At 37.1% G+C, this 288,358-nt stretch overlaps 1 protein-coding gene and 1 non-coding gene across 10 annotated transcripts; one reads left to right on the top strand and one right to left on the bottom strand.

Annotated features, from left to right (window-relative positions):
- Positions 1-6,979: 6,979 nt before the first annotated feature.
- LOC124236530 (small nucleolar RNA SNORA51) lies at positions 6,980-7,136 on the bottom strand. Its single transcript, XR_006887765.1, has one exon. It is a non-coding gene; the product is annotated as a small nucleolar RNA SNORA51 (small nucleolar RNA).
- An 80,847-nt stretch (positions 7,137-87,983) lies between these two features.
- ZNF280D (zinc finger protein 280D) lies at positions 87,984-204,966 on the top strand. Of its 9 annotated transcripts, none has more exons than XM_046653187.1 (22): positions 87,985-88,130; positions 108,629-108,674; positions 108,793-108,852; positions 113,243-113,389; positions 115,964-116,029; positions 116,127-116,266; positions 123,803-123,920; positions 127,883-128,053; positions 128,204-128,313; positions 135,622-135,845; positions 138,956-139,113; positions 139,900-140,000; positions 141,077-141,223; positions 147,607-147,741; positions 149,577-149,884; positions 150,343-150,483; positions 157,265-157,327; positions 165,957-166,075; positions 166,225-166,261; positions 180,580-180,625; positions 200,417-200,472; positions 202,862-204,965. In XM_046653187.1, the coding sequence occupies exons 3-22, from the start codon at positions 108,825-108,827 to the stop codon at positions 203,484-203,486; spliced, it is 2,940 nt and encodes a 979-aa protein (XP_046509143.1). In that variant the 5' UTR covers positions 87,985-88,130; positions 108,629-108,674; positions 108,793-108,824; the 3' UTR covers positions 203,487-204,965. The 9 variants fall into 9 exon arrangements, with proteins under 9 accessions (XP_046509145.1, XP_046509143.1, XP_046509141.1 ...); XM_046653185.1 differs by having other exon boundaries at positions 108,786-108,852; XM_046653188.1 differs by lacking the exon at positions 87,985-88,130 and adding an exon at positions 107,622-108,188.
- Positions 204,967-288,358: the final 83,392 nt, after the last annotated feature.

Raw genomic sequence — 288,358 nt, 5'->3', positions numbered from 1 at the left:
CATTTTAGAAAAATTCTTAGGTGGGGGAGGAGGAGATCAGGACCATCTGTGTTGGGATCCAAAGCTGAATAATGAGGCATAAAGGCCCTTTCCCCTGCTATCTGCCAAGCTCTGGCCAGCCCTCCAACTGGAACTTACCACAGACTTTAGGATGAACCAGCTTTCAAGATAGTCCAAGGAGCACACCCTCTTGGGAACAATAGCCTTGGAAAAGTCACTCCTTAAGAAGGGAAAGAGGCAGCAGCAAATAAAAATTAGGCCTTCATGGATAAGGCTTTCTAAAAGTTCTTCCAAACGGTTTTGTTTGCCACCCCACTGTTTCCAGGGCAACCACCTAAGCCAGGACCGAAGTAGAAGAAGACATGAGGCTAGAATGGGACCACCCACTGCAATTCTCATTTTATCCTGATGGCAAGAACCTTTATATTGACACAAAGTGTTTGTCAGGCCTCTTGCTGTGAATCACTGGAATAACAGTTTGCCCTGATGGAAGCGTGTCACAGGCTCTGCTCCCACATCCCCCACACTGAGGTGTTTTTAAATGGAACCAAACATCCCAGGGGAATTTCTCTGCACTACGAGCATTGCTTTGTTGCACATTTTTAGACTACACACTGTAAATTAGAGATAAAATACATTATGCTAATTTCCTCCTGCACATCTTGTAGTTATTTTTAGGAAAAGTGTCTTTGAAATTCAGCTTCTCAGGTAAATGTTTAAAATGAAGAGAAAATTAAAACCAAGGCAGAAGGATGCTCAGGACTGAGACACATCACAGTCTGGCACTTTGTAATGAGCATACCTTGTGTCCAGCACGGATTTTAGCTGCAGATAGTGGAAGCAGCACTGTACTGGGCATCATTAGACTTGGCTGTGCATTTTGGTTCTGCAACTTTTTGGATATGTGACTTTGGAGGAATTAATTTCATTTCCCTAAGTCTTAGTTTCCTCATCTTTGAAATAAGAAATGTTCAGTGAGGTCCCTAAGGTGCCTTCCTGAGGTCCTCACACTCTATGACCCTCTGTGCAACACTGAGTAAGACGGCCTCAAATCACATTGAGCAGGTTATATTGACTATCTTTAGAATGAATAAACTCAACCTGTGAGCATTAAACAATTCAGTGGCACTAAAACACTTCAACCTGCATTCTTTATGATCTCTTACTATGCTGGACTTGTTGATTTTTTCACTTGCTGTCCCGGGTATGTCCCATTTGCACCTCAGGTCTGTTCTCCATCATTCTTCACCCTGGGAGGTTGTCCAGTAAGGACTACAACACAGGTTCTTGTCCTCTGACTTCCAGGTGGGTTCAGCGAATGGGCACGAGATTGAAAGGAGGGCAGAGCGTGAGGCTGCCCCCTCCCTGCTCCCTGCCTGTGAGGTTGCTGTGAGCTAGCTATGTCCCTCAATCAAAGGTCACAGCTCCTGGCAGTCACGCTCTGCACAGCAGTCTCCAGGTTTCCATAATGGCTCTCTCTTAGTCAGTTCAGACTGCTATTACAAAGTACCACAGACTGGATGGCTTATAACAACAGAAATTTATTTCTCACCATTGTGGAGGCTGGAAGTCTGAGATCAAGGAGCTGGCAGCTTTGGTGTCTGATTAGAGCCTGCGTCTTGGTTGCAGACTGCCAACTTCTGGCCATGTCCTCATGTGGTGGAAAGAGGGCTAGAAGTCTCTCTGAGGTTTCCTTTCTAAGTGCACTAATCTTGTTCTTGAGGGCTCCACCCTCATGACCTAATTACCTCCCAGAGGCTCCCACTTCCTAATATTGTCACATTGGGGGTTTGAATTTCAACATACGAAATTTGGGGGGACACAAACATCCTGTCAATAACAGTCTCTCTCTTCTTGGTGCTTCAAGTCTAGGAGTACGGCACAATCTCTGTAGTTCTCTATGCCTGTGCAGATCTTTGAAAATTAGTCTTTATGCAAATCTCCCCAAATTATCCAGTGTGAAGGAACCGTCTATTGCTTGCTTGTACCCTGACTGATACACTCAGCTTCTTGAGATGCAAGTGTGGCAAGATTGGAAAGGCCCTGGTGCTTATTACTGAAATATATCAATTTTCTTTGAATACATACTTTTCTTTTCTTAATTATGACTCTGAGAAAAGATGATAATCTCTATGTAGTGCTGCTTGATTACACAGTACTTGACCTCTGTACATACTTGTATTACACAGATTCCAGGAACAGATAATAGAATCCAGTCTAGCAGTTTAAGCACAAAAGGACTGGATGCAAGGAATCAGATGCTCCCAGTAGGGCTGGAGGAGTGGGCTCTAGGCTGGGCCTCCAGGAAAGACTTCTAGAACACACCACAGAGCTGACCTGCCCAGAGAACCGTCGCTGCAACAATCATAAATCTGGGAATCAAGAAGCCACTGTGTCACCTGCCAGCTCCAGGATCACACTGCCTTGCCACAATTCAAGAATCAGAAAGTTGTAGCCTCAATTGTGGTACCTGATTTGTACCATCAAACTGAAGGCCTTGGTGATGTCTTCCTCTCTACTTGATTCAGTTCTAAGTTCGATTCTCACAAAGTACATCTAATTGGTGGAGCCAAAATCGTATTCCTAGCTGCAAATGAGTCTGGGAAATGTCGATTTTAGCTTTCCAGCCTCTGTAGTATGGGAAAACACACTAGAAGGACATTGGGATGAATTCTGAGCAGGCCAATCTACTCTATCTGTCACAAAATTATTTCTGAAAGCATGTTTCAAATGTCATACTAAAAAAACTTGAACTTTGGTACTGGCCTCATGGCCCAGTCATTAAGTTTGGTGTGTTCCACTTCTGCGGCCTGGGTTTGGTTCCCAGGCATGGACCTACACCACTGGTCAGTGGCCAAGCTGTGGTGGCAACCCACATACAAAATAGAGGAAGATTGGCACAGGTGTTGGCTCAGGGCCAATCTTTCTCAGCAGAAAACAAACAAACATGAGCTTTGGAGATTAAAAAAAGAGGGAGACCAGAATTCAAATCTCTGCTCTAGGATTTACTAGCTGCGTGACCTTGGGCAGGATGCACTTAATGTTAGTAAGCCTCTTTTTCGTCTGTACAACAGGAATAATAATGCCTACCTCATGGACTTGTCATTCATTTATCCATTTATATAACAGAGCTTTACTGATTGTCATACTGGTTTGGAAGTGACAGAAATCTGATTGGTTAAGCTGAAAAGAAATTTATTAAAGGATATTTCATAGGTCACAGAATTGCCAGGAGGAGTAGAGAGCTGGGCTCAACGTTGGACTTCCAGGACACCACCTGGAACAGGCATCAGAACTTGCCTGAGGACGCTGCTACTGCCTCCACCACCCACCCCTAGTGCTTATTGCTGCTTTTTCCATTCCACTGATGCAGCTGCTACTGCAGCACTGTAACCACAAACTCAACAGTGCCACCTCTGAAGGCCAAGTGGCAGTAGTGTCACTCTCACTGGCAAAAATGGATTTCATGTGGCATTTCTTCCTCACATTTGTCTCTTCTCAAAGGAAGTCACCCAAGGGTGTCTGGTGGGACCTGGGTCATATGCTTGTGCCCAGCTGCAGACAGGGCCAGGGAAACACAATTGCTGACTTTTATCTTGGGGAGGAAGGAAACTCTCTAGCCAAAGGGAAAGGATTCACAGAGTGCTGGGCTCCAGACGAATGTCCACTACACTGCCTCCAAATGGCTAAGCCAAAGGGATATTTATTGGCTCTTTTTCTCATGTGCTTTCCTCTATCCAAATGCCATTCTCCCCAAATAGTGGCATGCTGGTCCCTGAGAGCTACAAATTTACATTCTATCAGCCAAGCCATCCCTGTGTAAAGAGTATGTCTCTTTCCCAATGGTTCCATCAAAAATCTGTGGCTGACTTTATTGATCTGACTTGGAAAGATAAACTTTCTTAAATCATTCGTTGAGCCAGGGAGATGGAATAAATTAACACACCAGGTCTGGGTTACCTGCCAACTGAGCTGGAGAAGTATAGGTTCAGCCTTTCTAGAACTGTTTGGCTCAAGCGTGAGGGAAGAAAGCTTTTGTAAAGGAAAACTGGGATGCCGGCCGTGCATAAACAATAGTTTTCCACTGTAATCTTCCTGATGGTTTGATATCCACACACACTCTCTTGCATACAATGTCATAGGTGATCCTACCCACAATATTGCAACTCTTCCATGAATACTCTAGAACTCCCTCCTTCCCCAGGCTCTAAGGCCAAATACTGAATCCAGCTCTAGGGTCCTCAGCAACATGGATTTGACAGTTAAATTTAGGTGTCAACTTGACAGGGCTGAGGTATGCCCAGGTAGCTGGTAAAATATTATTTCTGAGTGTGGCTGTGAGAGTGTTTCTGGAAGATATTAGCATTTGAATCGGAAGACCGAGTAAAGAAAATATGCCTTACTGGTGCAGGTGGGCACCATCCAATCCACTGAGGGCCTGAATAAAGCAAAAAGGCAGAGGAAGGGCAAATTTTTTCTCTCTGCTTGAGCCGGGACATCCATCTCCTCTGGTCCTTGGACATCAGTGCTCCTGGTTCTCGGGTCTTTGGACTTGGATTGGGACCTTGCCATTGTCTCCTCTGGTTCTCAGGCCTTTGCGTACAGACTAGAACTACACCACTGGCTTTCGTGGGCCTCCAGCATGTAGATGGAAGATCATGGAACATCTTAGCCTCCGTAAGAGGCTAAGCCAATCCCTCATAATAAATCATCTTCTATGTATCTATATTTATCCTGTTGGTTCTGTTTCTCTGTAGAATCCTGACTAACACAGTGCATTACTCTCAGGTTGGTTGAGCATATTTCCTTGTGTATTGTCAACCTATGACTAAATGATAAATTTAACCTAATCTACAATGCACAAGGAGATCAGATACGTAAATTAAAAAAGAATTCCATGTGGAAAAGGGAAGAGAAAGAAACAACTTAGAATGGTCACTGTCCAACAGCATTTCTCACATCCTGTTTCTCAGGAATAAAAAGTGTTCCCTGACACAGTGATGGAGTAAATTCCTTGGTCAGCAAAAGTTGCTGACTCTGGCTTTCTCCTCTGGTAGTAGAGCCAACGTTCAGTATCTTCTGTGGTCACATCTGAGAAGGACAATGGTGAGGACTCACTTGTGGGGACTAAACTAATTCTGAAGCCTATTTTCTATTGAGAAGAGATCAGGGCCTAGAGACCTTAGGTTGGTCAATGTTTTTCTAGGAATATTATTTACTCGGAAACCTAGTAGGCTTTCCATCTATATCCAACACTAGGATGTCCTCTCATAACAACAGGCCTTAGAGCTCTGCCTTTCTCTCCAGGCCTCAGCCATAAACCTTCCATTTTGTGCATTTCCTGGGGGCAATGACAAGCAATAGCTTGAGTTTGGACAGATAAAACCAATCTGGCTCCCTCATTCCATGTACTTCAGTGGTTGGGCTCTAAAGTGGGGCTTAGTGAAGCCTTTATCAGACAGGGAAAACCCAGAACGAGGAGCTTAGTAAGGCTTTCCCAGGGTCCCTTGTTATCTCTTCTTAAGTTTCCAGTATCCTGGATTTTACTTCCATTACCTTTATCTTGGGGGAGAGAATTCAGCTTTGCCAAATGAGCAAAACTCAATATTACCTAGCTGCTAACTCTCTTTGATCACAGGCCAAAGGCAGAAGGGCTTCCCTTAGCAGTTTCTGTTCTCTCTCTACTTTCTGATGAGCCAGTTGTCTCTTACTTATAGTAACTTATGTCAGGCTGGAAAAAAATATCCAACCTGATCTAACCAGATGATGTTTTTCTACCGGCTTTCCTAAATGTCCAGCCTGGATAGATACATTGCCTGAGTCTCCAAATACAACATGTTTATGAAGGCAGTCATCTTCCCCGGCAGAGAAGGGGAAACCTACCCTGACTCCTGCCTCGCTGTGACCCTTCCAACTTCACATGGTCATTCCAAGTGTCAGTTGTAACAGGTACTTCCAGCAATCAATTTCTATTTCAGTCTACTTCTGTTTCCACAAAGGAAACTCGCTATCTTAAGCAAAAACAAAGAATGTGCTCAAGGATGTGGAGTAGCACAAAGAATTAAAAGAAAAGTTAAGCATCAGCCTGTGAAAAGGACAGGAATCAAAACAACCCTACATATCCAGGTAGCAGGAACTAACGTTAGTCTCTTTCGTGGCACTGTTGTCGGGATAAGTGATCACTGCCATTTTCTATCCCTTTACGACTGTACTCAAGATTTAATTTTTGGGATCCAGAGTCTGAATAACATTCTTGAATCATCCGTCTACTCACCTCTCATTTGGGTAGGGCAGGGCATTTTGGATGATGGCCTCACCAAGAATGGCCAGGGAATTGTTTCAAGGTGTTCTTACTAGAAAAAGATGGAGTGAATGCCAGGCAGGCAAAACCCGAAGATGTTCACCATTTGCTCACCATGTGCTGAGCTTGTGCTACTCTCTCTGGATCCAAAGATAAGTAATGATGTTGGCCAACATTTATTAATCATTCACTAGGAGCCTGGAACTTCCTATGCATTATTTCAGATAGGCTTTACAATAAGTACTGTAAAGCGGTTACTCTTTTTTTTTTCTTTTTAAAGATTGGCACCTGAGCTAACATCTGTTGCCAATCTTCTTTTTTGGTTTTCCTTTTTCTTCTCCCCAAAGTATCCCAGTACGTAGTTGTATATTCTAGTTGTAGGTCCTTCTGGTTGTGTTATGTGGGATACTGCCTCAGCGTGGCCCAATGAGTGGTGCCATGTCCGCTCCCAGAATCCAAACAGGTGAAACCCTGGGCCACGGAAGCAGAGTGCGTGAACTTATAAAGGGGTTACTCTTATGTCTTAGGTCAGTGTTATGGGTTTAACAGTGTTTAACAATTCATATGTTGAAGTCCTCACCCCCAGGGCCTCAGAATGTGACCTTATTTGGAAATAGGGTTATGGCAGATATAATTAGTTAGGATGAGGTCATCAGAGTGGGCCCCTAATCCAATATGACTGGTGTCCCTATAAAAAGGAGAAATTTGGGGGCTGGCCCCGTGGCCACGTGATTAAGTTCACCTGGGCTGAGGCATGTATGGGATGGGTTTATTCTGCCTCCTCTTTCTATACAGTAAATGTAAGAACACAGCCTGTGGTAAGCAGCAGGAGGCCGATCATGTCTATTTTAAAAGGACTTCTAAGACTCTTAAAGATGTTGTCCCTCAGGACCTTAACAGGAAGACCAAGGTAAGAGAAGAGCTTATCTCAAAGAGACCTTTGGATATAGATTTTGTTTAATGGAATGGGTTATAAATTGACTCATGAAAAATCCATGAAGGTTTTAAAAGAATTGTATCAACTTGGACTGAAAGATATAGAGATAATACAAAATGAAAAGAGGTCTTTGGACTCCCAAATTTCCATGTGGAGAACCAGGCTGAGAGAATTCCCCAGCTGCAAATGTAGGTTATTTCCTATGGGAAATGAAGGAGGTCATAAATAGAGAGGGTAGAGCCAAGACCCATGGCAAATCAGTTCCTAGACAGTAGGACTGATCCTCTAGTCAAAGAACTGGCAGCACATGTCCAGCTGGCTTGCAGCATTGCCATGGACAAGTGATTTCTGTGTGTTTCCATTTTTCTCCTTTTTGAATGGCAGTATCTACGGCAGTTATTTTGTGCCTGTTCCATCACTGTATGTTGGGAATGTGTGGCAGAAATATTTTGTCTCTTTAGTTCATAGGTTTATAGATCAAAAGAAACTATTCCCAGGGAGCTGTACACGAGAGGACACATCCAGGGAGATTTGTCCCAGACCTAATCTAAATGACAATATTTTCCCTTCCCCTCTAGGCACCCACATTATGCCTGACATGTGGAAGGTGCTTAGAAAATATTGGTAAATGATTATACGAGTAAAAGAATATGTTGTCCATCATACTGGAAAATTAGGCATTCTGGCTAGTAAAAACAATTACGGACTGGCATAGGGATAGATATACAGAATTGAGAGTCCAGAAATAAACCCATACATTCATGGGCAATTGATTTCAACAAGAGTGGCAAAACAATTCAATGGGGGTAAGAATAGTCTCTCCAAAAAATGGTGCTGAGAGAACTGGATATCCATGTGTGAAAGAATGAAGTTGTACCCCTACCTCATACCATATACAAAAATTAACTCAAAATGGACCAAAGAGTAAAATGTAAGAGTTAAAACTATGAAACTCTTAGAAGAAAACAAAACATGGGTATAAATCTTTGTGACCTTGGATCAGATAATAGTTTCTTAGATATGATATCAAAAGCAGAAGTAACCAAGGAAAAATAGAAAAATTGGACTTCATTAAAATTAAAAATTTTTATGCTTCCTGGGACGCTACCAATAAAGTGAAAAGACAACTCAAAGAATGGGAGAAAATATTTGCCACAACTGGCCGTCCTCTGCAGCACCTCCTCTGCTGTACATTCTAAATTCCCCTAATGCTTAACTATTTCTTCTACTTGTTTCAGTGGCTAACCTGATGGTATGAACCAAACTCACATTCCTGAGGGATCTGAGTCACACCTTTGGCTTTGATTACTAGTCCAAGAAGGTGACAAGATGTAAAATATGTGAGTAATATACTAAGGCCTTTTAAGGGCTTATATCATGAGATAAGGCAAGGGTCGGCAATTTACGACCTACAGGACAAACTCAGCCTACCACATATTTTTGCAGATGAAGTTTTATTGGAAACAGCCACAGTCATTCATTTACGTATTTTCTTTGACTATTTTCATGCAGTCACAGCAGAGTTGAGTGGTTGACAGAGAGACCTTATTGCTTACAGAGACCAAAATATACACTATCTGAATCTTTATAGAAAAAATTTTCTGACCCCTGCTCTAAGGCAATCCTTGTCAATAGGAAGTGGGATTTTAAAGGAGTGAAACTCTCAGAGGGATATCATCCCAAATGCTCCCTTTACCTTGCCCCTTGGTCTCTTCTCATTCATTCTACACTTTGAGAGACCTCTCAGTCTTTTCGAAGGATCCAAGATCTGCTGGGAATATAATTGTGGTGGAGTCTGATAGATCTCCTCCAGTATCCGTCTTTTTCAGTAAGAGAACCCTTGAATTTTAGCTAGGCATATGGCTGCCAAGAATAAAGATTGCATTTCCCAGCTTCCCTTGCAGCTATGCATGACCATATGACTAAGTTATTTTCTATGAGGTGTCAGTTCTTGAGAATATCCCTAAAGTAAGGATTAGATCCTTTGGATTGTACTTTCTCCTTCTTGCTGGTAGGAATACAGGTGCAATGATGAGCTATCCAGCAGCCACCTTTGACCATGCCTATGTGGTCATACCCTAGTGTTGATAAAGAAGAAAGCTAGAAGGAACCTGGATCCCTGCCAAATAGAGATTTTATATGAGAAATTAACATCTTGAGTGTTAAAGCCACTGGGAAATTGGGCTTTCTGTCTCATGCTATGCCACCTAATTCTCACATAGACAGTAGAATTATGGCTTTCTGAGAGCAGGGACCTTGTTTGCCTCAGTCATGGCTATTTCTCCACCATCTAGAACGATGCCTGGTGCATTGCAGATAAAGGAATGTATGAATAAAATGTTATGATAATGAAGAATGAAGAACCAAAACAAATGACTGAGACCAGCACTTCCCAAATCTAGAGAATTTTTTAAAATTATGGTTAAATATACATAGCATAAAGATTATGATATTAACTATTTTTAAGTGTACAATTCAGTGGCATTAAGTACATTCACATTTTTGGATAACCATCACCACCATCTGTCTCCAAAACTTTTCTTATCTTCCAAAACTAAAACTCTATACCCATTAAACAATACCGCCCTATTCCCCTACTCCTCAGCACATGGCAACCACCATTCTGCTTTCTCTCTATACTGATTTGACTATTCTACGTACCTCATATACTAAATGGAATTATACAATATTTGTCCTTTTGTGATTAACTTACTTTGCTTATAATGTCCTCGGGTTCATCCATGCTGTAGCATGTGTCAGCATGCCATTTCTTTTTAAGGGTGAATAATATTCCATTGCATGTATGTACCACCTTTTGTTTATCCGTTCATTGTCAATGGGCACTTGGGTTGCTTCCACCTTTCAGCTATTGTGAGTAATGCTGCTATGAATAATGGATGTACAGAGAATGTTTTAAAAATTTTCAGATTCCTTAGATTCTCTGATTTACTGAGTCAAAATCTTAGAAGTGGGAGAAGAGGAGTGAGGAAAAGATTGGAAGATATATTTTAAAATGTTGTCTAGGTGATTTCAGACACAGACAATATAGTCCTGGGATTGACAGTGAGATCCTCTGATCCTACCCAATAAGTGTACTCTCTGGAATACAAAAAACTCAGAATAGTAAGGTTGTGGGGTGTGAGTTTAGTGTGTTCTTAAAAACCAAGGAGAACTTGCATTAGGCAGAAATGAGAATGGAAGGCATTTTAGGTTGAAGAAAAAAATAAATCTAGAGACATAAGCATTATGATTTTACTTGTCTAGGTGTCCTTCATCATGGCATCATACCTCATTCAAAGTCCAAATTGACTCATACTGTCTTTTCATTTAACTATTACTAAAAACAACAAAGTATTGTTCCACTAAGTATATAATACATTTTGTTATATTTATGAAACTCTCATCAGAGCAACAATGTTGTCAGTTTCACATTCTCAGACACATTTGTTGTCTCTCTGGTGTGAAGATGGACACCAGGAAAGAAAAATTGATGCAGAAATATGACCTCTTAAAACTGAAATTCATCCAAAATTGTTTCTTGACCACGATGAAGGACTGTGTAATTTGTAGTATAACAAATCATTCCAAACTCTTTTTCCAATAGCTGAGAGAAAATCTGTGTGTTGAGATTGGATCCAACATTGAAATGGAATTGCAAACATTTATCAGTTTCTTTGTTGCTGCTCTAAACTAGAGGAGGAATTTTGCCAGAAATCCTGCTTTTTCCCAAATCATTCCATCTACTTCTAAATCAATGGTTGTATTCTGCCCCCTTTGGTTGAGTTATATTAAAAACAAATATAATCCTTCAACCTTTTACCCTACAAGGGTGTTAACTCAACTATTTCATTTATTTTCCAGATAAAATATTATGTGTTTCTGATATACCTGTTTTTAAAATTTCTCATTTTTATAAATTGCGTGGATATGACCAGGAAAATTCCTCCCACCATGGCTTTAAAATAAATTTTACTAATCTATTTTCATTTTGTAAGTGAACCAGTGATATTCACTGTGACTTTCTGCTTCTTTTCAAATGCAATTCAAGTTGTTATTTGATAAAGTGCGATGTTAATTGAAACTTATTATGCTAAGAGAATGTCTTCCTTTCATTGACTTAATTCATTAAATAACAAAAAAACTATACAGCACTTAATATGTGTCAGGAACTGCAATTAGTGAGCAAAAAGAGACAGTTTCTCACATGTAGCTTACAGTTAAATGAGAGAGACAGACTTTTATGCAAGAATCTCACAAATAGATGTAAAATTTCTATACTTACAGGGAACAAAGCTGAGTTGTACTTTGAGAGTGAATAACAAGGATCTGGTCTATTTGAGGGCCTCTGGAAGGCATTCGAACTGAGAGGTAAACGGTAAGTAGGATAAGAAGCATAACATTGGGTGGGTGGGAGGCCAAGAGCGTTTCAGGAAGAGGGAATGGCATGAACAGAGGCTAAAGGTAGGTCTCTCTGGCTTGAACCCAGGGAGCAAATGCAAATGTGCTTCAAGTTGTATTAAGGACTTTGCCTTTATTGCATGCGCAATGATGCATTAGCTTGGATGGATATTAGCTAAGAATCTTTCAGTTGCAACTGATGGAAAACCCAATACAACCCGTCTTAAGTCAAAAAAACCCAAGAGTCATTGGTTTATGTAATGGTGAATTTCAGAGTTATGACCCCACCCAGTATGATTTTATGCAAAGGAGGACAATCTCTTTGTGTCCCAGCTCTGGCTGTCTGGGGTCCCTTGACTCGCTCTCATCTTTGTGCTAGCTTAATCTTCAGGCTGTGTCCCATCATGGTCACAAGAACTAGTCAATGTCCCTGATTGGATTTGCTTAAATCACACTCCACCTTGAACCAATTCCTTTGGCCAGGGGAATGCAGTACTTTAAGTTGTTTAGATATGGGTTAAGCGCCCTTCCCTCAAACAATCTCTGTGGCTGGAGGAGAGGATGCCAGCTAGGGCATCCATAACTCTGGAGCTGGAGGTGGGAGTAATCTCAGACCACTTGGGGGAGGGATGGTTTCCTAAAAGAAATTTAGGGTGTTATTACCATAAGGAGGGTGGAAATTCTCTGGACAGAAATCATCAGATGTCCAGTATACTTTTGAAGAGTTTTAAGCAGGATGAGAATAGAGGAAGTAACATAAACAGATCCTCATTCACAAAAAGAAAAAAAAAAACACGATGGCTTTCAGAGTAGAAAATGGAAGAGCAATTAGTAGGTGAGAATAGTAGTCCAGGATGATGACAGCTTGGACAGAGGAAGTAGCAGCAGAATTGGGACTGAGTAGAGAGATTCAAGAGACATTTAGGAGATAAAATGAATACAATTTGGTAATTAATTAGATATGGAGGAAGTGAAGGCAAAGGAGTTATTAAAGATAATCCCCAGGTTTCTGGATTAACGGTTGTATGTTATACAGATAAGGGATATTAAAAGCAGACCAGCTTTGGGAGATACAGTCTCAGTTTCAGATTAATTTTAGTTCCTTTTGAGACATCTAAGTGGAACTGGCAATATCAGAAGACACTTATATTGTTTTGATTTACTAAGATACATTTATTAAAGGCTTTGGGACAAATCACCTTTCACACTTGGCTAAATTTCCCTAAACTCTTTCCTATTAGGAAAAAAATATCTTTCCACTCCATCTAACCCCTACAAAGAATTATTAACATTCCTCTCATAATCTTCCCTTTATGCATTTCATAAGAATCTTCTTTTCTCTTGAAATCCCCTTCCACTGGCTACACCCTTGTCTCTATTAAAGAATCCTCTGGTGCACAATGGCCCCTGCTGCAGGCTCCCAGATCTACCAAACCGTGCAATGGGGGACACAGAATCATGGCCTTCTATTGATACTCTATCACGCTTTAAGGACCGAGGTGCTAGTGGAGTGTTTGTGGGGGTTGTGTTAAAATGTATTCCCGTCAGGGTAGGATAAGTATTCCAACACATATATACATAGCATTTTATTTGGTTCCAAGAATAAAAACCCATCTCAAAATAACTAAACAGGTAAAAGGAATTTTATTGACTTTCACAAAAGAGAAATACAAGGTGAAGCTGGCTTGTAGGACTGTGGCGACTCAGAAAACATTGCTAGATCTTCCTCCCCCTGCTCATCTCTCTCTCTCTCTCTCTCTCTCTCTGGGCTGCATTTCCCTATGTGTTTCTCTTAACCACCTCTACTGAAGATGGGGTTTCCTTCTTGTGGACTGGTGGCAATGGGATGTGAGGGGTAGGCACAAACAAATTCAAGCTTACATTACCACAGCTTGGAAAACTCAGGAGATGAAAAGAGTTTCTCTTTCCATGGTCCATTTATAAAATCCAAGGGTAGAAGTTTTATCTGACTTAGGTCTTATGCAACTCGCCTAGATTACAGGGGATAATGATTGACAAGTTGTAGCATATATAACTTCTTAGAGGCAGGGACAGAACCTCATGAATGGAGGAACAAGTAGTTGACTAAAGGAAGTGTGTATGTATGTGGGGAAGGGGGGACTGTTATCAGAAGAGAGCAGAAAAGGATGCGCAGCATACAAAAACAATAATCGGTCCTTCCAGTTACAAGGTATTTGTTCAAGTGTTTGCTCTATGGGGAAAAAAAAGAGAAATAATTTTTGTTGCTTTTCATCGCTAAGACTTCAACAGTAGTTTTGAACCTAGGTAAATCCATATATACCTTTTAAATACTTCTCTCCTTTGTTCATTAGACAAATGTTAACTGAGTGTCTGCTTTATACAAGACCTTGTTTTAGCCACAATACAGGAAGCAAAATATAAATCAAAGTCAATGTCTCCCATGTTGTAGTTTAGGGTCAAGAGATTGAAACTAAACTGAGATTCTCAATATAAACTCAGGTAAGTAGGGGTGGAGGTGCTAAGGTTCATTATTCTTAGGGCACACAGAAAACTACAGAGTGAAAGAATCTCATGGAAATCCAAGAGGAGCTGTAATAGGGCACAGTCTAATCCAGATTAGAACTGGAGGGTGGTTTTGCACCCAAAGAGTGATGCCTCTGGGCAGTGATTTTTTTTTTTTCAATTATTTTATTGAAGTCCTAATAGTTTATAACATTGTGGAATTTCAGATGTACATTTTTATTTATCAGTTTCTGTATAGATTGCATCGTGCTCACCAACCAATAGTCCAATATTCATCTGTCACCATATATATATGCATCCCTTTACCCCTTTTGCCTACCCCTAAACCCCCTGCCCCTCTGGTAACCACTAATCTATTCTCCTTATCCATGTGTTTGTTTATCTTCCACATGTGAGTGAAGTCATGTGGTGTTTGTTTTTCTCTGTCTGGCTGGTTTCGCTTAACATAATACCCTCAAGGTCCATCCATATTGTTGCAAATGGGACGATTTTGTCTTTCCTTATTGCTGAGTAGTATTCCACTGTGTGTGTACATATATACATATATATATATACACCACACATCTTCTTTATCCACTCATTGGTTGATAGACATTTGGTTTGCTTTCATCTCTTGGCTATTGTGAATAATGCTGCAATGAACATAGGGGTGCATGAGTCTCTTTGAATTGCTGATTTCAAGTTCTTTGGATAAATACCCAGTAGTGGGATTGCTCGATTGTATGGTATTTATATTTTTAATTTTTTGAGAAATCTCCATACTGTTGTCTATAGTGGTTACACCAGTTTGCATTCCCACCAGCAGTGTGTGGGGGTTCCCTTTTCTCCACATCCTCTCCAACATTTGTTATTTTTTGTCTTGTTAATTATAGTCATTCTGACAGGTGTGAGGTGATGTCTCATTAAAGTTTTGATTTGCATTTCCCTAATAATTAGTGATGTTGAACATCTTTTCATGTGCCTGTTGGCCACCTGTATATCTTCTTCGGAAAAATGTCTGTTTATATCCTCTCTATGCTCCACCATTTATGTGGTTCACATAGTGCTTACATATCTCTTTCTCTCTATCCAACTAAAAACAGTTTTTTTAAAAGAATATACTTCCAATTTAAACACCTGAGAAAGCACATATGTTTGGCTCTATTAATAACTGTTGTGACATTTGAGCAGTTTTGTAGGTTGGGTTCGCACAGAAGCTGACTTGGAGGCAAGGATTTGAGAGCTGGTTGTTAACTTGGGAGGTGGTTCCTGGAAGCAGTTTTAGGGGAGCAGAGATCTGAGAACAGGAAGCCAGTGAAGGATTCATTATTGAGCAAGTTTCTGCTGTGGACGACTGGATTTCAGTCCCAAGGCGGAATTCTAAGAGACAGTGTAGAATATTCCTCAGAATTATCCCAGTCGAGAGGCAGAGAAGTTGGGTTTCCAACTCCTATCTGTCATTGGCTGAGGGCTGATTGCACAGGCATTAACTTCCATGTACCTCCAGCCTTCCCCATTCCCCTTAGGTAGAAAGTGGCAGGTGCTTATAGCAGAATGCTGTCAGCATAACGTGACCAGGGAGTGTGGAGGGGATCTAGGCAGGGAACCAACAGCATCTGTTATAGGCAGAACCTTATTCTGGTCAAATCATAGGTTGATAGCCTTTGGGTAAGTGTCTAATCAGCTTTGGCTCCTATAAGGATTGTAATGATGTGATATTAAACAGAGTTTAACAGACTACATTTTCAGGAGGGCTGTGGGCATGGCAAGAACTGGTGATTAACATGTCTAGTACAAGGAAATTAGGAATATGAAGATACTTACAGTGGCAGATCATTTATCTAGAAGTCTACATATCATAGCATCCAACAACAGAACCATTAAAAAGAATGATATAGATTAACCAGTTGTAACAATAATGTAACAACTTTGTTGTTGTTAGTGCCATAGAATTGATTCTGACTCCTAGTGACCCTTGTACAGCAGAGAGGAACTCTGCCCAGTCTTTTTTGCACCATCCTCTCTCCTTCCAGTGCTCTATCAGACAATGCTCCTCTGCTATTCATAGGATTTTCATGGCCAATTTTTTCAGAAGTGTGTGGCCACGTCCTTCTTCCTAGTCTGTCTAGTCTGGAAGTTCTGCTGAAACCTGTCCACCATGGCTGACCCTACTGGTATTTCAATCAGGTTCAGCATCACAGCAACACACAACCACCACAGTATGACAACCCACAGGTAGGCAGTGTGGTTCCCTGACCCGGAAATGAATCCAGGCCCCGGCGAGGAGAGCACCAAATTTTAACCACTAGATCACCAGAGCTGGCTAATATAACAACTGTGTCCCTGGTAATGCGCGTGCTGTGATGATACTTAGTTATTTGTAGTTTTAGGCGCACAAAAACTATCTTTGAAGCTTTGTATTGCAGTTACACAAATACATTTTATATAGCCCCTAATCGATATAATACAGAGAAAAAAAATCAAGGAACTGCACTCATTATTTCCCTCCTTCAAGATTTAGCCCAAAAGTCTGTATAGGCAGCTAGTGGCAGGGTGGTGAGCAGTGGTTGTGGTGGCCTGGTGTAGTGTTGGAACATGAGCAGCATGAGGAGAGGTCCAAGTGGGGAGGTGGAAGTGGCAGCGTGGAACAAGGTGTCAGAGCATGAGAGGAATGAGAAGAGTATTCACAAGGAGGGGTAGCAGCAACAATGGGAAAGTAGTTGCATACAGGATTATTTACAAATATGTAAATATATTGAGGGTACTGGTTGTCCAGATTCTTATCTATTTGTTTATTTATTTACTTATTTTTTGAGGAAGATTAACCCTGAGCTAACATCTGCTGCCAATCCACCTCTTTTTGCTGAGGAAGACTGGCCCTGAGCTAACATCCATGCCCATCTTCCTCTACTTTATACGTGGGATGCCTACCACAGCATGGTTTGACCAGTGGTGCCATATCCACACCTGGGATCCGAACTGGCAAACCCTGGGCCACCGAAGCAGAATGTACCAACTTAACCACTGCGCCACCGGGCCAGCCTCCCAGATTCTTGTTATTGGAGAGGATAAGTACAAATGAGAAAACTAGGATGAACCCTGTGTTTTTGGATTGGCAATATTGGTGAACTCATGGATTTTAATAGGTGGATAGAAAAATAGAGCAGTAAATGTATGTATACATACGTATGTAAATAATACATTCCTAGCTCTGTCCACTATGAAAGCCTGGAAACAGCAATGTCCCAGTAGAAATGAGTACATTTAGCATCCAGATCTTAGTTTCTAAATTTCATTCTTCATTAAAAGGAACAAGGCAGAGCGGAGGCAAGGAATGTGCAGAATGAGCCTGGAACATCTTGTTGTGTCAGAAAGTAAGGAAGTATTCAAAGAATGATGAGGATATTAAAAGAACAGAAAAGCCAGCTTCCAGAGACTCCCACTGGCCAAATCTGGGACAATTTGATTGTCAAAATAAGTAACAATAATATGAATTATAAAATTGAATAAAATAGGAATTCATGAATCCATATTGATATAAACAAATAAAAAAATGTAGAGAAGAAAAAAGATTTTCCTTACAACTAGCAAATGTAGAAGGAATGATGGATTTTTAGATAATTACCATTTGACAACCATAGTCATAATTAACTGAGGGGAAAAAACCAGCGAATGTTAAACCTAGTGGGTAAAATTTAATGAAGAATGAGATGACAAATCTCTAAAAAAAAAACACAACAACTTATTAATTAGAAAGTTAAATAGTATAATTTTACAGAAGAGGAGTTTGGCCTTACCTTAATCAAATGTAACTAAAGACTCATGGAGGGAGGTTTCCTAAAACAAAGGAGTCCCTCCAAAAGCAGTCATTTCTTCACCTCCAAGGATCAAAATTGTAGCCATCGCTGTTCACTGCCTTCCGCATTCTCCCTCACTATCTCCTCCTCAAATGACGCTCTTCACTAAGTACCCTATTAAGAATAAAAACGAGATCTTCCACTCTGAATCTTTAAAAGACCTCTTTTAGTTTCATAGCTGCTTTCTTTTCATAAAAATTTCAAAATAGTTTAAGTGAAAATTTTGATTAATTCTTTTTTCTTGTTTAAGTTGCGGCTATGTGATTTACCATAAGAATTGTGACCAAAATTCATGAGGTTTTGACAGGGTTTTCAAAGTAAGAAAGTTGTTTGTAAAAGTCTTGCATAAATTGATCACACTCTGTTTTGATCACATTTCCTCCCTATAGTACATTTAAAATGGCCACCAATTAGTTCTTCCCATCAAGAGGTAGAGTTTATTTTCTCACACTTTGAATCCAGGCCAGCCCTGTGACTTTGACCAGTAGAATATGGTGAAGCAACATTATGTGACTTCCTGGCTGAGGCCTCATGTGAGAAATTCTGAGCTAGCTTACTACAGAGGCCATGTGGAGGCAAACCAAGACACCCAGCCAAGAGCCTCAGTCAACTGCCAGACATTTGAGTGAGAACATTTAGGACCATTCTGCCCCCAGCCAACTTGTCAATGGGCTACAAACACATGAGTCAACCCATCCAACCATGGAGAGCAGAGACAAGTCATCCCTATGGAGATCCCTGCCCAAAATACCAACTCATAGAATTATGGCCTGTGGGCCAAAGTTGGCTCACTGCTTCTTTTTGTAAATAAAGTTTTATTGGAACATAGCCACATCCATTGGTTTACATATTGTCTATGGCTGCTTTTGAGGTAAAACATCAGAGTTGAGTAGTTGTGACAGAGATTGTATGGCCTACAAAGTTTAAAAAATATCTGCTGTTTGGCCCTTTACATAAAAAGTTTGCCAAGCTTTGTTTTAAGCCGTTAAATTTTGAGGTGGTTTGTTATGCAGTAGTAAATAACTCAAATACTCCCTTGATAGCAGAAAAACAGTCAAATCTTTGCTTGAACTATATTAATTTCTGTAATTTCTTGTACACATATTTGAGACCTGTGAAGGCATTTAACTTTATCTAGACCAACATCTGTTTTTATATGAATAACAATATCATTTTTCTAAATAGAATATGTTAATAACGCTGGGCACAAAATCCACTTTCTTGATGCAAAGCACTTTTTGAATTTAATAACCAGATAAAATCCAATATGGCTCTTTTTCCACCCTCAGAAAAGGTTTCATTTAAAAATTGTCAGTTGGAAACTAGACTTTTACTGGTGAACACAATGTAATGTATACAGAAGTTAAATTATAATGATGCATACCTGAAATCTGTATAACATTATAAACCAATCCTACCTCCATAAAAACTAAAAATTATTCATGCTAAAGTGATTTTAACTTGATGTTGGAAACGAGTCTAGTAGTGTATGAAAGTCTTTCCAAGTGTAATAGTTCACCCCAGAAAGCAACCTCTAAGTATTGCTGCTACATTTTCACACCTTTGCCTGATAGTTTGCCCTTATCTTTTTTTAAAGAAAAGTAGAATGTTAGCCTGTCTTCAACCTTCAAAGAGATGAGCCATATTTTCTGACTTGTACAAGGTATTTTAAAAAACTAATTTTAGGGATTGGCAGATCTGCTGTGTAATACTGGCTTGTTGAAAAGTATGTGAATAGATTTCCACATGAGCTTGGGAAATATGAATAAATATAATGTGTAAAACACTGTCAAACTCAGATATTTATCTGTGTACTGCGGAAGTTTACTATTCTTTTATGCCTTAATACATGGACAAGCAGTTAATGCTGATTAAATGCTACTATTTCTGCAACAAGCTATAAAACAAAATAAGTGAGGGAAGCAGGAAAAATAGAATGTATTTTTCCATGTAGCTATGAAGAGGTATGAAATGGACAGCAGGGCATGAGCGTACATAGTCAATTCTCCAGGGTCAGTTTTGAAGCATATACATACAACTATGAAAGAAAATGCTGGTTGTAGAAACAAAATGAAACTGGGAACCTAAATTGCCATCAGTATGAGTTATTATGTTTCTGAACACCTAACTCTAGGTTAGCAATCAGACCCAAAGGACTTTACCTCAACATATTTTAGATTGTCCATTCAAATTTTAAGAAAAACTTCTACAAATCCTAACTTGATCTCTGCCTTTCCTGCATGCTCATTATTTATGATGTATGTCCAATATTGTAAACTTATATTTAACTACATATTATACTTTTATGGTCCAGAATTGCACCAGAATTCAATTGTCCAGAATTGCAGGATTTTAGGACTGAAAGAGACCTTACAAATTATCCAGTCCATTTGTTTCGTTCTGCAGAAAAGGAAATTGTTTCTCTTCGTGTGTCATATATATATATATGCATATATATGTGTGTGTGTCATATATATATAAACAATATATAAATATATATAATATATAAATATATATATAAAACATATATGTATATTTTATCTCCAAAGGACCAACTTATATAATACCATTTTGCAGATATCTAACAAACTACCAGATTCTAAACACTTTTGAGTGGAGTGGAAATAAATATACATCAATATCAGCCAGGTTAATTTACTACTTTTAATAATTTAATGAAGTTGAGACTATTCTGGTTGTTTATAAATTACAAGAACTTGGGTAAGACTCTTGAAAGTCCAGCATTAAAATTCAAAAAGATTTAAAAATGAGAATAAAGATTGAATTTGTCGGTAGCCTTATGCTATGGGCTGAATTGTGTACCCTCATTGAAGTCCTAACCCCCAACACCTCCGAATATGATGGTGTTTGGAGAGAGGGTCTTTAACAATGTAATTAAATTAAAATGAGGTCATTATAGTGCGCCTTAATCCAATATGACTGGTGTCCTTATAAAAAGAGGAGACACAGCGGGAGGACATTGGTAGAAGATTGGCCATCCACAAACCAAGGAGAGATGCCTCGGAGGAAAACAACCTTGTCAACACCTCGATCTCGGACTTCTAGCCTCCAGAATTGTGAGAAAATAAATTTCTGTTGTTTAAGCCCCCTTGTCTGTGGTACCTAGTTACGGCAGCCCCAGCAAACTAATACACCTTATAAAAATGTGTTACCCAGGCTGAAGATAATAATACAGGTGTTGTCTGAATAAATGACATAATTGTCATTATTATGGTGAACCTTTAATAGTTCTGTTGATGCGACATAAGATTATGTAACCTGAATACAATTCAGACATCCTGTGGCAGCTTCTTGAGCCCAAAGTTCCATCCAAAGACGCACATTGCAGACACCCAAAAATAATTGTAAAAAATGTTTAAATTTTACTTAAGTCTTTTAGAACACACACAAAGTGACAGGATATTAATAACACATGACAACATTTCCTTTAAAACCTCTTTCCTCATTCGGAAAGACTCCCTTGCCACAACACAGCAGCTCATCCAGTTTCTCTTTTCTCTCTTTTGTAAACTTCCCAAAGTCTTTCTTAGCCAGTGTGTATTGGCTTTTGCCTATCTTAGTGTCTCATCTTCAGCATCTTCCTCTTTTCTTGTGCAACTCTCTAACTTGTCCAGTAGAGGAATCAAATCTTTTCCTCTTACCTACACCACCCATCTCTTAAAAACGCTAAGGAACTGTTTCCCAAGGAAGAACTTTCCTTAGCTGAAGGAAGGAGGGGAGAGGCTGTGAACACTCAGACATCAATTTTTTCCCTTAAATGTGCATTAAATGTGTTGGCAGCTGTTTCACATTGTTGTTGATGTTAAGTTTACAGTAAACTAAAATGTTTTGGTGTTTGTTAAGTGAAATCATACTGATCCTGTACTCAGGATTTTTTTTTTTTTTTTTTACGTTACATGCAAAGCTTTTCATTTCTTCCTGGTAAGTTTTGTCTTCTGGCCAGTGTTCCAAAATTCCAGGATCTTTTTGAATCTTTTTTTCTCTCATCTGACACATTACACATTATTTCTGGTTTTAGGAATTTGATAGCCTGAGACCACCCTCTGAGAATGAGTCAGCAGTATAGTGTGGCTGTTTTTGTAAAGCTAACTGTGACAGTGAAATATATTAACAGGTCTATGACATCCAAGAGCTAGGAAAGTATCCCTCTGCTAAACTTAGAATTGGTCACACCCTTAAAGCATCCCGCCAAGTCAGAGCACTGGCATTTTAACGCACATGCGAAATGGCAGGGAAGATTTGAACGTAGAGGAACAAAAATGAACCAAAAATGAAACGAAATGTGGTTAAAGTAGTTGGGATTATTGAAACCAGAGAAGAAAAACTTTTACATATTTATGAAGAGGCTCCATAGACAAAAGGTTCACCTATTTTTCTTTAGTTTCTCAGGGAGTTCAGGACAAAGGATGTGGCCTTCGGAAAATGGGAAACAACGTAAAGGTCTAATTATATAGGACTGTTTACGCAAAATATGATGTCTCCACATAATAAAAACCATCAGGAAAGACTGATACAACATAGTGAATATTTTTTTATCATCTTGGGTTAAGGAAGGCTTTTCTAAGAACCACATAAAATCCAAGCCATAAAGTAAAAAATATATATAAATCAAAATTTTCCATTAGGAAAAAGTAAAACTAGAAAGAAAGTAAAAGAAAAAAGTCAAATAGAGTAAGTAATGGGCAAAGGCCTAATTTCTTTAATGTACAGAAAAATAAAAAATTCAATAATAAAAAGGTTAATCACTCAATAGAAAAATGTATGATGAATTCAAAGTTTAAAATAAATGAAAATGGTTAGTAAAAATAGTAAAAGTTGTTCAACCTCACTAATAATTGAAGAAATGTGTTTTATAACTGTAACTAGATATATATTTTTAAAATCCTGTCAAAATGGCAAAGTTGAAAAAGTTTGACAGTACCCAGAATTTTCAAGAATATAAGTAAGCAGGCATTCTTTTTTTTTTTTTATTTCATACCTCATATCAACTCTTTATTTGTAATTCTTTTATGAACAGACATGAACATTTTCATAGTCCATATTCTACAATTTTGTATAAAAGCAGTATAAACAGTATTTACTACATTCTGTTATTATAGGTTAAGTTATCCTTGAAATATTAATATGCTACTTTCATTGATATAGCATCAGAAATGTAATATTTGATTTGGCTTAAGAATTTGAATTTCTTCTCCATCTCCTCCTCTTTTCTCTTCTCCTCATCCTTCTTTTTTTTTTTTTATTGAGTTATTGATAGGTTACAATCTTGTGAAATTTCAATTGTACATTAATGTTTGTCAGTCATGTTATAGGTGCACCACTTCACCCTTTGTGCCCACCCCCCACCCCACCTTTCCCCTGGTATCCACTAAACTGTTCTTGGTCCATAGTTTTAAATTCCTCATATGAGTGGAGTCATACACAGATTATCTTTCTCTTGCTGGCTTATTTCACTTAACATAATTCTCTCAAGGTCCATCCATGTTATTAAGCAGGCATTCTTACACACCACTGGTGGCAGTATGAATTGGTACAACCTTCTTGAGGAGTAATTTAGCAATATTGATAAAAAGTTAAAATATGAACACCCTTTGATCCAACCCTTCCACTTCTGGAAACTTATTGTACAGATATTTTTCACAAGTACAGACAGATATAGACACAATTGCAATATTGTTTAGGAAAAAAAAAATACCCAAATGGCCATTGATTAGAAACTATTTAAGTAAATTATGGCTCACAAATAATATGAAATTCTAGGCATCCATTTTGTATTCCTACACACAGACAAGGGAAGATGTCTTAGATATATTGTTAGATGAAAAACAAATTTTAGAAAACATATATAGTATGATCTCACTTGTGAAAAAAAGAAGTGTCTATATATGTGTGTGTGTGTGTGTGTGTAAGGCTATGTAGTAGGCTGGTAGTTAGGCCTGTATCCCCTAAATTAGAGAGTGGAGGATTGTCCTCTAACAAAATTGCTTAGTCTAAGAGAAAGTCCTTGAAGTTAGATTTTGGGGTCCTATTCCTTCTACAGCAGAGAACTCATCAGTCAGCTTCACTCAGGCACAGAGCTTCTAATCAAGTCAGTTTTTTAGTGATTCTTTAAATATGAACAGACAAAATTACCAAACATTTGAGGAAAGCTTCCAACAAAGAGATCAAAACAGCAAACAAACAGAGAGACTAGAAAAAAAATGGAAACAATACCTGGAGAAGAAAAAATTTTTTTTTAAATCATTAATAGCTTCAGCTTCCCAAACACACAAAAGAATTCTCTTTTATAAAAAAGAAATCAAAAAAAAAAAAAAGAGAGAGAGAGAAAGAAAGAAAGAAAAGAAGAGAAACTTTAATGGATAATAAACAGGCATGGAAAAATTCACTAGAAGAGTTAGAAGAGAAAGCTGAGGAAATCTCCTGGAAAATGAGACAAATAGACAAGAGATGGAAACGGGCAAAGAAAAGACAAGAAGATAAGATTATTAATCCAAAAGAGCCATTATCTGAATAGTAGAAGTTCCTAAAAGAAAAACAAAAACAAAAGCAAAATGGAGGATGGAAATGATTGCAGAAAAGCAAAATTTCCCCAGAACTTTCCAAACAGAAAGACCATAAAGAGCATGAGTGACCAGCCCACTGAATGAAAAAAGACCCATACCAAAGCAATGCCACTGTGGAATTTCAAATCTCCAGGCATAGAGAATCTTAAAGAGGAAAAAACCGCACAAACAAACCAGATCATATACAAAGTTTTAAGAATCAGAATGGCAGATGTGTCAATAGCAATCGCAGAAGGTGAAAAACAATGGAGCAAGGCCTTCAAATTTCTGAGAGAATTATTTGCAACGTAGAATTCTATACCTAGCCAAAATACCAATCAAGTGAAGGTAATTTATAATAAAGACATTTTCAGTCATTCATGAGCACAAAAAATTTACTTTCTATACAGAGTTTTTCAGGAAGTTACTCAAGTATGTGTTACATCAATGTGGCAGGAAAGCAAGAAAAAAGTATTGGTGTTCAGGAAACAAGAGACCCAAGACAGGAAAGAGGGAAAGGACTTTCCAGGATGGAAACAATCTAGTGCAAGGTGAAAACTTCCAGTTCAGATAGGAGGAGGACTATGGAGAACTCTGAAAGGGATGCTGTCAAAAAAAAAAGGAACTGATGTATTTGGCTGTAATTGATTCAGGTTTTATAGTTCTGTTGGAAGGTTTGGGATCAGTTCCATAAAAACTAAGCAGGTAGGAAAAGAAAAACACAAGGCAACTACTAATTCTAAGAAAAATAAAAGTACTAGAAATGAAAGGTAGCATAGTGTGTTAAATGACTAACTGTGAACAATGTTCCAGTGTTGATTGTTGACACGTTTTGCAGCTTGTTTTTTAAAAAATTGTGGTAAAATACACATAAGCTAAAAATTACCGTTTTAACCATTTTTAAGCGTACAATTCAGCAGCATTAAGTACATTCACATTGTTGATATCATTTTAATGTAAACAATAAATGATGATTTAGTGAAAATTGTTATGTATCTCCAAGAAGAGGGAAAACATGTGCGTACATTGAGAGAAGGGTTCTTGAGTTCTAAGTCCTTATCTTCTATTGTAGGAGATATTTTCAGTGTCTAAAATTTAAAACCCAGAAATAGTCATAAAGGTATGTTATTTACAAATACATAAATATATTCCAGAAGAAACAATTAAGACAGTTGCAGGTGTCTGACCCTGAGGGATGAAAATTGAGGTCAGGGAGGGATGGTGCAGGGGGCTGCTGCTATTTTTCATTATATGTCTTGTAATACTATTTGATTTTCTTTCTTTTCTTGTTTTTTGAGGAAGAGTAGCCCTGAGCTAACATCTACTGCCAATCGTCTTCTTTTTGCTGAGAAGGACTGGCCCTGAGCTAACATCCATGCCCATCTTCCTCTACTTTATATATGGGATGCCTCCCACAGCATAGCTTGCCAAGCGGTGCCATGTCCGCACCCAGAATCCGCACCGGTGAACCCCGGGCCACCAAAGTGGGACATGCGCACTTAAACGCTGTGCCACTGGGCCAGCCCTATTTGATTTTAAAACTATTTTTATATATAGATGCATTATTAAATCATATTATAATTAAATTTTAAAAATGACTGGAAAAGCCTGGTGGTGTAGTGGCCGCACGCTCCACTTTGGCAGCCCAGGGTTCACAGGTTTGGATCCCAGGTGTGGAGCTACACACCACTTGTCAAGCCACCCTGTGGCGGTGACCCACATATAAAAAAGAGGAAGATTGGCAAAAGATGTTAGCTTAGGGCCAATCTTCCTCACCAAAAAAAAAAAAAGAAAGAAAGAAAGAAAAAAGAAAAGAAAGAAAAAAATGTACACAATCTATATGCATTAAAGAAAGACAAAAGAAAGAGTATACACTGTAGGGGAGGAAGACTTTTCCTCTATCCAATGTGGGTTCGTCTGGCTGGAGAACGAATTAAATTCACATGAGACAGAATAGCAAGAGAAAATCAAACAAAGCTTTATGAGGAACCATGGCCCGGGGCCTTTCTTCCCGAAGGAAGAAAGGGCACCGAAGATGTGGGGTGCACAGAGTGGTTATATACCCCCAAAGAAGATATTTCACATATGATTGAAATGTCCCTCCCACAATAGTCACAAGATTGCCCTGTCGGCACAGCGCTTGATGGACACAGCAGGTAGTGATCTGCTATCTCGGAGGGCGTAGCAGGAGGCAAGTCTATTGTCTCAAGCTGAGTGGTCACAGGTGAGCGCAGCAATCAGTTCCTAGCCTAAGGAAAGATGCTTAATCCTTAAGGAGATGCCAATGTTGGGAGGGGGAGGGAAGTCAGTTACAGGAGGTTACCAGACAAGCACAATAAAATGCAGATTTAAGTCCTTGCCTTTGGCATTGATTAAGAGTTTCTAGAGAGAGAAGGTCATCTCCCCTTCCTGGTATAGAGAGGGAGATATCTTTACAGATGGAGAGTTCCTTTACAATGTAAATGTCTTCTAACAAAGGATAAGTACATTCTACTTTTCAGTTGTTTTCCTGTCTGCAAAGTAACTAGCCTCAAATAATCATGCCAAAGAGACATATGTTGGGGTGGCCAATTCCAGACCCCTACAACACCAAAGTGTTAATAGTGGGTGTTTTGGGATGGTGGTATTATGTCTGAGTCCTGTTTCTTTTTTGGTTGATCTGTATTTTTCATGTTTTTTACAGTAAGCAGGTATTACTTTTGAGATGAGAAGTAGAATTGTTACCCCCCAAGGAGGGTTATCTGTCCACCACAAGACGTGCCAATGGCCGAGAGCCAAGGTGGTAGGAGAGAAAGTGTTTTATTACAGCTTGCTAGCAAGGGAGCAGCTGGCTGACTAATCTCCAAAAAAGCCATTTTATAGAACAAAGACTACAGGCCAGTCTATAGGGGGCTGGTCTCTGGGTGGGAGGCATCTGGTTTTTAGGTGGGGCAGACATCTGGTTGTAGTTCCTCATAATCTTTTGTTTTACTGGATATGCATCAGAGACTGGAGCAAGGCCCTATACCTAGATCCTTCAGTTGTCATTGATGATGGCTATCAGCTAGACTCTCTGCCCTGGGATCATCACATTCCTAAGGAACTCAAAAGCCTGGAGGGTGCATACCCGGCTAGGTTAGTTAATCAGAGGTCATTCAAAGTTATTACAATATGCTTTCTTTTCTGCAATATGGCTTCCCTTACGTCAACCTTGTGTTGACTGGTATCAGAATCATCAAAGCATTATTATTTATATCAACAGTATAGGATATAGGTTTAATTTGGTAGTAGGAGGGTCAGTCAGATACTAGAAAGCACTTAACTCTAAAGATAACTGAACACTTCCCTGATCTTTCCTTATGCAAGAGAGGATGAGAGTGCCCAGGAACGCAGGGAGCAAGAGGGAGAAGGGGAGAAGGCTAAAGGAGATTTTTGTAAGCAAATGTTGAAAGCACCCAGGATGAGAGGGAGAGGAGTCACAATGACGAGAGGGAGTGATGGAAACTTGAAAAATGTAAAAACGAAATTAAGTCTCAGAAACCAGGGAGCTTAGAAATGCCTATGCCTGGCTTTCAGTCAAGGGTGTGGAATTTTGCTGAAAACTCATTAAGAGGAAGAATTGGAGTCACTGGACCACACACCAGTGTAAATTCAAGACAAAAAGAAGAAAGGAAGAGGGGGACAAAAGAAACATTATTGGTGGTGACTTTTATCATTAATAAGCCAGAGGGTGCAAAGGGTTCTTTTGCATCCTATGCCAAACAACCAGTATTTCCTGCTGGAACTCTGCCCTTGGCTACATTTCTGAGACTTGGGAGGTTTCTGATCAATTGACTGGCCAAAATGGGATGGGAATAAGGAGCTCTCTTTTCCTACTGCTGTGACTATTACCAGGCAAATGTTCCTGATAGCCCATCGTGGAACTCTGAATATATTTTCCCATGAAAAAATTGCACAAATAAACTTTCAGATCTTCCCTCGGCTCCGTTCTGCTTGCATTTCCAGCCTCTTCTATCAGCCCTGTCGTAAATTCCATCATTCAGCCGCGTTGACTATTTGGCACCCCCTAAAAATGCTATAGTAGAGACCGTTAGTTGCCCACACCAAAAATATTCTCCTCTTTCTTCCTTTTTAACAGAACTTTGATTTTCTTGGGGCAATTTTGTGCCCAGCTTTGAAAGGATAAAATAAATAAATAAAGGAAAATCTTTACGTATTTTCCAGCTTCCTTTAAAATATAGGCCCAAAGAATCTCAGAGACCTAGGACCTGACATCCTCGAGTCACTAAAGCAAAGCCAGCAACTGCCTGCCTTTAGATTTCCTGGTATGTGGGAAAAATAAATCCCACTGTTATTTTTATTTTCAGTTAGATGCAGCCAAATGCAATCCCTCCCTTCTTTATATTTTTATGCACTGTTTCCGTTCTGGTGTGTTCCGCCTCCACCTGTGTGACAGATGAACGACAACACTCCAAGACTCATATAGAGAGATTGCTTCCTTGTGAAGCTTTCCATTACCTCTGCAAACTCAGCTAGTTACGCATTCTTCTGTGCTCCCATAGCACTTTGTGTAAACTTCTCCTAGCACTTACAATAAACTTTTTTCATTACCTGTGTATTGATATATCACTGATACTTGTCTTTGAACTTCTCCAGAGCAGAACTGAGTTGTGTCTACTTTTGCATCTCCTTGCACAGTCACAGACCCACGTAGGGACTCAATAAATATTGGTTAAATGAATGTTACGTAAATTCAGACTGTCTGGAGAACCCAAAGTACCTGTTAATTTCCTGATTGAAAATTTATTCTCCCTAATGCAAATGTGATGTAATTTTTTCTTCTGTGTCGCAGACTTTAGCATCATCTAAAACACTGAAATGAACTCTGGAGTGTTCACTAACCCTAGCTGTATTAACAGATAGTCATAGAAATAAACACCTTTAAAATCTGAATAAGATAGAAAAGGAAGTAAACAAACATTCACTGAGCATTTGTTATGTGCAAGGCATTGTGTTCTGAGGCTTATCTCATTTACCAAAGTAATTCTAAAAGATAGGTGTTAATTCCACTTAGAAAAAGAAACTGAGCGTACAGATATTAAGTAATATGCCCAAGGTCACAGCTAGTAAGAGACACAGCGAGAGAATGCCTTCAGACTGCAAGTCCAGTGATTTTTCCAGTTTATCAAGCTGCCACTCATGTAAGAGTGAGGGTGTAAACTTTAAAAGGCGGTCTAGTGTTGCCTATAATCGTCCCCATTCCAATTTAACCAAGACGTTGAAGTCAAATTCATCTACCTGAAACCATTCTAATTCTGACACTCATCCGGATGGAAACATTAATGGTTCCCCACAGCCTAGTATGAAAAGTCCGTAATCTGCGCTTCTCTCTAGCTTTTTCACCCGGGAAACTGTGTCGCAGCTAGGCTCTATCCTTTTGTTAACACTATTCTAGAACCCTGAACAGATCTTCCTACAGCATCAACATAACAAATCTTATCTGCTGTCAGAGACATTGCTCAAATTTTTTTTACCCTCAAGTCTTTCCTGACTTTGCACGGTTGGAGTGGATCTTCCTTTTTCTCTCTACTCCCGCTATACCTCACTGACATCACTCTTTTTGGCATTTAATTTTACTTTGTGAACTGTTTATTTTGTCGCTCTAATATTAGATTGTAAGCTCCTAGAAGGTAGGACCATGAATTTTCATTTTTTTTAAAGATTTTATTTTTTTTCCTTTTTCTCCCCAAAGCCCCCCAGTACATAGTTGTATATTCTTAGTTGTGGGTCCTTCTAGTTGTGGCATGTGGGATACCACCTCAGCATGGCCTGATGAGCGGCGCCATGTCCGAGCCCAGGATTCGAACCGGCGAAACCCCGGGCCGCCAGAGCAGACTGCATGAACTTAACCACTCAGCCACAGGGATGGCCCCATGAATTTTCATTTTTGAACCCTTCTCAGTATCTAATATGGACATGGTAGCAGATGCTCAATAAGTAAGTGAATGATAAAAAGTCTAAATAACTGCATCTTGCTCCTCACTCCTTTTTGTTCTTTGCTTTTCCTTCACGTGGTGCCTTAATTTCAAACACAAGTGAAAGTAGGCTCACAACTTCAGCGTTATACTTTCAAAATTTTAAATAAGTTGATTTCATCCCCCTATATTTCTCCTCATCCTCATCAAGTTATATATTATGATAAAAGTGTATTGAATAAAATCATGCATTCCAAATGTTTCAACAGCCAAAAACATTAAGAATACGTTTATTGTCCTGAAATAGAAGGCTTAAGACTTGCTCATCACTTTTCCCACTATCAGAAATGTAGTGCCTTCTCAAATGCTCGGCCCCATACACTTTCTTTAAGTTCATAATGGCCACTTGACATCCTGTGGGCAATGAAAGATGTAGAATGACTGCTACAAAGAAAAAGCTTCATCCACCTCTTCAGGCAGGAATGTACTGGAGAGAGTGACTGATGCAAATCCAGGTCATTCCAGAAATTTTTTTGAAAAAAGCAAAGCTGAACAGGTTGGGGACCAAACGTTGAGGAATAAGGCAAGACTCAAGAGAGCGAGCTGGAAACAGAGCTTGAGTCCCTTACTGCTGTGAACTCCAAGAACGAGAGAGAGAGGTGAGTAACGCCAGAAACTGAGCAAAAAGGAGCCAGGTACACAGTCAACTGCCCCACTGAAAAATTTAGCAAAGTTTACTACCAAAATACCACAGAATGCCACCACTTTGGCACAGAGCAGTCACGACAATTTCTCAGCCTCAGTGGTCTGTGGGGCTAGAGCTGAGGATGGGGGCACTAAACTATAAATCAGTTTCTCAACCACAGTGCATGTTGTAATTATGAGAGGAGATTTTAAAAAATAACAGTGGCTGGGGAGGGGAGGGGATGGAGAGTTATTGCTTAATGGGTACAAAGTTTCAGTTTGGGATGATGAAAAATTGTAGAGATGGATAGTGGTGGTGGTTGCACAAGAATATGAATGTACTTAATGTCCCTGAACTCTATACTTAAAAATGGTAAATTTGGGGGCAGGCCCTATGGCATAGTGGTTAAGTTTGGTGAGCTCCACTTTGGCAAACCAGGTTCGCGGGTTAGGATCCCAAGCGCCGACCTACATCACTCATCAGCCATGCTGGGGCTGCGACCCACATATGCAATAGAGGAAGATTGGCAACAGATGTTAGCTCAGGGCTAATCTTCCTCAAGCAAAAAGAAAAAGAGGAAGATTGGCAACAGATGTTAGCTCAGGGTGAATCTTCCCCAGCAAAAAGAAAAAAAAAAAAGGAAACTTTTATTTATGTATATTTTACTACAATAGAAAAAAAATGGTTAAAGAAAGTGAAATGAGAGTAGTTAAATTCACAGAGATAGAACTTAGAGTGGCGGTTGCCTGAGGCTGCAGGGAGGGGGAACGGAGAGTTAGTTAATGGGTGTAGAATTTCAGTTTGCAAAATGAAAAAGTTCTGGAGATTGGTTGCAGAACAATGTAAACGTGTTTTACACTATTGAACTGTACACTTCAAAATGGCCAAGAAGATAAATTTTATGTTATGTATATTACACCACAATTAAAAAAGGAAAAGTGAGACTCAAAAAGTTAAACTCTTTTGAGGTAGCTTAACTACATCCCAGAACAAAGCCCAAGAATATTTTTTTAAAAAAATTCATAGGGAGCATATCTCCCCACTCCTTAAATGTGGGCTGTACATAGTGACTTCCTTTCAAAGAGGACAGTGTGGAAAGGAGGGAGGGAGGGGTGACAACTCTACGGTGGGGAAATCTGAGAAACCCTGCTTCAGCCAGGTGATCGAGGAAAACGTCAACAGGGATAAAGTCACGTTGAGAGTATGCATCTCAGATATGATGTCATAAAAGTGTCACTTTGTCTTTGTGGTCTTCCTCCCCAAGACACTTAACCTCAGCCTAATCATGAGAAAAGAGCATTGGCCAAATCCCAGTTGAGGGACATGCTACAAAATACCTGACTAGTTCTTCTTAAAACTGCCAAGGTCATCAAAAACAAGGAAAGTGTGAGAAACCGTCAGAGCCAAGAGAAGCCTGAGGATACACAACAACTAAATGTAATGAAAATTAAGGATTCTAGAGCTTAAACAAGTCAGCAAAGATGTGTTATTCACCACTGTGATCAAGGAATTTAGGAAAAAATAAAAGACCTGTTCCTTCCTGATCCCCAGGGCCAATGTGAGCCCCGTTTTCTCCATCCTTCCCGTTTCTACAACTTGTAATGACACCAGTCCTACCTCTTCATTAGACCAGTCAAATACGCCTCTTAGATCCAGAGGGAAATCTTGCCCAAACCCAAACATCATCATATGTCAGGAGGAATCAGTCATCTTCCTCTATCAATCTCCCACCCCACCCTGCTCCTCTCTTAGTATTCTTATTTGAGTATATTCTTATGGTCTCCCAAGACAGGAAACTTAAGGTTATCTTTGAATTCTGACATGCTTACATCCTTGCTAACTCAGAATCCTTAATGATTCCCTTTGAAACTACAGCCTAATCAGGGCACCCTATAAAAATACCTACAGCAGGGGCCGGCCTGTGGCGCAGCGGTTAAGTTCACACGTTCCGCTTCTCAGCAGCCCGGGGTTCGCTGGTTGGGATCCCGGGTGTGGACATGGCACTGCTTGGCAAAAGCCATGCTGCAGTAGGCGTCCCACGTATAAAGTAGAGGATGATGGGCATGGATATTACCTCAGGGCTGATCTTCCTCAGCAAAAAAGAGGAGGATTGGCAGCAGTTAGCTCAGGGCTGATCTTCCTCAAAAAAAAAAAAAAAAGCCTACAGTACTGCTCCAGGGGCTCAGGAACTCTCCTGACTATTTCCTCCTACTGAAGGCTCCTACTGAGCCTTCTTGTTCTGGCCTGAGGTATCCCAGTATGTGTCTTGTTGCCATGCGCTTAGATTTTGCATTGGCCGACTAGTACCTTCAGAATGATCTATCAGTCAGATGGACTGCCTGGCGTTCTATTTCATTTTTACCTATGACTGTGTCGTTGAATAGCTGTGGGATCCTAAATACGAGCTCCAATTCTCCCTACACTGACTCGCAACCCTCGTGTGATCATGCTCTGCTCACTCTATTCTTTATACCCTCTGCCCAATCTTTTATGTTTTCTTAGAGGCAGCAGCGTGTAGTAATAAATTGAATACTGGACTTGGATTCAGAAGACGAAATTTTAACTCTCAGTTCTACTCTTTCCTAATCAAGGAAGCCTTGGAAATTCACTTAAGCTCTTTGAACTTTAGTTTTCTCACCTGTTATGCACGTGATGCTAATGCCTGCGAATTCATGGATGGTTGTGAGGATCAAACGAGATAAGTCTGTTAAAGAGCATTGTAAATTATTTTTGCCCTGGAAGGTGTTTTTCTGGCTTGAAGAGCTAGATAGACTATGGCAGAGGTACAGAGGAGAAGATGCTGGAGCTGGCTGATCTCTTTGTGCACTAGATCCCATCTGGCTTTGTCTACACGAGCACTTTGTTCCTAGAATTATCCTCTGTGTCTCCTACATTGGTTCCTCCTTTTCTGTGGGATAATTCTGATCAACATACACCTATGTTGTAATAGCTCACATCTACGTGACATCACAATAAGAACAACAAACCTAGACCTCAGGTTCCTTCCCAGGTGTAATTTTTCTGCTCCTCTTTATAATGTTTGTCTCCTCTTACTCTTTATTTAACCTACTCTGTATTAGTTTGTTGGGGAGGAAGACATTTCCTCTACCCTCTCTGGGTTCTTCTGGCCAGAGAACAAATTAAATTCACATGAGACAGGATAACAGGAGAAAATTAAACAAAGATTTATGACATGTGTACCTGGGAGAGGCTCAGGCAACCTGAGCAACTCACCAAAATGGCTGAAGCCCCCACCTTAAATATCATCTTCAGCTAAAGACAAAGGAGGATGTTGGGCGTAGGGGGAGTCAGTTACAGGAGGTTACCAGACAAACACAATAAACAGGAATAAGATTATTATGCAGATTTAAGTTCTTGCCTTCTGCATTGATAATAGTTTCTAGAGATAAGGTCATCCCCCCTTCTTCCTGGTACAGAGAGGGAGACACCTTTACAGATGGAGATTTCCTTTACAATGTAAATGTTTCCCAACAAAGGGCAAGCAAACTCCACTCCTCAGAGTTGCTTTTATTAAAAGTAACCAGCCCCAAACAATCCTCATGCCAAAGAGACATATCTTGGGGTGGCCAATTCCAGGCCCCCACAAGTTTGAGTACTCAAGAAGTAGATACCCAGATGAGATTAGATGTTCAAATGAGTAAGAGATTTACTGGGAAAATGCCTGTGAAAGAGAAAGGGAGGGAGCAGGAGAGGCTGGGGAGAGCCTTTGGACCATTATGTACGTCCACTGCTGTGAAAGGAGAAGGAGAAGGAAGGAGGATTGGAGAAGAAGAATCTTGGACTGCAGCACAATTCTAAGAAAGTTGTGGAGAGGCTGATGGGGAGTCCTTAAGTCAAAGTTGCCTCTCACAGGAATGGACAACTTTGCCTCCCACAGGAATGGGCTGGCACTGATACCTCACCAGGTTCAATTACTGACTGGGAGCAGCCTGGAGAAAGCTTGGTCTCAGCACAAATCCAGTGGTGGATGTACAGGGGCTGCATCTGGGGCTGTCAGTCAACCATGCTTCCTACAGCAGGAGATCTGAGTAACACATTTCCATAGCTGCCACACACTCCAATCAGGCTTTTGAACTTACTCCTCCTCTGAAACTGCTTCTGTGGAGATCTCTTGTTGAGATCACTACTTACATCCTGCCAAACCCATTGGCAGTCCTCATATTCATTCTTCATATTGTTCAACTTTTTAGCAGCCTTTGACACAGCTGATTATCCTTCCTAAAATACTTTCCTCACTTGACTTCAGAAAGCTGCAAGCTCCTAGTTTTCCTCCTATTTTCACTGATAGACTAGTCTTTATTGATTCCTTCCTTGTTCAAATGCCCTAGGACTCACTTCTCAGCATCTTCTCTAGCTACACTCACTCCTTTGGTTATCCTTCCAGTCCTGTGGTTTTAAATGCCATCTACATGGCGATGTCTCCTAAATTTATAGCTCTGGTCGTAACCTCTCCTTGAGCTCCAGAAGTGGAGATTCATCTATACACTAGACAAGTAGTTGAAACTCTCTTGATTAGCTAACAGGTATACCAAACTTAAAATGTGCAAAACATGACTTTTGATTTTGCCGTGAGGATAATTATCTATCATGGGCAAGAGCATAACGATTGAGACCAGATAGAAGGCTACTGCAGTAATCCAGGTGACATAAAGGGGAGAGGCAATGCTGGCTTGAATGAGTGGTGTAGGGAGTTTGCAGCTGTGATTAGGCTACAGACCTTGGGATAGGGAATTATTCTGGATTATCAGGGTGGGCCCGATCTAATCATGAGTCCTTAAAATTGGAGAACCTTTCCCAGCTATGGTCAGAGATAGAGATGTGATATTACCGGCTTTGAAGACACCAAGGAATGAAGGCACTCTCTGGAAACTGGAAAATGCAAGGAAACAGTTTCTTTCTTGCCTAGGGCCTCCGGAAAGGAACAAAGCCCTGCCAACACCTTGGTTTTAGCTCCTTGAGACCCATGTCAGACTTCTGAACCACAGAACTGTAAGAATATAAACTTGTGTTGTTTTAAGCCACTAAATTGTGGTCATTTGTCATAGCAGCAACAGTAAACTAGTACAGTATGTGTGTATATACTAGTCCTTGTCTTAAAAGCAGGTATGGACATTTAATGAAGTTAAGAATTGTGATTATTTCTGCATATGGATATATATAGTTGCCTCATTCTTCTCAGCTTGTCCCTTCAGTCTGGGGCTCCTCTTCCCCTTGGGGTTCTCCCCACTCCTTTGTTTTTTTTTTTTTAAATTTGAAGAGTTTATTTGAGGAAAAATCAGTTGGGATCAGAGAGCACCAAACTAGGAGTAGTTTGAAGTGTTGCACTGTCAGGAGCTCAGGGAGAAACTTTTTAGAGAAAAGGTGGAAGCAAAATAAGGAAATTATTGATTGGCTATAGTGGAAAGCCTAGTTGGCTGTTTGTGATTGGTTGTCCTCAGCATTTTGATTTTGTAACCTTGAGACATTTTGTAACTTTAATTTGCTTATGTAGGCTACCATGTCGTCAAAGCCACCTCAGTCTAATGGCTTCTTGTTTAATTAATTTAACAATTTCTCCTTTTGGTCATCCTCTCATACATGAAAGATTGACCAAAAATTTGATATTGGCACCACTATCAGTCACCATCAGAGTTAGGTTGCTCTTGTCTCTTTGTGAAACTCATAGGTTATGATGTCAGATCTGTGGAAGAGTAGTTTTTGCTGTTCATCTCACTGTTCATCTTGCTACTGTTTCTCCAAGTGGAGTGAGGCCATCTGATGTCCTGCTGATGGCTGTGAATATGCATTTAAGACCTTCGAGAGAACATAGCACACCAGGGAGACCATAACTATTAAGAAGATAATACCAAGGGACTGAAATATACTTCTTAGCCAGGGCCCCCATGATACCAGTTGGTGTCAAATAAATCAAAGGATGTACCTGAAGTGGTACCAATCTGTTTTAGCCAAGCGGCTTGCTTGTTAATTTCTTGTATTTGCTACCATACCAGAAGTATTGATCCAAGTACAGCAGGAGGTATTTGCAATGGCGCAGACTCCTCCTTGTTCAGCCAGTTAGTAATCTAAAGCAAGTGTATTATCTAAAAACCACCTTAGCAAGAAAATATAGGGACTTTTGTTGTGCAGCTATGGCTTTAGAGTAGATTCAGCAATAGTTGACAGAGTTAAAGAGCATTGTCTTCCCTTGCATTAACAGAGAGAAGAAGCAAGTAGCGAAAAGGCAAAAGGAATAAAGCTTTCATCTTGGAGATGAAGATCTTGATCCGTGATCTTGGGAGAGCTGTCCACTACAAGGTGCCATCCTGTTTTGAGGAAAAGCACGTATGTAATTATCTGAATTGGAAGCAGAATTGGCAGCTTTCTTCATGGAACACCATTTTTACTTGAAAGAATAACTGAAAAACAGACAAACTATGATTAGTCAAACTTGCATCTTCAGTGAACATTTTCTCAAAAATGAATGAAGTGAGCCTGTCATTCCAAAGAAAACAACTGAAAGTATTTGTTGCCAATATAAAATTTGAGCTTTCAATCAAAAAGTAGAAGTTTGGACGACTTTTATCTACCACAATGAACTTGACATCTTCCTAATACTTAAAGATTTTTTTCTGATGAGATTTGTGATTATGGTAACTGATGTGATTTTTTAATATTGTATAATGAGATATGTCAACATTTGGAAAATCTACATAACTCAGAGAACTAATATTCTCCAAATGATCAATGCATGATGTTTAAAATCATTCATGAGTTAGAGATCCATTCAGAGTTCAAGATAAATGAATGGACTCTAATGTAACAATATGAATGTTTCTTTATATGGTTTCAGATTCCAGATTGTAACTAACGTTTAAGAAACTATTAATTGTCAAGTTTTGGCATAGTTTCAAAAAAGAACATCCATGATGATCTGAAAGGCTATTAAAAATACTTCTTTTTCCAGCTTTGAAAAAAAAACAGGTATGGATATTAAATGAAATTAAGAATTGTGATTATTTCTGAATATGGATATTCTAATTTCTGAACTCAGACCAAATTTATGTTTAAAATGACACACGTCCTTCTAGTCCCTTAGAGGGGTCAGGAAGGTGATGAGCCTTCCCAAGTGTGCATCCAGTGATGAGAGGAACACCACTCACTCTGTCCCACCCCCACTGAGGAAGTTTTTAAGGTCAATAATGGACAATAAAGTTTTATTTTATCATAAACAAAATGCAGATATGTGCGTGGAGGGACAAAGGCATTAAATCAAGGTGGAAAACAATATGACTCAAAGAACAGACAGCTACATTTTGGAACATAAGCACACGTAAAACAATTTGATCCCTAGATGGCTATAGTCAAGTGGAATAGAGGGTGTTTAACAGGGTACAATGTAGATTCCATTGCTTCTTTACAGTGTTTAATCCTTTATCAATTAAATTTGACCTGGAAGTGGCTCTTTTGGCCAGAAGCTAAGATGAGAGGGAAAAGTGCTAAACAGAGAAGCAGACGGATTTTACAGAGCAGACACTTGCCACATAGAGGCAAAGAAATGTTTCCATTTACAAAGTTCCAAGGAGCATTTTAAAGAAAGGATACTGGAGAGAGTTGAGAGGGACTTACTGTGAAAATCCCCAAGGGAGCCTGAAATTCCTCTGGCAGCAGGCAAGGAAGGGGGGATACTAATGTTATAACCATTGTTAAGCATGGTAGGCCAAAGTTCACTGTGCAATATCTGCATGTTTGCATGGAGGGAGAGCGAATAATATATGTAAATTCCATGCTTAGAGTCCCCTTGTTTAAAAATCTGGCTTGCTTGATTTTTGTCTTCCTAATCTACTTAGGCAGAGACCTTTCCTTTTGTTTTAATATCAAATAGGCTTTTGCATGGACATGTCTAATGGGACTTTGCCATTGGTGGGGGTTTAACAGGGCATCAGGAGATTGTAAGTAAATTTCATTAGAAGGCTACAATCTCTACCTCATGAAAGATTATATTTTTTAAAATATAGGGGGTCAGGATATTCCTCCAGTTTGCTAGAACCATAATGTAGAAATATCCTGCAGGGGCAACCTGTAGGTTTCTGATAGCCCTCTATAGTTCACTTCCAGTCATGAGTAAGCCACATAAACTCAGAACCCAGGATGGCTTGGACAATTGAAGCTTTCCACCTTCAAGCAAACAGTTGAAAAAGTACTGCTAAATATAATTATTGTTTGGACATTGAATTTGATAGAAAATATAAAGGCATAATAATCAGTTTTGACCAGTTTCTGTTTTTTTAGAGTCCTGAATTTCTGTCTCATTGTTATAGAAGAACTAAAACATGGCTTATCCCAAAGAAGAGAACTACTCCTAATTTGGCAGATGCTAAAACAAGTAGTAGGAAACGTCCTTAAGTTCAATGCAATTAAAAAAACAGATTTAGTTAGAGCTTAGTGAAGATTTCTGTTTCAAGCATGAATTTTTGAGTGTTTCCATGTGAACAAGCATGAGAATTATTTGAAATCTTAAAGGCCTTGCTACAAGGAAGCACTATTCTGACTCAGGCTATCATGCAAATATAAATAGGATAAGACTCAGAAGGAGGTGATAAATGATCCAAACTGGGTTGGTAAAAGAAGAGACAGATCAGGACGTTTCCCTTAGCTACTCCTAGCTAAGAAGATTCACAAATTCCCCAGAGAACATATTAGACGTAAACAACAGAAGCATACATTGCTTTCTTCTTTATTTATTTATTATAGCTAATGAATTCATATTTCAAAATTCCAAAAGTGCAAGAGTATATAATAATGTTTTCTTTAACTCATATCCAACTACGTAGTTCCCCTCCTCAGAGGCGACTAATATTACCAAAATCTTATATATCCTTCAATGCATATATGAGCAAATGTACATATAGTTTTTACACAAATGATAGCATTCTATGTACTCTGAAGCTTGTTTTTTTCACTAAACTATATCTCGGAACTAATTCCATATCAGTTATAACTTTACTCATCTTTCTTAAGCAGCATATTATTTCATTGAATAGATGCATCATAACTTTTTGATCAGTTCCGAGCTGATGGACATTAAGTTGTTTCCAGTCTTTTGCCAAATAATACGGTAATGACTCATACATACATCATTTTGTACATATGTAAGTAATCTATAGGATAAATTCCTACAGGTAGAATTACTGATTCTAAGCATATATGTGTTGGCCATTTTGATAAATGTTGCTAAGTTACCCTACATAGAAGTTGTACTAATTTGTGTTCCTATCAGCAATATATGAAAATGCCTTTAACACTGTTAACTTGAAAAACCTCAGAATGAGTTTATTCAGGAATAGCCAAAAGAATTGAAATCTGGGATGTCCATGCTATGGCAAACTATAGGCAAATCCAACATATAAAGAAGGAGAACTGCCTTCAGAGAGAAAAAGAGGGAGTGTGGAGGGGCTGTTCTAAATGAAAGCCCTTTGGGGGGAAGTAACAGTTCATGGTGGCAACAGGCTTCTCATTGGCTGAGCTGTTGTCTGGTGAGGAGAGAAATCTTCCTTCAGTAGTAAAGTAGTTTTACTTCCTGTCCAAATGCAAGCCTCCATCTCTTCCTGTTTTGTGTGATTGGCAATGTGTATTAGGGCATGAGAGCTCCTCCTACAGGCCTCCCCACTCCAATTTAGTTAAGGTTTCTTTAATTACTTTTCACAACATGCTCTCACTAATGCAGAGTGTTGCCAAGCTTTGTGATCTTTCCAATTTGATGGGTTAACTATGATATTTCAGCTGAATTTTAATTTGCCTTTCTCATTATTATTATTATTATTGTGCTGAGGAAGATTCTCCCTGAGCTAACATCTGTGCCAATCTTCTTCTATTTTGTATGTGGGTCACTACCACAGCATGGCCACTGATGAGTGGTGTGGGCCCACGCCCAGGAACCAAACCTGGGCCACTGAAGTGAAACACACCAAACTTAACCACCAGGCCATGGGGCCAGCTCCCTGTCTTTCTCATTATTAATCAGAGTAAACATCTTTTCATATATGTTTTACAGCCATTTATATTTCTTTTTAAGTAAACTGTTCATATTTTTGCCCATTTATCTTTGGGGTTATTGCTTTATAGTGGGGTTTTTTTAATTGTTGTTTTCTTTAAGTTTATTTTTTATTTTTATTCAACTCTGTTTACTTTAGGCCAAAATGAATCTGGAGTTGCTGTCCATAATGAGAGAATATATTTAGTTGGTGGATGTTCAATTTGGACAAACGAGCCTCTGGCTTATATCCAGGAGAGTGGTTGAAGTTCCATTTGAAGTTTGTCCAAATGGTTCAGTGAGGTTACCTTTTGCAATGTTGCTACTTAACGAGGAGATCTAAATATGTAAGATGTAAGTAAGCCCAAGGAAAGGGACTTGAGCTCCCTTTGTGCAGCTAGTTCAACCACTAGACTTCACCCTGTATCCTAAAAAGATGCCTAGTAAATGATTGAGCCCTACTGAAAATAAAGATGGGGACGAGCTTTGAAAATATATGTAACATATACCGGAAATGGGGAAAGTGGGATGCTTTCTCTTTCTTACAAACCAAAAAATCTAGAAATCTTTGGTAGTAGTACCTTCACACCCCCAAAACTTTACAAAGGTCTTTTTTCCACTCTATTTCCTTATTTTCTATATTGCAGAATCATTTCCATAAATGCCACCTACAAAGGTATTCTTCCTTCCTGGCAGAAGTAAGAAGTAGTCATTTACAGTTGGTCTGACGGGGGCAGCCTCTGCCCCAAAGCACAGCCCTGGCGTATCAGCATCTGAGCAGCCCAGGCTGGGCAGGTTGCCAGTTGGGCCTTTTAGAACAGCAATAGTTTTTGTTGATACCCATATTCAAGGTATTATTTTTATTTTATTTATTTATTTTACAGTTCTTACTATAGCTGTCTTTCTATTTTACATATTCTCTGATAACATATTGACACGTATTAGCCCTGACCTTGCTCCTGCTCTCCAGCAAAATATATCCATATAACTACTCATATTATTTAACCTCATCTTTGTAGGAAGATTTTTAACAACTGTTTCAATGTCTTTAATAGTTGCAGGACTATTCAAGCTTTTAATTTTCTTCAGTCATATCTCATAAGGTGTATATGTTTTTTCAAGAAACTTTTCCATGTTGTATAAGTTTTCAAAATTGTTAGCATATAGTTGTTGTGTTTACAGTTTTTTTATTTTAATTTTTTTTTTAAAGACTGGCACCTGAGCTAACATCTGTTGCCAATCTTATTTTTCTTTTCTTTTTTTCTTCTTCTCTCCAAAGCCCCTGAGTACATAATTGTATATTCTAGTTGGAGGTCTTTCTGGCTGTACTATGTGGGACTCCTCCTCAGCATGGCCTGACAAGCGGTGCCAGGTCCGTGCCCAGGATCTGAATCGGGGAAATCCTGGGCTGCCTAAGTGGACTGCGCAAACTTAACCATTTGGCCATGGGGCCAGCCCCTACAGTGTTTTTAAAGAAATAAGATTCTTTAGATATACAAAATTTGGCACTTTGTGATATGAATTGCAAATATTTTTGCAGTATTTCCACAGAGTTCATGAATATTAAAAATTTTTTTGTCTTTATATTTGAATAGCAATTTGGGTAATATAAGTTTCTTGTGTCACATTTTCTTTCCGTGAGGATTTTAGAGGCATTTCTCCAGTCTTCTAGAATTGGGTATTGTTCTGGAGAAGTCTGATGTCATCCTATTTTGTTTTTACCCTTCATAGATGACTCATTGTTTTTGCCTGATTGTCCGAAAGATTCTTTCTTTATCTTTGAAGTTAAGCAATTGTATTAGGATATGTCTGTATTGACCATTATATGTCAATTTTTCCTGATACTTGAAATGCCCTTTCACAGCGAACATTTTCTTCAATCATATTTCAAGTATTTCTTCTGATCCATTATATAGAGATTTTGGATAAGTGTATATTGGATCTCCTTTGCCTGTCTTCCCTACTTATCATTTTATCTCTAATCATTTCAAATTCTATGTTTTCATGCATTTTGCTTGATTTCCTCATGTCTAACCTCTATGTTCCTTTTTGCATTCTCATCGGTATCTAGACTTTCCGGTGCTCCTTCCAATTTTTGCTCTGTTTCGCTTTTTTAAGGCACTATTTCCGCTAGCGATCTGCCAGATCCTGTTTCCTTTCTTTTGTTGTCTATCTTCCTGAGTCTTGTATCTCTGCCTTCTGCTCTTTGTTAATTTTTAAAAAAATTATTGTGGTAAAATATATAAAACATAAAATGTTACCACGTTAACCACTTTTAAGTGTACGGTTCTGTGGCATTATATACATTCATATTGTTGTGCAACCATCACCAACCTCCAACTCCAGGACTTTTTCATCTTCCCCAGCTGAAACTCTGTACCAATTAAATACTAACTCCTCATTCCTAACCCTCAGCCCTTGGCAACCACCGTTCTACTTTCTGCCTTTACGAATTTGACTACTCCAGGGACCTCACAAGTGAAATTATACAATATTTGTCCTTTGTGACGGGCTTATTTTTCTTAGCGCAATGTCTTCAAGGTTCATCCATGTTGTAACATGTGTCAGAATCTCTTCCTTTTTATTTTTTTAAGACTTTCTTTTTTTTTAGAGCAACTTTAGGCTCACAGCAAAGTTAACAGGAAGGTACAGAGATTTTCCATATAACCCTTGCCTCCATACATGCATAGCCTCTCTGATCATCAGCATCCATGGTACATTTGTTACAGTTGATGAATCTACTTTGATACATCATAATTACCAGTTTACATTTGGTTTCACTCTTGATGTTGTATATTCTATGAGTTTGGACAAATGTGTAATGACATATATCCATTATTATGGTATCATACAGAGTGTTTTCACTGCCCTAAAAATTCTCTGTGCTCTGCTTATTCATCATCTCCCTGCTCCAACCCTTGGCAACAACAGATATTTTTACTCTCCCCATAGTTTTGCCTTTTCCAAAATGCCATGTTCTTTGAATCATGCATTATGTAGCCTTTTCAGACTGGCTTCTTTCACTTAGCAATAAGCATTTAAGTTTCCTCCATGTCTTTTCTTTTTTTTCTTTTTTTTTTTTTCAGACTGGCACCTGTGCTAACATCTGTTGCCAATCTTTTTTTTTTTTCTTTCTCTCCCCAAAGCTTCCCGGTACACAGTTGTGTATTCTAGTTGTGAGTACCTCCGGTTGTGCTATATGGGATGCTGCCTCAACATGGCCTGATGAGTGGTGCCATGTCTGTACCCAGGATCTGAACTGGCAAAACCCTGGGCCACTGAAGCTCAGTGTGCAAACTTAACCACTTGGCCATGGGGCCAGCCCTGCTCCATGTCTTTTCATGGCTTGATAGCTCATTTCTTTTTAGTGCTGAATAATATCCCATTGTCTGGATGTTCCACAGTTTACTTATCCATTCACCTACTGAAAGACATCGTGGTTGCTTCCAAGTTTTGGCAATTATGAATAAAGCTACTTAAACATCCACATGCATTTTTTTGTATGGATATAAGTTTTCAACTTGTTTGGGTAAATACCAAGGAATGTGATTGCTGGATCATATTGTAAGAGTATGTTTAGTTTTATAAGAAATTACCAAGCTGTCTTCCAAAGTGGCTGTACCATTTTGCACTCCCACTAGCAATGAATGAGAGTTCCTGTTGCTCTGCAACATCCTCACCAGCATTTGGTGTTGTCAGTGTTCTGGATTTTGACCACCCTAACAGTTGTGTATTGACATCTCATTGTTGTTTTAGTCTGCATTTCCCTAATGACATATGATGTCGAGCATCTTTTAATATGCTTATTTGCCATCTGTATGTCGTCTTTGGTGATGTGTCTCTTAAGGTCTTTGGCACATTTTTTAATCAGGATGTTTGTTTTCTTATTGTTGAGTTTTAAGAGTCCTTTGTATAATTTGGATAATAGTCCTTTGTCAGATATGTCTTTTGCAAGTATTTTCTTCCAGTCTGTGGCTGATCTTCTCATTTCTTGACACTGTTTTTCACAGAGCAGTTTTTGTTTTTAATGAAGTTCAGCCTATCAATTATTTATTTCATAGATTGTGCCTATGGGGTTGTATCTAAAAAGTCATCATCATACCCAAGGTCATCTAGGTTTTCTCCGATGTTATCTTCTAGTTTTACATACATTTCATAGTTTTTCATTTTACATCTAGGTATATGATCCATTTTCAGTTACTTCTTGTTTATTTCTGTATCTAGATTCATGTTTTTGCATGAGGATGTCCAGCACCATTTGTTGAAAAGACTATTTGTGCTCCATTGTATTGCCTGTGCTTTTTTGTGAAAGATAAGTTGACTGTATTTATGTGAATTTGCTTCTGGGCTCCTATTCTGTTCCATTGATCTATTTGTCTATTCTTTTGTCAATACCACACTGTCTTGATTATAGTAGCTTTACAGTAAGTCTTAAAGTCTGGTAGTGTCAGTCCTCTCACTTTGTTTTCTTCATTAATATTGTACTGGTTATTTGGAGTCTTCTGTTTCTCCATATAAACTTTAGGATAAGTTTATTGATATCAAAAAAATAACTTGCTCGAATTTTTATTGGGATTGCATTGAATCTATCTATCAAGTTGGGAAAAGCTAACATCTTGACAATATTGAGACTTCCTCAGTATTGAACGTGGGCTTTTTCTTCATTTATTTAGCTTTTACTTGATTTTGTTCATCAGATTTTTGTAGTTTTCCTCATATAGATCTTGTATGTATTTTGTTAGACTTATACCTAAGTATTTCATTTTTGTGGGTGCTAATATAAATGGTATTGTGTTTTTAGTTTCAAATTCCATGTATTCAATGCTGGTATATATGAAAGCAATTGACTTTTGTATATTAATCTTTTATTCTGCAACCTTGCTATAATCATTCATTAGTTCCAGGAGTGTTTTTGTCAATTCTTTTGGATTTTCTACATAGACAAGTGTGTCACCTGCAAAGGCAGTTTTATTTCTTCCTTCCTAATCTGTATATCTTTTATTTCCTTTTCTTGTCTTATTGCATCAACTAGGACTTCCAGTGCTGCAAAGGGGTGATGAGAGGGGATATCCTTGCTTTGTTCCTGATCTTAGTGGGAAAACTTCTAGTTTCTCACCATTAAATATGATGTTATTTGTAGGTTTTTGGTAGATATTCTTTATCAATTTGAGGAAGTTTCCTTCTATTCCTATTTTAATGAGAGTTTTTATCACGAATGGGTGTTGGATTTTGTCAAGTGCTTTTTCTGCATCTATTGATATGATCATGTGATTTTTCCTTTTTAGCCTATTGATATGATGGATTACATTAATTGCCTTTCAAAAGCTGAGACTGCCTTTTATACCTGGGATAAATCCCACTTATTTATGGTATATAATTCTTTTTATACATTGTTGGATTTGCTAGTATTGGATTTTCTAATTTGCTAATAATTTGTTGGGGATTTTTGCATCCATGTTCATAAGATCTATTGGTCTATAGTTTACTTTTCTTGTAATGTCTGTGTCAGACTTTCATATTAGGGTAATGCTGACCTCACAGAATGAGTTTGGAAGTATTCCCTCTGCTTTTATCCTTTGAAAGAGATTGTAGAGAATTGCTATAATTTCTTCCCTAAATGTTTGGTAGAATTCACCAGTGAACCCATCTGGCCCTGGTTCTTTCTTTTTTGGAAGGTTATTAATTATTGATTCAATTTCTTTAATACATCTAGGACTATTCAATCATCTATTTCTTCTTGTGTGAGTTTTTGCAGATTGTATCTTTCAAGGAATTGGCTCATTTCATTTTGGTTATCAGATTTGTGAGCATTGAATTGTTCATGGTATTCCTTTATTCTTCTCAATGTCTGTGGGATCTGTAGTGATGGCCCTTCTTTTATTTCTGATATTAATTTGTGTCTTCTCTCTTTTTTTCTTAGCCTGGCTAGGGTCTTATCAATCTTATTGATTTTTTTCAGAGAACCACCTTTTGGTTTCATTGATTTTCTCTCCTTTCATTTTAAAATCTTTTAAGTACATTGTATGTATATATGGGCTCTTGTTTTATTGACGAATTGCTTCATTAACTGTTTAAATCCATGGCAAAACATTTGGTCAAAATTTTCAACTGTCATGGAAATACTGCTTTGGTCATATGCTCTATTCACATGCATTTGTTTTCTTGTTCTTTTTCTCCTCTTTTATTGTAATATTTTCGTATAGATCCTGGATGGTTTCTTTTTGATTTCTCATGTTGTATGAGTGGCATTTTCTTTGACCAGCTATTTGGAAATGGTTTATGTGTTGGAGATACTAAAACTGTGTCCACAGCCAGCAGCACTCTCCCTAGAGCTCTCAGTTAAGTGCAAGAGTCCGTTTAACTGTTACCTCTCCCTGGCCAACAGAGATAGGCAGCTGTAAGACTCACACCATTCAGACTCTTTTTCCAATCCTCTGCCTCACCAACAGACTGTTTCTTAAAGTATGTCTTGTCATAAGAGTCCTTGTTCAGCCGTGGCATCCCTGCTTCTAAGAATGAAACTTGTGCATAGATGTTTCTATCACTACCCCCACATCCTGCCCCTGCTAGGACACACAAGTACTTCAGCTGTGTATCTTGGGCATGCCCCTCATCTTGGGGTAGTGCCAGCTTTCTCAGGGATCTGCATTCACTGGCATCCCCTTCTGCTTCCTCCCACATCCTGTTTGATCTTCACTGCTTTTGGCAGCCCTTATATCTATTTGTGGCTTAGGATTTCATATGTATCCTAGCTTGCATTTCTGTTTCTCATTCTTCTTTTGGGTGATTTCCTAGAGAAGAGGGAGGAAATGTGAATTTTACTCCACTATTTTCAAACTGGAAATCAGTATGTAATTCTTCTTCCATAACTTTGGATAAGTCATTCTCAAATAAATGTTTTATTATTTTCATAAACCTCCAAGTTAAGATAACTCTTTCAGGTCAAATTATGGATATTTGAGCCAAGGAAAGCCAGCTGACAACTGCAGTCAAGAGCATTTTGATGAGAAGGCAGAACAGGAAGCAGCGCCACTCACAAAAAGAGGCCTAAACTGCTCCTTTCTTTGTTGTGTATGTTACATGGAACATCTTCACGCTTCTGATTCTATGATCGGAACCATCAATGCCTTTTCTATCACCCGATCTTTCCCAGAAGTTTCAAATTTGAAGGAAAACAGCTGTTCCTGGCTAATTTTGGATCTGTGGTCCAAGAACTCCCCTTCCTTCAGTTAAACATACTTCTTGTGTAGTATTGCAAGTCAATTTTTTATGTCTATGTGTCTATAGCAGAGCCTGCTTTACTGTGTAAAAAATAGTGTGGATTCAGAAAGGTCCTGAAATACACCTCTGTTCTATGTGCATATGTGAAATTTCATCAGTAACAATTTATTCCTTTGTGTTACTAAGACCTCTTTTAAAGTGCTTATATTTCTTTGAAAATAAGTAAGTTGTCATTAACATCTTTGTGTAAATCATTTTTTTAAAAAATATTGTTTCTAGAGGAAGGAACACTGAGAAAGGAAACAGAGGAAATGGAAATTAAGGAACACCCAAGATAAACACTGAACACCAAGAGAAACGTTACCCACTTAACAATTTGATCTAGCTGGACTTGTGTAAAAAGAATGCAAGTCAAATTGTTACTTACATTTTATTAATAGTTAAAATTATATAAACATACCTGTAGGCAAACCAAACCAAAAGTTTAGTATGTGAGCACTTCCTGGTGAGAAGGCAAAAATTTTTTAAATGCCTGCATTCCTTCCTTATTTTACGGAATTTCTAAGCTGTGCGTTCCACACTAAATCCAGTTGATTTTATTGTTCTTTCGAGAGCATACCTCTGCTCTATGTAAGCTTAGCTACTGTTCTTTTTATATCCTGTGAAGCAATCCTGACCGCACCAGCTACTTTAAGGGTGATTAGAAAAGAGCACCACCTTAGGATTTTGCAGTATCAACAGCAGTTATGTTATATGAAGAGTGATGTTAGGATTTAATTTAAGCTTTGCTGTACCAGCCTGGCATGGATAGCTGTTGCTCAAAGTTAGAATTATCCAGTCATTTCATTTTTAGAAATATGTTTTTAAAAATAAGTTGACAGGGAAATGTGGACATTCAATATGATCTAAGTCTAGCAGAATTCTAGTGTAAAAAATACATTTTGTCAGTTGGAAACTATCTCCTGACAGAAATGCTGGATTGAATGACACTCTCATAAGGGCATAATATAATCATCTATACATTACATACAAATTTACCATCATTTCCAAAGCCACGAAGAACACATTGTTATTCCTTCTCGAAAGTACTCTTAATCCCTTGGCTTATACAACTGGGGTTATACTGCCAAGACAGTCCTTTCAATTTCTTGTCCCATAAACAGAAGCACTTAGGCACAAATACCTGCAATAAGAAGATATTTTGAAAGGCATTTCATTAATAGTTATGGCTTTGGAAATGGTTAGTTAATAGGAATCATGCCTATACTGAATATTGTGTTCTGAGAACCCATTTATTCAGGGAATCATGCACCTAATTGAGAACTTTTCCAGGATTCAATAATTTTTTTCTTCTTGCTTGTCTTTCAGTCATTTCACATATTAGTAGTAAGATGAAGAAAAAGAGAAGTGATAATAGCCAAAAAGTGGAAACAGCCCAAATGTCCATTAAATGATGGGGTGGATAAACAAAATGTGGTATAGCCACACAATGGAATGTCATTTATCAATAAAAAGAAATGAGTATGGACACACGCTACAACTTATATGAACCTTGAAAGCATTATGCTAAGTGAAAGAAGCCAGTCCCAAGTGAACACATATGTATGCTTCCATTTATATAAAATGTCAGAATAGGCAAATCCATAGAGACAGAAGGTAGATTAATGTTTACCTAAGGCTAAGCAGTGGGGAGCAGAATGGGAGTTACTGCTAAAGGATACAAGGTTTCTTTTGGGGGTAATCAAAATGTTCTGGGGGCTGGCCTGGTGGCTCAGTTGTTAAGTGCGCCCGTTCCTCTTCAGCAGCCCGGGGTTCGCTGGTTCGGATCCCGGGTGCGGATATGGCACTGCTTGGCAAGCCATGCTGTGGTAGGTGTCCCACATATAAAGTAGAGGAAGATGGGCATGGATGTTAGCTCAAGGCCAGTCTTCCTCAGCAAAAAGAGGAGGATTGGTGGCAGATGCTAGCTCAGGGCTAATCTTCCTAAAAAAAAAAAAGTTCTGATTGTAGTGTTGGCTGCACAACTCTGAATACACCAAAAATCATTGAATTGTATACGTTAAATGGGTGACTTGTATGGTATTGTATCTCAACAAAACCATTAAAAAATGAAAAAGGAAAATGAGAAGATTTTATCAGTCAAATTTTTGAGATAAATTTTTCTTGTTTCAAAATGCCAAAATGTGGTGGTATTTTGATATAGAATATCAATGGAAAATTAATGATAAAATAGGAATTGTTATAAGTTCTAAAAATGTCTTATCCAGCAAAAATTTTTTGCTATTTTGACACTTGGTTTAGTATTTCCCACTGTGTTAGTCAGGATTTTCCAGAGAAACAGGATATATATATATATATGTCTGTGTTCTGTGTAACCTGCTGTATGTAAGCTCAGCTACTGTTCTTTTTATATCCTGTGAAGCAATACTGGCCATACCAGCTGGTTTAAGGGTAATTAAAAAAGAGCACCTCCTTGGGATTTTGCAGTATCAACAGCACTTACGTTATACAAAGAGTGATGTTAGGATTAGATTTATATATATATATGGAGAGGGAGAGAGATTTATCTTAAGGATTTATCTCACGTGCTTGTGGCAAATTTGTGTGGCTGGCAAATTTGAAATCTGCAGGGCAAGCAAGTAGGCTGGAGATGCCTGGGGACAAGTTGATGTTGCTGCTGAAGTCTGAAAGCAATCTGGAGGCAGAATTCTCTCTTCCTTGGGGGAGCTCAGTCTTTTCCTCTTAAGTCCTTCAACTGAGTGGAAGAGGCCCACCCACATTATGAAAGGTAATCTATTTCTACTCAAAGTCTACTGATTTAAATTTTAATCTCGTCTAAAAAATACCTTCAAAGTGACATCTAGACTGATGTTTGACCAAATATCTGGGTTCTATGTCCTAACCATGTTGGCACATAAAATCAACCATTACACCTACTTATGCAGGAAAGTAACTACTTTGAATTTTTTCATTTCATTTTGGTAATAAACAGAAAGAGCAGGCCAACTCTTGAGCAGAGAGAATCCAATAATCCTACAAGCATCATGTTTGATATTTTGGAACTTAATTTCTTTGCAGAAGAAAAATTAATGCATGCTTATTATAAGAAATTTGGAAAAAATGTCAGAAAATAGAATAAATAAAATGAAACCACTCTGTCTTCATCACTTTGAGTTATCTTTTTCAATTAGACTTTGTCTAGAATGGCTTCATCAATTGGAGAATTAAGATTTTTATATAAGAAATATTTTAAAATCAAATTTACAAAGTGTTTTAAGAAAACCTATTTTATTGTGACTCGAGTAAATATAAATTGTCTACAGTACACACTGCCACTTTTTAGTACAATCCAGTAAGTCAATAGAAACAAAGCAGTGGTGTTCATGAGGTAGGAGCTTCCTATGAGTCCATGGTCCTTACATTTGCAACTGCTGCTCTTACATTTAATACAGATACCGGCAATGTGTTGCCTTTCTTCCCAAAACTTTTGCACCCTACTCAATTACCCACAGATATTTTCTCCACAAACTTAAAGTTGGCAATGAATTTCTGCAATGAAAATATTTTATCTTAATTATGAATCAAACTACAGCCTACATTTGGTCTGGGGACCACATGTATGGAAGATCAACTGTTATTAACTGAGAGTGTACTAAGTTACAGATAGTCAATCTACTCTACAGTGTTACCGTCATGGGAGAAGTGGAAGGGTAGAGAAGAAAAATGAATATGAACAAATGTTATGCACCATGTTCTAAGACTAATCACATGATTTAATACAACAATCCTGCAAGGTAGGTAATGCCTTCCCTAATTTTGATAGATGAGCAAACTGAAGCTCAGAAAGGTTAACAACATTGTCCTAGGACACACAGATAATAAATAGAGATGTCTTTCCCCTTTCGAGAGATTGCCTTTACCCTTGCTAGTCTCAAATCAAAGGAAAATAGAAGTTTTCTGAGCCTCAGCCCTTATAACTGGTGATCTCTTTCCACTTTCCTAGGATCTCCCCAGCATGCTTTAACTCCTGTGTTTCAGCCTACCTAAAAATGCTCTGGTTTCCCAACAGACACAGAAAAACCTGAGTTGTACTTTCCTTCACCTCCTGAAGCTGTCGTGGCAATGGTCCAGGGGCCAGGTCTGTTTTTTTCCTCAACGCACAGTCTTTGTGAAGTTCACTGGAATTTTTGAAATTAGCAGTAATGTCTGAATTTGGCTCTATTTCTAGTCCAAGGTTTTTGATCAGGTATGATGAGGTGTACATAGATTCTTATAATTCCGACAAGTCCCCACAAGTTGCGAAAGCTGGAATGGAACTTTATGGCGGACTGGATGAAGACTCCAACGAATAAAGGCCTAGATTTTTGTTTTGAGACTGTCATTTCTACCTTGAAATATGCCCTGATTCCAATATTTCTCAACAGTCCACCACCTCCCCCTGTATCAGGCTCAGCCAGGAAAACAGAAATCATTTAAAACAGAAGGGATTTAATGCAGGGAACTGGTTACACAGGTGATGTAAGATGTGAGAAGCCAAAAGGGATGGTGAGGCAACCCAGGGATTAACAACCTAGGAAGGTGCAGCTATATCTAGCCTGGGAGGACAAAAGAAGCTGGCTCCATGGTGATGCTATATGGCAGGAGCTGGAGCCATTCCAGCCCTGCCAGAGATGCTGCCTGAGGCAGAGATTGAGAGAGGGAAAGAGACAGAGGCAGAGACACAGAGAAAGACAGAAAGACAGAAATGACCTGCTTCCCCTATTCCTGCCCTCCCCTTTCCAAACGATGCCTAAAGCCAGACAGAAGCCAGCTGACGGGCAGCATGGAAAATGCAGAAAGCAGGGACCAGGCAGCAGAGGAAGGGAAGGAAGCGGAATGGGTCTGCGAGCAAACAGGCCCAGCAGGCACTTTCCCTAATTCAAGCCACTGTCATGTCTTGATCTTATTACAATATTCTCCTAAGCTATTACAGTAGTCTCGTAAGTCCTCCCCCTGCTTCCACTCTAACTTCTTCTGCTATTAGGGTAAGACTAGGCTGCTATTAACAAAGAGACCCACCAATACTGTGGCTTATTGCTTAAAGAAAAGCATTTCTTTCTCTCACAGGTTGACGGGGAGCTCTGCTCTTGCAGTGATTCGGAGGATTCCTTCTAAGTCACTTCGTCTCCATTTCCTTGGGTATTATCATAATTTGCATAGTCAACCCTTAGTCACTGCTACGTCTGGGTTCTGGCTTTCAGGAAGGTGAAAGATTGGACATTCAGGGCAAGGATTTCTTCTTTATCCAGCGATTTAGTAATTTCACATATCATTTTTTTTTGAGATTTTATTTTTCCTTTTTCTCCCCAAAGCCCCCCCGGTACATAGTTGTGTATATTTTAGTTGTGGGTCCTTCTAATTGTGGTACGTGGGATGCCACCTCAGCATGGCCTGATGAGCAATGCCATGTCCATGCCAAGGATTCGAATCAGTGAAACCCTGGGCCACCGAAGCAGAGCTCGAGAACTTAACCACTTGGCCATGGGGCCAGCCCTCACATATTTTACTCACATTCCATTGGCATATACTTAGCTACATATGCACAACTGAGGAATGTAGCCTTTAGCTGAGCAACTAATTGTACCCAAGAATAAGCAGAGATTGAATTTGGAGGGTACAACCATACCCGCTATAATCTATACTCCAGTCAGCAGACAGGATGTTCTGTTTAAACACAACTCAGATCACATCTCTCCTTTGCTCACAACTCTTCAAAGGTTTCCCCATTGCCCTTATACTTAAATCCAAATCCCTTGTCATAGAGTACAAGACTCTTCAAGTTCTGATGCCTGCCTACCTCTTTGACCTCATCCCTGCCACCAGCGCTAGGATCCTCGATTTGTTGCATTTGCCAATTTCTGACATATAAATACTCCCACTAGTGGCTGATACCAAGCTATCAATGGAATGTCACTGAATACAAAGTTGGGAAGAGATGCACAATTTCAGCTCTTGTGAGCTAGTATAAGCTGGCTTCAGCAGACAATTGCCTACCATTTTCTCAATTACTCAAATTTCCCCAGCCATATTAGTTTCTTTCCTCTTCCTCTAACACAGTGGTTCTCAAATTATGGTCCCCAGACCAGCAGCATTCGCGTCACTTGGGAACTTGCTAGAAATGCAGATTCTTAGGCCCTATTCTAGGCTTACTGAATCAGACACTGTGTGTGGAGCCAGCAATCTGTTTTAAAAAGCTCTCCTGTTGATTTCAATGCATGCTCAAGTTGGAGTGCCACTGCTCTAATACACTAAGCTTTGTTCCAATTCGGGACCTTTATTTATGCATCCTTTTCCTCCAGACTTTTATGTTATCTAAGTCTCTGAAGAGGCCTTCCCACCTGCCGACCCCACTCTATTCCCCTTACTAGAATGTAAGCTGATAGCAGGGAATTTGTCCTGTTCACTTCTGCATCTCCAGCACCAAAAACAGTGCCTGGCACATGCTAGGCAAAAGGAAATATATGTCAGATGAATTAACATACAATTAATGTTAAAGTTAGTTTTATATTCTAACCAGTGCACTGAGAAATACAAAAAGAAATGCAAGGAAGAGAAAAGAAAACTAGGGTCAGACCTTTAGAGACCATCTATCCTCTCTCTCATCCCTTTAGCGTGAAATTCAGCACACACATATAGTAGTTCAGGTGTAAGTTATCTAAAAATAGTTGAGAGTAAAAATCACCCAACATTTCTATTTATCAGTTGTTTCCGGTCCTTTTTGGGGGGAAAGGGGAACAGTCTTATTGAGATATAATTTACGCAGCACGCAATTCACCCACTTGAAGTCTACAATTCGGTAGTCTGTAGTGTATTCACAGAGATGTGCATCCATCAACATAATCAATTTTAGAATATTTTCATCACCTCCAAAAGAAGTCCTATATCCTACAGCAGTCACTTCTCCCCATTTTTTCTCAACCCTCCCAGCTCTAGGCAATTACTCTACTTTCTGTTTCTGAGTTTACCTATTCTAGACATTCCATATAAATGGAGTCATAAAATACGTGGTCCTTTGTGACTGGCTTCTTTCACTTAGTGTATTTTCTATGTTCATCTATGTTGTAGCATGTATTGGCACTTCATTTCTTTTTATTGCCAAATTATATTCCATTGTACGGATATACCACATTTTATTTATCCATGCCATCAGTTGATAGACATTTGGGTTTTCTTCCACTTTTTAGCTACAATGAAGAATGCTGCTGTGAACATTCATGTACAAGTGTTTGTGCGGACATACGGGGTTTTTTTGATGGGGTATGTATTCAGTAGTGGAATCAATGGACCATATGGCCAAATGTTAACTCTATGTTTAAACTTTTGAAGAATGACCAGATTGTTTTCCAAAGAAGCTACACTATTTTGTATTCCCACCAGCAGTATGTAAGGGTTCCAATGTATCCACAGCCTTGCTAACACTTATTATTACCTGTATCTTTAATTATAGCGATTCTAGCAGTTATAAAGTAGTATCTTGTTGTCATTTGGATTTGCATTTCTCTGATAACTAATGATATTGAGCACCTTTTCGTGTGCTTCTTGGCCATTTAAATATCTTCTTTGGAGAAATGGCTATTCAGATCCTTTGCCAATTTATAAGTTGGGTATTTGGCTTTTTATTATTGAATGTAATAGTTCTTTATAAATTTTAGATAGAAGTCCCTTGTCAGAAATATTCTTCGCAAATTTTTCTCTCATTCTGTGGGTTGTCTTTTTGCTTTCTTGGTGGTATCCTTTGAAGCACAGAAGTACTTAATATTGATGAAATCCGCTTTGCTTTTTCTCTTTGTTGCTTGTACTTTTGGTGTCACATCTAAGAAACCATTGCTAAATCTAAGGTCATGCAGGTTTACGCCTATGTGTTCCACTAAGGGCTTTACAGTTTAGCTTTGATTCATTTGAGTTGATCTTTGATCCACTTAGGTCTTTGATATAGACTGAGTTAAATTTTGCGTATGGTATAAGTTAGAGGCCCAACTTCATTCTTTGGCATGCGGATATCCAGTTGTCCCAGCATAATATTTTGAAAAGACTATTCCTTCTCCATTAAATTGTCTTGGTACACTTGTTGAAAATCAATTGACTGTAAATGTGAGGGTTTATCTCTGAACTCTCAATTCTATTCCATTGATCTATATGTTTATGCTTCTGCCAATGTTTCTGGTCCTCTTAATCAATGTCCGTTTGGTCATATATTAGGGTCTGTTTCACTGCACAAATATATACTGTATTTTAAAGCAATTTTATCTGCATATTTTTCATTCTAGAAGTAACAAAATGTTGTCAGTTTCACTATCTTAGGGGAGAGGAAGACTGCAAATTATAAAAGGCAATATCCACTACTTCGAATGAGTGGAAATTCTTCTGAATACCAAAAGAAGGAATTGGATGGTTCTAACCAGAAGAACAATAATATTAAAATTATGATTGCCTCATTGGATCTCAAATATGGTAGCTATCTCCTTCTTAGAAAACAGAGAGAGAGACAGGAAGTTATAGGCACAATGTAACTAAAATATTTGGAGACATGATATTTGGCATTGTTAGTGAAAGGTTTTAATATCTTGATGAAAATTTAATTCATTAGTTCTCCTGCCTTTCTGACGAAATAAATTATTCTTCCTGGGAAATTGTGGTGCCACATTTTGCCAATACTGCTCCACTCACTACCACCCCACTATTCTCATGTGAGGTCCTAGAGTGGCTCCAATATAAACACTTTATGTTAATGAAAACAATTGCTTTCTCTTTTGTCCAGAAAGAAAGGGATTAATTCTTCCCATTGTGAAAATGGAACTACTCAAGAAGTCTCATTAGGTGCAGCCTTGGACACCATCCTAAAGTAATTTTTTCTCAACAAAATCAAACATATTAGATATGATGTCGTCAATATTTTCCTTCTGGACAGAGAGAACTTCAGTTGGTTGTACCCTAGAATCCGAATGGAGCTTGCCTCATTTGAGGGGACATTATGTTTCAAGAGTTTTAATTCAACAGTACACAGGAGACATTTTTTTCCAAGTACATTTTCAGTTTTCAAACCCATGTGTTATTTACAGAAAATAGAATTCATGTGTTTTTAATTCATTTACACTTTACTCATTAAAAAATTCCCGTTAAACCACTTGGTATTCAAGGACGTTTCAGCTTTCTGAATGAGTTTCCAAAAGCCTTCTTAAAGCTATGAAATGGCGTTAAATAAATATGTACATGAGTTTCCAAACCATGTTCATAGTTTTTTCTTTAGAATTTTGAGCCTTTAATGAGTAAAATGTGCTTTTCTACTATCCAGATAGAGATTAATGTGCGAAAAATTATCCTTTGTCAATGTAAGAAAACCTAAATTTACAAATAAGAACTTTTAAATATCTGGACAATCAATAAGTAGTTTAATGATTCACATGTATGTTACAAATAAATGTCCAATAAACATCAGGAATTAAGGAGGAGGAAAGTGAATGAACAATTACTGAGCACTTCTTGGGTGCTTCTTGCACTTCTTGGGCTTATTACTTTGTATACATAGAAATTAATCCTTAGGAGATGGATATTTTTATCACATTTTCACAGATGAGAAAACTGAGGCTCAAATTAGCTAAAGTAATCTTCCTAAAGCCACGTAGCTAGTAAGACAGAGCCGGGGTTCAAACAAAGGCCTGTGTGATTTCTAAGTCCCTGTTATTTCTGCTCTCCATGAATCCCACAGGATCTGAAGTTAAGAGATATGGTTTCAAATTATTGTATTTTTACCATCTGCTAGTACTATGAACGTGAATAAACTTTAGCTTCCTTTGACTATAGAATGGGAACAATAATACCCACTTTATAAAGCTGCTGTTGGAGGAAATGAGATAATGTTCATATGGACACACCTAGGCTGAGTTGAGTTGGTTCTCTTGCCTCCAGTCTTGCCCCACTTCAATAAACTCCTCAAACAGCACAGCTTAACACTTTGAAGTTGCAGATTTCATGTCTATTCCATCTTCTAAAATAGTCCCTATTCCCCAAGACCTGATACTATAATTAAAAGTTCATACTGATTTTGTTCTAAATTAACATATTCAGTTCCATCAAAACTTTAATTTCAGTCAGATTAATTTACTCCCCCACCCATAAACAAACATGTACACTATACTTTTTAAAATTGCAGTAAATACACATAATATAAAATTTACCATTTTAACTATTTTTAAGTTTACAATTCAGTGGCATTAAGCAATTCATGTTGAGCAACCATCAGCACTATCCCACACTATTTTTTTCCAAGCAGCATTTTACCATACCCCATGTTGAAAGTCTTCCCACTTCTATTTATCCAACCCTTAGTCCTCTTCTAAGATTGGACTCAAATCTCATCATCTGTGAAATCTTTCCCTTACTGTGTTTACCTGACCTGTACCAAAGGTTGAAAGGCTGTTTCACATAGTGGTTAAGGGTACAGACTCTGGATCAGATTGTTGGTGTTCAAATTCTATCTGTGTTACTCCATAACCATATGACCTTGGACAACTGAATCAAACTCTTAATATTCTAGGTATATGTCCAAATGATTTCAAAACTTGTCCACGCAACAGCCTGAACATGAATGTTTATTGCAGCTTTAATTATAGTTGCCAAAAACTAGAAGCAACCAAATTTCCTTTGATAGGTGAATGTTTGAACAAGCAATCTGCTGTACATTCAGACAATGGAATATTTTTCAGCCATAAAAAGAAATGAGCGGAGCCAGCCTGGTGGAGTAGTGGTGAGTTCACGTTCTCCGCTTCAGTGGCCCAGGGTTCACAGGTTTGGATCCCGGGTGTGGACCCATACACTGCTCATCAAGACACGCTGTGGCAGTGTCTCACATACAAAATAGAGGAAGATTGAAACAGATGTTAGTTCAGGGCTAATCTTGCTCAAGCGAAAAAGAGGAAGATTAGCAACTGATGTTAGCTCAGGGCCAATCTTCTTCACACACACACAAAGAAAAGAGCTATCAAACCATGAAAAGACCTCATGGAACCTCAAAAGCATATTGCTAAGCAAAACAAGCCAGTCTGAAAAGCTACACACTCTAACCATATGATTGATTCCAACTACATGGCATTCCAGAGAAGGGAAAACCATAGAGGCAATAAAAAGATCAGTGGTTGCCAAGGATTTAGGGGGAGGGAGGGATGAACAGGTGGAGCACAAGCAAATCTGGGGGCAGTGAAATTATTCAGTATGATATTGCAATGACGGATGCATAACATTATGCATTTATGAAAAATCCTAGAGCTGTACAACACAGAATGAACCCTAATGACAACACAGAATGAACCCTAATGTACTGCAGACAATTGCAACAAATGTACCACATTAGTGCAAGGTAATAATAGGGGAAACTGGGGCGGAGTCATGGGGCGAAGGGGTATATGGGAACTCTGTAACTCCTGCCCAATTGTTCTGAAAACCTAAAACTGTTCTAAAAAATAAAATCTATTAATTTAAAAGACAAACTAAAATATTAGAAATCAATAGCAAAAAGATATCTGGGAAACCTTCAAATATTTGGAAATTAAGTATCACATTTTTAAACAGCCTATGTGTCAAAGAAGAAATCAAGAGGGATTTGAACTGAGGGAAAATATTTTGAACTGAATGAAAATGAAAACACAACAAATCAAATTTGCTAGACAGAGTTAAATCTATACTTTGAAATTTATAGCACTCAATGTCTCTTTCAGGAAATAAAAAAGGTCTCAATTCAATGACCTCATCTTTCACCACAAGAAACTGGAAAAAGAAGAGAAAGTCAAATAAGTAAACAAAATAATACAGACCAGAGCAGAAATCAATGAAATAGAAAACAGAAAAATAATAGAAGAAATCCATGAAAAGTTGGTTCTTTAGAAAAATAAAAGAAGAATTAATAAACCTGTAGCCAGACTGATTAGAAAAAGAAAAAAAAGAGAGGAAACACAAATTTACAATAGCCGGAATGAGAGCGGAGACATCAATACAGATTCTTCAGATGTTAAAAAGATAAAAAGAATACTATGAACAACTTTATGCCAATAAATCTGACAACTTAGATGAAATAGACAGATTCTTTGAAAAGCAGAGACTACCAAGCTCTTCCAAGAAGAAACAGATAACCTAAATATATGTATATCTATTAAAGAAACTGAATCTGTAGTTAAAAACTTCCCCACAAAGAAAACTCCAGTCCCAGATGGCTTCCCTGATAAATTCTACCAAACATTTAAGGAAGAAAATAGTACGAATTCTACAGAAACTCTTTCAAAAAACTGAAGAGGGGAGGATACTTCTCAACTTTGTGAGGCCAGCACTCTTCTGATACCGAAACCAGACACAGACATTAGAAGAAAAGAAAACGTCTCTTCCTTTTAAAGTTATATATTCTATTTCTATTCTCAATCCTCCTGCTGAAGAAGTCTAAAAATATTGGGGAAATTATTAATTTTTTGTTTTAAAAGCCCTGTAGAGCTGCCAAGGTAGTAAGGAAATTATAGGCCAAAATCTGGAAAAAAAAAAAAAACACATTAGAATTGAGAGAAATAAGCAGCGGACTGATGCCCTGAGACTCATTTACTCTGAGGGCACTTGTTGATCTGGGCAGATTTGGGCTTTGGTTTTAGTACTCTTATGCAGAGAGGAATCAGAAGTCAACACCCAGGGCCTGTCCAGGGTGGCAAGCCTAACAGATGACTCCTTCCCCCCTGAAGCTGCGTCACTCTCAGAGTAAAAGAAACCCTGAAATACACCTACCCTCTCATACACCCAGGGAACCAAAGGGAATTTTGCCTTGGCACTGAGAAGAACAGATGTAAAAAGAAAAGAAGAAAAACTCATCCCTGAGAGGTTGTGGCTGTGGGCTCACCCTCCTCAAGAATTACAGACCTGGATTTGGATGGTCCAGGGAACGTGAAGCCATGAACTCGGATCATTTGGTCCTGAACTGTTAGAAGAAAATCCTGTCAGAAAGAAGGAACATTCGTCCTAGACCTCAAAGAATTCTTTCACATAATATTTTAGAGACAACAGGCAGTGCACAGTAAAACACACACATGCATGGCCACACACACGGAAAAGATCCCATGAGAAAAAAATATAGAACAAAATATAGCAGATATTGGAATTATCAAAGATTATTTTTAAAACCTGGCTCACTATACTTAAAGAAATAAAAAACTAATTTACAATATCAGAATACTCTAAAAAGTGACTGATCAGATTTGAAAAACAACCAATAATATTGTATAGAAATGAATACAATATATGAAATCTTAAAATGAGTGGCTAAATATAACAGCAAATTAGAAGATATTTTAGAAGAAATTATGCAGAATGCAGCAGAGATAGACAAAAAAGATAGGAAATACAGAAGAAAAGTTAAGAGACATGGAGAAGACAAGGAGAGCTAATATTCATTTAATCAGACTTCCAAGAGGAGAGGAAGAAGAGAATGGAACAGAGGTAATACTTGAAGAAATAATGACCGAGGATGTCCCAGAACTGATGAAAAACCTCACTTCAAATGACTTGGCAGTCTCACTATAGCTCTCAAATAGTTGCAACACAAGCTGTTCCATTTTTAAAATACTGCTTCCTTTGTGCTACGAAAATTAGAACCTTCACTCACGTGTTGCTTACCAGATGTGTCATTTAAAATGCTACCTTCATACTTGATAAATTGCAATTCTAGCCATCTTGGGCCAATTTTATATTCAAAAAGCAGGCAAGTTTTGGGTGGGCTATTCCATAAGAAATTAACAGTACTTACATCTTGATGCTCTATGAATATTTTAGTATAAAAAATTTTAATGGCAAAGCATGATGGTGGTATTTAACATTTTCCAGACCAAAATTATTGCTGCCATGCTTCATGGTGTGAAACTCTAGAACATCCATTACCCATTTGTCTGTAGTTTAAAGGGCACACAAATTATTTTCTGAAGACAATCTCATCCTTATTTGTAGTATGTTATTTCTTTGGCACAACTCCAAGTACTAGGTGGAGTGACTTTCTATACAGGCAGCTTTTTTGCATGTTTTAATATTTACCAGAAAATGTCAAGGCTACCCCCCAGCTTTGCTGATTATTAAAACATAAGTCTCTGTACTTAATTAGTGACAATGAATGGCTGTATTCTAGGTATTTCTCAGGGGGGATAGTCTCAAATTCAGAGCTGTTCATTATTTTTTTAAAGCTCAGATGAAAGAAACACCAGGGAGGACTACCTAAAGGATTTGTAATTCATCCAATTCTCTGGATACACTGAAATCTACTCCCAGATTAAGGCATACCATACATAGAATCTTGCCTATGGTGACCCAATGGAGAAATGATTTCTGGTTTGAATTCAAGCATAGTTTTACTTTCCTAAGAGATTGGTTTGCTTTTTGTGTTAGGACAATATAAAATTTTTCTAACCTTCCTTCCTTTTTGATTTGTCTTCTTATTTTTAATTTATTTGATTTTGCCATATTATTCATATCTTTATATACTTTCTTTTTGAAACAAAGTATTGCATAGATATATTTTAAAACACTAATTATCTACATATTTATGCACCCAACATCAGAGCACCTAAATTTATACAGGAAATATTACAGAACTAAAAGGAGAAATAAACAGCAATAGAATAATAGTTGAGGACTTTAATACTCCACTCTCAACAATGGAAAGATTAAGACAGAGAATTGATAAGGAAACAGTGATTTGAATAACACTATAGACCAAATGGACCTAACAGACCTACACTGAACATTCCATCCAACAGCATCAGAATACACATTCTTCTCAAGTGCACACAGATCATTCTCTAGGATACGTCACATATTAGGCCACAAAACAAAACTTAGCAGATTTAAGAAGAATGAAATTATACCAAGTATCTTTTCTGACCACAATGTATGAAACTAGAAATCAATAACAGGAGGAAAGCTGGAAAATTCACAAACAAATGGAAATTAAACAACCTGAACAACCAATGGGTCAGAGAAGAAACCAAAAGGGAAATAAAAAAATATCTTGAGACAAACAAAAAATGGAAACAACATACCAAAACTTATGGGATGCAGCAAAAGCAGTTCTAAGAGGGAAGAAGTTTACAGTGGTTAGTGCATACATCAGGAAAAAAGAAAGATATCAAATAAATACCCTAACTTTACACCTCAAGGAGCTAAAAAAAAGAACAGACTAAGCCCAAAGTTAGCAGAAGGAAGGAAGTAAAAACCATTAGAGCAGAAATAAATGAAATAGACAATAGGGAAAAAATCAGCAAAACTAAGAGCTAGTTCTTTGAAAAGACAAACAAAACTGATAAACTGTTAGGTAGACTAACTAAGAAAAAAGAGAGAGGACTCAAAATTAAAGTTATGAATGGGGGCCTGCCCAGTGGTGCAGAGGTTAAGTTCACACATTCCACTGTGGTGGCCCAAGGTTTGCTGGTTCAGATCCTGGGGGCAGACCTACTCACTGCTTGACAAACCATGCTGTGGCAGGTGTCCCACATATAAAGTAGAGGAAGATGGGCATGGATGTTAGCTCAGGGCCAGTCTTCCTCAGCAAAAAAGAGGAGGATTGGTAGCAGACGTTAGCTCAGGGCTAATCTTCCTCAAAAAAAAAAATTAAATAAATAAAGTTATGAATGAAAGAGGAGACATTACAACAAATACCACAAAACAAAGGATCATAAGAGACTACTAAGAACAATTATATGCCAACAAATTAGACAAACTGGAAGAAATGGACAAATTCTTAGAAACATACAGCCTACCAAGACAGAATCATGAAGAAATAGAAAATTTGAACAGATCAATAAAAAGTAAGGAGACTGAATCAAAAACTTTCCAAAAAAGGAAAGCCCAGGATCAGATGATGATTTCACTGATGAATTTTACCAAACATTTAAGGAAGAATCCTCAATTTATCCCAAAAAAAGTAAAGAGGTAGGAACACTCTCAGACTCTTATTATGAAGCCAGCATTACCCTGATACCAAAGCCAGATAAGGACAAGAAAATAAAACTACAGGACAATATCCCTGATGAATATAGGCACAAAAATTCTCAAGAAAATACTAGCAAACTGAATTCAATAGTATATTAAAGGGATTATACACCATGATCAAGTGGGATTTATCTCTGAGATGCAGATTTCAACATACGAAAATCAAAAAATGTGATATACCACATAAATAAAGTGAATAAAAATCATGTGATCATCTCAATAGATGCAGTAAAAGCATTTGACAAAATTCAACATCCACTTATGATAAAAACTCTCAACAAGTTGAGTATAAAAGGAATGTACCTCAACATAGTAAAAGACATATATGATAAGCCTACAACTCACATCATACTCGTGATGAAAGATTGAAAGCTTTTCCTCTAACAGTAGAAATAAGGCAAGGCTGCCAATCTTACCACTCCTATTCAATATAGTACTAGTAGTCCTAGCCAGAGCAATCAGGCAAGAAAAAGAAATAAAAGGCATCCTAATTGGAAAGAAAGAAGTAAAATTATTTCTGTGTGCACATGATGTGATTTTATGTATAGAAAATCCTAAAGACTTTGTGAAAAAACTGTTAGACCTAATCAATGAATTCAGTAAAGTTGCAGGATACAAAAATCAACACACAAAAATCAGTAGCATTTCTATACACTGACAATGAATTATCTGAAAAAAGAAATGAAGAAAATAATCACATTTGCAAAGCATCAAAATAATAAAATACTGAGAAACAAATTTAACCAAGAATGTGAAAGATCTGTAAACTGAAAACTAGAAGACGTTGAAGAAAGAAACTGAAGAAGACACAAATAAATGAAAATACATCCTGTGTTCATAAATTAGAAGAATTAATGTTGTTCAAACACCCATACTACCCAAAGTCATCTATAGATTCAATGCAATTCCTATCAATATTTCAGTGGCATTTTTCACAGAAGTCAAAAAAACTCCTAAAATTTATTTGGAACTACAAAAGATTCTGAATAGCAAAAGCAATCCTGAGCAAGAAGAACAAAGCTAGAAGCATCATGCCTCCTGATTTCAATCTATATTACAAAGCTATAGCAATCTAAACAGTATATCGGCATAAGAACAGACACATAGACCAATGGAACAGAATTGAGAACCCAAAAATAAACCCCATAAACTGTTTGACAAGAGAACCAAGAATACTCAATAGAGTAAAGATAATCTCTTCAATACATGGCATTGGGAAAATGGGATATTCACATGCAAAAGAATGAAACTTGCCCATGCTATCTTACACCACTCACAAAAATTAACTCAAAATAGACTAAAGACTTAAACACAAGACCCGAAACCATAAAACTCCTAGAAGAAAACATAGAGCGAAAGCTCTTGGACATTGGTCTTGGCAATGATTCTTTGGATATGGCACCTAAAGCATAAGAGCAAAAGCAGAAACAAACAAGTGGAATTGCATAAAACTAAAAAGTTTCTGCACAGCAAAATAAATGACCAACAAAACAAAAGGGCCACATGGGAATAGGAGAAAATATTTGCAAACCATCTATCTGATAAGGGATTAACATCAAAAATAAATAAAGAACTTGGGGCTGGCCCCGTGGCCGAGTGGTTAAGTTCGCGCACTCCCCTGCAGGCCGCCCAGTGTTTCGTTGGTTCGAATCATGGGCGCGGACATGGCACTGCTCATCAAACCACGCTGAGGCGGCGTCCCACATGCCACACCTAGAAGGACCCACAACGAAGAATATACAACTATGTACCGAGGGGCTTTGGGGAGAAAAAGGAGAAAAATAAAATCTTTAAAAAAAAAATAAAGAACTCATACAACTCAATAGCAAAAACAAAACAAAACAAATAATCCAATTAGAAAATGGGAAAAGGACCTGAATAGATATTTTTCCAAAGAAGATATTCAAATGACCAACAGGTACATGAGAAGGTGCGCAACATCACTAATCATCAGGAAAATGCAAATCAAAACCATAATGAGATATCACCTCACACCTTTTAGAATGGCTATCATCAAAAATACATGAGATAACAAGTGTTGGCAAGGATGTGGAGAAAAGGGAACCATCGTGCACTCTTGACGGAAATGCAAATTGGTGCATTCCAATTTGCCACAATTCCACAGCCACTATGGAAAACAGTATGGAGATCCCTCAAAAAATTAAAAATAGAACTATCATATAATCCAGCAATTCTACTTCTGGGTGTATATTTCAAGGAAATGAGATCATTGTCTCAAAGAGATATGTGCACCCCTGTGTTGATTGCAGCATTATTTACAATAGCCAAGATATGGAAACAACCTAAGAGTTCATTGTCGGATGAATGGATAAAGAAAATGTGGTATATATACACAATGGAATAATATTCAACTATGAAAAAAAGGAAATCCTGCCATTTTTGACAACATGGATGAAACTTGAAGGCACTGTGCTAAATGAAATGTCAGACAGAGAAAGGCAAATACTATATGATCTCACTTATATGTGAAATCTAGAAAAAAAACCAAGCTCATAGAAACAGAGAACAGATTGGTGGTTGCCAGAGACTGGAGGTGTGGAGTGGGAAAAATGGCTGAAGGTGGTCAAGCGTTACAAACTTCCAGATATATGATAAATAAGTTCTGGGGATGTAATGTACAGTAAGGTACATGGTGACTATAATTAACAAATCTGTATTGTATATTTGAAAGCTGTTAAGAGAATAAATCTTAAAAGTTCTTATCACCAAAAAAAAAGTAACTGTGAGGTAATAGATGTTAACTAAACTTCTTGTGGTAATCATTTTACAATATATGCATCTATCAAATCATTACGTTGTACATCTTAAACTTACACAATTTTATAGGTCAATTATATTTCAATAAACTGGAAAAAAACACTGATTATCATTTTGTGAGCTCTTTGTCATTTATGTTTCATTATGATGCATAACTGTGATTTTGTATATCGTTAAATGTTTTGGATAAAATGTGTGTTTTTTTAAAGATTGTCACCTGAGCTAACATCTGTTGCCAATTTTCTTCTTTTTCTTCACCCCAAAGCCCCCCAGCACATAGTTGTGTGTTCTAGTTGTAGCTCCTTCTGGTTGTGCAATGTGGGACACCACCTCAGCATGGCCTGATGAGTGGTTCCATGTTCACTCCCTGGATCCAAACCGGTGAAACCCTGGGTCACCTAAGTGAAGTGCACAATCTTAACCACTCCACCATGGGGCCGGCCCCAAAATGTGTTTTATTTTTATTTCATGAGTAAATGCTGTTCATGTGAACTCAGTCAACATGTTTATGGATTACATTACATAGTTCCACCTGCTTATCACTTATAAATATTATTACTTCTAATAATTAAAGAAATATATCTGTCTATTTATGATCCAGTACCCTACCAATGCTTTATGGTTTAAACTTAGTCATGGAGTCAAAACCTATGCACAGCTGTGAATTTTGTTTTTTGACATGGCAATTTCGGTGCAGTTGTACAGACTCATCAAAATGGTCATGGTCACGACAACATATAAACTCAACTTTTTTTGTTTACATTTAATTCCTTATACTCACTTCATCTCTGAGCCTCTTCGCTTTCCTGATCTTTACTCCAACTGAGGACATCAGTAATTGTATGGAGGCTTAAGAATGGGCCAGGAACAATCATTGTGCATATTTTGTCAAAATAAACAAAAGGTATGAGTTTCTATTTTAGTCTGTACCAAAATGTCCCCTACTCAAAATGATTGCATGAAATTTTATGTAGTCAGGAAACTATTAATATAACAAAGGTCAAATTCATTTAATGAATTTTTATTATGTCTCAGCTATGAGTTAGGTATTCGGTGCACGGGAGCGACAGTGAGATACTACAAAGTAAGCCTAAATTTGAAAACAAAGAAATTACTTTAATACTTGAAAATGAAACTACTAGAATCCATATATAATGGAAGGAACCAACTACCTATAGAAGTAGTAGAAGAGTTTGTGTGTAAATCAGTAACTAAGGAGTTTGGGAAAGAAAGTTGAAATGAAATTCATTGAACATATTTATTATGAGCTGGTCCTATGTCTTTATCTCATGGAGGAGCACCCAAAACTCCAAGTGAGATAAAAAGAAAATAGTCTTGGGAAAAGACGGCTGTATTGCCATGCAATAATCCAACTCAGTTTAATCTAATCAATTTTATCATATTTTGACTTAAGAAGAAATCTTTTTTTTTTCAGGAAGATTAGCCCTGAGCTAACTTCTGCCACCAATCCTCCTGTTTTTGCTAAGGAAGACCGGCCCTGAGCTAACATCCGTGCCCATCTTCCTCTACTTAATATGTGGGACGCCTACCACAGAATGGCTTGTCAAGTGGTGCCATGTCCGCACCTGGGATCCGAACCGGCGAACCACAGGCCGCTGAAGCAGAACATGTACACTTAACGGCTGCGCCACTGGGCCAGCCCCAAGAAGAAATCTTTTAATAAAGAAATGTTCTGCAAGACTTCTATAGTGGTACAATACATGACAAAAAAATGCAGTTTTTCAGAATGCTTGCCATTCATTTGTTTGTTTATTCATTCATCAAACATTCTTTGAGATTTGGTATAGGTTCTTGATAAGCACTGAAAATGTAAAGACAATAAGATTCAGTCTCCACCCTCAATAAGCTTACAGTCTAGTAGAGAGCAACAGACAAGTAAAATCAATAATTATAATATAGGCTGATTATTACTGTAAGTACTAATGACAATTACATACTGTATTAGCCAGCTATAGATGCACCATTGCATAAGAATACAGTAACTTAGAATGGAAGAAAATATTTACAAATCATATGTCTGAAAAGGGGTTAATATCCAAAGTGTATAAAGAACTCATATAATTCAATAGGAAAAAAATCCAAACAATCCAGTTAAAAAATGGTCAGAGGATCTGAATAGACGTTTTTCCAAAGAAGACATACAGAAGGCCAACAGGTACATAGAAAGATGCTCAACATCACTAACCATCAGGGAAATGCAAATCAAAACCACAATGGGATATCACCTTACACTTGTCAGAATGGCTATTGTAAAAAAGACAAGAAATAACAAGTATTGGCGAGGATGTGGAGAAAAGGGAACCATTGTGCACTGTTGGTGGGAATGTAAATTTGTGCAGCCACTATGGAAAACATTATGGAGGCTCCTCAAAAAATTAAAAATAGAATTGCCATCTGACCCAGCAATTCCACTTCTGGGTATGCATCTGAAGAAAATGAACACATTAACTTGAAAAGATATCTGCACTCTCATGTTCATTACAGCATTATTTACAACAGCCTCTAGATATAGAAACAACCTAAGTGTTCATTAACAGATGAATGGATAAAGAAGATGTTGTATATATATACACAATGGAATATTTATTCAGCCATAAAAAAGAATGAAATCTTGCCATTTGTGACAACAGAGATGGACCTTGAGGGCATTATGCTAAGAGAAATAAGTCAGTCAGAGAAACACAAATACCATATGATCCCACTTAAATGTGGAATCTAAAAACAAACAAACAAACAAAAAAAACCAAGCTCATACATACAGAGAACAAATTGGTGGTCGCTAGAGCTGGGGGCTGAGAGGTGGGCAAAATGGGTGAAGCAAGCCAAAAGGCTGAAAAGGAACAAACTCCCAGTTACATAAAATAAATAAGTCAAGGAGATGTCATGGACAGCATGGCAATTAACTATTAATACTACTGTATTGCATATTTGAAAGTTGGTAAGAGTAAATTTTAAAAGTTCTCATCACAAGAAAAAAGTTGTAACTGTGTACGGTGATGGATGTTAACTAGACTTACTGTGGTGATCATTTGATAATATATACAAATATCGAATTATTATTTTGTACACCTGAAACTAATATAATGTCATATGTCAATTATTCGTCAAAAAAAATTTTTAAAAGAATACAGTGACTTCAAATAGCAAGCTTATTCTCTTGTTCATAGGTCTGTGGGATGGCTAGGTAAGACTTCAGGCTCCAGGCTCTGAACACAACAATGAAGACTGGGTCCAGAGTGACTGCCATGCGTCCCCTGTCTTTGGACCAGTGGCTGCTTGAGGTACGTGGTCTGCTCCTTGTGTCTCACGCTGGGGCCCAGGCTGAATAATAACCAGCCACCTGGGGCATGTTCTTCTCATCACTGGAGCACAGGAGGGAAAGCTCAAACACACAGCTTATTTCAAACCTCTGTTTGAATTACAAATGCTGACATCTCATTGGCCAAAGCAAAACATATGATCAAGCCCAACACCAAAAGAGCAGGAAAGTATACTTGGAGTATAGAGGAGGAAATAGTTGCTGAATGATAATCCAAACTCACACATTTGAAGTGCAACGGGAGAAAGTGGGGAGGGGATTATAGAAGTCAAAATTCTCGGTTGTAAGCAATAGAAACAGACTCTGGTTTATTTAAGCAGAAAAGGAATTTATTAACGAGCTATCACTTAGTGCATAAAATCTCTTGCAAGGCTTAAAAACCAGTCTCAGAGATCATGCAGCCAGGAACGACTTCCAAAATCATACAAAACTAGAGGACGTTGTTGTTATTGGCAGTAGCACAGCCACTCCAGCTCAAACTGCCCACACTACTGTTGCTACTGTGGCTGGCACTACTGCCTCTAGAAACCGGTTTTAGGTGCCTTCTCTACTGCTACACATTGTCAGAGTTCTGCAAAAAACAAAGAAAACCCCATGTTTATTCATGCAATTAGCCTCCAACTCATAGCCTGGGGTAGAACTGTCTGATTGATAGATCCCAGATCATGAGCACATTCCCTAACTACAAGTGAGCTGTGAAAGCAAGTAGCTGGCATTTTCAGTTTCCGTAGAGGTGGAAGCCTCTGTCCCATAAGAACAGAGAATATCTCAAACACAGGTAGGGGACTCAGATGCTGTGTGGCAAAAAACGAAAGATAAATTTCAATTACAAGGCTGCAGATGAGGGCAGAGATATCAGGGAAGGCTTCTCAGAGTATCTAAGTTTCAAGTCGAAACTTAAAGAATAAACAGGAGTTAGAAAGTTGAAGATGGGTAACATGAATAAGGAAAACATGGCACATTTGAGGATCTGCAAGTACTTCAGCATGGCTCAGCTACAACAGATGGGGATAGATGTGTATGATGCGGCAGCGGGAAAGAGCATCATGAGATTATGCTGGTGAGAGAAATCGGGTATAGGTCCTGAAAAGCTTTGCATGTCATATTAATTGCTCAGGTTGTGGTGTAGGAAATAGAAGCTACTTTAGGTATTTCAGATAGAACAGTATTTAATAGGGGAAATGCATTATTAGTGGAAAAGCTGGAGGAATAGAAGTCAAGCGGATACTCTGATTTCACAGCCGAGATTCAGGGAGTTGCTGCTGCCGCCATTGATGCTGCCTCAGTTGCGTCTCACACCCGTGTGGCTGGTGCTAAAACTCAGCTATTGCAATTGCCGCTAACAGTCACATCTTCATAACCTCGCTTGCCAGTAGTAGCTACAGTAACAGGAGATGGCTTCTACCTCATTTTCATCTTCCAAATTTGGTGCAAGTGCATCAAATTGGCAGAACCTACTACATCTAGAACTCTAGTGGCAAGGTTGTATGGGAAATATAGTTTTTAGCTTTCCATAATCTCCAAATAGAAGGAGAGTGGAATGGAGATTGAAGTAGCCAATCCATAATATCTGGCAAACCATGTTAGGAGCATGAGTTTCATCTCAAGGACTCTGTATAAACTTGTGTTTTTAAAGCACGGATTTACATATTTAGATTTGCTTTTTAAAAAGGTGTTTTTATGACACTGGAAGGAATTAACTGCAGGAATATACAAGAGAAGATTTTCTCATTTAAGTGAGATAGAGTAGAGGAATTAGAAATCAAGAGCAGAGGAGGGGTTGGAAAGAGGTAAAGAAGGTAGACCCTTCAGAACTTGGTACAGGATCGATTGGTTATGGTAGGCCTAGAGAAGGAGAAGTGAGGGTTCCTCCTAGGTTTGAGGGCTGGACAATCAGAGGTATGGCGATATGGTTCAACAAAATGGAACAGAGAAGGAAAAAGAGAGGGAATAGAAAGGGTTAAACTTTAGAAATGTTCACTTTTCAGGTCCTGTGGGACATCCAAATGGGATTGTCGAGAATGTGATAAGATACATGGCTCTGATGTTTTGGAGAGGGATATGCTTTGAAGATATAAATTTGGGAATCATGAGTATAGAGGTAAAAGTCAATGTCATAGAAAAATTCAGTAACAGTGTGTTTAACATTAGCTACTCAAACAAATAGCCCCCAAATCTCTGACTTAACATTTTTTTTTTTTTAAGATTTTATTTTTTCCTTTTTCTCCCCAAAGCCCCCCAGTACATAGTTGTGTATTCTTCGTTGTGGGTTCCTCTAGTTGTGGCATGTGGGACGCTGCCTCAGCGTGGTCTGACGAGCAGTGCCATGTCCACGCCCAGGATTCGAACCGACGAAACACTGGGCCGCCTGCAGCGGAGCGCGCGAACTTAACCACTCGGCCACGGGGCCAGCCCCCTCTGACTTAACATTTTAAGGTTTATTTCTCACTCACCTAATAGTCTAGTGTAGATTGATGTGTTTGGTGGGGGAGGTATTTCTGTTCCATCAATCATTCAGAAACCCAGGTTACTTCTACCCAGTACCTCCATTGTCTTCTAGGGCTTCAAAATATTCTGGTGGATCCTCTGCACCTGGCCAACCAAAGAACAAAAAGGTCTTGGAAGAATGTTAAGAGGTGTTAGAGGCCGGGCTAGAAATAATGTTAGAATACAGCCTCTCAAACTATCTGTAGCAAAGGACTGCTTTTGAAAAACTTCCCAATCTGTTACAGACTATTACTTTTATAAAAGACAATAAATATGTTGTGAATGTCAAATTTCTATAAAAGTTTCTAAACACTTTCATTTGCTGTACTTACCTTATTATGGATCAGAAACAAACAAGTCATGGAATAACACTGGTCTCTGAACCACACTTTCAGTAGCATTGGTATAAACTGCTTCTGATGACATTCTAGTAGCTTGAACTAGTCATATATGGCCGCTTGAATGTAAGAGGAATGGAGAATGTTCAAAGGAGGAAATGAAGTGATTGTCTCTGCCTCAATCCACCCTTCTGGCCCCAAATATCCGTTTTTCTCTTCCTCCCTCACAGTAACCTATCTCCAAGGGATATAACCCAAAGTCCCATCAAGTCGTTGCATGTAGCTTAAAATTCCCGATTGTGCACAGATCTCTCCACCAGATCTAGATGTGACTTCTCTTGGTCTGGTTATCTATGAACTAAAGCGACCAACAATCTAATCCTTCCACCAAACTTACGCCCAATATACAATGATAGACGTGAAGGAGGATAACTGCAAAATGCACTCTTGTTGGGAAAGAAGAAGAGACACAATAGTCACTGCTCCACAGCAATTCTAAAATCCTGGTTATGAGACATTTTGAAGGCCCTCTATCCCAGGAAATTTGAAGAAATTTCCTTGATTAGGTGATTAAGCTCTAATTGTTCTTTTGGGGAGATACTTTCTATATTAGTCAGGTTCTCCAGAGAAACAGAACCAATAGGTTTCATATATATACATATATAAAATCTCCATATATACATATCTATATATATAGCTGGAGAATCAGGAAAGCTGGTGGTATACTTCAGTCCAAGTCTGAAGGCTGAGAACCAGGGGAGCTGATAGTGTAAGTTCTTGTGCAAGTTCAAAGGCCCAAGAACCAGGAGTGCTCATATATGAGGGCAAGAGAAGGTGGACATCCTAGATCAAGCAGAGAGAGCAAATTCACCCTTTCTCTGCCTTTTTGGCTCTATTCAGGCCCTGAACAGATTGGATGATGCTCACCCACATTGGTGAAGATAATCTCTACTCAGTCTACTGATTCAAATGCTAATCTCAGGGCTGGCTGGTGGCGCAGCGGTTAAATTTGCATGATCTGCTTCGGTGGCCCGGGGTTCACAGGTTCTGATCCTGGGTGTAGATCTACGTACGGCTTGTCAAGCCATGTTGTGGCAGCTGTCCCACATATAGAGTAGAGGAAGATGGGCATGGATGTTAGCTCAGGGCCAATTGCCCTCAAAAAGAGGAGGATTGGAGGCAGATGTTAGCTCAGGGCTAATCTGCCTCAAAAATAAATAAATTAAATAAATAAATACAATAGCAACAATACATTTATTTTTTAAAAAGAATGCTAATCTCTCCTGGAAACACTCTCACAGACTCACCCAGAAATAATGTTTTACCAGCTATCTGGGCATCCCTTAGACCAGTCAAGTTGGCACATAAAATTAACTGTCGCATTCTCATTCTCCATTTCCTCTGGCTCTGCCCTTTGGGAAGTTTTCCTTGTCTATAATTGTCCATGGCCATATCTGAATGAGAGTTTGCTCTCCTTGAAGATTATGTATAGCTTTCATAATTGAAGAGGCTGCGGGTCAACCAAAGATGGTTTATAGCTTGAACAATTAAAAATGATTTTAGATTAGGTACATTGTTCCTTTGAAAACACACTTCCCTCAAAAATGTAGTAGGCTTCCAATCCATTCGTTTCCACTGTTGATCTTAAACAGACAGCCATTTACTTCTCCAGCAAAGAATTGCAATTCAGGGTATATGACCATGGCAAACCACATATAAGTCCTGAGCAGCAAGGGGAGAAGAAACTCTTTTATAGAGGTGAATAGGAAGTTGGAAGGGCTATTGTAAACAAAGATACCATTGAAGGAAGTGAGAGATTAAAGTATAGTGGCTATTCAATGGCTGAGTTGTGACAGTCTCTCATTGGCTGAACTTCTTGCTGGTCAAGAAGGGGAAGTCTTTCTTCCTTTTGGGCGCTGCTGTCAGTGTAGGGTATGAGAGCTCCTCCTTCTGGTCTCCTGACTTCATTTTAACGAAGTTTCTGTTTATTAATTTTCTCATTTTCCCCTTTTGATTGAGATCTTTCTCTGAAAGCACATCAGAGGAAAAGTGCACAGATTGGAAATCTATTAAGGTCACATTCAAGTAACAAGGAGGGGTAGGAGGGAGAACTCTCAGGCATTTATTAATCTAAAGTTCATATGTTATCAAGATCATAGGCATTAGAGATCATCTGAAGTGTTATGTCATCATCAGAGGTTTGGCAGACAAAAATCCAACAGAGCTGATCTGGACATCTTGGGAAAGCGGTCTCATCAGATGTTGCCTGCTTCAGTTCCAGGAAATCTTTACTTTTAACTCACCAGATGATGTGCAGGTCCAGTCAGCGTTTGGTGCTTTCTTTAGGTGTGTTATGTGAATCCAAGTGTCTATTCCCTGGAGTTTTGGGGCACAAGGTTAAGTTAACAGTACCTAATAAGAGCCTTTCCAGCGAGGTTGAAGAGAGTCCTTCTGGAGGCGTCTTTTCCAATAGACAAAGTCTTCAGTTTGCAAGGTATGAGGCTTAAGGTCTTCATTTCTGTAGAGCGCACTGTGAAAAGATTGCTCTACTAAAAACGTGGTTATTTTTAATAGAAGTAATTAGGCCTTTGCAATATTGGAGTACATCTCCTTGTATCAGCTGTGGGTCAAAAGAAGCAGGAGCCAAATACATCGGGCATGAGAGTTTATGAGTTCCAAAGGGTGTGGATCTGAGATTTAGAAGGATTAACAGCAATGCTTTTGCTCATGGTATTTGGAAGTTCTACAAATTTTGCCAATCGAGTCTTGATAATGCTGTTAGTGCATTCAACTAAACCAGAGGATTGAGGTGGTAAAGACAGGGAATGTGTTGTAAAGTCGACCAAATGGTGCAGACTTGTCAAAGTACCTGACCAGTAAAATGAGTTCCTTCATCACTATGAAGCTCGAGAAGAGTTCCCCAGATGGGGATAATCCTTTCCAAAAGGATTTTAGCTCCAGAAGAGGCAGTAGCCTGTCTGCAAGAGAATGCTTCAGTCCAGTTAGAAAATATACAAACCATGACTGAAACATATTTATATCCATGATATGACTGAAACATATTTATATCCATATGTTATCCATATATCATAGACATGATATTTATATCCAAACATATTTATATCCAGGAACCTGTATGAAATCCATATGCCAGACCTTGAAAGGTCCATTAGGCAGTTTAAAATATCTGGGAGAAATACAAATAGGCTCCCCTGGGTTGTATTTTGGACAAGTGGGACAAGTGAGGTAGGCACTTTTTGTGGCTTTTAAAAAATATTTTAATATTTTTCCACCAATATTGATTCATGAATATTGTCATTTTTCCAGTAGACCAATGATTTAATGCAGGTACAGTGGGGAGGAGTGGGAAATTTTAGAGTCTTTGGTAGGGCTGGGTTGTTATTTGGTCTGAACCAGAGTGTTCTCTTTTTATCAAACTAACAATTGTTGAATTTGGAATTTTACCTTTCCTTTTTTGAGACCAATTGTTGGGCTTCTGTAGCCGGTTTTTCTGTTTTCAATTGGGGAAATATCCCTTTGGACCATGACAGAGGTTTGGCTATTGTTCGTTCCTTTAAGGGCTGCATTTCCTTGTGGAAATGTCAGCAAAGTGATTTTCTTTAGCTTCCAGACGGTCAAGTTTAGAATGCCCCAGATCTTAATAATAACTAAATCCTCAGGTAAAAGTATAGCATCTGATAATCCTGGACATAGAGGTCATTTTTAATTTTATTTCCACTAGAGATAAGGGAGCCACATTGCTTTCACAACATTTGAAAATCACGAGCTACTCTGAAAGCATATTTACTATTAGTATGAATCTTGGCAGTTTTGCCCTTGGCTAAAGTACAAGCCCATGTAAGAGCATATAATTCAGCCTATTGGGCCCATGTAGCCATTGGTAAAGGTGCTCCCTCAATGATATGAAAAGGACTATCAATAGCATACCCAGCACAGTAGTTGCCATTGTCACCCTTTAAATAAGAACCATCAGTAAACCATGAGAAGTCATCATTACCCAAGGAGTTTCCTGAAGATCATCATGAGGAGTCAGGAGGTGATCCATCAGCATTTAGCTGTGGTGAGGGACTCCATCAGTAATGGCGGGGAGAAGAGTAGCAGGGTTAAGGTTATTACAACATAAAAGAGTTCTGTGAGGAGCAGTTGACAAAAGGACTTCATGACTGAAAAATGTTGAGTGTGGTGAGAACTCAGGATGGCTTCCACAGCATGAGATACAAAAGTGGTTAAAGGGCATCCCACAGTGATTTTCTCAGTGGCCTTAACCCAAAGGGCATTGGTGGTAATGGCTGTAAGGCAAGTGGGATACCCCCAGTTGCAGGCTATAATACCCTACAGGTTGATGGTGGTCCCTGATGGTGATACCCCAAAGGGATTCTTTCCATTTCTTACAAAAAGGAAAAAGAGAATCTGATAATTGGGATGTCCAGCGGCAAATGGGTTCATCAAACTCTCCTTTAAGGCTTTAAAGACTATGTCATCCTATTCTTCCCACAAAACTGAGTCAGGGTTGTTGTTCTTTAATAAAACATACAGAAGTTTGGTCATAAGAGAGAAATTTAGAATCCAATTTCAGCAATAACCAACTAGCCCCAAAAACCTCACAGTTAGCAATTTTGTGTTTTAGGAAACTTAGGACACCATGAAGCCTGTCTGGATCTAGGCGTATCTCTTGTTCTGATGTTAGATGCCCTAAATATCAAACCTGTGTTTGGGGAAACTGCAGCTTCTGCTTGGGGACTTTATGTCCCTTAAGGGTAAAAGCTTTAGCAAGTGGATGCTGTCTTCTTGTGAGGAGGCTTGGAAGGAGAGCAAAGAGGCAAATGGCCCAAAAACTTCAACAAAGTAGAGCTCCCAGGGAATTTTATATCATCTAGATCAGCCCTCAGGATTTGTGAGAAATAAGAAGGGCTCAGTAAAACCTTGAGGCATTACTGTCAGGTGAATTGTTTTCCTTCCCAAGTGAAGGCAAAAATGTGCTGGCTAGCTTCATCAATTAGAATGCTAAACAATGTGCTATATAAATCAATTACAGGAAAGAACGTGCTCCCAAGTGGGAATGGATGTTAGTAGCATATGAGGGTTAGAAACAACAGAGTGTTGAGGGATAATGATGTTGTTTACTGCTCAGAGGTCCTGGACGAACCACCCTTGGCCCTTGGGTTTTCTCAGGTGAAATAGGAATATTACAGGAACTTGTATAATGGATAATGAGGCCTCGAGGCTTGTAATTTTCTATTATGGGCTTTATACCTTGAAGGTCTTCTTTACTTATGGGATATTGATTGATTCTGGGGAGAGGTTATGAGGGATCTATTTGAATCTTAATATGAGGTGTGCTTTGAATTTTACCAATATCAGTTGAAGATTTTGCCCATAAGGAGGGTGGTAGCTGATTCAATGGGGACAAATGATCACTGATTCCAGAGTCAGCTCTGGTATCATCAGAGACAGAGCACATAAAAGATGTCAAAGGGTCATTTAATTCACTTGGTTGGCTGTTTTAATAGCTACTGTCAAATTCTAGAATTATCTCCCCCTTTTGGGAGAAAGAAATTCCAGCATGGTACTTTTCAAGTTTTGGCCTAAGAGATGGATGGGGGCTGAGGAACTAAGGATAAAAGGGTGTTTGTCTTTCAAAGGGCCTACAGAAAAGTGAATAGGTTCAGGGACAGGAATCTGTTGAGGTTTATTAGAAATCCCCATGACTTGAACTGTTTTAGTACTCTGAGGCAGAGGCTGCTTTATAGTAGCGAGGCTGAGCACCAAGAGCCTGGCTCCTGTGTCAGTTAGGACAGAAAGAGATTCGTCTCCAATCTGAAGAAATGTTTCTCCAAAATGATTAAGAGGGAGGATTGGGAAGAGCCCCTGTATTTCCTTAGAGCCCTATCATTGGGAATTTGGAGGACACTGGAAAGGCTGGTTAGAGGGCTGAAGGCATGTGAAGTGCTTAAATTTGCAATAATCTGTTTTCTAATGTTCTGGGTTTTTGCAATAATAACGGAAACTAAGAGGGTTTTGTATTCATTTAGGGGCCTTCATTTTCTGGAGTTGATGATTAAGAATTTTAGCAGTCTTTCTTTTAGGCAACTCATGCACAGTGTGAGAGAGTTGGTTTGCCAGATTAACTAAATCTGGAGTGGGCACAGTCTCCCATTCCATCCTGGTCCTTTTTACAAGAAAGGAAAGGTCCCAGAGTAGCCCATTAATAAACATACAGTTAAAAGCTACCTGGATGGAATCAACATCTGAAGAAAGACCAGAATTTTCTTTAAAAATCATCTGAAGTTGATTGTAATAGTCATGAAAGGTTCATCAGGTTTTTGTGCACAAGTCTGAATCTTGTTCCAGTCAACAGGCTTTGGGAGAGCCCTGTAATTGCCTGAAGAAGTTGTCTAGCAATTGCCTGAGGCTGATTTTACAGCAGGTCAGTGGGTTGGTGGCCAGGTTAAAATTCCAGAGACCTTTCAGGATTTTCCCAATCAGCAGTTTTCATCTGATGCTGGGCCTGGTCTTCACCAACAAGCATATGAACTAGCTGATATAAGTCGGAGAAACAAGGTTGATGAGTTTTAATGACTATATTAAATTCCTGAACAAATCTGTGAGGATCTTTGGTTACCTTGGGAAAAACTTTGACCATAGCTCATAGTTCAGCTTTAGTCCAGGGAGTATAAGAAATTGAGGAGTTAGCCTTTGGATCCTCAGAAGCCTTATTTAAAGGGACAAGTTCTGATAGATGCAGAGGAAGAGGGAGTGGGAAAAGATTCAGAGAAAAGAGGAAGTTTGGTGAGAGAGTTGGTACCGGGTAACTGAAGGTACAGAGGAGGTGCAGGGGTTTAGAAGGGAAGGAGGAAGATGGCGCCAGAGGTGGGACCTGAGCAGTAGGAACCAGAGAGGAGGAACCTGATGGCTTCAGAAGCTGTTTAATCTTTCTTTAATTGTTTGTTTGCCTCCATTAATCTTGAAATCTCATTTTGCAAAGAGGTAATTTTAGACTCCTGGTAACATTTGAAAGCCTGAAAATACCAATTGAAACAGGTGTTCTATTCCATTTTGGAAATTTCAGAGCCATAGTTGTCCAATTCAGTTTTAAGAAAAGTAAGTTTGGGGAATTCGAAAGTTCCCCACAATGGCCATTGGTGCTCTAAATTGCTTTTGGTTAAATTGGTCCATTTAGTTAGAAATGTTCATAAGGAAGGACTGTGGCTTTTAAACATAAAATTGACCAAGGTCCCTGTCAGGGGGGCACCCTCAAAATATTTAGATAACTGGGATTCTATTTCTTAGAGGTTTTTCTCTAGAGCAAAGGAATAATTCTCAAACAGCCTCCAGGCCAAATACCAGTCAGCTCCAATGGGAACAGTCCAATTTCAGTAAGGTAGACTAGAGGTTGAGTCAGCACAGTTCCAATGGAACAGCCTGCTCCCAAGGAGTGAGGCCGAAGGCATGGTTTCAACTGGAACAGCATGATCCCAAAGGAGTCAGGCCAAAGTGTCAATTTGGTTCCAAGTAGGAACAATCTGGTTTGAAGGCCTAGCACAGTTCTAGCAGAAACAACAACCTGATTTCAAAAGAATCAGGCTGAAGTGCCAATCAAGTACTCACAGATAAACAAGGCCTTAACCAGAAAAGGACAAAGCCTTATAGGTCTTGAATAAAGCCTGGAGAGCCTCAGATGCAAAGAAGGTGAAAGCTCAGATCCAGGAGAAAGACTTACCCTTCAAATCTAGGCTGAATGAGAAAAGCAGTGAGCTCAATGGGCTCTGTTGTAGGTACTGCATCTGTTTGCTCACCAGCATCCAAGTCACCCAAGGTCTTCTCTAGATCCCATATGGGCCACCTAAATGTTGACCTTAAACTGCCAGTTATGTCTCCAGCAAAAATGGGTTAATTTGGAATCGGCAAAGAATTGCAATTTGGAATCTGCAACCATGGCAAGCCATATTCAAGTCCTCCAGCAGCCAGGGAGTAGAAACTCCTTTATAGAGGGGAAGAGGAAGTTGGGAGGGCTATTATAAACAAAGAGGTCAGGTGTAGTGGTCTTTCATTGCTTGAGTTACGACAGTCTCCCTTTGGCTGAGCTTCTTGCCAGTCAAGAGAAAGAAGTCTTTCTTCTTCCTGTTGGCCTTTGTTATCCCATGGCATGTGAGAGCTCCCCATTTTGGCCTCCCGACTCCACTTTAATGAGGTTTGTGTTTATTAATTTTCACGCCAGTCAGTTCAATAGGCCATTAACAACACCCGAAGTTCTTTTTGAGACTGTTTTAGATTTAGTTTCCCAGAAGCGGATCCTGGAAAGAGGCTTTGTGAACCACAATTTATTAAGAACATTGTATGGGAGTAGGAGGAGCAGGACAAGGAAGAGGAAGCCAAGCGCATCACTCAGGATCAAGTGAGGAGACAGAAGCATACTAATTATTTTAACAGAAAGAATTTAAAATAAAGAATTGTTAGAGGCAAAAAGAGAGCACTAAATACTATGGAGGTAGCAACTACAGGAAGCAGCCACCACCTCTGGGCTGAGAGAACAAAGAGAAGAGGTTGGAATTACTAACACTGTCTTAGTCAGTTTGAGCTGCTATAACAAAAATACCATAAACTGGGTGGCTTAAACAACAAAACATTTATTTCTACAGTTCTGGATGTTGGGAAGTCCAAGATAAAGGTGCAGCAGATCTGGTGTCTGGTGAGGACCTGTTTCCTGGCCTGTAGACAGCTGCTTTCTTGTGACAAATAAAAATGGCAAGCAATAGGAAATATTGGAGAATATGAGGAAGCCATTTGGTATAAACCTAATTCGGCCTGACCTTGTCTTTCCAAAAGGGCCTGACCGTGGCTGTTGAGCATGCATTGTATATCTGCTTTAGATATACCCTACGGCAAGAACAAAGGCCCTTGAGATAAAGGTGCAACTTCTCTCCCCCTCCCAAGGTTGGCATTCCCTTAAGGATTAAGCATCTTTCCTTAGGCTAGGAACTGATTGCTGCCCTCACCTGTGACCACCCAGCTCGAGACAATAGGCTTGCCTCCTGCTATGCCCTCTGAGATAGCAGACCCACTACATGCTGTGTCCATCAAGCGCTGTGCCGACAGGGCAATCTTGTGACTATTGTGGGAGGGACATTTCAATCATACATGAAACGTCCTGTTTGGGGGTATATAACCACTCTGTATACCTCACTTCTTTGGAACCCTGTCTTCCTTTGGGAGGAAAGGCCCCGGGCGATTGGCCTCAGATTTCAGCTCAGAATAAACTCACCCAAATTTTCATTTATAGATTGGTTACGGATTATTTTCGTCAACACTTGTTTATCCCGACAGAGAGAGAAAGAAAGGTAGAGAGAGACCTTATGACTTAATTACCTCCCAAAGGCCCTATCTCCGAATACCATCATACTGGGAATAAGGGTTTAAACGTATGAATTTGGGGATGGGGCACATACATGCAGTCCATAACAAACCCTTAGAAGCTTGGAAGAATGGTCCCAAGGAGCTGAAACTCAGACCTCTGAGAAAGAGGCATTTTTTGGCTGGTGCTGGAGTCTCTGAGCTTGGAGCAGAGGTGCCATAGAGCTGGGACCCAGACCTCTGAGGAGGAGGTGATGGTGGGTGGTGTTGATGTCTCTGGGGGGTACAATAAGACTAGTTCTGCAAGTGTTGGGGAAACTGTAAACTGGATTCCACCTCTGCTACTGGAATGAATTGTTGCTGCTGGGACTGATAAAAAGTTGCTGGATTCATATTGACAGTAACATAAAGCGAATAGGAGTAAACAAGGAGTAAGGCCCTTTTTTCCCCCTCATCCAGCCTTGTAGTCTCCCTCTAGTCTCCCCTGTTGGCGGAATGTAACAGGCAGCAGCTGGCAAAGCACAAAATTGGTTTCCAGATTCCCAGCTCCCAGCATCACAAAGCTGACTTAAGAAGAGAGGCTTTGGAGCTGGGGTAATATCTTGATGCTCACACAAGCAAGGGTACAACTTTAGACAAAACCCTGCAGAGGCTAGCTTCAGCCTGATCCTGCAGGGGAATTCTGGATTGTAAATTCTGCCTCAAAGCTGTTCCCACCCAAGACAGGAGAGCCAGGGCATTCACACTCCTGCATTTATCAGTCCTTGGTTAAGAGCTGCCCTAAGGGCATTTACATGCCCAGGTACTTCCAGTCTCTGTGAAGACAGGCAAAATGGCTCCAATCGCCTAAGTGTAGTGCTCTGAAAAAGAGCTGCAGTTCCTGGCTGTTAGATGTAAAAGCACAGTGAAACTTGGGGCAACAGAAGCACCCAGAAAAGGTGAATAGAGATCCAAAAGTCATGACTGAAGCACCAACGAGATTCCCTCGGGAGACATACTTCTAAAAGCTGCCTTATTTCTCTACTTTCTTGACCAAATCTCTCTTTTTTCTCTTAATTTAATAGCTGCCACTTTGGGGAGATGCTGGTTAACAGGTAGGAGCTTTCAATTATAAGATGAGTAAGTTCTGTGGATCTAATGTACAGCATAATATTGTATTGTATACTTGAAATTTGCTAAGAGAGTAGATTTTAAGTTTTCTCACCACACACACACACAGTAACTATGTGAGGTGATGGATGTGTTAATTAACCTGAGTGTGGTAATCACTTTACAATGGACATGTATATCAAATCATCATGTTGTACACTTTAAGAACTCCATATACAATTTTATTTGTCAATTATACCTCAGTAAAGCTGGGGGAAAATGTAATAGCTGCTACTTTGAGGCTATCTGAAACAACAGGTGCTATTTGAAACAACATGTGTAATCTGATCCTTTCTTAAGGGCTGAGTCACTTTGCTCAAATCCTACTGGGGCTTCCTTGCTCAGAGCCTTTTAAAATCATATCTCTTTCTCTTCTGAGTTTAGCAGCATTGTGTTTTCCAAACCTAAAGACCCCCAGATGCTTGACTCTCTCTATTCCCTTTCATTTCTGTTTGTAAACTGGTTAATTCTGTTCTACGTTAATCTCTTTCTGGTAATACCTTGCTAATCACATAAAAAAATCAACAGCATCCACTATTAATATTGCTTTCTGAACTCGTCCCTTACACCTACAGATTATGTACTTGTACTGATCTGCCTTCTAAGGTACTGTAAGCAATAGTTCAGCTACTGTCTAATACGAATCTTCAGTTATCCAGCCTACTACATGTTTCCTTAATTCCCACATGGCTGCAATGCTAAACTAATGCCTCACATTTTAGCTTTTTGGTACAGGAGGCCACCATTCCTATTATTAATCAGGGTTAGTGATTGTAGCCATTGTAACAAACAACCATCAAATCTCCGTAATCCAATGAAGGTTTCTGTTTTGCTCTAATCAGCCCAATGAGGATCAGTGTGGTGGATACATGGTTCAATTAAGAGACCTAGGGTCCTTCCATCTAAAGTTGCTGCCATCCCTTAGTTCCTCAGAGTTTTCTGTATCTGGCTGACCGATGTGTGAAAAACAAAAAGGAACTATAAGTCACTGGAGGTTGTAAGGGTCAGGCTTAGATTGGGCGATCACTGCTTCTTCTACATTCCACTGGCCAGAAAGAGTCACATGGCCCGATGTAGAAGGGAGCTAGGAAAGGTGGGTTTCATGGGTATGCAAGAGGAAAACAAGATGGTGAATATTTATCATTGTCTCCATCATAGTTAGGATGCTTTCAGTTGCAGGTAACAAAAAGTCCTACTCAAACTGGCTTTGTCAGGTAGGAAAAATATTTCCTCTACCCTCTTAGAGTTAGCTTTTGAGGGCCTCCAAATTAAACTGACAAAAGACAGGTTAGCAAAAGAAAGGACAGATTTTAATCACATACTATGTAGGGGAGTTCACAAAGATATGTGACTCAAAGCGGTGGTTAGAATTTGGGGCTTTTAATATACCATTTGAATAGGGGAATGGGAAGGGGAGGGAAGGGACTTATGGGAAAACAAATGACTTTTAGGAAAGATAAATGGGTCCTTAGGAGAACAGATGGAAGATATAATTTTGTGACAATGTCTGTTTAGGTGTGGTCACAATTCTCATTGTCTCTAGTGATGAGTCAACCTTCCCTGGTTGCTCCCCGGGAGGAGATTTATGACAGCTGAGTTCTTTTGGGAGGCACTGTTTTTAGGCAGATAAGGGATTTCGGGAACTCAAATCCCTTCAGCTAAAAATAATTTTTATGCCACAGTGGCTTATTCTGGACCCCTTCAGCTTACACGAAAAAGAATTTATTGGCTCATATAACAGAGAAGTCTAGAGGTAGTATGGGGTTCAGGCTGGGTTTGATTTGGAGGTTTGTGATGGTCTCCAGGATTAACTTCCTTTCCCTAGGATTGATTCACCCAGCCCTTCCTCCTCCACATCTTAACTTCATTCTCAGTTGGCTCTCCTTAGTAGCATAAAAAAAAAAAAAAAAAAGAAGCCATATCATCCAGAGAAAGAAAGAACTTCTCTTTTGCTCTGCTCCTAATCAAACAAAAATGCTGGGCTTCACTCTGATTGGTTTCTGAAACAAAAACTGGCTCAGAGAGAGGTGAAGGTAATTCTGACAGTTTTAGGCTAGTTGGACCATTCTTGGAGTTGGAGGGGTGGTTATTCCACCAAAATTGCATGGGTGAAAGCAACAGAGTTGTGGCATGGAAGCTGGGAAATCACCTATATCCACTACAGTCAGGGAAGAGTGTGCAGCATGATCTCGCTCAAGGACAATGAGTACTGTGAGGATATGTAGACAGCATGTGCAGAATGGAAAGGGGCTGAAAATATAACAAGTCAAAGGAAGAGAAGCTCTTAAAAAATGATGGGCAGGTGTGGACAGCAAGTCAAAAGAACCAAGAGAGTCAAGTTCTAGAAGCCAAGGGAGGAGTTTCAAGGATGGAGTAGTCAAATCATCCAAATTACTTCCTGTGTGGTGATTTCACACTCACCAGGCATCCTTGAAAATTTGGCTTCCCATGTAAATATTCCTTTTGAGTGAAAACGTGTCAGAGTTTTCTGGTTTTCATGGCAATTATGTTTTTCATGAAAAAAGGGAATAAATTGGAATTTTGATATATACATCAGTCTCTAGAAAGTTTGGTTAGCATGAATGATCCCCCTGGATTTAAACGAGCTCTTGGGGCTTACAACATTAAGTTTCTGTCTCTGCAAACTGAGGACCAGACTCTAGAATACAGAGTGAAATCTTAAGTTTACTTTCTTTTTTTTAAAGTTATTTATATATTTATTTATTTATTTTGAGGAAGATTAGCCCTGAGCTAACATCTGCTGCCAATCCTCCTCTTTTTGCTGAGGAAGACTGGCCCTGAGCTAACATCTGTGCCCATCTTCCTCTACTTTATATGTGGGACACCTGCCACAGCATGGCTTGCCAAGCCTGGCAGAGGTTCACACCCAGGATCAGAACCAGTGAACCCCGGGTGCCAAAGCAGATGTGAGAACTTAACCCCTGGGCCACTGGGCCAGCCCCTTAAGTTTACTTTCATACTGTAACATGCTTTGCTAACCATTAGGAACTATATTTGAAACATAATGACTTAAGAATGCTCTAAGGTTTTTGAACTTCTGGCTTTCCCTGTTTGTTATTTTGATTATTCTATCTTTTCCTATAAAACTTATTTTCAGGGCCAGCAAGAAAGGAAAAGCTGGCTAGACTTTCCCTGGCCCAGTTGGGAGAAGAGTAGGTCACACTCATCTGTAGCCATGCCTGGTCTCTGGCAGTAATTCAAGTGGCCTTTGGGGAAGACTGATCTGGGAGTGGTAATTAATAAAGGAAGCAACTGTAATGATAGACACCAGAGAAAAGCTGGATGAGAAAGAAGAAACTAATTAAAATAGGAAGAATTAATACGACTCAGTGATTGAATAGTGTGTGCGTTAAGGGTCTAATGAGTCAAGATTTCAAATCTAAGTCATTTTTGAGAGCAGGACCAGTACTGCCATTCATCTCGTGAGGACAACTGGGAGAGAACACTTTCCTTACAGATCAGAAAACAACGTTTAGCAAGTATTTACGCAAGCAGTATCTTGGCAGGTGTTCTCGTAATGCGTTTAACGTTTTTTTTAGTTATAGGCATCCATATGTCAGAATTAGGAGTTAAAACAGACACAAGCAAAATCGTTTCTTGGAAACAAATTTGGCAAAATTAGCCAGTTATTAAAAGAATCTGACTCTACTACTACTTCTCGTCTGGTTTAAGTCTTCGCCCCTCTGGCACACTATTTCTTTTTAATGGCGCCTCTCTTCCCCGACCTTCATTACTTTCCAAGCCTGCGGAGAACACGCAGGGAGGCTCCGGAACTCCCTTCTCCACGCCTTCAGATTCGCCCCGATGTCGGGAACGCAGCCCTGCGAGCCGGCGGGCGCCCGGAGCCGAGCGGGTCCGCATGGAGCCCTCGGCCGCGGCCTGCGCGTGGCCGGGCGCCGCGGCCTTCGAAGGCCTGCCGCGCGGCGCACATGCCTGCGCCCGCCTCCCGCGTCGGCGAGAAGAAAGGGAGCCCGGACGCGCCGAGGCTGACCCGGAGCCTACCCATGAGGCAGCGCGCGCCTTCACGCCCGCTCCCCCTTCCCCGGCTCGGCTGCCTGCTCCGCAATGGGAGCCGCCGCCGCCGCCGCCGTGTAGCTTTCCGTGCTCCTCCTTTTCCTCCTCCTCTTTCTCCTCCTCCTCAGGGCCCCAGTCAGGCCGATCCGCTCCGCTCACGGTAAGCGCCCCCCGCCCCCGCCCGCCCCGCGCGGCAGCAGGCAGAGGCCCTCCCGCGCGGCCTGCGCCGCCTCACTCCGGGGGCGCTGGGTTGGGGGTGTCGAGGCCGGCGCGGGTCGCCGAGAGCGCCCAGGGCGCGGGGGAGGGGACCGGCTGCGCGGCGGCCGCCGGCCCGCCATCTTGCGTCGGCCCCGGCGGGGGAGGGATCCCGGCGCGACGCGGCCGCGGCTCGGGGCTGCAGGCCGGGGCCGGGCAGGCCGCCGCCGGCGCCGGCGTCTCCTCCTTCGCCGCCTCCACCTCACCTCCTGGGGACCGCGGGCCTGTTTGCCCCCGCGGGGTTTGGCTTTTCTCTGGAGGCGGCTCCCTTTGGCCTGCCGTACATTTTGTGCTGCTGTTTGGCGGGGCCCGACGCTCCTCACAGCGGCCCTCCCGGGTCTCTCCAGCTGTGGGCGAGGAGAGCCAGGGGGCTTCCGAGCCTTCAGGCATCGGGCACCCCAGGGCCCAGGTGACCAGTCACTGCACCCTCACACCCTGGCTCTTGGCGGAGGCACTGGCCCGCTCCGCCACGGCAGCCCCGTTATTGTCTCCGGGAGAAGGGCCCTGGGAGAAGCGTGGACTTGGAGCCGCGATTCTCTGAGCGAGCTTTCAGGTCTCCCTGGACAAGGCGGAAAGAATGATCTCACTCTGGGGTTTGATCCTGCTCTGGAGATGGAGGGACTTCCTCCCGACTTAGCTCCAGTGTGAACGCGTTTAGGGAGGAGAAACGTCAAAACGAACCCGCTTCTGCGAGCACGGGAGAGCTTCGTCCGAGGGGTTCTCTTTGTTTGCAAAGATCTGTCGGTTTTAGAAAAATTCTGTGAACTGAAAGTTCATTTATTTATTACTTCCAGGTTCGGACTGTGGCTTAAGCATTCGACGTCTTTCAGTGCCGTTAAACGTAAAATTGCAACCTAGGAGGAGAGCGTGAGAGGACAAAAGCCGCCCCTTAGCATTTGTGAGGTGTCCTGCGTCGGGGCATTGCTGCGCTAACGCCAGTGTCTCTAAGCAGAAACCTGGGCCTGCGAGGACGCCGGCTTGCTGGGGGCGTTGAGTTAGGGCGCTGTGCGCCTGGGGTTTTAAACCCTCGGTACAGATACCAGTGTAACTGGAGCTTGCGTTTGGATCTGTCATTGATACCGCCTGATTTGTACCTCATAACCCCGTCTGTAGTGGTCTGTGTGGATAGAACTGTTTTGAAGGGGAGATCAGAAGCTCAGGGAGAGGTCTTTAATGAGGTCGTGGCTAGGAAGTGATGGAGCCATTTCTAGAACCTTAGGTCTTCTGATTCCTCGTTCAGTGCTCAGTTCACTATATTGTTTAATTTTTTGTGAGAATGGAGTGAGGAGAAGAGGCAAGGAGGCTCACCTTGGAAATTTAAGGAATACTATTCAAAGGCTGCTTCTTTTACATTCTTTTTATTGTATTTTTAGCTGTGGGAGATTTGCCCTGAGCTAACAGCTGTTGCCAATCTTCCTCTTTTTGTATGTGAGCCGCCACCACAGCATGGCCACTGACAAGTGGCAGTGCTCTGCCCCTCAAACCGAACCCTGGCGCAGAGGGCACTGAACTTAACCACTAGGTCACCCGGGCTGGCCCTACATTTTTATTTTTAAGAGTTCGTTTCTTAACTTTTCAAGTTTTTATTTGTTTTCATGTTTTCCCCCCCAAAGTATTGAAAAATTGACAAATAGCACATTTGAACACTCATACCTGCTACCTATTTTTAATAGTTGTTACCATTTTGCCACATTTGCTTTACCTACCTATCTCATGCTCTTTTTGGTGAACATTTTCCAAGCTTGTAGGTAATATGACAGTTCACACCTATCTACTGTATGTGTGTCAGTATGTATGTTATAAGATTAAGGCCAATTTTCTGCGTACCATAATCACACTTAAGAATAATCCCTACAATCTAATATATGTCTGTAGTATGTATTCACATTTTCCCATTGTCCTCAAAATGTCCTTTTCAGTCGTTTATTTTGGACCCAGTATCTAATCATGCATTACATTTGTTTGTATTAGTTTTTAAAAAAATTTAGTATAGTTCCCTCTTTTTTTGTTGTTGATAACATTGACCTGTTAGAGAGACCAGGCCAGTAGTCTTAAAGAATAACCCACATTCTGTATTTTACTGACAGTTTCCTCCTCATGGGGTTTAAATTCAACCCTCTATCCCCTATATTTTCTGTAAACTTGAAGTTAGATCTAAAGGCTTGAGTAGATCAGGCTTGATATGTTTGGCAAGAATGCTTCATAAGTCATGCAGTGTAATTCATATTAGATAGCACCAGAAGACCATAAAGTAGGGTTATCCTATTAGTAATCCCAAATTTGATCTCTTGGATAAGGTGGTGACAGACTATTTTTCCATTGTAACTATTTCCCTTTGCAATTAACAGGTAATCTGTGGGGTGATATTTTGGCATTGGTATTTGGTGTGAATTTACCTGCAGTAGTCTGATAAAGACATAGCTGGGAGCAGTCATGTAGAAATGAGTGTTTGGGGGTGAAAGGGGAGGGGTAGCATTAACTCACCTAGTTTGGGGAACTTGGAATTGCTGCTACCAGTTGGCATCAGAGTCTGTGGTGGCTAGGGGAGAGAGGCAGAAAGTAGATGTCAGAAAGACTGCCTCCTTTGAAGGTTTGCTTAGGGCCCTTGTAGCAGTAATAAGCTGTGATAAATTGAAAAGTTTTGAGGTCATTTGTTACTGGAAGACAGCAAATCTCGGCATTCCTACTTCAACCCTCAACCCGTTCTTTCCAGTTAGGCTATCTAGTCCTCGTTAGGCTTCTTCACTCCAGTGTTTTACTCCTCAGCATTGGCTTTTTTAGAGGGGGGGAGGAGGGCAAAAGAAAGGAATAATGTTGTACCCTTCTGTTCCACACTTGTTTTCTTTATTCAAGACAACATTTAAAACTAAACCAAGATTTTTTTTTTCTATACGAGTTGGGCAGGGGATATACCTAAATGGAATAGCAATTTTTGTAGATAGAAAGTAGACTGTAGTTTTAGGTGCCAGGAAATTGTAGATTATTGATGACGTATTTTGTTATTTCAAAAGTAACTTTTGAAAGATGAGAAATATTTATGACATTCACTAATTAAATATATAATCCTGAATAGTTTATGTTTTGAGTCCTTCAGAGAACTCAAAAATATTTGATTATGTTATGTAATGCTATAATGCAATGTTACTGCAATAAAAAAAATTTTATTTTTCAGTCAGGTTGTTTTAAAGAAATAATGACTTGGTTTACTTGGTAACGTGTCAAAAATGTGTAATTTTTATTCATTTCTGCAAACCAATTTTTTAAAGAATTCTTTTAACTCTCAGAATACCAGGAAAAATAGTTATCACTATTTACCATCTAGACTGAAAGGAAGCATTTCATTTTATTTTATTGTATTTTAAATTATTTTATATAATTTTATATTATTATATAATTTATAATTTACAGGAGAATAAAGAGATAGTGTAACACAACTTATTAGAGCTTTTAATAAGATTAAACAGCATATCTCTTTGTATACACTCTTTGTATGCTCTTTGTATATACAGAAAAATGAAAAACAAAAAATATATCTCATGCATCTAATTACATACCACGCCTACAGTGAATATGCATCATGTTTGAATGCTCTTGGCAAACGTTCTTATTACAATTGTAGTACACTTTTTTTTTTTTTTAAAGTTTTTGTATCTACACGAAGAACAGCTTCCTTTATTCTTCCCACTGTGAGACCTGTGCAAAGGAATATTGTGGTTAGAGGGAAGATAAAATTCTCTTCCTAGTTCTTGCAAGTTCTTGTCCTGTTTGCATGAGGAATATTCTTGGTAACTTACGGTTTTGTAATTAAAGCTTTCCCCATACAATCAAAGTGTTTTCTGTGCTAATTGCAATCCTAGACCATCATCTTCAAGTCATTCTTTTGCACATGTAGGTACTGACTTCTTAATGAGTGTATCTACCCTTCCTTTAGTCTTTTCGTAATACATCTTTCTTGAGGTTAGTTTAGGTAGGGGTTTTTGAATTCACTGATGCTTGAGGATGCATTGAGCTGAGAAGAGTAACTAGTTTTTCTCAGGTCAGTAAGAGTCATCGAATCTTTGAAATCCGGATATGTGCAGTTGACTTCTCTTGCTTTCTATTTGTGAAAATTCACAGAAGTTCAACCCTTTTCTTCCTGATATTGCCAACTAAGGAAAATTTCTTACTGGACAATACTAAGTCAATTCTCAACTTATAAAAAATTTCTCACAAGTTGTGTTTCTGACAGTTTTTAAATTCTATTGTCAGTTCTTGTAATACACTTGGTTCTGCTCTCACCCCTTTTCTGAATCTATGTGTTTCTGCATCTTCCAAGCTTAGGATGTTTCTCTCTCACAAGTTGCCCATATTTTTATTCAATATTTTCCGAGTTGTGGAGGTATATGTATAGGTACCTGAAATGGACAACATTGTGTGAATGCGACTAACTGCTCATCAGCTGTCACACATGAACCTCAAACATATTCCTCTTGTAAAGACTGATTTGAGATTTCAAATACTTCCCTACTAGGTTGTACCTCATGTTTCCTTTTGGGTCTTCTTTTTGCATGTGCATCATCAAATGCAATACTTGAAGAATCTTTTGAAAATTTGATGGTTGATAATTTTCTTGAAGGGAGGAGAGCTGTCTTCTTTGCTTCATAATTGTAAGATATTTTTAGTTTTAGATTTGTGGACACCAATTAGAATAATTAATCCAGTGAGTTTAAAAAATTTCCACATCATCTCTTTCCTTCTGGTCACCGTTCTGTATGCTTGCATTCAACACTTGTCTGCTTATGAACTATATCAAGTTAAACTTTAGCACACAGACATGAAAGATGAAAGAATACTGTCACATGTCCTTTTAGCAAGAGAATGGTCTACATTCTTGTAAAAATATTGCATGATGAAATCCTTTCTGCCAAATGAGAATACCGTATTTCCTTTTAGTTTTTCGAAATATATTGTTCACTCATTCATTGTTGAGTTTGAGAAAATTTATCTAGAATATCTGATCTGAAGACTCAGTCTGAATTTCACTGTCATCCTTGGAGTCAGAAGTGCTTGCTCTCTGTCTTTGCATTCATCTGATAATTGTGAAATGTCTCTTCTGTCAGTTTTCTTCTGTTCCATTATGAGCAGAAAATAAAAAGTTCTGAGTTCTTAAGCTATTCAGTGAAAACTAAAAGCAGATGAAGAGGATCAGGATATGCCACCCTAAAATATGCCACTTTGACATAGGACTATTTTTAGCAAAAGGCAATTGAGAATCAACAGATAGAGGAAGAGTTTTCTACCCTGCCATTATCTGCCTGGAAGCAGGGCATACGTTTCCTTTGTGAAGGTATTTCCCCTCGTACCAGGAAGGGAAGAGTGACACCTGAGATGAAGAGTTGGCAGGGAGTTGAGTTTGCATAAACAGACCTAACTAAAATAACCTTTATCTTCTATTAGTTCTCCCATATATTTCCTAGTTACTTTCCCATGATATATTGTCTCTCAAAGCCCAAATCCCCTTTGTTAAAATGGTATATAAGCCCTTGAGTCTGTCCACTTCTTTGAGTTTTACTTCTTTTCTGTGAACTCCTGTGTATGTAAATATTAATAAAAATTGGGTGCTTTTTCTCCTGTTAATCTGTCATTTGTTAGTTTAATTCACAGGCCCCTAGCTACTGCAGCCTAAAAGGGTAGAAGTAAAGTTTTTCCTTCCTGACACAGACTACAAAGATGATGTCTTCAGTTGTTTATACCTTTTTGAAGTTTGATGTAATATTTTGTGTGAAACAATAAGAAAACTGAAGGAAAAATAAAAATGAAGGATAATGCATTAGTGATGATTTATTTTACTCTTGCAATATCCTTCTTGACAATTAAATCATTGTTCCGTTATCTTATTATTTTAGTTGTTTTTAAAGCACAGTTGGGAGTAGTTGATGAACAATGATGAAATAACACCTAGGATGATGAAATTAGCAAAATGTTTCAAGATGTGGGAAAAATAAATCACCAAGATCCCATAATGTATCTTAGATTTATAAAGAATTCTATAGACTCATGTAATTGTAAGATAGAATGAATTTTGTTCTATTTAAAAGTAATAAATACATTTTCCTGTTGTTACTTGAAGATCTCTAGGAAACAATGAATCATAAAACATCAGTCTTTACAACTGAAACTGCTCAAGCAGGAAAATCAAAAACTGACATTGGGGGCCAGCCCGGTGGCGCAGCGGTTAAGTTCGAACGTTCTGCTTCGGTGGCATGGGGTTTGCCAGTTCGGATCCTGGGTGCAGACATGGCACCGCTTGGCAAGCCATGCTGTGGTAGGCGTCCCACATATAGAGGAAGTTGGGCACGAATGTTAGCTCAGGGCCAGTCTTCCTCAGCAAAAAGAGGAGGATTGGCAGCAGATGTTAGCTCAGGGCTAATCTTCCTCAAAAAAAAAAAAAACCATTAAAATTGTTACTATGGACCCTGATAGTATACTGAAGGTTAGTGGTTAATCTGGTCAGTTAGATATAGAGCTCTACCCCTTTCTGACACACGCATTAAACCTGCCTGCCTCTCCTACTACAGAGAGGTTTTTCAACCTTTTGCACTACATCTCTAATGAATGCTTGTAGTAGTTAGAAAGTTATTCCTTCAGGTTTTTGTTCTAAAATAATTTTGTTACCATTTTTTTCCCTCTTCCTTCCAAACTTTACCTTCAGATATCCTCCATAGTTAAAAATGATTAACTGGAACCCTGGAGGATCAGGGTGCAATATTTAGGGTTGTTGGTGAACTGGATTAAATAAAAAATATTTTTTATTTCTATCATTTTTATTGCAAACATTTCTGCTTTTCTAGTTTACTACACCATGATGAATGCAGTGTGATTTTTGGAATGATGTACGTTTTGCTTCTTTGCGTTTTTAAACACCATGCCTTATACATAATTACTGCTCAGTAACTGCTTTTTCTTACTGTTGTACTCATCGCTTGATTATTTTCTAACAGTTTAAAATTATTACTTTAGGGGCCGGCTCCGTGGCCGAGTGGTTAAGTTCGCACGCTCTGCTGTGGTGGCCCAGGGTTGGGATCCTGGGCGCAGACATGGCACTGCTTGTCAGGCCAGTTGAGGTGGCGTCCCACATCCCACAACTAGAAGGATGTGCAACTAAGATATACAACTGTGTACGGGGGGGGGTTTGGGGAGATAAAGGAGAAAAAAAAATTATTACTTTACTCTGGATTATATACAAAATTTTTGGCCAGCTAATATGGCCAGTATAGTAATTTGGCCCTCTTTGTTAAACAAAGGCTTTGACTTGGTTTCTCTAGTGTAGTAGTTCTCTAAGAGTGGTCTGGGGACTTTAGACGCTTTCAAGTCTTCACAGGGTCCTCTCTTTACCACCTACCTATCTTATGAGTCTGGATTTTCCTCACTTCAACACCGCAATATAGTGCAACAGAGTGGATGAAGAAGCAGATAAGAGAGTCCTGTCTTTATTTAGACAGATATTAATGAAATTTGCAAAAATGTAAAACAATGCCACTCCTCTCAATTTTTTTTGGAAAGTATAGTTGTTTTTAATAAAGATATTTATATCAATATGCAGTGGGTTTATTGTAGTCATTGTTAAGCAAATTAATATATAGTAAATTTCTCAGGTTGAGGTTTGTGGACTGACAGGTGAAGATTCCATCCTTAGAAGTTAATCAACCACACTTTTTTTTGGCTGGGTTTGGGATTTCTTCAGCATGGCCACTGCCTGAATGCTTTTCAGTTGAGGGCTGTTAGCTAAAGCAAAGATCATTAGTCTATGAAATAATTTCCTTGCTTCTAGGCTCCATTCCTGTGTGTTCCTTATTTTGTGGGTAATTGTTACCTTTGGCACATTTGAGAAGCAAGACCTGGAGGGCCAGCCTAGGAGGGGTCTGGGAGTTTCAGGTATATCCAAATCCCTATCTCCTGCTTTGTTTACTCACTCATTTTGCTTTTCCTATTCAAGGTTTAAAGTTATCTGGCTTTCAACCATACAGGATTACTGGCTGCTGATAAAAAGGCCCTCATAAACAAAATACAACATGGAAATGACTTTATTAAGTTCCTTGGGGAAAAATAAGTAATAGATCTCCCAACTTTATTGAATAGAAAAAAGTAAATAAGAAAATTGGCCCTACTTTTTTGACAGTACATTGTTAGTGGTTTTGCTCATTTAAGAAGTTATAACACGAGATATCTTTTTAATCTTTCTTTTATTGTAGTGTTTCAGAGATTATAAGGTGTATTCACAGTTATCATATTTCATCCTGAAAGTAAATACTCCTTTGAGATGGGTGGTATTATCATCTATCCTTTACAGATGAGGAAACTGAGTCTCAGAAAAAGATCATCTCATTCATTGTAATACTGGGTACTGGGTGCTGTATATTCATTTTGTAAGATGTGATGCCTTGGTCTTCCCTCACTTCACCCTCAGCTTTTCTATCTCAAGGTTACTTTTCTCTTGGGCTGGACATCTCAGGACTAGCCTTGCAGCCTGGCAGCACCAACCATGGGTGGAAGTGCCAGCTCCTAGAGCATTTGGCCTATTCTGCGCACCTCACTGTACCCTGGAAGCTTCTAGCACTAGGATAACCCAGTTCTGCATGGGTTGGTGGAGAGTTACTGAAGAGTTTAGAATTGATAAGTGACACAATGAAAGCATTATTTTAGAAAATTGTTAATATGGTGGTTCTATTGAATGGACCAAAGCAGATAGATCTGGATGCTGAGAGATCGAGTACAAAGTGAATCTTATAAAGTAAATCTATTACTATAGGTATGAAGTTCTAAGGGCCTGAATAAGTACCTAGGGAGTGGAAAGGCAAGGGTGGTTGTGGGAGATATTTTGAAGGAAGACTCTATAGGACTGGGGAGTTGATTAGATATGATGAATAAAAGAGGGAGACATTGAAAAAAATTCCAAGGACTCAAGATCAGAAGGATAACAGTTTCATTGGTAGAAAAAGAGAAGTGCAAGGGTAGAACTAATTTTTATAAATTGGGGTAAGATTGACCTAACATAAAACTCACCATTTTAAGCATTTTAAAGTGTACACTTCAGTGACATTTAGTACATGCACGATGTTGTACAGCCAGCAATCTCATCCCAGAATATTTTCAGCTTCTCAAGAGGAAACCCATTACCCATTAAGCAGCCTCTCTCTATTCTCCCCTCCCCCCAGTTCTTGGCAACCACTAATCTGCTTTCTGTCTCTCTGGATTTGCCTATTCTGGACATTTCATGTAAATGGAATCATACAATATGTGACTGACTTCTTTGACTTAGCATAAATGTTTTCAAGATATATCTGTATTGTAGCACATATCATGACTTCATTTTTTTTTATTGCTGAATGATATTCCATTGTGTGAATATACCACATTTTGTTGATCCATTTATCACTTGATGAACATTGGCTTATTTCCACTTTTTGGCTATTATGAATAATACTATAGAGCTAATTCTTGAGGGGAAATTATGTTCAGTTAGGGAAATACTGAATTTGAGGTGCGTTTAGGTATCCAGATAGCAGTTTTCAGCAGTTAAGAGATGAAGGACTGGACTATAGTTGAGAAGTCAGGGTTGGACGTCAATATTTGATGATTTTATGGATTGCTACTGAGAACTGACAGCTAAGACTGCAATTTATTAGATCTATCTTTTAGGGAACAATTTGTGTAGGGCTGAGGTCTAAACTTTATGGAAAATCTGATTTTACATTATTTAAGGAGAGAATATGGGTGAAGAGTTAAAAGGGAGGAGGTGGGTAGATAATCAGTCAGTCGGTATGCAGAAAATTATTGAGGAGGATATTTCAAGAAATTGGGTTAATAGATGGAAGATAAGGAAAATGAAAGTAAAGGAAGGGTAGGTTGATCTGGCTATTGCGAGGGTTATTGGGATCTTCAGATGGATAGCTTCAGAATACTGTGCAGTAGAAAATGCAGTAGCTGCCCTACTGTGCTCAGCTCAGTTTTGACTGACAGAGTGGGTAGTAATAACTAGAGCAAATGATCAGGACCAGCGGGGAGTTTTACTTCGATGAGGAGGTGGTGCAAAGAGAGCTTCCAAATACCTTGTTGCGAAGAAGAAGTGTTCTTGTACATAGAAGCTTTTGATGACTGTTGGTTTAGACTGATTTGCAGATTTGAGCAGTCTACTGAAGCACAGCCTTTCTACTAACTAATGTTAAAAAATTTGGTGTTAAGAAAATTGTCAAAATTCTAAAAAGTTGGTTTATCATGATGATTGATATTTGAGATGTTTGCTCTGAATCAGTGTCTGTGATGTACATCTTGATATCGTTGGGAGTGCTGAGTTAAACTATCAAACAGATTTATTAATTAAAATGCAGTTTATGTTTAAAACTATCAACTATTACTTTTTCTCCAGGAATTTGCTTACTTTGAATAAACTCAAGATTTTCATCTTCAGTATTGAGCTTCAAACCAACTGCTTCGTTCATTATTATACTCGAATGTTTCTAGAGAATATTTGAATATAGTAGATTGATTGCCAAAATATTTTATTCATAATTCCAAAATGAAGTTTCATAATTCAACATTCTCAATTAGGACAATTTTTTTTTTTTTACTGAAATAATAACAAATCTGCCTTGCCTTTCACTCTAGACAAAAATTAACATACCTCTACTAGATGAATATGTTTACAATATTAGGGTTGGGAGGATGGGGATCTTGAAAGTGACCATTTTCAATTACATAATGCTTGAATTTTTTCATAATTTTCATTGATGATCTTTCACATCTCAAGTTTACCTCATTTTCTGATTTTTTTTTTTTTTTGAGGAAGATTAGCTCTGAGCTAACTGCTGCCAATCCTCCTCTTTTTGCTGAGGAAGACTGGCCCTGAGCTAACATCCGTGCCCATGTCCCTCTACTTTATATGTGGGATGCCTACCACAGCATGGCTTGCCAAGCGGTGCCATGTCCGAACCTGGGATCCAAACCGGTGAACCCTGGGCCCCTGAGAATAACGTGCAAACTTAACCACTGTGCCACCTGGCCGGCCCCTGCTTTTCTGATATTTTAACTGCTAATTGTTTTGTACTTATGTTTAGATGAAATCGGCCTCTCTGTAATTTTGGTCTTGTTCCTGGTAAGGACAAATAGCATGGGACTGAAATCTCTGGCCTTTGAAGTACCTTGGTTTGAATCCTTCCTTTACCGCTTAGTTGTAGTACTTTGGGCAAGGTACTTAACCTCTAGAATTCAGTTGCCGCAGCTGTAAAGTGGGGATAATAATAGTGTCTATCTCATAGAGTTTTTTGAGGATTAGATGAAATAATGTATGCATTTAATTAATGTTAGCTAATGGTAATGATAATTATTATAGATAATATAATTTATAATTATAATATCTTACAGTAGTATGTAATGAATTAGGTAGTTATTTTGAAGCTCAACACCAGGAATTAAATTCTCTAGGTTACTCAAAACAAGTAAATATTACTACTATTGTTATTGTTGTTAGCACTTGAGCCAGAAAGAACAAGTCACCCACTTTCCTTCTTTCTCATGGCAAATTTTAAAATATCTGTAACAGCTTTCACTTCTACCATTCCTGCCCCACCATCTCATGTTTCCTAGGTTAATTATCTTTAGTTCTTTGACCTAGACAAAGCTCTGATTCTGATTCCTTGTGGTGGATGTCTATTTTTGCTACCCAACATCTGTTCACCCTTACCTTGGTAACAGATGTCTTGATTTTCCTTTGGGGAACCATCCCCTCCTCCAGTCTTTATTTTGTGTTCTTTTTGGTTGGGTCTCTACTTCTGGTACCAGGGGGAGCATATGATCTGGGACTAAACCTGTCACAATCCCTTAACAGTAGGGATTGGCTTAGGGAAGGGCATATGACTTCAGTCAAACCAATTAACTCCAGTCAGAACTGGTGCTCTTATCATTGTCCTGGACTTCAATCTTGGAAGGTGTTAAGTTGGAGCTGCTACAGTCATTCACAATGGGAGACCCCTTCTGAGGATAGAATCAACATAGAGGAAGTGAAGCTCAGGAATGGAGAGAGAAAAATCGAGTTCACGTATCATTGTTTAAATTGTGCCTGTAGCTATTTCTGTAAGTGAGCCAATACATTCTCTTTTGCATAAGCCAGTTTGAGTTGGGTTTTCTGTTACTCATAGTTGAAACAGTCGTAGCCAATACACAGTATTCCAAGTGGGGATTGATTAGGACAGAATAGAATAAAACCGCCATCTCTTTGATTTTATACTCAAATTCTGTTATTTTGACGCTGTATCACAAATCTGATCCTATCAGTTCTTGCTTAAAATCTCCTTAGTGGCTTTCCACTGCTCTTAGGATAAGGAGAAAATTCTTTAGCATGTTCTACAACGTGCTGCATTGTTTGACTCCTATCTTACTTCCTACAATATACCCCCTTGCTTCTTTTCCAGTCACACTGGTTTCTTTTCAGTTTCTTGTATTTGCTGTGCCATAGATCTTTTGCGCATGCTGTTTCTTCTGCCTGGAATGCTCTCTTCTCTCTCCTGTTTGCCTAGTTAACTTCAACTCATTCTTCAAATAACAACGTAATCATTGCTTTCTTAGGGAAGCCAGTTTTCATTGTTAACTAGACCTAATTTTCCTTTCTCTGAATTTAAATTCCATACCCATAGGCTTCATAGCACTTAACCATTGTCAGTTTACATCTCTTTTATGAGTGTTTGTCCCTGTCTAGACTATAAGCTTCATGAGTGCAAGACCTGTGTCTTAATTTTTGATCATCATTGTATTCCTGCCTGGCAATATCTGGCACATAGTACATGTTTAATAAATATACTTTTTCAATGAATGACCTTCTGACTTGCTAGATCTGTGGTAACCAAAACTGATAAGTAGTACATCTTCAATTTATATTTTTGTAAATTTTGTTTTTTGAGCAAATACAAAACTTATTTTGTGCTAGAGTCTACTGTTCATTCTAGCTTGTGAAGTTCTTTTGAAAGCCTCATTTGTTATTTAATGTGCATTATACTATTTACTCATCTATAAATTTAATCTGCACATAGTATGGTCTTTATCCAAATCCTTGTTATGGATATGGCCCTTTATACGGTAAGACATATAAGGCATTGGGATGCATTTGTTATCCCTGAACCATTACCCTATCTGTGTCTTTAATCACTCTTATCTATTGCATCACATACCAAACTGATGAGTGGGATTGGGGGTAGGGGAGGGGAGGGAATAAGCATTCATACTCTTTACTCACACACTTCTGTATATTTGAAGCATGTTCAGTGAACATTTTTACTTAAAAAAACTAATGAAAACATCTTTTCTTTAAGGATTAATGTATATGTCTTTTCCATGGTGGGGCATTTCCATATCCCCCAGCTAGATCTGATTGTTTTTTCCCCAACCCCTGACCTACAGATTCTTAGCCTTTTTGGTTCATAGATCCTTGTGAGAATTTGATGCTCCCATAAAAAGTACAAGTTGTGCACATTTTGCATATTTCTTATTTCTGTGGTTCCCCCATGCCTTATCAAGAACCTCTGCTATAGCACTTTTAGTATTTATTATTACACCTACCATGCCCTGTTTTGTATGATATTTCTGTATTTATCATAATCGCCCTACTAGATAGCTTCTTGAAGTAGGGACTTTTTTCATCTTCTATGCAGCACTGAAGACTGTGCCTTGCATTAGATAGGAAATGATTAAGTGTGTTATTTTTTTTAAGTCTTAATTGTTTATGTTATGGAGTATTTTCATTGTCTTTAGAATATCCTGATTGACCTTACTAACTTGGAGAATTGTTTTGGCTTGTAGTGGAGGAAAAAAAACCTTTTTCTTTATCCTCTTGGGTTAAGTACCTGGGACCTGCAAATTAAACTGATAAAAAGACAGATTAAAATAGGTATGCAAATTTTATTTGATGTTAATATTTAAATTTTTATCTTTATGGAGGTCTTCATAGAGAAAAAAAGACAAAAGAGGTGGTTAGATGTGGGGGCTTATACCATTTTAACAAAGGGTGGTTAATTTGTGAAGTGGCAAGACAAAGGAAAAGGGATTTGGTCTTCTAGGAGTGGTAAATAGAGGAAAGGTAAATATATAGGGGAAACTAATGGAAGATAAGGGTTATTTTAGTCAGGTTTGTTTGTGCAGACCCATTTTGGTGCCGACCTGTTTCCAGTGATAATGGTAGTTTTTCCTATTCCTGGTATGGAAGAGGGAAATTTATGTCCTGCTTTTAGACAGATAGGGAAGGCAGAGAGCTCTTTCTGTTTCTTCCACTTCTTAATTCCCTTTAGCTCAAAACAATCCTTATGCCAAAGTGGCATATTTTGGGGTGGCATGTTCTGATCCCCTTCAGACTTTAAGGAATCCATCTGGATTTCTCCTAATTTCCGTGAATAAAAGTGGTAATTCTTTGATTCTCCACCTTCGGAGAATGAAGTTTTTTCTCCAGGTTAGGAGGTGGATAGCAGAAGCTGGTCTAATTGCTCTTTGGGCCTTATTCTTGGAAACAGCCAGGTCAGCTTCTTTCAAGACCTGGATTTCCTCTCCTAGTTCTGATCTCGTTTGTAGGCTGCTGCTTTCAAGGCTGAGTCCCAAGGCTTCCCCTTCTCTGTTTGCCTGTTCACTGTGAAGATTCCTGAATGTATAATCTTTTAAAAGTGACATTTGAAATTTTTGGTTTACTTGAAAAATTAAACTATCTATATCCATATTCTCCCTTGTTAGGTCCTTTTCTCATTTTCTTGGAATGACCATTTTCAGAAGGCAGAGTTTTACTTAAAATAACAATTAGAGTGTTTCAGAAATTGGGTGAGATTTGATGTGACATCTAGTTTTTATGATCACCTAGTATTTTGTCTGCAATACTTTAGCTGCTAGTGATGAGGTGTTTCTAACAGTGCATTTTATGTGGTTGGAATGTGCCCTTCTTGAGAATAAGTCTGTGGTTTTTAACGATAACAACTGGACTGATTCTAAAAAGGATGGATACTTAGTTTTCTAACAATAAAGCATTAAGAAAATAGGCATAAAAAGAAGAAATACTGTTTTGAAATTTCATCTGTTTAATGTTTGTAAATAAAAATTTTTAATAATTTCTTTATGAAAGTTCATATTTAAATACCTGAATTTTATGAAATCAAATTTTAGTTGTGGGTCTCTCTTTCAATTATATATGGGTTTAGTGCTTATGATTTAAGGTTTCTATTTGTGTGATTTGTCTTAAAGTGCCAAAGTAGATATCATTCTCTGCTTTTCTAATCCTGTTACAGTTAATTTCCATGATGGAATCAGTAGATGATGGATATAAAGATGGTATAGAACAGTTTTTTAAATGATTCTTCTTCCTCAAAAGATCGTGTATATTTTTAAGATAATGAAAATTAAATTAAAATTAATTTTCGAGTACCTCCTTGGAACAGTTGGAAATTCTTGAGAGGTTACAAAACCTGGGTTGGAAATAGCAGGTTGTTACTCATAGTTAAGAACCCACTTTGAATCCTTTAAGCTCTATTCCTTTGGAATTAGAATTCTAAAATTATAGACTCCATTGCAGCATGCCATTAGTGACAAAAACTAAAGAATTGTTTATAAAATGGAATAGAACATAAACCAAAGCTTTCAAGTCTGTGGAATGATTTGAATGCCTGATTTTTTTTTGAAATTTGTGAGAGGGAAAAGTGACAGATCAAACTTTTATGAAGTGTTCCAATGACCCTGTGTCATCCAAATCATTCCACTGAAAAACTCTTCCAAGTATATAAAATTGTTAAAGGTTTAGTGTTGCTTACAGCTAGGATGTTAATCTTAGACTAAATTTATGAGCGAGTTGAACTTTAAGTATATGCTGTACTTATTTTGAACATAAATTTTCATTATTTGGAATGATTATATTAATTTTTATTTTATATTTTCCCTTTTATGTTAAATTAATCGTATCTGGTTTTGGTGTTGCCAACTTCTTTTTTTTTCTTAAACTGGAGAACTTATTTATTTATTTATTTATTTGAGGAAGATTAGCTCTGTGCTAACATCTGCCGCCAATCCTCCTCTTTTTGCTGAGGAAGACTGGCCCTGAGCTAACATCCATGCCCGTCTTCCTCTACTTTATATGTGGGATGCCTACCACAGCATGGTTTGCCAAGCGGTGCCATGTCCGCACCCGGAATCTGAACCGGCGGACCCCGGGCCACTGAAGCAGAACGTGTGCACTTAACTGCTGTACCACTGGGTTGGCCCCAATGTTGCCAACATCTTAGTTAGGAATGCAATCCCCAATTAAAACTTTATTTTTATGATGAGAAGAAAAAACAAAGATTAACTTTCTAATGTGGTTTCTTGGATTGTTTTATTGAATAACTAACTTTTGGGGTCTGGGGAGATGGAAAATTTAACCATTCACCATATTCCTCACATTCACTTTTGTATTTGCCTACTCCTTTTTAAAAAGGATGTTTTTTTAGAAGTTAAAATACAGGTATGCATGTAGAATGAAATTTTTTTTTTTAGTGGAAATGGTATAAGACACTTTATCCAAATGTAAATTTTTATATGTTGGTATTTTTGAATTAGCTACTTGTTTTATTTTATGAGATTAGTAGTATATAATTTAACAATGTTGATAAATTGTAGTATTTATAATGTTCAATGAGGACTTGAAGTTTATGTTATTTGTGTTTTAACTAGTTTATAAATGCTTTGGTAAAATGAAAATATGGCACGATACATTTGATAGCCACATTCCAGAAGGTATATTCATAAACCTAAAATTTCATCATGAGAAATACTGTTGTAATGGAGATCTTATATAATAAAATGATTTTTAAATGCTCAGCTGATAGCTTGTAAATTTCAGTATAATAACAAAATTGTGATCAGTTCTTAGACTTCTTTAACATGGGATTTAGCCCAGAGTTAAAAATGGGTAATGGGCTGGCCCAGTGGCGCAGCAGTTAAGTTCATACCTTCCGCTTCGGTGGCCAGAGGTTCGCGGGTTCGGATCCCTGTGTGCGGACCTACGTACCGCTTGTCAAGCCATGCTGTGGTAGGCATCCTGCATATAAAGTAGAGGAAGTTGGGCGTGGATGTTAGCTCAGGGCGTCTTCCTCAGCGAAAAAGAGGAGGATTGGTGGCAGATGTTAGCTCAGGGCTAATCTTCCTCAAAAAAAAAAAAGAGTAAGATTTATTGAGTGGTTTCTGTGCCAGCCACCAAGCTATGTGCTTTATGTATATTATCTCATTTTAATCTTCATTATAACTCTATGAAATAAGTAATATATATGTATATATACCCACACACATAGTAAAGCAAGGCACAGAAATTAACTAACTTGCCCAAGTTCATACAGCTAGTAAGTGGTTGAGTCAGAATTTTAACCTGGCATTCATTCTTCACCAAGTTTTACTGTTTATGGTTAAAAAGTGTTTAAAGTGTACAGTAAATTATAAAGTATAGAGCTGAATTAAACCTTAGTGGTCATTCAGTTGAAGAGGCCAAGATCCAGAATTGTAAGGTGACGTGACTGAAAGCTGTGGGAGTGCTGGGGCTATGACTTGGTTCTTCTGCTTTCTAGGCTAGGGCTCGATTTTATGTTCAGACTCTACAGTTGTGGTTTGTGGAACTGCTTAATCTTTTCCCTTGTCATGGAGTAAATAGGACTATATCTAGTACATAACATAACTGTGCCATAATGTGTGCCGTGTACTAGATCAGATGCATTACCTTTATTATTTAACACAGCGACATTTTATCAGGTGATATCTATCAGTGGATAAAAGTGAATTTTTCAAACAATTAAAAATTTAAACCCACATTTTTTCATTGATTTAAAAGTTTTTTTGTAGAAAAAATCCTTTAAGATATAGTTTAATTTCAGATATATAAAAGCTGAAACAAAAAAATAATAAAATAGGAATTTATAATTATGTGGTGAGCAATCTCCAAAAATGGATGAATTACATTATGTTCTAAAAAGTCAGTTACGGGGCTGGCTCCGTGGCCGAGTGGTTAAGTTTGCACGCTCTGCTGCGGCGGCCCAGGGTTCGGATCCTGGGTGCGGATGTGGCACTGCTCGTCTAGGCCACGTTGAGGCGGCGTCCCACATCCCACAACTAGAAGGACGTGCAACTAAGATATACGACTGTGTACAGGGGGGGTTTTGGGGAGATAAAGCAGAAAAAAACATAAAGAAAAAGATTGGCATCAGTTGTTAGCCCAGGTGCCAATCTTTAAAAAAAAAAAAAAAAAGAAGATTGGCAACAGTTGTTAGCCCAGGTGCCAATCTTTAAAAAAAAAAGTCAGTTACTTGTAATTCGTATTTTTCTCCATAGAAATAAGTGTATTAAACATGGGCATGAAATTTCTACCTGAGTCATTAGCTGAAATAGAGTGTTCTTTTTCTGGCTATTTTGGAGCCAACTCTGAGCTGCAGAAGCTAGAGACCTTTGAAGCTTTGAGATCCCCACTGCATATCTTTGCTGGATATTCCACTTCAGTGGCAGCTGATTTAATTCTTCATAGAGTTCCATGCTCTTCTAACAAAATTCTGAAGTGCTGCCTTGAGGAGTTTTTATGGTGATAGTTTTGCGATGCTCCAGTGATTGAGATGCCAGAGGAATCCATGAAAATGTTTCTAACCAGGACAAAATATGGCAATGATTCTTTAGATAAGCATAGAAGTGTGCTGTGGCTGCACTGTCCAATACAGTAGCCACCAGCCACGTGTGGCTTTGAGCATTTAAAATGTTGCTAGTGAAATTGAGGAACTGAATTTTTTTTTTTGAGGAAGATTAACTCTGAGCTACCATCCACCTCCAAATCCTCCTCTTTTTGCTGAGGAAGATTGGCTCTGAGCTAACATCCGTGCCCATCTTCCTCTACTTTATATGTGGGATCCCTGCCACAGCATGACTTGGTAAGTGGTGCATAGGTCCATGCCCAGGATTGGAACTGGTGAACCCCAGGCCACCAAAGCGGAGCACGTGAACTTAACTGCTACATCACCCGGCCGTCCTGAGGAACTGAATTTTGAATCATCTCTAGTCATAGGCAATGGATATCTTGTTCATATGGACAAGTCATTCATTAATTGAGTATTTGTAAATTGAATACTAATTTTAGAGTTTTGCTAAGAGATATTTATATGATCACTTAAAATTATTATATGTGAGTCTCATATATAGGCTCTATAATTATGGCACTTTAAAAAATTCTCTATTCTTGGTACTAGTAGATCCTTAATGCTGAGAAAGAATTGTCATTAATTTATCTTCTTGATATACACATAACACTGATTTTAGTGTAAGGACAAGCTCTATTCACATAATTGAGTTAAAGAGATTTAAATAGACCTTAGAACTTGGTGCATTTAGTTAGACACAAGATTCACTAGTGACTCCTGTGATAGTAGTTCAAACATTTATAGCAGTAACTTCTAAAGTTAAAATAATGTTTTTCCCTCTGTGGACTGATTCAGTCCAAATAACTTGGAAATTAAAAAGCAGGAAAACTTTCTTTTGTCAGCCTGAGGATAAAGAGGAATGTGAAGATTGAATTGGCTGTGTTTTTCAATATTTTACGTTTCGGATGCCTAATTTTTGACCTTTTTTGCTTTATAACTAAAACAGTTTTCAAAATATTTGTATGTTTTGTAAAACTTACGCTGTTGTATATGTGTCAGAATGCAGAAGACAAATTCTTGTTTTAAATAAAGCAATTCAAATGTTGTTTTTTTGGATAATGTCTATCCTAACAGCATTTGTTTTTAAAACCCAAAGGATTATAGACGTACCAGATTGTAAATGTCTGAAGACAAGGACTATGACTTATTCATCTTTGTTTTTTCCCTAGATCTTAACACATTGTCTTGTATACAGAGGCAATGGGCAGTTTTTTTTGAATGAATTAATCTATGATGAAATATATTCAACCAATTTTCTTTTCCTTGTAAGTTTGTTGTTAAAAAAACCCAGAAAAATATAGACTAAAGTTTAAAGTTATGTTTTCTTATGGAAATAATTACATTTATATCTGAAATGTGAAGAATAGGTAACAAAGATTAATGTCACTTAGCATTTGATAGTTGAGACTTATGAAAACAATACATTATGAGGTGATTACTCATTTTTATAAATGGATGCTCTTAAAAATTATTTGTAGTTTTTTAATTAAGCCTTCTTCAAGTACTAAGTGCTTAATAGAATCACCATTTTACCTAGTACTAAATTTGGGTTATTCAGGAGTGAATCAATTATGTAAAGTGAAGTGTATGTATATGTCAAATATATCAAACTTAAAAATTGAGCTTTCTGTAGGAAAAAAGATTAAATATGTACACAGTTAATTTATTGAAATCCACTCTAATACTAGGTATCTTTATTTTATAGGAAGGAAAACTGAGATATAACTTGCTGCCTTGTTTGGAGTCACATGGTGAGTTTGGAGATCAAAATTAGATCCAAGAATCTCTGAATCCCAAGTTCGTGTTTCAATATTTGGCATTCTTTAAAGTGACTCGTAAAATTGACTGATATCATGTGTCAGTACTTAGGTGACAATTTACAGAAAGTCAACCGCAACTTGATGGGCGACAACCTTTTTCAGCTGAAAAGTAAGTGTTGCTGCCACGACTGGTACTAGTATACGTGGCTTTTGTACTGATAATTGCTTCAGGAGAAAGGATGAGAGGTAGGCGCATTTTCTTAAAGACAGAAACACAAAATTGTTAAAGTAACAAATGCTCACAGGAAAACAAATAATGTAAATCACAAAGTGGATAAAGTAGAAATGAAGTGTGTTCTCCCTATGCCTAGTGGAGTATCACTACCACTACTAGATAACAGTAGTGATAACTACTGTTATCAGTTCGCTATACGTAATCGCATATGTTTCTTCTACGCATAGATGAAAAAGAAATTATTTCAAAAAAAATCAGAAAGCTATTATGTGCTGTTTAAAAATTTTTTCTTAGCAGTATATCCTGGATGTATTGACAATGGCAGTGCCCAGTTAAAAAGAATGAGGAAGACCTTTTTCTTCTGTATTAGTTTACTAGGGCTGCTATAACAAAGTACCATAGACTGGATGGCTTAAACAACAGAAATTTATTTTCTCACAATTCTGGAGGCTTGAAGTCCAAGATCAAGGTGTTTGCAGGGTTGGTTCCTTTTCAGGGCCATGAGGGAAGGTTCTGTTTGAGGCCTTTCTCCTTGGCTTATAGATGGCCATCTGCTTCCTGTGTCTTCAGATGATCTTACCTCTATGCATTAATCTGTGTCCTGATCTCTTCTTTTAAGGACACCAGTCATATTGGATTAGAGCCCCCCTAGTAACCTCATTTTAACTTAATTACCTCTTTAAGCACTGTCTTCAAGTAGAGTCACATTGTGAGGTACTGGCAATAAGGACTTCAACATGAATTTTGGAGAAAAACAGTTCAGCCCATAACATACACCAACTGGAAATAAATGATACTTTTATTATCATTATATAATGGGTTTCCCTAATTTGTTTTTTTCTGTAATGTAGCAGCTGAGCCTTTTTTTTTGCTGGGAAAGATTCACCCTCAGCTAACATCTGTTGCCAATCTTCCCCTCCTTTTTTTTTCCCCCTCTCCCAACAGCCCCAGTGTCTAGTTGTATATTCTAGTTGTAAGTCCTTCGAGTTCTTCTGTCTGAGCCACTGCCACAGCATGGCTGCTAACAGACTAATGGTGTGGTCAAGTTCTGTGCCTGAGAACTGAACCTGGGCCACTGAAGTGGAGTAGCCAAACTTTAACCACTAGGCCATCAGGGCTAGCTCCCTAACTTTTAAAAATTAGACATTGCTTGACTTTGCCTAGTTTCCTAGTCCATAGATAATTATATACTATGCGCATACTGCCTATCTAATGTGTAGAGGGAAATACACTCTCAAGGAGCTCAGGTTGGCCTTGGACATATAATAATATTTTTAGTCATTTGACTTGAAGAACTCTACATAATTAGTAAAACAGTATAGTTTAGAAAAGAAAAGGTTCAGTTCATGTTGTTTATGTCATTTAGGAAAGTGAGAAGGCCTCCTTTTTTTCGTAGGTGGATTACTAAACAATCAAATAATGTTAGACCAGGAAATGATTTGTGACATACTTTTATAGAATGGAAAAAAATTGTAAATTTACAAAAGAATGACGCCTAATTTGTTAAGGTATTTACTTTATATGCCATCCCCAAAGCATTCTTTCGATTAGTATCTTTTAAGACCATGGTAGAACGTTGTCTTAATTTTGAGCAAAGGTAGAAGTAGCATTAAAAAAATTACCCTTAGAAATGACTACATTTAGATGATAAATTAAAGATATTATTGTTGGGGCCAGCCCTGCGGCCGAGTGGTTAAGTTCGGGCGCTCTGCTTTGGTGGCCCAGGATTTTGCCAGTTCAGATCCTGGGCATGGACATGGCACCACTCATCAAGCCATGCTGAGGTGGCATCCCACATGCCACAACTAGAAGGACCCACAACTAAAAAAAAAAAAAAAGAAAATACACAACTATGTACAGGGAGGCTTTGGGGAAAAAAAGGAAAAATAAAATCTTAAAAAAAATAAAAAATAAAAAAAGATATTATTGTCTAAGCCAGAATCCTGGAGGGGTTTTTTTTCTTTTGTAGTTTTCCCCATCACATTTCACATATCTGGTTAAGCACCACTTGTATCTAACTCCATTGTTACCTCTTTAGTTTAGGCCCTTATTACTATTTCTCTTTGTGCCCCTCCTCCTCTCCTCCTCCTTTTCCTTCTCCTCCATCTCAGCTTAAAGCAATATATGCATATAGTTGAAAAAGTCAAACGTTCTGAAAAGGCTTTATATGGCATAACCACATTTTCTTGAAGAGTGCTTATGTGCGTATGCATGTGTGCTGTCTGTTGCATAAATCAGTTTTAACCGTTTTCTAATAATGTTCTATCGTGGATTTTTGCTTTCTCACAGCTACCCCTTCCTTCCCTCCAAGTGTCTTTCAGTTTAATTATTATCTCAATTTTTGGATAAATCTATATTTGATGTTTTCATTATGATGACCATGATAAATACTGCTCACTGATGAACATAGTAATATGCTGTAAATATGATACTATACGTAGAATAGCGTATGAGGAGATACATATCCTTGTACTTTTCTTTCTTTCTTTTGGCTTATCCATCAATTAATACTTTTCATGTTTTTTCATTTGCTAAGTTTTATTAAAGTCTGTAGCCAAATCTACCCATACCCTTCAGTAACCTCTCAGTACAGTTTTCTACACAGTAAAACTTGTCAGATAATCAAAAAGTTTCCATTTTAATCATCTTTTCTCTGGCCTCCCAGAGACATTCCTCCTAAAGTACTACTCTCCTGATCTGGTCTGGACTGGTGGTTCTCTAGGCCTGTTAGACTTCTGTTGTCTTGGATTTTGTATGGTGTTGAATGCTGTGTTTTCTGCATCCTTTGTCTTCTTTCTTGAGTCTCATGTTTTGGTGGATTCTATAGTAGCTTCCTGAGAAAGGGTGCGTGGGAGATAAATCTTGTGTGATGTTGCTGGTCTTTACTCTCACACTTGATGGAAACTTTGACTAGGTATAGAATTCTAGATTGAAAAATAATTTTGGTCAGAATTTTTATAGCATTCTATTTTTAAAGCATTTTCAAATCATAAAAAAATAAAGAATTTTTAAAGCATTATTCTACTATCTTCTAGCTTTTATTCTTGTTCTTATTATTCTTGATCTTTTGTATATGACCTGTCATCCCCTCTGCCCCCCGGCCCAAATCTGAAGATATTCTCTTTATCTCTGTTATTCCGAAATTTCATGATGATACGTCTTGGTATAACTTTTTTCTTGATCGTTGTGCTGGGTACTAGTGCGGCCTTTCAACTCAGAGATTTATATCTTCCAATCTAGGAAATGTTCTTGTGTTACTTCTTTGATAACTTACCCCCTGCTTTTTTTCCTGTTCTTTTTTTGTAAATTTTATTAGGTAAATGTTGTACCTTTGAAATTGATTTTCTAATAGCCTGTGTCCTCTTCTCAATTTAGTTTGTGTGTGTGTGTGTGTGTGTGTGTGTGTGTGTGTATATGTATATTCTTTTTTTCCCTTTCTTAGTTCCACCTCTGGGGACATTTTGATTTTTTAAAAAGTGAATTAAAAAATTTTGCCTTTCATATTTTTAATCCTATTTTTTGTTTTCTGAATATAACTTTTTATAACATTCTTTCTTGTCATATCTCTAAAGATGCTAATTATATTTTCTCTTAATATTTTCTTGCTCTCTGTAATATCTCTTTTACTTAGGATTCTATATCTGTTTTATTTATTTTGGTCTGAAAGACAGGAGGTTTTCCTAAAATTTCTGGCACTTATTGGTTTTCCTTCCATATTTAAGACTAATACACTAAGATGCTTCCTAAGCTCTGCTTGGTCAGACTTTCTAGGATGGTGATATTTACTGTGTGTTCTTTGGTCTGTTTCTTTAGGTGAGAAATGTCTAGTTTGCCCTAATGGAATAAGCCTGACTTTGTTCCCTTATTTTAGACTAGCACCTCATCCTTGCTTTGGTCTATGCTAGGAATTCCAGAATTTGGTTCAGTTTTTCTAGTATATCTTCCACCTGTTGTCTGTTATTCTTAGTATATCTCCCTTTTGTTAATACATTTTCTTTTTCAGATAATGGTTAGGTGCAGTCCTTTTTATATATATAATCATATTCCAGGCATATGTCTGAAACTCACTTTGTTTTCAAGTTTCTGTCCACTGTAAATAACTACTGTCAACCATTATCTGTCATCTCTCTATCAAAGTTTTACTAATTTGTTTCTTAGAGACTGAGCTCTGAATTTCTTTCTTTTGTTACCATATACTAACTACAAATACCAATTCATAAATTCCTATTAGGATTATTAAAGTAGATGTTAAATATCATACTAGGTATTACAACAAATATATTTTTCTTTTTGAAAATTATCTAATTTTCCTCTTGAAAATTAGATAATTCAAAAATGGCAGAACTCTTTATGGAATGTGAAGAAGAAGAGTTGGAACCATGGCAGAAGAAAGTAAAAGAGGTTGAGGATGATGATGATGATGAGCCGATCTTTGTTGGAGAGATATCAAGTTCAAAACCAGCAATTTCAAGTAAGCATTTACTTTTAGTGAAGCCAAGTTTTATAAGAATGTTTCTGATGGAAAAACTTGTGAACTGTCTTATAGGTACTTGATGTCCTTGTTCCTCTGTAGGGTGTTGGGGATGAGATTGGGCGGGAGGTCACTTAAGAATTTGAGAATCTAGGTGGGGATGTGGTTGGGGACTTGAGGAAGGAGATAAGAAGTTAAAATATCATATGTGAGAAAAAGAATGGACTAAGATTAGCTGTTGGCATTGGAGATCTTTTGAATTTGGAAATAATAATTTTTAGTGGAGCCAAGTAACCTATGTATCCATTTGTTCATTTTTCTTTTGTTTTTTTCCACTTAAACCTAGAAGTAGAGAAACGAAAGGGTTCAGAATGCTTTGCTTAAAGTGTCAGAATATACTAAATGTGTTTGTGTTAATCTCCGGGGTTCTCACATCCAGGCAACTGCCTCATTGCAGTGTTATCCATACATAGCTACAAAATATAGGCAGTGAATGAATGCAAAGTCTCAGCCTGTGTTCTCACAGGGGCTGCAGCTTCTGACCACACCCATCTTCCAGCAACTCGAGTTTACATTCATGGAAGAGGAGGGTACTGCCTACAGCCCCTGTACCTGGATGTTGTAGCAGTTAGTTAACACTTAAATCCTTGTAGCTGTCTAGCAGAACACCTCAGTACCTTTGTGGATTATTAGATTTTAGTTAGAGTAGTTGGATTTGATATTGTTATGATGTTAAAGCAAAGACCAATGACACTTGTTAAAATGTCTGCTCAAAAATGTGTGGAAGTGCAGAGACACCATACAGATTTCAGGGGAGAAAGAGGAAATAGATCCTTTCCTGTTGTATTTACAATGTTTCTTTGTTTGTTTAAGCTAGGAGAATTTCTGAAAGAATGTATCCCATTTACTACTGTTTTTCTACCAAGATGGTGCTTAAAAATGTGACTAAGAGACTACTTTTAAATTTTCTGAAAGCCTGGTTCTTTCTTCTGTTGCTTGTAAACTTGGAATGGCACTTGTATTTAGTTTTGTCAGTGGGAGAATAACTTAAACAATTGAATTCTCAATACCATTTCCGGTGGCAGATTGATAATCTCTCATGGAGGTTCTAAGTGGAATGCCGCTTTGATTATAAATTGAACTAGGCATGATGGCATACTTGTTGGTGATAGTGGAACAGAATTATATATTCTCTTAATTACTGTTTCTAGTCACTGTGATTATTTTATACTGGAATATTACCATATTGCAAAATTATTATTCAAATTCTGTTGTTGAAAACATGACAGTTAAGATTCATGTTGAATTTATACTGAGTGTAGATGACTGGTAACAGTATTCAACTAGATCAGTGTATGTTAGCTTTAACATAATTCTGTCAAAAAGGAGATTCACTGCTGTTGAATTTCTTTTCTGAAATGTTAAGATGAAGAATGTAACTCATTTTATTGTTTTTGTATAAGCCTTAAAATATTTTACATATGGGATGAGTTAAATGTTTATGTAGAACTGCGAAAAAGGAGGGTAAAACTTTTGTAGACAACAACCACCAAAATGTATTTTAGCGATAGTTTTGATGGTTTGAATAAATACTTAATCTTGAATTTCTGAATGAAAACAGTGTGAGGTTTTTTGAGCCAGATTTTTTTTTCTGTAAGACATCTGTAGTTCTTAGGTATAGAGCACTGCATTGCCATTATCAGGAAATAACCCTACTTTTGTGTGGCCCTTTATAGAATTATGTTATGGCTTTGGTTCTTTTCTACTATGAGCGAGAAAAAGGAAATTTTTGTGAGGTTTCATGTTTGTTTGTGCTTTTACCTTTTTCTAACAAACAATTGTAGGTAAATCCCCACTCTTCCAAATTTTAGTTTGATTACTGAATACCCTAGAAGTTCCAGATTTCACATGCATTCAAGAATTGGGAACTTTAAACTGATCCTGAAACTCATATTAGGCTCAATTGACTTTTGGTGTAGTGGTAGATTTGGAACCCCTTAAGTTATAAGATGCTATGGTAAACTGTAGGTTCATTTTAGTCTGCAGTCTCTAATCGTTTCCCTTTCAGAACTCCAGAGTAATGGTCAGATAATCCAGTGAGACCTCTCATAATGACACTTCAAGGCTTTTAGAGATTGTGAATAGAGATATGGAGGTTGGACAAAGGTTTGATTTTAAGTAGTGGGAACCCTATCACCTCTCAAAGAAGGATATATACTTCAATTATAGGTTGTATAGGAATATATTTTTGGAAAAATTGTTACTAATTATGTGGAGTATTTCTTTGCCATGCAGAAGATTTGACTTATATATAGTCAGATTTATCAATCTTTTACTTCCAGCTTTTGTATTTTGAGTTACTGTTAGAAACTTTGTTCTTATTCTATAAAACAATTAAGATTGGTAATCTTGTTTCTTTAGTAGGTAAAGATATATATGTTTATAATTAACTGTATTCTTAAATAAGTGATAACATATATTCTTTCTAGGAATCTGTTTTCAATTTATGATTTCTATTATCTTAATATATATTTCATTCAAACAATGAATTTTAAAATAAATCTTCTTTTATAGATATTTTGAATAGAGTAAACCCCAGCTCATATTCAAGGGGAATAAAGAATGGCGCTCTCAGTCGAGGTACAGTATTATTTTACTATTTTAATTTTAAAGTGAAGTATTTTAACATCAATTATATAGAAATATATTCAATATATTGTGTAATTTTAAAATACAGGTATTACCGCTGCATTCAAGCCTACAAGTCAACACTACACGACCCCAACATCAAATCCAGTGGCTGCCTCGCCAGTAAATTTTCATCCTGAATCTAGATCTTCAGATAGTTCTGTTATTGTTCAGCCTTTGTCTAAACCTGTAAGTGTTTCTGAAACTACACAGTCAGCTCAGGGATACATTGGATATTATTTATCAATATCAACAATATCCAGTTGAAATTCTGGACTATCATGGGTAGTTATCCAATAGAAGCATAGTCAGCGTCAGAAAATGTCACCATCTTTGTGATAGCTCAACCAGTTCTCAAAATGATAACTGTAGGAACTAAATATCCCACCTGTTCATAAATCAGGTAATATGCTTAAATTAAATAGGTACAGAATTGAAAACTGTGCTATCCAAATATGAATAAAAGTATAATCAGTAATCAATATTGCATAATGGCAAACTAATTAAGATTATAAACTAGGCCAAGTGTTCTTAGTTCTTAATTGGGAATATTGTTGAGAGGCTATCATAGCTTTTTATTCTCAAAACATACCTGCATAGTTTAGTTTAAAAAAACTCTTAACAAAAAGTGACAGTTAATGGTAATAGTTAATATTTATTTGAGGTATTAATATGTGTAAAGCTTTGTGCTAAATGCTGTACATAAATTAATCTTATTTAATTCTTGAACATTCCTATGAAATAGGTACTATTATTGTCTGTTTTATAGTTAAGGAAACTGAGACTCACAGAGATTAAATAATTCACTCTAGGTCACACAGCTGGTAAATGGTAGATCTGGGATTTCAGTCCAGCCTAACCCATAGTTCATATGTATATGCATACATACATACATGTATGTTGTGTATAAATGTATACTTTAAAAAAATAGAAGCCTTGCCTTAGTGCAAAAGTTTTCAAGGTGTAGTCTTCAGTCTTCTGGTGTTCCTCTAAGACTCTTTCATGGGTTTGGGAGTTATAATAATGCAAGGACACTGTTTGCCTAGTCACTGTCTTGACATTTGCGCTGATGATGCAAAAGCAGTGGTGGGTAAACTCCTAGTGTTAGTATGAATCAAGACAGTGGTACCAAGCTGTACCAGTAGTTTTTGTATTAGTCACCACCATGCATTCACAATAAAAAATGTTCCAGTTATTCTTAATTTCCTTGATGAAGTATTCAAAATGTTATTAATTTTAACTCTCTACCCTTGAATATATGTATTTTAAAAATATTTTGTGTGATGAAATGGGTAGTATACGTAAAGCACTTCTATATCTGAAGTATGGTAAGGAATTTTCTTGAGGAAAAGCACTTGTGTGATTGAATTGTGAACTAAACAACCACTTTTTTAAAATAGAAAACCGTTTTTACTTGAAAGAATGATTGACAAACCATGGTGTATTGTTTATTTCTGTATATCATTATTACTACAAGCTTAGTGGTTTAAAACAACACATATTTATTATCTCATAGTTTCTGTGGGTCAGGTCATGGCTTAGCTGATCCTCTGCTTCAGAGTCTCACAAGGCTCCATTCAAGGGTGGGCCCTGAGGTTGCAGTCTCAGCTGAAGCTCAACTGGGGAAGTATCTCCTTCCACGTTCTCGTGGTTATTGGCAGCCTTTGGTTCCTTAAGAGTTAAGAGTTGTCAGACTGAATCTCTTACTGGCTTTTGGCTGGCTCCTTGCCAGGTGGGTCTTCACAGCATGGCTTCTTGCTTCCTCAGAGCCAGCAGGAGAGAGAGAATCCTTAGCAGGATGGCATCTTGCCATCTTATGTGATGTAATCAGGTACACGAAATCATCCATATCTTGTCACCTTCTTGTATTCTTTCAGCTAGAAGCAAGTCACATGTCTTGCCCACACTCAAAGTAAGGGAATCACACACACATAAATAGGCATTTCCTCAAAATTCAACAAAGTGCTCCTTGTTACTTAAAGGAAAACAACTGACAGTATGTTTCTTGCCAATGATAAAATTTCAGCTTTCAAGCAAAAATTAGAATTTTGGAAAACTTGTATCTGTCACCATGATCTTGACAGCTCCCAATACTTAAAGACTTTTCCGATGGGTGGTGGTATTAATAAATATGATTTTTTCATATTGTGTAGTGAACTTTGTCAACGTTTGGAAGATCTGCATAATTCAAAGAAATGAATATTTTCCAGATAATCAATGCATGGTGTTATAAAATCATGCATGGATAAAAGACCCATTCAAAATGTAAGGTAGAACAAGATTTTAATGTAACCACGTACAAAAATTTTGGGGATATGGAGTCAGATTCTACATTGCAACAAACCATTAAGATAATACCAACTGTTACGTTTTGGTGTAGTACCAAAGAAGTATATCCATAGTTATCATAAATTGCTATGAAAATACTCCTTTTTTCAACTAGTATATGTCTTTTATGAAGCCAGATTTTCTTTATAGTTTTCAACCAAAGCAACATGTCCTAACAGATTGAAAGCATAGAAGCAGATGTGAGACTACAGTAGTTTTTGATTAACCTAGATGTTAAAGAAATTTCCAGAAATGTGAAACAATGGCACTCTTCACTAATTTTTTTGTGTTTGCAAGATAGTCATTTCTCATAAAAATGTTATGTTAATCTGCAATGGGTTTATTGTTATTTAAAATAAAATTAATATTTTAAAAAATTTCTGTTTTAATTTCTAATATGGGAAATATCAGTAGATATAACCCACCTGAATAAAAACTCTTGGGTCCTGAGTAATTTTTAAGTGTATAAAGGGGTCCTGAAATCAAGGAGGTAGAAAACTAACACAAAAAGTTACTCAAAATGTAAAGATGCTTTGCTTTTAGTTGGAATCCCGTTAACTAAGTGGTTTTTCCATGCTTATCATAAGCTATTCGACATTGGCCTTAGGGACATAGTAGTAAATTTTCTTCAAAATGTTTGTTCTGTTGATGGTAAGAGAAACAACTACCAAATTACCTATAAGGTTTCTTGAAACGTTCAAGTTCAAAACCAGAATTGAATCCAAATATTTTTAGTATGAATAATCCATTTTTCCTGTATTTCATATCATATTACTATAGGGTAATCTACATAGCTGTTAGCACTAAAAATTGATATTTTTAGGTGGTATCTCTCATAGAAGAGTTATGAAATGTAATTTTAATTTACATAAAAGTGAAAAGAAAGGCTACAGCCATTTAAATCTATGGCTAAACAAACTCAACTCCCACTTATATTTTGAAGATGTTGTATATCATGACAAATAAGAGTATCTTTGGGCAGATACTCCCTCCCCGATTCTTTTCTGTGGTTTTTAGTATTCTGAAATAATAATTAATAGTGATATGAGCCCTGAACTAGTAGTTTAGAAAACTTAGATTGAAGCAAGACTTGAATGCTGATTCTGCCTTGTTCTTAAGCGTTGTCAAAACCTCTCTGAGCTTCATTTTCTTCATTTCTAAAATGAGAGATTTTTCCCAGACCACTGACTCTCAGCCTTGGATCCTAAGGTTCCCTGAACTACTTCTGATGTTTCAAAAGAGGAAAAACTACCCAAAATGTAAAGATTCTTTGCTGTTACTTGGAATCAAATTAACTCAGTGGTTTTCTCATGCTTATCGTAAGCTATTTGGCATTTGGGGGAAGAAAACTGGAAAAAGAAACTTCATTATTTCATTCAGTTTAATAGATAAACAATCTTTCCAACATTAGACCTAGGGAGAAAAAAATAAAGTGAGGGGTGATATCTTTGGTGCTACGCAAGTTAGAAACTAGAGCTTTTTTTTAACTCAGAATGTTTTATTTCTGTGGGCATAGTTTTTAAATCAAATCACCTCAATTGGTGGTTTCTAATCTTGGGGACTTATTAAAAGGAGAGATTTTGCCGGTTGATTTAGGTGGGTCCTGGAAATGATACGATTTTAAAACTCTCCAAGTGATTCTAATGTGCAGTCAAAGTTAAGAATAACAGAGGTGTATTCTGGAATGAATTGAGAATCCTATTTAAGGGAATTTACTCTTAAATTTTGGAAGTTTTTTAAAAATAAATTATAATTATAGTTTTTTATTTTATGTCATGTTTTGTGTGTGTGTGTTTACTTTTTCATGGAATATCTCTATACCTCAACATCTCTTTCGGATCTCTTTCAGGTAGTCAGGGATATATTATAATCACTTGTAAAGTCAGTGTGTTACAGCTTAAGGGCATAGGCTTTGTAATCAGGCAGACCCAGGTTCTAATTACAGTAACATCAATAACAAGTGGGGCTGTGTTGGGAGTCTTCTGTAACCACACCTAACCCATTTTATTAGTTTACTTATTTATAAAATGGTGCATAATATTAGGTAATTATTAGTACTGTTGTGGCAACTACTTGATTTAATACATACATGTACCGTGAAGTACAGGTACATTTAAAACACAGTTGTGACTTTTATTTCAGTTTGAAAGGTGAATAACTTGAAGCTCAAAAGTGACTTTCACAAGGTTCGTAGTTAAATAAATGTGCAGGTCTTCTGAATCCCAGTCTAGCACCTATTCTGCCCTTACAATTGTATTTGATATCTTTCTGAATTGTTTTATAAGACATTAAAAATTCCCTCTTGGAGAATTCTCTTAACCAGTTATTGTTGAATAATGTGTGCCTGCTCTCTGAAATTGTGGTGCTTAATTAACCAGAACTGTTTCCTAGGAAAGTGTTTAACAGTATTAGCTTTATGTTTTTGTTAAAGAACTGTTTTAGGGGCTGGCCCCATGGCCGAGTGGTTAAGTTTGCGTGCTCTGCTGCAGGCGGCCCAGTGTTTCGTTGGTTCGAATCCTGGGCATGGACATGGCACTGCTCATCAAACCACACTGAGGCAGCGTCCCACATGCCACAACTAGAAGGACCCACAATGAAGAATATACAACTGTGTACTGGGGGGCTTTGGGAAGAAAAAGGAAAAAAATAAAATTAAAAAAAAAACTGTTTTGGAAAATGCAAGTGAGTATTTTCCATTTTTTTAAATGCAAATACTTGGAGAAAATATTATCTAGCAGTAAGATTGTGGTTGGTTACAATTTAGTTATATGGCATTACTAATTTTTTTATATTAAACATTAAAGTTCAGATGCAGATATCTGCCTGTTAGGCCTCAAATTCTAGAGTGGTTTGGATTACTTCGATACCTATTTCCATAACTTCTTTATTTATTTATTTTTTTTAAAAAACTTTATATTTTTCCTTTTTCTCCCAAAGCCCCCCTGATTCATAGTTGTGTATTTTTTAGTTGTGGGTCCTTCTAGTTGTGGCATGTGGGATGATACCCAACCATGGCTTGATGAGTGGTGCCATGTCCGTGCCCAGGATTCGAACTGGTGAAACCCCAGGCCACCGAAGCAGAGCGCGAGACCTCAACCACTCAGCCACGGGGCCCGCCCCCATAACTTTTTAACAAATCCATGTCAATAGAAAAGTTAGTAGCAAACTAAAATTCTTGAAACTTAATTATCCCTCAATTTAAAAACACAAAACGAATAAACCTTTCTTGTTTCTGTTTTTAAATCTTATGTATTTTGGCGGGAAAGTTTAGAAAAAGAGAAGAGTGCGTACTGTATTCTGATTTTCTTTTTTCCCTGCTGCAGGCAGGGTATAGAGTATATCATTCTGGATCATACTGTGCGTATAGATACATATTCCTCTTTTTGCACTGAACATTCTACCAGGAATATGTCATTGGATATTTCTCAAAAACATGGTATTAGTGGTTGCATGATAGTCTCTCACTTAACTTATTTAATCATTCTTCCATTGTTGGACATAAAGATTTTAGTTTTTTTGCCAATAAAAATAATTCTCCATTAAACATTTTCATTTCTTTACCATAAATTTTTAAAGTGGAGTAGTTGGATCAAAGGATGCAAACTTTTATAAAGCCTTTGACAGCTACTGTCAAAATTTTCATGCAGATAAGTTGTACCAAAGTATAATCTCTACTTTGCCCAAAGTGAATGAATGTTATCAGTACTTTTTAATTTTTAAATTTTAACTTTATTTCAAACTAATTTTAGACTTATAGGAAAAAATACAAAGAGTTCCCATATACCCTTAACCGAGTTTCCTCTATTGCCACCGTCTTACTTATCATAATCAGGTGATTAACATTAAACTGCAGACCTTATTTGAATTCTACCAGTTTTTCCATTAATGTCATTTTTCTTTCCCAGGATCCTGTTCAGGATGACACCTTGCAATTAGTTATTTCTTCTTAGTCTCCTCATGTTTTTCTACAGTTACTCATTCTTGATCTTTCATGACCTTGATGCTTTTAAGAGGAGCGGCCACTTATTTTGTGTTAGATATTATCGTCTTTAAAATGATGTCAATTCAGCAAAAATTACCCATGTCTTTATTTGCATTTCTTTAACTAGTAGCTTGCTAAAAAGCTTATTGTACGTATTGGTCATTTGGTATATTGCTTTTGAGGTGTCTCAGTTTATGTCCTTTGTGCATTTTTCTCTTAAAGTAACTTTTTCCCTTTTGATTTTTAGCATTGTTAATCTTAAAACTTTTGCTTATTATATATTATGGCATATAGAATGGTCCAGAAGTCACTCTGAGAGCTTACTTTCCACAATGATGGTCTTTTATAAATAGCTTCGGAATATATTTTGTGTGTGCATATCAGTATATTTAATGTATAATAGTATTGGAGTATATATATCTGTAAATTATATTGACCACACTTTTCATAATTATTTATACTAAATATATATGTGTGCTAACATATAAATTTATGCTACCTTAGACTTGACCACATGATTCATCTCATACTTTTTACTCCTCTCTTGAGATCTTCCTGCTAGCTGGGACCACCCTTTCTCCTGATGGAAGGGCTGAAACTTCTCTTGAGCCCTAATGTCTCCAGGAGTGGAGCAGCTGGCCCAGACCATTCCTATAAACAGCTTCCATTCTAAACTGTCTTCCTGGCTTTCTTATTTGTTCACCCTGCTGATCAGGCAGTTTTCACATTTGCCCTGTGAGGTGGGAGATTGCCTGGCTCAGCATGGCTTTATGTGGGGTGGTGGGAGGAGTGGGGGACCTTTCTCTTCCTGACCCTTGGGTTATAATTTTTCCGGTAAAGATGATTCCAAAACTCTCACCACATGGTAGATTCATCCCTAACCCCAATGCACAATACTTGTAGATTGATTCCCACTTTGTTTGCCCTGATATTCTGTTTGTGAGGTTTATAGAGGTGTAGAAGCTTTTAAATTTGTAGTTACATCACTATGTTTATCTTATTTTTTTCCTTGCGTTTACCCAAAGATTTTGCTAAGTTCTCTTATTTGCTCTTTGATGAGAATAGTGCATTTTTAGTATCCCTCTAAAGTGTATCAATGTTAAGTTGACTTAAAATGGGTTTATATGTTTCTTTTACTTTGAAAAAATCAGACTACAATTTGCCCCTCATTTTAATTGGCTAGTCAGGAATAAGCCAGCTCTAAGTAACAGCTTTAGTAGTTTTAGTAGAAGATAATTTTGGCAGATAGTAGTAGGTAACTTTGTGTTTTATAACTTATTAGTAATTGAGTCATCAAAGGTTATCCTTATGATAGTGGCATACAGTTAAATTTACTTCTATAAAAGTTTATGAAACAAAATGATTATAGCTATGTTGAATAAATGTAATATTCTTCCTTTGAAATATTTTAACAGGGTTATATAACGAACGCATCACGAGCTGTGTCTAATAATTCTTCAGAGTTACTGTTTGACTTGACCCAGGATACGGGATTATCACATTTCCAAGGGGGACCAACACTTTCTATAGCAGGTTGGTTTTAGCACTTTTTCAAAAAATTATAAAAAGAAACTTGATGAATATGCATATGAAATTGACTTTGTATTGAAGTCCATGCCTTTGTGTCAAGTTTTTCATATTTGTAAAGTGGAATGGTGCTGATAGTTTTTGAATGCCTTTCTTGGGTGATTTTAAATAAAATCTTATTTAATAATAGAGCATTTTATTTCTTCCTGTTAATTAAGTAGGCTAACCAACTTGGAGCTTGTTCTCACTTGGCACCAAACATGGGCTGAAAAATCTTAAAATAATTTCTGTAAGTTAGAGAAGTCCTCTGATCCCCTACGTACTCTTGTTAAAGAAGTATTAATTAGGGGCCGGCCCGGTGGTGCAGCAGTTAAGTTTGCACGTACCGCTTCTCGGCAGCCTGGGGTTCGCAGGTTCGGATCCTGGGTGTGGACATGACACCGCTTGGCAAAAGCCATGCTGTGGTAGGCATCCCACGTATAAAGTAGAGGAAGATGGGCATGGATGTTAGCTCAGGGCCAGTCTTCCTCAGCAAAAAGAGGAGGATTGGCAGTAGTTAGCTCAGGGCTAATCTTCCTCACAAAAAAAAGAAGTGTTAATTAGTTTCTATGGCCACTAGTGTGAAAAGTGTATGGAAGTGTCTGGTTATAGTTGATTTAAAAAATTAGTTTAGTATTTTTCTATTCAATAAATGATTTAGATATGATAGTTAAATATGATAGAGTGCTGTTATAAAGTGGCTGCAGTAAATTTGTATATATTCAGTACTCTTTATATATCCATTGAAGGAATAATGAAATGTCCCTATTGAAGAAGAGTTAAAGATCTTTGATTGTGTAACAAAGTTCTTCATTAACCTAAAATAAATTAGTGTGCTATGGAAGGATTTTATCTAATTGAAAATTCCCTGTAATGAAGGCAGTTATGCTTTGTATATTAGCAATTTTGGTTTATTTCAAATATTTGACTAAACAGAGATACATAAGACTTTTGGAAATTTTTTAGATTATTTATTAACAAATCATTGTAGAGAATTTAACAAATCTTCCCCCAATTTTTTTATAGTAATGTTAGTGACTAAAATGTTTTTCCATTAAAAAATATTTAGTTAATATTCATTTCTTTGGGTGTTACTTATATACTCATAAAAATCTAGTTAGTTAAATAGAGAAGAACCAAAAGAAACAAAGAGAAAAAATAATTCTTAAGTTTGATTTTACAAAACACATGGACTTTATTCATAGAAAAAGTCTGAATTCTTGAAACTTTTTGGCAGTAAGGACAATGACTCCTACTTTCCCTCTGAGTTTTCTACCACAGAGAGAGAGACTTTAGCCTGAAAAATAAGTGGGAAGATTTGGAAGATTTTGACCTATTTTTAAGATTTTTGTAGTCTTTTTTTTTAAAGATTTTATTTTTCCTTTTTTCCCCAAAGCCCCCAGTACATAGTTGTATATTTTTAGTTGTGGGTCCTTCTAGTTGTGGCATGTGGGATGCTGCCTCAGCACAGCTTGATGAGCAGTGCCATGTCCGCACCCAGTATCTGAACCCGTGAAACCCTGGGTCGCTGAAGCGGAGTGCGAGAACTTAACCACTCGGCCACGTGGCCCGCCCCCAGATTTTTGTAGTCTTCTTTTTTGAGGAAGATTAGCCCTGAGCTAACATCTGCTGCCAATCCTCCTCTTTTTGCTGAGGAAGACTGGCCCTGAGCTAACATCCATGCCCATCTTCCTCTACTTTATATGTGGGACACCTGCCACAGCAAGGCTTGCCATTCGGTGGCATGTCCGCACCCAGGATCTGAACAGGCAAACCCTGGGCTGCCGAAGTGGAACGTGCGAACTTAACCGATGCGCCACCAGGCCGGCCCACGTAGTCTTTATTAAGTCTTTACACTTTAGTTTTCTTATATTACTTAAAAAGGAGATTTTATTTTTCACATATAATGCATTCATTCTCCAGATCTAGAATAAGCCATTTGGAGATGTAATTTAATTCTTGCTCTACTTTAGTCAGAGCTTTTCGAGGCCCAAATAAGAGAAATAAAACGTGAAAATGCATTATGAGCTTTAAAGGACTTGACAAAAAACAGTTGTTATGAATGATAATATATGCTCTATGTTCCATAGCATGATTAACTGACTACTGTCAAGTGATCATAAGTATTTGGAGAAATTTAAATTTGAGCTTTATCTTGAATGAGAATAAGATTTTTACTGGCGGAGATACAGCTATTGAGGGTAGGAAACAACACAAGCCAAAGACAACAGAGGTAAATAAATTAAAGGGGTCAGAATTTAAAACCCTTAAATGCAGAGTGATTTTATTTTCTATTTAAAAAAAAATCTTATAGTAAACAGTCTATTTCTACTGTCCAGCCTGTTATGTAATCAGATGCTTAATCCAAAATATCAGCACTCACTGGCTTTTCAAGTAACTGAAGTATCTCACAAGAGTGCTACTGTGATTACACAAACTCTTTCACAAGTATCCCTTGTATAACTATTAGTAATCCTGTGCTTTGAAAATGGGCGGGAAAAATCATTTTTATGTTATCTCAAAGGATGAAACAGAGGAGCCAATTAGTGCTATTTTTCTGGCATGCTTCCCTAAATAAAAAGCTGACAGATGAATCTATTAGAAAAATCTTTTTTCTTCTAAAGTAAGTTTAGGTATCAAATTTTTAGTTAGTAGTGATAATAGCTGTCATTTATTACTGAGTGCTTTCCATGTGCCAAATGTTGTGTTGGGTGCTTTAAATACACTATCTTATTTGATCTTAAAACATCTCTCTAAAATAAGGTATTATAGCTCTTATTTTACAAAAGAGGAAACTGAGGCTGAGAGAAGTTAATTAAATAAGTCAGGAATACGTAGCTAGTAAGTGACAGAGCCTGGATTTTGAACTTAGCCTGTCTGACTTAAAAGCCTGGAATATTTCTAATATATTACTTTACCTCTTCTACTTTTAGTGTACAGTTGGGAGCACTAAAATATGATGTGCAGTTTTAGGATTCTTATTACCAAGTACAATTATGTGTTATTTTCAAAAGGACTTTTTCTTGGCCTACTTACAGCCTAACGATGCCTGTTTCTCTTGCTAATTCTCTGAATAAGACTGAAAATCCTTTAGCTTTTAAGCGGTGGTTTTCGAACCGAAAACTATTTTGGAGTAGTTTCGGAGTAGAATCCCTGTACAAACAAAATTTTATGCAAAAGTCTAATAAATAAAATATAAAAGGAGAGTTTCTCTGTCAGACATACCAAGTATATTCCCTAAGATGAGCCCATTAGGCCCTGGGGAACATAGTTTGAAAACCGTTGTACTAACTCCTTCCATTATGAGTCCTTTCATATGAATAAATGAGGTATTATCATTCAAGATTAGTTGTTTCCACTTTGTCCATAGGGATTAATGGATAATATAACCTAAAGCCATTAGTAGACCAACCACCTCTTTGTTAGGTGGAAAAAGAACTAACTTTCCATTAGACATTTTAAGTTGTTAAATCTTCTAAAGGGTCTCTAACCTTTTGGAATAAAGATATATAATTTTTAACAAGCTCTAATTCACTTAAGCATCTGAAGATAGTTCTTTTGTAGAAACTTAGTGTGAAGTATTCTCTGTGCTTTAATTTTTTTTTGCTTGGGACATTTTGCTCCATTTTGCTCTGGCTTCTTTCATAATAGCTGTTTATATATTGCTTTATTTGAAGCTGTATTTAGTATTTTCCTGCATAGAAAGATTATTTTATGAATTATTTGAATATATAGTCCATAGTAGATTTTGTACAATTTTTTACATCCTCTGACTTTGATCACATCAATTTTTATCATGATTTGTCATTTGTATGATATGATAATTCAATTATATCACCTTTAATTCAGCTTTAAAATATTTTTACTTAGTTGTAAGCAATATTCTGAAGTGTTTTAAAATATTTTTCCTACTATTTAAATCATCGTAGGTATGAATGAAAGTTCGTTTTTATCAAAACGTCCTTCTACTTCTGAAGTAAACAGTGTTAATCCAAAAAAGCCTAAGCCCAGTGAAGGTGTTTCTGGAACAAATTCCTCAGCTGTGTTTCCTTCAGTTAAATCTCCTTCAGTGACGTCTCCCCAGGCTATGCCATTAAAAGGTAAATATGAAATGTGGCTTATAAAAGAGAAATTATGGTACTTATACATAAATTTTAGAAATTGTAATAAATTTACAAACTATTATTAGTGGTTGTCTGAGGTTAAAAAGTGGTGAATTTTGAATTATATATGTTTTGAATTTATTTTAGGTACAAATACCTCATCAAATCAATCTAAAAATGGAACACCCTTTCCAAGAGCTTGTCCAAAGTGCAATATTCATTTCAATCTTTTGGAGCCTTTGAAAAATCATATGAAGGTAACACTTTTTTCAAAATTTAGTTTTAAAAAGGTTTGCAAATCCCTAGAAATATTAATGATTAGTTTACAGTAAATAATGGTTTGTCCAGATATTGCATTGGACATCTTCTCATACTGGTATTTCCATATAACTTCGGCAAAAGTTTATATTCATATGATTATCTTCATATAAGATTTAAAAATTCCTTCTGAATCATCAAATTTTAAATATTAAGTTCACGTACATTATAATATATGCTTATTCTAATTTTAAATGAAAATAATGTATTAATCAGAATGTTTTATTTATTAGATTATGCCATACTTCAAACTTCTTAAAAAACAGCCATTTTGTTATCTGTTTAGTATTTCATGTAACTTAACAATTCCTTCAGGTGTCTTGTTTTTGTGTCTCTGCTAACGTGCATGCCACATCACACAGTGAAAATCTGGGTTTTACATTTAATTTTCAACTCTCAAATATAAACTCTAAATGGTGGGGTATTTCATATGAAATAATTACTTTAACTCAGTCTAGAATATAGTTTGTGTAATTATTGTAAATTAATTTGAGCTTTTTATTGGTACAGGAGGCTCTTTGAAATTAGATGTTAAGAAATTTTCAAAGTACAAATGAAATATGAGGTTAGGTAACACTTCACTTAAAATATTTTAGTATCCTGCTGTGTCTATGTAAAGATAGCCTGTATTCTCTTTGCATGCCTAGTATAAATGGCAGGAAGGAGGAAAGAGACAGTAAAAAAGCAGTGTGGATTATATGAAGAAAAGAAGGGAAGGAGAAGGGTGCAATGGCAAAGAAGTAACTAAGGAAAAGTTCTTGCTCACTATTTCAGAAATTGCCAATTTTTTATTGAAATTTAATATTTTAAAAAAATATAGAGAAAATAAGCTGACTTTTTTAGAATTTCAAATACAGTCTCTTTATTCATGTACAAAACTGTATTTAGTCTTTCACTACTTCCAGCTCCCACAGTCCATTATAACTGCACTTTGTACTTTGTTCTTAGATGAGAATTAACTGTACAAGTGCTTTCAGTTTTCCTATCTATGTAATGTTTTGATGAGATACCTGATGTGTTTTATGTTTTGCATCATAGATGGAGAGAAAAAAGAAAGGGATAAATTGCTTAGTTAAGATCTTTAATTATTTGAGAAGGTAATGCAGTCATATGATTCAAAATAAAAAAGTTTACAAAGGCATACAAGTGAAAAATCTTACCCTTGTCTCTTACTTATCTGATTCTCAATATGACTCAAAGAAAACGATTTTTATTGTTTTGTATTCTCCCTGATTTTCTTTTTGCATATACAGGTAAACACAAATGTTCTTATTTCCTTTCTATTTTGTATACAAGTTGTAGCATATTAGATATACTTCTGTACCTGGTTAAATTGGCAGCCAAAGTAGCTTTACTTCCAAAATGTATTAGAGCATTGTTTGTGATTACACTTCTTAGAAATAACCAAAACCTCATACAATATTCATATAATAGAACACTGTGTAGCGTTTTACAAAAGGATGGAATCTCTGTGATAGATAATGATAATGGGAAGACCTCTAAGACACATTGTTGAACTAAGTTGAACATAGTATGAACAATTTATTATATGTGTTTATATCGTAGAGAAATCTGACAGAATACTTCCCAACTCTAGGACAAGGAAGTTTAAAACTAGGTAGACTTTTTATGTTCTAGCTTAGGTGTTTTATATATCAGTTAAAGTTTTAGTGTTACAATAAAAATTTTCATTTAAAAAAATGTAATTTTTAGACTATTTGTAAATTATTTTTTGCTGTTACTATAGATAAGTAGAGGACTGTACCACAGAAGTAATGTTTTTTTCAATGAAGAATATCTAAAACATAAGTGACATACCCTACAATAAAAGAATTTACCTGAGACCATGTGCCGGACTACTGAGCTTTAAATACATTATTTCATTTAGTCCTTAGAATATTCTTTGAGATAGACGTTTTTCTCATTGTTTTATAGCCAGTTAATTGGCATAACTGACATTCATACTTTTAATGGTAAAAGGTCCACGTTCTCACAAATACTTTTTTTTCCCTTTTTGGAAAATGTGTGGGCTATTTAATGTTACATGGAAACTTGAAAATAGGTATATTATTTCTTTTTTAGAGTATGGAATTTGATGTTTATCAACCAGATCTAGCTTATAAGTTACGTTATTTAGATTTCTACGTCTTCACTTAATTTTTGTCTGCTTGATCTGTCATGGATTGAAAAACACCACATCTCATTCCACATCTTCCGTTACCAGTATTTTCTTTGATATATTCCAGTTCTGTTTTAAGATTGTTGCTGTTTGAGATAGATGAATCTAACTTTTATAACTGTATTGTGAATGTATCCTTTAGCATTTTTGTAAAATGTCCTTTTTTGTCTTAATGTTACATGCCTTTTGGGCTCACAAGCGTTGTTTTCTTATGGTTTCCATTTGCCTAGTATGTTCTGTTTATCCTTTTGTTTTCAACCCTTCTGAATCGCTTTGTTTTGAGAATGCCTCTTGTTTTCAGCAGAGTTATGTTTTCCTTTGTGATCCTATATGAAAATCTCTTGTTTCAGTAGTTGAGTTAAACTCTTTTGTATTCATCTGTAAGATAGATTTATTTGGTCTTAGTTCTGTTACAATTTCTTTTCTTTTTTCTATCTTTCACTATGTGGTTGCTTTGTTTGTATATAGTTTGGATTTTTAGGGAAGTTGTATTTTTGTTGTCCTGTTTATCTTTATAATTTTAGTGTTAATATAATTCCAGCAGTCATCTATTCCTTTGGCCATTCTCTACTATTAAAATTGATTAAAGTAGTATTAAATTTCCTATTCTTAACCCACCCATCCTTACCTTCTCCTCTCCTACCTGATTTTAGTCAATATTGTCTTTCTGAGTGTTTACCTTTGTACTTTTAAAAATGCTCGTACATGTGCTACTTTATTTGGTAGCTCTAAATGATATTCCTTGATGTGCTGCTGGCATGCATGAGGCAGTCTGTGAGCTTTCTGGACCTCATATTCATTGTCCTTTTACCCCCTCCCAGTTTTTATTTATTGGTTGTATCATTTTTCCCTTGTCAGGGCATATAACATTTGCATTCGATTTTCTTAACCTTGTCTCCACATTTGTTTTAATCCTTTTCCACAGTAAAGTATATTCAGTGTTCATCACTAGTCTTTTTGTCATGCTTTCTTTGGTTATCTCTTGTTTGGCTGAAGTTCATCATTTGGTTGTTTCCTCAAGGGCCTGGGAAGAGCATTCTTTGAGTTTTTTCATGTTCAAAACAATTTGACTATAGTCCATTCTTGAAAGACAGTTTGGCCAGGTATGAAGAAGTTGGATCCCACTTTGAAGATCTTGGTACTGGTGCTCCTATTTTACAATATTGAATGTTGCTGTTGAAAAATCTGGGATAAGCCTGAATTATTTTGCCCTTTATGAGTGATTTGACCTTTTTGCCTGGTTGTCCACGTGATTCTTTGTTTTTGAAGACTGATAATTTTACAATGATATGACTTGTTGTTTGGAATTTGGGGTCAATCTTCTGTGGCATACATGTTCTTTCAACTTGTGTATTTGTTTCATCCTTTATTTTAGCACAGTTTTCTTGATTTGTATTTTAAAATATTTATTCCATACAATTGTTTTGCCTTTTTTAGGGTAGGTAGATGTTGTCCACTATGCATTTGTTTGATGTCCTTTGTCTGGTGTATCTGTCATTTTCTTTCTAATGCTTTTTAGCTCATTTAAAAAAGCAATTTTATTTGCTTTTCTCATACTAGTCTCTGTATCTATTTTATTTTCCAATATCTGTTCACCTTTCTAATCTTTCTTTATATTTCTGATTTTATTATTTTCCTCTACTTTTCCTCCTCGATTTTGCCACTCTTTTTTATGTCTTCTTTTCGTCTTGCCATCTCTTCTTGCTTTGTGGTCTTCCAAATAGAGATAATTGCTTCATTAGTTTTTTAAATTTATGGCAAAAATTTTGGCTATTTTCATCTGCATCTGCTCCTTAGCGCTTTTGTCAGAATTTTACATTTTCTTCCTTTTATCTTAAGGTATTTTTGCTTAGATGTAAGTTCATATCATATTGAGCAAGTTGGATATTTTTGGGCTAGTGGTTTGCACAAGGCTCCTTTTGGGAAGCATCAGTTGCTAGGACACACTCACAGACTACTAGCTAGCTGGTTTGCACAACTCTTTACTGGGCAGAAGGCTTCCTGCACTTGTGACTTGTGTGTCTTATTTCATACATAGCATTGCTTTTTCTGCTTCTCTGTACCAAACCAGGTTTGGGGGACTTCTGCCATCCTTCTCACGCCAGCTTCTGCACCTGTTTTTGCAAACAAAGGATATAGCTTTGCATTTCAGAATGTGTCTTTCACCTTTAGCATGTATATTTTTACTGATGCTTCCCTAAGATCTTTTACCGTTGGGTCCTTATGACTTCTCTGATCTACTTCTAACTGCATGTCTTCTGCCTGATCTTGGCTGCTTTGGATAGTCCTTTCATATGTTGTACAGTCTGTGGATTTCATCTGGCTCTCAGTTTCAGTGAAAATCACATTTTTAGCATTTGGTTGTTTTGGTTTTTTGGACAAATCTCAGGAGGAGAAGGGGAAAATGTTGACTTCGGTAGGATGACCATTTGGGAAGTTCTGTTTTACTATTTAAAAATATCATCTCACCTTCTTTGTTCTGAAAATCTTACCTAAATTTTTAGGTTACTAACAAAGCAACAGAACATGGTCTGTCTACTGGGAGGAGTGAAGATGAGAATGGTGTTTAGATGGTGTCTGCTGTTTGTCACATTACTGTATATGGCATTAAAGTATTTAATATTTGCAGAATGATTAACCCAGGAAAATAAGCGATACTCCAAGGGTTTCAGTGAAGGCCTGGAACCAAATGGGTACTAGGCTGAATAAAAGATGACCAGTTGATCTTGGACCATAGCTCAATCATGCCATCCATGGCTTACTCTGTCCTCCTATAAAGCCTTTAATCTAAGCCTAGTCCTCATTTCTTAAGTTCCTTTCTTGCCTTTTTGATATTTTCTGTAGAATACTTTGCTTTCTTCTTTCTTGCTAAATCTCCTAACCTAGTTCAGTGCACCTATTGTCCATTCTTGGTTGTCAGTGGTTTATCATTCAGCTATTTTATAGGGATCTGAAATATTGTTTAAAAGATACTGTGAATGAGATTTGTATGTTTATTTTAAAAATCTGATCCTATCTTTCTGTTAAAAAAAAAGCAAAATGGAAGAATGGTAAGCAATTGATCATCTATTATGTGTATCATAATTTATGAGTGTTTTGGTAACTTTAACTTTCATAAATGTACCAGATTAGACATTTCTGAAGAATATAAACCTTACAGCACAGTGTATTGTAGATTAGATTATTTTGTAGGTTTCAGAATAGAATCAAGTTTCAAATATGACTCAGAATAACTTCTACAATCTGAAAGCCCAGATTTAGTGTTTGAGTATATAAGATTATCCACGTTCCTAATTAGGGAGACTATTCTATATTGTATCATTTTTGTGCATTATAATTTTTTCCCATTGTTTCTTGAGATCATCCCTATAAGAAAGTTCAGATAAGGTGAGAAGTTTTGTCTACAAAATGATGCTACTGATACACATCATTTGTAGTAAGATGTATTTTGAGTCATCTTTCTAATAGTGCTGATGGATTTACTTTGAACCATCCTTTTCGCCTTTTATCCTTAAAGTGAAAAACACCCTTTTTAAGAAGGAGCTTAGCTTTGTAAAAGTCCTTAGGAATAGTCTGATTTTCCTAAGTTTGAGCTCTTAAATACTATATGTGTCTCAAGAAGAATCTAGAAACATATATAGCAAAACCTTTCTCATTTCCCTCTTTTTGTTGTGGTTTCATTTCAACTGTATTTATTCTGAGTGGTAGACTATAGAGGATCATATTGTATTAGAGAACTAATGTATTTATCCTAATTTAGCTTATGGGTGCAACCTTATCTCCTAAACACAAATTATGTTGATTTTTATGGGTCCATTTTATTCAGTATTTTCCTCCCCTCTCTTTCAGATCTATTTTAGATTTTTTTTTTTTTGGTGTTTTTTCCTTTATAGATTTCAAAATTGACCAGTGAACAAAAATAAGTGCAGTTGAAGGAAATGTTGTAGATCTGTCTTGGATCAAAGGCCTAGCTCCCATGTGACACAGAAAGTTTGACCAACGATTGAACATTTCACATTGGCAGGAGAGAAAGTGCATGTTGTTATCTTAGAAATGGAATAGAGTTGTGTTTAGATTTTTGAACTTTCTTATATTGCTACTAATTTACTAAATAATACATTTGGGAAGAGTTTAAGTCAGTTGGTTTATGTTGTAGAAGAATTGTCTGGATGATTTGTTAAAAAGTATAGATTTCTGGGCCTTACCTCTAGACATTATGGTTTGTTGGTCTGAAGTGGGGCCCAGGAAATTAGCATTTTGACAAGCACTTCTAGTTTTTTTTAATACGGGTCTTCCTTGAATTGCCATCTGAGGAAAACTACCTTAGAGACATCCTGCAACTGAAAATTAAGTTTAATAAATGAATTAGTTTTATCTTGTTGGAAAAAAACCTCATGTATGAAGGTGTTTTACGTTAGAACCAGTTTATGTGACATCTTGATTTTACTTATGAGGAGCTAAATTTCCCCTTCAAATATTTAAACATTCTAGATTTCAAGATATAACAGTTGAAGTTTTCAAGACGTGACTGATGCTTCTGTCCTTTTTTTCCCCATACATTTTCTAGCACGCTAAGTCTGGGAAATAGCAGATTAGCTGTGCTCAATGTCCAGTTCTAACCAGATACTATGAAATTTAGTATATCACTTGATAATTAAACATGTACATTGTGGCATGTAAAACTACCCTGCCTTTCTATAGTCTGTCTTGGTATGGCTGTGAAATAAATGAATTTAGTTTCGTTCATTTAGATAATATTAAATTACTATTAAATATTTATATCTGAAAAGATAAATTGCAAGGAAAAAGTATTAGATCAATAACCAAGTCCTGGTTTTAAGGTTTTTCTTTTAAAAGTTTTTTTGCTTGTTTATTAAGATAATAGATGTTTATTGTTTGAATTTTTTAGAGCATGTGTATGAACCACAAACTTTTGGTGAATATTTTTCCGGATACGTTACCAAGCATAGTTTTAACATGGTCTGGCCTTAGTTGTAAACAAAGAATCATTTTTTGGTAACTATTTTTTTTAAGGGATAAGTAAGGCTTCTGTTTTTTTCTTTTTCAGTACTGTTGTCCAGACATGATAAATAACTTTTTGGGACTGGCTAAAACAGAATTTTCAAGTACAGCAAATAAAAATAAGACTGTTGATTCAGAGAAAGGAAAATTGATCATGTTAGTTAATGACTTTTATTATGGAAAACATGAAGGAGATGTCCAGGAAGAACAGAAGACTCACACAACCTTTAAATGCTTCAGTTGCTTGAAAATTCTTAAAAATAATATTAGGTATGTAAATACTTATTTTTATTTCTCTTTGAAAATTGGAATGCTACAAGTAGAAATGTTGTATCTTTATCTTGGATTGTTCTGTCCCATTCTAGATAAGCAATTTTAACACTTTCTACCAAGAATAAAGGTAGAGTCTCTTGTTGAAAAGCTCTTGTCCTTTCTTGTTTTTAGAGTTGACTCCTGGATCCACTTACTTGTATTTCTTTATGATAGCTTAAGAGAAGACAAACTTTATTTCCAGTAAGGCAAAATTAAGTTCTTTTTCCTTTATTATCAGCAATCTAGGAATTTTCATGAGATAATTTTCATTTTTAGCTGCCTTTGAATTTTAGTTTTCTTCATATCACAAGAAGAACCACTTCTTTATCTTTTGTCCAGTTTGACCTTGGCCATACTAATGTTATTTAATACTCAAATCTTTAAATTCATGTTTATCATTTTTAGAACATTTACCTTGCAGGAAAAGTGCTCTTCTTTAGAGAAGTACCAGTTCTAGGAAACATGTCTGCTTTGATTTTAAAATTTAACCCCTTTAAAAATTAGAGACTTAATTTCTAGTGCGTTTTTGAAGATTTTATACATGAATGCTTTAAATTTTAGGAATTTGTATTTTGTAATCTTTGAGTTACATGACATATTAGTAGCTGTCATCCTAAATGAGTTAGTAATAAGAACACAGCAACAAGATTTAATGATTGATATTTTTTATTGGTTATATAGCTTGACATTTATATTATGAAAGGTTGTTTTTCCACTGTTTTATTATAAAAATTTTCAAATATTCAGCAAAGTTTTAAAAATTTTACAGTGGACCCTTGTGTGCTAATCACCTTGATTCTACCATTAACATTTTACTGTATTTGCTTTATCATGTATCTGTTCATTCTTCCTTCAAACTGTTTTTTGTGGAGTTTTTTTGATGCATTTCAAAGTAAATTACAGATATCAGTGTACTTTTCTTAGGTGAGAGAGGTGTGTGTGTATATATATATGCCTTTTTATGTTTACCCTTGGTAACTGTTATTTGTAATTAGCATTCTTAGGCACCTATAGGTTACTTCGGGACCCAGCATTTATTTTATTTTCCTGTGAGTTCTTGAGTCCAAAAAGAAGTATAGAAAAATCCTGAAATATACTCTGATATACTCCTATAATAATTATTAATGCTTTGCTTATGATAGTGCTTTATATTTTTCAAAATTTTTTCACGTTATTTCATGTAAATTTTCACATTTCTTTGTTTCCTCTTATCAAACTTCAACTGCCTTCAGTAGCTAATGATCCTTGTAGTTTAACAGAAGAGATATTGTATAACATTTACAATAGAACTCTGTCACCTATTTCCATATTCTTACCATTTTAATAGTAAAATACACCAGAAAAATCATGTTAGTAAATATGGTAAAATGCATAAAAATATGATTGATTGACTTAGTTCCTTGTTATGCTTGAATATTACGTTTATGATAGAAATTATTTCAGCAATAGTTTTTTGTTTTTTCATTTAATATTAGCTCATTTATTATTAAACATGAAAATAAAAAATTCTTCTTTTTATTGTTTCAGACTAGTTACATGTTTCTTAAGTATAGAATATGTAGAAATTGTAAGGTAACAGCATTTGATGACATCCAGGAATTAAGCATTTTTTGAAATACTGATTGTTTAGTAAATGTAACCTTAATGTTAAACATTTCATAATCAAAGAAGTTATATATGTTAAATAATATTTTACCTTAACAGTAAAAACTGGGAAGGCAAATTGATGTTTGGTAAGAAACTGATAGCTATAGATTTCTGCTCTCTGCCCTGTCAACATATTGAGTTATGGTATTTTTTTTCCTACATTGGGTGTCACCAAAACAGGTTTATTTTATTCCGTGAACATCCTTGCAAGACGTTTGCTTTTTTGTTTCCCTCATTTCCATCTGTTGGTTTAATGTATTATGAGCTTCTGATGGGGGCTCATAGAATAATTGAGAGAAAGCTTGCTAGTTAAGAGATTATTTTATATAGATATACTTTAATTGCTTAAAGATGTGAGCTGAAAGTTTAGTGGCTCATGACCTTTTCTCTATATGTAAACATTTAGCCAAGGCTAGAGTTTCTATGGGTGTTTCTAGAGCTGGTGTTAAACTAAGGGAGGACAAAAAGATATTTCAAGGTGTGCCATAACCCGTTCTGAAGAGTAGTATTGTGGAGATGTGAAAAAGAGATAAATATTATAACCTTCATGATGATTGCTATTGAGATTGATGACATTATTGCTTGGTTTCAAGATTATTTCCTTTAGAGACTCAAAGTGAGTAATTAGTAGTTGACCCAGTCTGAAAATTGTTATTTTGATTGAATAACTTTACTCTCAAATTTAGCAAAAAGCTTCAGTAAGCTCTTTTAAATAGGTGTTCTCATTTATATTGCACCCTGTGCTGTTGAAGGTCATAGTTCCTTCTCATAAGAAGCCTTTTAGGGAAGCTGAAATAGCAGAATGTAAAACTGAAAAATGGACGTTGCCTACAAAGGGCACAGTCTGCAAGTTAAAATGAACAATCTGTGCTAACAGTAGACCAGTATCATTAAATGAAACAAAAGGTTCTTGTAATTGTAGGCATTAAAATTGCTATTACATGCATTTAGAAACCAAGACACAAGTAAAAATACCAGTAATTTGTCTTTTAAGCAGCTGGAATCTATTGTGTATGTTCATGACCTTAAAGATTTCCCTCTTGACTCTGTAGCTGCATTTGGTGGTAGGGTTTACTTCCTTTCAGTATTTTATTTAAAAATGTAAATGGTATTTCATGTATGGAAAAGAAGACTGCTGTTTTATCTTTAAAAAAATGTTTAATAATCTGAAATGATTGAGTTAGAGGAAATTAGTGATATTTCAGATTAATTACATTAAGGAATTATTTTAAAAGATAAGAAGATGTTTACTTAACCACTTAATGAAAATGATTACTAAAGTGCACACTTTTCTAGAAGAAGTTAAAGCTTTTGCAATTTTATTTTGAGTAATATATTTTTAAGATTTAGAGTCTGATACTTATTTGTGAGATTTTTGTTTTTAAATCTGAATTTTTGCACCTGTTGACAATCATTTGTAGGTTTATGAACCACATGAAACACCATTTGGAACTTGAGAAGCAGAGCAGTGAGAGCTGGGAAAACCACACCACCTGCCAGCATTGCTACCGTCAGTTTCCCACACCGTTTCAACTGCAGTGTCACATTGAAAGTACACACACGCCCCATGAATTTTCTAGTAAGTTACAATTTCATTTAAGTATTGAATATTATTGATTTTGACAATATAAACTCTGAGAAAACCTTAAGAAGCCTGTTAGAAAGATAAGAATAAGAAAAAGAGTTCAGAGTTTGAGGGCAAATTTGAAAAAGTTGTTTTAATTTGTATAAACTTTTAAACAAAATTAGTCACTAAAATTAAAGTCCCTCTTGTAAATAATTCCTTAAGATAAATAACCTGTGTATTCTAAGTGGGGGACTAAATTAGAAGCCTCAGATCATAGTTTTCAAATATAAAATCAATGCCTTTCATTTAAACCTTAATAAGAAAAGTGACTACAATGGTAGTTAAAATTACAGATCTTGGAGCTGAGCAGCTTCGGTTCAAATCCCAGCTCTGCCTCTTAATGCAGCTATATGATCACAGGCAAGTTACCTAATATTTGAATAATTGGGATAGTAGAAATACTTGCTTCATAGTGTTGTTATGGGAATTAAGTGAGTTAAAGGTAAGTAAAAGTACTGAGAACTGTGCTTGACACACAGTTAACAACTGTTTAACTGTTCACCACCACCACTACCAGTACTACTACTACTGTTATTGTTGTTGTTGATATAGATGTATAAAGTGAATTTTATATATATATATCTTTGTTTGCCTCAAGAGAATACTTTTTAAAAAAATTGAGGTACAATTGACATGTAACATTATATTAGTTTTAGGTATACAACATAATGATTTGATATTTGTGTGTATATGTGTATCTTAAAATGGTGTAATATCTTTTTTTCACCCCACTTTTAGCTATTTGCAAAATCTGTGAATTATCATTTGAAACAGAGCATATTCTTTTACAACATATGAAGGACAATCATAAACCCGGTGAAATGCCATATATTTGTCAGGTATACACATATTTTATTGTATGTATATGTATGATAATACATGTGTATGTATGATAATACATGTGTATGTATGTATTGTATGAATAAATATGTATACACATTTATTTTTAGTGTTTGGTTTGTTTTCTGTTGTTTTGGTTACAAGATTTAAATCTGTTAGGGCATGGGTCAGCAAATTTTTTTCTATCAAGGGCCAGATGGTAAATATTTTGGCTTTGAGGGTCATATGGTCTCTGTTGCAACTAATCAACTCTACTCTTGTAGCACAAAGGCAGCCATAGACAATAAGTAAATGAGTGAATGTGGCTATGTTTGAATAAAACTTTATTTATGAACGCTGAAATTTGAATTTCGTAAAATTTTTATGTCATGAAATATATTATTTTTCTAACCATTTAGGTAAAATTGGTTACTAAAATTAAAATCCCTCTTACAAATGATTTATTAGTACAAATTCCCCTGGCGTAACTCATGTGTTGTATGTAGGGTCAGCAGAGAGTTGGAATTGGCTCACAGGTTGTTTGCCCACCTCTGCACTGGACAAAGAAAAGCACTGTGGGAGAAAGACAAACATATGGACTTACCTTACCATGTAGGGAAGAATGTAGGCATACAAGGGACATTGAAATACTTTCAGTTACAGAGAACCCTACCAGAAGGCTTTGGGACTAGTATTTTTGCAGAATTTGAAGGAGTAGGAAAGCAAGATAAAAATAAATTGCCACTGCCATAGCCTGGAGGCCATTTATAATCTAAAGGAAGATGGTATTTTATGTAGCAGAAAAAATTTTATAGGACAGAGGTGTCAGAGCTTGAAAATTCAAGTCAAGATAGAAGGTGATAGATAAAAAGATCTGATAAAAAGAAGGATGTCTAGTTATCTTTTGGGCCCTTTGAAAGAAAGCTTTTCTATCTCAAAGATTATTTGTGTTTGTATTAATGGGATTCTTGGCTATGTAGACATCAGAGCTGGATTAGTAGTATGTAATGTTCTTCTAAACAAATGACGCTGTTACTTTGTTATTACATATCCTCATAAATTTTCAAGTTAAACTAAACTTTCTTTTTATTTGTAGGTTTGCAATTATAGATCATCATCATTTTCTGATGTAGAAACTCATTTTAGAACATCTCATGAAAACACTAAGAACTTGCTATGTCCATTTTGCCTCAAAGTTATTAAAATTGCAACACCCTATATGCATCATTATATGAAGCATCAGGTGAGAGTTACCCGTTCTTCTTTGTTCATGTTGTTTTAGTGAAAAGATGGATTATGACTTAGAACATTGCTTAGGTTTGCTGTAAAAGGGAAGCAGTGTTGTTCCAAATGACACGATTAATTTGCAATTTATACTGAATTACTTGTGAAACTTCCACTTTTCCATGCTTCCTTTCTGGTGATGTTGTGGCTCATAAATGAAAATGCTGAAAGATATCTAGAAATAGGAGACCTAGGATTGTAGGAAAAAAGGGAAAGTAAGTGGAATATCTAAAGGATCGGATATTTCAGGGTCTAAGAGTGGGTATGGGAATGATTTTGAGAGTAGTTATCAGGATCAGGGGAAAAGATGGATTTGAACTGAGAAAGAAAAGACTGAGGAGTCAGAATCTTGTTTTCCTCTTTCTCTTCAAACTTTATTTCTACTTTCTAGCCCCCTTATTATGAGAAGACATGTTATCATCAATGACCAGGAGTGGTTTTTTTATAGCTGCCAGTAATAAAGGAAACAGTAATAACACTTTCTGCTCTATATATGAACTCTGCCAAAGAACTATATTTAGATCATAACTTGTTTTGTGGATGACTTTAGCCAGTTCTGATATGTAATTTTTGGGGCCCAGTATTAGTACTTATCACCTTCTCTTGAATTCTGGTGTTATGCTTACTGGTTCTTTTCCCACAGCAGTTAAACTTTGTGGTGGAAGCTTTTATGTAACACTAATCCTGTTCTTGAGTGCTTGAAAGAGCAACAGTACCTTTGCCAAAATCAGAAGTCAATGGATTTACTGAATCTGAAATATAAACAAGTTTTTCTACGTCACTAATCAGCTCATTACATTTTCTTATTATTGATTACATTGGCATGCCAATTTATTCAGTATTTGTTGCTCACTTTGCTTTCAGTTCCAGTCATTAGATAATGATGAAATTGACTTGTTTTTTTTTCTTTTTTTTTTTTCCTGGGAAAGATTGGCCTTGAACGAACATCTGTTGCTAGTCTTCCTCTTTTTTTTTTTTTTCTGCTTTAAGAAGATTAGCCCTGAGCTAACATCTCTGCCAGTCTTCTTCCACTTTATATGTGGGTTGCTGCCACAGCATGGCTGATGAATGGTGTAGGTCCGTGCCTGGGATCTGAACCCATGAATCCAGCCTGCCAAAGCAAAGTATGCCGAATTTAACCACTACACCATGGGGCCAATCCCTGACTTGTGTTTTTTAATTGGGAAAGATCATTGAAGTAGAATTTCCAAATGAATTTGGGATCACCCATGTTGTGACTGGGATGCTAGCCATCCTTGAGAAGTTCTCACAGGATCTTTCTATTCTAGGTTCCCCCAACAATATACCGTCAGGTATTAATACATGTTTCCCCCCAAATTCTTAACTGGTAAATAAATTTGGTAAATGCCTTTGTTGTTAGTGCCATCAAGTCAATTCTGACTCCTAGGGACCCTGTGTACAGCAGAGTGGAACCCTGCTCAGTCTTTTTGTGCCACCGTCTCACCTTTCAGGGCTGTATCAGACAGTGCTCTTCTGCTGTTCATAGGGTTTTCATGGCCTACTTTTTTGGGAAGTGGATGGTCAGGTCCTTCTTCCTAATCTGTCTTAATCTGGAAGCTCCACTGAAACCTGTCCACCATGGGTGATCCTACTCATATTTGAAATACTGATGGCATAGCTTTCAACATCACGGCAGTGTGCAGCCACGACAGAATGACAATTGACAGAAGAGTAGTGTGGTTCCCTGACTGGGAAACTGACAGCAGCTGTGGCGGTGAGAGCTCCAAATCTTAACCACTAGACCACCAGGGCTGGGTGGTAAATGCCTAGCCCTACAAAATCAAGCAATTTTGTTTGTCTTCTTTTTAAAATAGGACTTCTTAGAGCTTTAAAAATGCTAATACATTATAAATCTCCAAGCAAGGAAAAAAGAATTAGACAGAATGAGAACAGTCTAAGGGAACTCTAGGACAATATCAAGCACACTAACATTCGTGTTATAGGTGTCCCAAAAGGAGAAGAGAGAGACAAAGGGGCAGAAAATTTATTTGAAGAAATAATAGCTGAAAATTTTCCTAACCTAAGGAAGGAAACGGACATCCAAGTACAGGAAGCACAGAGAGCTCCAAACAAGATAAGCCGAAAGAGGCCCACACCAAGACACATTATAATTAAGATGTCCAAAATTAAAGATAAAGAGAGAATTGTAAAAGCAGCAAGAGAAAGGCAACAAGTGACATACAAAGGAAAGCTCATAAGGCTATCAGTGGATTTCTCAGCCGAAACCCTACAGGCAAGAAGAGAATGGCATGATATATTTAAAGTGCTAAAAGGAAAAAACCTACAGCCAAGAATACTCTGTCCATCAAGGTTGTCGTTCAGAATGGAAGGAGAGATAAAGAGCTTCCCAGACAAGCAAAAATGAAAGGAGTTTTTCACGAAGTAACCCATTCTACAAGGAATGCTGAAGCGACTTATTTAAGTGGGAAAGCAATGACCACAAATAGGGATAAAAAAATTACCCATAAACCCCCCCAAAAACCAGGCAATAAAATCACTGAATTTTATATATAGTAAAAGTATAGTAAAGGTAAAAATGTAGTAAAGGTAGCAAACCAGCCACCTGTGAAGATAATATGAAGGTTAAATGACAAAAGTACTGAAATTACCTATTTCAATGATAAGAGAGTAATGGGTAGACACACAAAACAAGACATTAGATATGATTCCAAGCAAGGGATATAGTATGTCTTGTATCCCAAATTTATTTGGCCATTCAACCCTTTATTTGCACAATACGTGTTAACATTTCTTGGGGAACAGAATTTGGGAAACACTATTCTTGGTACTCTATATGTCATCTTTGGCCTCTAGTTTTGAAAGGGCAAATGAGATATAAAACTGTGGTTCTCTTTCATTATGAGGCTTTTCACGTAATTTTTCCCATATGCTTTACTGAGCTCCAGAATGAGATGTAATTGTAGGAAGAATGAGAATTATGAAAGAGATGTGTGGGTCTACTATATGGGTTATGTGATTTATTATTAGTTTTTATACCCTGAGTTTTATGTCTTAACTTGCTATGGGTGCCCAATTTTCTTTTTTGCTTATTTGGAGTACCTAGGAGGTAGACGGCCGATAGTAAAGAGGGGAAAATTTATTAATAAGAAAAATCAGGTGGCCCTCAGGGTATTTACAATTTGTGTAATTATTTACAAAAGGCTGGAAAACTATAGCTGAGCAAGATTATAAACTTGTAATTGAGATGACATTATTAGTACGACAATTAAGACAGTAAGAATTGTTGACTCTGGCTCATTTTGTTGTCTTTGAAGACTTGGTTGTGACTTTTTTAAAGAGGTTATATTATTAAGTCTTGTGTGATTTTAGAGCTAACAACCCAGTTTGTATGACTTTTAAGAAATAAAGTGATTTCGGATGTGTTCAATATGCTTCTTAGATCTTTAATACAAACACTAAGCAATTAGCATAAGCAGTCACTTACCTTATGGCAGCAGTACATGCTTTACATGCATTGTCTTGTTTAATCCGCACAGTCACCCTATGTATATTATTATTTCTAATTTATAGATAAGGAAACAAAGTTTTAGAGAAAGTAACTTGTCCAATGTCATGTTACCTAATAAAAAGCAGAGTTAATATTTAGCTTCTGAACCCAAGCTTTTACTGCTCTACCGCAGAGTCAGATTTCACAGCGATATTTAGATCTAAGGGCAGAAATTACATACAGTCAGAATTAGCCTCAAATCTCTCTAAGTCTCCCAAACAATGTAGAATGCTTGCCAAAAAGTTTAGCAGTTATTTCTCTACCCTTAGAATAGGTCACTATTTCTTTAGTTGAACATCATGTTATTAAAAAATGTACTGTATCTTTATCACCCTTAGTATATCGAAATGCACGCATATGCAAGAAAGATGTGCAAGAATTGTGACCAACTAAGAAAATAGTAGATAAATGCGTTCTATCTCAGGGCTCTGGACAAATGTTCATTGAATGGAATGACAGACATTTTGAACTAGTTAAATTGTACCTGCTGCTCATATGCACCTTCTCTGTCAGTTTTTTGCGTTCTGTCTCACTGTCCATTTATTTAACAAATATTTATTGAGTGCCTTACTATTTTCCAGGGGCCGTTTTAGGTATTATATAGCAGTGAACAAAACAAAGTTCGTGCCCTCTGGATTTGTGTTATAGTAGAGAAGGATAATAAATATATGTGTGTTTGTGTTTGAATGTATATGCATGCTAGCTGATAAGTACTGTGGAAGGAAAATGCGGAGGATAGGGAGTACCAAGGACTGGGGAGGTGTTGGGAGTGGAGGAGTGGTTGCTATTTTGTATTTAGGGTGGTCAAAAAAAGGCCTCTCTGTAGGAAATAAAGGAGTAAGCCATGTGGAAATCTGGGAGAGGTAACATTAGTGTAGGCAGTGAAGTAAGTATACCTGGGGGACTCAAAGAATAGCAAAGAGGCCAGTATGGCTGGAGCAGAGTAAACTAATAAAAGGAAAAGTAGTTGGAGATAAGGTTGTTGCAACAGAATGTAAGCCAGTTCATGTACAGCCTTGTAAACTAGAATCAGGACTTTGGAAAGCCATTGGAGCATTTTAAGCATGTGAAAGATCTGCCGTGTTTTAAGATCATTGGTATCTGTGGGGACAACAGACCATAGGGAGGAAAGAACATGACAGAAAGAAGGTAGGAGATAGTTATAGTAGCCCAGGTGAGTGGCTTGGACCAGTTTGGTAGCAGTGGTCGGAGGTAATCAGAAGTGGAAAGATCATGAAAGTTTCTGAAGTAGAGCTGACAGGTTTTATTAATGGGCTGGATATGGCAGAGAAAAGAACAGATCTTTTTTTAGGCAGCAAGGTAGGGAGGAAATCCAGAATTCAATTTTGTCCATGTTGATTTGAGATGCATATTAGACATCAAGTAGTGATGTCAAGTAAGCAGTTGGATAGATGGTATTTAAAGCCATGAAACTGAATGAGGTAACCTAGGGAGTGATTATAGATAGAGAAAAGATTTCTGGGAACTGGATTCTGGAGAACTTTCTTTCTGTTCTGTTGTCTTAGTATTTGTTTCTTGGCCAAGCTTTCTCTTTGCTTCTCTTCCTTGAGCACATATAAGGAAATTTGTTTAATTTGCCAGTACCTACGATATAATCCAAGGCACCACACTTTAAAATAATCTTAAAATGTAGCTAGAATAGTGATACAAACACATTATATTTATATATTGCTTTGAACTTTGTAAAGAACTTAGGGAATGCCTGCTGTGTGCTAGGTACCTCCCAGGATATTATCTTATTTGAATTCTATAAATAATTAATTGTATTTAAATGGAAATAGTGATATATCTGGCAGATTGCAGCTTTAGAGAAAACATTCTTTTGTATTTATATGTTGTTTAAGTTTATATATGTATGTATATACATATATATAACTTTTACATTAATGAGAGCATGTAGGTAAAGATTGTAGTTGATATTCTGTAGTAGAGAGAACACTGGACAGGAGTCTGGCAATGTCACTAACTAGCTAAGGGGAAATGATTTAGATTTTTCTTGGGTCCCGTTTCCCATCTGTAGAATAATAGCAGGATTGGGTTTGAGGAGGGACTCAGTCAAGAGGTCTCAATGAGTAAGTAGATTGGAAATAATTGTCCTGATTTATGCCTCCATATCCACACTGTCCAATGTAGAAGCCACTAGCCACATGTGGCTATTTAAATTAAAATTAATTAAAAGTAAATAAAATTAAAAAGTACATTCCTCATTTGTATTTGGTACATTTCAGGTGCTCAGTAACTACATGTGGCTAGTAGGTACCATATTGGACAGTGCAGTTCAAGAACATTTTCATCATTGCAGAAACCTTTATTAGATAGCACTGCTTTATGCAACCATTTCTATAACAACCGTCTTTGAAATGTCTGGTTAGGTGTTTGAGTTTCTTATACCAACTTGTCAATCAATTGGAAATAGCAAAAATTAAAAGAAACTTACTTTTTTCCAGGATAAAAACATACTATAACTCATTTTCACAGTATCATGTGTGTAAATACATTAAAATTACAATTAAAAGAGCTATCACACCACTATTGAGAGAACTTTCATTAGAACCTATTGATACAACTTACATGTTCAGTTTTTGTATAGTAACAGATATTTTTGAAACTCAAATACTAATGCAAAGAATTTTAAGAAATGAAATAATATTTTACTGTTGTTTATGATAGGAGATGTAAAATACTAGTTTTAAAATTATTTAGGTGTCATTAAAATTAAATCAGAGGAGTTTCAGGACACAGGATTTGTGGTTGCAGGAGTTATTTTCTCCCTTTTTCTGTTTTCTAAACAGAAAAAAGGAATACATCGTTGTACAAAATGCAGACTGCAGTTTTTGACATGCAAAGAGAAAATGGATCACAAGACTCAGCATCATCGAACATTTATAAAACCTAAACAACTAGAAGGATTGCCTCCCGGAACAAAAGTCAGTTCAAATATGTTTTATTTTAACATTTTGTGTGATAATAGAAGTTAACTCCTGCCTGGTTTTGTCTATTGAATATAGTACTTTAAAAAATGATTTCTGATTTTTATTGAGACTTTAATTTTGGGTTTTATCATTCTTATGTTTAGGGAAAAACTTAACCATTGTTTTTTGGTCACTAATGTGTGCCATGCTAGAGTGGTATTCCTTTGTAACAAGTGCTACTAGATTAGCTGTTCCCTGGGTCGGTGTGTTGTGTCAATATTATCTAGACTATTTTTGAGCTATTCCAGTTGGCAGTATATATGTCAGTTTTATCTGCTAACTTATAAGATGCTGGAGATTAGGAATCATGTTTTATTTCTCAGCGTCTGGTCTAGTGCCTTGAATGCCATAGGTTCTCAGATGTTTATTGAAGTTGTTATTACTGAGTCTGCTCTCAGAGAAGCAAGTTCTGTTGCTGGATAGCATTATGTTTTAAGTGAGCAAACACATGTCTGACTGCATACTGATGATTGTAATTTACTTTTCCCTTTTTGCCTTATATACCTCTGTTTTCTCTGACTTCTTTATATACAGTCAGGTCTTGAATATTTGCTCCAGTGGAGGGAAACAGAGGCATGGATAATCCAAAGTGAAATAATCCCCAAAACATTTATATTTGGCTTTGGGTACTTTCCTTTGAATGTGGGTATGTCTGTTATTTGAATTAACTAAAACAATGTAAAGCCATGCTCTGAAGACCTAGAGCAAGAGAAGCTATCCAGCATCCTTCCCTGCAATCCATTCATTCCATGCTGGGACTAGACATGCAGAGCACTAATGTAAGCAGTGCTGTCCTCTCTCATATTTTCCCTTATTAATAATAATAGTAATAATACTATTAATAATAATGATACTAAATGTTTTTATAGCACCTTAGAATTGGGCTTTTGGTATGCCTTTTCTTACATTCTATTATTTAATCTATACAGCAATCCAGTGCGGTAGACAAGGCAGGTATTACCCCATATTGTAGATAAAGAAGCTTAGAGAGGATAAGTTACTTACTCAAGGTCACATGGCTAGGAAGGAGTAGTATGAGATTTAACATCAGGTCTTTTGATTCCTGGTCCACTGCTTTTGTATGATACCAAAGCACGTGTATTTCATACAACTTCCTCATAAGCTGGTCCTCAAATACTGGGGAAAGTATAGTCAAATGATTATTGAGAATGTTGGTAGGCATTTGTGTTTTCCACTGTCAACCAAGAAATATAATTTCTAAATATTAAATAAGTTCTATATTAGTTCCCTTTAAGGAAATTATAAATATCATTAAACTCTCAATGCAGTTTAATGAATTGATATAACCCTACCTTTCCATAACCTTTGCAAACATAAATCCTCCCCACTGAGCAAGAAGATGTCATATTTCCTGTAGATCTGTTTGTTTTATGGTTGCTGAAGGGTAACGCAGGCCTTTTTAAAGTTATTTTTCAGGCTTTGAGATTTAAATTTTGACCTGCGTTTGTGAATTTTTTAGTTAGAGCATAAAAATAGCTATGGAATATGCTCTTTTAATATTCATAATTTGCATTAACTCCTAATTATCCATTAATAACTGTTAACGTATAACTGATATCAATACAAAATGTAATGTTACAGATGAATAAATATCAAGTTTAATTTCATTTAATTGGTTAACATTTAGCGTAAATGGAAGACTTATCCAATTATAGCTCATACTTGCTCTTTTCAACATACTTGATGTTTAACTTTTTGTTATACAGTGATATTTTAATGCTAATGCAAGGATTAATTTTCTAAAGCAAATATTATCTTCCTTTTTTTAGGTTACTATTCGAGCTTCAGTTGGACCTCTTCAATCAGGATCTTCAACTACACCTTCCATTAGTGCAAGCACTTCTACCCTTCAGCTCTCACCTCCGAGGACTAAAAATATACCTGCTAAAAATCCCACAAAGTCTAACCCAAGTAAACCTAATCCAACTAAATCCAATGCAAGTAAACCTAATGCAAGTAAGCCTAATGGAAATAAATCTAAATACAAATCAAAAATCTCTAATATGCAAAAAAAGCAAAGCTCATTGGCTAGTAGCAATAAAAAAAGTAAAGTCAATACAGCATTGAGGAACTTAAGGTAATCTTTTATTCCTGATATACAATACTAATTTAATCTTAAGTACGAAAGCTTTATTTAATTACCTTTATTTAATTTACCCTATTACACAACTTTCTTGTACATTAATATGCTATCACAGCATAAAGGCCAAGCAAATAATAAAAAGGTATTGTTTTTACAACCGTTGAACAGTACTTGAATTACTATGTTTTTTCTATAAGATTCATGTCTTACACTGGTATTATATGTTGTACTTAGATCTTTTGATGTTTAAATTAGTTAATTTAATCCCTTTTATTCCAAAACATTACACTTATTCTAACTGTTGTTCCACAGCACGGTTTCAAGTTACAAGACTCTGTTTAAAGATGTTAATTTAAACACCTTGGCTTTAATTAAGAGAACATTAATAAGGCTTCCCTTTATTATTTTTGTTTTAAAATATATTTTTATTATTTTCTTTATATCTCTATAAGGTATCGTCGGGGAGTACACAAGTGCATTGAGTGTTGTTCTGAAATAAAAGATTTTGCAAACCACTTTCCTACATATGTCCACTGTAGTTTTTGCAGATACAACACCAGCTGTAGCAAAGCCTATGTTAATCATATGATGAGGTAAGATGAGTTAAACAGCTATAATTAACAATTACAGTTATAGTTCAGCAAGTTTATTTTTTGAAAACAGTTATCCTATTAGAAGCCAATTTTTCTCTTCAAGGATCTAAAAGCAGGGAATTTCTAGGATAACACTTGGTACTATTTTCCAGCATTGTAACTCATAAAATTGCCGGAACTAAAATTGTAAGAACAGTTGGACTAATGAAATTAGGATAGGTCTGTTAGGGAAATAGTTTTCTTACGGGAATTTTTTTTTTCTATGGAACTTTCAAAAATGATTATTATTATTACTTTTGTTTGATGAGAAAGATTCACCCTGAACTAACATCTGTTGCCAGTCTTCCTCTATTTTGTGTGTGGGTCCACGCCTGGGAACTGAACCTGAGCCACCAAAGCAGAGTGTGTTGAACTTAACCACTAGGCCATGGAACTGGGCCCCCAAAATGGTTATTTTCAAAGATAAAAATTTAAATGTTTTAAATATATTTACCAAACAAATACATGTAATCTCATGAGTGTTATTCTCTTCAAAGCAGTTACTTTGAGAGACTCCTCCAGGATTTTCAGTGATGTTAGGAACTTTATTGGGTGCGTTTCTCTCTTTCTCTAACCCATCTGTCTGTCCATCCATCAAGCCGTCTGTCCTTACATTCATGCAGTGAAATGAGAGACTATTCCAGTCGTGATGCCACTGTTGCAATTCTTTTCTATTAATTCGTTCAACTTAGATTATTTGAGTACCTAGTATTCCTCTATGCAGAGAAAGTTTTCACAGCCCATATTACCTTTGTTTGTATCTCAGTAGTAGGAGCATCCTTCAGGATGGATTTTTATTTAAAAAAAAAAAAAGCCGAAAATTGTTCAGATATAAACCAGTTAGGTTGATTATTGAGGTGGTTTCTTTTTTTTAAAGTTAGAATTAAAATATAACTAATAAAAGTGATTTTCTTACAGATCATAACATGACATCTATGTTGCTTTCTGGTCATTATCAGCTACTCCTTTCAAGGATTCTCCTACCTTTCTTGATGGTTTCAGTACTCCTCTCACAGTTTTCTCCCATTGATGATTAGCCTGACCTCATATATACCTTGACTTCTTTAGTGCCAGCACTTCACATCAACTCTTAAGTTATTGTACCCCTTCCTTACCACAGTACCATTTTAATCTCCTCATATACACTGTTCATTTCTTTTGAATTCCCATTACCCTGTGACTTTCAGGCCTTTAGCTCCTTTTTGTAGTTCAGTAGCACCTGTCTAACTTCATAGTCAACCTCATCCGTAAGGTCATCCGTTTTGATTGCTGCTTTGTTTTTGTTCTAGAATCCTTCACACCTTTTGTCGTGCTCACCTGGCATAAAAGCCAAGGTGAGACTCGGACATCTTCATCTTACGAACTTTATGCTCAGTTCTAGACTACCAACACGGTGCTTGATTCAATCAGCTCTGACTTCATGATCTTTAACTTTGATTGGGTCCTATCTTTTTATTTTTAAATACTTATTTATTTCTACCTACAATGTCTTTTAAAACCTTTTTCAGTACACTAAAGATTTTATTTTAGTCTCTTAGTTGTTAACCTGGCCTGCTAATTACTCAGTTGGAGGTCATCCTTTTAATTAATCTTTTCAACCTGAAATTTTTTTCCTGTTTTTTTCTTCATCCAGACCTTGATCTCAGAAATCAAGCATGTTCTGCTTCTTCAAAGTTAACCCTGTCCCTTATCTCCTCTAGTTCTTCCGCAGCCTTATTCAGTTAACTTGTAACTTCATCTTTTCTCTCAGCTAGGTTCCTTCTGCTTATAAACATTTTTTTTTTAAGATGAGGGAGATTTATTCCTACTGCTTACTTTCCTTATTTCTAGTCTTCCCCTTACCATCAAGATTTGTAAAAAGTGTTTGTTACTAGTTTATTTGTGATTCATTTCTCTACCCTTTAATTTGAGTATCATCCCCATCTACTAACACTGCCCTTTAAAGATTAACTGTCATGTACTTACCACCATATTTGTTCACTTTTGTTCATTCTTACTACTCCGTGACTTCTTAGAGTATTTGACATTGTTGTCACTCTCTTCTGAAACTTTCCTCATCAGCTTCTGTTAAACTGTTGTCTCTATTTTTCTTCTGCCTTTTTGGCTACTTCTCTGTGTCATTGCCTTTTCTTCCTTCAACTCTTTTTTGTCTCTTTACCTTTCCTTTCTTGATAATATAACCACTGTCACTTTTCCCTTTCAACTTTAAATCTTTCAGTTTCAATCCTTAGTTTTCCTGAGATCCAGCTCTGCATTTCTAACTATTTTATGGTTATTTTAACCTTTGACTCACTGGCATCTAAAACACGAATAAGCAAACATTATCATCTATCCAGAATTCACACACCTAGCACCCAGATACTCTTTCAGGGCATCATTTGTGTGACTGTGGAACACCAGCTAGAAATAATTAACTGTCCTAAGTTTCTTAAGCTCATAAAGTTCTCTTGATCTGCCACTGTGCGTCATGGCTTCCTGGGACTCCACCTTCTATAATCTGCTGCTCTGCCTCCCAGCTACTACAGTGGTGTACACGTCTATTCCATTTCCTCTAAACTAGGCCCAGGCATCCTTTCCCCCATTATACTTCTGTGTGGAAAATCTCTTATTCTGTGACAAATACATGGCTGCCCAAATGGGGCTTTAATTCTGCCCTTAATTTATAGGGGATCAAATTGGAAAATATTTTGTTTTCTTAATCCAAGGATCACTCTGCCCTTCCCTCTTCCGTTTATCATAGGTTTTCCACCTGTCCTGTAGAACCTCCAAATCCATTCTATTCCAAAATTTCCAGTTAGCCCGACTCCGTTTGGACCTGTTTCCCAGTTCCCAGGGAGCCCCAACCTTGCATTTCGTTGTCATCACAGGTACTGAGCTCTTACTCATTGTTAGCCTCATATGGAACTGAAAGCTTCCATTGCCACCCTTAGGGTTTCGTAGATCCCCTTTCCTTTTTCTCTACTTCACCGGTACCCTTGCCTCTCTCATTGCCTTTTTCATCTTGTTGAATGGCCTACCATTACGTCTGGCGAGTGCTTTTCCTTATTCTTTGTTAGTATCTGGAATGCCTATTTTTCCTTTCAGTTGACCTTCTTATTTGAAGTGTCTGATCACCACTACCACTCATAAGGATCATTCCTTACTTTGAGTTCTGTACCATTCATCTATTCTGCCTTTTATTATATTTGTTTGTGTCTATATTATCTTCTTGAGAAGGCAGGGCTCTTCGTATTCACCATGTCACCTAGCATGTTACAAACAGCAGGTGATAGTCATTATTTGTTATAATTATAAAAGGCTCTAAATAAAATCTCAAAAGAGGATATTAAAATCTTGATGCAGTTGAAGCATTTTTGTAATAAGACTGTTTTGAAGAAGAGCATCAGTAAACATGCAGTTTTTAAGTGATTTTTTTAAAAAAAAGTAGCATTAAATGGGTTTGATTGTTTAAATTATTGCACCTTGTTGGCTTATGGCTTTTGAGTAGCAATAGAAAAACATGCAAACACATTGCTATATAATGCTATTATTCCTCCACATGATATATAAGAAGGCTTTTTCTCTACATATAATAGAATTAAGTTGGGCGACATAAGTATTTAAGATCTCTTCTTTATCAGAGTTTACTATTTGCTAAGAAGTATGGCAAGCTGGTGGTGAAGAATCAGGCAAATTTGGATTTAAATCCAAGCTTCACTATTTTATTACCTGTGTGACTTTGGGCAAGTTACTTAACCTGACTCCCAGTTTCCTTTTCTTGAAAAGAAAGTTATTGTGATTATTACAGAAAATGTACTTAAAATGCTTAATAGAATGATTTCCACTTAAGAGGTATTCAAGTAATTATAGCTATTATTATTTCTAAATTGTCATTGTTAGATCTTATGAATAAAGTCCTTGCCTTTAATTTTTGCAATTTAGTAGGAGAGAGATACTTACCTAGCTTAATGTGATAAACAAATGACTGTGAGAACACAGAGGAGGTAAAGATGAATTCTTTAAATGACAAATAAGGGAAAGTATTCTATAAATGACACTTAGGCTTTGAAGGATGATTTAAAATTTTTCCAAGGGGAAAAAATGCTAGTATAACAGTTTGTTCCTATACAATGGGTAAGACAGAGTACTGAATTAATTTTTATAAGATATGCTTTAGTTCATTATGTATTTTATGTAGATTTATTGGTGCTAAATAATAGTCATTGTAAGAACAGTTGGATTATTGTGATGGCATCATAACTGGTCTCCTGTCTATAGTGTCCTCCTGACCCCCTTTTACCAGTTCTTCCTTTCTCCTGTTGCTAGAGTAGGCATATCTGGTCAGGTTCATTTTTTGGCCTAAAATCCTTTGCCTTCCTAACAGTAATAGGATGAAGCCCAAATTTTCTGGAGAATATAAGACCTTTCAATATCTGATTCCTAGCTACTTTTTCACCTCTTTCAACTCTTATTTTCTTTTAAAATTCCTTTGTATCTTGCCCTTTGCTGTGCCTGGAGCAAGACAAGTTAGGGACCCTCTTAACTGAAATGAACTCCTAATTGTTAGCTGGCTTCTGTTCCATTTACCTGCAGCTTTCTTTCATGTAGCCACAAAACTTGTGTGTGTTACTATTGATGTTTATCTTGTGATAATTACTTATGAATATGTATTCACTCATTTAACAAATATTTATTAGGCATTTTTTCTGTGCCAGCTGCTGTTTAATTTCCTCCCCGCCCCCTTATGGATGGTGAACTCTGGGACAGACAGCTTGCCTTCTTTCTTGTTGTATCATCAACCTCTAGTCTAGTGTCTTAAATAGTAGGCATACCATCAAAATTGTTGGATATTTAGGAAATGGTTCCTGTTGTGTTTCTTCAGAAGTAAAGATGTTACTTATACTGAATCAAGATTATTAAGAAAATATGGTCAAAGGGAGTTTTTTCCCTCCAGTCTTACTGAGGTATAATTTATATACAACGAAATTCACCTATTTTTAGAGAATAGCTTAATGAGTTTTGATAATTATGTAGTCATTTAACTGGGTGGTGAATTTTTAAAACCTAGATTTTAACATTATGTTTTTACTATACTGTACTGAAAATCTTACCCTTTTTCTCTTTTCTTAGATTTATTTCTACATTGTTATTAACTTTATGCAGATCTAATAGGAAGAAGGGTAGTTTTTTTTCCTTTTTATTTGTGAGTGGCAGATCCACTTTTTCACTCCTATAGTACACAAAAGTATAACTCTGGAATTTGTGTAATAAATATAAATAAAGAGGCAGTAGAAGTTTTTTTTTTTAAAGATAGGGAACTCTAAATTAAAACTGGATTCAGACAACTAAAATTTTAAAATTACCAGTGTTTTAATAAGGTACACATTGTAGACAGAAATGGAAGCCATCAAAAAGACCTTAAAATATTTTTTTCTCTCCTCTTGACGAATAAATAACCCCCAAACAGTCTTTTTGAACAGAAAGAAGAAATAGCTTTTAAAAGTTACTTTTAAATCTTATTTTTTTAAAAAAAAAGCTTATTTTGGTTCACATTCTTTGGGAATCAGACAAAATCTTGGACTCAGTCCTTTGAGGAAACACAATTGTGTGCACAAATTTTTGCATATAATTTCAGTGTTTCACAACCCCCTGATGTTCTCTTCTAAAGAAAAACCCATTTAATTATTTTTGTGATGTTGTCTTGAGTTTGTAGACTTTTTCATAGTAGTTATCCCCAGATTGAAGAAATGACTATTAGAAATCTTTTGAGAATATTTTCTGAGCATTATAGGTAGAGTATTTCTTTTCCCATACATACGTGCTGTGCTGGTGATGGTTACCTTGTATCTGAGAGTGACCATTGGCCTGGTGTGTTGGCTACTCTTAAACTTTAGTTTGTGTAAGAATCACTGGAAAAGCTTGTTCACACACATTCCTAGGCCCCTCTGCCAAAGAAAGCAGTAGGTTGTAGGGGGCGCAAGACATTGCGTTTTTAAATAAGCTCCTAAGTGATGCTGATGTTGTTAGTCCATGACTCCCCTTTTAGTAATCCTGTGCTAAGCTAATCCTGGCTTTGTAGTACAGGAAAGCTTTCCCTACCAGATTTGAAAGGGTATATAAAAGTTATCATTGGCTACAAAGTTTGGTTAGTGGTTTTCTGTTCTGTGCTTAGGGAAAGCATTGTTTTAGCTCATGAGTTCTGCTTTAACTTGTTTTTTAAAAATCTCTGCTAGTAATTGTAAAGAACTATCTGAATGTTTGATTTTACAAATCGTAAACAGTGGCATTTAGCTCAAGTACTGTTTACTTCCAAGGTCATTTGGATTCTACCGCCTTCCCTTGACACAAGCATGTTAAGACTGGAAAATCATTAAAAAAATAATGATGATTATTGATAACCATTCGTATTATAACAAAAGTGTTACTAGCTAAAATTTAAAATTGTTTTCAACTCTTAACAGATGAGAAAATTAATTTGATGTGCTTTACTTTCTTTTAACTTGAGTATTTCCTTTATGTAGTGGTGAGGGTGCTGATCAGATAAAAATATGCTTAGAAAAATATATGTCATTAGAAAGTAAATAGCTGAAATGGAATGTAAAATAAAAATGCTGAATTACGCAGGGCTGACAAACGTTATTTTATTATTTATATCATGATCTTTTGCTCAAAACTGAAACTTAAGTGTAGACTTGATATATAGCTATAAATTAATATGACTTACTGTATAAGAAAATTAGTAAAACCTGTTTTGTCTCTCCAGCTTTCATAGTAACCGACCAAGTAAAAGGTTTTGTATTTTTAAGAAGCATTCAGAAGATCTCAGGTAACTAGTTGATCTTTTTTATTCTTTCTATTGAAAAGTTGTATGACAGATTTTTTATATATAACATCTTTATTGAGATATAGTTCATATGTCATGCAATTCTTGTGTTAACTTGTACAATTAATACTTTTTTAGTATATTCGCAGAGTTGTGCAGCCATTACCACAGTTAATTTTAGTACATTTTCATCACTCCAAGAAGAAACTCTGTACCCTTTAGTGGTCATCCTCATTTCCTTCCAACTCTCCCTATCCCTAAGCAACCACTAATCTACTTTCTGTCTGCATAGATTTGCCTATTTTGAACATTTCATATAAATGGAATGATGCAATATGTGATTCTTTGTGGCTGTCTTCTTCCGTTTAGCATAGTGTTTTCATGAATCATCCATGTTGTAGCATATATCAGCACATCATTTTTTTTATTGCTGAATAATATTCCATTGAATGGATACACCATGTTTGTTTATCTATTTAGGTTATTTTAACTTTGAAGCCATTATGAGTATTACTGCTCTCAATATTTACGTGCAGTAGTCCCCCGTATTTGCAGGGGATACATTCCAAGACCCCTGGTGGGTGCCTGAAACCTCAGATAGTACTGAACCCTAAATATACTATGTTTTTTCCTATATATACATACCTATGATAAAGTTTAATTTATAATTTAGGTACAATAAGAGACTAACAACAATAATAAAATAGAACAATTATAACATTATCCTCTAATAAAAATTACCATAGATCTTAGCAACCTCAGCGTACAGTTTTTTTTCTTTCCTTAAGTTGAGAACTTCTTACTTTTTCACTTAAATGAAGTACTTTACAGTTTCTCTTTGGCACATTTGAATTGCCAGCATCACTACTCTTGAGCTTTGGGGGCATTATTAAGTACTGGCATATCTCAGAGATTTTACAAGTTCAATTCCAGAGCACTACCATAAAGTGAATATCGCAATAGAGTGAGTCACATGAATTTTTTGGTTTCCCAGTGGGTATAAAAGTTATGTTTATACTATATCTATTCTGTTAAGTGTGCAATAGCATTGTGTGTAAAAAAAAGTACATAATTTAAAAATATTTTATTGCTAAAAAAAATTGTGAACCATCATCTGAGCCCTTAGCAAGTCATAGTCTTTTTGCTGGTGGAAGATCTTGCCTCCATGTTGATGGCTGCTGACTGATCAGGATAGTGGTTGCTGAAGGTTGGGGTGGCTCTGGCAGTTTCTTAAAATAAGGCAACAGTGAGGTTTGTTGCATTGATTGACTCTTCCTTTTATGAACGATTCCACTGTAGCATGTGATGCAGTTTGATAGCATTTCACCCACAGTAGAACTTATTTCAAAATTGGAGTCAATCCTCTCAAACCCTGCTACTGCTTTATTGACTAAGTTTATGTAATATAATGTTCCAAATCCTTTGTTGTCATTTCAACAATCTGTATAGCATCTCTTTACCAGGAGTAGATTCCATCTCAAGAAACCACGTTCTTTGTTCATCATAAGGAGCAACTCCTTATTCATTAAAGTTTTATCATGAGATTGCAGCAGTACAGTCACATTCTCAGGCTCCACTTCTAATTTTAGTTCTCTTGCTATTTCTACCACCTCTGCAGTTACTTCCTACACTGAAATCTCGAACCCCTCAAAGTCATCCATGAGGGTAGGAATTAACTTCTTCCAAACTCCTGTGAATGTTGATATTTTCACCTCTTCCTATGAATCACAGATCTTTTTAATGGCATCTAGAATGGTGAATCTTTTCCATTAGGTTTTCAATTTACTTTGCCCGGATCCATCAGAGAAATCACTGTCTATGGCAGCTGTAGCTTTATGAAATGTATTTCTTATCTAATAAGACTCAGAAGTCAAAATTACTCCTTGATTCATGGGTTGCAGAATGGATATTTTGTTAGCAGGCATGACAACAACATTAATCAGTTGTACATCTCCATCAGAGCTCTTGGGTGACCAGGTGCATTCTCAATGAGCAGTAATATTTTGAAAAGAATCTTTTTTGCTGAGCAATAGGTCTCAACAGTTGGCTTAAAATATTCAGTAAACCATGTTGTAAACAGATGTGTTGTCAGCCAGGCTTTATTTTTCATTTATAGAGCTCAGGCAGAGTAGATTTAGCCTAATTCTTAAAGGCCCTTGGATTTTCAGAATAGTAAGTGAGCACTGGCTTCAACTTAAAGTCGTCAGCTGCACTAGCCCCTGACAAGAAAGTCAGCCTGGCCTTTGAAGCTTTGAAGCCAGACATTGACTTCTCTCTAGCTATGCAAGCCCTAGATGACATCTTTTTCCAACATAGGGCTGTTTGGTCTACATTGAAAACCTGTTGTTCAGTGTAGCCACCTTTATTAATTATCTTAGCTAAATCTTCTGGATAACTTGCTGCAGGTTCTGCATCAGCATTTGCTGCTTCACCTTGCACTTTTATGTTATGGAGACAAATTCTTAAACATCATGAACCAACCTCTGCTAGCTTCAAACTTTTCTCTGCAGCTTCCTCATCTCTCTCAGCCTTCACAGAATTGAGGAGAGTTAAGGCCTTGCCTGGATTAGGCTTTAGCTTAAGAGAATGTCGTGGCCAGTATGATCTTCTATCCAGATCACCAAAACTTTCTCCATATCAGCAATAAGGCTGTTTCACTTTCTTATAACTTGTGTGTTCACTGGAGTAGCACTTTTAATTTCCTTCAAGAACTTTTCCTTTGCATTTTCACCTTGGTTAACTCTTTGGCGCAAGTGGCCCAGTTTTTGGTCTATCTTGGCTTTTGACATGCTTTCTTCACTAAGCTTAATCGTTTTTAGCTTTTGATTTAAAGAGAGAGATGTGCGACTCTTCCTTTCACATGAACACTTAGAGGCCATTGTAGGATTATTAATTGGCCTAATTTCAATATTGTTGTCTCAGGAAATAGGGAGGCTTGAGGAGAGGGAGAGGGATGAGGGAATGGTTGGTGGAGCAGTCAGAACACACAACGTTTATCAATTAAGTTCACTGTCTTATATGGGCAGTTTGTGGTGCCCCCAAACAATTACAATAGTAACATCAAAGATCACTGATCACAGATCACCATATCGATTATAATAATAATGAAAAAGTTTGAAATATTGCAAGAGTTACCAGAATGTGACCCAGAGACACAAAGTGAGCAAATGCTGCTGGAAAAATGGCGCTGATAGTCCTGCTTCACACAGGGTTGCCTCAAACCTTCAATTTCTAAAAAAATGCAGCAGTATCTGTGAAGTGCGATAAAGTGAAGTGCGATAAAGCAAGGTATGCCTGTAAAATAAGGATAACTTGAACACAAGTACTGCAACACTGCGACAGTCGATCTGATAACTGAGATGACTAACAGGTGGGTAGTGTATACAGCATGGATACACTGGACAAAAGGATGATTCACGTCCTGGGCAGGATAGAGCAGGATAGCTTGAGATTTTATCATGCGACTCAGAACAACGTGCAATTTAAAACTTACAAGTTGTTTATTTCTGAAATTTTCCATTTAATATTTCTGGACAGCAGTTAATCATGGGTAACTGAAACTGCAGAAGGCAAAACCATGGATAAGGGGGTACTACTATACAGATTTTGGTCTGGGCATGTCTTTTCATTTCTTTTTAGACAATCTAGGATTGGAGTTGCTGGGGTATATGGTAACTGTGTTGAGCCTTTGAGGAACTGCCAAATGTTTTACAAAGTACCTCTAGTATTTTACATTCCCGCCAGCAGTGTATGAGGGTTTCAGTTTCTCCACATCTTTGTCAACACTTGTTATTATCTCCTTTTTATTTTAGCCATCCTAGTGGGTGTGAAGTGGTATCTCATTGTGGTTTGTCATAACTTTTTTTTTAACCTGATGTTGGGATGCCCAATTTGGTAATCTAAGTGATTGCTACTGGCTTTGCAGAGTTCTATACATTATATTTTTAGACTAGAGGTGTGATTAGCCTGTATTCTCTTGCTAAATTTATTTCAGTAGTGACAAGTGGTGTCAAGATGAAATCTTCATGCATTTGCATTGTAAAATGAGAACAAAAATAAGGCTCTACAACAATATTTCAATATTAAAAAGATAGCTAAGATATCTAGTAAAGTGGCTAACACTTTTTCAGTTTTGAAGTAAATTTCTTAAACCATTGGTATTCTTGAAATTAGTGTGTAGTCTTCATAATTCTTATTTTTTCTTTTTCAAATAGAGACGTGTACAACTTGCTTACTGTGCAGAAAGAACTCTTGATGAAGATTTCTAAAGATTCTGATAATTAACTTTGGTTGTAGCATACACTTACCTTAGAATCCACTGACACCATTTTTTCATATTCTTCTGAATTCTTTGGACTTCATAGTTTTTTCTTTATTTTGCTCATGAAGCCATTGCTACTTGAAATATTAGTGTCTTTGCTGTACTGAGCTAGTATGTAGAGTTAAGTTTAACCAATACTTGTTTTGATCTTTTGGGTTAGTGGAAAATTTGGAAGAGGGGATAATATTAAGTCTCAGGACCTTTGTACTTATGTACCTTGTACCTATGACTGGTTTCTCTTCCCCAGATTTCTGTATGATTAGCTCCTTTATCTCCTTCAGGTCTCTACTCTGATGAGTGAGCCTTTCCTTGGCTGCCCGATTTAAAATTGTATTCTCTCCTGTGTGCTTCACCTCAGCACTCCCTGCCTCCTTTGTTTGTTTGTTTGTTTTGCTGAGGAAGATTCACCCTCACCTAACATCTGTTGCCAGTCTTCCTCTTTTTGCTGAGAAAGATTTGCCCTGAGCTGACATCTGTACCAGTCTTCTTCTATTTTGTATGTGAGTCACCACCACAGCATGGCTGCTTATGAGTAGTTTAGGTCCACGCCTGGGAACCGAACGTGGGCCACTGAAGTGGAGCACGCTGAAGTTAACCACTAGGCCACAGATCCGACCCCCTCATCTCCTGTTTATGCTTCATTTTTTCTAGATCATCTTTCATTATCTGCTATACTATATTCTTTTACCTTTTTTTAATTATCTGTGCCCTCCCACTAGAATGTGTGTGGTTTGGATTTTTGTCTATGCCAGCCATTAGTGTCTGGCATACAGTAGGCACTTGTAAATATTTGTTGAATAAATTAATATATATGTTGGAAATAACTTATGTGAACAATAGGTCCCGTCTATGATATTGGATCAGTAGCTCACAGGGAGAGAAAAATATGATACAATTTAAAAAATATATTAGTGTTAATTTTAAAACATTTTACTGATTTCAAAGAAAGAGATTAAACCATATTAGATGTTCCTTTATTGAAAATTTTTATAAGAATATAAAGGGTTTTATTGCATTCAGAGGCAAGATTTTAGTTTGATTTTTACCTCACTGTTGTCAAGCTCAGTTGTGTGTTTGATTTTTAAATGAACTATATTATTTTAAAGATCTGGGATGTTTTTCTCTCAACTTGAATAGTTCTCAAATTGAAAATTTGTCATTTTCTGTGAATGGAACATAGCATACGTATAATGGTATAGAACAGTAATTTTTGTAATTACTCTTTTAATAGAATAGAATATTCATTCTTTAGCAATTTATTGTGCATCTATCATGTACATATTATATATGATAGATTTTATAGGACCTAATGTAGCAGGTCCTGTAAAGATGACAGTGATGAAGAAGTCTTGAAACAAACCTTCAGGGGATGTACAGTTTATGGGGTGGGAGATAAGGGGTGAATGTAAATAACTACAATAAAGCAAGGAGTATTTTAATCACTGCAATGAAGGTTATTTATTTCAAAGAAGGGGAGAGAGAGTACTTGGAATGATCTGTGTAAGTGCTAGGTATACTTCGCTTTAAAGGAGTATTGTTCATACTGACAGAAGATGCACAGGGCCACTCAAGTTGGAAGAAATAGCGTGGATGAAGGTGCAGAGATGAAAACATAGAAGGCAGACAGAAGAATAGCTAGTAGTAAATAGATGTAGCATGAAGTTCATATAATAGTAATGAGACTGAAGTTTGCGGCAATAGTTTTGAGCTTAGAGCCAGATTGTAAGAGCATAGAAAATAAGGCTAAGGAGTTTGGACTTAATCTGAAGAGCACTGGCGACCCTTTGATATTTTATACAGAATCAAATGGTACTGAGGAAAGGTTGAATTGAAGCTACCCTTATTATCACCTTCAGCAATAGAGTGAGTTTATAGATGCATGAAATTTATAATTTAGAACTATTGTGGTAGTTATGAATGATTTAGTAAGGACCTGAGTTAAAATGGTGAAGATAGTCTTACATCGTCTTTAAGAATATGGGCCCTGCAATCAAAGTGCTCAGTTTCAGACCTGATCTTGACCTTTACCAGCTCTATGTTCTTGGTAGATTACTAAGCTAACTGTGTCCTCTGTAAAAAGGTGCTAAATTATAGCCCCTACCTTTTTGCGTTGTTGTAAGATTTAGATGAGATGGTATGTCTGAAATCATTAGCTTGGCACAGAATAAGTACCTAATAAATTATTAATATTATAAAATGCTTGACATAGTGACTGTTTTAAGGAAGAAGAGACAGAGATAACTATAGTTGGAGCTTTATTGTCAGAGGAAATGGCATCATAAGAAAGACCAGTCAGGAAGAATTGATTTGTGGAGGAAATATGTGATTTTAGTTCTATGAAGGTCAATTTTGATGTGCCAGTGTGGCATCTAGGTATAAATATACAGTAGACTGTTACACTGGAGCTTCAGGGGAGAAGTCAGTGTAAGGTATGTTATTTGTTTGTGTTTGTATATTGGTAAAACACTTAAATTTTTAAAGTATGTGATGAACTTCAAAAGTGTATTTATGCTTTGTTAATGAATTGACAATAACAATGACCACATTACATGATCTATTTTCTTTTCACCTAAGCAAAAATAATTTATTTAGCAATATTCCAAAGAATCTCCTGGGCCCCTAAGAAGAGGAGGTACAACCAGAACAAATAAGGGAAACAGAAGGCTTTCAGTTACTAACATGGCTTCTCTCTAGTTTAACCTGCTGAGGCAGGATGATCTTGTCTTAGTTTCTCTGGGCTTGGGTTCCATTCCCCTTTCTCTGTGTCTGTAGACCAGCTTTCTTTATTGGTGACCCAAACATAGTATTCCCAGCCTCCCACGTTGTCCCAGATCAAGAAGTTTTATTATAAATTCCAATTACAAATCCCTGTTTACAGAAGGCTTGAGTTAGGCATTTCACCCCTGGCCCAATTAACTATGTCCAGTGGAATAGGCATTCAGCTGCTACTCACCACTGAGACTACTTTTAGTGTCTATGAGGGCAGTTTGATAATAGAAACGTCTATAATTCGTTAGTAAAGTTAATTATTTAAATCTTGGCTTACCATAAGCTTTTAAGTTAAAAATATTCCATTTAGAAATCTAGTACATTTTAATGATCACTTTCAAGAGGGCCTTTAATTAATGTTAAAGTTCATTTAAGTTGAACAGGCTAAATTTTCTAAATAGTCCCATCTACAATTCAAGTTCCTTTAAACAACTCATCATTTATAGATTTAATATATTTGATTTTCTTTTAAACAGCACCTCACGTGCTTAACCCACAAGCTCCCAAGTGCTTAACTCAAATGAATGTAATAAATATGTAGTGGCTTTCTAAGTTTTCTGAGATATTACCGTATTTTTGTAGGATTAATAGTATTTTAAAATACCTTTCAACTGAAAATCAAAAGTTTAAACACATTTTAAGTTAGAATCTTAAGGCCAATGTCCTGTACTATAATATGCCTATTATTACTATGAGAATTGTTTTCTAACCTTTTTGAAAATTTGTAATCATTATATATTTCATTGGAGGACTCCAACATTCAGTAAAGTTTTGTTAACGGAATGAGTAGTTTAGACCTCAGCAGGTGGGCCAGTTCAGATGCTGGGATGTGGAGGACCTCAAGCTTTGGACTTAGTGAATTAACTAGCTTAGTTAATTCAGTGTTAAATGAGAATAATGCCAGCCTTGAATGGTTGTGGTGAGAATCAAACTAAATAATATATGGGAAAACCTTTAACACATAGTACACAATTGATGGTAGCTACAACATGATCTATTTTTAAAGCCTTCACATTTCTCTTGTAATTTTTTCCTCGCCTAAATAAAACACTAGATTGTAAGCTCCTTTAGAGCACAGACTGTTTTTTGTGTCATCGTTATATTCACAATACAGTACGATAGTAATGCAGTATGTGTCAAGACAGGCTTAATAAATATATATTGAAAATGAATAGTATACCCTTGCTTTGCAGATGGGCAGAGGCACAGATAGATTGTGACGCAGATAGATTGTCAGAGTGACGCAAGTTAGTGGAGCCAGGACTAGGCTGTAGGTCTGTTGGCTCCTAGCTTTTAGCAACTGGTAGGAGAGTGAAAGTTTATAAAGCAAAAATACTTTCTGTAAATAAATGGTAGCATAATTTGAATATGGCTACGCTATTTTCTAGAGAATTATTTCAGTTATATTAAGTTTATATAACAAAAATGGGAGTGACATGACACAAAAGTAGCAAATCATGGAAAAATAATCATTGAACTTGTGTATGGATTTTTATAAAAGATAAAAACCTTTTCTTTTATACCATTTGCTTTCTTTTATAGGGGCATTACTCTAGTGTGCCTTAATTGTGATTTCCTAACTGATGTTTCTGGCTTAGATAATATGGCTACACACTTAAGTCAACATGAAACTCATACTTGCCAAGTTGTAATGGAGAAAGGTACGTATATATAATTGTGTTACTTTGGATTTTTGATATTTATTCCAGTATTTTTGGTCAGCCGCATGAGGGCTCTTTACTAAATCGTTATTCTCACTCATCATATTTTATATGCTGTTTTACATATAAAACTTTTCTTCTAATTTCAGTTTCTGTTTGTATCCCAACTTCTGAGCATCTTTCTGAGTAAGTTTAATTTTTATTCGGTGCATTTTACTTTGATGGATTTTAGCACTATTGCATTTAAAAATGTATCGTTAATAGAAATGAAAAATATTAAAGTATTTTGTTTTTTTTTTTAAAGCTGCTTGTTGAAATAGGTTCCTGCTCTATGGAGCTCGTGACCTGGTGCAAGACAAGTTGGAATTTCCTAAGTTCAAAGTTCTGAGATGTTTTCTTACACAAAGGCAGTTAAGCAGCCAAGTTCATGACACTAGCTCTCATTATTCAGCTCTTTTCAGCTTCAAATGGGACTAGATTCTTATTCCACCTTATCTTTGTGTCAGGTTGACATATCTTAACATATATTTTTTTCTCCAGTTGGCCCTCTCCAAAAATAACTTTTGTTGCTATGGTCATTTCTTACTTTGCTTAAAATAATTTGTGTTTTTCTCTGCTGTACCTGCCTTCAGCATAATACATTCCAATGATATGGCTGTTTGTCTTTTTGTCTGTTTTGTCTGCTTTCTCAATTTCTTATAAGTCTTAAGTTTTTAGGCCAGATGATTGTCTTTTTCCTCATTCGTTGTCTGTCATTGTGCTATTTTTCTTATTTTTCAGATGCAGAAGCAGCCCAGAGATTTCAAAAAATGTCCAGGGTACACCTGGACAGTGTCCCCCTTCGATGGACACAACTGATGCCTGTTCTCTCTTTCCAAGGAATGTGAATAATTTGACTGTGGGACCTGCTCTAGGTTGTGGTCTCAAGAAATCAAATCTTGGGGAGATTCCTTTACTTCATGGCTGGCCTCCCATAAGGCTTATGCTGATTTAGCCAGAGATGGTCTTGAGGCCCACCAAATTGAGCACAACTTCCCAATAGGGACTTTGGCTCTTGATTTTAAGCTTGTGGGTTATTTCTGGCCAAGAAAAGCCCATCAAATCAAGGCTTCAACATCCAAGTTGAAGTTTAGTCATTTTGACTGTTGCCCTTTAATCTTCCCCTAGCATGAATGCAGTCCAGGAAATACAAAAACTTTGGTTGTTAGGAAACCGTGGTTACTGTCATGTCCTTGGAACAACAGGTCTCTGTAATTATGTTCCAGAATTGCAGTTATTTTTACTGTCATTTAAAACGTAATACCTTAATAGTTTCTCAGCAATACCAATTCTCAGATTTTTTATTTTAAAAAAATTTAATTTAATTTTGGTAGCTTGTTTTTATGTTCTCCAAATTTATTGATGTTTATCTTCTTTTCTTTAAAACCGTTGTTTAGTGTTTGCTTTGTTTTGTTAAGAATGCCAAGAGATTCCCTAGAATTCTCTACAGATTCCCTATAGCTGTCTATTTATAGCTTGTTAATTTGGCTGTTGTTCAGACCATTAGACATTATTATATCCTCTGTCTTATTTGGGGATTATTATTATTAATATTAATAATTGTGAGTTCTAAGGGGTAAAGAATTGGTAAAACCTCTTCTTGCAGACCCCTAGTATGAGTGTTAAAGTTACATATTTGTATGTCTAGTACATAATATCTACTTAGCCATTAATGTAGTTCCTTTGGGTAAAGGTAACATTAAAAAAATATGGGGGGCCAATAATGCACTTGTTTCTTTCATATATATATATTTCCGCATATATATGTATTTAAAAAATTTGACATTTGTTTATTTTAGTTACATTGAATACAGATCTTCTAAACAGTTTTGATGCTATTATTTTCTTTTAATAAAAAAATTGTATTGTTCAAGTGCCTCAGGAATTATTTACTAATAAATAATTTCACATGAAAGCTGTAGATTTTATATAAATAGGTGCATCGATTTAATTGTTTTATGGAACTCATTATTTGGCTTGGATACTAAACGCTGTATCTACTTAGTGCATCTTGCATTTTTTCCTCCAACACAATAGAAAGCACTATTTATACTATACCAATTTCCTGAATTTTAAAGACAGGTTAAAATGCCTTTTGCGATCTTAGTTGCCGTAAGGAGAAGGCAAGCTCTGAAAGTATGACTCAATCGTGTTTTTTTACTCTCAAATCAGAACTTCTTCAGTTTTACTTTGAAACAGATTTAAAACCGATTTAGGTGACCACTTATTATATAATGTGTTCCTTGCAGTTAATAATCAGAAAAAGTTGAATCCATTAGTTTTAAATTTCTAAACTAATTTCTACTGTAAATGATTTTCCAAAAGCTCCAAAAGTGGCTTGTACCTTAATAGGTGGAATTGGTGATATATTAATCTTTATTTTCTTATCTGTCTCTAGGAAGTTTTGTCATTCCCCCTCTTTCTACCCAATTTTAAAAATACTTTAAAATTTTGCCCAGAAGTAACAACTTATTTCCATTTTTACCGTAAGTTCCTTTTTCATTTACAGATGTTTTCTCTACTTTAGTTATACTTGAAAAATGTGATAAACTACAGTCTTGAGATAACAGTGTAGGAGTACTGCTTTGTGTTCTTCCGTAGGACTCTTTTATAGTATTCTCAAGTTCATTTTCTTAGTTTAAACTCTTAAAAGCTCTATCACCTATAACTTCCTTTTTAAAAATTTGGTTTAAATAAATCAAGGCAGTTAGTATAAAACTTGCTTATTATAGGCAATTGGTTGAATTTTAATTTGCTGCTAACAAGTTTTAGCTTGAATCTGATCCCTCTTTACCATCAGGTTATTCTGAATAGTTTGTTCACCTGATTGCTATTTCATGCATATGTGCTTTTGGTTACCACTGAGTGAAAAGTGAGATTGGTTCAGTTTAAGTCCATCACCATTCTTAGAAAAAGTGACTTCTAAACTACAGGGTCTTGGATTCTTCCCCTATTTTTGTCACATTTTGGCAAAACACCTTATCTCTTTGGGCTTCATTTATTTATTTAGCAAATATTTCTTGAGCATCTACTTTGTGCTTGGCGCCATTCTGGGTGCTAAAAAAATGGACTGAAATCTTTACCCTCATGGAGTTTACATTTTAGTGGTGAAAGATAGACAATAAAAAGTAAATAAAATATATAGTATGTTAGATAGTGGTCAGTACTATGGAGTAAAAATAAAGTAGGGGAGGGGGATAAGGAGTGTGGGTGAGAGTTCAGAGGCCGCCATTTAAAATTTGGTGGTCAGGGAAAACCTCACTGAGAAATGACATTTGAGTAAAGACCTGAAGGAGGAACTGCAAGAAGACTGGTTTGCCTGTAACTGAGTGAGCATGAGGGAGATAGTCGGAGATGGGGCCTGTGGGCCATGTTGTATAGGCTCTTGTAGACCATTTTAAGGAATTTAACTTCTACTCTGAGATAAGAAGCCATTAGAGGATTTTGAATAGAGGAGTGTTTTATATCTCAATAAAAACCACAACCAACAAAAAACCTTAAATACCGAAGAGTGTTCATATTACTCTAGCTGCTGTCTTAAGAATAAACTGTAGAAGACCAAGGGCAGAATCAGGGAGATTAGTTAGGGAGCTATAGTAATAATCCAAGTAGGAGATGGTGGGAGTTTAGGCTAAGCTGTTGGCGGTATAAGTGATAGGAGGTTTGATTTGGGATATGTTTTGAATTTCTTGATGGTTTGGATGTGAAAGGTGGGGGGAAGAAAGTGTTGAGGATGATTGCACAGTTATTGGTCTGAGCATATGGAAAGATGGCATTGATAGTAACTGAGATGAGGAAGACTAGGAGGGATAGAATAGATTTGGGAAGGAAGATGAAGACTTTGATTTGGGACTTGTTTTAGTTTGAGGTACCTATCAGATATCCAAGTGGAGATGTCATAGTCTTTCACCTGTATGAGTTTAGGGGAGTATTCTAGGCTGTAAATATCATTGAACATTTTAAACTGTTGTGGAAATGAATACAAGTAAAACTGGGGAAATCTGAATAAGATCGGTATATTGTATCGCTGTCAATATCCTGGTTGTGATATTTTACTGTAATTTTGTAAGATGTTAACTTGGGGGAAACTGGACAAGGGATACATGGAATCTCTCTATATTATTTCTTACAATGGCATGTGAATATAAAATTGTCCCAAAATAAAAATTCAATTTAAAAAAATGTCATGGGACTGTGTGAGATCTCCAAGGGATAGAGTAGAGATAGAGAAAGGGCAATGTCCACCGACTGAGTTCTGGGTACTCTGACAAAAGGTTAGGGAAATGAGAAGGAATTGGCAAGGGAGATTGAGAAGGAATGGCCAGTGATGTGAGAGGATAACCAAGGGAACGGCAGTGTCTTTGGAGCCTCACTTACCCTATTTAGTAACCCATTTGTAAATATGAGTGCTGACCTGTTCTAGAGTTCTGAGATTGTTATTCCATATTGATTATTCCTACATGTCATAATTTGTTCTCTTGACAAGATGCATTCAGAATACCACATATCATTATTCCCAGTAGCAGAAGCAGGAACTCTTTTGACCTTGAGAAAATTAAGTGTTCACATTACTCCTCAGCATGTTTAACTCTCTACAGATACTCGTGTAAAAGTAATTCTCTTACGTTTCTATAAAGTAAGGTAACTGGATCAGTGTTTCCCAAACTCTGTACTGTAGAACTAATGACCATAATTTAAAAGTTAACATGGTCAAATAAGTTTAGGAAATGCAAGTTAAATAGATTATTTAGTATGGGATTTGTCATGCTATGTGTGGCCTGTGACTGTCTATGAGAATATTTGTTTGACCTTAGAATTTTTTTCCTTCAATATTAATGACTTCTTGACATTGATCTCCATAGAATAATGTGTAGAATGCTGATCTAAGGTAATCATTCTTCAGATTTTCTGAATTGGGAAATGAAAAGTAGTTGTGTAGGGTGCTGACTAAGATGGACTCTTAGACTTTTCATTCATAGTTTATGAATCATCTGCATTATTATGTTTGTAAAGTCTAAGAAATACCTAACAGAGACAGACTGGTAATAGCTTATTCTGCCTCTGATTGTAGCAGCAAGGGGTATTTTTGTTGGAGGGTATGGTTACTTTACATGGTTTCAGACTAAGAAGCTTAAGAATTTGACATAATTATTTGTGGCTTCTCTCTCTAACTCCTTATGCTTAGCTTATCAATCTACCCACTTATTTACTTTTCTGGAGACTATTATTATTTCCAGTCTTTTATTATCTGTTAAGGAGTTTCATATTTTTTAAAGTTTTACTTCCTACTTAAACAGCATTAGGAGGTCTTCCTTGATACTAAGATTAGGATTTGATAGCCAGCTTCACATTAAACCTTCTCAGACCCTTAAAGGGACACTATAGTATAGTGGTTAAAGAGCACAGGCTCTGCAGTTGATTGCCTAGTTTGGAGTTCCTGCCCTGTTTACTAGACTTATATGACTTTGGATAGGTTGCCAGACCTCTGTGTCCCATTCCTCATTTGTAAAACTCAGATAACAACAGTACCTGCTCAAAGGTGTTGAAGGAATTAAATGAGTTAGTGTACGTCTACAGTACTTAGAAAGTGATTGGAGGAAGCATTATACAAGGGTAAAGTTATCATTGTTACTATTGTTATTTTGTTACTACTTTTCATGATTCTGTTGCTTCCTGCATTTTATTCACATAGAATTACCCTGATCTTCAGCCTTTTTTTCATTCTAATTTTCCCATACCATTTTCACGGATCATCTGTGTTAACTTTGTTTTACTAACCCAGTGCACCTTTCCGTAGAGTTATTATTGAAGCACATATTACCCATACTATTAGATTTTTGTTGTATAAAGCTCACTAAACTATACTTTTAGGGAATGTCTATGCGTGCTTCTAGGTTCATTTTAGTCATAACTGTGTTTTATAAATAGTATTTTTTCTCTAAATTATATTGTGTTATACTGACCACACTATGGTTCATCTCATACTTTCAGCCCACCTCTCTGATTTTGAGATCTTCTGCAGCCTCACTCTAGTCAGTTTGGTTTTTGGCCACCTGGAAGAGCTCACTCTCATCTGCAGACTTGGAGAGGCTACCATGCATCTCCTTTTCTATAACTTCCTGAAATATAGGAACATACTGTGTTTAATCCTCCACACTGAAAAATGTCTTTATCCATACCACTGTAAAGTACGAAAGGAGTGCAGCTTTGAAATAAGGCAGTCCTGAGTTTAAATTCTGGTTGTATATCTGTAGCCTTGAGAAAATTGTTTAACTTTGCTGAACCTCATCTTTCTCATCAGTGAAATGTATGTAATAATTCCTTGTAGAGTGGCTGTAAGAAATAGAGATAACGTATGGAAATTAAATTAGTTAAATTATTAATTTAAATAATTTAGTTAAATAATTAAAATAATTTAGTTAACCAGGGGTCTTTGGGGAGAAAAAGGAAAAATAAAATCTTTAAAAAATAAATAAGTAAAAATAGTTTAAATAGTTAAAATTATTTAGCATTGGCCTGATAAAAAGTAGTCACTCAATAAATGCACGCTGCTGTTGCCATTGCTGCTCCACCTGCTGCTGCTGCTACTAATGCTACTAGTGTTACTGCTGTTCCTGCTGCTGCTCCACCTGTTACTACGGTTATTGCTGTTGCCACTATTATTTTTGCTACTACTCATGACAGGGGACCCTGGGAACTACATATCAGTGGAATCTTCTCATCATTGAGAGTTTTAGTGGCAGTCTATCTGCTCTGTGGTTATTTGTAATTTTGGCTTATAGTTCACAGGTCTTGCAGATGTTCCTCCAAACTGCTGGGTGGATGGCATTTTCTTGCAGAGCTTCAATTGTATCTCATGTAATTCTCTAATGTCAGAATTAAATGTAGTTCTGACTTTCCATGTCTAAAGACTGAACCAGCATCCTTGTTGAAAACTAGTACGTAATCATGTCTGTTTAGGAGGAAAATATTCCTTTTTGAGCTTACAGAATTCTTTCTTTAAAGAAAAGTTTTTATTGATTATTACCAGGCAGTTATTTCCAGAATCTTAGCTACTTATCCATTACGACTAAGTTTATGAAAATGTGTAATTGTGCTAGTTAGCAGTAATAAAGTGGCTGTTTCTTTTGTAGACGTTTGAAAGAATTTTTTAAAAATCTGCTTTCTCAGATGTTGGAAAGATTTTAACTCAATCATGGAATTAACTCTTTTTCTCTCTCTTTGTCCCTTATCTGCATTTTCCCCTTCCTCTGTCTTCTCCAGTATATCTACTTGGATAGATTAATTATAACGTAAAATAGAACTAAAGTTTTAAGTGTTTATTTTTTTTAAAGATTGGCACCTGAACTAACAACTGTTGCCAATCTTTTTTTTTTCCTTTGCTTTTTCTCCCCAAATCCCCCCAGTACATAGTTGTATATTTTAGTTGTGGGTCCTTCTAGTTATGGCATGTGGGATGCCGCCTCAACATGGCCCGATGAGCAGTGCCATGTCTGCGCCCAGGATCCAAACTGGCGAAACCCTGGGCCACCAAAGTGGAGCACACGAACCCAACCACTTGGCCACGGGGCTGGCCCCCTAAAGGTTTAAGTTTTGCAAGGTTTGTTTTCTTGACAAAGTTGTGAATAGATATTTCCCTCTAGCACATCTTCAGAGCATAAGAATCCATAGTAAATCCCTAATAACTAAGCTTGGAAAACTAGACCACTTAACCAGTTGTCTATTTTATTGCTTGAGTCAAAGGTCCTAAAAGCCATAAAGTAAAGTGATTTTCAAAGTTGATCTTTTTCTCTCAGCGACTTCCAGGTTTGTTCTAAGCAAAGTACAATGGAAGAACACTGACTGGAGTCTAAATATCAGAGTTCAAGACCAAGCTCTCTCACTTACTAAATTTTTACTCAAGTTGCTTCAGTTTCCTCATCTGTGAAATGAGATTGAAAATAATCTTTGCACTATTGTTTTGAAGATTTGAAAGAGATGTAAAATATATTTTACAGACAAAATTATGTATGTTATATTTTATTAAATTCCCTTAGAGAGTACTAGGAAGAAATGAAAATGGAAAACTGATTTTCCTTGAAACTGTGAGTTCTCTCTTATTTCATAATGGTTACTGAGTTTTATACTTAGCACCAATAGTGACTGCATGGCTCTTTCATGGTATGATATAGATAACCCTTCCATATATTCACTGACACTGAACATTGATTCCTTACCTTCAGTGTGCAAGACTTTGTCTCAAGTGCTGGAAATGGAAACGTGAATAAGGCGTGGTTCATGTCACCAGGGTAATTAGAGAATAAAGTAGACAGAAATGTAGACACTGAATCCACATCTTCACAGGGCAAGACAGTAAACTGATTTCGTAATCAGTTAAGCCACTAACACCATTTATATATTATGTGATTGTTGTGAAATGCTATACCAGAAGAGAATCTGGACTTGTTCCCAAAGAGAAATATCACTATTTATTTATTTATTTATTTATATCACTCTCAACTAAGCCAATAAGCAGTTCATTATCTTTCATAAATACAAGCAGTTAAGTATGCACTTTTAGGAACAGAATAGTAACCTTTTTAAAAGTTTTATGTAAGAATATGTAAGAAGAAATTCCATTTTCCTGTGAAATTCTGATCTTATTTGGAGGAATTATTGGCTCTGATCATAATTCAAGTTAGAGTCTTAAGTGTTCAAAATGGTCAGTGTCTTCATTTCATATATTTGATTTAGCAGGAAAAAGCAAGCAAACTGATCTCATCTATGAGATGCATTTAATACACTTTGCCTTCTTCCCTTCTCTAAACTTTTGAAATGTCACTGGGATTGGAGATATTAGGGGGATCCTGCCCTTACATTCTTTCATCCTACCACAGACATTAATATCTCAGACCAAGTCTTTAGCAACTGTGAAATAGTTTTTCCTTTGCAAAGTGGATGCAATATATTTGCCCCTGGTATGTAATTGCAACTCAGTAGGTAGGAGCTGTCTCTCGAAATATGGTGGTCTCTGGCAGTTTGGATTTCTGCTTTTGATATCTGGTAAGCAGGGAACAATGGAGACCCAGTGAAATACAAAGATAGATGAAACTTAGTCCTTCGTGTAGGGCAAACTGTACCAACTTCTGTTAGTGATTCTGAGGATACTACCGTTTTTTCAGTCTCCTGGTCCTGAGCATACTTGCTTATAGATTATAAATTAAATATCTGGGTCTTATTTCCATAATGCCAACACAATAAAAAACAAATAACAAAATAGAGCCGTAGTCTGGCATTAAAATCTTCTGCCTCCATTGATTGTCTTATTTTTTTTGCTTCATATTTTTATGCACAGATATTTTGTTTCTCTTGATTTCTTGTCTGTCTTTACCTAGTTCTTTCTTCTGTCTACCTAGAATGATTTTTTTGCTCTGTCTTCCCTAACTTTAGATGACTGATCATACCTAGGTGTTCAGAAATGGGTAGATCTTTCATACTAGAGCAAATAGGGTTAGTCCTAACAGAAGTAGACCAGCAATCAAAATTAATGTCTAATGTATCGTGTTTGAGGGTAGGGGGAAGTATGGCAGAAAAATCTCCAAACATTGAAGATATTTAAGTGTTAAAAGGCATTGGACGGCACACTCTCAAGTAAATTCTGGACAGTAAGATTAATTCCTGACTACCCATGGCAATAATAATAGCTAACATTTATTGAGCACATACAGTGCGCCAGACACTCTTGTAAGTGTTTCACATTAACTCATATAATTCTAACAAACTAATGAGATATGCAGTTATTGTTCTGATTTTATAGATGAGGTAACTGAGGTACAGAGCAGTAATTTGCCCAAGGTCACATAGCTGTTCAACAGGGGAGAACCTCAATTTAAATTATGACAGTCTGTCTTCAGAGACTAAGCAAGTACTTTACTCAGTTCTCTGGTTGTACTTGTAGTTCCAAATGTACTTCCTGCTTTGTTGATGATGGCTGAGGAACTGAGCTTCAATGTGAAGGCTGTTTCTGCAGGAAGGTAGGCAGCAGCTGACACCGTTGTTGCGTTGGGACCAGAATCTAGCCTCGTAATCTTACAGCAGTATTTCTCTGATATACAGGCAATCGGACATTTCAGCAAACAATGGCACAAGTTGGTCTATTAGTAAGGTTAATTTGGCAGTGGTGCTCAGCGTGTTTTAGACAGGAAAAAATCTAGAGGCAGAGAGATCAGTTAAGCTTTTTCACTTCCTGGCATGACTGTAAGGGAGCCTGATTCACAGGAGAGGACTTGACTGTGAGGCAATGCAGTGGAAATTTGAAGTAGATCCACTAATTTTAATCCTGGTTCTGTTGCTTAATGGATTTATCACTTTTTAAAATTACGTTATTACTCTCATCTACAAGATGGGGCAATTGGATTATATAATCTCTTAGGACTTAGGTGGAATTCCAGTATATTATGATAGTTCTGAATTGTTGATTGAAAAATAATAAATAATAAAACAGGTCATTCTCTGGATGATGGTTTCGGCGTTATCTGTATAGAAGTGATAGTTGGAAATGTGCCTAAGGTTGAGATATACAAGACTGAGCAGGTCTGAGTAGTAAATATTTCCATATGAATGTTCTGCAGGCACCACTAGTTCAGTATGTCAAAAACTTAATTCATTTTTCCTGCAAAATATACTTTTTCCTCCCTCTTAATTCCCTGTCATGGTTAATGGCGTTATTATTTTGCCACTCAAGGCGGGTGTTTGGGGGATCCTGTTTGCTCTCCTCATTTACCTTTATCCAGTTGGTACTTAGATTCTGTTGGTTTTACCTTGTTTATCATCTCCCTAAACTTCCTCTTCTCCATTGATACTGCTGCTGCTTTACTTGAGACGCTTGTTAACTGTCTCTTATCTGGACTCCCTGAGTGGAGCCTAGCCTCTTCTAATACTGCTCTTTCTCTTCCTGAGGCACAAATCTGGTCATACTTTCCTATTAGCCTTAGAATAAAGTTCTCAGCATAAACACCTTAGTGCAGCAATGAAAACTTTTCCTGAAGTGGCCCTTGCTGTTCTTCAGTTGCATCTTCAACTACTTTCCCTTGTTCCATACTTTCCAGTCTTAAGAGACCATTCAGGATCTCGTATCACTGCTGTCTTGTTTCATACTTCTTTGCTATTGCTCTGCTTTCAGTCCCCTTCCCCTGCTTTGCTAACTGCTGTTCTTGCTGCAAACCAAGTTCACTGTAGTATCTTCACCGCTTTCTTGCCTCTTTTCCCTTCATAGTGACTCAGTCCTTTCTACAGCCATTGTGTCATATAGATGTCTCTTTTCTAACACTTTTCACAATTCTGCAGTAAGCATTTGCTTCAATATGTTTCCTTGACAGTGAAATCCTTGAGAGGAGGGACTGTCTTTGCTTTGGACTGGGACTCTTAGTACAGTACCTGATGTATGTGCAGTCTGGTAAATGTTTAGTTCAGTCACCCTTTCTGCATATATCTGTTAATACCTGTCAGAACAAATGATCAGAAATGGTGTGCTGGATGTTTTACTATTATTTAATAGTCTGATGATTTCTATGTTAAATTTAATTCTGTATGTCTAAGTAGAAGATCTTGAGAACTGGTTCACTTTATTACTGGTTTGTACAACCTCTTTTCACCTTTTTTAGCATGCTTACAAATATTCTTAAATTGAAGATTACATTTTGAAAATCAGCATTGAAAGTTTTGGCTAATTTTAAATGTTATTGGAAAGAAAGAATGTGGCCTGGCTGAAATGAATCTGAACACTTCCCCTTGTAGCTCCTTTCCCTGCCCCATAGCATGTTAATAGTATGAATGAACCTTCAAAAGAACATAATATACAGTGACCCAAAATATTCATTTTACGTGTAGCCTTGGATTGGTCATGTGACCTGCAGAAAAATGCAAGTAGGGACATTTATTTCATTTTAAACTTTAGGCGGAAAGGATTGTGCTTAAAAATATATCAGAAAGATCTATTTCGGCAGGTTTACATACAGAAGAAAAATTACTTGAACTCTTGATCTCTAATGATTTGTTGTTGAAATTGATCACCAATCCTTCTGTTGTCTTTACATTGAAATCTTAAATAGTATCTGTTTTAAATGCTATACTACTTTTTTCTATAAAAAATTATTGCAACATTCACAGGTGAAAAGTAATTACCTAATGGCAGGTCATTAGCTCAGAACTTTGAGCTTAGCAAATTTCACTGTCTTCTGCCAAGGAATTGAATATCTCAAATGATGACTATTTCAGCAGGTATCTTTATTGAATAAGAATTACAGGTAAGAACATTTTTTTCCTTTTCCAAAAGTATTAATAATGTATTAGTAGTTGTATTAAAATTTGTTAATCTAAAAGTATGCATTTGTAGTTACAAAAATGTAGTGTACATTTTAGTGAATTTATAACGCAATGAAATTTTATGTAGTATGCTTTTCTAATTTTTTTAATATTTGTTTTTCCAAATGTTTTCACTGGTTATTACAATTCTGTCCCTTAAACAGAATACCAGTATGGTTAAAGCCACAAAACAAGATTGGGATCATGGGCCTCTTAATGCTAGTTGTTTTAATAACTTACTTAGTTCTCGTCTACTAGTTTCTTGGCCAGCAAAATGAAGAAAAATAAAAACCTGTGTCACCAACCTCCCTTGCAGAGATATTAAGAGGACTCAGTTTCCCCAGTTGAAATGCCAGCAGTAATAGTAACACATGCTTAATTAATAGCTTTCATTTTAATTGCTACATAAAATCAATTTATTAGAATAGCTATATGTGAAAATGATTAGATGGTAGTATTTCTTTTGTAAGAATGTAAAGTCTTACTTTGGTAACGTTTTCAACAGTAAGCTGAAAAGGAAAATTCTTTTGTAAAATATTTTTAAACTACTTTGTGACCAATTTGTTTCACAGTTTTTCAAACTGAGGTTAAAATTATTAAATACTTAGAAATAAAAATCAATTGTAATATAAAGATTTATTTCAAAACTTCATTAATGCAATATCTACTTTTTGTTTCTTCAGACTAATTTTTCATGTTTTCTTATTACTTTATACATTACTCTTAAAACTATTATTTTTCCTCGTAAATCATTAAGGCATTGAAGTTGTACTGTACCCTTGATATTATTTTATCTTTATGAATATTGTTCACAATTAAATACTTGAGAGAATTACAAAATCTTTAACCCAAAAATGATTGACATTTGTGTATTTTGTCAATTTTTTATGCTAGTTTTTTGCGTTTAAATTTGTTTAGTAAATTAGTCTCAAATTATTGTAATACACTGCCAATGTAGTGCTTCTACAAAAACAGGGCATGCTCTATTTTAAATTGTTTGCAATTTCATGTAATAGCTAAAATATAGATAAGTAATTTTGCACTGTTTCAAATTATTATTAATATCTAGTAAAGCATTAGCATTTATAGTCTGACTTTTTAAATGTGCCCTCAGAGAATGGATATAAAGAAGAGGGGTGTTTGTCAACTCCATATTTCATTGACTAACCATTAGAGTAGCTTTTAGGATAGTTGTCATTTCTATCCTACTAGATGTCTTCATTTGTGTCCATGAAATTTAAGTTAGTCTAGTTGTTGCTTCCGTTAAATGTATTAATCCTTAAGTATAGCTGTGAAACCTTCATAAAGTTATAAATCACTTAACTCTGCCATTTTGGATTAGGTAGGCACACTATGCAGATTAAAATTGAGTTTAATGTGCAGTATCAGCAAATAATATTTAGTCATTAGGAGTTTCCAAAACAAAGATGGCTTGGAAAAACTAGCTTTTATATTGATTATTTTAAAAGATTTTATAGATGGCATATGGCTTCTTTAATGTTGTAATAAGTTACAGTTAGTGTGGTTTTAGAATCAAATAAAATCTGTTGTTAATATTTGAGCTGTGCTTATTGAAGGTTTTTAAGAAAATATATCCTTCAAAATTCTAAATTATTTCTGTGATTTTACCACCTCTAGAGTAAGTTAATTGTAATATATATTGAAATGGCATTATCGTATTAAATTTTACAATAGACAAAATACTTATCTTCTCTCACTTTGTCTTATAATAGTAAATAGTGATGCATATTATATATATATTAAGTGTATAACTTTGCTTTTTTTAAAGAGTAATTATTTTTTTGAAACTGTTTTGCTAATGTGTTATGTCTTTTATTTTAAATTCCAAAATTAGCATAGAGAACATTTCTTAAGTGCTCCTATTTTTAGAGAAGAAGGAAATACGTGTCTATATTTATTTAGCACATTTATTGAATCTACTGTTTATTCTCATGCATTTTATTTTTCCCTTAAAATATTTACAGAGGTTATTTATAATTATAGTATAAAATATACATTAGTTTAATTTACATTTTAATCATTTTAAGCATGTCAAAAAGAACTTTCATATTTTTCCATTGTAATTATAAAATAAAATATTCAATGCTTATTTTGTTTTCAAGAATGAAAAATGAAGTTCCCACTAAGGAACAAGAACCTGCATCCAAGGTAAATTTTGTTTTATTTTATACCTTCAAGGTTTATACATTTGAAAGTATTGTTGGTGTGATTTTTAAAACATTTCAATTCATCATGCATACATCAATACAATTATTGGCATGTTATCAGGAAGAAGAAGTTGAGATCTTGTTTTTTGTTTTCATTAGACATAAAAATATCTAAAATATCTAATAAAAATATCTGAGTAAAATTGTCAGGTGGTTTTTTTTTTGACAAAGACATGGTATATTTCACTTGCCTTTTGTTTGGTTCAGGTAGTGAATAATGGAGATAAATTTATGACTTAAAAATCCTGAAGTCAGTAAAACCTCAAACATTTGGTACATTGGAAAATAAATCTTTTTAGATGATTCAGTTTCCTGGGGCATCTAGACTGTCAAAAGATTGAACTAATTTTTGAAATCGAAATACTTTGAATGTGTATTAAATATGTTTCAGCTCTCTTAAACAAGCACTCTGAATATAACTCTCAGAGTTATCATATAAATGTTATTTACTAGACAGTCTTATGGATGAATATAGAAATAATTTTGCTCAAGTACTTTCTTGATGCCAATTTTTAATTTTTTTTAAAGATTGGCACCTGAGCTAACATCTGTGTGTTGCCAATCTTGTTTTTTTTCCTTCTCCCCAAAGCCCCCTAGTACATAGTTGTATATTCTAGTTGTGAGTGCCTCTGGTTGTGCTATGTGGGACGCCACCTCAGCATGGCTTGATGAGCAGTGCCATGTGCACGTTCGGGATCCGAACCAGTGAGACCCTGGGCCGCCCAAAGCGGAGAGTGAACTTAACCACTTAGCAAAGGGGCTGGCCCTGATGCCAATTTTTTAAATATATTTAATATTACTTGCTTCTTTCTGAGTATAATGAAGTGAAAACAGGTTCAGCATTTATCTTTTGAATAGCATTTCTGTCTTGTACAGTGAATAAGTAAAACCTAGGCAGAAGTAACAGCCTTCTCCCAAGTAGCTTTCTTTTATACCACAGAAAATTTCCTTTTGTTTGAAAGGTTTTTAACTGCAAATAAATTTCTTTAATTGATATAGGATATTTTGGCTATCTGTTTATTCTTGAGTAAGTTTTGGTAGTTTGTGGTTTTCGAGGAATTGGTACATTCTATCTAAAATGTTGAATTTATGTCTATAGAGGTATTTGTAGTATTCTCCTATTCAATGAATGTCTGTGGGGTCTACAGTCATAATCCTCTTTCATTGCTAAAATTGTTTTGTGTGTTCTTTTTTTTTTTCTATTGTTGTCATATATTTTACTTTTATATAGGTTATTAAGACAGAATACAGTATTAGTGTTTTTGCTTTAGTGAGTTTCTAGAACAATTAAAACCTTAAAAAAAATTTTATATTCACCTTCATTTTTACCATTTCCAGTACTCTTCATTTCTTTTTGTTACTCTCCATTCCTCTCTGGTATCACACTCCTTTTGCCTAAAGAATTTCCTTTGATATATCTCATATTGCAGATCTACTGGTAATTCATTTTTCCGTGTATTTTTTAATTGAAAAAAGCTTTATTTTTCATTTTTGAAAGATATTTTTCGGTGAATATAGAACTCTGGGTTAAACTTTGTTTTGCTTGTTTTCTTTCAGCAGTTTAAAGAAGTTATTTTATTGTCTCTTGGTTTGCATATTTTCTGACGAGATGTCTTACTGTAATTTTTCTCTTTGTTTCTATATATGTATGCAATGTGTCATTTTTCTTTGGTTGCCCTCAAGATTTTATCTTTATTTTGTCTTTAGTTCTCATCAGTTTGAAAATGATACGTTCAAGTCTGGTTTGTTCATTTGTTTATTTTTGTTTTTATCTACTTGTGTATTTATTTATTTTGGGCATTTATCCTGATAGTGTTCTTTGAAGTGTCCTGTATCTTCTATGTCTGGGGTTCTGATTTCACATATGTTATACCATTCGATGTTAGTCCCTGTTCTTAGATGCTCTGTTCTGGTTTCCACCCCACATACATACACTCTTTCTTTCTTTGTGTTTCAGTTTGGATAATTTCTATCTATTGACCTATCTTCAGTTTTACTGATTTATTTTTCAGTTGTATCAGGTCTATTGACGAGCTCCTCAAAGGCATTTTTCATCTCTTTCATTATGAGTTTTTCCCCTGACATTTGCATTGATTCCTATAGTTTCTGACTCTCTGCTAAAATTCCCATTCTGGTCATGCATGTTGTCCTCCTCCTTTTTCTACCAAACATTTAATATATTAATCATAGTAATTTACAGTTTTCTGTACAATAGTTCCAACACCTGGATCATTACTGAGTCTGGTTCTGCTGATTGCCTTGTCTCCTGATAGTGCATTTTTTCCCCTTGCTTTTCTGTGTATTGTATAATGTTTGGTTGAAAGCGAGACCTTATATATGTAGGACTGAGATAAATAGTATTTATATCTGAAAATAAGCATACTTTTCTTATGCTAGGCCATTAGTGTGGGGTTTGGGTCTACCTAGTAGTGAGTTGACCTGAGTTTTGGTTTTCTTTTTGCTATGGTTACCCTCAATGTACCACCAGGTTTAATTCCTCAAGTATCTCGTGCTTAGGTGCAGGTTATATTGCTGGAGGTTTTTCTCTCAGTGTCCTTGCTCCACACTCAGCTTTTGTCTTTTCCTTTGAGACTGAGCCTCAGAGGATGTCTCTCTCTCTACCCTCTTGCCTTTCTTTCAGCAGTATTGCTATTGCTTGTTATTTGATGTTTGCTAGCCCAGTGGTGGGTAGTGGGGGTCGCGTGATATTCTCTGTTGTTCTGGTGTAGCCTCGTTCTTAACATGGCTCTGTGTCCCTGTGTTTTGGGAATAGGATTTTTTTCTTCCATCCCCCAGCCACAGTCATTTTCGGTGCCCTGGGGGTGACAGAGTTTGCCTCTCTTCTTTCCAAATATGTAAAGACATGAACAAAATTTATGAGTCCATAATTTCATAACATCATCCATTGGTTCTTTCCTGAAGCATTCATCCTTCACTGGATTAAATCATTGAACTCTTTCCTTTGATTACCCTGTTTCGTCTATGTCAAATGAAGCCAACCATTTCATACATAAACTAAATTTAAGTTTCCTTTTTATTAAAAGAAAAACAGCTCATGCTAAAAACTTAGCAGACACTAAGCAGAGTTAAAGGAAGCCATAGTAAATGGAAGGTCACATAGAACAATCTTGGTCCAGGTATTTCTTTCAAGTATGTATATAATGTTGGATAGTCCCTTGAATAGATCCAGGTGTTTATTTTACATACACATACGATATGGTGGGTAGTTTGAGTTAATCTTTGAGATCTTGATCGGATGCCTTGTAGTGAAATTAATGTTGTCATGCCCCAGTAATATTTTCCTATTATCACATTTTCATTTGCATAGTTTTGAAAATTAATCCCTTTCATACACTAGATTGTATTTGGAATTCATATTATACAGTGGCTTCTAAGCCTCTGTTCTGCTACTATGTATAGTCTATATACTGCAACATTGTACTGCTCTTATTTGCTAACTGTATATATACCATGACTCTTCCCCTCCAGCATTATGGTTAGTGTAGTTTTATTATAACTAGGGAGTAGGCAAGAAGAGGTAGGTTGTAGGTACAGATGCCTTCCTCTTTCCTTCCTTCCTTCTTTAGCTCTTAGGGAACATTTGATAGCATGTTTCAGGAATCTTCATATTGGGAACAAAGATTAATAAAATTATTTTCTTATCCTCAAGGTGGTCAAAATCTAGTAGGCCAGTTAGACATAAAAGAATCATACTTAATCCAATAAGGATAACTGCCATATTCCAAATATATCAGGTACAGTAGGTACGTACAGGAGGTCCTTCAGAGTGACTTTATGATATTTTTCTCTCTTCTTCTTACTATTCTTCTCTCAATTCATACATACACATAAATATGCAAAATAGAGGTTCTGTTATTTCATTAATGAAATGGCAGATTAGCTCTAGTCTCCTTCCTAGAAGACTATGTGGGACTATCCATAAAGAATTTCTAAGGTTTTTGTTTTTGTTATTATTATTATTTTTTTTTTTTGCTTTTTGCTTTGTAACTTTTTCAGACACTTGAGAATTTCAGACTTCGTAAAATTACTTTTTATTTTTAGCAAATTAAAAGTTAAGATGTTGTGCTAGAATGTTTATCATAAAAATAGTTGCTCATCTGCCCCACCTTTTTCCATCCAACTCTTTAAAGGCTAGCCGTTTTTAACTCTTTTAGCTGTTTGATCTAATATTTATCACCATATTTCTAAATAATATAACCCTCTTTTATTTTATTTGGTTTTTTTTTTTTTTTTTTTGAGGAAGATTAGCCCTGAGTTGACATCTGCTGCCAATCCTCTTCTTTCTTTGCTGAGGAAGACTGGCCCTGAGCTAACATCCATGCACATCTTCCTCTACTTTATATGTGGGATGCCTGCCACAGTGTGGCTTAACAAGCAGTGTGTAGGTCCACACCTGGGATCCAAACCGGTGAACCCTGGGCTGCCAAAGTGGAATGTGTGAACTTAACTGCTGCCCCACTAGGCCAACCCCTTTATTTGTAATTTTTTGACACTGTGACTGACTGTTGTGGTAATTAAGAATTTACTTCTCTAGACTACCATCCCTTCTTTCTTCTGTCCCCCTGCAGCATACCAGCCAGGAATTAGAGTGAGGCAAGTGAGGCCCTCACCTCTGGTACAGAATTTAAGGTAGTTCCAAAAATTCAGTAATCAGATAAATAATATTTTCATATAACATTTTAAAAATTCAAAATTAATACAAAATAATCCTTGAGGATCACAGTATCAAAATTTAGTTAAAGACAAAATCCAACCATGCACTTGGATGACCCTGAGAGTCATCCATGTGGGGGATGCAGGCACAACAACATAAATCTCTCACTGGCCCTTTTTTCTGATGGTCCTTGTTCAGAGTTATGTGGGAAGTCGGCAAGTTGTTTTCATTGTTTGTAGCTGCAGTCCATAGTACTACTAAGTAAAAGGGAAAGTTTTATTTAATTACATGTACATATTTGTGTGATTTTTACAATATTATTAAGAGCACTAAGGTAAGTAATAAAAAATTTGCTTATTAATATATTTGACCTTTCACAAATGAAATTTGATCAAATGTCAAAATTTTCTGAAAGTATTTTCTTATCAGGGAATTTTATACTTTCTTCACTTAAAACAGTGACAGTTTACTATTATTCACTTGTTTATATTAAAAAAAATATTTTTCACTGCTTCTTTTTTTTAACAAATTTGTCTGGAAACCTGGTATGTACTTTTCTGTTGTTTGTGATTAGTGATTTTTGTATTTTTCATACAAATGTTTATATACACCTGTTTGTTAAATATTGTAATTTATATGAATTAACATAATTAAATGTTCACTATAGTTAAGTAACTATTAATTAAAAATAAATATATTTAAAATTTATACTAAATATTTTTAAAACAAATATGTCATCTCAGAAGCCAAGTGATGCCTTGTCCAGAAGAAGAAGAAAAACACATGCAGAAATTTATCAAAATTATAAGGGGCAGTAACAAGTTTAACTAGAGAAACACAATATTCCAGCTACTTAAAATGAAGTCTCCAGCTGACACTATTAGAATAGAATTATCATAAAATTCAGAGTTTAATCAAGAATTTTCTTGAAATTGTGAGGAAAAATGTTAGAACTCAGAAGCTAATTAAGGATAAGCAAGAAAATAAGATACATTTAAAGTAAACTTTAATAATTCTTTATTGTGGCTACCTATTTCTGATAAAATGAAAATGATTTTAATAGAGCATGGGCCATCCAAGGACAAGATACAGATTTTAAAGTATCTGTTTCGTATGATGGGCCAAAAATATACTGTTGGGAAAGGATGGTGTCTTCAATAAAGGGTGTTGGGAAAACTGGACAACCACACGCGAAAGAATGAAACTGGACTACTATCTTACACCATAGACAAAAATCAACTCAAAATGGATTAGAGAATTGAATGTAAGACCTGAAACCATAAAACTTCTAGAAGTCAAAGAGCTTACTGCCTATATTATTGGTCATGGTGATGATTTTTTGGATTTATGCCAAAAGCAAAGGCAAAAAACCCAAAAATAAACGAGTGGGACTACATCAAACTAAAAGCTTCTGCACCGCAAAGGAAACCATCAACAAAATGAAAAAGCAAGCTAATGAATGGGAGAAAATATTTGGAACTCATGTATCTGATATGGGGTTAATATCCAAAATATATAAATAACTCATACAACTCAAAAACAAAAAAAATCAATCCAATTAAAAAATGGGCAGAAGATCTGAATAGACAGTTTTCCAAAGAAGACATACAGATGGCCAAAAGGTACATGAAAACATGCTCAACCTCACTAATCACCAGGGAAATACAAATCAAAACCACAATGAGATTTCACCTCATCATTAGAATGACTATTATCAAAAAGACAAGAAATAACATATATTGGCAAGGATGTGGAGAAAGTGAATCCTTGTGCACTTTTGGTGGGAATGTAAATTGGTGCAGCTACTATGGAAAACAGTATGGAGGCTCCTCAAAAAATTAAAAACAGAGCTGTCATATGATCCAGCAGTTCTACTGCTGGAAAGTTATCCAAAGAAAATGAAAACGCTAATTCAAAAATATATATGCACCCCCACGTTCATTGCAGCATTATTTACCATAACCAAGATATGGAAACAACTTGTGTCCATCGATGAATGAATAAAGAAATTGTGGTGTGTATACACAAACACACACACACACAGTGAAATATTGTTCAGCCATAAAAAAGAATGAAATCTTGCCATTTGCGACAACATGGATGGAATTGAGGGTATCATGCTAAGTGAAATAAATCTGACTGAGAAAGATAAATACTGTATGATCTCACTTATATGTGAAATCTTAAAACCACAGCAAGCTGATAGATACAGAGAACAGATGGGTGGTTGGCAGAGGTGAAGGATTAAGGGTGGGCGAAATGGGTGAAGGCAGTCAAAAGGTACAAACTTCTAGATACAAAATAAATATGGAATATAATGTACAGTATGGTAGCTATGGTTGATAAGACTATTGCATGTTTGAAAGTTGCTAAGAGAATAGTTCTTCAAAGTCCTCATCACAAGAAAAAAGTTTCTGTAACTGTGTATGGTGATGGATGTTAACTAGCCTTATTGTGATCATTTTGCAGTATAGACAAATATCGAGTCACTGTGTTGTACATCCGAAACTAATATGTTATATGTCAATTATGCCTCAACAGAAAAGTGTTTTTTAAATGGAAGTATTTTTAAACATAGGTTCAAACTGATAGTTTTTTGTTTCTTTTAAAGATTGGCACCTGAGCTAACAACTGTTGCCAATCTCTTTTTTTTTCCTGCTTTATCTCCCCAAACCCCCCTGGTACATAGTTGTATATCTTAGTTGCAGGTCCTTCTAGTTGTGCCATGTGGGATGCTGCCTCAATGTGGCCTGATGAACAGTGCCATGTCCGCGCCCAGGATCCAAACCGGCGAAACCCTGGGCTGCTGCAGTGGAGCGCATGAACTTAACCACTTGGCCACAGGGCTGGCCCCCCAAACTGATAGTTTAACAGATGATACTTTACAGAACGTGATAAAATGTGCTAGTGATTTTAGATGTTGGTATGTTTTGTGCAGAAATAATTCATCTCTCAAAGGATCACAAGAAATTATTAGAAATCCAAATGCTATAAAGTTTCTAAGTTCAGTTGAACTTATAGGACATTATAATCATAGCTTATCATTACTGGAGTCTGTGTTTCATTTGTCTAGAAAAAGTCAAAACAAATTTATAATACTATTAACAAATCGTGAAATCTGAAATACTTGTGAGAATATGAGAAGCAAAATATTTTTCCTTACCTTTTGATTGTAAACCAAATATTATCCATCATGAATGAGTGTGTCTGATTATTAGGTATGTTTACATTAAGAATAATGTCATCAGAAGAGAAGAAAGTTTTATTGATTTGATTGAAACAAAAGAAAAACTGGACAGTTATATCTCAATAAAGCTGTTATTCTTTAAAAACACTAGATATGGTCTAGCTTATGAGATTATTAATAAGTTAGAAAGATGATATTTACATAAAAAATTACCCTGGCCAAGGATTTGATAATGGAGCAAACATGGTAGATATATACAAGGATATAAAAGCCAATTTTTTTCTCCAAAAATAATTATCGCAAATTTGTATCTTGCTCAGCTTATAATCATAATTAAATATAAAAAAATGCTGCATCTGTGAATTCAAATATGATAATGTTTTTTAGTATTGTGTGAAGTATACATATTTAGAGAGCAGAGTAATTCATCAAGCAGATAGAATATGCTTATCTATTCTAAAAACATTAAAATCACATGCAGGTACCTGATGGGTGTCAGGATTAAATGCAATCAAGACAGTTTGCAGACAAAGATGTTTATCAAATAGGAGAAGACAATATCAAATGTCAAAATACATTGTTTAAATAGAAAGAATCTTAATACAAATATATTACAAACTTTTATGCAAATTATCTGTATGAGATGATACTTTGGGCTAGTGGCAAAAGTTGGTAAAGATCTACAGTCAGAAAACATGAACATTTATAAAGTGGCATGCTTAATAAAAGGCCTTTCCCTTTGCTTACTACAAATGAGAGAGTAATTTTGAAAGTGTGTTCAATGAATGTAAAATCTGAGCAAGAGATGTGAATATTCTTCCTGTAAAGAAATTGGAAATGTATGAATCACTGTATGAGAGTATTGATAATTATGGGAAAAGTGCATATCAAACAGATATTAAGGTTCTAAATGCCCTAATTTCATATTTGAAATATACATATGAAAAATTAAATCAAGTATCTTCAGATTTTGAGTTTTTAACCTGGAGAAAAGTTATTCTGTATAAATACATCTGATTTTCAAAAAGCAGCCACTGACTCAGCTCTTAAATATTCTGACAAAGTTCTGTAGAAATTTCATGTGGAATAGTTTAAAGCAGCATACAATATCAATAAACTGTAATATAAAATAAGCATTATGTTTAGGTCTTCTAAAACTTATTAACAAAGTGGTATTCAGAATTTTAAAACAATACCAGCCACTGTAGCATCCTGCAAAAGAAATTCCAGTAAGCTGAAGTTGATTTAAAATTGTTTAAAATTGTTTCTTGGTCGAGAGAAATTATCAAACATGGCAATTTACTTATTTGGAAACAAGAAAAGAATTAGATTTTGAAAATATTGATGTGTTGCTTTCATTAAAGCCAGGAAAGTAAAATGATAATAAATTCTGGTTTGGGTAGAAATAAAATGTTTAAACTTAAAACTACTTTTGTGAATTCAATACATCTACTTTTCAATTTTTCAACTGCTTTCTGAGTAATATCCTTTCCCTAAGAGTCTGGGAAGATGGCAGAGGAGGAAGCACCAGGAATCTGTCTCTCCACTTAGACAACAGTTGAACTAGCAGAATCTGTATGACATAACTATTTTGGAACTCTAGAGTCTGTCAAAGGATTGCAGCTTCCAGGGGAAGGCTTGGACAACAAATTGCTGTTAACTTTTAGCACTTAGCACTGTAGCAGCTACCCATCTTCCACCCCTAACGGCATGGCAGGCAGCTCTGCACATGTTCCTGAAGCATGTGCACACAGGTTATGGAGGACCATGGTGGGCAAAAAGGACTCTGTCTTCCAAATATTGGAGACCTATGTTCTTATCACTGATTGCTCCTGCTTATTAGAGTTGCAGACAAAAGAGGTGGGCAGCCATTGTTGTTATACCTCCCCTCATTGTTACAAGCCTCTCTCCCTCCAGCTGTAGTGACTTCCAGGGGATTTAAAGGGACAGCACCACTTTTTTCCTCCCATCATTTTTCCCTTTTTCACCTTTCTGAAGCCAGACATTAAAGACTAGTACACTCAAAAACAACTGCATTTATAGGTAAAATTAGACAGTGATTGCATATGCCCAGGAAAAGGCTCAGAAAGGACCTGAGAAGACCTTCAGTTTACACCTCAGGCTGATCCTGGGAACAGAGACAGCCTACAGTAATCAAAAAAAACAATAAACAAAAACAGCAAATGCTGGAGAAAGGGGAGAATCTGATTCCCAAAGTTACCAGATTATTAGAATCAAATGTCCAGTATTCAACTAAAAACCACAAAGGATACACAGAAACAGGCAAGTGTGTCCCATTCAAAGGGAAAAAAGTCAACAGAAAGTGTTCCTGAAAAAGGCCTAGTTGCAGATATACTAGACAAAGACATTAAAACAACTATCTTGAAGATGCCCAAGGAACTGAAGGAATATGTGGAGAAAGCCAAAACAATGTGTGAACAAAATGAAAATATCAATAAGGAGATCAGAAACCAAAAAGAAGTTCTGGAGCTGAAAAGTATAATAACTGAAAATGAAAAATTCACTAGAGGGATTCAAAGGCAGATGTGCACAGACAGAAGAAAGAATCAGCAGGCTTGATGATAGGACAATGGAAATTACTGAATTTGAGGAAAAGGAAAAAAACAGATTGAAGAAAAGCAAAGTGAGCCTAAGTGAGGTATGGGACACCATCAAGCAGACCAGTGTACACATTGTGGGGGCAGAAAGGGTGTTGGAAGAAATGACTGAAAACTTCCCAAATTTGCTGAAAGACATGACTATAAACATCCAAGAAGCACAATGAACTCCAAGTAAGATGAACTCAAAGAGATCCACACTGAGCCATGTTATAATCAAACTTTCAAAAAATAGAGAATCTTGAAAGCATCAAGGGAGTCGTGAATCATCACATACAAGGAATCCTCAATAAGATTGTCAGCAAATTTCTTACCAGAAACTTTGGAGGTCAGAAGGCAATGGGCCAATATATTCAAAGTGCTAAAATGAAAAAAAACTCAATCAAGAGTCTTATATGTGGCAAGACTGTCCCTCAAAAGTGAGGGAGAAATTAAGACATTCTCACATAAAGAAAACCTGAGGGAGTTTGTGATCACTAGACCTGCCCTGCAAAGAAATGCTCAAGGGTGTCCTGCAAGTTGAAATGAAAGGACACTACATGGTAACTTGAACCTGTATGGAGAAATAAATATCTCAATACAGATAAGTACATGGGCAATTATAGAAGCTAGTATTATTATAACAGTGATTTGTACTGTGCTTACTGTTTTCTACATGAGTTGAGACAAATACATTTAAAGAAAAAAATTATTACTGTAAAAGCTAATTTAGTATAGCTTTGGTTTGTAACTCCAAATCTTGTTTTCCACATAATTTAGGAGACTAATACATTTAAAAAGAATTATTAGTTTATCTTTTGGGACACACAACATATAAAGATGTAATTTTGTGACAACAACCAAGAGGGGTGGGGATGGAGCTGTAGAGGAGTAGAGTTTTTGTATGTTATTGAAGTTAAGCTAGTATGAATTCCAATTAAAATGTTATAACTTTAGGATATTAAATGTAATTCCCATGGTAACCACCAAGAAAATATCTACAGAATATACACAAAGGGAAATGAGAAAAGAATTTAAACATTTATCTACAAAAACTCAACTAAAGACAAAAGAAGTCATTAATATAGGAAATGAAGGCCAAAAAAACTCTAAGGCATGTAAAAAACAAATAGCACAATGACAGAAGTAAGTTCTTCCTTATCAGTAATCAATTTAAATATAAATGGATTAACCTCTCCAATCAAAAGCCAGAGGTTGGCAAAATGGACAAAAATACACAGTCCAACAATAAGCTGTCTACAGGAGACTCATTTGAGATCCAAAGGCATAAGTTGAAAATGAAAGGATAAAAAAGATATTTCATGCAAATAGTAACCAAAAGAGAGCAGAGGTGGCTTTACTAATATCAGACCAAATAGACTTTAAGACAAAAAAGGTTAAAAGAGAGAGAAAAAGGACATTATATATTAATAGAGGTTTCAATACAACAAGATGTAATAGTTATAAACATTTATGCATCTAATGACACAGACACCAAAATATATGAAACAAAAGCTGACAGAATTAAAGGGGAAAAATATACCATTCTACAATAATAGTTGGAGGCTTCAGTATCCTACTCACAATAAAGGATAGAACAATCAGACATAAGTAAGGGAATAGAGGACTTACCTCAATAAACCAACTAGATCTAACAGACATAAACAAGACACTCTACCCAGCAACAACAGAATACATATTCTTCTTAAGTGCACATGGGACGTTTTCCAGGATAGACCATATGTTAAGCCACAAATTAAGTTATAATAGTTTTCAAAAGATAGATATCATACAGTGTATCTTCTCTGACCACATCAGGATGAAATTAGAAATCAATAACAAAGGAAAACTGGAAAATTCACAAAATTGTGGAAATTAAACAACACCTTTTAAAACAACCAATAGATCAAAGAAGAAATCCAAAAGGAAGTTAGAAAATACTTAGATAAGAATGAAAACAAAAACACAACATACCAAAACTTATGGGATGCAGTGAAAGTGAGGCTAAAGGGGAAATATACAGATGCAAATGCTTACATTAAAAAATAAGAGAGCTCTCAAACAACCTAAATGTACCACTTAAGGAAGTAGAAAAAGAAGAGCAAACTAAACCCAAATGTAGCAGAAGGAAAGAAATAGGATTAGAGCAGAAATAAATGAAATAGAGAATAGAAAAGCAATAGAGAAAACTAATGATACCAAAACTTGTTCATTGCAAAGATCAACAAAATGGGTAAACCTTTAGCCAGATGGAATATTTAAAAAAAGAGAAGACTCAAATTACTAAAATCAGAAAAGAAAGTGGGACATTGCTACCAATCCTACAGAAATGAAAAGGATTATAAGAGAGTATTATGAACTTGTATTCCAGCAAATTGAATAACCTACATGAAATGGACAAGTTTCTAGAAACACAAAATTTACCTAGACTAAATCACAAAGAAATAGAAAATCTGAATAGACATGTAACTAATAAGGAGATTGAATCAGTAATCAAAGATCTTCCAACGAACAAAAACCCTGGATCTGATGATTTCACTATTGAGTTCTACCAAACATTTAAATAAGAACTAATACCAATCCTTCTGACACTTTTCCAAAAAAGTTGAAGAAGAGGGAACACTTCCCAACTCGTTATGTGAGTCCAGCATTACACTGATACCAAAGCCAGACAAGGACAATACAAGAAAAGAAAACTACAGACCAATATTTCTTATGAGCAGTGATGCAGAAATCCTCAACAACCTAGGAATGTAAGGAAACTACCTCAACATAATAAAAGACATATATGAAAACCCACAGCAAACATCATACTCAATGGTGAAATACTGAAAACTTTTTCTCTAAGATTAGGAACAAGGCAAGGATCCCTGTTTTCACCACTCATTTTCAACATAGTACTGAAAGTTCTAGCTAGGGCAGTTAGTCACGAAAAAGAAAGACATCCATATTAGAAAAGAAGTAAAATTCTCTGTTTGCAGATATCATCTTAATATGTAGAAATCCCTGAAGATACCACAAAAAACCTGTTAGAACTAATAAATGAATTCATCAAAGTAGTAGGATACAAAGTCAACACACAAAAATCAGTTGCATTTCTGTACACAGTGAACAATCTGAAAAGGAAATTCCAAAAATAATTCCACTTACAGTAGCATCACAAAGAATAAAATGCTTAGGAATTAACTTAACCAAGGAGGTGAAAAACTTGTGCAATGAAAACTACAAAGCATTGCTGAAATAAATTAAAGAAGAAATAGGTAAATGGAAACACAACACATGTACATGAATTGGAAGACTTAATATTGTTATGTTTCATTACTTACCCAAAGCAATCTACAGATTCATTGCAATCCTACAAAAATCCCACAGACATTTTTGCAGAAATAGAAAAGTTCATCCTAAAATTTATGTGGAATCTCAAGGGCCCTCAAGTAACCAAAACAATTTTGAAAAAAGAAAGACAAAAACTGGAAGACTCACACTGATTTCAAAACTTACTACAAATCTATAGTAATCAAAACTGTGGTATTGGTATAAAGACAGACAGACAGACTAATGGAATAGGATAGAGAGCTCAGAAATAAACCCTCACATATATGGTCAAATGATTTTTGACAAGGGGGCTAACACCAATGGGAAAAGGACAGTCTTTTCAACAACTGGTGCTGGGAAAACTAGATATCCACGTGCAAAAGAATAAAGTGGGACCCTTAGCTAACACCATAGACAAACATCAACTCAAAATGGATCAAGGACCTAAATGTAAGACCTAAATCAATAAAACTCTTAGAAGAAAACATAGGACAGAAGCTTCACAACATTGGATTTGGCAGTGATTTCTTGGGTATCACACCAAAGGCACAGGTAACAAAAGCAAAAATAGACAAATTGGACTTCATGAAAATTTTAAAATTTTGTACATCAAAACATACTATCCACAGAATGAAAAAGCAACCAACAGAGTGGGAGAAAATATTTTTAAATCATATATCTGATAAACAATTAATATTTAGAATATATAGAGAAGTCCTAAACTCAACAACAAAAAGACCGATTCAAAAATGGGTAAAGGACTTGAGTAGACATGTCTCCAAAGAAGATATACGAATGGCCAATAAGCATGTGAAAAGATGTGCAACATCACTAATCATTAGGGAAGTGCAAATCAAAACTACAATGAGATACCACCTCATACCTATTAGGATGGCTACCATCAAAAAAACAGAAAACAACAAGTATTGACAAGGATGTGGAAAAATGGGATCCCTTGTATACTGTTGGTAGGAAGGTAAAATGGTACAGCCACTGTAGAAAACAGTATGGCAGTTCTTCAGAAAATTATATGATTCAGCAATTTCACTTCTGGGTCTATACCCGAAAGAATTGAAAGCAGACACTCAAAGAGATATTTGTACGCCCATTTTTGTAGCAGCATAATAGTTAAAACATGGAGGGCCAGCCCTGGTGGCCTAGTGGTTAAGTTTGGTGTGCTCCACTTTGGAGGCCTGGGTTCAGTTCCCGGGCGCAGACCTACACCACTCATCTGACAGTGGCGATGCTGTTGTGGTAGCTCACGTACAAAATGAGGAAGATTGGCAACAGATGTAAGCTCAGGATGAATCTTAATCTTCATCAGCAAAATAAAAACCCCCAAAACTTGGAAGTAACCCAGATGTCCATCAGCAGATGAATGGATGAGCAAAATATGGTATACGTGTACAGTGGAATATTATTCAGCCATGAAAAGGAATGAAATTCTGTGATATGCTACAACATGGATGAACCTTGAAGACATTATGCTAAGTGAAATCAAATACTGTATGATTTCAGTTTTATGAGGTACTTAGAGTAGTCAAAATCATAAAGACAGAGAGTATAGTGGTGGTTGCCAGGGACTAGGGGGAGGGGAGAATCAGAGTATAGAGTTTTAATTTTACAAGTTGAAAAAGGTTATGGGGATGGATGGTGGTAATGGTTGCACAACAATGTGAATATTTAATACCACTGAACTGTACACTTAAAAATGGTTAAGATGGTAACTTGTATGTTAAATGTGTTTTGCCAAAATAGAAAAAAGAAAAACTATGAAAACTTGTGTATAAGGCTATGTATTTTTCCTTTTTCCTCATTTTCCATTATGGCTTGGCATTACACTGATCCCAGCATGGTTACAGCACAGTTTTTTGAGACTGTTATTGGTACTGAACCTGGAAATGTTCTATGATTTCTTTTCCTTTCCTATACCTCATTTTATTTTATGTATTTTTTTTACTTAATTGTTGAGTTTTCTGTGCACCTAGTGCTATTTTTTTAATGTTATGATTTATCTGTCTAATGTTTAGACGTATTTTTTCTAAATGTTCACACACATCAGAAAACAAATTGTTGGAGGGTCTGGAGATCTCCTCTCAGACCTGCTTTAATTTAAACCAGAGGCTCCCTAAGGCTGGCGCAGAATTTGTTGTATCAGAATTTTCCTTTGCCGCTTTCTTGTGTTGGATGTCCTGTTTCCTGAACCACGAGTTCCTGTTTTCTTGGTTTACTCCTTATTTTGGTGAAATGTACACCTCCAAAGGGGGGCATCTTTTTTCACTCTTTGTGTATCTAAAGCTATATTTACTGGCAGGATAGTTGGGCTGAAGTACATAGAAAACAGTTTTCCTGTGCAGTTTTGCAAGTATTGTTTTTGGTGAGTCTGTTGCTGTTCTTGCTCCAGTTTCTTTGTATTTAGGTAATTTTGTCTTTCTGGCAACTGTAATGGTTATGTCTATCTCCAGTGTTTTGAAATTTCACAGTGATATGTTCACTCATCATCCATTTTTCATTTGTTATGGTAGTCATCAGACAAAGCCTTTGTAATTTAGATATTTTTGTTTGGGGGAAGTTCTCTTGTATTATTTATTTGGTAAATTTTCACTCTTATTTTCTCTGTTCTCTTCTTTTTGAAACCCCTATTGATCTAACATTGTACTTCCTGCATCAACTCCTCTAATTGTGTGGTACTTTCTTCCATCTATTTTGTCTGTTTAGTTTAATCTTCTTAAAAAGATTTTCTAAACTTAGTTACTTATTTTACTTGCCATGTATTTAATTTTGAAGAGCTCTTTAATTTTTTTGTTTATTCTTTGATTGTTCTGTTTTCATAGTTTTTGTTCTTGTTTAAAGGATGCAGGAACATCTCAGACCTCTCTGGAGATAGTAAATATGTATTAATTTTATATATTTTTTCTTTTGTTTGTAGTAATGTCTCTGATATCTCCAAGTCTCTTTATTTATTCCTTTTTGTTTATTTTGATCTTTCTGAATTTAAAGGATGTCTTCAATTGTGTGGTGATCCTTGACTGTCTATACATATTAAAGAATGAAGCACTAAAAAGTTTACTGAAAACAGCATGGTTTTAGATGAGGACAGTGCTGTCTGGTACAGTCATACAGGTTGTGCACTACGAAACTCCAGAGGGCACTATTAACATATACCCCTTAGTTCTCTCAAAATTTATTGATATTTATCATATTAGAAATTAAAACTCTGAAATTTAAAAAAATATTGTTACTTAAAAATAACAATAATAAACTCCCTATATGTTAACATAAATAACATATTTTCTCTGAACTGTAGTTATTTTTTAAAAGAAATTTAATGAGAAGAATGGCATTGTTTTACACTTTTACGTATCCCTTTAATGTCTAGTTAAATAGAAGAAAACTGGATTCTCTTGTCTGTGCATTTAGTCTGTTGTGATATGTTATTTTGGTTGAAATGTGTGAAGAATATTGAGACTCACTGAATACTTTAATAGCCTTTTCAGATAATTATGATTGTTCTTCCTTGATGCTACATCAAAAGTAGATAAGTGGAAGTTTTCTTACAGGTTTGTTGCAGTGTGCAAGCTATCACTGAACTTTTTCTACTTGGTTCCATTAAAATCTGTTGTTCTATCTTACACTTTGATTGGATCTTTTATCCAAGGATGATTTTATAACATTGTGTGTTGGTCATTTGGAAAATATTGGTTCACTGAGTTAACGTAGATCTTCCAAGGGTTGACATGTTTCATTATATAATATCAAGTAATCACATTCATTAAGATTAGGATTAATCTCATCAATAGTGGATATAGGTTTTCCTAAAATTTACTTTTTGCTTGAATTTCATTACTGGTAGCAAATACTGTCAGTTGTTTTCTTTGATGTGACAGGCTCACTTTTTCAATGTTTAAGAAAATGTCTACTAAATACCCAAGTCTAAATTTCTGTAGTTTGACAGTCATTCTTTAAAATAAAAATGACGTTCCATGAAAAATATGTGGTTATGTTCAGCTCACAACTCAATCATAGAACCAGGTGTTTTCAGTATACAGTAGCAGTGCGTTATGCATACTTGCTATTTCATCATGCGCAACATTAAAAAGACATGAACTGAAGGATTGATATTTAATAAAATTAATTTTACTTCTGGTGTGGGCTGGTGAGGAATACAATGATTACTACTACAGTTGTGATTTAGTGCCACTGCCTTGATTCGTGTTAAGATGCCAGCATTTTTACTCACAACCGATGTTGTACCAAGAGTTTTAATCTCCCATGCCTCCTGAACGTGTCTTGGAGGCCCCAGGTGTCTAAACCACACTTGGAGAACTGACAATGATAATATTGTGAAGGTTGCCTCCTGGGTTAGTGCACTGGACAACCTGCACAGTCTGCGTGGGAATTGTTTAAACTTCAACATAGGAAAATCAGGTGCTGAGCTGACTGAGTCTTTGGTGGGGAGAATGCTCTCAAAGTCTTTATTGGAAATCTTTCCTTTGGGGCTAATAATTTTTTTCAACAAGGAATCTTTTAGATTCCAGCTGGGGGTGGTGGGATGAAGAGTGATTCTTCTGACTACTGGCATTCTGGGAGCCAGGCAGGGGGAGAAGGACTGTGGGTCCTTTTATTCAGTTTATGGACTTTTACTTAATTTTTCTGTTTTCTCTCAGTACCTCATGCCTGCCTTTTGCCATTCCTGGCGTTCGCAAGTCTAGACTGTCTCCAGTTCAGCAAGTTAACAGCCTTTAGCCTCTGTGGTAGGGGAAAGGATAGGTTTGTAAGTTGTGGAAAGAGCATTTAGATTCCTCAGCAGTCCCTTGTGCTTCATTTTTGCCTTTTATGTACTGGATGTGGTACTGAATTCCTCCAACTACCAGTTCTTTTAGGTTCTCTGAGTAAACGGATTCTCTTCTCCTTGCACTTCCCACTCAGCCATTTAGTTGTAACTTCTTCCACACTGTGAAGTCAGTTTTCACTCTTCTAGCCACTTTCCATCTAAAAATTTGTTGCGATCTCTTTGGCAATTAGTATGCTTTGGTGTTTCATCGGTCTTTGTGAGTGAAAATGTTTTATTTCTTTGCCCTCACTTTAGCAGGGTTTTGGGAGAGTGGGGAAATAAATATATGTGATTACTACGCCATTGTCAATTTTCACAGACTTGAGTCAATCACTGTAGTGGTTAAGAGCCAGGCCTAGATTTGAATCTTCGCACTTCCTGAGGTGTTGCTTTGGACCCTCTACTTAACTCACGCAGTCTCATGTCTCATTTGTAGACATTGAGTTTATAATATCGAACACGAGGATTAAATGAGATAGTGAAGGTAAAGTTCTTAGTATGCTACCTCACACGTCATATGTGCTCAGTAATTGGGAATTGTTATAAACTGTTAGGTTGGCCTCTGGCTTACTGAAGTTTTATTGTATTCTTTCCTCCCCATGAAGCATTTAAAATAAGCAAAATATTTAATTTGTCTGTCATTTAATATTACTTGGTTTGACAGTTGGAAGGGTTACCGTGACTCCAAATATGAAATGATAATTTCGCAAATGTTTTATCTGAGTGTCTGTACTTATGTTTGTATAAACACTGTGAATGCAACTTGTTCAAATTCAAGTTGTGTTTTACTCGTTTTCTATTCAAGTAATATGGCCCATATTTGAAAGACAGTCTAAGGAAAACAGGTATTGTTCTAACTGGATAACTGTTTCATGGCCTTGATTCAGAAGCTTTTGATACACTGAAATTCTTACTGATTTTTTAAAGAGAATTTTTAAAATTCTGCTTTTAATTATAAGAATTATTCTCGTACATACTTTAGATTAAGAAATTGTTTTTCTATTTCTTTAGTGTATCAGATTGCACACTTAAGTGCCTTTTATCCAGAAAGTTTAGTATAATAAAAGTAGTTTACTTTAAGCATAGCCATGAATATAAAAGAAAAATATTATTAATCATTTCAGGAAATCGCAAGATCTAATATGGCTGAAGGAGAAACAGAAACATCGACTTCTGAAAGGTAAATATAAAGAAAAACTGAATCTCTTGAAATTCAAATAAATGACACTTGAGCTGCACTATTTCAGTTAATTGGCAAAGGGCTATTTAAATTTTTGTATATGGTGTTACTTTCAGTAATAACTTTTAAGTATAATATTTTGAAATTTTAATACAGCAAAAATATACTATAGATCCTTAGTTTTGAAATCTTTTAAACATGTAGAGTACATTTTATAAATTGTTAAATTTTAAATGTACTTATTAGTAAGTAAAATGTCAACAGATTTTAATTGCCCCTATTAAATGACAACACTTATAAGATGCTACAAGTTACAAGATGGGGACAAATTGCAAATAGGTAATCTTACATTTTTTTTTTTCCCAATATTTTCAAAGAAGCTACTTCTGTGGTGGAATCTCGAAAGTTTCAAAATTCAGGGATTGGTTTTTAAAAATTTAATGTTCAGGTCGAACACTAAAGAACACAAGACATTTCACAATCTTTTTTAGTAAAAGAGAATCCAGCATTCTAATTAGAACTTTATTTCAGATAAAGATAATTTTATTTTGTTTTTTAAATTAAATATTTTCCCCATTGCTTTCTTTATGCTGTATACTTACAGTACATTGCTTATTAATCTGGTGAGAGTAATCTATTCCCCCTGAAAAGCAAATTAGGGAGTAAGGCCTTACGAAGGTGTTTCTTAGACTTTACTAGAAAAATTATCTAGCGCTTTCTTCACCCAGCATTTTTCCTAAAATTGTGGGGGAGTTGTGAGGGGAGGAAGTTAACAAAAATTCAACTAAGGAGTTAGAAAAAGCAGACTAATCACCTCTATATTATTTAACATTTTCTGTAAATTGTAAGTTAGTCCAATAAAATCTAAACAAGAACAAGAACTGTACAAATTTCAATGAGGAAAATATTGTAATTATTTTTGCAGATGATGTAATTGACCTATAAGATCCAAGAAAATGAGCTAAGAATGATTGAAATTAATAAGGGTATTAATTAAGGTAGCTTGGTGTAAAAATCAAAATCTTTTGTATATACCAGTAACATGTGATTGCAAAACATAATGGACAAAAGAGTTAATTCATAATAATAACAAAAATGAGAAATGTGCAGGATCTAAATGAAGAAAAACAAAAATTTACTGAGATAGGAAATAATATATTAATAACTTGCATGATAGGCCATTTTCCAAATTAATTTATGGGCTTAATTAACGTTTAGTTGAAAATCCCAATGGGATTTTGTTTGGACTGACAAAGTTTAAAGTAAGATTCATATTTTTCTGTTTACTAATACCATAATTGATTTAATTATTGCCATCATTAGATATTAAGTTTTTTCTGTATTCACTGTTTTAATGAACATCCTTGTACAAATATCTTTTACATTTTTAAACAGTTAAATTTAGGAAGAAGAATAGTAGAATGTAGGTGATTTGCTTTATTAGATAATAAAGTACATTGTTAATGTATAATTGTTAAGACTGTGTTTTATTGGCCCAAGAATAGTCTAAAGACAGATCAGAACAAAATAAACACCACAGCAACAGTCTTATAAATATAGATTAGTAAATAATAAACACTACTTGATAGCACTGCTTTATATTTCGGAAATTCATTGGGAAAAAGTCTAAATTCCATGTGCATTAATATAAGAAATAAGATGCATGTAATCATTAAATTTATTTTTGGTAAAATAAGCCTCATTACATCTAGATAAAGGGCTGGAGGTCGTCTTAGAAGTCTTCTGTTTCTAATGTTTTATTATTCACTAAGTAGTTTCTGTTAACACACCAGGGCAAGAGTAAACACACGGATACACACACACTCAGAAACATCTATGTATACAAACACACGCACCTATATCTATGTATGTAAGCATAGCATATTGTATATTTACATATATTTTTTAGTCATGTGTTTGTCTTTTTATATTAGGCTAATAAAAATTAGAGAAATGTTTGTGAATGCTTATCTGATTTTGCATAGGGAGACACTAAGCATAAGAGGATATATAAATCGTAAAAGAAAAGTGTTTTTTTTCCAAATATATTCATTCCTTATCTATACTTTTACAAATTAATAAGAATGCTTAAATTTTACTAAAAACAGGGAAGGGTGTGAACAGATGGAAATTAGAACAAGGGCTAAAACCAATTGATAGGCTCCCCAGGTCTCCTTTTAATATGTGACTGGAGTTTTTCACTCTCTTGCCTGAAAAATGACCACCTCCTAAATTGTAACATCATGGCAAGGACTGAGGACATAGATTTTTTTCCTTTTGGGTGAGCAAGTGTGTCTTGACTTTATTTTTTAGAGCATGTCTTATTTTGCTAGTGTTCAAACATACTGTGTTATGAAGGAATAGATAATAAATGGCTTTATTTTTTCAGTAAACAAGATAAAGCTCCTTCAGAGGAAGAAAAAAATGGATGTGATGCAAATGCATTTGAAGGCTCATCAGTAACAAAAAGGGAAGAAAGCATAACAGTTTCAGATAAGGAAAATAATGCCTGTCTTGAAGACCAGGAAACTGGCTCAAAGAATATCTTCAGTTACAATTCAAGTATTGGTGCAGATAAAATGGAAAAAGAAAAACCAATAGAGCACATTTGTCAGGAAAGAGAGTTGAAGATTTGCCAAGGTTCAGAAAACATAATTTCACGCGATCAGGTTGAAGATCACAACTCTAGTGAAGCTAGGTTTTCCTCGAAGAATTTTAAGGATTTGCGGTTAACATCAGGTGATGTTAGCATTGATCAGTTTTTGAGAAAAAGAGATGAACTTGAATCTGTTAGTTCGGATGTTAGTGAGCAAGGCAGTATTCATTTGGAACCTTTGACTCCATCAGAGGTACTTGAGTATGAAGCCACAGAGATTCTTCAGAAAGGTAGTGGTGATCCTTCAGCCAAGACTGATGAAGTAGTGTCTGATCAAACAGATGACGTTCTTGGAGAAAGTAGCCCTAGCACGACAGAGACAACGGTAGACCTGGCAGATGAAAAAGAAAGAAGTTGAAATTAATTAGTCATTCTAAGTTTTAGTATACCAACGGTAAGAGCATTTGGAACAGTGCTATCAGGTGAGCTCAGTGGTGCTGTTAATAGAATTCGGAAATAGAAAAATGTGAGGGAGGTCATTCATATACTTTACCAGTATGTTCAACCTAGGTTATTAAAGAAATCAGTTCACCAATAATAGCGTAATTAGTATGGATTTCCAAGAGGTTTTTAAAACATGAATAGGATTTTAATGAAAGTTGTTTATAATGGGAAAGTCTCATTTAACAGTTTTCAAGGAAATGGAACACGATTGCCCATATGAATTGATTATTAGAATATTAGTTATATTAATAAAGCCTTTGAAACTTCCATCAGTCAGTCCTAAACTAAAAATCCTTATTACTGATGTATCCTTTTCAGTTAACTTAAAGAGATTAGGAAACCACATACCTTTTGGAAATAATTGATTTAAAATAATGGCTGATTGGCATTGTTAATGAAGCCTTTATTTTGAGTATGATGCTGGTAAATGGAGCATGCTTAGAGTGCTAAATTAATTGATCTAATAAGAATTTGGATGAATATAAACTTAATTTTGGATTTAATATAACATTCCAGACTGTCAGAAGCATGTAAACCGAATATCTGAATCTGTGTACCTCCATACAAGTGTTAGCCTGCCAGGCTGTAAGCTTACCTTAATTAAACTTTCAGTGAAAGTGAAATTATGAAAATATAAATTTATATTTGTGCTTTTTGTCATTGTGTAAGCTGTGCAGAACTCCCTTGATGTACTAGTTGTATAAAGTAGAAACCCATTGTTGAAACTCCTGTAGTTATTATGCTTTTAATATTGTTTTAATGATCTTCTTTAGAAATAGACCCATAAAAATGGTCTGGAAACCAAACCAAAGTATGGTATAATGTAGATATTGTAAAGCAGTAAACTGAAAACATGTCCTGGCTTGAATTCAGCCATGTTTTTCTTTAATTGTAAAATAGAAACTTCAAATGGGACCTAAAGCAGTGATGTAAGAAATTGGTTTGAGATATTTAGCCTAATTTATCCATAAGATGGCTGCTAAATTGGTTTTTCAGTTGTTTTCTATCATCTAGAAAATAATAGATATAGAAATGAATAATATGAATAACAGTAGTTTGCTTTGAAGTACTACTAAACTTTTATTTAAAATGCTACATTTTTACTTCTTAAAATTGGCTTTGAATTCTTAAATTTTGTTTCACTGAATGTTAAATGTTTTAAATGGCTATTAAAATTCTGCTGTATATAGTAGTTTTTGAGTAAATATTTGCAATAAAAATCTGTCCCTGAATAATTTTATTTTTCAGAAAACTGCTTGAGTCGGATTACCTTTGGCGCCTTTAGAAACTATATAGTCAAGGAAATTTCATGTTAAAGTTAGTGATAGGACTTCATTCTGTATTCTTTAATTGATGCATGATTTATTTTAAATTAGGACTTAAAGTACAGGGGAAAATACTGCTAACATTTACAGAGAATAAATTTGCTTTATGAATTCTTTCAGTTCAAGAGAAATATAATTTAATATTGTAGTTTTCTATCTGCTCAGTAAATTAAAGAGGCTAAATAGGCAAAATATGTTATAGACTTATTTCCTTGAATTTTTTTTGTTGGGGGAGAGGCAAATATTTTCTTCTTTCTTGCTCCCAAGAGAAGATAGAGTGGGGGGACTCATTAGCTGTCACCTTTCACCTTGTTGAAACATAAATCTATAGTGGAGATTTTTTGGAGTAATTTAAACCTTAGAAGAGCAGAGAGGAGAAAAAAAGTTTATGTAAGGACCACTTTCTGAATCTCATTCAGTTGTTTGGCGAGCCTATCACCTAGTGCTACAAAACCCTAGACCATTGTGCTGAAGTAAGTCTCTAAGTGACACGAACCTCTTTTGAGCTTTGGGTTGTTCCTTCTCCTGCCCCTATGTGCCTTAGAGTAGTGGTATTCAAAGTAGCTGATCAATAACTATAATATCAGTAACTAATAATATCCACTGTGAGAAAAGGAACCTGCAACAGACTGTAAGTCCTTCATTGAGAAAGTCTGGCAATGAAAACAAAAACGTAGTGGAAATAAACGTTGTACTTGGTAAGATAATTAGTTTACATTCTCACACAATTTCCAATCTCATTTCTGATCAGGAACAAACATTTCAGGTATGCAAACCGAACCTTTGAGTAAGCAGTGCTTTAGAACAGGGGTGGGCAACCTTTTTCTGTGTAGGGCCAGATAGTAAATAATTGTGGGCGTTGTGGTCACAATTATTCAGCTCTTCCTTGTAGCATGAAAGCAGCTGTAGAGAATATGTAAATGATAGCCTGTTTTTGTTCCAGTAAAACTTTATTTACAAAAACTAATGTTGGCTGGATTTGGCCCGTGAACTGTAGTTTGCTTATGCCTGCTTTAGAGTGCTTAGACTCCCTGGATGTGATATGACCAGTGATGCACTCTAGTGACTAAGAACTACCTACCAAGGTGCCTTAGTATATTATAGTTCCCTGTTAACTAACAAGAGAATTAGGATTGATTATAAGTGCAGTTCAATGACATTAAGAAGCATTATGTTGATTTTGTGGGATGCACTTTTAATTTACATTGAAAATCTCAATACTGTATTTATTTGTGTTATTTCTTCCCCTTTGCATCTCTCCAGTGTTTTAGGGAGGAAATTTGAATTGATCTCACCCCATAAATTTTTTAAGAAATTTAAAATAAACATTTTTTAAAAGGAACTGACAAGATATGAGTTACCTTGTTTTGGCTCTAAGTAAAAAGATGAGGAAATCAAATATCTGGATAATTATTTACCGAAGGTTACAAAGCAAATACTTGAACTCATTTTGAGCTGATTCTAAAGTTAGTGTTTTCTACCATACCTATAGTTTCCAGCATTTATATTGAATGTCCCTTTTTAAAATAAATTACTTTTTGCAAATAACCTTCCCACTGATAGTACTAATTATAGTTTTATTTATTATTCCTACAGTGATTATATGTATATGGAATGGAGGACTTCTTAACTGAAAAAAGGGACCTAGTGATCTCTTATATTAACAGAAATTGAGAAATTTTACCTCAGGAGGAGAGCTTAGCAAATTACTTTATTAATAAGAAAGATAACATGTAATTTAAAGATATACTTTATATAATAATTATAGAAGTTTTAACATCATTACATTTTTGTAGGCTTCTGTAATGTTATTTTTTCATTTCATAGTTGACACGATCATTTTTATTCCATCAAAATTGTTATTCTAAGACCATTCACTTATGCTGACTTCAATGAAATGGGACTTATATATGTATATAGGTACTAAAAAAGGATTGCAAGTGTTTGCTTTTTACTAGATTACTATAACACTAAGACTTTTTTTTTCAGCTAAGATATGAATCACTTAATTTACCTATTTCTAACCATTAAAAGACAGAAACAAGTATTTTTTTTAATAAGGCACATCTGCAGATCCATATAGACAAAGTGAATAGTCAAATAGATTTTTTAAAGTCATGGCAAGGTTTAATTTTCAACTTCAAAGCTATAAATTAAAAGATACTTCACTCGGATTATCTTGAAAGGAATTAAACACATCTATAGCAACAGCTGTAACATAATCGAAGGATGAGGTATCCTGCATGAAATTACTTTTACAGTTAGCTAAAGGTAAGTTTTAATTGCTTGTTTAAAGTATTATAAAATCCACCTTCATTATTAAAAAACTATGTTAAACATAATTTAGTCTTCTTTGATGACAATCTGTCATCATTATGAAGATTATTAGGTGAAGCTATAAGTGAAGCCAGAGCTGCCGATGTTAATGGCCTGAAAAACTGCTGATCAAGGAAGTTACCTTGGATTTTGGTCTCTAGAAAATGCTCCAGGTACATCTGGGATCATATGACTTTTCCAAAAACAAGAAAAATTGACTGCATTACTCACCCATCCAGCCTCTTTTTTTTAAAATTGAGGTACAATTAACATAACATTATATTAGTTTCAGGTGTACATTGTAATGATTTGATATCTGTATATGTTGCAAAATGATCACCACAATAAGTCCAGTTAACATTCATCACCATACAGTTCCAAAAATTTCTTTTTCTTGTGATGAGAACTTTGAAGATCCATTCTCTAGCTACTTTCATATAGGCAATATAGCATTATTAACTATATTTACCGTGATGTACATTACATCCCCATGACTGACTTATTTTATAACTGTAAATTTGTACCTCTTGACTGCTTTCGCCCATTTTGCCCACCTCATTAGCCCTCCTCCCCTCTGGCAACCACCAATCTCTTCTCTGTATCCATGAGTTTTGTTTATTCATTTGTTTTGTTTTTTTAGATTCCACATATAAGGAGATCATATGGTATTTGTCTTTCGCTGTCTGACTTATTTTATTTAGCATAATACCCTCAGAGGCCATCCATGTTGTTGCAAATGGCAAGATTTCATTCTTTTTTATGGCTGAGTAGTATTTCATTATATATACCATATCTGTATCCATTCCTCCATCAATAGACACTTAAGATGTTTTTGTATCTTGACTATTGTAGATGCTGCAGTGAACATGGGGGTGCACATATCTTTTCATATCAGTGTTTTCATTTACTTTGGGTAAATACCCAGCAGTGGAATTGCTGGATCATATGATAGTTCTATTTTTAATTTTTTTTGAGGAACCTCCATACTGTTTTCCATATTGCCTATAACAATTTACATTCCCACCAAGAGTGCACAAGGGTTCCCTTTTCTCCATATCCTTGCCAACACTTACTTCTTGGCTTTTTGGTAATAGCCATTCTAACAGATGTGGGATGATATCTCACTGTGGTTTTTATTTGCATTTATCTGATAATTAGTGATGTTGAGCATCTTTTCATGTACCTGTTGTCCATCTGTATGTCTTTGGAAAAATGTCTATTTAGATCCTCTGCCCATTTTTTAATTGGATTTTTTTTTTTTTGCTCAAGTTGTATGAGTTCTTTATATGTTTTGGATATTAACTCCTTATTAGATATATGAGTTGTAAATATTTTCTCCCATTCAATAGGTTGCCTTTTCATTTTGTTGATAGTTTCCTTTGCAGTGCAGAAGCTTTTTAGTTTGATATAGTTCCACTTGTTTATTTTTGCTTTTGTTGCCTTTGCTTTTGGTGTCAAATCTAAAAAATCATTGCCTTCACTGATGCCAAGGAACTTACCACCTGTGTTTTCTTCTAGACGTTTTATGGCTTCAGGTCTTACATTCACATCTTTAATCCATTTTGAGTCAATTTTGTGTATAGTGTAAGATAATGTTCCAGTTTCATTCTTTTGCATGTGACTATCTAGGTTTCCCAGCATCATTTATTGAAGAGACTGTCCTTTCCCCATTGTATATTCTTGGCTCCTTTGTTGTAAATTAATTGACCGTATATGTGTGGCTTTATTTCTGGGCTCTCTCTTCTCTTCCATTGATCTATGTCTGTGTTTATGCCAATCCCATACTGTTTGATTACAATAGCTGTGTAATATAGTTTGAAATCAGGGAGTGTGATGCCTCCAGTTTTGTTCTTCCTTCTCGAGATTGCTTTGGCTATTCAGAGTCTTTTTTTATTCTTTATTTTTTGGCTATTCGGATTCACCAACATCTTTTTTTAAATGACTTTTCCCTCCTAAACATTAGAGTAAAACATGCCACTTGTGGAGAATTTGGAAACCATAAACTATAGTTTTAAACTTTTAAAATATTTTAAATCTTTATCCACTACCTTAAAAACATGATTTTAATTGCTCTGTATCACAAGCTAGCAAACTATGACCCACAGTTGAGCACCTGATTTATAAACAAAATTTTATTAGAAAACAGCCATGTCATTTGTTTATATATTTTCTGTTCTCCTTTGCACTACAAGAGCATAGTTGTACACAACAGAAACCATGTGACCCACAAGCCGAAAGGATTTACAGTCTGGCACTTTAAGAAAAAATTTGCCAACCCCTGCCCTATATTTTTATATGGGTATATCATAATTTTATAACCATTCTTTTATTTTCACTATTATAAACACTACAGTAAAGCCCTGAGGTCATAAATTGTGGCCCACATTTTTTATTACCTGTACTAGACTTCTAAGTGTGCAATTTATTAGATTGAAGAGTATTCAGTTTTTAAGTTGAAAAATAAATACCCATACTTATTTTAATTCTCTTTCCATAATACTTATGGAAAGCTGCTTGTCCCGGCATGAACTCCTAAAAGTTGAGTTTATTCAACTAGATTTTTTTTCTTTGACTCTTCAAAAAAACAAAATCAACTTTTTTTTTTTTAACCAAATGTGATTTTCATTCCTGCTATTCACCAAATATTTTTAGAGTGTGTCCCTGTAACTAGTTCCTGGCCAGTGAGTTGTAAGAGAAAGTGAGTGATTTCTGGTTTGGGGCATTTAATTACTGATCTGAGACTCTTTAAAACCCTCTTTCCCCTCTTACATAGTGACTTGTTATATCTGAGATTGTGATTGCTTCGTCAGGCTGGGTTCCTGAGGGACTATGAACAGAGCCTCCCTGTTTATTCAGATGGACATGTACCGAGGGAGAAATAAGCATTTTTGTTTTAAGCTACTGCAGTTAGGGAATTTTTGTTTCTACAGCATAACCTCGTCTATCCCAACTGGTAAGGAATCAGTCCTGAAAATGAAGTGCTGCCATTAAAAAAACAGAAACCAAAACTGACTAGATTGAATTACATTGTACTGGCTTAGGTGGCAGATCGCAAGGCTACATGAGGTGATCCACATTCTGCTGTGGTGAAAGATTTGGTAAACTTGCCCACAATATAGTCATGCACCACGTAATGACATTTTGGTCAATGACGGACTGCGTATACGATGGTGGTCCCATAAGATTAGTACCACATAGCCTAGGTGTGTAGTAGGCTTTATCATGTAGGTTTGTGTAAGTACACTCTATGATGTTCATATAATGATGAAATTGATTAATGACGTTTCTCAGAACGTATCCCCATCAATAAGCAACGCATGACTCCACTGAAGACAAATAATATATTTAATAAAGTTGTATTTCTATTGGAAGAGTTTGGATAGCAGAATGGTAATAGTATATTTTGGTTACTATATTAGCTGCATTTGACGTGGTATTTTAAGAAAGAAATGAACTCATATGAGAAATGGTGGGTTTGCAAGTGGGAACAAAGGAGAATAGAAGAAGTCCAAAAATTCAGATACTTGCAGGGTTGGAAGAGGCAGCAGCTTCTCAGCCGCAACCAGAAAAGGAGAAGACTTTTAAGTAATAAAGCTTAATAAATCAAGAATATGGCCATCACGTGAATTATTTAAATTTCTAATCAGGTTAAGGAGAGGCCCCTGTAGTGCTTCTATGTGGAAATTCCTTCACAGAATTTCTTGGGAAATTTATATATTTTTCCAAATCTCAAGACAAATCAGTCAAGAAATTGGTAAAACAGGAAGAAGTATTGTAACTCCTGTGAGAATTAAAGTTTAGTAATCAATTTAGAACTATTACTGGTTTGAAGGAATCCACTGAAGTCAAACCCAAAAGAAAGAACAGGGAATGCTGTCAAGTGGAGTCCAGGTGTAAGGTCAGCCTTTCCAGGAACTGGAACGTGAGCACATAGAAGTGGTCACAATCTTATCACTCAGTCTTACTTATAGCTGTTGCTCTAAGTGTGTGTTCATGCCCTTGACTGCTTCTAATGATGAGTCATTCTTGTAAGTCAAATAAATATTAATAGGTTTATATACATATTGTACTTCATACCAATTCTACCAATGGTGTTCCAAGAACACATTGTGGAAGCAAAATTATTCCTTAAACTGGCAATTTTGTCTTGTGATTCACTGTGGTGCTGTTACCCTTGATAGGAGATCCAAATGTAACGTTAAATTTGTTGGCATTTCCCAGAGTATGGTTATTTGTCAAAGGATACTATGTTTTGAAAATACTTTAACAAGAAACACAAAGAAAAGAAGTAAATGTTTTAGAATATTCTGAAATGAAATTATAAACTAATCTAAATTAGTAAGAGCAATATCAATTTCAACAGCCAGACCAAAATCAGGGGGAGCAGACAAAATATTTTCATCATTAAAAAAGGAAAAGAGGGGCCAGCCTGGTGTCATAGTGGTTAAGTTTGGTGAGCTCTGTTTTGGCAGCCTGGGTTTGCGGGTTCAGATCCTGGGTGTGGACCTACACCACTCATCAGCCGTGCTGTGGACACAACCCACATAAATTTGAGGAAGATTGGCACAGACATTAGCTCAGTGCTAATCTGCCTCAAGCAAAAAAAAAGAGGAAGATTGGCAACAGATGTTAGCTCAGGGCTAATCTTCAGCAAAAAAAAATAAAAAGAGCTGTGAAGCAACATGTAACGTAGCAGAAACTTGAAGACGTTTTTTGAAATCCTTAGCAACTTGACTAATATCAATGCAAAAATGAAAAAAATTTTCCATGTTTGAAATATTTGTTACAAAACAAAAATAAAGACTATCAGATAGGGCAGTTAATGCATTGTATATTTTTAAATTTCATTTTAAAAATAACTTTTAAACATATTTGTGGTACTTCCAATTTCTAAAATGATTTTTATTTGGCGTGTATGTTAATGTTCCTTCATTTAAAATGGTTTCTGTTATCAAATATCTATCTCAGGTAGAGATAGCGGTATTGAAATATAGTCATGTGTTGCTTAACAATGGAGGAAATGTTAGGTGATTTCATTGTTGTGTGAATGTCATCGAGTGTACTTACACAAACCTAGATGGTATGGCCTACTACACACCTATGCTATCATACTAATCTTATGGGGCCATTGTTATATATGTGGTTTGTTGTTGACTGAGATGTTATGTAGTGCATGACTATATATAATCTTGTCACAATACATTGGTTCATATTAATAAAGCATACATTTATTATTATGTATTTTTTAACAAAATTTCTGAAACATTTAGTATAACTATCACAGAAAAATGATTAGTTGTTTATTATGTTCACATAACTTTTAAAATATAAGTATAGAGTTATGAAAAATACAGAATGATGATTCTGTTTAATTTGGGACCTCCTGAGAATTCTCAGAAATTTTGATTCCTCATTCCCACATCCTAAATATTACGTGTCAGGAATTGGGAATACCAATGCCCAGTAAATCAGTTTAGATAGACAAAATGCCTTAGGAAACGGATGCTAAAATGTCAGTCTTCTACCAATGCCTGATGGGCTCAAGCTATTCCAGTTAAGTGTTATGGAGGAACTGAGGGGAGTATGACTTTAAATTGTGCCTGTAACATTGGCTCATTCCTAATTGGAATCATACAAATAAGAAGCAGAATATTTGTATTGTCAAAGAAACCTTGAGCTGAAAGTTTATGACTGTTCAAGACTTAAAATGACCATTGGGTCCCCAGCATTCTACATGAGGTAGCAGATTAAGAAAATTGATTGGTCCCCGAATAGAACATATTCCCCAATGTCCACCTCAGATGTGGTCAAGAAAGATAAAGAAAAAAGGAAGGACCTCCTGAATGGTGAGATCAATAGCCTTGGACAGCAGTGGATTGGGGATTTCCTCCCAGCCAGCAGAATCAGGTTCTAATCAAGGACTTTTTGCACCCCCAGTGTACAGGGTCCTTGTAGCGGATAATTGTTTTGGGCCAGTGACGACTCTGTGTCTCCCATCTTTCCTTTTCTGAATAGAAGTGTTTATTACAGTTTTCGATCTGTTTCAACCTTGTATATGTAAAGGACAGACAGCTTCTTAGATCATAGGTCAACAAATCAATAGGAGACTTGTGCATTCCATCCCCAGATTTAGAGATTAGTGGGAAAGGCTGAACTTTCAGCTTGCTGCCATTGATTTAATGGGACTTTTGAGTTGTCTTTCCTCAGAAAAGAAAGAGTGTGGTCTGGCTGTAAGAAGGAGGGTGCACTGAATAACTATTGACCAAAAGGGTGGTCTGTGATAGTCATTTGGGCTATTCACCATTTGGTTGTAGTTCTCCCCAGAGAATCAGACACATAGCAGGATTATGCTTCCCTTATGGTTGGGTGAGGCCATATGTCTGGGTCTGGCCTGTGAATTGTGGGCAAATATGACATGTGTCACTTCTGAACTGGAGTTTTGAATTGCCAATTTGAGACCTTCTAGACTCTTGTCTTTCCTCTGATTTGTTTATAGGCAACATTTGAGATGGTGGTTTCTCTGTCATCTGAGTAACTATGATGAATAGACGAGTCACCATTCCAATTTGCAATGGACTTTTAAAATGAATGAGAAATAAACCTTTGTTGCTTTTAGTCATTGAGTTTTAGGGGTGGTTACTACAATGTTATTCTAACCTATCCTGACTGATAACAACATTGTGAAAATCTTTTTATGCTAGTATCTAAAGACCTATCTCAGAATATTGCTAACCCTTTTTAGATGTCTTGGCGCTTCTGTCTTTTACTATGCAATGTATCCTCTTGCATAGTAATTTTATATTAGTCCCCCTAGGTATTTTAAAGAATCGTTTCATTGCATATTAAAATATAGTTTTAGGACTTTCACTCCTGGCCAGTTTGGAGCAAGGAGGACTGTATATACTCTCCCCCTGAAACAAAATAGTGAACCAAAAAAAGCAGCATGAAACAAAGATTTTCAAGACAGTGATGTCAGGAATGAAAGACCATGATCCATGAGAGACAGACAACAAATGAGGTGAGCCCTATGATTGCCTCAGTTTACTGCCTTGAGAGTTTCTAAGCTGTAGTAGAGGGAATGGGAACTGAGGCAAAAACTGAGAGATTCCCTGAATTAATGAAATAGAACTGAGAATCCAGAGAGACCCAGCGAGTTAGAGTTCTGGGACCAAGTCCTAGAGAGGAGAGAGCTGCACAGAGATATTTGTAGTGTTCAGCAGAGTACTATGTTTTATGTGAAACTACCTGGGATTAGGGAAGAACAATCTGAAAGGATTAAGGGGAATAGTACATGGCACTTTAAACAGGGCCAGAACCTGCATATTTCCACCAGCCAGGATGAAAAAACTTATAATTCATGGAGCACACAGTAGAGAACTCAGGAAGGTCTTGCCTCAGTAGTATGAGAATAATTAGCCCTAGACTGAGCACTGCTCTGTACCCAAGTAACAAATCATAAACGCAGCACCTAAAAAGGTCAAGTAATTTCCACATAAGTGTATTGTATCCCAGAACAAAACTCAAGAAGATATATAGGAATACAAAAATTCTGAGTCCCCCCCAAAGGTAAAATTCACAATGTCTGGCATCCTATAAAAGATTACCAAGGTACAAAGAGGCAGGAAAACATGACCAAAATGAGGAAAATAGCCAGTCAAAACTGACCCAGAGCTGACATAGATGTTAGAATTAGGACAGGACATTAAAACAGTTAATATAACTCTTCAAAAAGTTAAGATATTTAAAAGACCAAATTGAAGTTTAGAGATGAATTTTTTAGGGATAAAAAATTACGTTGATGAGATTAATGTCAGATCAGACATAGCAGAAGAAAAGACCAGTGAATTTGAAGACAGCATTAGAAACTATCCAGCGAGCTGTGGGACAATATCAAGAGGCCTAATGTTTTCCAAACTTGAAAACTGTAAACCAACAGACCCAAGAAGCTCAACCAACTCCAAGTACATGACACATGAAGAAAACTTGTAAAGACAGCATAATCAAATTGCTCAAAATTAATAAAGAGAAATTTTAAGCAGCCGGGTAAAAAAGACATCTTACGTACAGAGGAACAAAGATAGGGATGACATGAGATTTCCTTAAAAGTACTGAAAGAAAAAAAAATGTCAACCTAAAATTGTATTCCCAAAAGTGCTTTTCATAAACAGAGGCAAAGACTTTTGTGGAATTTATCATCAGGAGACCTGCACCACAAGAAATGTGGAAAGAAGTCCTATGGGCAAAAGGTATCCACTTGGGATCAAATTACCTAACTGTGTTCATCAAATCTTTTGTAGCATTACTGATTTTTTTCCTCCTTGATCTATCAGCTACTGAGAGAAATGTTTTAAAATCTCTGACTCTGGTGATGGATTTATCTATTTATAGTTGTAATCATATCAAATTTTGCTTTGAGATTATGTTATGTACATACAAATTTAATTTATTTTCCTGGTGAATTGAGCCATATGTAGTGACTTTTTTTTTTTGAAGATTGGCACCTGAGCTAACATCTGTTGCCAATCTTTTTTTTTCCTCCTTCTTCTCATCAAAGCTCCCCAGTACATAGTTGTATATTCCAGTTGCAGGTCCCTCTGGCTCTGCCATGTGGGATGCCACCCCAGCATGGCCCGATGAGCAGTGCCATGTCTGCGCCCAGGATCCGAACCCATGAAACCCCAGGCCGCCGAAGCTGAGAACATGAGCTCAACCACTCGTCCACGGGGCAGGCCCCTGGAATTGACCTTTATCTCTAGAAATACATAAAGTTCATTTCGTTTGATACGTCTATACAGACTTTCTTTTAGTTAGTATTTGCATGATATATATTCTTCCACTATTATACTTTCAACTTTTCTGTGGTATTTAGATACATTCTTAAAATCCTCAGACAATCTTTGTCTTTTAATTATAGTATCTAGTTTACTATATTTATGGTAATAATCAATTTTGTACATTCTATTCCTCTTGCCTTTTAAAAGTTTTTATCTTCTTTCTTACCTTCTTTTGAAGTATCGTTTTTCTCATCTATTTTTTTATTCTACTGGTGTTGGAAGTTATATACTCTATGTTCTTTTTTAAAAAATCTTTTTAGTGGGTATCCCCAGGAATTATACCATGTATCGTTAATTTGTTAAAGTCTAAAGTTAATTATATTTACATTTTTCCCAAACAAGGACTCAAAACACATTCTTAAATTCCACTTGAGACCACAGGCCCCTTTCTAGAGGTGACCTCTGCCACTCAATTCTAGTCTACCACTGCCAATCAGAAATGCAAGCTCAGAATGGGATACAAAATCTCTTGATTTTTAAGTGCTGGCCAAACATGTGTGAACAAAACAAAAACGTGTTGACAGTTTAGCAATTATGTCTCTGCTAGGGCCTAAGAAAGAGAAAATTTCATCATGGCTTTATTCAAAAGTGGTTGCACCTGTTTTCACAGAGAGCCTAACTATAGACCCCTGCCACACATGCCATGCTTTTTCCCTGTTATGCAAGAGAAGAAAAAACTCGTAGCCTCTGCTTGCCGTTCTAGAAATTATACCATATATCCTTAATTTATTAATAAAGTAAATCAATTATTTTTAACCTAATCCCAAACAAGGATGTAAAAACACTTCAATTCCAATCACCTGTTGAAGAGTACACGCCACTTCTAAGGTGGCAGCTGCGAGTTAGTTGTGGTCGCCAACTGAAACCAGGAATGTAGGCCCAGTCCTTGCTGCTTAATCTCCTGGGTTTTTTTGTTTTTTGTTTTTTTTTTGGTCTCGGCCAATATGTTCTTGGCCAAATAAACTATTTGCAAACCAGAAATGGCTGGCAAGCAGCCAACTTTTAGCCTCTGCTGGAAACTAATAAAAAGCTAATTATGATAGTCATTCAATAAATGTTTATTGTGCCCTGTGGTGGTTAATTTTCTGTTAGCTTGACTGAGCTAAGGGATGCCCAAATGGTTAGTAAAACATTATTCCTGGGTGAGTCTGTGAGGATGTTTCTGGAAGAGATTAGTATTTGAAATGATGAACTGAGTAAAGCAGATAGTCCTCCTCAGTGTAGGTGTGAGTCATCCAATCCCTTGAGAGCCCGAACAGAACAAAAAGGCAGGGAAGAGTGAATTTGTTCTCTGCTTGAGCTAAGGCATCCATCTCCTCCCGACCTTGGACATTGGTGTTTCTGGTTCTCAGGTTTCCAACTCAGAACAGGACTTACACCCCCAGTCTCTAGTTCTCAGACCTTGGAACTTGGACTGAATTATATCGCTGTCTTTACTGGTTCTCCAGCTTGCATACGGTAGATCATGGGACTTCTTGGCCTCCATAACCATGTGAGCCAATTCCTATAGTAAATCTCTTAGATATCTCTCTGTCTATGTCCTGTTGATTCAGTTTTTATTCGGAACCCTGACCGATATAGGTCCCTACAATTGTAATGTGCATTAATCCTTTGTTTTAACTACGTGATGAGTAAAGCCTCCAAATGCTTGACAGAACTAATTCTCTTTAGAAAACCTCACCTTCCCTCCAGGTTTCTCATGAAAAAAACTAACATATTAGTCAAACTCACTCAAATTTACCAACATATTTACCAGTTTCTTGTGATTTGTTCCTTCTTATATTTCAAACTTCTGTCCGTGTTCACTGTCTTTCTGTCTAAAGTACATCCTTTGTAATCCTCTTCAGGGGCAATTTTTAGATTGCGGATTCCCAGCTTTTGCTTGATGGAAATGTCTTTATTTTAGTCCTTGTTATGGAACGTAATTTTCTGAGTATAGAATTATAGATTGAGCAGTAAGTTGCTTTCAGCATGTTAAAAAACCATTTACTTTCTTCTGACGTCTGTGTTTGTTGCTAAGAAATTACTGTCTATCTAGCTGTTGTTCGTTTCTCTCTGGCTACTTTTAAGATCTTTTAGTCTTTTGTGCTCTGTAGATTCATAATGATATGTTTAGGTATGGATTCCTGTTTATTATTCTGATTGACTTATTAAGTTTTTGAATCTGTGAATAGGTGACTTTCTGGAACATTCTCAGCCACTATCTGTTCAAATATTGCTTCTACTCCATTCTCTTTTTAAAACTCTGGTTAAGTTTATGTTAGAATTTTTACTCTATCCTCCATGACTTTTAACCTTTTTTTCACATTCACTTTGGGCTACATTCTGCATAATTTACTCAGTTCTTCCAGTATATTATCTTTAGCTCTATCTAATTTGCTGTTCACTACATCCATTAAATTTTTAAAATTTCAATTATTACATTTTTTATTGTGGACATTCTCTTTGATTCCTTCTTCAACTCTGCTTGTGATTTACTCATTATTTTCAAGCTTCCCTTTTATGTATTGAAGCATATTAAGCAAAATTATTTTGATTTGTGTCTAAATATTCCAATGTCTGAAATTTCTTCAAGTCTGATTCTGCTCTCTGTTGTTTCTGCTTATTCTCACTTATGAGGTCTTATTTCCTTGATGTTTAGTGATTTTTTTTTTATTGTGATCCAGTGTGTTAGTTTTCCTCATATGGTAATTTTTAGAGGCTTGGAATGAAGGATGTTTTCCTCCCAAGAGTGTTAGATTCTGTCAAGCACCTGGAGGAGATACTAGTCCATTACCACTATTAATTCATGATTTGAGGTTTTGTGGACTACTAAAATAACATACATTCAGGCTGCAAACCTGCTTGGAAGCTAGCTTGTGAATATAAATTCTCAGGGGAATTCTTCGCTCCCCGCAACATGCCACAGGTTGAGATAGATAATTTTTCTTGCAGTCCCAGTGATTGAAGGAGTGTGTGGGTATTTCTAATTCACCCTTACTCTAAGGAGTAGACCTTTGTGATCTCAGCTTTTTAGGACAGTCTCTTATTAGACATAAAAAGCTTTATTTTCCCTTTTCAGGGACAAGGCTGTAGAAACTGATGCTCAGGTCCAGTTCAGCAAATGCACTCAAAGCAGAAGTCAACTTCAGTGTTCAGACTCTGTGTTCCTGCTGTCAAGAAGTTTTTCTCCTGAGTTTTTCTTCTTTCTTTCTAGATTGTGGACCCACTTAACAACCTTTTAAAAATAGTTGTCTAGACTTTTTGGTTATTTTCAGTGAATTCTGTTCTTGGCTCTCTTTCTTAATTTTCATCAGATGGTTTGGAATTTTCATCTGCAGATTCATTTTCAGTGGAAGTTTTTCTCCTCTTCACCTCTTTTTGTGCTCATCCCTCCCCATTTGGCAGTTTTGTGGTTTTGTTTCTCTAGTCATCCAGGACCCTACTCCAAAACTAGGCCACTGTGGCTGGAAACTCCTGCCCCAAAGTGGTTTGGGGCTACAGCTGGCCCAGCATCTGAGGCAGTATGCAGCTTTGCTCAGGTTTCTGCAGTTTTCTGTTTATCCTACCAACAATGCAGTTGTACAGGTTTACATAAGCAGTAACATCAAGCAGTGATCACAACTCTTTTCACACAGAGAGCCCAGCTCTGCCCTGGTTCCATGCCACGAATGAAGTGCTTTTGTTACATCAGAGAAGCAAAAACTCCCAGTGGCTTCTAGCTGCTTCCTAGACTTAGAAATCTGCAGGGCTGTAGCTTTAGTCACGTCTTAGCACTTTGTTGCCTTCTCTTTCTGACCCAGAAAAATGCTTATTTTGTGTTTGAGCATGAATCCGTCTTTCCTGTTTTAATTGAACCTGTAATCACATATGTAGAGTAGGAGGAGAGTTTACAGTGTGAATTTATAACACTCTTGACCTGAAGAGTTCTTTTCACATTTTTCTAAGTTTTTTTGTTCTCTTTCTAGCTTGTTTATTTGGATGCTTGGTCTCTTTTGAATCACTCTCGTTTCCTAAAAATGAGTTTAAGGCAGTTATTTATTATAGCTAACATTTACTAACCATTTACTATATGGCAAGCACTAGCCTAAAAGTACTTTATATTGATTATTTGCTGTAATCTCCCCCAAAATCTTATGAGGTAGGAACTATCAGTACCTCTATTGTAAATGAGGACATTGAAGCACAGAAAGAATAAGAAATTTGCCAAAGATAATCAATACATAGTCTGTGTCTCAAAAGCTCGAGCTGTTGACCAGAATTAGATCAACCAGTAAAATGATGCAAATATGTATAAAGAAAGAGTTAATAGGTTTTCTTCATTTCTCAGTTTCTTTCCCCTTACCCAACACACCCGAAGTAACCAATGGTAATAATCTGGTGTGTACCATTCCTTTCTTGGTACTCATACAGACATGTAAATGCACACATGTGCATGCATATGTGCACATGCACAAACACACACATACAGATTTGTTTTTATATACACTAAACAGCTCTTTAAACAAGGATTGCGGTAGGGAGGGGAGGTAGATGCCTGGAGGTCTGGGGTGTGATGAAGACTTTTCGCTTTATACCCTATATACCTTTGGCATTTTGAACTATATTAGTGAATTTCCTATTCAAAAATAAATTTAAATAAAATACCTATTTTAAACCACCAAATTTGTATTAATTTGTTATGCAGTACAGAAAATCAGTACAGGTTGTTTCCAGTTTTTAGCTATTAAAGCTGCTATGAACATCATATACAAGTCTTTGTGTGGACATGCGTTGTCATTTACCTTTGGTGAATAGCTAGGAGCAGAATGACTAGGCCATTTGGTTAAGTGTATGTTTAATTCTTTAAGAAGCTGTTTAACTGCTTTCTAAAGGGGCTACATTGTTTTATATTCTCTTCAGTATTACATGAGAGTTCTAGCCGTTTGAAATTGTCACCAACACTTGGTATGGTCAGTCTTTTTAATTTTATCCATTCTAGTGGGTTGTAGTGATATACAAAGAATGTACTTTGTGTTATTTCAACCTTTGAAATGTATTCAGATTGTCTATATGGTTGAGTAAATGTCAATTTTGGTTAATGTTTATTGTGCACTTGAAAGCTGTGTATATTCTGCAGTTGGATCCAGTGTTCTATTTATATCCATTGGGTCAATTTTCTTAATTTTATAATTCAAGTCTTTATGTCCTAACTGACTTTGTTCTGTCTTTCACTAGGTAATGGGAGTTAAAATCTCGCACTGATTCACCTGTTGCTCCTTTCAGTTCTTCAGTTTTTGCTGTATTGCAACCACTGATATGGTCTCTGTTACTATAGTTTTGTCTTTTTGAGGATGTCATATAAATAGAATAATACCTTGTGTAACCTTTTGAGACTGGCTTCTTTCACTTGGTATAATGCCTGTAAGATTCATACAAGCTACTGCGTATGTTGATGGTTCATTCCTTTTTATTACTGAGTAGTATAAGCAATCCCTTATATGGAAAAACCAAGTTTATCTATTTACCCATTAAAGCACATATGAGTTGTTTCTTGTTTGGTGATTATAAATAGAGTTGGTATAAACATTCACATACATATTTTTGTAGGACTATACATTTTGGTTTCTCTAAGTAAATAGCAAAGAGAAGGATTGCTGGGTCACATCGTAATTGTATGTTTAACTTCATAAGAAGCTAACAAACTGTTTTCCAGAGTATCTGCATAATTTGCATACCTAACTTTTCACGTTTTACTTAAAATAAATATTTTACCTCTTGAAGTGAAATGTAGACACCTTAACACTATATGTCCCTTTATCCTCCTTGTTTTATGTTGTAATTGTCATACATATTACGCCTACATTAATTTAAAACTCCATTAGATAATGTTATAATTTTTGCTCTCAAACATCAAATATATTTTAAAGAACTCAAGAGAGAATAGCCTATCATATTTACTCAGAAATTTACCATTTCTTTCGCTCATCCTTTATTAACAATGTGCCAAGTTTCTTTCAGGTACCATGTCCTGTTTGTCTGAAGAAATTTCTGTAGTAATTTTTTTAGGTCTGATGACAACAAATTCTCTTAGTTTTTCTTCATCTGCAAATGTCTTTATTTAACCTTAATTCTTAAATAATGTTTTAACTGGATATAGAATTTTAGACAGATTTTTTTTTTTCCTTTCTGCACTTTAAAAAGTCTTGTGCCGCTTCATGTGGGTCTCTGTGGTTTCTGGTGAGAAGTCAGCAGTCATTTGAATCGTGGTTATAATATATGATGATGCGTTGTTTTTCTTTGACTGCTTTCAATTTACTTTCTTAGTCTTTAGTTTTCAGCAGTTTGACTATGGTGTGTTTGTGTGTGAATTTCTTTGGGATTATTCTATTTGGGATTCACTGAACTTAAATCTGTAAACTTCCGTCTTTTGCCAAATTTGGGAAGTTTTCAGCCAGGAGGAATGCTTCTTTTATTGTAGTAAAACATAAAATTTACTATTTTAACATTTTTTACAATACAGTGGCGTTCAGTACCTTCATAATGCTATACAACCATGACTGCTATCTAGTTCCAGAACTTTTTCATCATCCCAAACAGAAACTCTGTACCCATTGAACATAACTCCCCATTCCCCCTCCCCTAGCCTCGGGTAACTTCTAATCTACTTCCTGTCTCTGTGAATTTGTATGTTCTAAATACCTCATGTAAATGGGATCATACAGTATTTGTTTGTATTATTTTGTCTGTATTATTTCTCTTAGCGTAGTGTTTTGAAGTTTCATCTATGTTGCAGCGTATCTCAGACCTTTATTCTTGTTTATGACTGAATACAGTCATTTTGTCTATCCATTCATCTGTTGATGAACACTTGGGTTGTTTCTACTTTTTAGCTATTGTGAATAATGCTTCTGTGAATATTTGCGTACAAGTATCTGAGTCCTTATTTTCTGTTCTTTTGGAACAGAAAATTCCACCTAGGAGTGGAATTGCTTACTCATATTGTAATTCTATATTTAACATTTTGAGAAATTGCCTAACTTTTCCGCAGTGGCTGCACCATTTTACATTCCCTCTAGCGATGCAGGAATGTCCCAGTTTCGCCATATCTTCGTCAATACATGTTAATTTCAGGGGTTTTGATACTAGCCATCTTAGTAAATGGTATCAGCTATTATTTCTTTCTCTCTTTGTCTAGGACTCTGACAATACAAACATTAGCCCTTTTGGTATTGTCTCATGGGTTCCATATGCTCTGTACTTTTTAAGAAATATTTTTATCTCTGTTTTCAGACCAGATCATTTCTATTGATCTATCTGCTAATTAACTGACTCTTTTTGCCATCTCAATTCTTTTATTGAGCCCATCCAGTGAGTTTTCTTTTTTAAAGTTTATTGTATTTTTACATTGTAAATTTTTATTTAGTGCTTCTTTATATCTTCCATTTCTTTGCTAACACTTTATAACTTTCCATTCATATTAAGAGTGTTTGCCCTTACTTCCCGAAACCCTTTTATAATAGCTTCTTTAGTGCCTTGTCAGATAATTCAAACAGTATCAAAGCATAATTTGTATGTGTTGACTGTCTTTTTCTCATGTGAATTCAGATCTGTCTGGTTCTTCACATGCTGAGTAATTCTGGATTGTATCCTAGATGGTGAGTAAACTATGTTTTCCCCCTCTGGTATCCCTCAGCCTGGATTTAGACAGCCTGAAATGAGGAGATGGGCATTGGTGTGGCCAGAGAGAGGTTCCAGAGAAGTCTTGTGGTTCAGCCTCAAAGAGCAAGATAGAGGTCCCCCACAAGCATTATGAGACTCTGGGTTTTGTTTAAATCCTATGGAAAATGTTGATATTTTTGTTTTAGCAGGCAATTAACCTGGTTGGGTTCAGGCTGCAAGTTCCAACCAGCCATCTGCGGGTTGTGGTTTTAATGTCAGTTCCATTTTCAAAGGCTTCCCAGTTTTATTCAAATCTGTCTCACATGTATGCTGCTCCGTGGCCATTCTGAGTTCTGGGCAGAGTTCTCTCTCTTAGTTCACTTCTCAGTCTTTGGTATGTTGTTTATGATCAGAGCCACATGTGCATTCCTCAGAAGTCAAACCAGGAGTTCATAAACAGTTTTATCAGGTAGTTGTCAAAAGCTTCTCCCTTTAAGTACTCTCTTCAGTACTTACCAATTCCCTGGGGCTCCATTTTGATCTTCCATCTATAATGCTGGGGCTTTATTTACTTCCTTCTGCCACACAGTTACCATAGCTGCCCCTATGTCTAGGGCTAAGTGGAGGGAGGTCAGTGAGAGTTAAAAAGCAAGAGGGATGACCTCACCCTCTTGACACTATAACCCTCTAACTGGGAAGTTTCCTTCCCTCAGTTTTTGGTGGTTGTTGAGGACCTCTATCTTGCTCTTCGAGGTTGAGCTAGCAGGCTTCTCCAGAATCTCTTTCTGGCCACACCAATGCCCATCTCATTTCAGGCTGCCTAAGTCCAGACTGAGGGATACTAGAGGGGGAAAAAATAGTTTACTCAACACTGATTAATAATACTTCGAATTCTGTCCTTTTGCAGTCCACCTGCTACTAATTACTTTTCAGAGTCCTCAAAAGCTATTCCATGCGTTCTGTCCAGGTCTTATAGCTGCATTCCGTGGGAGAGTCAGAGAGGAGTGTACTTACTCCAGCTTACCCAGAACTGAATCCTTATAATAATTTTGTAATTAAAACAGCAATAGTAAGGGAGATTTGTTTGTTCATAAAAGATAAACCAAATCAAAAAACTTGACATGAAGCATTTGCAATACCAGACCAAAGTTTTCTTGAAACTTTCTGTAGAAATTGAACCTAAGGAAAATTTCAGGTAGACACCAACTTTAAAATTTCACCAAACCGAGAGTAAGTCAGGGATGCCTGCTGTGTTCATCAGGCTTCTTAGTTACATATCACAGAAAAGCTATTCTGTCTGATTTAAGATGAAAAATAGCTTATAAAACAAGTGTTATAAGAAGACAAAAATAACAAAATCAGAAATGAAAGTGGGGAATTACTCCTGATCTTAAAGAAATAAAAAGTAAGCGAATACTATGAACAATTGTATGTTAAAAAGTTAGATAATTTAGGGGCTGGCCCCGTGGCCGAGTGGTTAAGTTTGCGCTCTCCGCTGCAGGCGGCCCAGTGTTTCGTTGGTTCAAATCCTGGGCGCGGACATGGCACTGCTCATCAAACCATGCTGAGGTGGCGTCCCACATGCCACAACTAGAAGGACCCACAACGAAGAATATACTACTACATACTGGGGGGCTTTGGGGAGAAAAAGGAAAAGAATAAAATCTTAAAAAAAAAAAGTTAGATAATTTGGATAACATTGACAGATTCTTAGAAACATCACAAATTAACAAAACTGAATCAAAAAGAAGTAGAAAATCTGAACAGAGCTATAACAAGTGAGGAGACTGAATCAGTAATAAAAAATCTCTCAACAAAGAAAAGTCCAGGGCCAGAAGGCTTCCCTGATGAATTCTACCAAACGTTTAAAGAAGAATTAACACTAATCCTTCTCAAACTCTTCCAAAACATAGACAAGGAAGAAACACTTCCTCCCTCATTCTGTGAAGTCAACACTACCCTGAGAGCAAAGTCATGTGAAGACATCACAAGAAAACTACAGATCAATATCTTTTCTGAATATAGATGCAAAAGTCCTCACCAAAATATTAGCAAGCCAAATCCAACAGCATATTAATAATTAAATACTTTGACCAAATAGAATTTATCTTAGTTATGCAAGAGTGTTTCAACATGAGAAAGTAAACCAGTGTAATATATCACACTGATAGAATGAAGGAAAAATCCCACATAATCATCTCAACTGATGCAGAAAAAAATTTGACAAAATCCAACACCCTTTCATGACAAAAATCTCAGAAAACCAAGAATAAAAGGGCACTTCCTCAACATGATAAAGGATAATGATCAAAAACCCACAGCAAAAATCATACTCAATGGTGAGAGACTGAAAGCTTTCCCCCTAAGATCAGGAACAAGACAAGGTTGCCTGCTCTCACAACTGCTATTCAACATTGTTTTGGAAGTTCTAGCCAGAGCAATTAGGCAAGAAAAATAAATAGAAGGCGCTGAAGTAGAAAGGGAGAAGTAAAACTGTGTCTGTTCACAGATGACATGATCTTATATATTAAAAATCCTAAAGAATCCACAAGAAAGCTACTAGAGCTAATAAACAAATTCAGCAAAGTTGCAGTATACAAGATCAACATGCAAAACTCAGTAGTGTTTTTATACACTGCCCATGAACAATCCAAAAGGAAATTAAGAAAATTTCATGTATAATACTATCCAAAAGAATAAAATACCTAGGAATAAATTAAACCAAGAAGGTGAAAGATTTGTATGCTGAAAACTTTGTTGAAAGAAATTAAAAAGGACCTAAATAAATGGAAAGACATCCTATGTATATGGATTAGAAGACTTAATATTGTTAAGATGGCGATACTACCCAAAGTGATCTACAGATTCAATGCAATTCCTAGCAACATTCCAATGGCCTCTTTTGCAGAACTGGAGAGGTGAATCCTCAAATTCATATGGAATTTCAAGGGTCCCAAATAGCCAAAACAATCTGAAAAAGAAGAACGAAGTTGGAGAATTCACACTTTCTGATTTCAAAACTTACTACAAAGCTACATAATCACAACAATGTGGTACTGGCATAAGGACAGACATATAGATTAATGGAATAGAATTGAGGGACCAGAAATAAACCATATATTTATGATCAATTATTTTTTTTCAATTTTTTTGTTGTGGTAAAATACACGTAACTAAATTTACCATATTAATCATCTTTAAATGTACAATTCAGTGGTATTAAGTACATTCATATTGTTGTGTAACCATCACCACCATCCATCTCCAGATCTCTTTCCATCTTGCAAAATCAAACTTCTATACCCATTAAACAATAGCTCCTTATTTTCCCCTCCCCCCAGCTTCTGACAACCACCATGCCACTTTCTGTCTTGACTTTGACTGCTCTGCCTCATATAAGTGACATCACACAGTATTTGTCTTTTTGTAACTGGTTTATTTCACTTAGCATAATGTCTTCAAGGTTCATCCAATGTAGCATGTGTCAGAATTTCATCCCTTTTTAAGGCTGAATAATATTCCATTGTATGTACAGACTACATTTTGTTTATCCATTCGTCTATAGATGGACACTTGAGTTGCTTCCATGTTTTAACTATTATGAATAATGCTGCTATGAACGGAGATGTGCAAATATCTGTTCGAGACCCTGCTTTCAGTTCTTACAGGTCAGAACCAGTCAAGCTTTATTAAAAAACTCAGTGCTCAGGCTACATTCTAGACAGAGGAATTACTATGAGTAGGGCCCAGGCATCATGATTTTAAATCTTTATATTTGATCTATATGTGGTCAAAATTGAGAACTACTGACCTAGAGGATCATAGCACATAACAGGCATTCAATAAAGAGCTGAATGATTAACTAACTGGTAACTTGAGAAAGACAATAAGGACGTGCTGAAAGTATCAGTTTGGTGACTTTGCTCTGGCTTTCAGAAGCATAGTTGCTGATGCAAAGTTGTCATTGACAGATTGGGACAGGTTTAAAACCTGCTTTCAGCAGCGACAATCAGTCCTTTCCTAGGACAGAGGGTGAGAACCTTTTTATTCTCAGCAGTTTAGCAACCCACCAAAATTTTATTGGCAGAATAACGGCTAGGCTTCTAAAGCTAGTTTCAGGTTTAAAGAACCAGTAGAGAAAAGATAAAGACCTATGAATGTCTGGATTAAGCCCAGAGATTAAATTTCTGTATCAAACATGCTGCCTCTGGAACTTATTTTTACCCTAAATGCCAAAAACTCCTTCAGGATGAGGAAGAAGTGATGTCTCCTCAAAATATCTGTATTACTGCACATCCATGAGGCTTTGACAGTAGGCAGTTTACTCTCAGCCAGCCTTCCTTAGGTTTCCCACAAGCTTTTCACCTGGAAGTGTAGTGGAACACACTAGATTCTAATGGAAAATTAGTTGTTTCAAACTAATGAATTCATTTACACAGTCACCTTTTCCCATGAACCTTCTCTTAATATTTGGTTCATTATATATAGACGAAGATTTGAAATAAGTCCTTGGGGATTGGCTAACCTTTAGCTGCTTAAGTGTAGTTACTTAAATGAAACTATTGCTGATTGGCTGACTTTCAGAAGCATGTATTTTGGAGTGAGGCTGTAGATGACTGGCTGACTTTCTGAGGAGGCTCCCATTGATTGGCTGGTTACTCATGTGAGGTTATTACTGATAGATTAGGATGGATTTAAAACTGGTTCTGGTTGTTACTGTTGTTAGGGCCAATAAATGGTCAGCTCTTTTCCAGAAGAATAAGAACTTTTTTTATTCTCAGCACTTTGTTATTTCATTTCACTCATTTGTAAAATAAGTAGACCATATCAACATTTTTCAAAATATATAGCACACCTTGGTTCTAAGGCATGTCAGTAGGAGTGTTGTGTAAATAAGAGTTCTCTGGCAAATAAATATGTTCATTACAGCTGGATTAGACAAAAATAGACAATTTTCTTCATTGCAGAAGTTTTCAGAGTGTTTAATATGCACAACATGAATCTACAACTGGGAAATATAGTAAAATTATTTGACTTTTTATTTTTGAGAAAGATTTCCTAGGGGTGGAGTTCCTCAAAGCACATTTTGATAAATACTATTCTAAATGACCATCTAGGTTAGAAATTGACAAACTATGGTCCAATGGCCAGATTGGTCATGCTGCTTGTTTTTGTACAGCCTGTGAGCTAGGAGCTAGGAATGATTTTTTTTTGGTAAGCAAGATTGGCCCTGAGCTAACGTCTGTTACCAATATTCCTCTTTTTGCTTGAAGAAGATTGTCACTGAGCTAACATCTGTCTTCCTCTATTTTGTATGTGGGACACAGCGACAGCATGGCTTGATGAGTGGTGGGTAGGTCTGTGCCCAGGATGTGAACTTGTGGACCCCAGGCTCACAAAACTTAACCACTATGCCACTGGGCCAGCCCCTACATTTTTTAATGGTTGGAAAAAAATCAAAAGGATAATGTTTTATGACACCTGAAAATTATGTGAAATTTAAATTTCATTGACCTTGAATAAAATTTTATTGAAACACAAGCACATTCATTTGCTTACATATTGCCAATGGCTGCTTTTACACTAGAAAAGCACAGGTGAATAGATGCAACAGAGATCATACGTAGCACTCTCATCAGTTCACGTTGCTGTGTGGTGCCACCATAAACTGCAATGATGCAGTTATAACTGAAAAGTGTTTCAAGTGTCATGTGTACTGCAATAGCGCATTTTATTTTATTTTTTATTACCAGTGCATCTCCATTACGTCAAAACAAGTAAAGCAGGTAAGACTGGACTCCAGATGTCATGTTTTTTTTTTTTTTTTAGATTTTATTTTTTCCTTTTTCTCCCCAAAGCCCCCTTGTACATAGTTGTGTATTCTTCGTTGTGGGTTCTTCTAGTTGTGGCATGTGGGACGCTGCCTCAGCGTGGTCTGATGAGCAGTGCCATGTCCGCACCCAGGATTTGAACTAACGAAACACTGGGCCGCCTGCAGCGGAGCGCGCGAACTTAACCACTCGGCCACGGGGCCAGCCCCTGGATGTCATGTTTTTAAGGCACAGTGGCGTATGGAATATTTTGTTGTCCAATTACATGGCAAATCATTGTATTTATCATGCAATGACATTATAGCTGTGCTGTAATGGACCCATGATTTATGATGAAGATGGTATTGCAGATCAGAAGGAAAAGAAAGCCCCATCCAGCTGAAAAAACGTGAACTTGACCTTACCTCACATTGTACAAGAAAATAATTCAAGGTGTATTATAGACCTTACCTCACATTGTACAAGAAAATAATTCAAGGTGTATTATAAATCTAAGTGTGAAAGGCCAAATAATAAAACTTTGAAAGATAATATAGAAGATGACATCATAACTTTGATGTATGGAAAGTTTTCTTAAACCCAATACAAAAAGCACTAACCATAATGGAAAACTGATAAATTTGACTCATAATTAAGATCATCTATTCATCAAAAGATACCACAAAGAGAATGATAAGGCAAGAATTTAAATGGCCAATTCCATGAGAACCAAGAGTTCAATTAAGTGACCCTTGTATGTATTGTTTGATCTCAAAAGGATAGTCATCACAGAGCTCAAAGTTTGTGGAAGAGAGAGCTAACAATCTTACCTTTCCTAGTCACAAAAATGTATAATCAATTTATAATACTCATCCTCAAAAATAAAAGTTAGTAATAAGTAATAAGTAATAAATGACTTGATATTTATTAATACTATTAAGCAGTGCTTTGAAAAGAATACAGTAGATGGTATTAGAACTAACATGTTCAAACATTTTACAAGTAAATTATTTGTTTCTCATTCATGTTATACCAACCACAAGATTTGCAAGACACTGGTTCTGTTAGATACAGAATTGAACCTGAATAAATTGAAAAGAAAACACATTACAATGCAATTATCCATGTGGTTGTCATTTAGAGCCCTGGCTTTACTGAAATAATCATTAGACTAGTAAATAAACTTCAACAAAACCAGTACACTATTTTATGTCAGTACATGCATTAGCTCTATTGTAGCCGATGGGAAAAAACAATTTAATGAAACTTCTGGAGGATGACACATTTCACAGTGAAATGTTTTTCTATCCTTTCCTACATGTGGTAAATATAGGAACCATTAGCAGTTTAAATGTGACCAGTTTTGCTCAATAAAAACTATGAAAACAAAATTTTGAAGTTATTTTTCAAACTCAGCAAGAGAATCCAACAGACACATATTATGTGGCTCAATTAAACAATTCCATGGCTTTCAAATATAACTACTAAAAAGAATCATCTCAGGGGTAGAGTATTAGTCACCCAGATTTCCTTTATGTAACCTAATTCTTCATGCCAAAAAAAAGCTTTATAAGAAGTCCTTCAGCAGGAAGTACATGGGAAATCCCTATACCTCCCCCTCAATTTTGCTGTGAACTTAAAGTGCTCTAAAAAATAAATTCTTAAAAAAAAAAAAACGGCTGAAGAAGCACACTCCCTTTTAAGGGAAATTCACATCTTACAGCCTATTGCCTGCAACTTGGCCGCATGACCATGCATAGTGGTGTCAGGGGCTAGGAAATGTAATTTTTTTTTCTTTTTTTTTTTTTTGAGGAAGATTAGCCCTGAGCTAACTGCTGCCAATCTTCCTCTTTTTGCTGAGGAAGACTGGGCCTGAGCTAACATCCATGCCTATCTTCATCTACTTTATATGTGGGATGCCTACCACAGCATGGCTTGCCAAGCGGTGCCATGTCCGCACCCGGGATCCGAACCAGCGAACCGGGCCACCAAGCAGAACGTGCGCATTTAAGCACTGAGCCACTGGGCCAGCCTCAGGAAATGTAATTTTTAATGTTGGCTGCCGTGTGCCTACCAGAAAGAAAGAGAAGAGGTATTGCTGGGGATAATTAATAGTCTACTATGCCAGCTAACAACTTTGATCAAGTAACTTTCTCTCTGGATCCCCCATACATAAGAGAGTGCCTGGAGATAGCAGAGGTGCTAAGAAGCATGAATAAATGAATGAGAGAATGAAAAAAAGTTCTTGCAATGCAGTGTTGGCACCTATCTTGTCATTTTTACCTCATACTATGTATTACTATTTTGCACCTACCACTTAATTCATTTTGTCCTTCTAATGAATAGATTTTTCTTTGGGAGGATTCCAAAGAAAAAATAGGGTTTTTTTTGTCAGGTGTTGGAAAACAGAAAATATTCACAACCTAGTTACTGTGTGCCAAGCACGATTCTAAGTATTTCATGTCCTTTATCTCTCACAATTTTATTTGGAAGTACAACTCTCATAATCATTTGGAGAGGAGGAAAGTAAGACTTAGGTTAAACAACTCAGAATAGCTGAAGCTGAGGTCCAAAATGAGTGTGTTTTCATGGGCAGCTGGAACCAAATTCTAAATTGAAAAACATTTGGTGACCTGTTAGAGAAGGCATGTCATATATATTAAGACTTTATTGACAGAGAAAACAAACAGTGGCTAAAAATATAGTGCATTGATTGTACCAAGTAATCTAAAACCAATTGATTGTCTGAAATTAGTTAAAATTGTTGAGTACTGAAAAGAATGAGCCTAAAATTATATATTGGTCCAAGGGAAAGGTTATATTGGAGACTATTGATGAGATCCCAGAATTTCTAAAGTCTTTGTTAAAGAAGCAACACTCAGAAGGTAGATATTGAAAAAATAAATTAGGCCCACTGTGGCACATGTGAAAGTAATTCAATGCTTGTTGCTCTATCTGCTATCGATTCTATCAAACTGCTTTTACTCTCTTTGTAAACTAACCAACCAACCAACCAAAACAACCTAAACTCATAATACAGAAGCACATAAAATAAAAAATGAAAGCCCCTTTTCTCCCTATTCCCTTTCCAAATCCTAATTCCTGGAATTAATTACTTACAATTTGACACGTATGCTCCCAGGCTGTGTGTGTGTGCGTGTAGATAGACATATACGTACACAGACATACACACACTTACGTGTTAGTCAAACAGAGTCACATTGTATGCATTGTTCTGTAGTCAACTATAAGAAAATACAACTTATTAAATAAACCACCATTTTATAACAAAATTGAAAAGTCACCTTTATAACAAGGGTTGGTTTCTGCCTCTGTATTTGTTCTATTACTGTAATTGTCTACTTCAGTGCTTATCTTAGACTGCTTTGATTACAGTAGCTTTGTGGTAAGGTTTAATATCTGAAGGCAATTGTTTTTCACGATATTTTGGCTACTTTCTATTGTCTTTCACGATATTTTGGATATGCTTGGAGATTTTTTTCACTTCCATATGAACTTTTCCCTGGGAACTTTTTTAAATGAACCTTTTTATCTAGTTCCATGAAGAACCCTTCTGATTTGATTATATTCACTTTAAGTATTAATTTGGGGAGGACTGAAGTTTTTATAATATTAACTCTTCCCATTCATGATACATGTGATATGTCTGTTAGTTCAAGTTTTGTTTTACGTCTTTCAGCAAGATGACAGAATTCTTTATCATAAGTTTTCTTAAGTATTTACTATTTTTTGATACTATGATGGGAAAATTTCCAATTTCCATTCTAATGCATTAGAAAAGCTATTGGCATTTGTATATTCATCTTGTATCTGGCCATTTTAACAATTTTTTTCAGTTAGTTCTTGTAGTTTTTCACTGGCATTTCCAGTTTTTCACTGGGGTGTCATCTGCAAATAGAGATGTTTTTCTCCTTTACCAATATTTTCTTATCACATGACCTAGAACTTCCAAAACAAGGTTAAATATGCAGTAGACATTTACCATTTGGAGGGAAAAGGCTACCTAACATCTGAACCATTTCTTTGTTGAGGAATTTCTTGCCCAGTGAATCAGATAAGGCCTGCCTCTTACTATATGAGCAGAAAAAGCTAAATACTTTCCTGTCCAACTGCCTTGAGCTAGGATGTTGGCGCTTGAATTAGACTCAACTAATCAGATTTGCCCCATTAGGACCCTGAGATAATGAAGCAAAGACACAGGACCAATCAAGAATTCATTTTTCGACAATGGTGCAACATTCTATTTCCAGGGGTAACAGTGCCCATGGCACTATCCATAATTGAATAAATGAAGCTTCTATGCCAGCGTGGTATATATCCTCAAGCTCAGAGCAGCAGTGGCCCCCTAGACCGATACTATGGCATGAATTTCATGTAATTCTGACTGTCTGGCCTCCTTTTTTTTCTGGTCAATTTTCTAAGCCTAGTTCTCCAACTTTTCTGGCAATTCTGTGAGCCACATATAATATCCTTTTTTAAAAAAAATGTTTTGAGGTCAAATCACATAACATAAAAATAACCATTTTAAAGTGAACAATTCAGTGGCATATACTATATTCACAATGTGTGCAACCACCACCTCTATCTAGTTCCAAAACATTTCCATCACTCCAAAGTAAAATACCCACCCCACTAAGTAGTTTCTCCCCATTGTTCCCTCCCCACTGGCCCCTGGCAACCACCAATTTGTATTCTTTCTCTGTGGATTTATCTATTCTGGATATTTCATATATATATATGAAATCATACAATATGTGACTATATGTCTGGCTTCTTTAACTTAGCGTAACATTTTTGAGGTTCATCCACATTGTAGCATGTATCAATATTTCATTCCTTTTTGTTGCTAATTAATATTCTATTATATATGTATATACCGTAATTTGTTTATCAGTCATCCGTTGATGGACATTTGGGTTGTTTCTACCTTTTGGCTGTTAGGATTAGTGTTGCTGTGAACATGCATGTACATATACTTGTTGAAGTATGTGTTTTCAAATCTTTTGGGGTATGTATCTAGAAGTAGAATTGTGGAGTCAGCTGGCAATTCTATTTTTAACTTTTTGAGGAATCACTGAACTGTTTTCCACAGTGACTGGACCATTTTAACAGCAGTGTGCAAGGTTTCCAGTTTCTCTACCTCCTCACTAGCACTTGCTATATTCCGTTGTTGCTGTTGTTATTATTGTAGGTGGACTCCAGCTTTTAGGATAGATTGGAGTTAGCTGATAGGGTCATATAGACTCTAAAAGTATTTTCAAATTATTTATCAAGTAAATCTCTTTCCCTCTCTTCCAGTACCTCTAGGACTGACACAATACACCAAAAACCCGATTCCAACAATAGCCATTTCAGTATGCTCACGTTACTGTGGTTCTCAAGAGGCTCCAATTTATCTGGATTCGCTCTACCCCTCAGCTTCACTTCTATCAAATATTGGAATTTGGCATGGATTATTTTCTTCCTCCTAGTTTAGGTCAACCTCAGTCTCTGACTAGTACATGGTATCATCCAAAGTATAGGTTTAGACAGACGACAAGTCAAGTCCGGGTACTTCCTACCTGGGGAAGAGGAAAGGTAGTAGAAAACTGAAAGACAGAAGGAGGGAACCAACACCTATTGAGTACATCTCTAAAACTGTGCTATTGATTTTAAATAGGTCATGTCTTTTAATATTTATGACAACCCTATGAGGTATATATTATCATTATCTGTTGCATAACACCTATTGAGTACATCTCTAAAACTGTGCTATTGAGTTTAAATAGGTCATGTCTTTTAATATTTATGATAACCCTATGAGGTATATATTATCATTATCTGTTGCATAAATTAACAGAAAGAGACTTGGAGAGCTTTGATAACATTCTCAAAGCTAACTGTCACACAGAATAAGAAAATAGAGTTCAGAACTCAGTTGGTCTAAGTGTATTCTGAATTGTTTTCTGTCCTGCCAAAGACGGTTAACTCTGAGTTTAGCTCAATTATTACCAGAAAGAAGTCAGAAATCAGCCTTTGATTGAGATAAGAATACATCACTGGCTTTTCCAATTTCTCCATGCACCTTTTCCCACTTGCTGTGACAGATGGTTCATTAAATGGAGAACAGGTCCACACTTTGCCAATAGGAAACGAGATTCACACTCAGTAGTTTGTCTTTGGTACTAAATATGCTGCAAGAGGATAAACAGGTTCAAATTCTGTATTTTGAAACTTGGAGCTGTAGAGTAAAACATCACAAATTCAATGCCAATTTTGTTTAGATCTTGAGTCTATTCTTGCTGCCAAATGACAAAACACAATAGTGATCATCATTGAATTTGCATCAGTGCAGGCTTTATGCTTACTTATTCATGAATGCTACACTGACTTTTTCCCCAACTCATAAAATGTTTATAAGAATACAAGAGAGAACATACTGAAAAGTTTTTAAATATTTAGTAATTGAATGGCAAGTTTTCAAATTATGCTAGAAAATTAAAGTCATCTTTCTTGTTTAATGCAACAAACCTGTATTAGAATTTTGAAGTAGTTTGTTGCTTAAAAGAGATCAAAATCCCTGTTTATGTGTTTAGCATCTGTTTTACTTGTATGGGGATACAAAGAAAAATGAACATGTTTCTAGATCTACATAAAGCAAACCTTTGTTAGAATATCATTTCTTCCAATTTCTCCATCCCAAGCTGACCTATTTTGCCATTCTCTAATCTTGTGTTCCTACTTATTGTGAGAAACGCCTGACCATTGAGATGACTATTAAGTCCTTGAAGACAGTTCCAGACTTTAAATTTCATTCTTTCAACTACCCAGAGCAGTGGTTCTCAATCTTGGCTGCAGGTAAGAACCAATTATAATGGTTAAATTTATGTGTCATCTTGACTAGGCAATGGTGCCCAGATATTTGGTTAAACATTATTTCTGAGTGTGTCTGTGAGGATCTTTCTAGATGAGATTAACATTTGATTAAGCAGATTGCCCTCCCCAATGTGCGTGGGCCTCTTCCAATCTGTTGAAGGCCTGAATAGAATAACAGACTGAACAAGAAAGAAATCTTTCTCTCTGATTGTCTCAGAACTGGTACATTTGTCTTCTCCTTTCTTCAGATATGGACTCCGACTGGAATTTACTTTATTGGTTCTGGTTCTTAGCCCTTTGAACTCAAATTGGAACAATACATTCAGCTCTCCTGGGTCTCCAGCTTGCCAATTGCAGATCTTGGACTTCTCAGCCTCCATAATGGCATAAGCCAATTCCTTTTAGTAAATCTCTCTCTCTCTCTCTTATTCTATTTCACTCTCTCTCTCTTTCTCTCTCTTTGTTTCTCAGTTCTATCCTATTGGTTCTATTTATCTGGAGAACACAGACTAATACAGAGGCCCTATATAAATGGAACAACATCCTGTGTTTATGGATTGGAAGGCATAATATTATTAAGATGGAAATACTATCCAAGTGATCTATAGATCCACTGCAATCCCTAGCAAAACTCCAAGGGCCTTTTTTCCAGAATTGGAAAAGCGAATTCTCAAATTCATATAGAAATTCAAAAGGCCCCAATTAGCCAAAACAATCTTGAAAAAGAAGAACAAAGTTGGAGGACTCACACTTTCTGATTTCAAAACTTACTATAAGACAGCAAGAGAAGGGAAAGGAACACAGAAGAACTACAAAACAGCCATAAAACAATTAACAGATTGGCACAAGTACATACCTATCAATAATTACTTTAAATATAAATGGACTAAATTCTCCAATCAAAAGACATAGATTGGCTGAATGGATTAAAAAAGCAAGACCTGTCTATATGCTGCTTACAAGAGACTTACTTAAGATGTAAGGATACAGACAAAATGAAAGTGAAGGGATGGAAAAAGATGTTTCTTGCAAATGGAAACCAAAAGAAATCTAATATAGCTATACTTATATCAGCCAAAACAGGCTTTAAAACAAAGGCTGTAATTAAAGACAAAGATGGACATTACATAATGATAAAGGGGTCAATCCAACAAGAAGATATAACATTTTAAAATATTTATGGACTCAATATAGGAGCACCTAAATATATAAAGCAAATTTTAACAGACCTAAAGGGAGAAATTGACAGCAATACAATAATAGTAGAAGACTTTAATACCCCACTTACATCAATGGATAGATCATCCAGACAGAAAAACAATAAGAAAACATCAGCTTTAAAGGACACATTAGACCAGATGAACTTAGTAGATATATACAGAACATTCCATCCAAAAGCAGAATACATATTCTTCTCAAGTACACATGGAACATTCTCCAGGAAAGATCATATGTTAGGTCACAAAACAAGTCTAACTAATTTATGAAGATTAAAATAATATCAGACATCTTTTCTGATCACAATGGTATGAAACTAGAAATTAGTTACAAGAAGAACTAGAAAAATCACAAATATGTGGAGATTGAATAACAAGCTACTAAAAAACCAATAGGTCAACAAAGAAATCAAAGGAGAAATCAAAAAATACCTTGAGACAAATGAAAATGGAAATACAACATATCAAAATCTGTGGGATGCAGCAAAAACAATTCTAAGAGGGAAATTCATAGCGATACAGCCCTACCTCAAGAAACAAGAAAAATCTCAAATAATCTAATTTTACACCTAAAGGAACTAGAAAAAGAAGAATAAATGAAGCCCAAAGTTAGTAGAAGGAAGGAAATAATAAAGATCAGACTGGAAATAAATGAAATAGAGACTAGAAAAATAATAGATAAGAGCAATGAAACTAAGAGCCGGTTCTTTGAAAAGATAAACAAAATTGACAAACCTTTAGCTAGACTCACTAAGAAAAAAAGAGAGGGCTCAAACAAAGTCAGAAATGAAAGAGGAGAAGTTACAACTGGTACCTCAGAAATACGAAGGATCGTAAGAGGCTACTATGAACAATTATACTCCAACAAATTGGATAACCTAGAAGAAAGGGCTAAATTCCTAGAACATACAATCTTCCAAGAATGAATCATGAATAAATAGAAAATCTGAATAGACTGATTACTAGTAAAGAGATTGAATCCATAATCAAAAACCTCCCAACAAACAAAAGTCAAGATGGTGTCACTGGTGAATTGTATCAAACATTCAAAGAAGATCTAATACCTTTCCTTCTCAAACTCTTCCAAAAAAATCAAGAGGAGGGAATGCTTCTAAATTCATTTTACAAGGTTAGCATTACCCCGATACCAAAACCAGACAAGATTAAAAGGGAAAATAGGTGCAAAAATCCTCATCAAAATATTAGCAAATTGAATTCAATAATATACCAAAAGGATCATACACTATGATCAAGTGGGATTTATTTCAGGGATGCAAGGATGGTTCCACATTCACATATCAATCAACATGATACACCACATTAACAAAGTGAAGGACAAAAATCATATGATCATGTCAATAGATGGATAGAAAGCATTTGACACCATTCATAATGCATTTTTGATAAAAATTCTCAACAAAGCAGAATAGAAGGAATGTACCTCAACATAATAAAGGCCATATATGACAAAACCACAGCTAAGATCATAGTCAACAATGAAAAGCTGAAAGCTTTCCTTCTAAGATTAGGAACAAGAAAAGGATGTCTACTCTTGCCACTGTTATTCAAAATATTATTGGAAGTAGCCAGAGCAATTAGGCAAGAAGAAGATATAAAAGGCATCCAAATTGGAAAGGAATACGTAACTATCACCATTTGTGAACAACGTGATTTTATATATAGAAAACCCAAAGACCCCACCAAAAACCTGTTAGAACTAATACTAATATGCAAATTCAGTAAAGTTGTAGCGTACAAAATCAATATTATAATTTTCATTTTTTAAGGAAGCACCTACTATTTTCCACAGTGGCAGTACCATTTTACAATCCTACCAACAGTGCACAAGGGTTTTAATTTCTCTATATCCTTGTCAACACATTCTATTTTCTGTTTTTTTGACATTACATATCCTAATGGATGTCAGCTGTTATTGTGGTTTTGAGTTGCATTTCCCTAATGATTAGTGAGGTTGAACATCCTTTCATGTTCTTCTTGGCCATTTTCCATCTTCCTTAGAGAAAAGTCTATTCAAGTGCTTTGCCCATTTTTGAATTGAGTTGTTTCGTTTTTTTCTTGTTGAGTTTTAGGAGTTGTTTATATATTCTTGATATTTACTCTTTCTCAGACATATAATTTGCAAATATTTTCTTCCATTCTGTGCATTGCCTTTTTACTGTGTTGATAGTACCTTTTGATAAAATATTAAAATTTTGATGTAGTCCTATTTGTCTACTTTTTCTTTTGTTGCTTCATTTTTGGTGCCATATCCAAGAAATCATTGTCAAATACAGTATCAGAAGCTTCCCCCATGTTTTCTTCTAAGAGTTTTAGAATTTTAGCTCTCATATTTAGATGTTTGATCTATTTTGATTTAATTTTTGTATATGGTGATAGGAAATGATCCAACTTCATTATTCTGCATGTAGATATCCAGTTGTCCTGACACCAATAATTGAAAAGGCTATCCTTTCCAATTAATTTGTTTGGCACCCTTGTTGAAAATCATTTGACCATATATGCAAAGTTTTATTTCTGGGCTCCCTCTTCTATACCATTGGACTATATGGCTCTCTTTATGCCAGTACCACCCCCATTTCGATAAATATAACTTTGTAATAAGTTTGAAATCAGGAAGCGTGAGACTTCAAACTCTGTTTTTCCTTTCAAGACTGTTTTGGCTGGGGCTAGCCCCCATGGCAGAATGGTTAAGTTCATGCACTCTGCTTCGGTGGCCCAGGGTTTTGCCGGTTTGGATCCTGGGCGTGGACATGGCATCGCTCATCAGGCCATGCTGAGGCGGCATCCCACATGCCACAACTAGAAAGATGCACAACTAAAAATATACAACTATGTACCAGGGGTATTTGGGGAGAAAGAAAAAAAAAAGATTGTCAACAGTTGTTAGCTGAGGTGCCAATCTTAAAAAAAAAAAAAAAAAAGATTGTTTTGGTTGTTTGGGGTCCTTTGAGATTCCATATAAATTTTCTGTTTCTGCAAAAATGCCATTAAGATTTTTGTAGGGATTGCATTGAATTTGTAAATCACTTAACCTATAGTATTGACAATATAGCCATAGTAAGTCTTCCAACTCATGAACATGGGATTTCTTTCCACTTATTTGTGTCTTTTTAAATTTCTTTCAACAATGTTTTGTAGTTATCAGCATACAAGTCTTTTGCTTCCTTGGTTAAGTTTATTCCTGAGTATTTTATTCTTTTTGATGTAAATTGAATTGTTTTCTTAACTCCATTTTCATTGTTCACTATTAGTATATAGAAATGCAACTGATTTTTGTGTGTTGATTTTGTATCCTGCAACTTTGCTGAATTTATTCATTAGTTCTAACAATTTTGTGTGTGGCGTGCATAATCTTTAGGGTTTCTAGTACTGACATGTCCTTGTTTTTCTTTATATTTGACCACCTAAAACATGTATCTCTAAACAGTATACTTATTTGTGCCTGGTTTTGTACTTAATATGCATTGAATCATATAAAGTGTGTTATTTTGTGTCTGGCTTCTTGTATTTAACATTACGTTAGCTTATCTATGTTGTTGCATCTGAATTGTATCTTTAGTTTGTTTCTTTTCATTAATGTTATTTCATTGTGTAATGTGTATTTTACATTCTATAGTTAAGGGACACAATTCCTACATTTCTTGTTGATGGATACTTGGATATTTTGCAGGGTTTTTTTGCTACTATAAATAGTAGTACTATCAATAGCAATTCCTTGACTGTAGTGAACATCCTTATATGTGTCTCTTGATCCATATGCACATGCAATTACTTAGAGTATGAATATACATAGCAGTAAAATTGGTGGATCATGAAGTATGCATATCTTAAAATTTAGTGGATGATATCAAACTATTTTCTGAAGTGGTTCTACCAATTATGCTTGCCTCAGAAGTTCATGACAGTTTCTCTTCCTCCACATCCTTGCCAACTTTTAGTATTGTTAGTCTTAAATTTTAGCCATTCTGGTGGGCAACCAGTAGTATCTATTAGTTTAGTCTGCATTTTCCTAATGACTACTGAGTTGAGCACCTATCCAAGTCCTTGTCGATTTTTCTACTTGGTTATTTCTCTTTTTTCTTACTGATTTGTAGTTGTCCAAGATGAATTATGTTGCTGCTGTCAAGTGCTTGAATGAATGCACCAGTCATCTCAAATCACTGTACTCCAATCTCAGCACTTCAGATTTTCTGGGTCACAGATGACCTTTAGTTAAGTCCTGGACTCCTAAGTTTTCCACACTAACTCTTCAAAACTATGAAAAGCTCTGCTTCACGGAAAACCCAACCTGCAACAGAAATGTCTTTGATAATTCTGTGGAGCTAGATGGAGTTTAGTGTTTAAGATGTTCATTTGTGAGTGCCATCGAGATCAACAATTTTGAAAGAGTGGAGAAGGAAGCAAGAACTCAGTAGAAGGAAAGTCAAGCTGTGATGCAGGCTCAATAAGAGCTAAGTTGAAATGGCCTATTAGTGTAGTCCTAAGTAGAACCAAAAGGACCAAGCTTTTCTACCCCTATCTCAACTGTTGGATGTGGGTCATCCTAGGAATGGCATAATCTTGGCCAGGTGGCTCTCTACAGCTAAGACAATCCCCGAAAAAGATAATAACTGAAGGCTCTCTGTTGACAGTGCTCTCAGCAGCTGGAGCACCCAGTACTTCCTTGATGGGGGATCTGGGTGTTCTACATCTCTCAGTGTCCTCTCAGCTATCTTTTATGAATCAGCAAATGACCCCAGGGTGAAAGCAAATCTTTGACTTGTCGCCCTCTACTCTTCATATAGCTCCAGTAGTTCCTCAATATATTTTAAATTTTTTTGATGCTTTTAAGAATATGATTGTTGTATTCTAACACTTTCTTTTTTTGGTGAGGAAGATTAGCCCTGAGCTAACATCTGGTGCCAATCCTCCTCTTTTTTTCCTGAGGAAGATTGGCCCATCTGTGCCCATCTTCCTCTATTTTATGTGTGGGGTGCCTGCCACAGCACAGCTTGATGAGTGGTGCATAGGTCCGCACCTGGGATCCAAACCAGCGAACCCCGGGCTGCTGAAGTGGAGCATGTGAACTTACTCATTCTGCCACCGGGCCGGTCCCTCTAACACCTTTTTAGTTGTCCTCAATAAGAGGATTGGTCCAAATTACCTAGTCCACCACCACCAGAAGGAGAAGTCCTAATCAGGACTAATGACTAGGAATTGGGGTTTTAATGTCTTTATAGAGACTTGGCTAACTTTGGCATAGAGCCTTGACCCCAAATAAGGAACTGGAACTGAGCCCCCGATTAAGCTAGGATCCACCAAAGCATTGCTATTTCTACAAAAAGGAGACTAGAAAACTTCACCCATGAAGTTTTGAGAAGATGCAAAGTAACCAGTCATCTGCCTGATTTTGTGACAGCTAGGGAAAGGGGTATCCCCTAAGAAATTAAAGCCTTGAGACTATTCCATCAGCACTGTGAGTGGTGTAGACCATTTGAATTTATTCTACCCCATGGTGGGTAAGACCTTAATTTGAAAATTATCCATGACTATTGAAATAGTTTAGGGCATCTAGCAGGGAAAAAAGAACCACAAAATTGCTTCATGGAGACCTTTCTAGGATGCATTTATTCACACATATAAAGCAAACCCCCAATAAAGTTAAGCTAGCCATAAAAATTTACAAACAACAGAAGATGACCTAGCATGAATAAAAGTCATCAGACATAACAAACTAAAGAGTTGGCAGGCTAAGAACATCAGGTAACAGGACAATCTCAAAAAGTCTACAAAATAAATTTTTTTAAATGATCAAAGAGATGAAAGAATTAATAGCAATCACAATGATGAATAAGCCACTGAAAAAAAGGAGGCAAAATTTTAAAAGAACCAAGTATATTTTTATAAATTAATATAGTCATTACAGTCATTGGAATTCAAAACTAAATAAATGTTTAAATAGTAAAAAATATAATTAGTGATCTGGAAGATAGATTTCTGGATCTTACACAGAAAGCAGAAAGATATGGAAAACACAAAAGAGAGGTTATAGGATATGAAGGGTTTAATTAGAAAGTCAAACATACATCTGAGAACAGTTCTACAAGGAAAGAATAGAAGAGCATCAATATTTGAAGAGAAAATGAATGCAAATTTTCTAGAATTAAAAGACATGGAAAAAAAAAGAAAAGACATGAATCTTCAGACTAAAGGTACACGGAGTCCTCTGCTGGATAAGTCACATGAAAGGCAGAAGTAGACACACTGTCACCGAAGTACAGAATACCAAAGACAGAAAGAAAATTTTAGAAGACATCAAAGAGGAAAAGACAGTGTATTTATGATGGAAAAAGTTCAACTGACTGACTGTAGACTTGTCTGTCAACAGTCATAAGATGATAGAGTAATAATTTCAAAATGTTGAAGGAAAATAATTCTCAGTCTATAAATCTATACCCAGAGAAATTGTCTTCAAGAGTAAGGAAAAATAAAATCCCTCTAAACAAAGAAAGAATAAATTTTTTGCACTCAGATCCCTGAAGAAAGATTTATAAAAGCATATACTTCAGGAAATTTAAACCAGAACAAGGTGTGGACTGTAAGAATATTATGAGCAAAATGATGAGGCTAGATCAGATTAATAGCAGTTTACATGAGAAAGAAAAAGAAAGTGAAGAATCACTACTGTGGAACTGGAAAAAATAAGGGGAAGCTAAGAAACAGTCCAGATTAACACGGAGGAGCGCGCGTGGGAAGAGATTGTTGTCATCAGAGTCCTTGTGTTTTAAGGAGGAAGGGATATTGACTAATTTTAGATTTTTGGTCAAGTGCAATCAGTAACTCTCAAATTATTAAAGGGGGAGAAAGTGAGTAAAGAAAACTCAATCAATCCAATAAACAAATAAATGAATAAATAAGCAAAAGGAGGAGGAATAGATATAAAGCAGAGAAGTAGAAAACACAATATAATATGGTAGGAGTGAATCCAAATATATGAGTGATCATAATAAATGAAAATGGGTTAAATTAGTCTTTTGAAACATGAAGATTGTCAAATAGGATTTCAAAATACAACCTAGCTATCTGTTTTATAACTAGAACTCATCTAAAATATCATGACACAAAAAAGAGGAGGACTTGAGGTTGTTGCTGTGGCCATGACCCCATTTGTACCCAGGCTGGGGAAGCCATGGAAACCTCAGTCTATTCTTACAACCTACTGGATCGGTAGACAAATGATGATTCACGTTTACTGACCCTGTTATTAAAAAAGATTTGTTCTCTAGTCTTCCAGTTTTAACACATTCATTTAGAGCAGAAGCATTATGAATTCTTCAGTGTTTGAAGAAATGACTATGGACAAAGGGCATCTTTTGGGTTTCCACGTGCCAATCTGGAAATGGAGTTAAGGTTCATTTACTACTTTCACCCTTCTGTAGTCTAATTCAAAATGTGCAAGCTCATTCTAGCTCAGTCCTAACGAACTAGAGCTACGGTGCAATCAGAAAATCACTGTTTGCTGCACTAAACATCAGTACCAATCACTCCTTGGAGAAGACCGTAAAACTACAAAAAGATTTTGCTATGTTAGAGTTCTTAAATAAGGGAACTAAATATAGTACTGTAGGGTCATTCACTGATGCTAAAAGATTAAAATTTTCCTAGTATCCTATGTTGTTACATTTTTACTTTTAGAGTTATTATTTTGATCTAATATAAATATAACACTCAGTAATAGGTATTAAGTAGTGTATTTGAAAGATTGATACTTTGCATTGGGTTTATTAAAATACTAAGCTGAGCAATTACTGATTATCTTTCTCATGATAAGATGCAGCTAGAAAACAGATAGATGCACACTCATTTCTCAGGGTAAGATTGTGAATATTATCAACACTTAAAAATATAGAACATATGACTAGAAAGATTAATTGAACAGAATACAATCCATAAATAAAGTCCAATAGATATGGGAATTTAGTATATGATAAATGTGGCATTAGTGGGAAAAAGCCAGATTTTTCAAATAAGTCATGTTCAGACAACTTATACCAAAATAAACTCTGCATGAAGCAAAATTTGATAACCAAAATGACTCCAGGGGTCTGACCCCGTGGCTGTGTGGTGAAAGTTCCACTCACGCCACTTTGGCAGCCCAGGTTCAGTGGCTCAGTCCTGGGCGCAGACCTACTCCACTCATCAGCCGTGCTGTGGATGCATTCCACATGCAAAGTAAAGCAGGACTGGCGCAGATGTAAGCTCAGGGCGAATCTTCCTTACAAAAAAAAAAGACTCCATAAGGTACTAGAAGAAAACATAGATTACTGTATATAATTTTGGAGTAGGAATGGCCTTTCTTAGTATGATATAAAACCAGAACTATATAAAGGAAGAGAATAGAAGAATAAATTTGACTATGTAAAAATTAGTAACATTTTGGGACTGGACCATGGCCTACTGGTGAAGTTTGCACATTCTGCTTCAGCGGCCCCAGGTTTCGCTGGTTTGGATCCTGGGTGTGGACATGGCACTGCTCATCAAGCCATGCTGAGGCGGCGTCCTGAATTGCACAGCCAGAAGGACCTACAGCTAGAATATACAGCTATGTACTGGGAGGCTTTGGGGAGAAGAAGAAGAAGAAAAAAAAAAAAAGAAGATTGGTAACAGATGTTAGCTCAGGTGCCAATCTTTAAAAAAAATAAAATTAGTAGCATTTCCATGAAAACTATATATTGTAAAGTTAAAAACAACATATTGGCAAAAAACATTTGAATGTAGGTTGCAAAGTACCATTTAAAAATCTACATTGAATTTTTACAACTCAGTAGGAAAAGATGAACACCAGACATAGAAATATGGGAAATAATATGAAAAGTCATTTCATATATAAAAAATACTGAGTAAAAATAAATGTTCATCCAGAACATACTTTAAAAGTTGCAAGTAAAAAAAGCAATGGTATATTACTATTTATCTATAAGCTTAACAGAGATTAAAAATTTGTTTAGTATTATCCCTGTTGGCAGAATGTAGAGGAACACGTGCTCTCATGTAAGTTTAAATTAGTTGTAACTGATATAGCAAAATTTGGCTAAATATGTAATTTCGTCTAATTTACATACAACAGATACATTGTTTTAAGTGTAGTGTATGATTTGATGAACTGTGACAAACACATAACAGTAATATAACCATAACTACAATCAAAATTCCCGTTTTTGTCCAAATAATGGAATACTACTCAGCAATACTACTCAACTGAACTTTTGTTCAGTTCTTTTGATACATGCAACAATATGGATGAATCTCAATATCATTAGGCTGACTCAAAGAAGTCAAACAAATACAAAATCCTAGAAATGCACATGACTCTATAGTCAGAGAGAAGAGAACAGACTGCTTCATAGGTGCATTTCAGTGATTATCAAATTGTTACTTTAAATGTGTACAGCTTATTGCATGTCAAATTATAACTCAATAATGCTGTAAAAAAAATCGTTCTTGCTGTGTTCCTGCAGCTTTGCTTTAAACTTCTATTACAATGTGAACTTTGGAGTTAGAAGCCTTCAGATGGAGTGCCATTTCCATCATTTATTAGCTGCGTGACTTGAGGGAAGTTAAAATCAGTTTCGTCATCTACAAAATGGATATAACAAAAGTGCCTATCTCAAAATATTGTTCAGAGGATTGAATTTGTAAGAATACAGCATTTGACACACTGCCTATCAACTGGTAAGTGCTCAAAAATGCTCATTACTGTTATCACTAACACGACAATGTGACCAGTTAAGGGCATGGAGGGACCATGTCTTATCCATCCTTGCGTTCCCACTATCTAACTGTTGAACAAAGTACACTCTCAATCTTTAATAAATTGAATTGGATAAGATGGCTTATTATTACAATGCACCAAAGTACCTTTACCATTTCTCAGTATTGGAGCATTTGGGCCATTTCCAGATTGGGTGTTGTTTTGATTTTAAGTTAAAAATGTGGACAGCTATGATATGTTGGCTCCCATCCCCTACCCTCATTTCAACTTACTTCTTGAGATATATTCTCAGGAATAATATTGTCATAGCAAAGGGCATGATCAGAATATTGGATTCTAGTGACTTTTATTTATTTTGTCTAGGACATCTTCCCATTGTCCATTATCTGGTACCATCATCCCCTTTCCTTTGGAGAATGCATGAGGAGAGTAGTCTGAAGAGCATGATTGTTCATGGTATCCACCTTCACTGGTAAGTCTCTCATTGTTCTGTATTCCTCTGGGCCTTTGCAGAACATCTGGTCCTGTCCAAAACATCCGTAAGACATTTGGTCCATGACAAAAGGTCCTTGAGATTTGTCCTGTCCAAAACCAAATGTCTTATGGACATTTTGGACAGGACCAAATGTCTGCTAATCCTCTGGGTGGTGACTGGTTTGTTGGTGGGAGGACATGTGACCCAAGTCCATCCAATCAATGCCCAAGTTGAAGAGGGAAAGATAGTTTTCTTTTTCCTCTGGATCTTGAGATGTAGGATGTGGGCCTTGAATGGTCAAGAGCTCCATCTTTAATAATGTTAGTAATTACAAACCATTGCACTTTTGTCATTTACTTAAATATATTTACATATTGTAAGCATTAAGTGTCTTCAGTCAGATAAGAACAGAACAAAATAGCTACTTGTTATGAAGTATAAAGTGAAGACTGCTGTCTTTACATCTACCAATTTTTGTTGTTATGATATCAGGAGGGTATCAACTTAAAATTTTTTTGACGTTTAATTTTTAAAAATTACCTTTGCTAATTTAATAGGTACAAGAGTTGTTTAGGATTCTGCACCTGCAGCCCATCTTGTCGTAGATTGCTGTTCTCAGACTCCTTAAGAAATGTAACACAAAAGACTACAGCCCAGGGCATGGTCTACACTCCTCACTAACGCTTCAGGCTCCATCTTTGTCTGCTGTATAACCCTGGTGAGCTTACCTGCACAGTAAACTCAATGATCTGCTTCACCCTTTTCACTGAAATCCTGGAACCAACACTCAGGTAAGCCTGGAGTCTGGCTCCGGCCCTTCTCAACATTCCAGAGCCTTCTCTACCCCGTGCTACTACTTACTGCAGTAGAGAAATACAAAGAGGACAGAGGGCAAGCAAGAAACAGAGAGGAAGAAGGTTTTCATTATTTCTTTACTCTTCCCACCAAAGCTTTTACCTCCTGGTCCAGAGGTAGGGCTGAGCAAAACATTGTTACTACATAGCTATCATTTTAGTGGCTATTAGGAGCCAGGACTTACGTTTATGTACATCCATTTTAATCCTCAAAGCAATCTCTTGTGGTTGCTGTTGTTATCCCAGTGAAACTAATGAAACTAAGTTTAGGGGAGATTAAGTAAATTGCCCAAGTTCACATGTTAATAAGAGACAGAGCCAAGATCTGACCCCCAGGCCCAGACACCTGACCTCCCTGAGATGGAGCATGCTGTTTTTCAGAGGTGGCACCATTGTGAATGTATAATGCTTGGCAGTGGCCCTCTCTACCACGGCAGGTACCGAAAGACAATAGATACTTTAAAAAATGCTTACTAATAAGTAAAACTCCGTTGTCATAAAATAAATTTTCAACATAGCTTTAGGGTCAAGGGAACCATCTTGTATACCTTTTCCTTGCTGTATGGAAATGGATCAGAAGAAAAGGAAGGCATAGGCGCACATGACCTCAATAGATATTAAATGACCCCTGAGCCATCAAATACTACCAAAAAGCTTCTGAATTAAAAAAAGACTGGTAATATTATTTTTTTGCAATCAATTTAAAATATGTAGTTATATTTATATTCCTTACATGCTACATTTGTACTTTAAGGTATGTTGTAATTCTCTGTGTGAGCAATATGTTTATAAAAATATCTTTGGGTCTTGGAGCATTCATTTTCTGTTTTAAGATACAATGGAGAGTTACAGTTTTATATATTGCCAGGCATACAAATCCCCAATCATAAAGCTGTTTCTAAGTGAAAATAGTCATGCTGTGTGAAAATTTCTAGTATCTCATTGTATAGCAACGACCCAATTTCTCCTTTGCAGCTTCTCCCTGATACCCTCCTGAGATCATAACAACAAAAAGTGGCAGATTTAAAGGCAGCAGTCTTCACTTTATACTTCATAACAAGTAGCTATTTTGTTCTGTTCTTATCTGACTGAAGACACTTAATGCTTACGGTATGTAAATATAGTTAAGTAAATGACAAAAGTGTAATGGTTTGTAATTACTGTACAACAACTTTGATTAGTTTTTCTACCGAGGTTAAGTGGCAGACTTCTCTAAATATTTTTAAAAATGTATTCATTATTCTCTTTTCTTGTTTCCATCATTGGGATTTTCAGAGCATTTCTGCTGTCAGAGTCCCATGCCATTTTTAAATAAGACCTTTAACTACCTGTATCTTCTGTCAAAAAGTCTCAGAGTATAACTCCTGCTTCTATTAATAATCGAGAGTCTCAGTGGCTTTCTTTCTTTGCTTGTTAGTGTTCAGCTCTCACTAACTATTTTCTGTCAAAAAGAGTTAATAACAAGTTGGCTATTATACAATTTAAGTGAGCTATGCATATAAAGAGAATTATTAAAATGTTACATGAGATATAAATTTAAAAGGAGAAACAGTTATATATGAAAAGCAAGAAGCTTGCTACAATACCACTATACCCTCCATGAATAAACAGGAAAGACATGGCAGAGATTCACCGGCTTTGCTGACACTACCAGCAACGAAGTCGGGAGAAGGACTGCTTCTTCAGTAATAATATCGTTGGGGGCCTCCCATATGCAGGTTTGCAAAGAATTAACACACAAGTTACAGAGCCACTTGGCCTAACCTGCATGATATCAGTCCATGTGACATTTAATAACAGTGTAATTATGCAGCCTTTTAACCTTTTCAAATGCAGCTTCAATTCAAGATAAGAAAAATGACAAGTCTACATATTTTTCTTCTATGAAATTTGCATAAAGCTGAAGAGGTGTATCTGCCGTGAATTAATATTTATAATGAGAGAATAAAATATTTCATTAGGAACAAAACTGGCTGCAGTTTTACGGATTCACTTCTTTTTTATATCCATGTCACACATTATTTTTCCTTTGTAATTTTTTACTTCATTTTAAACTACGCGTCCAATTCACTCAGCGATTCTGAGATCAGTTTCCCCAGCTGCAAAATGAAAGGGTAATAAAATAGATTCTTTGTATTCAAGTGTTTTTTAAGCTGAACCTCAACATATCAAAAAGATGGAACCAGAGCTGTGGCTGACCTGGGGAGAGAGAGAGGGACTTTTTTCTCAGGGAGAAGCCTGAGTCTCCTCCCCTCCACCCTGCAAGATCGCTAGGGAATCTACTGAAAACAAAACCAAACCAAAGACTTAAAGTAAGGCCACATGATACAAGATCAATATAGCAATCCAATAATGAAATTAAGAAAACATTACCACTCATAATAGCACAGAAAAGAATAAACTTCTTAGGAATAAAGTTAATAAAAGGGCAAGACCTATACCCTAAGAACTACACATCGTTGGAAGAAATTAAAGGCCTAAATAAACGGGGATATTATACCATGTTCATAAACTGGAAGAGTTAACATTGTTAAGATGGACATTCAAATCAATGTAAAAGAACAGCAAATCCCAAAATAAATGTACGAATTTATGGTCAGTCAATTCTTGACAAAGATTCTAAAACAATGCAATGGGGGAAAGTATAGTCTTTTTTTAAAAAATGAAGCTGGAATAATTGTATATCCATTTAAAAAAAAACATAGACCCTTACCTCACACCATACACAAAAATTAACTCAAAATGGATCATAGACATAAGTGTAAAATCTAAAACTATGAAACTTCTAGAAAAGAATATAGGCAAAAATTGTTATGACTTTGGGTTAGGCAAAGTTTTATTAGATATTACACCACAAGCACAATCCATTTAAAAAATGGTGTATTGGCCTTTGCCAAAATTAAAAACTTTTCCTCTTCAAAAGGTACCATTTAAAGATGAAAAGACAAACCACAGACTGGGACAAATATTTTTAAATCATATATCTAAAAATGGACATATGTACATCATACACAAAAATCAACTCAAAATGGATTAAAGACTTGAACATAAGACCTGAAGCCATAAAACTCCTAGAAGAATACATAGAGGGTAAGCCCCTCGACCTTGGTCTTGATGATGATTTTTTTTTGGATCTGACACCGAAAGCAAAGGTAACAGAAACAAAAATAAGCAAGCGGGATTACATCAAACTAAAAAGCTTCCAAACACAAAGGAAACCATCAACAAAGTGAAAAGGCAACCTACAGAATGGGAGAAAATATTTTTTAACTCATATATCTGATAGGAGGTTAATATTCAAATTAAATAAAGAATGCATACAACTCAATCGAAAAAGAACAAACAACCCAATTAAAAATAGCCAAAACCTCTGTCCTAACCAATAAGGAAGCTAGTGTCAGTGGAGTAGTGTGGGAGGAATCCAGAGTGTCCAGGGTTAAGGGGGATTAGGGAGTCAGGGCGTGAAGGCAGCTCGTGTGGACAGTCCTTATCAGTATTAGTCAGTAAAAAAACGACAGTGAGAGAGGGACCAAAGCTTGAAGAGACAATAAAAGACATGGGGTAGAAACTTCCTTGGGGAAGCTGTTTTTTCTTATTTTCAAAAAGGATAAGTATATTCGTAAGCTAAGGTTTGAAATAGTTAAACTAACACAATTTGCTGCTACATTAATCACTGATGAGTATGAGCCAGTTTAGGGATAAAGGCTATGAAAATAAACATGATGATGGCAAGAGTGGGACCTTTTGTTAAGTGCTTCTTAATAGCATAGTTTGCATTTCTACAAACCTACTGCATTGAAGTTGCACCCTTAACACAATTAAAGCCATTTTATTAAGTCATATAATCCCAATCTAGTTTTTATTTTGAAGATTTTTTATTTTTTTCCTTTTTCTCCCCAAAGTCCCCCAGTACATAGTTGCATATTCTTCGTTGTGGGTCCTTCTAGTTGTGGCGTGTGGGACGCTGCCTCAGCATGGTTTGATGAGCAGTGCCATGTCCGCGCCCAGGATTCAAACCAACGAAACACTGGGCCGCCTGCAGCGGAGCACGGGACTTAACCACTCGGCCACAGGGCCAGCCCCCCCAATCTAGTTTTTAAAGATTTTATTTTTCCTTTTTCTCCCCAAAGGCCCCCGATACATAGTTGTGTATTTTTAGTTGTGGGTCCCTCTAGTTGTGGCATGCGGGACGCCCCCTCAGCGTGGCTTGATGAGCAGTGCCATGTCCGCGCCCAGGATTCCAACCGGCGAAACCCTGGGCTGGGGGAGCTGAGCGCGCAAACATAACCACTCGGCCCCAATCCTAATCTAGTTTGATTATGAATGAGATTATATAAATTAAGCAACTATTATATGCACATTATCACATTATTTAAAGAAATCTCTTGAAATCACTCTGACAAGAGGTGGTCAAGGGATAAACTTAGTTGAACATAAGGCAGGCATTTTCAGTATCTGAAAGATTTTCAAAAGCCAATTTGTGTGGAGATTTTGTAGCATAGATACAGATACACAGATACATATGAAAGATATATGAATCAAAACAGTTGGCAGTGGTTAGGTCTGGGTTTTGGGATTATATAGTATCTTATAACTTCTTTTTGTTTATTTGTACTTTTTGCATTTTTGACAATAAAAAACTTTTAAAGAAAAGAAAAACTAACAGTGTACATTTAAAAATCTTCTTTTCTGCCAAACTGATAGTTGAAAGGAAACTAGTTAGTGGAAGGTGGAAGTGGTAGATGTAACAAAACATAAGTATGCGCTCTGAACTGGTTTTACTTTTATAGAGGAAGATGACAAACAACTTCGAGAGGCAAGAGTGTTCTTCAGCTGTAAACGTGCCTTTGATTGTGGTCATCTCTGTTACCACTGTGAAGGACAGGGATTTTTCCACTTGTCTAAGAAGACTGAAATGGTGAGCAAGAGTGACTGTGACAAGCTAAGATGTGTTTTTAGGATAACTGAAGGTCCAGAAAAGAATTAAACAAAATGACCCAGAGAAGTTGGAGGAATACCCTTTGAAGAAGAGCCTTAAAATCTGAGGACAGAAGTGTTTGCTCAGGCAGCGCTGACAGGAATGGCACTCGGGGTGTGCTCCTGGAGGGGAGGCCCCAGATCAGAGAAGCGGAGTCTGGGCTAGAAAAGCTGGAGCATTTTCCTGTGAGGAGAGCCCGGGGAAGACTCGGGCCTAGCTGGCAACAAAGGTAACTTCCAGCACAGCTGATGGAGAAGCAAAAACCCTGCTCCTGAGGTTTGGAAGGTCAGGAGAAACGGAATGTGGATGAAGTAGGAAGATCAGTCATCCCAAAAGCTTAGGCCTGGAAAAGAAATCTCTGGACTGAAAAAAAGGCGCTGTCACTAGGGAAGAGCCGAAAGGTCCCAGAGTGCCTTAATCAAAACATTGCAAAATTGTTCTTGCCGTTCGCTTCAACTGTACAACCGTATGAAGCACGCACCTCCAGATTCCTCTCTGCTGCAGGAAGCTATGTCTGTATATTGGCACCACAGTGCACTCTGTTGGGAAAAGAAGCACTGGTGGAGAGTAGACAGCTGGACAAGGAAGGGTGCTAACATCAATAGAGGAAGAGCTGCTGCACAAAATTTGGCTGAGAGCATTATGCGGGCAATGTTTTCTTTTACTTTTCACGAGAACCTTGTGCAGTCAATATTATTATCCCTATTTTACAGACATGAAGAGAAAGGAGTTTGATAATTTGTGGCCGAGCTGACCAGTCAGCTTCAGTCCATCCTGAGCCCAGGCCCTCATTTCCCACTTCGCCACGCCCATAAGTGCTCTCTGACTTAGAAACAGAGATTAAATTTAGGTGAGTCAACACAGATAATTCAAGTGGGAAGAATCATCTGTTTGGCATTGTTATTACCAGAAGGTGTGATAAAGTTTCCGTATATTGCTTAATTTCCCAAAGATTCCAAAGAGACCTGTCTCTCAAAACCTAAAAAGGGAGAAATATTCTATTCTTCAAATGAAAAAATTATAAGTAGTATTTTTAAGATGCAGCGTCATTGCATCTGTGGCGCTAATGGAATCAGATACACTCAGCTACATAAGCAGGGCACACCATGTCCAACTGGCCTGAGAGGTTGAGGAAATCAAATATTATTAAGTGTGATTCAGAGCTGTACAAAGATAGCTCTGAGAGGAAGCCATTAGCAAGTTTACATCATGTCTAGATTTTTCTTTTCTATTTTTGTATTACAGCATAGCTGTTGATAATCAAGAAAGATTACTTGTTTCCAGGGTGAAGAAAAAAGCAACCAATTACACTAAATCAGAAGTATCATTTGGGGGGAATAATAACGGATGGGAATGATGAGTGATTTAATTAAAGTGCCAACAAAGAATTTTAATGGGAACATTTTCATTCATTCGTTCATTCGTTCACTCATTGTTCATTATTCATTCTTTCCTTCCAATGCTAGGCCCCAGTAAGTGTGAGAGAAACAGTAATGAGTAGGACATGGTCCTTCTCTTACAGAACTTGCGGTCCAGTGAGGCCGATAGATACGTATAAGCTGATTGCATTGAAGTGATGGGCTTTACAAGGGCAGGATGAGCAAAGGACTGTGGGAGCCAGAAGAAGGAGGGAGGCATTTATTGCACCAAGAACCCGTGTAACTGTTAAAGCACCCCGGGGGCCAGAGGCCACCCCCAGTCCCTGGAATGGCTGCCAACCTAACAGCTGCAGAGCCGCGGTTACACCGTCATAGCAACAGTCAGAGAGCAAGATGAAGCCAGGACCGGCAGCCTCAGTGTTGTGGTTAACAGGTGTTGAAGCAAGTATGAAGAAAATGTAAGATCAAGCCACAACCGGGTTTTGAGAGGTAAGCACTCTATTAAATGAGTAAAAAAAAATAACACGAGCAGGCAATGTCGGTGCTTCACTGAAGTTTAAACCCATCTTCAAATTATCAGACTCCCAAGACTTTCCCCATGGTTTTTCTAAGCCTTGATACTTGTGTGGATTATAGCTCCAATTTGGAAAGGATGGAAGTATCGAGAAGCAAATGTTTGGAAGTGAAAGATGAACCTATGTAAGAAAGCGGCTGGAGTTTTGTGTAGCACCTCATTTGGAAGTTTCTCACCTGCTAATTCCTCATGCTCTTTTCTTCTTCCCTTAAAAATTGCAATGCGTTTGTTTGTTCATTCACTCATTCATTCGTTCAACATATTTCAAGTGCCTACTGTGGGTTAAACATTAGGGATGCGTAATGATCAAGTGCCATCACTGCTCTCTGGGAGTTCAATCCTGATGAGAGGGCAGCATTCACACAATCCCAATACAAGGCAATAATAAATGCGTAAGATGTACACTGGAAACAGTGGAGGAATGACTGATCTGCCCGAGAAAGATGTCACAGTAGATGACAACTTTGAGCTTGGTTCTAAAAGATGGGCAGGAGTTTTCAAATGGAGAAGTGTGGCCAAGAGCTTTCCAAACAGAGCAAATAGCTTGAGCCAACACACAAAGGCACAGAATTGCATGAAATACTTAAGAAAGATGACCAGCTCTAGGTAAGGATTAGAGTGGCAGGAGATGAACTGGAAAGGTCTGTTGGGAGTACTACATAGAAGAGAGGAAACAAATCATTGCATTAAAAGCTTTAGCCCCTCTGAACTTATGGGTTCAGAGATAATGGGGTTGCCTCTAGTTAACCCTACCTTGGCTTCCACCTGGTATGGATGTGCAGATAAGGAACCCTTGTGCACTGCTGCTGGGAATGTAAATTGGTACAACCACTATGGAAAATAGTATGGAGGTTCCTCAAAACATTAAAAATGGAACTACCATATGATCCAGCAATCTCACTTCTGGGAATATATCCACAGGAAACAAAAATGCTAACTCAAAAAGAGATCTGCTTCTCCATGTTCACAGCAGCATTCTTCAAAATAGCCAAGACATGGAAACAGCCTCAGTGTCCATCGATGGGTGAATGGATAAAGAAGTTGTGGTACATAAGTACAGTGAAATGTGTTTTAGCCATTAAAACACAAGGAAATCCTGCCATTTGCAAAAACACTGATGGACCTTGAAGGAACTATGCTAAGTGAAATAAGTCAGACAGAGAAAGACAAATACTGTATGATTTCACTTATATGTGGAATCTGAACAAAACAGAACACCAAACTCATAGAAAAAGAGATCAGATTTATGGTTACCAGAGGCAGGGAGTGAGGGAGGGGGAATTGGAGGAAGATAATCAAAAGGTACAAACTTCCAGTCATAAGATAAATAAATATGGTGGATGTACACACAACATGATGACTAAGTTAACACTGCTGTAGGATATATAGGACAGCTGTTATGAGAGTAGATCCTAAGAGTTCTCATCGCAAGGGGAAATTTTTTTCTTTTCATTGTATTTATATGGTATGATGGATGCTAACTGAACCTGTTGCGGTCAACTTTTCACAGTATATGTAAAATCAAACCATCATGCTGTACATCTTAAACTTATACAATGATGTATGTCAATTATTTCTCAATAAAACTGAAAAAAAGGAAAACAAACAAAAACAAGAGGGACATTCTGTATGCACTGCGTTTGCTTCAAAACTTTGCCTTAGAGATGACTGAGCTAGCAGATAAATTTGTCTTTTTGATGATGGCCATTTTAACCTCTGTTCCCCTTCTGCTTTCCCTCCATCCTTCTCAAGAATACCCTCTCTCTCCAGATTCCTTTCCAGCTTCTTTCATTCTGGTAATCTAACAGAGTCTCCAGCTAGAAACGTCCTTCCTCATGGCTTTGTTCCAGTTCAAAGAAATCTGATAAACACATTAAAACACAGTAGCTTCAGTGTGCTACTTCTTCTTCTTTTTTTTTTTCTTTATTTTTACGAAGACTAGCCCTGAGCTAACTACTGCCAATCTTCCTCTTTTTGCTGAGGAAGACTGGCCCTGAGCTAACATCCATTCCCATCTTCCTCTACTTTATACGTGGGATGCCTACCACAGCATGGCTTTTGCCAAGTGGTGCCATGTCCGCATCCGGGATCCGAACCGGGGAACCCCAGGCCTCTGAGAAGCGGAACATGCACACTTAGTCGCTGCGCCACCAGGCCAGCCCCAGCTTCTTAACACAATACACCTGACTCTTAGCAGACGTGTTCCATGTTTTATACAAATTAATTTTTGGGTCTGGAAAGTAGGTGCGTGTGTGTTTGTGCATGTGTTTGTGAAGGTTGTGGGGGAGAAGGAGAGCGGATGCTCTAGGGGCTGCTCAAGTCATCACTTGTATTCACACTTCACTGAGAGTAAGGAGCTGGCCACATCTAACCACTACCATCTTATTGGCTGGTGTAGTTGTGGTCCTATCACCTGTAGCCTGGTGGTGGGCTTGACTGGAGCTTTAATGAACAAGGTTCATATGTTTAAAATATTTATAATCATCACCTGTTAAAGATGTAGTAAAGTATTTACACTAACAAAACCACCACAACCATAGATTTCATTCACAAAGTCCCACTATATCTTGATGAATCTGTAGGCTTCCTGCTTTAGAATAATTGGTGTTTAATGGAATGCTTTGAACAAATTAAAGAGAGAAAACACAAATAGACAAGGCTATAAATTATATGATGGTTTTGTTGCCAGAAGTGATCAATGACCTACAAGCAGAAGCATCACTGTCATTGTCTCTGAAACCGAAGATGCTTCCTGGATCCTACTGTTCCATCTTTCTCACACAGACCATTATAGGAGAAACAGATTTCTAATATATCCTCTATGTTCTAAGTGGGGGTTCTAGAGGATATTGGGATAAAGAGAGTGTAAGTCATTCAGTGCAAGTGAAAACCTGCGTTGTGGCAGTTAAGGAAGAGCCATTTGCCTTGCACTGTGTATCTTCTAAGCATTTTACAGTCTCTGGTGGCAGCGTTGGGAGGCAGAAGTAAGAGATGATACTAATAAGTTCTGATCTTGCAGATGCAGAATGCTGGGCCAAGAATTGACTATAAAAGGCTTTGCCTACTGGGGATCCAGGACTGGCATTCAAATTAAAATGTGAGAGCTTCTCTTTTTTGCATGACCTCTTTCCTCCCTGCAACGAGCAGAGGCCTATGGCACTCTTTCCTAAGCCTACTGAGGGTCTTGAGCTTCATGAGCAAAGGGAGATGGAGGTTTTCTTCTAAACCAACAACTTAAGCAGGTCAGCTGGGAACTCTTCTACGCCTCCCGGGAAAGGTAAAAACAGTAACATGCTCCTGGGACCCTCAAGGGGACGATGTCACAAAGCATGGGTGGGTGCATTGCACAGGCCTTCACGACAAGCATCACGGCCTAGGCTTTGGCTGCGAGGGAATATTAAAAACCGCTAGTTGCTACCTCCACGCTGTGATGGTGAACAATTGTTGGAGTCTGGTGAAGTGGAGTCTGGAGAATTTTGAGCATTGTCTCTTCTCCTGAGCTGAACTCCTCCCCCCATTTGACAGTTGCTATGTACAAAGCAGGTTAACCCATTGCCTTGGGTATGGGCCAATCCAAACTAGGGGCCACAGAAGCATTATCCGTCTGCAACGTGGGCAGGGCTTTCACATATTAGCACAGAGCTCAACGAGCAGCAAGAGGGCTGTTTGTGCTTGGCTTATGTTTGCTGTGTTCCAAAACCGAGGTGAAATCTGGCCTCAGATCCCTGAGGTCTAACTAATCCAGTAATGAACTGAGACAGCTTGATAGGCGATGTTCCACCCAATTCCCAGACCGTTCCATTCTGGAAAGATATTTTCTAAGTTGAAAATAGGGTGAATGCAATAGGCCCCACTCAAAAATGACAAATCTCATTGTAAAGTCATCTATAAATGAATTGAGCTGGTGATGCCCTGAAATATTCCTCCGATCCTAAAGTTATATTCAAGAATCTTATTGTCAAGAAAACACGATAGGTTTATTAAATACCCTATAGAATAATGTACTTGAAGTGCCTGCCTTATTCTATGCAATTTTTCTATTTAATCTGAGTTGTATGTATGCTACCTCAGCTTTGAAACATCTGGGCACAGCAAGTTTTTCTTCCCTGCACCTGCAAGGGTAAGTACACACATAAACAATAAAGAAATTAAATCTTCCGCAGAGCTGGGGAAAAAAAGAACCCAACCAGCCATGAAGCTCAAGGGAGCAGTATGACAAGTGCTGAGCTGTAAACAAGCTTGAGAGGGATTTAATTCTTATGACAAGTGCCAGTGGTGGCACCTCACATGGACTCAGCATATGCACGCACACATTTCAGGAGGAGCCACACAGGATTTAATGCAAACAGAAAAGAAGAAAAAAGAGAGAAAGCTCTTAGCGCATCAGCTTCTCCCTCATCTATAAATAGCCCCGCAAATCAGGATGAGCTAGTGTTGTAATTATCTTGATTTTCAGAATTTTTGCCACTCAGAAGGGATTTTTAGTCTCCTCCCTGCTCTTTATAATTATAGCTGCTGTTCAAACCTCTGCCAAGGGTTGGTGGTTGCAATGTGCTATTCGCCAGGTGGCTGCTCTGCAGCAGAGAAAATTACCAAGTTTCCTTGGTTGGTCTGGTTTTGTCACTTAAAATCCAAATCAGAACTTCAGAGGGTGGCCATTCATCATCTTGTGACAGCCACTTCTTCACTTTTACTTGTAACTTCTAGACTCTGATGCTGTGGGGCCCCACTGCACTTGAGTAAATGACATGACTAAGATCCCAGAGTAGCTGTCTTCTACTTTGCATAGAATCACAGACACTTATGGCAGGAGAGGATTAGAAACCAAGTCCTATGACAGACCAGAAGCTGGACCTTTGCAAATGTGAAATGCCATGTTTGCTGATCTACGGATCATACAGGCATCCTTGGTGTGTTCAAGAACTAGAATGCAGGATGGGAAAGGGGTGTGAGGAGTGATTCTTAGAAACAGACTGGTGAGACTCTAACAGTTGGTGCACTGGTTTCCATGCTTTCCCCATGCTTTAGTAAACAGGGTTGCCTATGTCATGTGCTAGCTGTACCACAGCATTGAAACACAGTTGCTGCACTCGGCTTTTTCTTTAATACCAAGTATCATTTGGGTTGGCTTAACGACACATTTTCATTTTCTATACCAGAGTTTTGACACTTTCCCATCCTTCCTTTTTGTACCAGTTAAAGCCATTTCGAGAATGATTTTTGTTGATGCTAAGATCACTGGAGAGTAATAATCTGGCTTTTTCTTTGTTTGGATTAGTGTGAATGTCTAGGACCATTAGCTCTTGGGACCTGGTTGGAAGTATTAGTGTCACAGGCCTAAACCAGTTCTTGTGTGGCAGTGGTGGTATGGTATCCAAAGGAACATATTTCTACTTTTGTAGAACTTTAGTCATGCTGATAATAGTATCTCATGTTTATGCAAATCTGTAATATCTCTGTATACAGTTAGTATTATAATGAAAGGATGAAGAATCTGAACTAGAAGGTAGGTTTAAGCCATTACCAGGCCCTTTGCAAATGGCCTAAATAGTGTTCCCATTGAACTAACACTTGCCACAAGTATATGAGCTATATCAATTATGTGTTTTGCATAAAATTGCCAAAACACAGTTACATGTATAAAGTAGTATAAGACCTTGAAAAAAATCTGTCTATTGTGCTTTTTGTCTGTGAATGGGAAGGCCATTTTCAGTGGGTGGCTGCCGTTTCAAGACTCAGTTGGATGTACACCTAAATGGTGCCTTGTATTATACAGCATGTGTATTATCATTTATGGTTGCAGATGGTAATGAAGTGTTTGTTTTATGTATAAAAAAAAGACATGTACAGTTGAAATAAATTTTCATTTGCTAAAAAAAAAAAAAAACAAAAGAGAAAAATCAGGTGGGATGGGAGACCCTGCTAGTTGCCACCTAAGATCTTTCTCCTACGTCAAGAGTGGGCAAACTACGGTCTGCAGGCCAAATCCAGCCTGCTGCCTGTTCGTGTAAATAAACTGTTACTGGAACACCGCCTCGCCGTGCACAGCCTGTGGCTGCTGTCATGCCCAAGGGCAGAAGTGAGCAGTTGCAACACACACCTTCTGACCTACAAAGCCTAAAATGTTTACCCCATGGCCCTTTATAGATAAAGTTTGCTGATCCCCATCTTATATTAACAGAACCCCATTTTGATTGTGACAGCCATGTGCCAGTGTTTTAAAAAATCGGTTTCTTGCAGCTAGGGGTAGCCATGTGGTCCAGCTCTGCCTAATGAGATGCACAAGAAAGTGAACAGGGTGGGGCCTCCAGGAAAACTATTGTTTGTCTAGATTGTAAGGGGAAATCTCCCTGAATCTCCTGCCTAAAAGTCATCTACCTTCCTGGTACACATACATCCTTAAATATGCTAGCTAAACCTAGTGGTCTGTGGTAGCATTATGTGATGGTAACTCTCTGACTTGGCAGGTGAAATACGATTGAACTTAGGATGTGAGAAGAGGTGGAACCAAGTAGAATACTCTCCAGTTCTGTATTTGAAGACTTTCTTTTGATTCCATTTATGAGGAGGTAAAAACCATTTCTGACTGATTTCCACAGCTCTTCCTGCAGTACCTCTCCGCTCCCTTTTCCCTCTTCTCTTCTCTTCTCTCTGCTGCAGGTCCCATGCTTGATACTACAGAGAACAGGGGTAGTGAGAGATTTGGAAAATGGGAGGAGCAGGGAGTTCATAAAATAATCGAGCAATTTCTCCCCTCACCTCATCACATCCTGATCAAACTGCATCCATTAGTGGACTTTTCTCAAAATGTGATCATTGCAGTAACAAGGTTGGCCCATGCCACAATGGTAGATCCAGTGGGGACACTCCAAAACCATCCCACGGCCCCCTCTGCTTCCTTCCCTGAGCTTCACCAGGACAGCAAAGATTCTAAAAGAAAATCTTAAGTGGACATTAGAATTCCTAATCTTTTCTGATAATATCCAAACAAAAAGCAAAGAGAAATGTGCAAAGTTTTTATGGAAGATAATATGTCTTCCATATACATTCCTCCTTACAGTCCTAAAAAGTCTAGAATCAAATATGATCTCACCTTGTTGAGTGAGTCTCACCAAGACCCATGTTGATTTTTAAGATACAAAGAAGGCAAAATTCTGCAGCTGAATTCCTGTAAGTGTTCACTGATTGGAATTTTTCTTCATTTTTAAATGAAAAAAATCTTTCTTTAAAAAATTCTAATGTGGCCATTTGCATGAATACTTTCATTTCACAGACATCATTCAGGAAAGCATATAAAATACTTTTATTTTTGGTTTAAGTGGAAACATTATTCCATCTATTAGTGCTATCTTGATTTGGTTATAAATGGTCCGCAGTTGGTGTAACTCTTCATAGTTTTGTCTACAAATTCTTGTAGACTCTGGCTACCATGCTTGTGAAGGTTTGAAGCCAAATGAATGTGGCTCAGTATGCAAAGAAATATGATCAGAGCCTGTAGGGAGTTTCAAATCATCATATTTCCACACTGTAAAGCCACCATTCTCTATTCCTTTTTCTTTTGTGAATGCATCCGATTCACCAGACTCCCTCGTCAGAAATGGCTCTAAAATGCCACTGATACTCCAGCCTCCTCAACATGCATCTCTGAAAATACAAATGGCTGGTAATATTCCCAAGTTAAAACAAAACAAAACTCTCTAGACTTTAAAGATTCTGGGTCGGAAGAACAAAAATAAACCGATTGTTGACTTGAAAAAATCCTAGGAACTCTGAAGAGCACTAGAACCTGAATCACGGAGGCAGGCAGAATTCTCCAGTGGCCCCCAGGCCCCCCGCCCCCCAAGCGCGCACCCTGTCTATCCACTCCCTTTGAGTGCAGGCAGAACTTGTGAACACAGGAGATCACATATTAGCTTACTAATAAATCCACTTTTAGTTAATCGAAAAGGAGTTTATGTGGGTCGGCCTGAGAGATCGAAGTGTGAGAAGGCTTACGAGGGAGCTCTAGAGCTAAACCTCAGGGCAGCCTCTAGGAGCTGAGAGCCAACAAGAAACAGGAACCTCCGTCCCACAGTTGTGAGGAAATAAGTCCTGCTGACGATCTGAATGAGCTTGGAAGAGGCCCCCAACCTCCAGAGGAGACCCAGTCCCGGCCAACACCTTGATTTCAGCCCAGTGAAATCCTGAGCAAAGAATTCCATTCACCCATGCCTTGACTCCTAACCCACAGAAACTATGAGATAATAAATGTGTCTTGTTTTAAACTACTAAGTTGTGGTAATTTGTTACGCAGCAACAGAAAATGAATACAACCACAAATCCACAGCCTACCTCTGATAACCCTCATGGCTATGGGAACTCCATGTTCTGTTGGGGGGGAAGAGATGTCTCTAGAACTTTCCTGCTGGGATGGAGGGTTTGTTGGCTGGATGTTGTACTTGGCAAGAATCACACAAGAGTTCATAAAGATGGCTTGATCAACAGTAAAATCAGTTAATTAACTCATCAATTCATTCATTCAAAAAATATTTGAGCGCCTACCATATGCCAGGCGTACTTCCAGGCACTGTTTTGTATGATGGTGCTCATTTTTTCTGTTTTCTCCTCTAGATGCTATCTTCTCGCTTTCCTGTGTGTTGGGAGGCTGAATTTTATGAACGTCTCTATAGGGATTCTGCACGTTCTGAATTCAGCTAACGGAATATACTAGCAGGAAGATGAAAGTGCAGAGAGTATAGTCAGGAAACTTATTTCCTTGGACTTTTCCCCAGTGGCTTCCTTGAGTCAGCTTCATGCCTCCTCTCCTGATGATGTTCCCCTCCTAAGCTACTCTCTGTTGGAGTAGCCCCCTCCACTGGCCCCAGTCCCTGGACAGTAAGAGCTCCCCACTCTTGCTAGCCTTGGCATACTGCACTCTCCCTGTTGGTATACCTAAACCCTGGCCACAGTTTTGTAAGGAGTTTCTCCATCAAACTCTCTTCATTTCCTTGATATTTGACTATGCTCTTTCCAACCAAGACCTTGAAGATACAGCATTAATAATCCCCCAGAAAACCTGGTATTTGGAACCACCGAATCCAGGGTCTTGGGTTCCCATCTCAGTTCATCCTCTACCTAATTACAGGAACCTGGTCTTTCTGGGACACTGTTTCCTTCTCTGTACGATGAGAGAAGAGGTTTAAAGTATCTCTAAGGTTTCCATCAAGTCTCATGATCTATAAATCAGTAGGTGGGTGGTAAAGTCACATTAGGTGATGTTCAGAGGAACATAATTTCTTTATCTATGACTGATCTGGACTTCCTTATGGATCTCAACCCTTTGGGGAAAGAAACTATATTCCGGCCAATCTAATGAACTATTAGAACTATCCCTTTAGATCATATTCAGTTTTTCCATGTAAAAACACTCAAGCTCTTGAATTTCTGAGTTCAGTCTTTAGTCCCCTTTTCAGATTCCCCCCAGGATAGCTTCTGGGTGTATGGAGGGAGGGGACTGGTTTATGTTACGTGACTTCATGACTAAGGAAAGGAGTCCAGCTCCTTGGATTTTCTTGGTGTCCTCTGGCTCCTCTGCTTTCTAAGGCACCAGCTCTTGTTTGCCTCATTGCAGCCTGTCCTGCAGCTTCATAAGGTGGAGGTTGGCAAACTTTGTCCATAAAGGGCCAGATAGTAAACATTTCAGGCTTTGAGGACCCTACAGTCTCTGTTGCAGTTACTCAACTCTGCAGCTGAAAAGCAGCCACAGACAACATGTAAACAAGTGGGTGTTTACTTTATTTACAAAATAGGCCACTGGGCTGGATTTGACCCATGGACCATAGTTTGCTGACCCCTGGTCTAGAGGCTCCTTGGCTGACTCAGCTTCCCCTCACTCTCACTTACATAGGCCCCGCTTCCTGCATCCTTACCATGCAGGTCTCCACCTGGCTCCATCTGGAGCCCTGTCTGAGAGGTCCACCCCCAGCATCAGCTGTGAGATCACCCCCCGATTCCAGGGTAAAACCTGAAGCCCCCAAACTCAGAACCAAGGCACAGGGGAACAAAGGCTCTCGTTTCTTTCTATTGTACCTCTCCCTGCGTTGTGTATGCCCCTCAGTTTAGTTGGTGTTTTCATAACTATCCTGTTTTCTTAAAGCTCTGCCTGAAGAAGAGAGAGAAAAAATAACTCTGCAGCCCACTGTGTCTGGTTATTTCTTCTTGCTACCCCTTAGGGTCAGAAGGGTCAGATTTTTTTTCCTGACCTTTATTCTTTTCTACCATAGTCTTACTCCTACCATAGAACAGGAAGCTTCAGGGCCTAGCTGCAATAGTGGAAGGAGTATCTTCTCTGTAACATGAGAGAACTCACTGAGTTGGTACTTCTAGACTTAGTTCTTAATATGTTCCATGGGAGATAAAGGAATTTTGAAAACCTTGTCTCCAGAAAATAATCTGGTTTGGGGACTAACATCTTTCTGCAAAATTCTATTTTGAATATCAAAAGCTGAGTAGTGACTCTCCCACACTTTTTACATGCCTCTGGAGCCACCACCACCGCCTAACACACACAAACGCCTATAGTGGAAGTACAAGACTAGGGAGAAAGTTTGTATTCAGGGAAGCAAATGAGAAAAGCACATTAATTTGTTTTTTTAAAATACTACCCCTGTTACAATTGGAAAGCGAAGCAAAATGCCGCAGCTTTATAAGATACACCAGAAAGGCAGCCCCTTTCCTAAATAGTTATTTTTATCTTTTATTCAAATCAGGCTTGATCACTCATCTTACTCAACAGATGGGGCTCCAAATGACTCTGGGTAGCTACTATCCAATATCCTTTGAAAAGACAAAGTTTCCTACCCAAGGATGTCAGAATCATGTGCTGGTGGCTCTGAGGCACTTCTGAAAGAGAGCGTGTGGAGCAGAGGAAAGAACTTATGCTTTAGGGTCTTACAGAACCACAGTCCCGTCTCTGCTTTGCCTCTCAACTGCTGTGAAATCATGGACTTGTTCTTTACCGTTTCTGAGTCTCATGTTCATTATTTCTAAAATTAGCTTTATAATATGTAATGTAAATCCAACTGCCTAGAATGAGGCCTGATATATAGTAGATGCTCAATAAATGGACTTTGATAGCTAAAGCGATGATCAGAAGTCTAAAATGTCTTTATTTCAGTCAAATTAGTGGATAGTCACAACTCTGTTTTGTAAACTCTGTGTTCTTGTAGAGGGTTTTAGCGAGTAGAATTGAACTTGGATTGAATCGGGCAGTGCCTACGTAAGTCTCCACTACCTTAGTCTGTGTTTCTCCACTCCTTCCAAGTGACCTCCAGCAGAGGAAAGCAGTGATAGGTTGGCTGGGACTGGATTTCAAGTACAATTTATGGTAAGAATTACATATAGTTGTCTTTTTTTTTTGCCTTTCCATTTTTTAAATCATAATTCTCAGTTGACAAAGAATAAATACACCAGCAGAACACACCACTTTAATTGACCAAACTGCCATTTAGACCCTATCATTCACGTCAAGAAAGAAGTGGGTTTCAGATATGTATAAGCAATTCAATAGTTTTAGGTTAGTTCCATTTGTCCCTTTTGCAACGAACAGACAAGAAAAAACTTGTCCCCTCCATCCCCTCTTTTGGCTTCATTCTCAATAATATTTACCGGGAAATGCATTGTTAAACGAGGTCAAATAATAAATAAGTTCAGAACTCTTTAAAAGTCAGTACCAATTGTTTGATTTCCCACAACAAACTCACACCAGAAAGTAATTAAATTCGGTACCACGCTCACTGATGCTGAGTCTTATTCCACTGATTTCTGTTCTCTGTGGAGAGGCAGACTCAATGTTATTGCCTGAAGATTGTTTTATGGATTTTAGTTTCTTGATTCCCATGAGAGAGTCCAAATGGCCACAGCTGCTGGGCTTATCAAAGTGTAGCTGCAGACATCTGCACCGTGTTTCCTGATGTTTTTGACATTCTCCATGCTTATTTAAATGTAACGTGACTGACCTTTAGCCTAATCAGTTTAACTTTACATGGAGAGTTTATTGGAGATAGTGGAGGTGGGGAGAAGAGTGAGTTTCATGATGAAAACTCAGGCACAGAGGTAAAAAGACATCCTTGGGGAGAATCTTTGTCTACGAAAATGAGGAAGTAGACCAAAGAGAAGAAAAAATTATACCCACAAAGGCTGCCCAGGTAAGAACTGAACAATGACAATGGAAGAACCGTGGAAAACAGGAAATACATTTGAGAAGTGGGGAATACATCCTTGGTCCATCCTATGCCCACTCTCTCTTTCCTTTGCCCATTTGGCATTTCCTCTACTATTCTCCAGAATAGTATGCCTATGCTTGGTGAAGGGACACCTTCCCTAACCTTCCTTTCCTGTCTGCCATTTCCTTAATCTTCATTAGGATGTATTTCTCCTGGATCCCTGGCCCAGGTAGTGGGATTGCTAGTGTGATGATCTGAGATGGGCGTAAAGACGTTGGTGTCTATAAGGCACTATCTTTAACATGTAGAATGAGGGTTTGGGTAGTCTGGGACTCGTCTCACTCTAATGGAGAGAAATCCAATCATGGAAGCAGGACAGTTGGGGAGATCACGGTGGGCAGAAAGCTGCACTGAAAGGTCAGAGCCCCTCACATCATACCTGCTTAGACTAAGTCATGGGCCAGCCCAGGACATGCGTATCAACATATCCAGTTTAAGTTAAATGAGGATAAAGTTGCACGACTGAGGGAAAATGGCAGGGTGCGAGGGCACAAAGGTGACAGCAGTCATAGCAAAAGCCCACTGAGGGAAAATCGAGAGGCCATACATGCTAAGAAAGTGTAGCTCCTAATTCTGTGCCTGCTGTGATTTATAGAGTGACAGAGATGGAATTCCACAAAAAGGAGGGGGAGGCAGCAGGATCATTGACAAGTTGGAACTTCCCTACATCTTTAACCTCACAATCCTCCGTCTCTCACTACTCCAGTCTCCATATTACTACACATCACTGTTTTTCCCAACACTTCTTTAAGAGGTTCTGAGGGCATAAAGAGATACTCATTAAAAATTTCTACAAATTCTCATGACTGAGCATGCGTTCATTCATTCAGTTAATAGATACAGGCAGCCAGTATATTCTAGGCATGTCCTAAGGGTGCCAAAATAAGACAGAATCATGTCCTCAAGGAGTTCATGATCTAGTTCAGGAGAGAGATAAGTGAACAAGTAATTGCAGTGCCATGTGATGAATGCCCTGACAGACGTGTGTATGGGGGAAAGAGCAGGTGAAGGAGGAAAGGTCAAGGAGGGTGTTCACAGAGGTGGCCGCATTGAATGAGTAGGAGTTTGCCGGCTGGACAAGAGGGGAAAAAAGCATCCCAAGCAGTGGAAGTAGCAGGTGCAAAGACCCAGAGGAATGACAGTCTAGTGCCTCCTTCGGGGGCAGATGGATAAAAGTTCAATGAAGTTGAAAGGAGCAGGGGTCAGATGATGGAAAGTTCTGAAGGTATTGCTAAGGAGCTTGGGTATTATTTTATAGGTGATGGGGAGGCTGAGGAATTCCTGACACCTTTTGACTGCGAAGCAATAGAGATTCATCTCAGGTCAAGTTAGCGCTCTGCTCTCTGCCTTTCTTCCTTTCTATGGGCTCGCTTCTCAGGTGCCAAGAGCTGAGTTAATCCCACTTCTGTTTCATGGCACCCTATTGACATGGGTCTATGCACAGCCCCTCATTTATGTCATTATATTTTAATTTTACTTCATTTTCCCCCTTCAACCATGATCCCCCCACCTATCCCTTCCTCCCCACAGAGGCATCCACTCTGACGAATTTGGCAGATATCCTCAGATATTTATGTGTCCTTGTTACTTGAACTGTGCTCTTTTGCACATGTATGTGTTTTTAATTCACACAAACAGTATTGTGATGTAACTTTCTTCCATTCAACTCTATGTTTGATGATCTATCTTGTGGCTCTATGTATATTTAATTTATTGCTTCCTACTCCTTTGTAATATTCCACAGACTCTATTCAGATTTTCTGGTTCTTTCTCCTAAAGTTGATCAAGAGGTTCACTGCCCTCTGGAACAATGTAGCAATCAACATCCTCGTGTATGTCCCCTTATGGATCTGGGTAGGAACTTCTTTAGGATATGTAATCAAGACTGGGGCTGCAGCTATGAGCTGTGTGACTCCTTGGTTTACCAATTACTGGCAGATTGCTCTCCAGAACAGCTGTACCACTTTACATCCCAACTAATAATACAGGAAAGCACCAAGTCCCTTCATTCCCACTAACATATGGGGTTTTCTGACTTTGTAATTTTACCAAACTTATGTACGTCAAGCAGCACCTCATTTTAATACATATATCTCTGACTGCTAATGTGGTTGAACATCTCTTCAATGATTTTGTAACTGTTCAGATTACCCTTTATGTGAATTTCTCATTTATATTCTTTTCCTATTTTTTCTGTTGAGTTTCCTTTATTTTTCTTATTTATTTGCCAATAGTCCTTGTGTGTTTAGATATTGATTCCTTGGCTTCTTTAATCATTGCAAACATCTTTTCCCAGGGTATCACCTGTTAATTCTATCCATAGTTTCTTCATCAAACAGAAATACTCAATTTTGATAGTCAAAATCATCAGGTTTTTTTCCTTTACCTTATGACGCATACTTTTTAAGTTTTGTTTAAGAAGTTCTCTGGTGGGGTGGGCCCTGTGGTGCAGTGGTTAAGTTCGCATGCTGTGCTTTGGCGGCCTGGGCTTTGCTGGTTCGGATCCTGGGTGTGGACCTACGCACCACTTATGAAGTCATGTTGTGGCAGGCATCCCACGTATAAAGTAGAGGAACATGGGCACACATGTTAGCTCAGGGCCAATCTTCCTCAGAAAAGAGGAGGAGAAAGAGGAGGATTGGTGGCAGATGTTAGCTCAGGACTAATCTTCCTCAAAAAAACCCAACAAACCAACAAAAAAACTATTAAAAAAAAAAGTTCTCTGCAAGTCCCAAATGGAAAAAGACACTCTTACATTTTCTTCTTTTGCCTGTATGGTTTTACTCACTTATATTTAGGACTCATTGATCTGAAGTTCACTTTTGTGTACGGTGTAAGGTAGGAATCTAGATTTGTTTTTCTCTAAATAGTGAGAATGTTACCCCAACTCCATCTACTAAAGAATCCATTTCTTCCCACTGATATTTAGTGTCAGCTTTTTCATTTATCAAATACCCATACATCCATGGGTCTATTTCTGAGGACTCTCTTTTGTTCCACGGTTCTATTTACCTATTTCTATAGCATTATCTCAATGCTTTATGATATCTCTTGTTTCTGACAGGGTAAATGTCCCCTAACACTGTCCTTCTTTTTTAAAATTGATGATGTTATCTACAAACTTGTGTTCTTCCATATAACTTTTGGATTGTTTGTCAAGCTCCTCAAATTGCTACTGAAATTTAAATTGGGATTCCTTTGCATTTGTGAATTAATTTGAGCAGAACTGATATTTTCAAACATGTAAATCACTTCTTCCATTAATGCGAAAAATCTTTATATTTATTCAGATTCTTTTTTATATAAGCTTTAAAAGTTTTAGATTTTTCTTCAGAGAGATTTTATGCATGCTTTATTATTTCATTCCTAGAAATTATATAGCCATTGTTGTTATTGTGAATAGCGTCATTTTTAAAATTCTATTTTCTCTTTGTTGTTGTTAATGTAATGAAACACTACCCCTCTTGCTCTGACAGGTTGTTGATTCTGAGAATTTTCCATGTAGGTAATCATGTTATTAGCAAATAATGATACAATAAATTCTCCTCCCCTTCAATACTTACACTTCTTATTTCTTTTTCTGTATTACTGCCCTGGCCAGCACTTCCAAAATTATGCCCAACAGTAGTGGTGCTTGCTGTTTCCTTGCCTTGTTCCTGACCTTAAAATGGCTGCACTTCAAGTTTCTCTAGTGAGAATGATCTTCGATGCAGAGGGCACTGTGGGGCCCTTAACCAGTTCCACAAGTCCCCTTCCTGTCCTAGTTATCTGAGAGTTTATATTTTCACATTACCAACAGTTGTTGAAGTTTTTCAAATGCTTTTTAGGCTTCTATGAGACAGCTGTGTAATTTTTTTCTTTTTAGTTCATTAATATGGGCAGATTTTCTGTTATTAAACAAATTTTCATGCCCAGGATAAATCCTATTTTATTATGATATATTATTTTTGAAAAACACTGCTAGATTCAGTTAGCTATTGCTTTTTTAGGATTTTACATCCATTTCCATACATGAAATGGGTATAATTTTCTCTTACTACCATTATTTTGTATTAGAATCCAGGTTATACTGACTTCATAAAGTGGGTTCAGTTACTTTCTCTCTTTTCCTACTTTCTGGAACAACTTGTATGTAGTAGGAATTGCATATTTCTAGAAAATTCGGTAGAATTTATTTGTATAAAGTAAGAGGCTGGATGAATTTTATTCTTTTTACAGAGAGGTGAATTTTTTCATTATTTTTACAATTTCATTAATGGGTTTAGTCTATTCACATTTTAGATTTCATCTTGCATCAGTTTTGGCATTTGTGTATTTTTATAGACATTTATTCATTTTGTCTATGTTTTCAAATATATTGGTGTGTGTGTACATCTGTGTGTATGATTTTAAATTTCCAATTTCTTTCTCTATTTTGTTTATTTGCAATTTCTCTCTCTCACTTTTTCCCCCTTTATCATTCTTGCCAGACGACTGTCTATTTTATTGCTCTATAAAAAAAAATATTCAGGGGCCAGCCCAGTGGCGCAGTGGTTAAGTTTGTACATTCCACTTCGGCGGCCCAGGTTTTGCCGGTTCAGATCCCAGGTGCAGACCTATGGACTGCTTGGCAAGCCATGCTGTGGCAGGCATCCCACATGTAAAGTAGAGGAAGATGGGCGCGGATGTTAGCTCAGGGCCAGTCTTCCTCAGCAAAAAGAGGAGGGTTGGCAGCAGATGTTGGCTCAGGGCTAATCTTCCTCAGGAAAAAAAAAATAATAATATATATATATATATATATTCAGGTCTTGTTTTAACTAAATTTCTTTGTTTTTTAGTGTTGCTGTTGTTCAGTATTTTATTGCTTTCTCATCTGATATTTATAATTTTCTTCCTATGTATTTCTTTGGGCTTTTCTCTTCATTTGCCAACTTCCTGAGGTAAGCACTTAGCACAGCAGTTTTAATTCTTTCTTGTTTTCTGATAAATATAAGTTTATTAAATCTATAAATTTACTTCTAAGTAATGATTTAGTGAGTCCTACGAATTTTGACTGTGATATATTTTTTTTTCTTTTTCTTGAGGAAGATTAGCCCTGAGCTAACATCTGCTGCCAATCCTCCTCTTATTGCTGAAGAAGACTAGTCCTGAGCTAACATCCGTGCCCATTTTCCTCTATTTTTTTTATGTGGGATGCCTGCCACAGCAAGGCTTGACAAGCGGTGGGTGGGTCCCCAGCCAAGATTCGAACTGGTGAACCCCGGGCTTCCCAAGCAAAACATGCGAACTCAACCACTGAGCCATGGGGCAGGCCCTCAACTGTTATCTTTTTAATACCATTTGAGTTTTGTCTTTAAGCAAACAGTTTTGGTACCTTTTTTAGTTTCCAGACATGTACATTTTAATGGATTACAGATTTGTTTCATTGCATATGGTCAGATAATACTGTATCACTTGATCCTTTTGGAATTTATTGTGGCTTCCTCTGTGTCCTGTTACACAGTTGATTTGTGTAAAGGTTTCATAGGTGCTGTAAAAGAAGTGTATTCTCTCTTAAAGATGATAGATAGATACATGATAGACAGGTAGATAGACTCAAGTTCTTAAGTTTGTTATTTAAATCTTCTTTATATTTGGGATTTTTAAAAATCTGAGCAAAAGTTGGCTATATGGACTTAAAATCTCCTAATCCAGAGTCCAGTGAGTGTCAGTGAAGCAAGATAAGATGACCTGAGTGATGGGGAAGGAATTTTTTTTTTTACCCGCTGTATCCAATTTGAGGGTACTATGCTGATAACTTATCCTTAGAGAGACATGTATTTTTTTTACAGCTGTTGTAAGAAGAGTGGAAGTGAGGAATGAAGGAAGGGAATAAATGAGGTTCGGCTGACTGCCTCCTCGCAGTGGAGGGGAATTAAAGAACGCTGCTCCAACTTGGGCCCTGTGGACGCCTTACAGCCTGGAGAAAGGTAATGTGTGTATGTGTGCGCGGGTGCGTGAATGTGCGTGCCTTTCATGAACTGGAGCACTTGGCACCACACTGCTTTCGGGACATCTTGGATGGTAGGGAAACTCAAAGAGAGAGAATGCTTTGCCGTTACCTTCAAACTGCTGCTTCCTGGATGAAACAAGAAAGCTGTGTGTTGGGGCTGGCCCCGTAGCCGAGTGGTTAAGTTCGCGCGCTCCGCTGCAGGCGGCCCAGTGTTTCGTTAGTTCGAATCCTGGGCGCGGACATGGCACTGCTCATCAAACCACGCTGAGGCAGCGTCCCACATGCCACAACTAGAAGAACCCACAACAAAGAATACACAACTATGTACAGGGGGGCTTTGGGGAGAAAAAGGAAAAAATAAAATCTTAAAAAAAAAAAAAAGAAAGCTGTGTGTTGTGGCTGGCATTGTGAGGTAGCATTAGGCTACTATCGTCAGAAGGTTATCTGCTTCCAGACTATGGTTGACCACGGGTAACCAGAACAGGGGAAAGTAAAACCACAGATGACGGGAGACTACTGTGTATGTGTTTCTGGTAAATTGCCTAAAGAGATCTCAGAAGAAAGGGACTGGAATCTCTAAATCTTCAGTAATTTGTTGTGATTTTTTTCTATTCTAAATAAATATTCCCTTTTATACTTAATTTTATATTTGTAATTCTGTTTTTTTTTTTAAAAAAAGCCCCCCCTAAATGAATCACATTGGAACCAGTTTTTTTCATAGTTCTTGCTTTGTGTGAACAAATCTCAAATTTAACAGAAATGTAGATGGGGTTGCACATTAACGGGGTCATCAGACCTGAGACTAATATTTTCTTATGCGTATGAACTCCCCTGGGGATTCTCAGAAATATTTCGGAAGTAGACTTCCTAAAAGACTGGATAATCAAGTAAGAGAAGGGCTCAGGCCATTGTATTTTGCCAATTGTGTTAATATGACTTAATTTGTATTCACAGAATGGTGATATACTGGTTTTCCTATGTGTGTGTGTTTTTGTTTGTATTATACGTATTTAGAAAAACATATATAGCGTGTATATAATTTTTTTCACAAGTGGCATACAGCTTTGTTAACATGCTTCATTCATGCAACAATATGTCATTGATATAGTATAATAGTCGATAAAAATATTACTAGTAATTCACACAAAGAAAGAACTAATACATTTGAAAATTTTAGGTATTCAGCCACTACTAGCTTGTCTGATCGCACCCAATTTACTTAGCAAGGACGTATCCAAACATTTAAGTATGCAAATGTATAAAGCCAAATGAGACATCATTTAACTCCTTTATTGTCTTACAGTGAAAGAGAGCAAATGAGCAAGTTGATGGCTTTATGCCAATTATTTTTACTACGATTTCTTTTATGCTAAGGTATAGCTGAAGGCAAACCCTCCAATTCTAGCATGAACATGCAGCCGCAATCACATGAATATTTTAGGGGCTATAAGATTCTTTTCATGGGTTAGGGTTGGAAATAAAAAATTTAAGTTGCAACTGCATTGGCAAATGTCTCATAAACGACTGGGACTAAATGTAGGAGAGAGTGTGTGTGGCCTCAATCCCAGAACTGCTTCTAAAACACCCGATGCTGGGTGTCCTAGCCCCGCCACAATGCGGCCCTCTCCCTTCCTATATTTCTAGATTAATCTTTTACCACTCACCCTGCTTAATTCAGCTCCACACCTCCCCCCAGTCACACAACTTACTTGAACAGGACAAGCATTTTCACATTCAAGGACTAGAACCCGTGGAGTATCTTCCAACAGCAAGGCCAGCAAACCTGCAGTACAATGGCGGCAGCACCGAGAAGCTCAGCCAGACTGGGACTGACTGGCTGAGCTAAAGGGAGCGGTGGGCTAACCAGGCTCAGGTCATGACCCCCAGCATGCCGTCCGCATTTCCTCAGACTGCACACTTAACTTCACCTACTCCTCCTGCAGACTGGGTCCTTGGTCAGAATGCTGACCACAGCAGGGGCCAGACGAAACCTGCCTCCCTTCAGCCAACTGCAAAGCCTTGTCCCCATGACAGCCTGTCGGGAACATTCGTTCACATTGGAGGGGAGACATTATTAACCTTGAGGAGAACTAACCAACCAGAGTATTTAATAACCTATTTGTTTAAGAGTGGTCTTCCCCCTTCTAGGAAAAAAAAAAAAAGCATAGTATTTCTGTGTTTAAAAACATCAAGAATTTATGAGCCTCATTCTCTTTCTCTTACCCAAGGCATACCACTGCTTAAAACCACAAAGTGCTGACCTAGCCGGTGGTTCCAGAACCCGGGGCCTCAGCACAGCATTTTAAAGACTCATCCTCATGATAAATTACTATTTTAAAGATAGTCCTGGTGACATACGGTGAATGGCAAACACTTTCTGTAGATTAAGCAACATAGTTCCCATTAATGGTTTACTATACTCGAGACCTTAAAGAGATTTAACTAACTGTTCATTTGGTGCAGTTTCTGCTGAATTATTTAAAATACCTCCTTACTGCTTTAACTTTGAATTTCCATTAGAATGTACAACGCCAATTAAGATTCCTCCATTGCTTCAAACGCTCTAAAAATAAATACAAGCTAAATCCCAACCACGAATACATCTCTCTCTTTGCCCTATGACCTTTCTGTTATCCTAAGCTTAGGCAAATAAACAAACAACGTACAAAAACATGCAGAAAGAGACAGCCAGGTCAGGAAACTATTATCAATATTATTATTTTAAACATTGGCACCTGAGCTAACATCTGTTGCCAATCTTCTCCCCCCTCCCTTTTTTTTCTTCTTCTTCTCCTCCCCAAAGCCCCCCAGTACCTAGTTGTATATTCTAGTTGTGAGTGCTTCTGGTTGTGCTATGTGGGACGCCGCCTCAGCACGGCCTGATGAGCGGTGCCATGTCCGTGCCCAGAATACGAACTGGCAAAACCCTGGGCCACCTAAGCCAAGCGCACGAACTTAACCACTTGGCCACAGGGCCAGCACCAGTAAATTATTAAAGTAACAAAAAGTCGGTCTAATGGATGGCTTTTCGGAAGTGCTGGAGACACACAGTTCAGACTCCTACATTTAGGTACCAAATTCAACATTTACGTTTGACCAGTATAAGTTCCACCATCTCCAGAATTCATAATATAAAATACAAATGTAAGTACTTACACTTATATAAAACCAGAAATTAAAGGTATTGGCTGAGTCGGCTGATGTGAATTTTATTTATTGTGAAAAGTAATCAAAAGTGAAAATCGGATGCAAGTCTAACTTTGGCTGACCATGTTTTGTTTGTTTATTTTTGCAAAGCTGAATGTTTCTCTTGCTCCACCCCCCATCCCTGCCACCTTCTTCTCGTTATATGAAGCTTAGCTATTGACCAAGCCTGCACCAGATTACTTTCTCGAAGTAGACCCAAACTGCTTCATATTCCTCGTACACACTTCTCTGGCTCCCAAGAAGCCTTTCTAGAGGCCACTTCTCCCACCTGGAATGTCTGCTTCTTGCTGCCTCATGTCCTTCAATCCATCCAGAGAGTTCTCAACTAATCCCATCGGGTTCCAGCCATTCTGGTCACTCTATTATGACTGTGCCATACACCCTTGTACAGTCAACTTTCCTAAAATAGTTTGCAAATATGGTTTTGAGTTACTTTTGTGTTGCCACGCATTTTCACTTGGGTACATCCCAGCCGATTAGAACAGCGTCTTCCTCACAGTTACCGCTCAATAAATGTTACGGCTGGACAACTGGTAGCTTAGAATAGCAATTTGAACCAGAGCGCCATCTACTGGTGTAAGTGCTACAATACTATCAACCTGATCACATTCCCAATGAACACCTTCAATACACGTACACACACACACACACACACACACACATTTCTCACAATTTGATTAAAGAATAAGGAATATGCTATAGCAAATCAACACTTTGCTCCCACCTTTAGTAAGGTCTATTTTTTCAAAAAATAAATGACAATGAAATAAAAAAAAGATCCCCATTCGGATCCTCTAAATAAAACTGTCATCTCCAAAAGATGGGTGTGAATTCTAGACTGTGTCTTCTGGCTGTTTTGTAACCTCTTATTTCTATTTATTGAAAAAATCAAAATGAAATAAAGAATTGAAACAATACACAATAAAATGTCTGAACGGCATTAAATTCCTATGGAAATGGCACTGTTTTACGAGGAAGACTAGTTTTTGTCTTTGTCTTTTTCCAAGAACTTAGCCCTTCCATAAGGTGAGCCACCCCCACAGGACTGACCATATCTTTGAGTCATGAACCTCTGAGAGAGCATGATTTCTCAACACAAAGTGGAAGGACTGTCCAAAAAAAGAAATACTAAAAATATTTAGTCCCTCTTTACCAGGCTAACATTTTAGCCTATTAAATAATTTCTAAAACCCTTTAATAACTCCAATCTTTCTAGTCACTATAAAGCAAATTACATTGTGGGTAAATTTAAATTGCACAGAAGTGGGTCCGTAAATTAAGGGAAAACTTTTCTCTCCTTGCACAGAGGCTGATTTAGATAGCATAGGATCATTAGTGACCAAACAGATGCCACCATCTATAAACCAGAGACAGCTCTCAGCTGTACGCAGAACCTTTCATTTCCTGCAGAGAGGAGAGCTCAAAACTTGTCACTGATTTTTGCACCCTCTTAATCTTCCTGTTTATTCTGTGCTTCATTAAAGTCAATCTCCACAGGGCAGACTGTCATCCGAGCTCGGCCTGTCCTGCTGTCTGCTCTCTCCAGAGAGCATCCTTCATCCTGATAAACGGGCTGTGAGCTGAGCACGTGACTGAGCTCCTTAAGGTAAATAGATTACAGAGAGCTGCTCCTTCCACACTCGCTCAACAGAATTTGATAAGCAGGATCATTGACGTGGCCATCATGGTGGAGACAATGCTTTTTCGAAAGATGGGGTTTCAGATTTACTGTTGTAAAATGAGATAGAGGATATTTATTTTTATCATCTTGTCAAAGCATAGCTTTAAGGCTGCATTAGCTAGTGTCATTCATCTGCTGAGCATCTCCTGCAGGATTCAGCATCATTTATAGGAAGTCTTCTGAGTGCCAGGCTCTGTGCTAGGCACTGGAGACATAAAGATAAACACAGGGAGGGAAAATGGTGGCCATGGTAGGAAATGTAGTGAAGCTCTGGGGGAAGCCATAAAGCACATCACTGTTACACCACCAGCCCGTGTGCTGCATTTAGCGTGTGCCTGTGTGTTGGACTCGCAGACCATGTCATCCCGGAGCCATTGTTATATCTGGAGGAAAAAGCAACACTGGGGCCCAAGACTGGCTTTTAGGCAGCTCTGTCCTGCCCTGTCTCATGTTGACAGAGAAGGCAACAAGCACCCTGAAGTGCACGACCTTCCTTCCTACCTGGTAAACCAGACCCGGACCGGACGCCGAAGGAGAGGCTTCTCTCTCAGGTCAGGGGTTAAGAGGCATCTTAGATGCCTGAGCTGAGGACAACTGTGTTCCTGTGACCACCAGCTGAGCATCAGAGGCACTCCCCAATACTTGGAAGATGGGACTGTGAAAAAGCCCTCACCCCCCACACCCAGCCCCACCCCTACATTGTTGCAAGGGTAAGGGTATGCAAAGCCCATAAGAAGTCGGAGGCTTCCATCCTGGATGATCAGGGCAAGGTCCATACGGAAAGTGTTACAGCGAAACTCACGACTGAGAAGGAGAATGAGGTCAAGGAAGGCTCCCAGCCACCTCACCCCTGTTTTCCCAAGTTCAGAGTAGCAGAAATCCAAGAAGGGTCCTGATGGTTGGCCCTTCTCAACAATGATTGCAAGTTCTGCCTGGGAGGCTTGAAGATCAACAAAAAGCCAGGACAGCCGAGGAGATGGTGTCCTGTTCTGCTGGGCTCCTAACTTGCCTCTGGTTTACTCAGTGATAACAGCAGCAGTGAAGAGCCTGCACTGGCAGGACATCAAGGGCAAGGGATGCAACATCTGTGGGGCTGCCGACCTGTGCAAATCCACCCATCCTCAAAGCTTAGTTCAACCAACGACTCTCCGTTTTAGCCCTACAGGTCCTCCTTGCTGGACCACATGCGTCTCTCGCTCCTCTGAGCTCCTCTTGCAACGTACAGTTTAGCATTTTATTATATTCAGTCTCAGAATCTAATTGTTCCTTGTATGTTGTGTTACCACCACAAGGTCACATTTGGGCCTTTCCCTTCTTTGGAATGAGACACACAGGATCAGACACGCAGTGAGTGTCCAATACGAAATCTAATTGGGAATTGGAAAATAGGAACTTGTAGAAACATTAGTAGAGCTTCCTCCTTTCACAGAATAGGAAACAGATCCAGAATTGCCGCTTTATTCTTTCAGCAGGTATCTAATCAAACTTTCTGTGCTGGGTGCTGAGAGGGAAACAGAGCGTCTAAGACATGGACCCAGCTTTCATGCACCTTTCAGTGAGGTGTGAAAACCAGGATGTGCGCCCCAGTTCCCAAAGGTGGAAGCCCACAAGGAAGGTAAAAACAAAGTCTGAGGGATCTCAGGGGAGGGGAGAATGGGTCAGCGAGGGTGGCACTTGAACCCAACTTGAAGGATTTGCTCTGCGGGAAGGGGGAAAGAGTACTCGGATGTGAATGCATTTCCCCTTCACCAAACTCTGCATCCAACTCCAAACCAGACCACAGGACTCAGCTGGGACAACTGTGATTGTGGCTGCCATCCATGCAGAGCCTCCTGAGGGTTTGCTGAAGGAGCCACTTCCACCCACCAGAATCGGAGCTCCTATTGATGTGACCGTCCCCAGCTCCCCACACGCAAAGAGGGCTGTCTCTCTCCTCTTGCTTCTCAGTTTTACTTGCCCCTCCTTCCCCTCCCCCTCCGTCAAGCGCAGGGAAGCTTGCAGTTCGACTCGCCTTTGGCAGAGGGTGGGTCTGAGATGTGGCTGTGACACTATCTGGTGGGTACCAACCCCAGCACGCTAGAGCAAGGCACACCTGGGGGCCCAGGTCCTCACTGCCCACCCACTGTGTGCATTTACACTCCCTGCCTCAGGACTGGCCCTGGTTATCACAGGGTTCAAACACGCCCCTGGAGACGGAACAGAGAGCTGCCCACTTCTCTCTCGGCTCTGCCTGCACTCTGCTCCCTGGTTTGCACCTCCCACGGAGGGAGGCCAGGAGTGGCTGAGCAAACCCAGACCTCATGGGCAAGGGGTTTCTAGACCTCTGCCCTCAGGCCCGCGCCTGCCCCCTCACTCTTCCCGCAGGTTGGCTCTCTACAGCCCTCCTGCCTTCACAGAAGGGTCCTTTGCCCAAGTCAGGATTCTCTTGGTCACTCTCCTGACCCTGCCTGGAACTCGGTTTTGTCCTACCCCACCCACAGGAGTAGCAGCTTCAGCCTTGTTCTTGCTTCTGCTCAGCTGGCTCACTCTCACTGGGCATCTCCAGTGGCCACAGCAATTCTCCACCCTCCGCATCTGCTTGCTTGCTTTTGTCTTCCTTTCCTTATTTCCTTTGAATGTGGGGGGAGCGGGAAAGCATCAGGATGCCGGGAGAGCAGCCTGGGGGGAGGGGGCACAGAGAGAGACTGGACGGCATGCCTCTCCTCCTAAAAGCCTGCCCCCACAATTCTTCCCTGTAGATCTGGGTCTTGAGCCTCCTGCTCTCGATTTAACTGGAAGCTGGTGACAGCCACGTAAAGAGGAGTTCTGAAAGGGACATCTGAATGAAAAGGGGGCCTCTTGTTCCCTCCAGCAGCTGGTGAAACACTCCTGCCTTCTGATTCCTTAGGCTCTGTCTGTGGCACAGGAGGTAGGTCGTGCGGGAAGACCCTCAAAGCCAGGGTAGCTGGAGTGTCCTTCCTCTTGGCCCTGAGGCTTCTTCTCCCTTAGGCCTGGGCACGCTCTAACTATTGCTTTAGAATTGTGATATCCTTTTTACCTTTTATTTTGTAACTTCCTGAATCCCCAAATTTAGTACAAGTAAACATTTATATATGGCGAAAATAGGTGATCCAGTTCTAATCCTTTAGTAGATGTGCAATTTCTCATTGTTCAATGTCAGCCTATGTGAGGGGGGGCAATAGATCAGGGCTGTACCCGGTTTACTTTCTCCCACCTTCAGCTACTCCTCACCCTTGTCCCCTGCCTGTGGATGGAAGCCTCGGTCTTGGTCATCATCCGTCAGGCAGGTGCCGGCAGTGCTGATGTTGGCTGGAGGGAGCTCACGCTGCTGCCTCAGAACTTCCAGGTACTTTTAAACACTCCGTTCCTTAGGACTGTCTGTGGATTTTGAACCACATGAAAAGACGAGAGCAGTGACCTCAGTGAGGTAATCAGTCCCAGAGGCCTGGTATTTGAAAGTGTAGGCAGCAACCTCTGGCCTCCCAGCCTGACAATGTGACAGCACCGGTGGTCATAGAGCCGGCCAGCTCCAGCCAGGCTGAGTGGACAGCAGGTCCCTGGAACAGTGTCCTGCCTGACCCTTCTCCACTTCACCCCCAGCACACTCATGAGGGATTGTTAAATGTCTTAGATTAGCTCACAGTTCGGATTCAGGAGATACTCCCTGGCAAAATAACTTGAAATACAGACATTAAATTCTTAATATTTATCTCCTTAAAAGAGGCTTACTACAAGTAAAAACTGAAGACAGACTCAAAAAGACTTTTCGTTTTAGAAATTGATCTGTGGATGCATTTGAATGTGCGATAATGAGTATTGTTCTCAATCTACTTAGCAAATGTTTGAGCCTTTCTCTCCAGCTCGCGGGCCTTGGCTCCCTCTAGTGTCCCTGGCTCAGCCTTTGTTTCAGGCTTCACATGCCCAGGACTTAAAAACTCTGTTAAATGGGGATTCAAAGCCCAGTTCAGCTAACTTCTCCTCCTCTAATCCCTCCATGGTGACTCTTGACCACATGCATCTCCTCCCGCTATGAGCACCTTTGATATTTGCTGTTGCTTACAACTAACATTTCATTATATTCAGTTTATAAAATAATTGTTTCATGTGTGTTGTCTCCCCACCGCCCCCCAAATCACAATTGTGTCCTTTACTTTGAAATGGGAAAGACGCAATATCAGGCATGCAATAAGAGTCTAATACTTAGTTTAAATTTGAGAATCAGAGTATGAGAGTCAGTGGAACAGCCAATATAGCTTCCTCCTTTCACAAAACGGGAAACAGATCCAGAGAACTGCTGCTGTATTCATTCCACAGGCGCTTAGTGAAACTTCAAGTCTCCGTGCAGGGTGCTGTGGGAGAGACAGAGGCCTCTGAGAGATGGGCCCAGCTCTCACAGACCTTTCAGTGAGGAGTGAAAAGCAGGGCGTGTGCCCCAGTCACCAAAGGTGGAAACCCACAAGCAAGGCAAAAATTAGCCTGAGGGATCTCAGGGGAGGGAGAGAGGGGGTCAGCTGAGGGACTCCTGGTGGTTTTATGGAGAGGGTGGCACCTGAATCCAATATTGAAGGATGTGATATTGGGACATAGGGGGAAAGTGTGGTGGTGTGAAAGCACATTCGGGGAAGGAAATGTGAAGGAGAATATTAGAAGCTACGACTGGAAGGCCTTAGGTTCAAATTATAGCAGACCTTGAATGCCAGCCAAGAAGCTCACACTCAAACTGGAAAGCAGGAAGCACTATGAAGGAAGAACTTGCAAAAATCTCCAGTTTCTTGAACATACATTGAACTCCTTTTAAAAAAGTGAATTCTCCATCCTTGGAGCTTTAAGTACCGATTGGATACAGCTATCCAGCTATCCACTTATGATTTTAGAGGTTCTTAAGAGGATTCATGCACTCACTGGATAACTGCTAAGGTTACTTCTGATTGAGATTACACAATCATGTGGATTTTTGAACAGAAGTTGACCCTACATCATAGGAGGGAAAACTATATTTCTTTTCGTATTCATTAGGTGCTAAATTACTGCTTCCTCAATTAATGAATGACATGAACAGAGCTGTGCTGTAGGAAGAGGAATCTGGCAGCAAGGTTTAAACCAGATCAGCAAGAAGGGAGAGACTGGATACAGGGAGACTGGTGAGCACACTATTAATCATTTCCAATCCCTAAACTAGGTTAGTGGGAATGGGAATGGAAAGTAGATTGACACTGTGGATATAGAATCAGGATTACTATTTTGTCGTAATTGTTTGTGATCCTCTTCCTCAATGGACTGAAAATTCCATGAAAGCAAGAAGTGTATCTTATTTGACTTTAAATCCCCACCCCCTAACAATCACTAGCACATACGAGCGCTCAACATGTATTAAATGAGTTTGTGGAGTAAATGTTGACTTGCTTTATGAGTAAGTAGTTGAGATGGTAATATTTGAGGGGCACTGGATATCCAAGCTGCTGGACAGGGGGCAGCTGGAGTCTCTGCATCTGAGACCAGCAATTGGGTGGCCCTGGTCAGGGGCAGAGGGGACACAGGAGACAGCGGCTGTCTCTACTTCCACACCATCTAGAATCTCTAACGCATGCCGAGTAGGCCTTCGTTGCCACAACCTCGTAGAACTTTTCACATTTAGCTCACCCCTACCCTTCTTGCCCTTGTCTCCCCTCTCTCATTTTACTTAACTTCTCCTCAGCATTTGACACAGTTGATCATTTCATTCTTGCAACACTCCCTTCATTTGACTTCCAAGACATTGCTCTCCTGGTTTTCTTCCTACCTCACTGATGGCCTCTTTCATTCTACTCTTTCTGGCTTAACCTCCTGTTCCCAATCTTTAAATCAATGGTTCTCAACCTTAGCTGCTCATTAGAATCAGCAGCAGCTTTTAAGCCTCCTGACAGTCAAGCTGCACCCCAGACAATTAAATCAGAATCTTTGAGGAGTGGGTCCAGGTTCAATGTTTGTTTAAAGCCTTTCCGATGTTTCCGATGTGGTAAGCCACTGTTCCAAATATTAGCATTCCCCAGAGCTTAGTCCTACATCTCTTCCCATTGCTGGCTATGCTCCTACTCCCATGGGTTTCAATAGCATCCTTATCATGTGACATGTAGATCTATACTTCTAACCCAAACTTCTCTAAACTATAGACTTGCATATACAACTACCTCTTGAAGATCTCCAGTGGGATAGAGACATCTCAAATTTAAAAGGTCCAAACAGAATTCTTGGTTATTTCCTGGCCTCTAAATCTATCCCTCACCAGTATTCCCCATCCCAGTTGATGGTATCATCGTTCATCCAGTTGTGCTGGCAGAGACAACTTGGAAGTTATCGCTGAGTCACCTCTTTTTGTCATTCCCCACATCTAATCCACTATCGTGTCCTATTAGTTTTATTTCTAAGTTATGTTCTAGACCCAACCACTTCCCCCATCACCTCTACCCCTGCTCAACCCTCTCCTGCTCTGCAGCCACGGCTTCCCAACTGTTCTCCCTGACTCTGCTGTTGCTCCCTTATAGTCTTCTCTTCACACAGCTCATAGAGGAACCTTAAAAACATGCATCATATCACATTTCTCCCTCTTTAAAAATCTGTCCAGTGGCTTCCTATTATATTTAGAGCAAAGTTCAAACTCTTTCGTCTGGCCTCAAGGATTCTTCATGATCTGGCCCCTTCCTGCTACTCCAGCTCTGCTCTCCATCTCCCCTTCATTTGCTCTGTTCCTGCTACACATCCTTTTGCTGCTTGTGGAGTACAGCTCTGCCTAGGCTGCTCTTCACCTGAATCTTCACAGGTTTGATGCTTACTATTCAGGTCTCTGCTCATGTTACCTTTCCCCAAAATTCTTCACTGACCTGGCTTCTCACAGCTAAAATGGCCACCACCTATCCCCTCAGCAGTCCTCTGTCCTAACCTTGCTTTATTCTCCTCTCAGCTCTTGTTATTACGTGAAATTGTAACATTTGTTTCTGTGTTTATTTCTCTGTCTTCCCCGCCCCCTCCCCACCCCGCCCCGCCCCATAGCAGGCAGGGACCTTGTCTGCTTTGTTTACTGCTGGATCTCTGGCACCTGGTAGGTTCTCAATAATTATCTGTTGAAGGAATTGTTAAATCCAGAGTTGAAATTCAAACTGATGGTGAAGCAGACTGTACTACCAAGGTGTCACCGAGAGGTGGATGGATAATCTCAGCAGAAACATGATTAATTATAGACCCTGTTAAAGGTGTTCTGGGACAGTATCTGGCTTAGCCACGGGGCAGGCTGTCTGCCCTAAGCTTCCTTTCTTCCTCTAGTTCACGGTGTCTGACATTCTTCCATTGGTAATTCAGATTCATGCCTCTAGGTTGAAAGGTTTTCACCCCCTCTTGAATTCTCTACTAAAATTCAAATACCCTCAGCATGTCTCTATTGACTAATGAGAGATTAGGGAAGAAATATTTTCTGGGAGATCAGACCAAGAGCAGAGGGGACTAGAAGCAGAGGGAAGCAGATGATTGTCAGACTACATTTTCTTCACCATGCCCTAATGCCTTTGACAGAGCCGTTTGAGGAAATCAGGCCTATAGGAAGCTGGATGATTACAGCCTTAACAAAAAACTGTGTGGATTCCATTGGGACTAGCAACTTCCTAATTTCTCTCTCCCCTATGTACTTCCATTTCCAGTCCCCAATCCTCAGTATAATTTCCTGAGTATGAGGACTTGACAATTTGGTAGTCTACCTCCAGTGCTCCTGTCCCTCCTGATTGTTTTTCTACCACAGTAAATCAACCAGCCCTACTTATATCCAGAGGAAAGTAGTTCTGTAGCAGGTGCTCTGTAGCCAAGGGCAATTTCTGGAGAGGATTGATAGCTGAGGGCTGTCTATTGACAGCACTCCCAGCATCGAGAAAAATAAGCTCTTAGACCTGAAGACAGATCTGGACAACACGACACAGCATCCATTACACCTAGTATTTTCGTGTTGATGTTGCTTTTTGGTTGCTAACATTATTCTGCGTATCTATTATAAGGCAGCTGGATAAATTACATACTGAGTGTCCGCTGAGTTGGCTTTACTGCTGAAGAATCTTTCCTTATTAACGTTGTGTTTCTGAAATATTTTCACTTTTCTATCCATAACATGTGTTATAATCATATGTTAAAATGATATGATTTTTCTTTTTTTAATGTTATTGTCATTCTTTACCATTTTGTGAAGCAGTCACAGGATGCGCCGGGGTCCTGGGATTGTTTCTTTCTTTCTTTTTTTTTTTTGAGGAAGATTAGCCCTGAGCTAACTACTGCCAATCCTTCTCTTTTTGCTGAGGAAGCCTGGCCCTGAGCTAACATCGTGCCCATCTTCCTCTACTTTATATGTGGGACGCCTACCACAGCATGGTGTGCCAAGCAGTGCCATGTCCACACCCGGGATCCGAACTGACGAACCCCGGGCCGCAGAGAAGCAGAATGTGCGAAGTTAACCACTGCGCCACCGGGCTGGCCCCCTGGGATTGTTTCTTAGCTATCTGTGGTGGCCAGTCTGGCTGACTAGAAAGGTAAGATTCTGCTCTCATTAATCCTACAGACTCACCTGAATCCAAGTCCCAGGAGTTTTCCTCAAAATAAACAAACAAACAAACAGAATAAATCCCTTAGCGTGGATGATGTCGGAAGAACTAATTATTCAGGCTTCCCATTATAGTTTTGTCTAAGTAAGCATGGCAGACTGGGGCCCTGAGTGAGCATAATTGAAAATTAATGCGTTCTCTGGCTCGGAGGTGGGAAATAACTGACAGCCTACAGGAGGGGAAAAAATGATTCTTATCGTGTAAGTGGGGCAATAAGGACCCATGACTGTGGGCTTTATTGCTCAGGCTGGCCAGTGGACAAAAACAAAAGGATCTTCTTTCTACTATGGTTTTTCATCCCGGCAAATTTAATCTCTGAAAAAAGTGACTCACGTATCACATTGCTTTTTCTAGTTGAACATGCTCCATATTTATTCATTTAACAAGTATTTATTGAATGCCCACTATGAATCAATTATTTAGTAGGTGGGTGTTCTGAGTAGAGGTAAAAGGAGGATGATAAAAAAAAAAGATTAATAGGTAAATATCTTTTAAAAATCTATCAGATATATGTATTTTTTTATACCTTGCTTTCATGAGTCTGAATGAACACAACTCTATGCTTCCTTAGAGTTGGGACCACATCTCTATGGTGTTTTGGCAAAATTTCCATTATCACTGACATGGTATCATGCATCTACTTAACACATTTGTGAATTGATGCTAAAAGATTATTGTAGTCAGTAGTGGACACAGTGACTCCAAGGGCAACGTGATTACCAGGAATATAGTTTCTCTTATTTGAAGAAAGTTAGTTACAGCTGTAAACTCAGCCTGAATAAATGATACAATTTGTGGATCTTTTTCCAGACCTCAAGCTTTAAGAAAGTTTGAGGAGTTGAGCTTTATTTCTTTAAAGTGAAACACAAAGTCAAGATTCAAAAAAACAAAAAAAGGAAAGAAAATCAGGTAAAAAGGAAAGGGGAATAGTCAGAAAGAAAAGGGAAGTTAACACAAAAATTATTACCTCTCTCTGAAGTTACAGCTGTGTTGATAAGTGCTTTGATATCTTGCCTACTGCA

The sequence above is a fragment of the Equus quagga genome, chromosome 2 (assembly GCF_021613505.1).
Source record: "Equus quagga isolate Etosha38 chromosome 2, UCLA_HA_Equagga_1.0, whole genome shotgun sequence".
Taxonomy (NCBI): Eukaryota; Metazoa; Chordata; class Mammalia; order Perissodactyla; family Equidae; genus Equus; species Equus quagga.
The sequence above is the reverse complement of the archived record's forward strand: the minus strand, read 5'-3'. Positions and strand labels throughout refer to the sequence as shown.

Coding starts and splice junctions, on each gene's coding strand:
- ZNF280D (XM_046653185.1), top strand. Junction 123,921..127,882: donor ACCAACACTTTCTATAGCAG/GTTGGTTTTAGC, acceptor AAATCATCGTAG/GTATGAATGAAAGTTCGTTT. Junction 128,054..128,203: donor CCAGGCTATGCCATTAAAAG/GTAAATATGAAA, acceptor AATTTATTTTAG/GTACAAATACCTCATCAAAT.